The 279,306-nt window shown below is 41.1% G+C and overlaps 15 protein-coding genes and 1 non-coding gene across 18 annotated transcripts; 11 read left to right on the top strand and 5 right to left on the bottom strand.

Annotated features, from left to right (window-relative positions):
- Window positions 1–22,478: 22,478 nt before the first annotated feature.
- cog6 (component of oligomeric golgi complex 6) lies at window positions 22,479–42,843 on the bottom strand. Its single transcript, XM_070828990.1, has 19 exons — window positions 42,684–42,843; window positions 42,118–42,261; window positions 41,647–41,718; window positions 41,368–41,426; window positions 34,575–34,686; window positions 34,095–34,177; window positions 33,842–33,912; window positions 32,869–32,962; window positions 31,774–31,902; window positions 30,755–30,846; window positions 29,881–29,945; window positions 29,673–29,764; window positions 29,211–29,328; window positions 28,259–28,390; window positions 27,916–28,083; window positions 27,300–27,407; window positions 25,050–25,103; window positions 24,861–24,940; window positions 22,479–23,027 (listed from the first exon to the last, which is right to left on the bottom strand). Exons 1-19 carry the CDS (start codon window positions 42,816–42,818, stop codon window positions 22,880–22,882), a joined length of 1,956 nt encoding a protein of 651 aa, XP_070685091.1. The 5' UTR covers window positions 42,819–42,843; the 3' UTR covers window positions 22,479–22,879.
- A 1,803-nt stretch (window positions 42,844–44,646) lies between these two features.
- On the top strand, window positions 44,647–86,131 carry LOC139200265 (LHFPL tetraspan subfamily member 6 protein). Its single transcript, XM_070829522.1, has 4 exons — window positions 44,647–44,913; window positions 45,722–46,239; window positions 81,986–82,084; window positions 85,402–86,131. The coding sequence occupies exons 2-4, from the start codon at window positions 45,855–45,857 to the stop codon at window positions 85,518–85,520; spliced, it is 603 nt and encodes a 200-aa protein (XP_070685623.1). The 5' UTR covers window positions 44,647–44,913; window positions 45,722–45,854; the 3' UTR covers window positions 85,521–86,131.
- Window positions 86,132–97,713: 11,582 nt separating this feature from the next.
- Window positions 97,714–97,786, bottom strand: trnak-uuu (transfer RNA lysine (anticodon UUU)). The gene has a single exon. It is a non-coding gene; the product is annotated as a tRNA-Lys (tRNA).
- A 758-nt stretch (window positions 97,787–98,544) lies between these two features.
- nek3 (NIMA related kinase 3) lies at window positions 98,545–104,838 on the top strand. The gene is made up of 13 exons (XM_070829204.1): window positions 98,545–98,848; window positions 99,182–99,275; window positions 99,392–99,489; window positions 99,593–99,676; window positions 100,044–100,111; window positions 100,215–100,301; window positions 101,417–101,471; window positions 101,718–101,918; window positions 102,217–102,334; window positions 103,428–103,577; window positions 103,685–103,816; window positions 103,959–104,076; window positions 104,582–104,838. Exons 1-13 carry the CDS (start codon window positions 98,732–98,734, stop codon window positions 104,646–104,648), a joined length of 1,389 nt encoding a protein of 462 aa, XP_070685305.1. The 5' UTR covers window positions 98,545–98,731; the 3' UTR covers window positions 104,649–104,838.
- A 9,825-nt stretch (window positions 104,839–114,663) lies between these two features.
- lpar6a (lysophosphatidic acid receptor 6a) lies at window positions 114,664–117,707 on the bottom strand. The gene is made up of 2 exons (XM_070829654.1): window positions 117,239–117,707; window positions 114,664–116,822 (listed from the first exon to the last, which is right to left on the bottom strand). The coding sequence occupies exon 2, from the start codon at window positions 116,819–116,821 to the stop codon at window positions 115,721–115,723; it is 1,101 nt and encodes a 366-aa protein (XP_070685755.1). The 5' UTR covers window position 116,822; window positions 117,239–117,707; the 3' UTR covers window positions 114,664–115,720.
- Window positions 117,708–123,969: 6,262 nt separating this feature from the next.
- On the bottom strand, window positions 123,970–133,654 carry rcbtb2 (regulator of chromosome condensation (RCC1) and BTB (POZ) domain containing protein 2). The gene is made up of 12 exons (XM_070829446.1): window positions 133,446–133,654; window positions 132,100–132,234; window positions 130,917–131,067; window positions 130,005–130,171; window positions 129,765–129,923; window positions 129,160–129,267; window positions 128,920–129,062; window positions 128,395–128,585; window positions 127,609–127,735; window positions 125,863–126,002; window positions 125,619–125,749; window positions 123,970–125,518 (listed from the first exon to the last, which is right to left on the bottom strand). Exons 2-12 carry the CDS (start codon window positions 132,223–132,225, stop codon window positions 125,378–125,380), a joined length of 1,584 nt encoding a protein of 527 aa, XP_070685547.1. The 5' UTR covers window positions 132,226–132,234; window positions 133,446–133,654; the 3' UTR covers window positions 123,970–125,377.
- A 1,955-nt stretch (window positions 133,655–135,609) lies between these two features.
- On the top strand, window positions 135,610–177,202 carry fndc3a (fibronectin type III domain containing 3A). Of its 3 annotated transcripts, none has more exons than XM_070828848.1 (26): window positions 135,610–136,041; window positions 139,116–139,259; window positions 149,461–149,536; window positions 158,834–158,910; window positions 159,015–159,261; window positions 159,513–159,812; window positions 160,827–160,885; window positions 162,119–162,285; window positions 162,387–162,446; window positions 162,535–162,673; window positions 163,411–163,464; window positions 163,579–163,703; window positions 163,858–164,032; window positions 164,539–164,625; window positions 166,716–166,854; window positions 167,374–167,442; window positions 167,566–167,684; window positions 168,613–168,718; window positions 168,941–169,116; window positions 169,276–169,389; window positions 169,523–169,672; window positions 170,193–170,539; window positions 171,182–171,394; window positions 171,696–171,862; window positions 173,426–173,550; window positions 174,654–177,202. In XM_070828848.1, exons 2-26 carry the CDS (start codon window positions 139,149–139,151, stop codon window positions 174,975–174,977), a joined length of 3,726 nt encoding a protein of 1,241 aa, XP_070684949.1. In that variant the 5' UTR covers window positions 135,610–136,041; window positions 139,116–139,148; the 3' UTR covers window positions 174,978–177,202. The 3 variants fall into 3 exon arrangements, with proteins under 3 accessions (XP_070684949.1, XP_070684948.1, XP_070684950.1); XM_070828847.1 differs by having other exon boundaries at window positions 135,610–136,045; XM_070828849.1 differs by lacking the exons at window positions 135,610–136,041; window positions 139,116–139,259; window positions 149,461–149,536 and adding an exon at window positions 157,562–157,642.
- A 2,726-nt stretch (window positions 177,203–179,928) lies between these two features.
- On the top strand, window positions 179,929–183,240 carry mlnr (motilin receptor). Its single transcript, XM_070829545.1, has 2 exons — window positions 179,929–180,712; window positions 182,933–183,240. The coding sequence occupies exons 1-2, from the start codon at window positions 179,929–179,931 to the stop codon at window positions 183,238–183,240; spliced, it is 1,092 nt and encodes a 363-aa protein (XP_070685646.1).
- Window positions 183,241–189,071: 5,831 nt separating this feature from the next.
- On the top strand, window positions 189,072–209,538 carry LOC139200621 (capZ-interacting protein). The gene is made up of 6 exons (XM_070829961.1): window positions 189,072–189,172; window positions 205,501–205,587; window positions 205,735–205,806; window positions 206,228–206,296; window positions 207,175–207,378; window positions 208,016–209,538. Exons 1-6 carry the CDS (start codon window positions 189,167–189,169, stop codon window positions 208,451–208,453), a joined length of 876 nt encoding a protein of 291 aa, XP_070686062.1. The 5' UTR covers window positions 189,072–189,166; the 3' UTR covers window positions 208,454–209,538.
- Window positions 209,539–210,697: 1,159 nt separating this feature from the next.
- LOC139200300 (TPA-induced transmembrane protein homolog) lies at window positions 210,698–214,069 on the top strand. Its single transcript, XM_070829559.1, has 7 exons — window positions 210,698–210,870; window positions 211,266–211,343; window positions 211,603–211,683; window positions 212,025–212,157; window positions 212,320–212,480; window positions 213,011–213,081; window positions 213,167–214,069. Exons 1-7 carry the CDS (start codon window positions 210,826–210,828, stop codon window positions 213,363–213,365), a joined length of 768 nt encoding a protein of 255 aa, XP_070685660.1. The 5' UTR covers window positions 210,698–210,825; the 3' UTR covers window positions 213,366–214,069.
- A 3,466-nt stretch (window positions 214,070–217,535) lies between these two features.
- On the top strand, window positions 217,536–219,096 carry guca1c (guanylate cyclase activator 1C). The gene is made up of 4 exons (XM_070829615.1): window positions 217,536–217,730; window positions 217,936–218,085; window positions 218,594–218,681; window positions 218,937–219,096. Exons 1-4 carry the CDS (start codon window positions 217,536–217,538, stop codon window positions 219,071–219,073), a joined length of 570 nt encoding a protein of 189 aa, XP_070685716.1. The 3' UTR covers window positions 219,074–219,096.
- A 2,062-nt stretch (window positions 219,097–221,158) lies between these two features.
- thrsp (thyroid hormone responsive) lies at window positions 221,159–221,775 on the top strand. The gene has a single exon (XM_070829118.1). It carries the CDS (start codon window positions 221,245–221,247, stop codon window positions 221,662–221,664), a length of 420 nt encoding a protein of 139 aa, XP_070685219.1. The 5' UTR covers window positions 221,159–221,244; the 3' UTR covers window positions 221,665–221,775.
- A 25-nt stretch (window positions 221,776–221,800) lies between these two features.
- ndufc2 (NADH:ubiquinone oxidoreductase subunit C2) lies at window positions 221,801–223,297 on the bottom strand. The gene is made up of 3 exons (XM_070829117.1): window positions 223,064–223,297; window positions 222,463–222,606; window positions 221,801–221,984 (listed from the first exon to the last, which is right to left on the bottom strand). Exons 1-3 carry the CDS (start codon window positions 223,200–223,202, stop codon window positions 221,935–221,937), a joined length of 333 nt encoding a protein of 110 aa, XP_070685218.1. The 5' UTR covers window positions 223,203–223,297; the 3' UTR covers window positions 221,801–221,934.
- A 1,150-nt stretch (window positions 223,298–224,447) lies between these two features.
- On the top strand, window positions 224,448–227,472 carry rab30 (RAB30, member RAS oncogene family). The gene is made up of 5 exons (XM_070828719.1): window positions 224,448–224,577; window positions 225,693–225,791; window positions 225,874–225,957; window positions 226,056–226,239; window positions 226,642–227,472. The coding sequence occupies exons 2-5, from the start codon at window positions 225,699–225,701 to the stop codon at window positions 226,890–226,892; spliced, it is 612 nt and encodes a 203-aa protein (XP_070684820.1). The 5' UTR covers window positions 224,448–224,577; window positions 225,693–225,698; the 3' UTR covers window positions 226,893–227,472.
- A 2,096-nt stretch (window positions 227,473–229,568) lies between these two features.
- On the top strand, window positions 229,569–241,196 carry prcp (prolylcarboxypeptidase (angiotensinase C)). Its single transcript, XM_070829080.1, has 9 exons — window positions 229,569–230,000; window positions 233,745–233,885; window positions 233,969–234,070; window positions 234,282–234,463; window positions 234,687–234,844; window positions 237,061–237,233; window positions 239,098–239,265; window positions 239,384–239,571; window positions 240,111–241,196. Exons 1-9 carry the CDS (start codon window positions 229,836–229,838, stop codon window positions 240,331–240,333), a joined length of 1,500 nt encoding a protein of 499 aa, XP_070685181.1. The 5' UTR covers window positions 229,569–229,835; the 3' UTR covers window positions 240,334–241,196.
- Window positions 241,197–244,716: 3,520 nt separating this feature from the next.
- Window positions 244,717–245,769, top strand: LOC139200575 (protein FAM181B). Its single transcript, XM_070829901.1, has one exon. The coding sequence runs from the start codon at window positions 244,810–244,812 to the stop codon at window positions 245,767–245,769; it is 960 nt and encodes a 319-aa protein (XP_070686002.1). The 5' UTR covers window positions 244,717–244,809.
- Window positions 245,770–279,306: the final 33,537 nt, after the last annotated feature.

Genomic DNA, 279,306 nt, shown 5'->3' with positions numbered 1-279,306 from the left:
AACACGTGTGCGTAATCATGTCAATAAAGCAACTTTAGGGATAGCAGGCTACTATGGCTAATTTAAACTTAGAATCTGATATAAGTGCACACTTTCCACACCCAAAGATCCAATCCAGTATTATATTTTTCTCCTTCAGCACTGAGTATTGTATCCTAGCACCTAAACTGGTATTTGCAGGAGATGATTCTCTGAAGTTGTCTGGCCTGAGGTCACATTTCCGTGCCAACTAATAAGCCAACTGACATTTCCAGGTCAAAGTGACTCATGTAGTGTTACAAGACTTACAGTACTTAACAAGACATCTAGTAATGTTGCAGAGGGCTATTAACAAAGTGTAGTGGGATTTGACATTAATGAAGCATTGGCTATGTTTGGAACAGAGAAAATGGGCAAGACAAGAAATCAGCTATCAAGCCATAGTCTGAAAACAAAGACAGTATATGCAGAATGAAATAAGTATATTCCCCCACTTTTGTCTTCCACACTTAAAAACTGGGAGGTACACACTGCCACAGGAGGATAAAGGATCCCCGAAAAAGAGATTTAAGCCATGTGCAAAGGCTTGTTTTATAAAAGACTGAAAATTCTCTATCCATGTGCTGCAGTCCCAGTTCTGGCGTCTCATTTCTTCCCTATAATGATTCCTCCTGGCTTTTCCTTACAGCCACATTCCGCACCATGCACCCCCTACCACTGAACCCAGTCACCCCAGACAGCAAACTGCACAGCCTCCCCGGCCCCCGTGTCTTTGACTTTGAGTTTTAAGTAAAAGATAACCTTTAACTAGACACGCCACTGGGGACTAGTCTCATTAAAAGCCCTGGCAAAGAAGTATTCCTCAGAAGTTGCAGCCTACACTGCTGAAGTGCTCAACTGGTTTTCTTTACCATTTTTTCTCTTTCTGTTCATTCCCACAGAGCTGGATTTTCACACTGAAGAGCACAGAAATTTGATGAACCTATATGATCCACATGCATAACTAGTTTAGCTAAAAGCATGTTGAGGAGAGCTCGGGAGGCTCAACTTAGTTCAAGAAGTGGCACACTGTATTTCACCTCCCCCTGAGTCCAGGAAAAAACGTTAGTGTTTGCATTTCTTTAAAACGCACAGCAATGTGGGCCAAGGTTTTAGTGTCAGAGTGAGCTGGGAGGGAGCGGGAGAGGGGGGCAGAGAGGACGCTTGTGAGCACATAGCTGAGGAATGTGGGTGTGGACTTCTGCCAAAGGCATATGCGATCCTTATGTTCCCCTGAGTGCGAGAAGGCAAATGCGGTTAGACGGTCGGGGCCATGTCAGGACACAGATGGAGTGTGAGGATGTAGTAATATGTCATTGAGTTCACACTCTTGGTTCATTTGTGTTTTCACATTTTCCCCCCTTTACCAAGTATTTTCTTGTGTCCATATTTTGAATTGAAGACAATGAGTTAAAGTTAAAGTTTAGTTAAGACTAAAGTGCAGCATTTTGATTGGAGGGAGCTATTAAACCATTCATAAAAAGAACTCCTTAAATCTGAATTCTTGTCATTCACTTAGTGAGAGAGTTGAGTCAATATTTGCAGACACAATACTCTCAATACTAGAATGCTGTGGCCAATAGTCAAATCTGCCACTTCCTCATACTTGCCCAATAACAATGTGTTACTTTGAGCTTTCACACTATAATAACATTCCTGAAAATAAAAAAAATAAAAACATTTATGAAAGTCTTAAAGTGAGTCATATACAGTTTGAGTGTTTTGAGGGGAAATAACATTATTAATAAGAAGTGATTTATAATTCTGATGAAAAAAAAACTGAAGGAAAATGCATAAATGTCCTAGTGAGGAACGGCAGACATCAAGAAAATATAATAAGAATGATCACAAAAACAACAAGGGACATCTGTGAAGGGACAAATGTGTCATGCAGATCTCTGGTACTGTACTGTACACACTCAGTACAGTCTTGGGTTGTAAAAAAAGAGAAAATGAATAAATAGACTGGTTCAAAAAGCTCATCCAAACAGAATGAATCACATTCTGGAGAATCTGGACCAAATCCTATGATGTTCTAGTTCAATAACACTGCCAGATTAGTGTGAGTTTTAGATATAATACCTACAGAGCTTTATTGTACAAAATATCTGACTGTGCAACTGGGCTGGAAAATAACATTCTTAAGGATTTGATTATAAAACAAAACCTATTTCCAATTGACTTAACTGTACCAATTTAGAATATGAATAGGCAAATACAAAATAACAGTTTGAGATGTATTGTATCAACTGTTCTTATCTTTTCCAGCTATCATGCAAGCCTGAACACGCATGACTGTGTGTGTGTGTCTGTGGATGTTGGAAGTGTGTCTCCAGGGCTCTGTGGGTGACACAAATAAGTCTCAGAGAGACTTTGGACCCAAAAGACACCGAGCAGTAGGGCCTGTAACTAGTGAAGTGCCGAGGTAGATGAAGGGACCCAGGGGAGGTCACCGGGATCAGCTGAGCCTGCCTGCTGCATACTGGAAATTAACCCAGCAGAATTTAACATGTATTTATTTGCTAGTCAGTTCATCAGGCACATTTGTATTATTGTTATTTGTTTAAAGGTTGTTTAAAGTCAGAAATGCAACATAGCATTACAAATTTAAAAGATGAATGTTGCAAGAGCATAACATTTTTCATCATTCTTTTTTTTTTATTAAATAAGATGGAGTTTGTACATGTCTTTAAAATAACAGTCAGTCAACAGTCCCAGTAAGCCCAAGTGCCTGCCATTTTGGTTGCTCCAAGTGCTCGTAGACCAAGTGCTGCTTCAGTGACCCTCTGGTTGACACCTCTGTTAAACCAAAGTGTCCCTCTGGTTGGTCCCCTGTAGTAAGCCAGTGTGCTTTTAGATGTCCCAAGTGCCCACATGCCTGTCTGTTTGGTGGCCTAAAGTGCCCTCTGATCGCACCAGTTTCTCCTTTGGTAAGCCAAAGTGACCCCTTGGTTGGCATGAGAGGCCCTCTGGTAAGCTCTAGTGCTTCCACGGATGGACCAAGTCCCGATCTCATGCGACCTTATGGCTAAATAAGCCATAAACATAAATATAAGCCAAAGCAACTCCACTTCTCAGTCAGCAATGAAACAACACACTGCAGGAATGAGAGGAGAGACAGACCGAAAAAGACACAAAGAGACAGAGCGAGTAAAAGGGAAACAGATGTAGCTCGACTGTTGTGTAAGTTGAGAGGAGGCAGCCGAATCTGGGGGTGTGATTTTTGTCCTGACTTGACCTCTCCAGCAGCCCTGATAAGACACCCAAGAACCATGACACACACACACACACACACACACACTAATCTGATTCCCTCCCTCTCTCTTTTTATCTTTAGTGTTTCTGACCGTGCTGACCATCACTGTTCCTCTCTTTGTAATTTATGCATCGCTGGAACCGATTAGCCCCATATGACTTTGACTTCCAGGTTAGTTACATTCCACATCAGTCTTTGCTCCTTGGAGCCTTTGTACTGTCAGGCTGTCTTGCTCAAGGAGCCCTTGTTATCCTACCCTGAAATTATTTTAGTATCTATCATCGCAGCACTAGACATATGTCCCAGAGAGCTCCATTTATGTCATGTGCTGTAAGCAATCTTTGGAAATGGAGCTAGACAGAGCAGAGTATGCGAGTAAGTGTTTTGTTGAAGACCAAAGTGTGTCAGAGCCGCCGGTCTCTGACATCTCAAGTGGGGTTCATTAACCGAGGTTTTTGCCGTACTGCTAAGCCCTCTGATGCTGGGAGGACTTAAGTGAAAATTCAGGGTATTTCAAGCATTCAGAAGAGATTCAAAAGTTCACCTCTGATGCTTCATGGATTGAACTTGACAGCCGGTTCATACCTTATGAGTAACTTGGCAACGAACAGAAACAATAAGAGCCCCTTTTCCCGGCTATACCACAGGCAATGGTTACTACAGTCTGCCTTTGTTGCTCAAAGCTGTTACTACATGCAATGGGAGTCTATTTATGGCTGTTCACTCAGCCTGGCAATGGCTCGCTCACAGCCATATTCCATGATTTATATGAAAAATGCCCCTCTCCACCCAGCTTGGGTTTGTGGTTAGCTGCGACTGGCACGCGACTCATGGTATTTCCTCCAGAATGATAGTAAGAGAGTCACACACCAGCACTCTCAAGAATAAACAAGGTCTTCTTGAAAGGCACACAGGATGTAAACACTGTAGTTTCTATGGTAAAATTACAAGAGGACAAAGAAGGAAAGAAGGAGAGAAAAGAGGAAAAGAAGTAAAAAAAAAACGTGGGCTTAGTAAAACATCAACAGAAAGAAGAAAGAAAGAGTTAGGTGAGGCAGGATTGTTTGTGTTGCATGTTTCAAACACAGATTTAATGGTTGTGCATGAAGTATAAACTGTGTTAAAGGAGTGAAAAAGACAAAATAAAGAAAAAAGATAGAAAGAAAGGAAAGAAATAAACTACAGTAGGATAAGATGTTTTAAAGTGACAGTACACAGAAGAATCGAAAAACAGTAAAACTTAAGATAGAAAGACATTACCAAGCACCTTAGGGAAAAATAAAGGCATTCATTTGCACATTACAGTGTTTGTGAAGCTTAACTTACAGTAACAAAGTGCTGCAAATAACTGAATATTCCTTATCTATCTGTACATTATTCCACTGATTCATTGACGCAAACAGATAAAACCCCTGAGCCTTAACTTTCACCTTTCAAATATGCTTTGTTTTAAATTCAGCTTTTCTTCTCCCAAGAACTACAATATGCGGTCTGTCTGCAGGGAAACAAACGTTCTATTTCCTATATATCAATCTAGCAATGAATTCATATGTGGTCTGTCTTACAAGAGAAACGGAGGGGAAACAAATGTTCTATTTCCTATATATCAATCTAGCAATGAATTCATATTGTTTCTAAACAGGTCGCAGCTGTACATTTCCACAGGGACTGAAGTGTAAAGACAAAAGGATGGTCTGACTGTGCTTTGCTGGATTGTGGTTCATGGTACAGTACATTTTCTGGTTTTGGAACAATAATACTCATTTGCATGTTTAACTTCCAACTTAATACCAGTGAACCCACTAAGACTGTCTCCTCTCTCTTGTGGATAGAGCTGCCCCAGGATGTTTTCATGACTAGCAACTATGAGCTGTGGTTCTTTGAGTTTCCACTGAGAGAGCTCTTCATCCTAACAATTGCCGAATTGGCCTTCGTAGCCCCTGAGAATCAGGCTTTTTTGAGTTTGTTGTTATCAAAAGGACGTTTTTATTCAGTTAAAGGGCACACATGTTAGTATTCATTACTGGTTGGCTTTACCTTGCCACTAGTCATGAGCTTTAAAGTGTTACTCATCAATGGCAGGGAAAAGGGAAAAGGTACCCTGCTGCAGCAGTGGGTCATTCAACCTGTGATGAAATTATTCATAGGCGTATTAGATTCTGTGTCCCCTCTACTCATGCGTGTCATAAGGTGTTTTACGCTTGTTTACGTTTTATCCAGGAACATATCAGTTACCTGAGCCCCGGCCTAATAATCTGCATCTAGGGTACGTGTAGGCGAGAACCAAGTATCAGCAGGACATTTGAAAACAACACCATCAACAACAACACTCAGCGCGGCTGACAAACACTGATCGCTGATCCTAACAAAGCAGCATGTGTGTTTGGAAAAGTCTGGCACTGAGTTGCAGGTGGAGGCGGTGCGTCTCTGTGTTCCAACCACAGGATTCGTCCCATCTCTGTTGCAGTCAAAGATTTGTCTTCTGATAACAGAGTCAACAACACCATCATTGTCTGGTTTTTGTGTTTTAGGATGTCCCTCACTACAATACATTTGCTCTACGGCATCTTGTAGAAATTACATATCCGTTTCAGCATAGAGGGTCGCAGCTGGAGCATTCAGAGCGTCTGCTTTTTGGCTAATTTCTGTACAAAAAAAGAGAAGCGGACATAATAGAAGTAAAAAGAATCAACCAGTGATACACTCAGCAGAGAACAAAGCAAAGGAAGTGGCAACCCAAACCCTCTTTTTTCAAATTTATAGCATAGATTCTGTTTTCATCTTTTAAGCAACCAAAACTTTTGTGTTTTGTCTGAGCTTTGTTGTGGTAAGCACTCTCGCATTTTGTTTCAAGTTATCAATTATTTAAGCTTAAATGCTCAGCCCGTAACCTCCCCCTACTTCTTTCATCCTCAAATTTATTGCCTGAACTTTTATTTTTGAAAGTTTTATATGTATATAGAGACTATAAAATTTGTTTATGCGTTGTAACGGACATAAACACTGAAACAAAATGTCCTCAGTTCGGTCAAAAATGTTCAAAGACAAAATGTGCTGTTTACAACTTCAAAATATATGAATACATGCAGTTTAGAGTCATTGGTTGACATTTGACTTTGTCATATAACATGTCTGCCTATTTTCTGACTCTATTATTGCCCTCATCAGGATTTTGTTTAATGCTCTAATGACCTTTGTTAACGCTCATATTCTTTTGCTCTTATAATACAGGCATTACCACTGCACTGTTGCTATGGTTATACCACATCGCTCTGTGCTTTTAAAGTAAATCATTTCATGTGACCAAAAATAGGATCCACCTGTGACTTCATCAAAATGGCAAAATTGCATGTCTTGACTGATAAAGGTTCTTAAAAGAAATAATCTGAACCATCATAGTTTATTATGTATAAGCAAAGAATATCTCTTTGAGTAGATGAGGGATAATAATACTTAATAACAGAGATTATGCTAGTAAAAAACATCAAAATTCATCAAACAGGGTGACTCTTTGAAACCGTTAACTGCGAGCAAGACAATAAAACTAAGATAAAAAAAAAAAGCTGAAGAGCCTAATTGGAAATGGCCCAATATTTTTTTTTTTGTTTTCAGTCTAGACAAGTGAATGACCCCTGCCCAAGAATCAACAGAGCAGCTCATGGGGGATTAAACGATCCAGGATCAGGATCTTGATTCTTTCTCTGTATATACTGCATATGCTGTGGTATCAGGTGGAAGTCTCTTTTAGATAAGGGACAAAAAACTGGTGATAGTGTCAGAGTCCCTTTACTATTGTTCCTAATGATATTATGGAGTTAGCACTCTGTGGCTGGCCAAATGTGTGTGTACTGAGGTACTCAGTTATTGACTTAGAGAGTTCAGGGAGGAGCTCATGTCAATAAACTGGCCTGCCCCATGCTGACTGCACCATATGGAGAGGTCTGGTTGTAATTCCTGGGACAGGCCAGGGCATAGTGCCAGGGAATTAGAGAGGCGGGCGGCAGGAGACATTTTAATTTGTGCTGCCATGTGCAAAGGCATGCACCTCCAGCCTGGGTCGGTTCCTGTGATTAGGCCGGCCAGCGTATTCTTAGAAGAGGGGCGGAGCAGCAAAACATGGGGAAATAAAACAAGACCCACAAAATGCTATTGATTATCTAACATGAACTGTCTTAATATAATGATGTGATGCAACATCCTGACTTCATCAAAACAGAAGTATCATCAGAAATGCATCATCATCTCCACCATTATCGCATTCAGACAGCAGTTAAAGCCTGTTTCATTAATAACACTGTCATCCAACACAGCAGGCTGAGGTCAGTGATGGATCTGATGTAAAACTCCACTTATTTTGACATTAACAATGGATCAAATGACTGCGTTATGTTAAAAGGGACGCTCATAGTGTCAAACCCAAAGTGAATATCAGCCAGCTCTGCAGTCCCCCTCAGATCTACAGAGCTTTTTAGTATCTTTGAATTTGTTACTTTGGCTGCGCACCCTGCAAATTATGCTCTCATTAACCCTGTCACTTGCAGCAAGTGGCTGTTCTCAGCACAAAAATACTCCAATCATTCACAACTTGCCTTGTACCAAATGGCAGACAAACAAAGCTATACAGGGATCATTTCATTTTTATTCTGTTGTGAAGATGTGTTTTTTTTTTTTTTTCTTGAAATTGGTGTGTCACCAATCTTTTGTCTTTTTTAACAAGTGGTTATGACTTTGGGGTTTTGCACCTTTCCACCAAATATACTCTAGGCCCAGATCCAACAAGCCAGTCGACCACTTGTTGCTGCTGCTTCTTTCTGGAAACATAAAAAAACAACTCTGCATCCTGCAGGAAAACATTTATCACAGAACAAATAGAGCCCCTTAAATGTAATGTGTTTAGGATATTGTCATTCATTATCATTGTCATTGAATGTGAGGCTATTCATAGAGCGCATTTAAATACTTTATCCATTTACCTTTGAAAGCTTGATTTTGTGGTTTAATTGCAAAATGAGGTCAATTTTTACTCGTAACTCCTTCATCAGTGGTGAATTGAGCAAGATTTGTTAATTTCAATAAGTTATAGTGGGATATAATGTAAAGCACCCACAGGGTAATGTTGTGGACATGAGTCTGTTTCTATTTTTCTATGCCAGTATTTTTGTGATTTTTCTTTTAATTGAGAAGTGGGCACAGTACAACTGTCAGGAAACAGAGTCACATTACACTCTGTCTCTCTGATTATCTCATCATGAAGAGTCAACTGGTGTAATTCTGAGGATAAATTTGGTCCAGCGGGATGTGCTGCAGTCTCTGCTGACTCTGGCAGGGAGGGAGCACCTTCACATCTCCACGGTGACAGATTCCCATGAAAGGAGCAGAGCAGCACACTCAACAGCCATTGAAGCTGAAGAGCTTTGTTCTAAAATGAGACATTTGAGATTCTAAGGAGAAAAAAAACGACTTTCTTCCAAAATTGTAATTAAATTGTGAAATGGTTATATAAAATATTGTGCAATTTGCTTTCAGTTAAAAAAAGTTTCCCCCAAAATAGAGAAACTGTAACTTAAAAGTACCTGTTTTTATAAAAGATACATTGAACTGAGCTGCACAGTGATGTTTGAACCCCTTCACTTTGCTCTGAGTTGTGATTTATGTTCAGTAATCCTTGTGGCAAGCTAGAGCTGAATGAATTCACTGGAGGCTTGTCAGGTGTAAAGCTATAAGCATTCCTCTGTTTCCTGGACGATGGGATTATGGGATATAGACAGTGAGATATGTCCAAACCCCGGGACAGTCTGGGCATAGGGAATGACCTCGCTCTCATTAGTGAGCAGGGGAGAGGATGGCAATTACCTCTCCGGGTCCCACAGGAAGACAGAGGCAACTCTAAAGGGACTTGTTAGGTGTGTGATACACTGTGTGTAGAGGTGACACCTTTTCCTCATGTGAGAGACTGCTGTATTCAGTGTACCTCTATCCTGGTAAAGAGCACTTTACATCATATGAGAGTTTATTAATCCATCTTGTAGCAACAGTAGTATATAGGGATTAAGAAGGTCTAGTAAAATATGATAAATGAATAATCGTATTTATTTGTTTAAAACAACTGGTTCTTTACATTTAGTTTTAGTATTTCAGGATTTAAGACTGAGTTACAGCTGGAGTCTTGGACTAGAGGCTATGCTATGGATACCCATGTATTTGTTTCCTGTAAAGAAATAACCTGATTGGATTTGCAGACCGCTGATGCACAAGCCACTTCATCATAGCAAAAGAGTCAAATCCCTTCGATCTCCAACACAAGAATAGTAATGGTGATGTAATGAAGAAACTGGATTGAATCCACATCATAAAACTCCTAGTTTTATGGATGGCACTCACACACATGGTAATGACCTCATATTACCTAATGCATACATTTCAAGGGAACATTTCAAATAACATTATGGAGGGAGCACATTACACCATCATATGATGTGCTGTGATGATGTACATTTAGCATTTACTGCATGCCTGTGGCAGGCGATGCACAAACAGGATATTTGAAACCATTGCGGGGACTAAGTAAGGACACAACCACCCTGAGCACTGCTTTTCTCCTGCCATTTTCTAACCAAGCTTGTTGGATCCATTTATTCCTTCACAACCAGGGTTTTATTTTCACAGTCTTGACTGGCATTCCCATCAATTATGATATCATTATATTCGCTGGGTTAATTGCTGAGATACAGGGAAGTGGCTGAGTGCCTGAGGCAGGACACACAAGCAAGCAAACAGGTTTGAAACCAGTCCAGGATTCAGCCATATTAACCAAAAAAAACTTCCTGAAAGTATTGACATAAACTTTAAACTTGCTTAGATACCATGCAGATTGTCCACCCTTAAAGCCCATTAGAGTCTGCAACTATTCTATGATTTAATGTTGACCTACTGTACCTATCACAGTGGTGTGTGCATGATGTTTTACAATGCAATAGGTGAAGATAAAGTTTCACTTTCGGTTTCACTCCTTCAAATAAATGGCATAGATGTTGGTTTTAAAACCATGTGCGGTTGTCTGAACATTCCTGTTTCCCTGTTGAACTCTGCTGCTCTACAGCTGTGTCTGTGACGTCACCACATCCTCAGAGATGAGTGTGAAAAATTGTTATAAACTGTGTAACCCAGGTTGGTCAAAAGGGGATTTTCCATTTATGTTTTTCTCTGTCGCTGACATGTTAACTACACGTGGTAAGAAGGAACAACAGGCACAAGAAAGCTATTTCATTGTACATAATGTAGAGAGAAAAGCCTTTTAGTAGATTCAAATAAGCATTTTCTGTTCATTTAAAGCAACAAATGTACCATTTTTGACGATAATTTTAGATAATCTCTTAATGGCAGTTTAACAGATAATCTCAAAATATCAAATTACAGTATGGGTGCATTGGAAACATATTGCTGCAATATATTAACCGCACAAAACTGCCTCTTTGTGTACACTGTATTAGTCACTATGAGACCTACTCATACAGTCCTGATAGTGTTACTCAGGATGAACAATGTGTGCCTGCGTGCGTGTGTATGTATGTTCGTGAGATGTGTGTGTGTGTGAGAGAGTGTTGGGGGAGAGCCGATTCAGTGTTGCTAATGACTGCCTTCCCATGAGCTTAATCAAAGATTTGTACATTTAATTGCTGTCAAGTCAGCGCTCACCACCTGCCACGTCTTGCCACACATGTGCTCACCCCCTCTCTGGGAGCATTTCCAGCTCCATCTATCATCCCTGGCTGAAGGCTGAGACAACACAGCCTGCTGGGCAACCTGCACTCAGCCGTCCAGCCGGGCCCAGCCAGGCCTGCACAGCATGGGCCCACAGAGCCTGCTCAGTGTGTCGGGAGGTCTGTCAGCACCTGGGCCTTACAGTGCCAAACCATTCCTCACATTATTAAAAACAGACTAGTCTAAAACTGACACCGATTAAAACCAGCGAGATGTATGTTTTTGTTTTCTTCTCCCACAGACATTCACACGGCCGTGTGCAACCTGGCCATGACATGAGATACATATCAAAGCAGAGGAGTTCTGTGAAACGCCGCCAACCGTGCGCCTCTCTAGGCCTCACCCTTACTCTCACGCTAACCGCTATCACCATGTGTGAGAATTGGTGGTCTGCTTTGTCCCTCAGCACAGCCCAGGATGGAATGTGGGTCTGATCTGTTATCAGTCTCAGCTTGTTTTCCCAGCTGATGCCCACAGGCCTGGTGTAACACAGCCAGCCTCTTGCACGAGCAGTGTGAGGATCTGTCAGGACTGTGCGCTAATGCTTCTCACCTTTGGCTCCGTGGATTCCCCAAAGGCCTGAGCCTCCCGGTGAGCCGCAGTACAATGCAGTACTGCAGCATCAGGTTGATTTTTGAAATACTGGGAAGACTTACACTGCGCGCTCCACCAGACAGGATCCAGGGTGTGGAGCTGTTGGAGTTACAGGCGTAGAATAAAGGGAATGAAGTACGCAAGTGGAAGAATTCATTGAGTAATAAGGGATTAGTCACCTTTAAGTATGGTGTTCCACTTTACTTGGGGTTACACAAAGAGTAACTAATGCTTAGGTTATGAGTCATTAAGTCATTACTAGTATTCTGGGATGGTCAGTATGTCTATTCACAGATATTTATGAACTAATCATTACTTAATAATTCATCAACACAGTAGCTCCCGGTTTGCTCGCTAGTAATTCATCATTATCTACAATATAGTCCTTGATTCAGAGTCATGTGACAAAAATCAGTAGTAGAATTTGGCTCTGGAAAAAGATGTCAGACCAGTTTCACATAAGATCACACACAGTATCTCGGTGGCTCAGGTGTTACAGTTAATCGAGTGTTATAGCCTTAAAGTTTGCTAATTATCCCATACACAGCTCCAGGCTAGACAGAAGAAAACAAGCCTGACCTGTACAGGGGGAGCCAGTTCGAGGTGGCAAGTCTGGACAAGGCCTTCTGTCGTCTGGCATCTCCTGGGACCAGAGCACTGCAAAGCTAGGCGTGATCCGGACCTGCTCCCATGGGTGCCTGAGCCAGGGAGCAGGTGGAAGGCTGCAGCTGCCTCTTTGACTCCCCGAGCTCATCAGCGGCCCAGCCTTTTGACTGGCTAGAGGAAAGAGGAAAGTTGACTCGCCTCCATAGTGGGAATCCAACAGGTTCTTATCTACTTCTTCAGTCTTCCATCCAAGCGAGTGAAGGTTGTCTAATAATAATGACACCTTTAAAGCCACTTTGAAGACTTCACAAAAAACTGCTCTACTAACAGGAAGTAAAAATCAATCATCTCAGCTGTCAACATATTAATCAAATCATGTGTTGATTATACCTGAGCCCCTTGTTTCCCGTCTTAACGCTAAAATACGCTAACAGGCTCCTGGATTCAGCTTTTCTTCTCATCTAACCCCCGGCAAGAAAGCTAACAAGTGTATTTTCCAAAATGGTGAACTATTTACTTTAGTTTACATCATGTAATATCTACTTCTAATATCCTAAACAGAGAGTGAGCAACTCTCATTAGTTGAGTCTGTATAGAGGGCTGCGGAGAAGACTTATGTTTGTGGGCCAAACTGGAAGTAAGCATCGTCTGGACAAAAAGCCAATGAGATTTTTCCATTGGCTGTGGAATTATTGCTGGAAATAAATACTGTAGCAAACCAGCATTTATCAAGCTTTGAGTTTTGTTCAGCAAGATAATCTCATAATTATAATTGAACACAACAGCGTAGCTAAATTCAATTGCCAGAAGTAAAAAGCTAGCAAACTACACAAAGGTCACATGACTTCACCGTCACCACTGCTAAGTTACTCTACAATTTGAAAACTATGTTTGTAAAATACTACAAATACAAATTTAGATAGTTTGCAAGAGCGTGAGTAGAAACACAACTAGCGTCTGTGTTGGCTGGCAACCACCTTTTTTGTTTACTGACATATTTTATGTCATAGAATAAAACATGAATATCCCTTAAGCTTGTGACAACCACAGACCTTATTTCAGGCATCTAACCCATTCGAAAAACCCATTGATTTTGAGAGAAGACAACAGGAAGTGGAAAAGTGTTAACTCATTTCCAGGTTTTAGGACTCATTCCTGTAGGACTCTATAGCTGGTTTGGTTGTAAAATGAATGAATGAATTTCTCAATGAAATAAGACACTTTTACTGTTAAACAAAGTGTACCTGGTTGAATTATGTCAAACCTTTGATATCAAATGAAAAGATGAAAGATGAAGGACTGTACACAGCAGCGCAGATTTCTGTGCGGAAGACAACTTCATTGATACTGTAAGAAAAACACTTTGGGATTTATGGTGTGAAAGATACTTCCTGCTGCTGAATGGCGCCCTGCTGGGCTGGGTCTCATATTCAAGAGGAAAATCAGATTCAACTCTGTCTACTTGTCATGACTGAAGTGGTTTTCATTGCTTAAATCCTCAATTGAAGATTTTTATGGCTGCAATACGTAGCTATTGTTCATTCTTATTGCGTAACGCAGCATATTTCTGCTCCAGATGCATTTGACTCAGTTTTTCTTCAATGTTGAGTTGTAATCTGGAGAAAACCGAACCAGAAAACCCAGTTTAAGGCTTGCACCAGCAGAAAGGAGGCATGACCATATGGCTGCTCTTCAGGGAATAGAAAATAGATAGAGTTCACGATCTCTCTCATATCGTGACAGCAGATGCAATCTGAGTGGTCTGTTTCGCTGACTCACATGTTTGGGCCACCCACGTATGAGAGCGCCAAGCTAAAATCACACACTGTTTCCACGACAACCATAATTTATACCTTCAAAACAACTTTTTCTTTCATCTCACACAAAAAAAATGTAATTACAAACTAGCTTCCTGGACTCACAATGTCATAAATACTGCATTTTTGCAAAGTTTTAGCAAAATAAGTATAACAAAGAGATCATGTTTCTTTCTTGGGGAGGAATAGACTTTGCATAACCGAAAGCTTAACTCCAATCAAAATAAGGGTTGTGCCACAAAAACTTTAGAAAACAGATCTTTTTGATGATTTGGCTCGTTGCCTTTATGGATGTTGAAGCCGAGCAATGGCAAAAACAGCATTAATACACATAAATCACACTGCAAGACAAGGGGGAATGTGTTTTGTAAAAGCCTGATCTTCCATTCTTCAATTTTATCTAACTTCCTACTGTGATTTCCTATTTCAGGTCGAGCACAGCTTCCTACTTCTTGATCAATCTGGAGCATTTCAGTTGCCTGAGCCAAGATATCACTTAAGAGAAAGTCAAGACCTTTTCGGCGTATGAATGGGAGGAAATGGCCGGAGAGTTTACCCACCATGCCAGTCATTCGATAAAAACACCCTTTCTTCGCCTCTGTGTTGAATACCAAAGCTCGTTTTCTCTGCACGGATTACATTTGCCTCCATGATTTGAAACTGTTTAAAAAGCATTCTGTGGAAAGTTTTCAGATCTCTCTTTCTCTCTGCTCTCCCCCCTCCTCAGCGAAAACAGGGCCCGATCTGGCCTCAGCCCCGGCACCCGGCTTGTTGGGACAGCTGCTCAGATGATCTGGGCTCTCTGCAGGTTCCATGATTCATTTTCTGAGTCAACACCACGAACTTGAGCTTCAACCTCAATGCAGTCCTGATTCACAGGAAGATTTGTAAATTTGAATGATTCCTCAATTTGGTGCGTGTAGTAGAAATACTATTTCTGTTAATGTTTTTTTTCTATTCATTTTTCTGAATGAGGAATTCTGCACAACTTTGCAAAACAAAAAAAAAAAGAAGGAACACATGTTCTCTCATTTCTTCTCTTTTTCAGCTGGCCTAAGAGGCCATCTCTTTGCTTCTTGTTTGTTGTCATGAGATTTGAGTTTTACAAATTATTCTGAGATAATGAGGAATTTTCTGCAGTGTTTGTTGGGTGATTTTTACGGCTCCTTTCTTGTGACTAATGAAGAGGAGCTGAATCGGTTGTACAGCTGACAGACATGCATGTGAGTTCTATTACCTTGAAACAGGCCATTTGTGTTTTTTTGGTTTGTTTTTCACTGACATCTGTCTTTTTCCTTGGATTTATTTATTTTTGTTGATTTAGATCATGGATGGCACCATTCTTCATCTTATTTCTGTGTCTTGGTCAGCATGGATTTGGATGTTTCTCTAGCTCCTCTCTCTGTGGATTTGGACATGTTGTCTCTCCTCTTTGGCTCACTTGGGACTTTGTTACTGAAAAAATGTAAATTTAAGTAAAATGTAAATTAGGTAGATGTCTTTTTTCCCCAGTTGTATGTGCTGAGAAACCACACAGCTACTTTAACAGCTTGATAAACCACTAAAGGAATGGTGCAACACAAACGTAAAGATTTGAGAAGACTTTAAAGGTGTTCAGGTCGCTTCAGGTCGCTTTTGTGCTCAGTGCTATTTAAAGGGCTTCACAACTTTCATAATACTCAAGTGAACACAATGGAAACAGAAACGACAGAAATGTGGTCCTTTCACAAAGTGATTGTGCTCTACTCATGCTCCAGTTTTTTCTCTAAACTCCAGGGAGGCCACTGATGCAGGGATCATTGTTAAAATACAAATTACACATTTTAGAGCCTTCAGCAAAGTCACGTATATAGTTCCTCATCCTCATTCCAATCATACTGCTAAACAACATGGCAAGTTTAGGCAATCATCCATAAAAAACAAGTACAGGACTCATCTGATTCGTGATGAACTGTGATGGGCACTTCTGCAAAACCTGAAACACATAAAATATTCTTTAACTGGAGATACATTTTTACATATTTTTTACTGTAATTTTGACGTCATACATTTTTTAAAACTCATTACTCATTCACTAAGTACAAAGAATGTACGTAATGACTTAGGGGAATGCACTCTGTAGTGTGAGAAAGCACACTCCTTTTTTCCCATTGCCAGAAAAGCTCCCAGTCACACCCATGTGATGAGGGAACGGGCGAAGGTTTCACTGTGGCTGATCTGGATCACTCTGGTTCTGCTCCTCACCCTGAACTGAATTAGCAGCCCGTCTTTCAGCCAGTACCTCCCTTACCAGTCTGGCGTGGAGAGTGTGTGGGCTGGGATGGATTAATGATGTCAGGCCAGCAGTTTTGTCACAGCCACTCCCAGTCTGCGTATAAAGCCACTAATCACCAATCTACCTTCTGCAGACTGCTCCGAGTTCCCTACTCATGCTAAATATTATTGTTGTGAGTTGTAGGTCTAGTGACTCACACTTTCCATTGACATCTTACTCATTCAGCCGCTACAATGGGAGGGAGTGGCTTTCTGCTGCCACAGCAGTACACACATACCCACACACTTCTCCATACAGCCATATTCAACTGTAAAGTAGCACTTCAAAGCAGCATAAGCCTTTTAGAAAACTATGTGACTAATGAACTGTAACCACACCATTCTGTCTTTACGGCTAACAGTGGCTGCTCAGTGAAACAAATAATTGTGTGCTCAATATAAAAGTGAGCAAGCTTTTAAAATAAAGAGTGATGTAATGAAGAAGCACAGTACTTATGCACTCACTGGAGTGATCGTGTCAGGTGTGTTAACATTCATGGCTCTATTGGCTTGGTTTTTTTTTTAAAACGGAGAGATAGACAACCAGGAAGGACTAGTGCTGACAAAGAAGGATGCATCACCAAATGCCTTCAGTTAAAAGTTGCACTTGAACACACAGCAAACTGTACAGTGTGACCACACTTACACAGGGAATCTGCTTTGTCACGTGCTCAGAATACAACATAACGTTTTGCTTCGCTTTGCATCGTTAGCCTTAGCCTTAGTACTCCATCCGCTTATGGAAAAAGCGAAGTTGAACATGTAACATGGAGAAACTGAAGCTCGACCTGCCAAATGGCCGCTGATGAGGACCGACCGAAGCCAGTCTGATTTGATCGCACAGCAAACACTGCAGTCAGCCACATATGGCCACAACAGCGCCCAAAGGTGTGGTGTGTGCATCAGGTACCTGTGATGTGTGAAATTGAATTTTAAGTGTTGAGTCATTTGACCAGCAACCGAATCAAATGTTAACAGACACATTATATTCTGGTCATTTTGTGATACGGGACAGTGAAAATGACATGTTCAACCTTTAAGCTGCTGCTATTTTGCTTGCTGTGTTGTCAAAGAAAACTTCTACTTAATGCTCTTGTGTGTCTGTGTGTGTGTGTGTGTGTGTGTGTGTGTGTGTGTGTGTGTGTGCCGCTGTGATTCTCTGTCACTGGCTAAGCTGTCTTGGTGTGTGTGGGTGTGTGTTTGAGTGCACACTATGGGGAGTCAGCATACAGGCCCATTTCACGTGGTTCGGAAGGTGAAGGGCTATTAGGGGAAAGGTGAGTACGGGACTGCTGCTCTGGGTTACTCAGTAACTGGGGCTCTCTCCTTCCCCTCTCAGGCCTCTAGTGCTGTTCCTGAGCAACCAACCCCCTCACCTCCCACCTCCCACCTCCCACCACACACAAACACACATACGCACGCACACACACAAACACACTGTAGCTCTACCAGTGTGACCTCTCCGCTTTCTCTGAAAGAAGAAATAATAAGCAATACTCTAGTCCTCATGCTCATTTCCTCACTGGAAAACCTGAAAGTTTATGTGTAAAGATGCCCAAAACATTAACTTCTCTACAAGTGTCATTAAAGAAAAAAAAAAAAGTCTGTCTGCCTCTAAACTGACTTTTACATATTGTGTTAAAGGGTCAGATTGTGAATCTGGTAATTGTGGAATTAGTGAAAGACCAACACACACCGTGTCAACAAGGCAAAAAATAACTTTGACCTGAGGACTCATCAGATACAAGTCCAGGGCAAAGCAGCAACATCTACTCCATGACAGAAAACAAATAGATTAACAAAAATATGGTTTAGCCTGTTGAACTCGAAGCCACTCAGAAATGCCAGAATTTGGTGCGTTAATGCTTGCTAATTCTGAGAAACGCTTTAAACAAGAAATAACACAGATGCTGTGAGATAGAAACTGCATACAAATCATCGATCACATCTATTTCCCACAAATATCCCAAAGCAGCGTAACTGATCTGAGGACCAGATACGGATGCTCAACTTTAAACTAACACTACAGTGATGGAGTAGTGGACCAATGCGGATGTTGACACTTCTGACTGGATCACAGCCTCCTACCATTGCATCACCTTCCAGGCGTCCTCTGGCGTCAAAACACAGCCGTGTGTAATGCAGCTCTAGCTTGTGCTCACAGTGTTTGTTTACCGTCCCTGAGCAGGGACACATGAAAGTGGGGTGACCCGGCCTGTGGCCGTGACCCTGGTGACAAGAGCAACCCACGTCCATATAATCGCTGCCTTTCTTCCTCTCCTGCACACACACGCACGCACGCACAGCTCGGCCCTGTTCTTTTGCCTCAAGATGGGAGTCACGGGACTGTGCTTTGAAGAAGAGCACAGCATGGCTGCATTCGGACCTATGGGAGCGGAGACAGTGCTCTCTATGTGAGTAATGATTGACAGCATGTTGGATTACTCACAGAGGCATTAGTCATGGTGAATTTGTTGCATGTTCTTGTTCTCTTTTCTGTTGGTGTGAATAGGTCTATCTGTCTCTCACATTCATGGATTTGGTTGTGTGCTGGTAGCAAACCTGGTGATCTTTGAAAAATTTGGCAAAAATGTTTGGTGTTTATGTGCTGATAAATCGTAACATATCAAAAAAAATTCTCCCTTTAGTGATGCACATGACTTTGTAATAGATTCAATGAAGAAAAAACAATCAAAGATTTTTCACGGGTGACTAAAATCCAACAACAACACGGGTCAATTCTGGTCATTCGTGAAATAATTCGGAAATCACTGAACATGCTTGTGTTTGGCTCTGGGCTCTGTACAAAGTGTTCATAACAGCAAAAGCAAACATGTTTCTGCTGAGAGGAAAAGCTTACACAATGAAGTTTCACAGCCACACGCAATACTGTACAAGGATTCTGGGGCACCATTGGGGGGTCCAACCTTTTCCAACAGTGTGAGGGCAAAGCAGCTCCATCATTGGCTAATCTTTGGCCGGAGAGAGCCAGTCATCTCTGCGCTCTCCTCTCATCCCACAACTAACCAAACACTGTGCTGTTAGCGTCTCTGATATGCTTTGTTTATCGGGCCACCTGGACATGCATCTGGTCAGTCAGGGAGTATGCCTGTCAATAGCAGTGCCAGATGGACGTGCATTAATAACTACGTCTTATGTGTCAAAATCACGAGCTGCAAACGCTGACTTTAGAGGCAGTTTTGAAGTTTCTGAAGGGCCTGTGCTGTGCTGAGTGCACAGAATGAAATGCTGATTAGGGTGATGGGAACAGCAGAGAATCAGAAAAGAAAATTAATTACTGTGCACTTGTGTTTCAGGTCAGTACTTCACAGTGTCCCCCTTCCTGTGCTAATAGACTAATTACATAATGGCCTCCAAAGAGAGACAGAGAGAGAGAGAGAGAGAGAGAGAGAGAGAGAGAGAGAGAGAGAGAGAGAGAGAGAGAGAGAGAGAGAGAGAGGTTTGACATAAGGTAACCTCTTCAAATAATAAAAGCAATGGGGAGAAATAATTATGAGTAGTGTTGATATTAGGCAGGAGTTATTTGAGCATAATAATAAGATGGAGGACCATGATCTGTGCTTGAAGCAGCTAGTTAACAATGCATAGAGAGCACGTTGCATAACTAATGTCTTTATTCTAATGGGCTTAATAAGGTATGTAGGGGGTGAGGGGGACGAGTGGCTCAATTCAAACCAAGAATTTGGCTGAGGTGATGAAATCCAGAAACAAAGCGTTCTCCAAGTATTGACTAAGACCACGTTACACATAACGACTGATAAATTAGATTTCCAGGGATAAACACAGCTCCTCTTGCAGAAAGTTTGCGCTCAATGTTTAACAAGTGGGCAAGGCGTGATGTAACTGTCCATAATCTGAAAGTACAGCACAGTTTGTGAAATGATGAGCCTAATCAAAACAGATAACACATTAACATTGTACACCTTACTTTGTAGTTTAGTGGAACAAAGTCCATTATTTCATCATTTATTTCTTAACAACTTCCTATCGGACAGGATGTTATCTGTGTAGGAAGATTAGAGCTGGAAAGAAGAGGAGGGCTTTTTGCCTGACCCATGGTATCTCTGGAAGAAAAAATAAATAAAATACATACCATATGATAAAGCGTCTTTTTTTTTTTTTTTTTTTTTTAAAGCTCAGCCAGTTCAAATTCCATTCAGGCTGCTATTTATCATTTTAGTCTATCAGATATTTCAAATTTATGTACTTCAGATAGTGTAGACACATAATTAAATTTAGTCTTGTGAGAAGCGGTTAGCCAATTCACATTGTTAATAGTAACACGCAACTTCATGGACATTTCTACAATAAGAAGACCAGTAAGGTCTCACCATTTTGATAACTTCATGTTAATTACCATTATATACATGTCCAGGCTACTAAGATGCTCTGTGCTTACAGAAATGCCGACAATGATTGAGAGCTAAAATCAAAAATGCCTCTTCCCGCATTCATCGTGAATTTGTCTCGTACGCAAGACTCCACAGAATTGTGTCTTCGGGGCAATACATTCAAACAGCGTCACGTGTTGCGACACAGAACCTTCATTCCGCTTATTCTACCCAACTCTACTCCGAGAAGCTGATGATTCAATATTGTTGGTATTATCCTTTAACCCAGATTCCTGCTGCTGTCATGCTTCAGCTGGCAGAAGCTTGGTGACTGCTGTCATATGGAGCGGATGATGGGATGAATGTTTGCCACCTTGTTCGCCACTACCTGCCTCTAAGTGGTGACTCCATCAGCTCTCACATCTGCTAGCTCATTAATACAGACGCCGGCAGGAAAACGCTCTCACGTGCTGAACTGTGTTGGCCCACATGTACTCACACACAAGTGACGTGAAGCCGAGTGAGTGAGGGCGTGTGCTGCGTGTATTGTTTCACATGAACAATATGCCGTTATTTGATAATCCTGCTTCTCAAACATCATCCCGCTTTCTGCTGAGTAAAAGCACTCAAGAATCCAGCTTGTATCCAACCAGAGCCAAGCAGAACTGGAAGAGAGAGTTGGTCTATTTAAAGGACTTAAGAGCGCCATCCAGATGCTGAACTTTGTGGTATTCCATTTATTCCCAGTACTCAATGTCCTGGCCAATGATATCCGAGTAACATCCGGTGAGCTGGGGAAATCCTGGGACTCAGTGCTGGCAGCTGCCAAGATCAGGCCTGCTGCCATGAACCTTGATGTCAGATAGCAAATGAAATGAAATGCTGCCTCTCAGGCCAGAGACCATAACAACAGACCGAATCAATATTCACTTATCTTTACTGTTTCACTTGTGCTTTATTGGGGATTACGTGTGCTGGCTGGTGTCAGATTTTCACTGTTATGATATTATACACCATCACGTCACAGCTGTCCGATCCTGTGGGGTTTACTTTCAGGACAAATGAAAAATACCACACTACTGGGATCAACTGTGCTGTATGTGCATTTAGGGAGAAGTCAGACTGTTGCTACTTATATGATATGTAATGTACGATATGTAGAAAATCTATTCTTTTGGATCCGGATTAGGACCAGTTCTTTAGAGAAACCAGAGCTGTATTAAGTCTTTTATGCATATCTATAATTTAAAGGAGTGCTACATTACTTTATTCCAGTCACCACTGCATTATCTAAATACATGTTGTCATTACTATTTATTTATCAAATAATTTAAATATCAAAGAATAAAAGTTTAGACAATGTACTGAGTCTAAAAGACGCATGGTGAGAAAGTTAGCTCATGTCAATACATTCAAAAATTACTGTGGAGCATAATGTGCTAATAGCAAATACATTCTCCACCTGACACACCGTAATGTGTTTTAAATGGCCAAAGACTCATTTTAATGTAGAATTTATGGTAAATGACTTTATGCAATATCATTATAGTCTTGTTTTCACATCTTTGTCAGCCTGGAAGACATTTTTGAAGAGCCAAACGAGATGGGAAGACAGATTTTCCATTTTATCCCTACAACTCAAAACAGTTGAGATTAAAATAAACACGTTTGTGCTGAAGTTTCTGAGGCTCCTCTTGGCAGTGTGGCTGAATTTTTTCCTGACCAATTTTAAGAGTGGAAAAATAGGACAAGTCTCTTAAATTCAGTGTATCATTTTGTTTTATATAATGTTCAATATTTCCAGTAAAAATGTGTTTTTTGTACAATTATAGACCCCAAATGGAGGGATGAAAACAGACAAGAAAGAAGGTGCTTAACAGAGAGAGAAAAAAAACAAGCCGACTGCCTGCAGCAGTCATGAGTAAATGGATCACATACATTTAATGTTCTTTCCTCCTGGCACACAAGAGCTCTCTCTCTCTGAGGTAAGCCACCCACATCCCACATTTCCCACAAAGAACCCCACCTTAACAACTACTTCTATATACATTTATGTTATTATACTGTACAAATTAAACAGCTCTTTAAATAACCTGCAGGCTGTGCTTTGCTGGGGCTCACCCTGTGTTTTTCACATCAACCAGGTGGGACAAAAGTGTCTCTCAAGACAGCAAAGTCTGAACCTGCTTAGGTGATCTGGGCACCAGGTTCTCTGGGTCTTTGTAGCTGTTAGCTGGGCTGGTCAGCGCTGTGTAAACCTCCCCGTAGGCTCTGCACACCAGCTCTGTCGACTGACGGAAAATCTGCTCCCTGCACAAACAGATAAAACTCTTTAGATTTTTACACTCACAAAGCAAGTACCAGTAGTGAACGGGCCCTTTAAATTCCAACATCTCTAGTCTAAATCAGACAAGCAGAGCTATGCCGTAATTAGTCACTGATAAAGAGCTGAAATAAATCGGCCATGAGTAAGAATTTGTCCCAATTACTTTTTTGTTCAGTGACCATTGTGTGCCCCCGCTGTGTCAAAACAAAGAGGGGCAGTATGTGGTGCACACTGCCATCTATGGATACAAATTACAGCATTAATGCCCAAGCATCAGGTGGCAGAAACAGCGACAATACAGATTTAGTAAAGACTCTTCAAATGAGAGAATTTTATTTCCTCCAATCATATTTGCAACCATCTTTTTTCCCCCCTTTCTTTTTACTTTTCCATCTTTATTGGACAAAGACAGTGAAAGTAGGGGGGATATGGTGTATACATTTGCAACCATCTTTTAATCAAAATTTTAAAATTTTTCATTTTATGGTTTTGTGGATACATCTCTGCATATGTCTCAAATCAACTTCAGGTTTGTGTCATTTGATTGATAGAAAATTGATTTTGATAATCGTTGTAGTCATTTATCGAGAAAACATGCCAAACATTCGATGCTTCTGAGTTCTCAAATGTGACAATCTGATGCTTTGCTTGGTTTTACATTAAAGTAGATTTAATATGTTTGGATTTTGGACTGTTGGTCGGACAAATGAAGCATTTGAAGAAGTCACTTGGTGACATTTTATAAACCAAACTATCAATTGATTAAAGCAATAAGATAAAAATATCTTATTTCAGTTGCAGGGCAACTTAAGGTAAGACTGATTTATAGGTTTACTTGAAGCATTTAAAAATCAAATGAGAAACATCATCTATCGTTCTGTGTCTTCTTATATGGTTTATTGTTTTAGCTATTTAGTGTGATTTTTTAAAAACACTTTGCTATAAATACACTCTACATGAACAGAGATCACTTGACTATTCCTTGCAGTGGAACATTTGGAAGAGCCCAGTGGAGAGGACGCAAGGACACAGTGGGAGCACCTTGGTTGTATCCCACTTAGGCTCTTGAGATCCATATTTTTAATTGGCCCACATAGAACACGGAACCACAGTGCTGTATTACACTTTACTCCACACCGAGTGCGCTAACACGAAATGTGAAACGAGGGGAGTCTAAAAGGTACATTCCGATTATTTGTGCTCTCCAGGAGTGCTGGCGGGTGTTTCTGTGTATTTAGGTGAGCAGACAAGCAGACTTGAGAGATAGCAGGAGAGAGAGAAAAAGACAGAGAGGAGGAATTATTTCAGGGAACGAGTGAGAGTGAGAAATGGACCAGAAGCTAATTAATGGCGTCCTGCCCATCAGTCCTCCCATGTCCATTAATAGAGAACATTAACCTGAGGTACAGAGTGCTCCTCAAGCCTGCTGCACTTCCCAGTAAACGTGACTCATAGAAAGAGCCCTCCAATGTAGCAGCTGTACTGAGCTAAAAGCATGTGCATTTTCTGATCAGTAAGACAAATACAGGCAGTCCTGCAGACCGCACTCTCAATGTGTTGGTGGCTTTTGCAATTTAGCATCCAAACTCGCTGTGCATTTAGTCAAGTGTTTTGTTTGGAATGCAGTAATGATCAAATTACATCTGGGAAACTGATGAATGTTGAACATTATCGAGTCAACACTCCTATTCTATTTTTATCATTCAGGACATGCACCATGTAAATGTTGTAAACATTTAACTTGAGCCTGAATGTTGCATGTATGCTATTCTTTCCCTGAGCAATATGGACTATCAACAATACAGATGAGAACTCACTTGATGGCTGCACTGAGCAGGAAGTTGAGCTGTGGCATCACAAGAGTGTCAGGCGATGACAAGTACCGATCAAACTGGACCTGGGAGAGTTAACAGCAGGTGATGAGTCAAAGGATCATAATGATTAAGTGAGAACTTATTAATTCCGGCAGGAAAGTTTGGCATATTAATACAGACAGTGTAACTCACCATCGCTGCTTTCACAGAAGAGCAGTCCATGCTGGGGAGAAGGGACAGAGGACCCTGTGACAGAGAAGTGAACATCAGCTTAGAGTCCAACTCAAGGTCGCAGAGTTTTATTGTCAGATCCGACCACAGGTTTAGGTGGCTGAGGTCTGCGGGCAGCTTTCTTTCTTTATTTGTCTACACAGCCCTCAGCAGCCATTTAAAATGAATGGAGGCAGGGACTTCATGACGACTGAATGAATTCAGTTACTTTAGGCCACCTAAGCATATAATAAGGATAATTTCTTTCTCTTCAGTAGTCTGCATCTCCCGGACAAATGGGAAAAGTTGTTGTCTGTGGGCTTGACAATTGTCAAAAGGCAGGTTATATAAAGAAAAAGTAGATTTATAATATTTATTTATTGAAAAGTCGGCTACAAATAAAATACGTCCCCGTTGTGGAGCCGATGTGCCGCAGTGAACACACCAGCAGTGCAGGCGTGGGGTTGTGTGAGTCAAAAGCAAAACAAGATGTCATTTTGGGATTGTGTTTTTGGACCCAGCACAGCACTGTGAGTTTATGTAATATGGGTAATTTAACATCTAAAGACTGCAGTTTTCTGTGTAAGGGATTAAGGAACCTCCAGTTGTTGGTAGCAAAATACAAGCCGACATTTCCTGCCTATCGATTGTTTCATTTAAAATCAGAAAAACAGACACTTTGAGCAATTTCTGTGTAAAAAGGCTTACGTAAAAAAAAGAAATAAATAGAGGACTAGTCTGTTTTACTTGTAGAGCAGATCTCTACACAAGTATTGGAGAGTAACAGGTAGTTCATGAAAAGAGCCCACATCATCATTGTGCACAGCCGTCTCACTCCTTCCTACTTCTATTCTTATTTATTGTATTATCTGTACAATGAAATGATCCATTTATCTCAATAACTATAAACAGTGCATGTACATCAGGAAGTCCACACATCCTTCATTGTGCTGGCTTACATTTAAAATTGCTGATTGGTTGTCATGGGAGCTGGGTTGCTCCTCTCTGTTTAATCACATGGGATTCAGACCCATTAACATGAATACATTCATATATTGAAAACAGCATTGAAAATTAAAGTTGGTAAGCAATTCAAAATGTTGATAACTTATATCGTTGAATCCTAATTCATAGCACTTTGGAGACATTTTGAATACACTGGGCTTGGACAAGTGAATCATGGTTTGCAAACAAGAGAAATGTCCTCCCTAAATCTTGATGTAAGCAAAAGACAAAAACTGTGTAAAGTAAACACGGCAGATTTTGTGAAAACAACAGCAGGTACGTTTCAGGCAATTAGCTGACACTGATTATCCAGAATGGCAACATTAAGTCAAGCTTAAATGCCTAAATAGCCAACATTAAAAGAAGCAAATAGAAGCCAGTGCAAGGGTCAAAGCTACAGTGCAGTACCTAGAGTGATTTTATGGAGATATGGGCACATTAACATAGTGTGAGCCTACAAAGTGATCTGCTCGCTACTAGCCAGTCAACAGGATTGTTTTAATCACTGTTTTCATGTTTCTGACATGTTTCTGACTTGGTGTATCACAGAAAATAACAGGGATAAAATGCTGAATAGAGTGCAAGTCATCTTGAAAAGTGTCTAATAAACCCGGGGATTCTTGTCAGCCGTTAACATCTGGGATGCCGTCGAGTGTAGACAGCTAGACTTAATCTTTTCAAACAGAAGGCTATTTAAGGAAAAACCAAGATAGGCCACCCGTGGAGAGAAGTATTCTGCAGAAGGATGACAGTTCTTCATTGAGCTTTGCGTTGAGCTGCAGCAGCAGCAGCAGCAGCAGGGTGTGGTGTGTCCTGACATGACCCAGGGTTTCAAGACACGCATGCTAAACCGCAACTATGGGTCTCGGTTAGCCCGAGTGTGTTACAAAGGGGGAGGAAGGCTCAAGGGCATCGGCTGTCTCATCTGTACAGGACACTTCTGGAGGAGCTAATGTATTTTAATAGAACATAATATGATCTGCCTTCCTCTGTCCATTTCTCATCTGAAAATCTGATAGAAATGCTATTATGCCCTACTAAAATATCGGCTGCGTGGTAACCATGGCGATAACTATAGTAAAGCCTGAATAGGTATGTATTGTAAACAATACTGTTACGATCTTCATAATATAAAAGAGCACCACTAAGGAGTCCAGCAGGAGAGATGGGAGAAAAAAAATCCATCAAAACGACTTCATGACTGAAACATGTAGTTAAGTGCTCTACCTGTTCAGCACTGTGCTGCTGGACACAGCTGTAGATATAACTCAGTCCGGCTCTGGTCAGTACGTAGGACGCCTGCTCGTTGATCAGAGTGTCAAGGTGAGCCTCGATCTGGAAAATGTGGGAGAGAGTGGTTTAAAATCCAGTCCAAGCTCACATTGTGAACCAATGGTACTTGTGGTTAATGGAGAACCGCTGTGCTATTGATAATGAAACTTCCACAGGAGCCCTTGTGGTACTCAATTACAAAAGACTTGCTAAAAATAGAGGGATAGATGCCGCATTTGAGCATGAACAACAATGCATGACACACACCCTTCTATGACACAGTAAATTAAATCTTTTTAATAAAAGATTTGGGCTCTATGGGTTTTAATGAAAGGAACAGGAATAATTAGCCATTTGTACTGAACAATACCCCTACGCACGGACAATGTGAGGGGTGTAAGCTGAGCACTCATGTTGAATAACATTTGTGCTTCATGTTTCACTCTATCTTGTCCAACTAAGGAGTGGTTGTGTTATTATTAGATTCGTACTCTTGACTAATTGTAATTAAATGTAAATAGCTACCTAAAAACTGTAATTGTCTAATTCACAACTAATTTGTAAGGCAGACCTGGAACTCGAGCATCTCAAGCCTCTTGTCAGTGAACTCAAAGAGAGCCAGCGTGGTCTTCATGACGTACAGCGAGTTGACCATGTAGGTAGCCATGTCAGCAGTGCCGAGGTTACTGGCCGACACAGTACACAACTGTAGGAGGGGATCCAAGATGCAAGAGAGCACCTGGGAGAGAGAAAGTAAGACAGGGCCTCGACAGGTGAGTGAAATATCACTGCCTTTTATAAAAACAAATATAAAGACACTTCTGCCCGGTAAATTTAAGACATACGGCAACTGTTTAAAATATGACAATGAATGGAGTTGGACTTTTTGTCCATCTTGATCATCATGAGTTTACCTGAGCAAAGTCAGCCTGGCGAGCATCCAGAGGAACCACAGACGAGTCGTGGGAGGCCAGCACCTCCCTGAGTAGGGACAGGGTCTGAGTGAGGGAGGCTGTGGGCCCCAGGTCTGCAGGTGGCAGCTCCACCTGCCCAGGCAGACATGGCCAGAAAAAGTATTAGATGGAGTAAGAGAGCAAAGTTATTCTCGCAGAGGTTACTTGTGTGTGCTTTGGAGCCTTCATCGAGACAAACAGTCGACATAACATTATCAAAGCATTAAGCATCCCTAATGAGCAGCATGATAGACTCAGTATACAACTGCTTCCTGCTGCTACTCTGAGCCTCAGCTTGTTCAGAGTCAGAAGGGCTTTTTTTTTAATGAAGAGGGTTTTGATTTCATTGGCCCCGGGATACACAACACAGAACTGAGTCTGACCACCTTTGTCCACCTAATAGAGCAAATTATGAGAAGGCTGTGTTCCTGGCATTAGCTGGAATTGACACCAAAACCCTGAAGCCTCCAATTTGATTAACACCGAACTACAGGGATAATTCTTGTAACTGCTATTGATCAGGACACAGCCAGCATGTTATGTGGAAGAGCTCCTGCTCGTGCTGATGTATATTTGGATGCCAATTTAACTAAACGGTAAAAGGTTTGGTGTTTTTTTGGCAGCTAGCGCCTTTTCAATGCTGTGGCCAGCAGGCCGAAACTGTTTACAAGCAAAAGTGTTTCAGAAATAGCCTTGTTGTCTTTGAGGGTTTAGACACAGAGCTGAAATACACAATGTGTGTCCACAGGATGCAATACTGAACTTCTGCACTGTCATTTAAGTGATTTTATGAAAGGACATTGCGAACTGTCTCTATTTTAAAAACTCCTCTTCTTCCTCTTTATACTCGCTTTCTCACGACTGAACAATATTGTGAATTATTCAAGTAAAAATCATCCTTCTCAAACAGTACCTTGTCCATGAGTCTGCTTGCATGAAGGCTCAGACTGTTGAAGAACATCTTTTTGCTGAGGACGTGCATTTCTTCAATTGTGATGAGTAAGGACGCCACACTGGTCCCAATGATAGAGCTGAACGATGATCAGATTGGTGGACAAGTCAGCTCAGCATTTGGTGATTATTTGCATGATCAAATATCTTTTCTTCTATTCATATTTATAACAACTTCAAATTGTTTAACGAACAAAATGTCAAAACATACAGAAATACTGTATGTATGTAAAAACAAAAAAGAAAAGCAACAAATTCACACATTTGAAAAAAGAGCATGTTTTGCTCTACAAATTACCTCACTGTTTAATCAATTAGCAATATTCTTCTAATTTTGCTGGTGGATTCTAATAAACTAGTCATTTCAGCTCTTCAGGCAATGCTGAGTTATTATTACGCTGCAAATGTGAGTAAGTGAAAATACCTGATTGTGTGGTGGTAGAACTTGAGCAGGTTGGACAGCTTGTAGAGCAGGACAGCTCCTGGCTCAGCGACAATAACCTGTTCGATCCGAACCTGAGGGACAGATCCAAACACACAGAGTGAGTACAAGAGCAGAGCCCTGTATGCATTCAACAGACCTGGTCTGGAGTGTTTCCCTAATAGCTTCTTAAACTAATTTGGTTGCTCACTTTCAGCGGCCTGCAGACTCCCTCAGTGATGTGTCCAACCACCTCCTGCATGTTCTCCTCTATGCCTAATGTAAAAACACACACACAGGGCTATTTGGGATTAAATACATCAATCATTTTGAGGATATGATGAATATAAGCATGGTATTGATGAGTACAGCAAGTAACACATGGAGTACAACACAGGGTCACGGCATTCCCAATTTAGTCTTAAGATGCATTCACATTTTCGTGTTTACTCAAACTTTTACTTTATTCTTTGGGTTTAGTGTCAGATGACACCAGAAAACCACACTAACACCTCCCTGAAAATGTAGGGCTCAATCTTTTTCCACGTCAACTTACATCCCATGATTTGGTGGGGGTAACTGCAGAAACTGGCCCCATACGTGTGTAAAAAGACAGATGTTGACATTTGACGGGCTGGATGAAATAGCTTAGACACAAAATGGACAAACACTGGCCTCAACTGATCCCTCTATTGAGCTGTCTGAAGAAGTTAAATTAGGGAAACAAGCACAGGATTAGTTCATCAAGCTGAACTAAATGTACTGGAATTAGATTTGTTCACACTTTCTAACTGCTGCCAACATCTCTAACCTCAGTGAGTGACTGGTTACCCAAACTCCATCCAATAAACAAACTACATGTGCGTCCATGTGACCTTTGTTTGCAAGCTCCGTTTCACTTGTAAAAATACACAAATTAAAAGATGCAATAGAGCAAACATTTCCAATGAGGGTACGATTTCAAAACGAAGGAAAAAAGCTGCATTTGTGATCACACCGTTTTTAATTGTATATGTGGTATGAACCGCGAACCGGTGGAGAATTGCACACTGTATAATTTGTAGGATTTGTAGGAAACGTCATACCTAGCAGAGTGACTTGTTTCAGCAGAGCTTCTAGATGCTCTTTCTCTGAAGCGGTGGCTTGGTGCAGCCAGGCCAGCATGTCCCCAACATACCTGAAAGAGCAACAAAACAGTCTGTATTAAACAGTACGTCACTGAGGGGCCAACCCGAGGGCTAATCTTACCACGCCACGACCACAGCTACATCGAGGCATAGGTCATCGTGTTTCACTCTCCTCCTCACACAAAACACACACAGCTTTGGGTGTTACATAACGGTGGAAAACAGCAAGGTTAAACTTGAATTATTGTGTGTAAGGCTGTGTGTGTATGCGTGTGTGTTTTGTTTGTGAGTGTGTGAGTGAGTGTGAGGACGTAGGGAGGTGAGAAAGAACTTGATGTTCTCAGAACTGCTGATGCCTCTTATAAAGCGGAGGTGATTTCGTGTTCCACACATGGCTGGTGCTCTGAGAAAATCTCACATTTGGCTCCTGGGCACAGGAGGAAAAGGGAAGAGAATGTGGTACTACAGGAAACACAGACACACTCACACACTCCTTGACAAAACAGACATTTGCCATCCTCTGAACTGGGTTTTTAAAGTTGAACAAATCCATTGATTCCATTTGAATGTGTGTAGTTTGACATCCTGTTAAATAGTGAGTTTAGTTTGGGGAAATTATTTCACAAGTTCATGCAAAATCCTGATTATGGCAAAACAGTCTGGCATGATAGAACTATAAAATGATAGATGGAACAATGGATAGGAGTTACAACAACTCTGGTTACATTGAAAAATAGTTAAACATAATTTATTATTAATTTTTCTCGTCCTCCAGCGTCGCCAAGTGCTTGCCCCTGTGTGGATTCTCAGATTGTCTGATCTCTGTAAATTAAAGAGCAATGTCTTGACCGGCTCTATATGAAAACATTCTTGAGATAACTTATGTTATGAACAGGTGCTATATAAAGAAATTGAGTTTGCTTGTTTTAAATTAAGAAATTACCATGTTCTGCTCATAATTGGAATTGGCAGTGTACCTCATGGGGTCATGTGAATGCATCTCTATGGGGCGGGGAGTTCCTCCTGGCCCACCGCGGGTGAGGGCATCAATGAAGCCTCGTACCACCGCACACCTGCGCGCCGTCCCGAACTCGTCCAGAGTGTACCTGAACCAAACAGAGGGCAAAGAAAGCAACACCCAGATTTCATGAGAAAGGACGGCTGCCACAGTGTTTTCGTGCAGACTCTGTGTCGAGGTCATTCGCTCACATACAGTACATCAACAATGCAGGCAGCTTTTCCAAAAGGAAAGACTTTGGGGTTGTTTTGATTACTTGGCGGTGGCAGACTCTGTGACAGACTAAACAGAAGATAGTGCTGAATTAAGATTCCAGGAACACTGGTCTCAACTCTCTCAGCCTCAACATCCCCAGCCAGCACATAACCTTGGACACTTTGTGGGCACTGAGACAGGTGCTTTACGGAGAATGCAGACAGGGTTTGTCATGAAAACATCTGTGTGAAACTTTTGCTGTGGGACAATGTTAAACTCTCAGTACATTACTATCCAATTATATACATATCATATACAGATTGACTTAATATTTTGACAGTGAATTCTTTTTGGGAGAGGGGCGCTTTCTTTTTCTGCTGGCTGAATGTTGGCAACATTTTCAGTTGCTTCTGACTTTTTACTTGTTGTTTTCTGATCCAGATCCTCTTTGATACACTCACCAAGAACAAAGTGACAATTCCCCTACGATTGCCCAAAGAAGGCAGGAGCAGAGTGAAATACAGAGCTCTACTATCATTAGGGGAACAGCCACTTCATTTTGAATTCAACAAGCTTGCATTTCTGCTGCTATGATGAATGTCACATAGCTGTAGTGCCTGTAGCTATCTGGCAGAGATGTGGTTCAAAAACATTTTATGGCAAAATCTCTAAAGATACTACTTTGAATAAATGAATAAATTAATGATTACCTATTCGATTCCTCAACCTCTACACAGGTCAAATTCTACTTGCTATTAATGCTCTTAGAAGACACTTATTGGCATGGAGAGGAAGATAATAAAGGGACAGACCATACAGAACGTCACTTCGATAAAGAAAATGTGTGCTTGTATGTTACTTGTAAAGGACAGGTCGGTCCTGCAAGGCTTCCATGGCTTGAGTCAACACAGGACTGATGTCACAGGTCTCTTGGGTCAGTCCTCTGCATTCATCTTTGTAGGAAGAAGGAAAATGGGACAAGAAATGTATTTACAGGAGTAGGGCGCTGTCATCGAAACGACTAAATAGTCCAATCTTTCTAGCAGCTGTGCTTGTTTTATGCTCCATTTGTTGGTGTTTAATGTTTTGGACCATGACAACCCTTTTGGCACAAAGCAAATCAAAGCACCGAAACCATTTTCAATCAAATTTTGCCGTAAGCTTATACCAAGAAGTCAGTTTACTTGTGCTTCAGACAAACAATGAACAGGCAGTGGCTAATCTTCCAGGCTGTGGACAAAATGGGTCAACATACTGCACTCTTGTCAGACCTCAACTAATGCTGAAAGTAAAAGTAAATGATCTCTTCAAACAAGGCGCAGAAATATTTTTGAGAACATGTAGTTCTCCCACGTAAACAACGGACAAATGCATTTAAAAAAAAAAAAAAGAGACTTCTGCTGCACGCAGAGCGATTACAAGACAACATAAACTCTTACAGCTCTTTCATTTGACCATCATCACTTTTTCAGCAAAATAAGAATCTGTAGACCGACTCAGAATTTAGTAGATGATCTATACTTTGTAATTGTATAACTACACAAATGAGGTTTCTGTGATCTACATGGTTAATTTCCATTTTGATTTCAAATGACAAAACCAATGGCTAAGCTGAGGAAAATTTGAGGTCTTCTTGCATTCTTTTGGTAAAACTCAGTCCGATGTTATGAGTCACATGTGTCCTCAAATGTACCATTTACACGCTTCCATTCTTGAAAGACAACCATTTTGTATTTAGTTCTATCCAGCTCAGTATGGAAGCCTTGTACTATGAGGGTCAAAAGGAGTTTCATCCCTCTGTGTGCTTGTGGTCTCCTGTGTGTTGTACTCACTCTGAGCCCAGCGGTAGAGCTGCTCATATGATGTCTCCTGTAACACGGCCATCTGCTCCATGATCTCTAACCTGGAACAAGCATGCAAACCAAGACCACACGTTACATACCCATAACCTGCAGCATAGTGTCAGATGCCCTGACAGTGACATAAATACCAGGCCGGGATGCTTTTTTTTTTTTCCACTTGTCTGTTCCACCACTCAGGTTCAAAATAAATGCCATGGGTAGAATCACTGGAAGAAATACTCACCCTGCAGTTTGCTGGTTGGTTCGCAAGAGGATTTTCACATCCTCATGGATGTGCTTCACTCGGCTCAGAGCTTTGAAGAAATCCTGGGAAATTGAACGACACATAAATTAATATATTAGGAGCCGTATGGGTTGTAAAGTTGCAGAAGTCGATGAATTTTTTTTGGCAAAACACTAAAAAATGGATGTAACCTTCAGTTGAAGTGTGTGGTGCGTGGGTTCAGGTGCTAAATTATTTAGGTGCATATCATAATCACATAAAATGTTGTTTTTTACATAATTTAAATTTGTTTCAGCATGTTGTGTAGTTGATATACAGTATAAAGTGAGGAGAATGGTGGTAGGAAAAATGTAGAAAAAAGAAAAACACCAACTGAAGGGACAACGCAGATCTGTCATTGCATCTTTCCATCCTGTGAGAACAGGTAGAAGGACTCCTTACATGACTTAATTTGTTAGCATACATTGAACTGGATAATACCTCAGTAATAGGTGCATCCCGAACCCCTCGCAGTGTGGCCATCTCCTCATTAGACAGCTGGAACTTGGTGAGGAAAGCCTGAGCAACCTGAGCTCTCACCTCCAGTCGGTGGCTGAGCGGAAAAAAGAGAAATGTTTTGCTTTCCTTCACTATTGATATTACATTTGATATCATATATGATGTTTTGCAATTGTTGCAAATTGATGTCTTCATAAAGGAGGTTTCTCTCCTTCTGTTTTGTCATTTAGTTCCGTTGAGTTGGGCCTTTGCTTGTCATCATGATTTGTCATCAAGACCCTTGTGGATTTTTATCTCACAAAAGAATTCATATTTTTTTCTTCTTTCTTCCATCATTGAGTTTTATCACTGTATATTGTCACCTCTGTGTTTTCTTAGTGTGCAAATAAATAGCCCTGTCACTGTGGAAAAAAAAGTCGCATGCTTTTATTTAGCAGAAAAAAATGGTCATCGTCAACAAAGTGTAATGTTTGAACTCCTACAGCAGATGGCAGTCACACTCCTCACACACATGCATTGGCTCAAAGGGAAAGGAGTGAAACAGCAGGGTGGGATGCGGGGTAAAGATATCATGTGCAGCAGTGAAGGAATAAATAACAGAGGAAGACAAGAGAGACAAAAAGAATACAGAGCCGGATACAGGCCAGGTTAGGTCCCTATCAATAACAGCAGAGTGATCACTATCTAGTGTCACCGTAAGTGTCTCAACACAATAGTGACCATGGCAACAGCCCCAGTCGAACAGGGAACTCCGTCATGGGATAGCAAAACAAGAGCAAGTCGTCCCTCTGTCCCCGTCTTTCCATCCAACCCACCTCGCCTACATTCTCTCCCCCTGTCTGCGTCAGTAAATCATAGGGTTGTTTTGGTGGAGGAGAAGAACCCAACATTATCTGACCATTGTCTCACAGGCAGCTATTACCCGTGCTCAGCCAGCTGAGAGTAAAGGGTTGTAAATCTGTAACAGGATTCTATGATTTGGCATTTATCTGTACACCTCGCCGACCCTCACACAAAGGACCTTGGTGCGTCTTTGCCCTTTTCGTGTTTCATGTGACGAGATTTAGTCGTAACGGAATGAAATGCTGGACCACCACCTTTCGTACCGCGCACACATTCAAGTAACATACTTTGCAAATGTACTTCAATACAGCAACTCCATCATCAAAGTTGTAAGTAGTCACAACAAAGATACTAAATGTTTCATTCAGCAGCTCTGCCTCTACTTAAAAAGGCCTTTGGAGGTTTGTGCTTGCATTCTGAGATTACCACAAGCAATCTTTTAGTCTGTCACAAACATTTGTAATAACATTACATTATTTAGGTGATATAACAGAGGAATGTTACATTTTTTGTGTTAAAAGGTGGCTGTCATGGCCCAACCCGGCACACGTCTGCACAAAAACACACTGAACTTCAGAACAAAGCCGATAAAAAGTTTACTGCAGTAAGAAAAATCAAACCATGCTACTGAGAGATAACAAATTAGAACAAGATGCACTCGAGCTACCTGACATCCCACCACAATTACAGTGATATATAACAAACAACAAGCTATGCTAATGAGGTCATTAATTAAACTGGGCAATGTATAAATTAGAGAAACTATTTCCATGTGAACATGCTTGTCTGCACACAACACAGGAACAATATTAATGTGAAATCTGTGAACTCTTGTAGAGCGAGGAGCTGTAGTTGTCTCAAGAAGGCAGATTTTATCACTAATATGTAAATCTATGCAACAAGCTTTAACAAAAACTCTAATTGGATCATCCATTCTATAGTGAGAAACTATGGAGCAAACGTGGAGTTTCTATATTTGAAGGTTGTTGAGTTATTATCTTCACAAGAATAAAAGAAGAAATAGAGAGGCACACATGCACATCACAGAAGTTGGAACAAAGGCTCCCACATTCCATTTTTATGGGACATAAAATTGATTGGACACCTAATGGTCCTAATAGTCATAAAGACTTTATAAGCCTTATCTCATCTGTCACATTTAACATGTCACGGCCTGGAATTTGATTCATGAAGCATTTAAGCATTTCTACCAAGTGATGTTATGCTCACTGTGTTTATGAGAAACCTTGACTTGAAGGATCCACTGATGTCGTATTTGTGACTTTATAAGAGAGCCCCGGATTCCAAAAGTTACTATTTAATATTTTTTATCAATTACATCAGACTGAAATGCAGAAAACATAATATAATTAGTAATATGTGAGAAGGGAACAAGGAAACATCTTGCAACAGTTTTTTCAGGATTAAACCACCAAACCGCATTTACAGAATTAACTCAGCTTTTCATATTAAAAACGTGACTTCACAAGTTTCACTTGTAGGCCACAATCATGTTTGTCTATGGACACAAACTTCATACACATGTGAGGACCAGCAGAGGAAGCCGCGCCAACATGTCAAACTTTGCAACAGGTTCACCTCTGGAAGATAAAAAATGCCCCCAATTTCTCATGTCTAGGCCACGACTGACAGCCCTGCTCCTCCACCATGTAAATCACAACAAAGAGACAGGCTGCACACGCCTCTACAAGGTGAGCAAAGGGGGAGTGTGGGAGCAGCAGCAGCAGCAGCAGCAGCAGAGGGCAAAGGGAACACTGGAGCAACAGGACTGCTTTCTACAGCGCTGTCAGGACATGACACATTCTTCTCCTGACTGCAATTACTGAATACCAGAGAAAGGCAATGTCACTGTAAAGACAAGTATGGAGACACTCTGGGCTAATGGTTCAATGGAAAATTAACTAAATGATGTAAGCTTATCTTAAGGAACGCCAAACAAGTTTAATTCAATCCAGGATGCATAATGTTATGTGATGGGATGAAAACAAGTTACAGCGTGCACAACGTCTCTTTGTTTCTGTGCTCAGATTTTCCAACCAAGCTGATTGATTTTCTCTGTTTTTAAGCAATATCACACAGCATTATTTCATAAACAGAGAGCTTGATCAATGAATACCATTTAACAAGCTCACTAGTTATTATACAGAGTCTAAACATTGCAAACTTTTTTATTTTAAAAAACGACTGATCATCATGCAGGAGGAGTGACAAGGAGCTCGACTGTTCTCTGTAACAAGCGAATGTCCAAGTCTCTCAGAAGTTGTAACCATGTGGTCTGATTATCCATTAAAAACTGTTAGGGGCCATTTCAAAGGCTTCCGTGGAAATTTGGCATTCACAAACCTTTTAGTTAGGCATGCACCAATGATCACAGAGTGCAGTCGTAGCTAGTCACATCAGACAACACAAAGGCGTACTCACAGCATACCCTCATTAACAGCCAGCTGAGCCTTATTAAGTGTCCTTTTACACTGGTTGTCATTTACACTCCTTGATCACACTCTCGGTTGTTTGAGGGCTCTTGATTCCTTATTGACCTCCACAGAAGTCCCACTAAGAGCATTTGCTTTATTTTCAAGAAAAATAGTCTGGATGAAACACAGTGCTCCATGTCTGATAATTCATATGCTGTAGGAATCAAAGGTGGAAACGAATGGCTGACACAAGACAAATGCAGGTAAATCTTGGTTGTGGTTAAGTACATTTTAGTTGCAATTTATCTGTGGTTAAGCAAATTCATCTATATTATTCTTTGGCATGCAGCCAAGCAGGCCTACTGGAGCAGCCTGAGCAGAGAACCAAACCAACAGTCCAACCCCTTCAGCGCTGGCTGCTTGTGAGGTCGCACAGCCCATAAAAAAAAAAAACATCTGCTTGCGAGACGTCTGAACTTGTTCAGCAGATAATATGTCACGCTAATACAAAGATCACCCGGTGCAGGACAGGAGGGTAGCATAATGTTTCATTATGGAACAACACACAACACCTATTCAGTGCTCTTGCTGACAGCGTCTTTGAACAGGACGCGCCCTAAACAAAAGAGCAGCACGCCTGGAAGCCAGCTGACAAACGCTGGTTGTCTATGCGCATTGGCTCGCCTCTTCCACCTTTGCTTCTGCACACTGTAAGCAATCCGCTGTTCCCTTCCGTTACATTAGAGCTGACAAATGACACAGTGGGACTGGCAGATAAGATAGCAAACAGTTCAGGACAGGCCCGCTCTGCTGGGTAAATACACATCAGGAGCATCTGCAGAGCTTCGAAAACGACTATAGTCTCAGCACAGCTGCCCCATGAGCACAAAATGCGAAATTGTGGTACAAATGTAGCACTGCTATAATGCTATGAGTGTCAACTGGCGAAACATAGAAAAAATTGTGGCTTGGGACTGCAGGGGATTGTATGACCTAAAATAGATCTGACCGAGAAGACTGGAGTGGTGTGGTGCAATGGCCCGACTGGTGGGAGGCTGAAGGAGGACAGCTTGACTGCACACTTCCCCTGGCAGCTCTTCTGAGACAAAATTGCTAAAGACAAGGTCAAAGCCCCGTGTGCAGACACTACCCCATCTGGCTGTGGGGTCATTGTGGTTCTGTGAATGAAAATGTCATGCAGACGGACAGCCGGTCCCAATGGAACCACTATGCAAAGAAAGAGACAAGGCAGGAGGCCACTCAGAGGGGCATTCATGTAAAACCTTTGACCACTTACCTTCAACAAGACCCCCTGCACAAAGCGATATGACTTGTATTAATTCATTGTCTGCACGCATTCACTGGTGGCTTCATCCCCACTGATGTCTTTCACTGCTCTCAGATTCTGAGCTCAACTCCTCCCTTTTCAATCTCACTCGCTCCCTTCCTATGTCACCTTTTCGTCAAGGAGGACCGAATGCTGTGCCAGCAAAGTATGGAATTGCCGGGGAACATCACAGCTGTAAGCAGCGTCTTTTGCCAGAAATCAACATTATTTTTGCCCGTGCCCCCGCCTCCTTGTCAACTCACAAGGTCACTGAGCACTAAGGTCACAGCCACCACAAATGCTAATGAACCCCACCCCAGCCCCCGGCTATCAGCGAACAGGATTCGGGTATTTTATTTTCTCATCCCTGTCAACACTGCTGGCCAAATTCATAGATTAATGATACCTAAATTAATTTTATTGGCAGGATTTCAACTGGAGAATATAATCCATCAGTATTCCAAGCGTTGCATCTGGGAGAGTACCCAAGATACACTGTCTGACTAAACCCATGACTCTATGTCATGGTGAGCCCTATATATTGAATCTGCATATCTGATGGCTCTTAATATGTGTTGTCAGCAAATCTTAGCGCACACGCTCAAATACAAGAACATGCTGATGGGCTGCTCTCCAGTCGTAATGGTCTAGTTTCAATGGGATTAGGGAGTAATGCTGTGTAAACAGGGAGCTACTTTGATGTGTATCTCAAGGCCAAACATCACAGGACATAACGAATAAAACAAATCAAGCTCCATTAATGACGATTGCTGCCCCCCTTATGCAAATAGACAACTGCAGGAGAAATATTCATCAACCTCATGAATCATTCATCCCTCCTCATCAAAAATAAAGATGTGCTTGCCAGCTCCTCCAGCCCTGCACCAAAGCTCTCTGACTTCTGACACTAAAGAGAAGGTACATTTTGCAGACTAGAAATTAACTCTTATTATTAGTGTTGGAAGTTGGCAGGTCATCTTTATTTGTGCAAATATGCAAAATGATCGGTATGTAATTTTGAACTGTAATGGTTTGGTTTTAATTAATGGGGACACCCCATTAATTAACAACTGGCAGAGGCAACTCCTGGAAAACAAAGAAGTGCTAGGTCTAACTTTCCAAACAGCATGTGTGCAATAAAAGCTTATCACATGTGGAGCATGTTGTTCCTGCCACACACTTTAATTGAAGTGCTATTTGTCTGGGAGTCATTTCTCTGTGGAAATGAGGCAGCATAGAGAGTAAAATGATGGTGTCTAGCTTTGGACTGAACAAAACACTGTATCTGTGATATATTTCATAAGGTTCAAAAATGACTTGTAGCCTCAGAAAAGATATGGGGAGATATGGCAGCGTGAGACTTCTTTGAACACACTGAAGATAATTTGGAATAAAGTTGCCATCCTATCTCCATGATCTCCCTGACATTTTGAAATGCTAGTTTTACAGTTCATATTTTATATTTTGGTGACAGTTCAGTCACAATCAGATTGAGAGGAAACTTGTGCTTGCAGTGACAGAATGAGGTTGAGTCCCTCAATGAATTCCCGCATCAACACTTGCATGAGAGCCGATAATGCGGACTACAAAATTTGTTCAGTGTAATCCATTTTAACAGCCATACGATAAGCATTACCTTACATAAGAGGTTCACTTTTTCTTGAAACCACTACTGAACTGCTCACTAAACAGAAAAAAAATTGCGTCTGTACTTTAAAAAAAAAAGTCTTTGAAGTCAATTGCATAATGCTAAAAGAAATACCAAACACTTTGTCCACCAGATTTAGGGAGGAACTTTTTTTTTTTTTTTTTAAAGTAATGCAAGTTTCCAAAAGGTAGCAATAATTACTGCATATTGGAAGGCATTAGATTGTATATAAGTTTCTACTGGTGGTGACAGGTGAAGTCACAGGAGGCAAGATGCAAAAGTAAATATACAAACTACTGTAAGAAATATCTATGATTCTCAGTCAGCCAGTTAGCTGGATTTCTAAACAAAGTCTAAAAGCAACTGGATTTGCTGTTTTATTCGTAAGGACATTTTCTCCAAAGATACCTTATGTCTATCTTAGTTCATATACACGTATATGTCAAGTTACAAGGTTACCACCTACACATACACCCCCATACATCCAAACACAGAATTTTTACCCGGTTAGAAGCAACTCACTTTTCTCCCTGCAGCTTGTTGGTTTTCACTATGAGGTCTTGAGTTTGTTCCTTCGCAGCCTGTTGAAGAAATGTTAGTTTTTAAAAGATGGCTTGCACACATTTTATCTAAAGCACTTTAATAAACCACTTATGTCAAGTGATTGACTACACTAGTACACACTAATATCAAGCTTACACAAACATACTACCTTCTATTGTTGCTGAACAAATAGCTTAGCTTTGGTAAACCATCATATATCATTATATGTACAAGAATATCTTAAACAAAGTGTGATACCTTTAATCGATTGGTCATTTCTTCACAACATGTGCTCATGGCCTGGACATCCTCATGAACACTTTCAAGCTCCTGTGGAGAATATGAAGTCACATATTAGTAAAGAGGCAAATACACCCTGATTCACACAAACAAACATACATTCTAGAGGTTATCATTCAATGTTAATGGAACCTCAAAAGACTGCACCGACTAAACCAGATCTGCTGTTCTACCATCACAAATGTGTCCATGGGAACTAAAATTACTTCTGTTAATCTTGTAACGAAACACCGGGCCCAGTCTGGGTTGTTTTGGAGAATACAATTAAATGATTAGAGGTGAAGCTCCTTGTGAATATTTCCCATCCTGCCTCAGTTAAAAAACCAAATCACTGCAAAGGTGCTTTGGCTGGTTAAATCAAGCAACAGTGAGTGTTGTTGAAGTGCAATACACTGTATTTTTCTTATACCTTCTGTGACTATACCTCACCTCTTTTACTTCCTTAAATATCCGTGCAAATTCCTCGTTGATCGCCAGGCTTCTCCTCTCTATGTCACCACGAAGATTTCTCCTGGTGCGCAAACTGTTCTCGGTGAAGAACACAGAAAGCGCCTTCAGAGCCTCCAGCATCTCCTGAGAGCACAAACAGGACATTTTAATGTCAGTCAGTCGGGTTGTTGAGGCAAATACATCTGATCTTTTGTTCCTCTGGCATGCAAACGATCCTGCGTGGAAAGAAGCTTTGTTAACTTGGGCTACACATCTGGTATCTTGGCGGCGTGTGAAACTGTTTCTGATGGGGACCAACAACCAAGTTTGCACACCCCCACACTGCACGACTGGAGCAACATGCTAACTGCTAAATGAAAACATTTTTGGAGTTGTTACTGTACTCAAACACAACCAGTGGGAAGAAACGTCGCCTCCTCCTAACATTTACCCCTGGCAAGGTGACAACATCTTCTCCAGAGCAGAATTATATCTTGGTGTGGCGCTACTTGCTTGCAGGGTTAGCTCATAGCTCGCTAGCATGAAGCTAAACTCGCCCAGCTTACCTTGTCATTGTCAAGCCTCGTCTCCAGTATCTTGTTGAGCTTCCTTGACAGCGGGTTATTGGGCTGAGAAGACGCATGTGGGTTCTGTATTGCGATGGAGCTGTCAGTTGAAATTTCTACCTTAGTATCAGCCATTGTACTCAAACACCTCCACGTCAACTTTCGGGAAGATGTTTTGGTCCGTCTGGAATTAACGTCCGGTCGGGTGTGTGGATCCCCGGAGGAGAACGATACAAGGTTCCGCTACGCTGTTTTTCGTTTTTGTTTGAACACTTTGTTTGTTTAGCAAAGAAAAATATCTACCAAAGACTGGTGATGATAATAGTGATACTGATATCAAACAAATGTTATATTTCCTCATCTTTAGGCTCAAACTGTGTCATTGTGTTATTATATTATTCCAAATACTGAAAAACACACTGGTCTTCCTTGCAATCGATAACAGATAAGAGAAGTAAAAGATAATAGTTTCTAATAAGTCATATGCTTTCCTAGATAATGTAGGGTATCTGAGTCAGATCGATTTTTAAAGGATAAGAGAGATGATACCACAATTTAAAGAGCTCTCCAAGTCCAGCAAAAGTGTACTAACTCACTTTAATTAACCACTATGGACCAACACACACACACACACACACACACACAGAGGAAAGTATTGAACACTAACAGAGCAGAGAGTAGAGCTGTGTCCAGGTGCTGTTGGAAATATTCCACATAGAAATTGCTCAAGCAGTAAATTAGATTATTATCATTAAACACTTTCTCACTTAGTATTGCTCACCATTCATTCTTACATGTAACATTGCTGGATGCATTCCTTCTTTTAAATTTTGAATGGTTAAGTTAGCTGTTTCTGTACAGTAATGGGAATAACTTTTACCATTTTTTTTGTGTGGATCAGGATAACAGTTTTATGGATCATTTGGCTCTGTAGAAGTCAGATCGTGGGCATACGCAGAGCGATGAGGTGATTATGTGCTCAGTCGGGTTATTTTACAGCTGCACAGGCCTGGGCTCCATGCTGGTTAGTATGTCTAGAGTAGTCTGTCTTTCTATTATCTCTAATCAATAGAGTTTCTAAGTTAACAGGTAGTGAAATTAGCCTAAATATGTTGGCACAGGGCTTCACACAGGCAGGTCCAGGATAAATGTTAACAAATCAAGCTTTTTTAAACCGCTGAAATGTCTGATTGTGCTGCTTTATAATCAACAGATTTTTCCAAAAACTTTTCTTTGATTTTATTTATTGATCTAGGCAGACTCCAAAAGATGAAAAGCGAGAACACTTATTTAACAATAAATAAATAAAATTAAATCAAGCACAAAATAAATGTTTAAACCACGACTAAATTGGTACAAATGGATCCCAAATGAACATCCATATGAAGATGCTGAAACACAACAATTACAAATACCTTAACTTGATGTTAAGTCGATGACTCAGTAAACTCATCAATATTCTGTCAGTGGCACAACATCCATGCTTTGATCTGGTATCTAAAAGTCCCTGCTGTGTTTCAGTATTACATGAAATGAATTATAAAATACTAATGACATGTGAGTACAATAATATTCACCATATACTAAAAACCTACATTGCACGACAATAACAGGTCAACTTTCCCTCACTGCTACATCATTTATCATTTTCGAGTTTCAATTTTAGGCAGTTTACGAGGCGTCCCTGAATGCATCGGGAGCATGTAGGGAATGATAGTAGCGGTGAGTCCGGCCCCTGGGTGGGGAATAGCGTGATTGATGGTCACCTCCCGAGAGTGCTTCATGGACTCGCCCCCTCCCCGCCCCTCTCTCTCTCTCTCTCCTTCTCTCCCTCCTTCTCTCTCTCCGTCCCTCCCTCTCTCTCTCTCCCTCCCTGTACCTCTCTCTCTCCCTCCCTGTACCTCCCTCTCTCTCTCCCTCCCTCCCTCCACCTCTCTCTGAGCAGGAATGTGGAGAGGGGAGTCCAGTCAGTCAGCGCCGCCCGTTCTGCACCGCTCAGGAGTGAATAATTGATCTTTGCCTCGGTTAAATAAATTGATGAGGAGGAAGTGATTTGCGAACGGATTCTGCGGTCACTTTTTGGATTTACATTCTCAGCTCGAACGCATTTCTCGTCTCTTTTTTCCTCGTCTGGAGAAAAGTTTGCTTTGAGGAGCCGCACGCACAGCTGGAGTCAGCAGATGGAAATAGCCTCTCAGTGTACACCGAGCGCACCTTATTCTCCCAACATGTAAGCTTTCTCCTTCTTTTCCCTCCTCTGAGCCTTGTTTTCGTTATTCACATTCCGACAGTGTGAGCACTGCAATAATACAGCGTGTTCCGTGAGGTCACCCCTAACGAAAGATCCCTCAGTGTGTCTGTATTGGCTGCTCCTGCAGGGGACTTACTGTGTTTCCTGGACTGACTGTCCACTCCTCTTTGGTTCTGTGGTACTTCTTTCACATGGTGTTATTGTCCCAGCCTGTGCTGTTTATAGTGTGCATGATCGTTTAAAAGTTTATTGTAGCTATTTCTGTTTTGTAGAAGAGTTAACATTGTTTTCAAAATAAAACCAAATGCACAGAGGCTATGCACAATAATACTAGTTGCTCTAATAATTGGCTACCTGTAGCAATAAAGTAGTTATTGTAAACGTTACTTGTTATTTTGTTATTTCTTATCATTTCTGTGTGAGGATAAAAAAAGGAAAAACCTTTTTCCCTAAGTGGAGAATAATTGTTCCCCCGGTTTATCAAACTTAAGTATTGGATTGTGGTTGCTGTTAAATATGAATCAAAGTGCACTGAATCTATATCGAACAACTAAATGATGTCCAATTCTGTTTAGTCTATCATTAATCATTTAGGGAAAGTCTTAGAGAACTTAAAAAAGAAGAAGATCTAACTAGCTCATGGGTGATATTCTCTTCCTATCTGTGGTCACAGCTGCACATCTGACCAGGGAACAGTTTTCTGGTTGTGACTCAAAAGCATCAACTTGTCCCCGCAGATGATTTTTCTGTCAGTGCTCATTTTGGATGTTTCTCTTCCTTCTGACAGGGACCCGGAGTCACTGAGAAGGTGAAGACTGCTGGTGTTAAATGCTCACTGTGAGGCTTCCCACAGCACAGCGACTGCTCATAAACCTGCTGTTAGTTCAGTGACTGTGTGAACCATTCGCAGACTGTTTACCATGGCGTCTAGTCTGACATGCACAGGCGTTATCTGGGCCCTGTTGTCCCTGCTGTGTGCTGCTGCCTCCTGCGTTGGCTTCTTCATGCCCTACTGGCTGCTGGGGACACAGATGGACAAGCCTGTGTCCTTCGGCACCTTTCGGCGCTGCTCTTATCCAGTGAGGGACGAGGAGAGGCAGGCCACGGTGATGCTGGAGCAGTGCGGGCGCTACGCCTCCTTCCACGGCATCCCAAGTTTGCAGTGGAGGATCTGCACAGTGGTGACGGGCGTGGGATGCGGCCTCCTCTTGCTGGTGGCCCTCACGGCTCTCATGGGCTGCTGCATCTCTGACCTCATCTCACGTACAATTGGCCGTGTGGCCGGCGGGATCCAGTTTGTCGGAGGTGAGTTTACGTTTCTGTGATGCTTTTTTACGTTTGTACCTCCAACCTGGACCCCCACCTTCACAATGTGGTCAGCAAGTTGTTCAGTTCTGACTGAGGGTGTGAAGATCGAGTTTCAGATCACATACTTGTGAATGGTTTGCTTTGCAATGAAAATCCACAGATCCTCTAACTCCTAAGATACAGATATTTATAGAGGACTGGGAGGTAATTAACTTCTCATCAAATTTGGCTTGAACTCTTCGGCAGACGTGTTGTTCAGGAAATGAAATCACGTTGATGAGGAAACAAGGGGGCATAGAAATCTTGATAACCATGAAAAATTCACCTCTGGCCAACTTTTCTTGGCAAACAAACCCTCTGTCAGCCCAGAAAAGCTGTTGTTTCCTCAGATACTCAGCTCCACAAGAAATGAGGAGCCTGTCATTGAGATGGTGGTCATGTTACTCGGTTAATGACTTTGGGTCAGTTTACATTTCTTGTCTGCAGTTAAAAACAACACACAATTCTGCACGTTGCCGTATTGGATTGAATTAACGTTTTTGAAAGAACGCTTAAACGCTTTGTGTCACATTTTGAGAATGGCTTTTGGTTAATTGAAGGCTGAGGTTCCATTTAAGAAAGCTTGGATTGGGCTCATGTATTGTAAGTAAGGTGGAACTTATAATGTAATGGAGGAAAAAAAAAAAAACACAGCGCTGAGTTTCATAATACCCTCCTGAACTTTTTTTAAAATTTTTATTTTATGCACAGTAGACTTTTGGCATCAATTCATGTCTTTTGTTTCAAGTTTGACTGATGAAATGATGGAAAATTGAGCTTAATGTGGGCTACAAGCATGCCCAAAATATGTCAGTGGGATTTTGTGCTTTGACCCAGAATGTGCTCCTTAAAGTAGAAGAGAAACCCACACCCTTCCTCTTTTTTTTTTTTCTTTCTTTTTCATAAAAAGAGTCCTGTCCATGCTGCTACTCCTGGTCATAGAGATGTCTTTTTGTTTGTTTGTGTGATTACAGTAAGTGGACACGGCTCCGCACGGCACCAGCTTTGTTTGTGTGTAGTTTTGGTTTTGCACATGGGTTCTCCCGGGACGTGAGGTCTGAGGGAAGGCTTCCATTGAAGCTGCAAGTTTCGCTGTCCTAGTTTAAGAAGCTGCGGTGCTCCAGCCCTCTCATTAACTCAAAAACGTTTGCTCACATACTGTGGCTCACCACTGTGCTATTTACAATCCCCATCACTTCAGTTTGGCTTTAAAAAGTGATGTGACAGAAAAGCAGGTTGCAGGCACATTTGACAGAGCTGCCAGGTTTTTCAGAAGGATAAATCTACAGAAGACCACCACCATGCGCCAAGTCCTAGTTCTAAAAGGCTTAGCTACTTAGGAACATCAGTATTAATGATGTATAATATGGAGGATGATTAAGGTGAAGGCTGGCTGGTTTATTCAAAACTGTGCACTTTTATGTAAGGAGAGCTCCTTTTAAGCTCACAGCAACTTCATACATGCAGCATTACAGCAAGCTGCTATTTTGGGTTATAGGATTAAAAAATCGCTGTCCGTCTTTCTTGCGATTTCTCTCTTTCATAGACTCACAAATCCAGACACACATGAATTGAAATGGAGGGAGGGCAAAGGAAAGGTGGGGTGCAACAAAAGGGGCACCGCTCAGTTTTTTTTAGTTTTTTTTTTCTTTAACTTGAATTCTGGTGAGCCAAAGGGCAAAGATGTCTCAGAAGGGCTAATTGGAAGTGACACAATTGGGAAGCTCAGCAGGCTCCTCCACATCTTCTATCACTTACAAAGGGTGTAGAAATGTCGAGGCATGCAGGGTAAGTTGGGAGAGAGAAGGAAAAAAAATACCTGATGATCGAAACATTCAGCATTCACTCCTTATTAGCCAAGAATCCCGCTGAGAAATAAAGATCTGCAGGGGGAAAACCGAAATGTGGGCCGGGAGATGTGATCAAATCTCAGCGATTAGCAGGAAGTAAATGAGACAAACAGTCGGTGAGGCAGCACATGCCTGATGGTTCACTGTCTGATGCTGGTGTCTTCCTCCTTTTGTGTTTCCTCTGCAGCTATTGTAAGCCCCTAATGAAGAGTGTCTTACAGAGAGGCCAGGGCCTCTTGGCTGCCACAAGGAAAACATCCACTTTATATCTCCCTGTTATTTATCTCAATTCCACGAAACCGATCAGAGCTGAAAGGATTTATCAGTGCTTTATCTTGTTAGCTGTAGCCTTAACTGAAAGAATAACTTTTATCAATAACTATTACTGCTGCTAGTGTTGTTGTTTACCTCTTGTAAAGCTGGTTTCTCCCACTTCACTACAAGCGAGTTGTTCCAGAGCTTGTTAATTGCTAATGGCAAAGGCCCAGATTTCCTCTGAGTCCGAGTATGAGACTATGAGAATGTTCTGGCTCATAAATCAAAGGTCTGAGAACTCTGTGCTGCTTACATTAAACAAGTGCCTTCGCTTTAGTTTCTTCTTTTAGTTATGCAGTGGTGCAGACTCCATATGACTCTGGCACAGACGGGAGGTTCAGACTTTAAAAGATTCTTGACTTGGATTTGGTTGTTAGGGAATTTGATTCCCCCCCTGCAGAGCCTCCCCTTGTCTCGTGGGTGCCCCATGCAGAGCTGTGCATAGCAAGACGAAAGCTATTTAACGTTTGTATTCAACAGGCACGATTAAAGACCTTTATGTACATTTATACATACTTTTGTATTTCCCCATGGCACAATAACCTGCTTTTATGTCCTCTTTTATTTCATATTTTTCCCCTTTGCATCTGACAGGTAGTTACATTTTGACATTTTGCTATTTGATTGCCTCATGATGACTGACAGCTTGACAGGCCCCTGTGATTGGATGACTGGTTTGCTCCATCACCAATTAAATATGAGAATGCTCGGTGATGGGAGCCTGGGGACTCACCAAGTGACTTTCTAATTGGCTTTTTCCATACTGAGATACCACTTTCACTTTATAATATTTCTGACTGGTGCAGGCATATTAAAAGTGAGATGCCTGATCTCCTTGTGGGATGGTTCAGGAATGTTTCAATATCTTTGAGAAACAAACTTAAAATGTGACTTTTTTAAATGACTGTGGTGCAGCTGGAGAGTGCAGCAGAACAGAGCACTCCTGTGCTGAAAAAGAGACAATAAGGGCTAGATGCCAAATTTGGGAAAGAGAGAGGTTAGGAAAAGCAGGTTGAAACAGTTACCAGAATCTGTACCAGAGCCAGAGGTAAATTATAAAGGCCTCTGAAAACAGCTAGAACTACATTGTGCACTGTCTGATGTTATATGTGTATATGTATTTTTATAATTTTTTTTGCTTCTCTGCCTGATTTTCTTACCTGCTATTATCGGCATTGCTGCTCATTGTGTAACTGTGAAGTTTGGTGAGGGCCATTGAGTAACATGAATTAAAAATGTTAAGATAAGATAAGATAAGCCTTTATTTATCCCACAATGGGGAAATTCCCAGTCAGCAGCAGTTCACACATACAGAAGTATAAATATATGAAAAAATATGTAAAGAAGAAATAAGATATGGACCAGTTTATGTCGCCCTTTCAAGATAATCAATCTAATAAAACTGCATTGATACCACAACCAAAAGCCCCAAAGGTTGATTTGCAGCATTTGATGCTCAAATCACACCACTAGGCACATTAGGAGAGGCAGTGACAAAGCATTGGTCCAAAACATGCCTGAAATCTCTCAAAAATATTGCCTTGACTCTCTGGATTGAAATCATTTAAACTCTTGATAAAAATGTCAGGAGATATAACTTCTCAAGGCCAGAGGATATAGGCTATATTTTATTGAGCAGGCGTTGAACTGCTGCGTCCTTGAAACTGAAAGCAAAATAACAAGACAAACAATATGATGCATTAAACTCTGCACTTGGCCTTTTTCTGGGAGTTTGTTGGGACACTATATAAGGTACAAGCAGAGGACTCGTATGAGCTGCTCTTGTTTCGTAGGAGGTGCAGATCTATGAGTTGCAGTGTCCCTCAGGGACGTAAGTTCGAAACAGCTCAACGCAGCATATTTTACTGCCATAAGAGAAGGTTGTGGTCAGCAGGGAATCTATAGAGTCTAATTTTGTCTGTCATTGTTGGGAGAAGTACTGAGAACTCTTTACAATTTCGGGAGAAATATCAAATGCCATCACTGCAGGATGGGCTAAAAGCATTTATTATTGATAAGAGACATTTAATGTCTATTACATTAAACATTACCCTTGGGTTCTGACAGTGATGAAATGAGATCAGAAACTGTGGGTTTTCACATTCATCGCTGCTTTCTGATGCTGTTGTGTGAGGTCTTTCAGGATGAGGTGACAAACATGTCATTCATTTGACGTACAAGAGCCTTCTGACCAGTGGCAATGCCTTTGATTTAGATTTTTTTATATATCTTCAAAGCAGAATTGAAGAAATGATTAAAACTTCAAAGACAGTGAAAGTAGAGGCGGGATTTAATGAAAGTAGATGAAACTGTATTAGGCTGGTTAATCAGAACAGAAAGACATGTTTGTGAAAGAGACAATGCGACGCACAGGGTCTAGCCTCCGCATTGTGCGAGAGCTTGTTGGCCGTGCTGGTTGAATACTTCCCACACCAGCCTCTGCTGAAGCTGCAGTTGATCTGAACTATCAAATAATTGGCTGCGTTGCCTCCTGGGAAAGCTTCTCCATTTCGTTTTCTGGTTGATTGGCTCTGTTTACCCCTCTGTGCCAGCATCTCGTTTGCCCACACTGGTGTGGAATGTCAGTAAATGAACAATATGAATGTGCAGAGATGACACACACATGAAATACAGTTAACTCTGGGTCTATTCCAGTTAAGTTTGTGTCTGTTTCAAGTGTATCACTTTCTCGAGTGGCTCTGTTGTTACCCCAGAGGTGACCCCCAATACACAAGATGTAATACAGTACTTTGGTCATGTATTGTTAAATTGACCACATTTGTCTGCACTACTGTAGCTCAAAGTGTGCATCAAGGGCATGAGCACGAGTGATAAATTTAAAGACATGTAAATAAATTACAGATGGGCTGCCATTGTGGCTTCCATAATGTTGCCAAGGGCTATTTGGCACAGGAGTGTGTTGTCCTGTTTGAGAGCCATACCAGCACAGCCAGGAGCTTTGTCCTTGTGTCGGCTTTGTGAGTTCTTGCCAGCTGGATCCCGCCCAGTCCCAGAATGTGTGCTTCCACTCCCCTCTCACCACCAGCACTCATTTTCAAGAGGTACAACAAAATGAAATCGCATCCATACGAGGAAGGCTTTGGGATGAAGAGCTCATTTTTCCGGGGGTCTGTTCTCTCTGGAGCAGTGTCTCTTGACAGTCATTGTTTAACTGTGTCAGATCACGAGACATTTCCGAGGCGATGGGTAAATATTCCCTGACACGCTATGTTATCATTTTACTTCCAGAAACCTATCTGTATTCCTTCCTCCTTGTAGGCCTGCCAGTTAGATGTGATGATGATGGACTACACTGTCTCATTTCATATAACTAATGGGATAGCACCAGCCCATATGTTTGAGAGGAGAAAGTCAGGTCTTTTCACTATGGACAAGACTTTGTGTAATGGTGGAGCAATATCCTGCTCTTCATTGCTTATGTTTCTGGCCACTGATGGTTAGAAAATGGACGTCTCTTCCTCCGGGTTGATTGATCACCTAAAGTGCCGACTACTCCTGCAACACTGTAATGTGCTCATTCAGCCCGGCAGCTATTTTTGCTCAACATACAGTTCCTTCAAACCCCCACCAACATCGCCACGAGGGTGTTTGGAGTCAGAGAGCAGCGATACGCAGCCTGTGCACCAAAGGCTATAGTCTGTTTTCTTCATCACTCTGGTCTATCTTTGTCCTTCACCCATCACTCTTTCTAAGGATGAACTGCCACATCATTTTCTGCCCCCCTTCCTAACCTGTCAGGTTACTACAGTATAATTCCCAGTGCTCTCAGTCTTTAACTCTATTTCAGGCTTGTTTCACCTTTCCCCTAATTCTGCTTTCTGTCCACCCCTCTGTGTCCTTCCTCTCTCCTTCTCCAGCTCCTTCCCTCACTCTCCTCCTCCTCCTCCTCCTCCTCCTCCTCGCAGTGGCTGTGCACACTGCTGCCTGCAAGCAGAAAAAAAAATAGATTGGGCCAGTACCCAGTGACCCGAAGAGTGGACCTGGGCTCAGCTAGAAAGACAGAAAGAGAGAACGGATGAAAAAAAAGAGTGAGACAGAAACTGAGAGAAACAGGGCGGAAAGCCCAGCATCAACAGGGATTTAGTTTTGTCAAACAGGAAGTCTGGGGAACCAAAGGACAGACAGAAGGGTTATTTCAGTCTGTTCCTCTGTTAAGTCATTGTTTTCACTGCTATAGAAGCAAGCGTGCTGCATATTGGGTTGTTTTTGTCACTCGGAACAGAACTGTTCCATAAAACACGTCTGGTGTGTCTGTATTCGTGTCTGGCATTAATGCAGCCGTAAAAACAGAGAGCAAGGGAGCCCTACAGTTGTGGGGACTGAATGAATGTGGGATATAGATTTGGTAGTGTTAATCGTTAATTTGTTTGTCATTTACAAAACAGAAATGTCAAACATTTGCTGGTTCCAGCTACTCAAATGTGAGGATTCTCTCTCCTTGTCATTTTGGTTTTGGGGTATTGGCTGGACAAATCAAGCAATTTGACTGCGGCCTCTGGGAAATCAGGATGGGGTTTTCTCATACCATTTTCTGACATTTTATATACTGACTAATTGATTTATCTGCTACCGTCTCTGTGAGGCTGTACTGTGTAACTTTGGTGCCTTGAGCCAAATGCTGACGTCAGCATGCTAACATGATCGCAGTAACAATGCTAAGATGCTGATGTTTTGCAAATATGATGTTTTCCACCTTAGTTTTGTTTAGCGTGTCAGTATTGCTAATTAGCACCAAACACAAAGCACAGCTAAGGTTAATGAGAATGTCATTAGTTTTGCAGGTATATAGTCATAAGTTCAAGTATTGAACAAGTTAAAAACTTGAGCTAATGTTTTGCCTGGAAGTCAGGGGATCACCCAAGTTATTTATCCTGAGGGGGGGGGCATGAATATCTGAACCAGATTTCATGGCAGTCAGCCTAATACTAGTTGAGATGTTTCAGTCTGGACTGAAGTGGTGGAGTGACCGACATTGCCATCCCCAGAGCCACACTGCTAACGTGGATAAAAAGGGAACTGACATATTCATTGATGATGAAAATAATCACTAGTCGTAGCCCTAGAACTCAGAAACCTAATTAATTTCTTTGTGAAGGGTTTTGTGAGATGATTTGCCAGGATGGTCTCCTGTGCTTTATCAGTAAGGGCGGAGCAGACAGACAAGTAATTGTTAACACATATCACGTCTTTGCCGCTGACACCTGAAACAGTGAATATGTGTGAGCGGATGAATCACCGCTCAGACAGATGCTAAACAGATGGCGAAGACTCCACTTCTCTGTATCGCTGGTGACACACATTGTTGAGGGCATGTCTGATGTCACTGCCCTTAGCCTGTACTTACAGTGAGCAATACTTGAGTCACAGGTAGGGATGCATGAATAAAATCCTTTCATGCTGTTTGAGCCTCCTTAGTCCTTGTCTCTGTGGCAGATAAATCCTATTGTGTGAGCAGAAATACAAAGCGAGAACAAAGGAAAGAAAAAAAAAAAAAATCTGTTTTCCAGAACTTCACCACATGTTATGTCTAATTAGGGATGAAGAAGATGGAAATCCCACATTTGACCTGTTAGACATCTCCAAGGGAGTCAGAGGCCATGAGTCGGTTGAATAAATGAATAAGTATGGATTGGATGGATTGGGTCTGAGCCCTGTGGGATGAAATAGTTTGCTCAGTATTCACACCCTGTTTTACAGTCTCAGAGGCAGCGTGCTTTTAACACTACAGTTAATTATACCCTGTTCTCCCTCGTGAGTGGGAATGTTGGGTCAATACTCCTTTTGTGCTGCCTTCTTATAGGTCAAATAGCAGGCCAGCAAGGAAATAGAATAGACAGATCCGCAAATAAAATAACAGTGTAGAACAGCCGGGAGAGGAGTCTATTTTTGGTACAGGAATCCACAGTAATTGCCTGCCTTTAGTTTCTTTACCCTCAAACCACAGATACATTATATTGTAAACTTCCTTATCCCAAAGAGGCAAAGCGAACACCCACTTAAGAATCATTTTTCTCCTTTTCGCCACTTTGTCTCATGAATGTCTCATTTAATTTGACTCGATGCGTCCGAGTATCTCTTGCATCTTATCCCTGAGAGGCCAGGAATAGCTTCAAGAGTTGCATGAAGAGCCAGAGCTCTCATGTTAGTTAATGCGTGGAAAAGGGCAGCCTCCAAGAGAATTAAATCAGGGTCAGTGTGCAGCTCTGGGAGAGAAGCTCAGTCCCTCAGTAGGTCACTCACACACATGTGGCCAGGCTGCTAGACAGTGAGGACAGGTGATGGTGGAGTAAAAGGCAGCTGAAGATCAGATCAGAGGAGAAGGGGGGTGGGTCACCTGTGCACATGCGTCCGTCTATCACGAGTGGCCCACAGTCTGTTAATGGCGTGGTGACAGTAGTTCCACGTGTGAAAGGGACATGTGCTGCTGTAAGGTGTGAATTTGTTGCGTCTTGTATCTCTGTTTTATTGAGAGTGCCTGTAATTTAGCCTGCCTGTGGTTCAGTATGTTAACGTCCTGTGTGCTGAGGCCAGGGCCTGCCTTTGCTGTCTGCCTTAAGTAATGCTTGGAATTCAGGGTAAATATATTCTGTTGCCCCCTACCCCCACTAACTTCCCCATCCTTAGCATCACCACGAGGTTTAATTTGAAAGGCTTTTAATGAGTGCACTTGCATATGTTGAGCAAGAGAAAGTGTTTGAATTGAATACATTTCACAGCTTTTTTTTTTTATCATCTTTACAGCAGCGGGCTAAAATCTATATTTAGCTTGTGATTATGGCGGCGAACAGAGTCAAGGATTTTTCCGTAATGAATTCAGCCTATATAAATTACAGGCGGCAAGACCCTTGAGAAAATTAGTGTTTGTGCTTAGTGATCAATACAAATAAAACTCAGTTTGAAGGAGAAGAATGTGCATTGTGGACCTTTTTTTGAAACCTTGCAGAAACACACCATCAAAGGCACCTTCACATAGTAATAAGCAAAATGTCACTCCAGTCATTATCATAAAATGACAACCCTGTAATTGTGCTGCATGAAATTATGTCTCAGGAAAAAAAATGTGCATGCCTCAGTTTTTATAAGGCTGAGACAAGCTAAACAATAATCTCCGTTTTGAGGCCCATGGCTTTACTTGTGCAGACTCAGGAGGGTTTAGTGTTTGGGTGGAAGGCGACGCAGTGTGACTCCAGTTTTGCTTTGCTTCCCAGACTCTCATTCCAGCTGGTCAGCAGCAGTTGGGTGGGCTCTCCCATTATAGGATCTGGTTTCTGCAGCAGCAGGGGGTGCAGACCCAAAGGACAGAGAGATTGGGGGGGGGGGGGGCAGAGCCGAAGGAGGGTCAACATTTGGAGAAATCCCTGGAGTCTTGTAGCAGTCAGTGTTCTGTTGCTTAAGATAAACATGTTAAGCTACAAGTTGCATTTAGATTCAAGACAGAGAGAACACACCACTATTCTGCTGATAGCCAGTTCAGCCCCAGTCTATTTATACCTCCCATGAGCAGAATGTAGCCAATCCTCAACAGTTAAACAGCACCTTGTTGACTGGCCTTCCTGTGAACCGAAAATAGAAGAAAATTCTGCAGCAACAACAACAGCAAGACCTAAACAAAACTCGGCAAGAAAGAGCTTGAAGTCAGGCATTCACCCTATCTAGCCAGCAGACAAAGGTTGTGAAAGCTCTCTGGAATAAGAGGCCCCAAGATGAAACGCCCATTCAGTTCGCCATAAGACAGAGTGACTGGATGTATTTTGAGCCGCTCTTTCCAAAATGCAGCCCCGTGAAAGCATAACACAAGGTCTCAGGAATGCACAAAGTGAGCTTCATCTCAGAGAGAGTTAGAGGAGGCTTTAAACAGGACAGGAGACATAGTGTACCCATATATGTATGTGTTTATGAAGCTGATGGCCATATATAGGACTGTTGTGAAAAACAGCTTGGTGGAGGAGCTGCACAGGGCTGTCTGAGAGTTGGAAGGTATTATTAAATGCCATACAGAGACAACTGTTCTCATAAATATATTGGGAATAAGATAGTGTTGAAGTCCAGAGCAGAGCATCGTGCTTTGACAAGTTGTGTGAGATGCAGTTAACAAAAAGCTGTATGATAGGTGTTGATAATGATATCAGCAGTGATACCTTATCTCTTTCCTAACCAGTTAGAGCTGAGAACATTAGCCAGACAATCTGCCCACTCCTCCTCTTCGTCTGCCACTTTCGTGCACTTTATTACCATTACTCACATATTTTCTTTCCTGTTTTCACGCATTTCTTGCATGACTCATACGTATGTCCTTTTTGCTTGAACAGAAACAAAATGTTACAGAAATCTCAAATGAAAAGTGAAAGCCGAGCGCTCTGCTGAAAGGGAGCATGGGAACAAAGGTTCTCTTTGATCCAGCGGAGTGATTTTGCTCTCTGCACTAATTCTAGATCTGGACCAGTCTGAGCCCCCTGGTGTTGTTCTCCCAGGCCTGACAAGCCCACTACACCCAGTTCCCGGCCCATGGGCTCACTGGAGGGTCCCCATGGCAACAGCGACATAGCTTTAGTTACTGTTACACCAGAATATTACAGATAGCTTTCCTGGGAGTGATTTAGAGTCCTACTGTGACTGAACCCAGAGCTTTTTAATCACATATTCCAGCTATTGCCTGAGCTGGCTCACAAGTTGATGTCTCTAGCGGGAGCTGGTGTGGATGAATCGAAATGATTAAATATGAGTTATTCTCTGGCTTTATAGACTCACCAAGATAATGAAAACACCAATCTTTACTGTATTGCTCCAAGATAATGCAAACACTGACCATCATTCGTCTGCTTTGTTGTGGTTTTCATTTTAAATAAATCATTGCAGGACAAAGTGATGTAAATCCATTCAAAAGCAAAAATGGGACCAAATTTATTTTTTCCGGCAGTGTGAGCTGTTCTAGTATCCAACATCTGAAAAAAAGTATTGATTGTCTTACGAAATACACAAAGTCTCCATACCCTAGTGTTAGTCTGACTCTGTCTCTATGTAAGTGCCGTTACGTGGGCAAATTGGAAGGAAACCCGGCAGCTTTTACTAAAGACAAGGATGTCACCTGTTAAGGTGAAGCAGAATGGAGAATTTGTAATTACTGAGTGATTATGTGGAGCCAGGCCCTTGGGAAGTGAATTGTATTGCTCCTGTGCCAGTGATATCACTCACATCTACTTATCTCCTGCACCGCCAGCTAAGACTTGATCATTAGTGAATGTGTCACTATCATGACTGCCCTGATAGTGCTGCTTTAATGCTGGTCTTTTGTTGGCATTCCCCTCAGGACAACCGTCTTTCCTGCCTCCCGCTGCCTCCTGTCTTTCTGCTACAGCACGTAAATGCAGGAAAAGTGAAGATATGGTTTCATTAGAAAATTGTCACAAAGGCTTTTCAAATTGAATTTGGCTCTTTCAGAAGGCACGCACTCGATGTGATTATTTTAGTGCGAAATTACACAAACAGAAGAAGATTCAGTTGATTGCTTGGCATAAAAGCATAGTTTCAGTGGCTGGCTGAACTGTTCTGACAAAGTTATGGCAGGTTAGAAGTCGATGTTATTTTTCCTAACATTGCTGAATCTCTGTGAGAGCTGCTGGATCAGGCAGTCAGTCCTCCAAAGCTGTTCTGCTCAACATGTTTCAGCCTGACCGTGATGTGCCTCACCATCTGACATTTGAAGATAACCACAGAGTAAGTGGCTGGCCGGAGTGCGCTTTTTCCTTTTTTTTTTTTTTTCAAACAGAGAGCACTCAGCCTCACTCATGATGGATGCCGAACGACTCGTCATGTGCAAAGAGAGAGATAATAGAAGCCGAGAAGTCACGGGCACTCCAGCCTTCTGATAACATGGTGCAGCCTGTCAGTCACACAGCAGAGTGGACAAAGCATGGTCATACAGTTTTGATTGCAAGTTCGATATCTGATTTTTGATTTGATGTTACACTGACGTCTGTCAGTCACTGTCGGCTGGCCCAGAAATGAAATGTTAAGCCAGTATTGTTTTTTCCGCCTCTGTAACTACTTCAGCTCTCTGGTGTGAGGTGGCAAAGGTGGTTATTATAGAGGTAGGCGAGTTTGACATCTGTCATTCAGTAGTGACACCGTGCATCACCCATGAACAGAAATGACATCAAGGTTATTCTGTAAGCCATCCAGTAAACTGACCCAGGCCACATGCACAAAATGTCAATGAAAGCAGAGACGGCTGTGTGGTGTACAGAGACCCTGCAATACCCTGCTGGGTTTTGGCCACTAATGTCCATTATTATCTCAGCATCTTCCCCTTCAGCCTCCACTGTGTCTAGAGCTCAGAGATTATTTAGCTTCCACTTCCTCAGGCAATACAGTTGAAGATGAGTTATCCATTATTTTGCCTGTCAAAAAACCAGAGAAACAGCTGAAAAGCAAGTGGACTCACTGGCTGTTGATGTGTGCTGGGTATGTCCTCAAGGATATGAGCAGGATTTTATCACATATCTTGGCAGATGCATCCAGAATGATTAGACCAACTCTTATACACTGCAAAGCAAGAGATGTACCTCTTAAAAAACAAAATACAGCGGTTGCTCTGCAGTCTGCTTTGTTGGAGAAAGTGGTATATCTGTGTATTCCACAAAGGATTTCAGTCAGAATGATCGTTGAGCGTTGGTGCAAAACGTCCAAAATGGAGCTTTTAATCTTTGATTGTTTAGCCTAAACTAAAACCTGATGTTTGCTCGGGATGTTTACATTACTGAGGTTTTTTTCTCTGTAAGTGCATTGAATATACCTTGATATGTTGTTAGCTAGTAATCTGCTGGAATAAAAAATGACAGCACTTAAAACAAACTGAAGATAGTCTTTATTTCTTTTTGAAACAGCATACAGTGTTTTTGGGGGGTTTAGTTTCCCACTAAAGCTGCCAGCTTTACCAACTGTAAAGAATTAAGATAAATAAACTCGCAGCCTATTTCTGATTGAAAGTATGTGGTTTAACAAGACAAGAGAAGAGTAAAGACAAACAGTCTGAAATGAAATGTCCAAGGTTTTAAAAGAAATCTGACAGCTTATTATTTTAAAGGACTGCCTTCCCAAGGGTTTGGAGCTTTCATGGGCTGGTGTGAATCTCACACTCTCTGTCTCTTCTTCAAGCTCTCAATGCAAAGGAAAGCACATGCTGAAGAAAAGTGGCAAATATATGGTTCCTGGTCAATCTACGGATTTGTTCTCTATCCTCCAGAGATGCTTATAGGGAAAGACTTGAAAGGAGCTGAGCAGTTGTTGGCCAGCTGCTGGCAACTGGCGCGTGGAGATTTCCCCGGTGGCATGCATTCAGTTTGAAAACACGCCTTTACACTAAACATGCACCACTCTAAACTTCAAATGAAAAAAGGCACTTGTGTTTTACAGTTACTCTCAGCGTAGTCACTATGTAATAGTTTTCACAGTGTAAAAGTGTGATAGAAGGATAGCAGTTAGTCAATAAAGCACAAAGTAAAAACCTGTGCGGTTTGATAAGAAAACCGCACCATCAATGGGATGAAGTAACTGGGTTGTGGTTCTCATGGACTTGGGCAGAGTTTGTGATTTCCTTTGTAGAAAAAAGAGTTTCCTCTCTGAAATCTAGTGAGAAGCTCCCCTGGGTTTTCACAAACATCCTCTTTCTTGGAAGGCAACTGAGCAAAACAACAATTCAAAACACACTTGTACAGAAGTATCATAGGGATTTAAAGGTGTGTCGTCATTGAGCCAAAGTATTCAAGCAGTCGTCTTTCCCACTGCTTATTGATGGGCTCTCAGCAGGGTGTTGCTGAGTCTGGAAGACACCTGCCCTCAGCCACAGCAATCTGTAATCATGATCAAAGCTCAGATCCGTCATCTGGGAGCCCAGTGGTGTCCTTGCTCTAAGCTTTGTTGTTTTGAGCGTGCTCTTCTCCCCTTGGCAAGCCCTGCAGGCAGCAACACAGGAGGCGGGTGGGAGTTGTGGGGACGGGGCAGGGTGGAGACTGACATGAACAGGCACCAGGCCCAGGCTTGTGACAGGGGCGTCTGCAGGACTTATTGATCTCTAAAAAGAGATATACATCCTGTCCTGGCCTACCGACAGACCACTACTTGTCACTCGTAATGATGAGCGACTTTCTGCTGCTTGGCTGAGCACTCTGGATGTGTTTTATACCTTTTCTCCCAATGCTGTTTTAGAAATCTTGATCTATATTCCTCACATACAGCACTTTGTTGTTCTCTCTCTGACAGTTAACCAATGACCTTCTGCTTTTGTCTTGTCTTCCAAATCCACCAAATGAATGATCCTCCACTGGGCGTGTAGCAATTAAGGAAGCCCCCTCGCACCCCAGCTAAACAGATCATCCTCTTGCATACTCCACTATCTCGCCGCTTTGTGATAATTACCCCGTTGTTAGACCTTGAGCTTGAGAAGTAACACCCAACGAAGGGCAACGTGTCGCGTGCAGAGCAGGACTGTGATTCATTGGCATGTATATGGCTGGCTATATATCTTCAGGAAGCAGTAATAGGTGGGGGTGGTGAGGTGAACATGGGGGAAATGGGCTGCTGTCGCTTGAGTGGCTCCTAATGTGGTCTTTCCAGTGATGATATGAAACAACTGGAAAGACGATCTGTTAGTATTATGTTCTAATGGCCTAAACAATATTAATGAAAAGCCTTAAGCTGTACACAGGCTTTTCATGATCAATATTGATATGTATAGGGGTGTAAATCATTTCCTAGAGCCCAAGGTGACACCTTCAAATAGCTTGTTTTGCCTAACCAGCATTGGGTAGACCCCAAGGATATTCTATTTAGAATGATCTAAAATAGAGAGAGGTGGCAAATCCTCATTTAAAAAGCTGCAACCAGTGAATATTTGGCATTTTTGTTACAATAAATGGCTTAATTATATTTTCATTTTCTCTTGATTGAATAATTGATTATTTGACTAATTGTTTCAGCAACAGATCCGTATATCATTTATATTTCTTCACAAAAAGGCTATAACCATTTCAAACACTGGATAACATGTCGGCTGCTCCACTTTTGAAGGAGAGAAACACTTCACCCTCTCTCCCCACCATCCCATTGTTTTCTGCTGTGGCATGTCAACTGTGATCCAGACCTAATCTACCAGCCCAATAGTGAGGTCCCTGCAGGGAGCCCGGGGGCCCCAGGCCCAGCACCATTGCCTCGTCCGTCTTCAAGACAGGCTACAGGCAGGGGCCGGCCTCGCGCCTGTCCTGTCGTGCTTGCATATGCAGAGCTATGAGGGGACGCTGAACCCTGAAGCCTTCATCTGGTCACCAGGTGGGCACCGGAGCATTGGCCTGTCTCTTCCCCCACACTCTGTTGGTGAGCATGGAAATGAAAATCAGTGAAGATGGCCCTTCTTCCCCATGGGGAGCCTCCAGCCTCTTCAGAGGCAACAAACAGGCGTGACTGTGCTCGCACTCAGAGGTGCCAATGAGCAAATAGCACGGGAAGTTAGTTTTACTAGCTGTGCTGTTTTTGCAGTTTCCTGTTATCGCTTGGAGTTCCATTTTGTTGTGGAAGCTGCTTATACATCAGACATAAATGTTTGCTGAACCAACATTTAATATTATTCTTTTCATTCCTGTTATGAATTTCAGTCATAGTTTTGTCACTTCGTCAGGTCGCAGCAAACAATCAGTCTCGCAGTTATGCAAACACATGCACATGGTGCGGAGGCAGCCAAAGATGTTTCCCGTCAGTGTGTTTGTTCTCCATTACGCTGAGATTTTAGAAAGACAAAGTTTGCAATTCACTGGTGTGCCTTTTTGCCTGTGTTTGGTCACACAATGCATCCATCTGACTAGTTCAGAGGCTTTAGTCTGTTTTAGCAGCATTGTATGAATCAGTTTTGCATATAGTCCTCTTGCATTCAAATGAAACAATTAATTTTTAATTTGAAACTGCATTTTTGTTGTTTCGTTATCAATTAGAAACCTTACTCTAAGGATCAATCTGTGAGTAAAGCTTGATAAAAGGTTGCTGATGTTTTTGCACACACTGTTTATAGTCTACTGTTCAGCATTAAAAGCTCTGCCATACCGCAGTAGACAGACGGCCAGCCTTATGGTGACTTATTTATTCTAGCAAGTACACTCAAAGTCTTGCAATTGTGGCAAAGTGAATGACACGTTGCCCCTGACAAAGCGGCTGGAGGCCACACTCCCTGTTTGTTCCTTTTGAGAGGAAGTCAAATACAGCTTCAACAAACTTCAACTTAACACCACAGCGAAGGACAAAACCAGCCTTTTTCAGACAAAGCCAGATGCTGATTAATCATCGGAGTAGATATTTTTTTCCAGCAGAAAAATAACCCATGAAATGAGGCATTTTAGATAGCAGCTCATCTTTAACCGCCCCTTTCCTCATCTCTCCCCACTTCTCTCTGCACCGGCACTCTGAGTAAAGAATACATTAGGGGCTAATGAAATAAGGGCATTTAAAGAAAGATTTGAATTGAGTGTCAGTCATGGGTAGAGGATCACATTACCAGTTGTCCGTTGCAATGACTTTCCTTCCCATTAACAGGTATTATGATCTCCTCTAAAATGTAATTATGGTGGAAATGGGCTCATGTCTGTGCTGCTGAAATGTTCAGGAATATACAGAGAATTTTATTTTGCTACTCTTTTTTCGTTTTGTCTGTGCTAATGTGTCGATTGGAGGCTTCATTAGATCAGAAAATCATCTTTTGGCAGCTTGGCTATCCTGTCCCACATTCCTTGTCGAGTGCATTTACATGAAATGAAAGAAATCGCCACCCACACTGTCTCCATTTGTAGGTGCAAATCCTTGAAAGCCCAGCACATCTCTATATTGAGGTAAAAGGAGATTCAGACGTGAAAGTCAGAGGGTAAAGATGGTTTTTAATCAGCCTCTTCCTCCTCTGTGCCCCAAACCCCAGCTCTGTCACCTCTACTATTTTCCCCTCCCTTTCTGGGGCCGCTGAAGGTTGATGGGAGCTGAGGCTGGGGGAGGGTTGTGGAAGGAAAGTGGCTCTGGAGGCCGCCCGTGGAATCTTTGCATACCACCAGAAAAAGTGGGAGGGATTTTTACACCTCCACAGGCTCCAGACCACCCCTTCCTCTCAATGCCTCCCAGCCAGCATCATAAACTGTGCAGCAGCAGCTGGCGTCAGAGAGAAAGACGGAGAGAGAGGAGTGACACCCTGCTATCTCACTTACCATCTTTTTTAAATAAAGGCCAGTAAGCAGAAGGTGTGGGGGGGGTGCTTACACATAAGAGCGGAAGATGTGGCACCCATCCCTACAGCGAATCACCAGATGGAGCAGATCTAAATCAAGTTTCCCCTGCTATAAATACAATGGAAAACAGGCAGACACAGGGAATAATAAGCGGCAGCATATGCTGTGGTCAACCTCTGTGGGTAGAAAAGGAGTGCTATTCCTCCATGCTCGGCATTTCTCCTCTGAATTCATCCATGAAGGCGCTCAGTTTAGCACGCACCACAGCAGAGGAAGCCCTGGCAGGAGGGCATGCCAATCAGACCAGTGGTCCTATTTTGCTGTTTTCTGTGCTGATGAAAAGCAAGTTGTGTCCAATGAAAATTAAGTTATGTGATAAAACGCCACATTCACCTTTATGGTCCAGCAACTGCTCGATACTGCTCGACTCAGTGCCTTATAGCTCTGTAATTAAATGTTGAGCAAGGGGCTAGTTGGGATAAAAGCTGCTGTGGTATTTTTTTTCCTCCATCCTATCGGGTATCATAATCTCTGGATGGGTGGAGGAGGGTTTCCTTTGTTGGCCCACAAGGATCAATTAAGCCATCAGGATGGAGAGACAGTAATAAGACATGTAATGGAAGGTCCCTGTTCCTTGGGGAGCAGTGTTGAATTCATCACCGCCTCGTGTTCACACATTTATCACGGGCACATTACAACTTGTAATCACTCACAGATGTCAGGGGTGGTGCTGACTCTGTCACTCCTCATGTCTTGACAGTGGTATCAGTTACTGCATAATGCATTTAATGTATGTTCCTGCAGACTGTGGAGCCCTGTGTGACGATCTCAAGTGGACAGATTTAATTAATTAGATCAATTATAATATTGCAAATTGAAATTTGATACTATCTTTGATTCATAGATGGAAGACTGTCATCACAAAATGGGTCAAAACTCTGTTCACTTTCTTAACAGCAGGATGTCTGTGCAGAGGCAACACTTCCTCATTTAAAATGAGCTTCCAGTTGAGAGTAGCACACTCAACACATGAGGTGTGATCCTGGGGTATGTGAATGTTTCATCTTCACATAATAACACAGACTCCACATGCCTGTCTGTCACCAGAGTTGGGCAAATCTATTTGCAGCTTTCTCTCCAGATTTAGTTTCACACCTCTTTCCACAAGTTGCTTTCATTTTGACACTGCTGATGCCAAAATGGGGGGGGGAAGCTATTTGTCAGAATAAACAAAGGGCAAAAACATTAGCAGTGTTTGTATTCCTCCAGGCCAATCACAATACAGCCAAACTCCCGGCGCGAGGAGCTGATGGGCACATTTACATGTTTTGTTGCCAAGGTGAAGTGCAACAACAGTTTCAGTCCAGCAGTTCAATATTCACTGACCAAAATACTGCTGCAGTGCACCTTGTAATTTCTGGAATAAAATGGCTTGCTCAGACAGCCAACCCGCACATTTCACTCATTCTGGTCGGCCAAGAATTTTAACCACGCTGTACAACAGTTGACTGACAGTGCTCTCCTTCACTCGTGCATAATTATAAACACTTCCTGCTCCTGACTGGATGACTGCATACCACTCACTTGGCTGTTATTGGTTTTTCCATCTGATTTCCTATTTCACTTCCGGAAAATAATTAGACAGTTAATGGTCGGCATTGTCAGCTTCTCATAAATTATCCAGCTGCAGGCCAGAAGTGATTCGTGCAGCTACAGAATCATTCATTTTAAATGCACATCACCTAGGTAAAGTAGTTATTCACCAGGTTTTGGAGTGAGTTTTGACTCAGGTCATCATCTACAACTGCTCCCCATAGTTCAGTGATTGCTTTGCCAGCTGTCAGGCTCAGTCTAGCGGGGGCTATTAGACTTGCAGACAAATTTTACCCTCTGAAAAACTGATATCCTGTTGGTTTACAGTTCGGAATAACCACCCACTATGTGATGCTGATATGTTATGTCCCACTCCAATATCTTGTTTCAGAAGAAAATTGATATTAAAGAAGATAGGGCACATAAGTCCTACGCAAGACACTTATATGAGCTTACTTGTATCATTTTAAAAGCATGAGGAGTCCAAAAAGACTGACTTGTCTCAAATATGCTGCACTGATTTACCATCAAGTTATTTCCTGAAACCACTCTGAGGTTACAGGCTAAGGCCAGCAGCAGATGTATGTACCACCTGTTATCAAGTGAGTCTATGTACATCCTGGCCTGCTTAACTAATTGCTCCGCTGCCTTGCTGTGCTCAGATTTTATGTGAGTTGTATTTATCTGTATTTTCTATATACAGTAATAAGGCTCTCTGTAAATGGTTTAGCGGACCCATCAAAGAAAACACGGAGAACGAAGACGCTGTGAGAGTCTCGCGGAGCGCTGCCTGCCTAGTTGGCCTTGCCATATGGTGTTGGCGAAGGAGCCAGCGCCTGGGGAGGAAGCAGCCGTATGGTGGCAGGAAATACACAGACACAGCAGTATGGGAGAACAAGACAGGAGAGGAATGCAAGTCTCCTTGTCGCAATGCAAAAACAGCAGACCTAACATGAGTGCATGCAGTGAGACGGAGACAAATGAGTGAAAGCGTGAGGATGGAAAGGGTCAAAAGTGACCTTCAGACTAAATTACAAGATGCGCAGCGATTCATTTGGTCCCCGCACAGCCATAAAGACTAATGTCTTTTAATACATCACTCTGCGCCTGCATCTTTTCCCTCTTGCTTCCAGTCCCATTAAACATCAGAATAAAAGAGCTCTGATAAAATCTGTTTTCCTCTAAAGTGCCAAAAGCTTCTTATTGTATTCAGCCTTTGCCACCATCTCATCAATGACACTGCAAGTCAGGTCCACTGCTGTTTGACATTTAAAGGCATTTCTGTTCTGCTCTCCGTTACACGCTTGGGAAAAAAAAGATTGTGGAGCTTTCAGAGGATTGATGAGGGACTAAAAGCCTGAGCGGAAACGAGCCTGAGGAATCTGTTAGCAGCAATGAATGGGTGGGTGAGTAGGTGAGGGTGGCTCTCCTGTATTTTGTGTGACCTTTTCAGAACGACTCTGAGGATTTTGGTGCCATCTGTGCCCTCCGGGTACCACTAATCCCATTGCTGCTACACTCAGCAGTAATGGGTACCTTAAACCTTTGCAACATGCCCCTGATCTCTGTCACACACACACACACACTCACATGCTCAGGAACATCCTCCTTTCTTTGTAGCTGTTTCCACTGGAATACAGCTCATGTATCTCCCTTTGCATTTTTTTTTACTTCCACTTGCATTAGTGTCATTGTTTCCTCAGTGTGATTTATAGTTAATGCTTACGCTCTGTTTTTTCTGTGGATGTTTTGTCAAAACAAAGTGAAGGGGATTTGTTAGAAATAATATACTATATCACTTTGCCATTCTGTAATGCTTACTGCTCAAATACCTGAACTAACACACGCATGCACAAATTTAATGAACATAGATGCATGATTTAGACATTTCAAAAACACAAAATAGTTTTTTTTTTCTCATTTTCACCTGAACTTCATTGCACTACAGATCTATTTATTGTTGCTACTGTTGCTGCTGTATCAGTTTCTCTCCATCTCAATGCATTTTCAGCCAGCGCGGATTCTTCTTTATTCTTTTGTATTCTCTCTTAACCCGTTGGCTGAACTTTGAAGTACTACCTCCTTCCGAAATAAAAGTGCGCTGCCTGGGTGTGTTTATTGACTCACTTGTGCTGTCACGTTCATGCTTATGTGCCTGCCACGCTTGGGCTTCTGAAAGAAAGAAAAGCATCTTTTGAGACAGAATACTCTGGTCCCTGCTGAGAAGAAGCTTATTTTAGCTTTGGCTCTATGACAAAAACTAAACATGGAGCAAGAAAAGAAGGAATTCAAATCCTGTGTTGGATGAGAGAACCATACATAATTGCGGATTTATGAATTAATTCTTAGATGCGAACAGATTCTTCATAAGCACGCTCGTACAAATACCTCTCCACTACCTTAACAGTCAGAGTTACTCTTGATGGTTGGTGATCCATCCTTGGCATTCTCTGTCTCTGGCAACTTAATTTCCACTCTTGTTGTGACAATCCAGAGGGCGGATTATTTGTCAGAGAAGGTCTGACAATTTGGCTTGTTTGACACTTGCTTCAGTATCTTAGTTTCCTGTCAAGTGTGTTTCAACTGCTGGAGGTTTTCTGCTTTTCTTCTCATGACTGTTCACCTCATTTTCCTCTGCTCTGCATTCCCCTGTGTGGAAAAAACCAACTCTTATGCCCCGACTCTGTTTTCCTCTTCTCTTGGTTAGAGATAGTGGATGATCAAAGTCTTTCCTCCTCATTGTGGTGGAGGAAAACAGAAAGAAGCTTCAGGATATGGCACAGATTTCTCTGTGGGATATAAACTGTGGACTGCCAGAGCGGCTTGTCATATTATTCCCCTTTTATTTTGTTTTTTTAATGGTAATTAGTTTTACTGTGAACACCTCAAAATTGGTGTGTGCAAAAGATCTTTCCTCAGCCATCAAGAGACCACTTGAAGCAAAACGGAGATGCATAAAATGCGATATTAAACCCAGGGGAAGTGGGGAAGCTTTTGGCTGTGTTTGATGATTCTCTCATAATTTGAAATCATTTTCAGAGGTAGGAGTTGATGACGAACAGATTTGTATTAGGAGCTGTGAGTCAAAGAGATGACAATAGTATGGAAGAACCCTACAAGACTGACAGTCCAGCTGTGAGAGGAGAGTTAAGCCAAACTCTATTGGATTTGTGCACTGTGGCCATATGCAATATTTTCTCCTCGCCTGTGATTTATTATTGTGAGGCTTTCATGCAGGACAGGTTTTTGGTGTTTTTCATTAAACTGGCTGAAGTGTGTAAGTGCTTCCCTGAGGAATGATTCATCACTGGTTTGCCGGGACGCAACCAAAGCTCGTCGCCCTAACGTATGAACCACTGGAGCAGCCGGAAGAGTTTTCTACCTGGTGTCCCCCCTGGTTCCTGCTGTTCATTCATCTCAACATTGATTTTAATAGTCGTGGAGGTGGAGGTGGGGGGGGGGTGCAACTTTTGAGGGATGGATGGTCTGCGGGCTACAAAGTCTGATCTCATTTATATTTTTTATAGCTTACAAGGAGAAACACTATATTATAACGCAGCACAACAACACTCCCTGCTGGGTGATGAATTGTGGGTGATTGCCTTTGGGGACAATGAAGCCAAAAGTCAGACTCACATTTACCTTTTTTTTCTCAGGTACACTGCAGAGCTTAGCATGCTGGCAACAACACAGCATGTGTAAATAAAGATCTTAACACTGAACCCCCTCTAACCGCTGTTTCCCTGTGATCATCAGATCAGTAACAGAGTAAGGACACGGTGACCTTCAGGTTTGGGGGATGGGTTTTTTTCTGTAGGGACTTACTCAGTGGGCTGAACTCAACCTCTCCTCCATCAAGAGTTCCCATGTTCCCAGACACTCGCGATTGTGTCTTAATGAATTCACTGAATACTAATCAGGCAGCCTAAGACCAAGGGGTGGGGCAGGGCTTGACACAGACAAGGTCCTATATAAATATGCAGAGGATTTTTTTTTTTCCCGCCGTCATCACATTCCTTCTGAATAAGAAAACGGCAAAAATGAAATTGGGGTTGTTGCCTTTGAGATATCTCTTTTAGTCTAGTCTTTTTTGCCGCCCGTGTTGCTGTCCCGCTTCATCTGTCAGTTAATATGCTTGTTTGTCTCATTATTGAGTTGTGACAATTCTGTTTTGATTTAGTTTGTGCCCTGGGGACACACTGTGATTATTTTGTCCTCACTGACTTCAAATCGGTCCAATTCAGTGTGCGTATATTTTGCAGCCGAGACCCTGTTTATATAAATCTTTCAGCACCACTGGCCAGAGGTTATATCCTCTAACATTAATCAAGACTCAACAGACTCCTAATCTTTTATCCAAGTCCTGTTAGCCCCACAGACAAACTCTTTATGGCTCAATCAATCAGACTGACTAGCTCTGAAATGTCCAGTGGTACATTCTCAACAGCCCTTGGCAGGCTATTCTGTCACTGTGAGGCCACCATAACAGTGCTACAGTAATCAATGCTCGAGAAAAAACAAAGCTTCATGCCTGAAAAAGAAGTTTGCACATGCAATGGCCTATGATCCGGGACAATTCAGTCATAATTTGTGAGCAGGGACAATCCCCCCTTAGAGCCACAGGCACTCAAATTAATTCAATCAGGAGGCGCATTGCGGACAAGCTCCTTTGACAGTGAATGGGAGCCTTTATGGACACATGACATGACAGAGGCGAACTTTTCATCTCATCACCGAGACCACTATGACACCAAGTTAATTTTGCTGTGAAGTCTCAGTTTCATCCTACAAAGTTGATTTCTAATTCATCGTCAGCGCAGCAGACCCAAGTTTTATCTCTCATTTTAAGCTTCTGAAGAGAGACGTTCATGTTCATGAATACTGATGGAACTTTATAAAGCTCTATTTGCACTGAATTAATATAACCTGAGGTTGGGAAGTGATTTGTATAATTTAGGGAGATTGTAAAGGATTCTAATCCTGATACGATCCTGCCATGGTTATAATTTAAGTGAACATTCCAGTGCAAATTACATGCCACATCTGGGTGAAGTCAGAGTTCACCAAGACTTTGTAAGACTTACAAATCCCATGCAAATTGAAGTAGTTTTTTGGAACTAGTGTTGTCTTCTTCTTTAAGGTGCAAGGTGTTGCTCTTTCTTATAAAACTGAAGGTTGCAGAAGAAACTGGAGAGGAGATTTGTGAATGCTTTTGGGAGGCAATTTCAAGCGCAGCTTTGCTAAGTGACAAACTGTAACATTTTCAACATTACAGGCTTGTATGCAATGTACTGAATTTAATTTTCTGGTCTTAATAGAGGTAAGAAACTAATTGATAAATTACATGAGGCCTGAACAATCTGTGCTATTAGTCCAGTGTAAATTGAGCATGAGGCAATAAGGCTGGAAATTCATTCTAACTACACTGCCGGTTGGAGGAAACCACTGCTGCTTAAAGAGCATCGTCCCCACATCTTATTGCATCTCTTTCCTTTAGAGTTTTTTTCCTCTTTGAAACAACTCAGTGAAAGGCATTTTTGCAAGGACTCAGGGAACTATTGATTTTCATTCGTCCTTGCTCCCATACTATAATCTGTGGGTTCATGCCATCTACTGAGTCTTATGACATGAGAGCCTGCAGCTTGATTGAAGCCATATGTTTGTGGGAGGCCGAAGTATAATAGAGGTGTTAAATCTGTATTATCTGAAGTATAGTAACTAGAAACCTGGCCAGGGCACTTTTCTGTTTGAAAAGTTCTCAGTTTATTAGAAACACATTGTGCTGAATAACTGCTCCATTGTTCATTCTGCATTACATCATGGTTTTTCACATATTCCTAAATGGACACAGGAGTAAATAAAGGAAAGGCGTGGATTTATTGCAGATAATTATGGGTGTTTTCTCTATTCTCTACAAGTACCCATATTAACTATTCCACTCTCAGCCCACCTGCTAGTGCTAAATCCTTTAGGCTTTAATTTGCCTGTGTTTATACTCATTCAGCATGTTTTATTTCTTTGATTTAAATGTTTTTGATTGAGTTTTGCCTCAGGGTTTAACTTAGAAAATGCATCTGTTTATTAAGAGGAAGATTTAATGAATGTGCATGTCAAAACAAAAGCACAGTCATCACGTTTAGTTGTCTGACCAAGGAGCAAAAATAATCTTGGATTTGGGATGTGTTACGACAACATTTAACACCAAAGTGAAATAAACAAGTAGCAGTGTCATGTCTCTTTTTTCCCCACGCAATCAGCGTTAAGAAATTTGCAGTTTATTCTAGATCTTATTTTATTGCCTTACCTTTATTACCATGGGCTGGAAAGATTCCATTTCACCATCACCATCGTTAAGAAGACAAGGCTTCACCGGGAGGCTGCGGTTTCATCACTAACATCTCTACATAATAGCATCCGCTTCAATTTACCTCAGTACATTTTACTATCCTGTCAGAGACGACCTGGCAACATAAAGAAGCAAGATAATGGTAAATCTTCATATGAAATGAAATTGGTAGCTTTTTCTTGACATCTGTTTGGTTTCAATCTGTGGAATCATCGGGGCAGAAATAGCTTTTCATCCTTGAGCTGACAGGATAAACTAGATATTATATGATTATGTAGGATCACAATACCAGTTCAATATCATACAAAATGTCAAGAGCACAGTCCCACACAACCTGATCTCCGCCTCTCCTTTACGTTGCCCTATAGGATTGCACACAGATGACTTGGCATGTTATATAATGTGCTTTCTTATTTCAGCTACTCTCCTCTTCGTCAAGGGCTCTCAAATGTCACAATAACAGCATGAGGAGCCACTTGAGCGTCATTATATAACCCGTATACACAAGTAAGAGAAAAGTTTTAAAAAGATCCTTTCCACAAGACATTTCTGAAAACATCAGTATACAACAAAAGAGCAAGTGTCTGATGTGTCTGAGAAGACTGATGCTACTCTCATGTTTGTGATGAATATAGAGCTACCGCCAGTAGCCAGTTAGCTTAGCTTAACGTAAAGACACAGGTGGAAACAGCTAGCCTGACCATGTCCAAAGATAACAAAAGCCACCTGCTAAAATCCACAATGACTTGTTACGATTTTTTTTGTTTTGTTTTTGTACGGATAAATATAATATAATATGAATATTATAATATTCTGTGTTACTACACATTATACAACCCTTCAAGGGCTTTTGAATGAGCCTGTTGTTCTACTGAGATTTCCACTCTTACTGAATGCTTTTCACATCCACATCCACTCCCACACGATGAAATGCTGGGTGCAAAAGTGACCTGTTAGTTTAGGCACTGTTTGATTTTTGGGAGTTAGGTAAGGCTGCTTTAACTCAATACCCAAGGATAATAAGCTAGCCTGGTGTGTATCCCAGAAGACAGTGTGAATGCAGTGGGCCGGCACTTTAAACACATGCTATGGAGTACTTTGTACACTTGGCAGTGGGAGTCAGTTTTTCCTCGATCCCTGAAGCGTTGCATTTTCTTTTGAAAGGAGGCTCTTTGTGTTTGTGGTATGGAGCTGCTCACATGATGAGCCCCAGTACTGTCAGAGAGACATTTTGATGTCTGGCAGTGTCTGTGCGGAGGATACTAAAACATTCATTGCATATTTGGATGCTATTAACATGAATATTAAAGCTGAGATCGCGTTATCTTTGATTTCTTTCCCCCCAGAAGGCCTGCGTTAGCATGTTTACTGCTCATTGTAAAGGGTAATTAAGGCTGGAGCGCATCACAGTAGGTAAATGTGGACTTTTGGACACGTTGCCCACCGTCATGCCTTTCTGTCAGGCTCTGTCAGTGGGAGGAGGGTGCTGCAAAACACATCAGACATGACCCAGTTAGGGAGCTACACTTGTACTGTAGGACCCTATAAAGTGGATCCTATCCTGAGGAGGATTTCCATACCCTATGGCTTTGTTGTTCTCTCTCCTCACACATTCTCCACTCCACTCCACTCTCTGATGGATGGAACAGCCATCACTTTTGAAATTGAAATTCCAGACTAGCATACCGATATTTGAATAACAGTTTGTGGGAGATGCTCATGTTCCTTTTCTAGCATGTTTTTCCACTTTCTTTGATTTTTTTAAATTACTGAAATTTCAGTTAAACGTGTGGAAAACAGTTGCCCAGACTCCACTGTAAGTTGGCTTCGACTCTATCTGTGTCATGTGCAAGTAAAGTAGCTTATCGTCACCAGCCTGCCACCGAGCCTTACAATGATAATAAGTCATTAAAATATTGCAAGATATTGCAAAAGCTAATCTTCCCCTTGACTTCGGCGGAAAAAAACCAAGGCAGCAAATTAACACTAGTGCAGCATGGTAGCAGTCAGGTAATCTTGACATGGCATGTTTTCTCAGACACTAACATACCTGATACTCATGCTAAAGATTCCAACACTAGATCAGCACAGGGGTGACTACATTCACAGCAGAAAGGTTTGCAGCATTTAGGAAAAGCTAGAGAGGGAATTTCTTTCAAATGCTGCTGAATTGTTTCCCATTTGACTTCTCCTCTTTACTGAAAGGAAGCAAAAGAATGTCCAATTTGCAATATGAGATCAGAGGAGACATGGTTGAGGTCGCAGGCAGGCGTGGGTTCGTAGCTGGAAAGAGTGAGACATACAGAAAATATCTGCACCCTTGTGTGAAAAGCTTATGCTCCCCACACATCCAGAAGATGTTCTCTTTTGAAAGTGATTTGCTATGTGTTGAGCTCACCCCAGTTTCATGTTTCTGCACTGTTGTGCTCCAGATCTAATGCTGTTTTTGTTTTTGCTTAGTACTTACCCAGTGCTTAATGAACCAGAAGTTCATTTTGCTCTTGTAATTGGTGTGTTTATTAATTACCGGTTGTAGTCGGAAACTGTGTGACAAATGAATGGTGTGATTAGATAAGACCAGCTCTTGACAGAATGCCTGTAGCAAAAGCACTGAAACAGATCAATATAACACAAGCTGCTCTTTCCGCCCAAGGCCAATGATGGTGACTGATGGGTGAACGTTGAAAGAAATGAGACTGTGTTACAGGAAGGTGGTACAAACCAACAAATAAGCACACCTACTATACATTGCTTTGGGCATATTTTTGAACTGTTCCTTATAGGTAATCAAGACTGTAGTCTCACTTTGGATGAGTTTCCATAGCCACAAACATTACACAACCTAATCTTTTAAGTAATAAAGTACTTGTTAGCCTTTGATACTAACTTATTCTTTGCATTTCCATGGTGTTTCATAAACAAGGATAGTGGTCCACATCAGCTTCCAGTGCATTGCTGTTGTTTTCCATGTTTTACAGTTTGCTCTGCTGCACGCTTAAGCTTTTTGTACTGTTTTTCTGTGTCAAACCTTTCTCCTAGAGATTATGTTTGCATATTATTGAGTTGCTTTTCTTAAGAATATTTCCACACTTGTTAGCAATCTAATCTGTGGATAAGTTTAGGCAAAAGCACTTTGGTTAGGCTTAGGGAAAGAACATCATTTCGGTTAATTTTGGTGGAAAACAAATGAAAACAAATTAAATACATCCTGTCTTTGCTGACTTTTAAGCAACAAGAGCACTTAAATTAGGATTCGTTTATTTTGGCGGACAACAAATGAAATACTACGTTGGTGAACATTTTACTGATATGTTCAGTATCAAACATTTTTTGACTTGCCAGATATGTTAATCAACAATATTTCCTCATTATGTTAATGGGAATTTTTCTGGGAAACAATGCTGGCTGTGTGAAACACGCCAACCCTGTGGTACACCTTTTTGCATTGACATTTGCTTGACCAATAACAGTCAGCAGCGCTGCTTGAACTGCACGAAAGCACCTGGATTTATCATCACCTTCTCGGCTAGTTAGTTTTCCAAAGTATGCACAGAATAGTGATACACAGATAGACAGTGGATGGCAGTATTTTTACATTACTTTGAATTTTGTTAAGTTTCTGTAGTGGAAAAAGACAACTGTCAGATCTATAAGAGAAATGCTTTTCAAAGATAGGTAAAAGCTTTTCTTGGGTAGCGAGACAATGAAAGAAACAATACATGACAAAACACATGAAAACCTGTTTGCAGGCAGAAACAAAAATATGACCACGCAGTCCTCACATGAACATGACCTAACAATTAGGCTTGGTAAGTCATTTGATGGCTGAAGGGATAAAGGGGTGTTTGTAACAGGTTGACCTTTTCTTGGGCCGGCGATAGCAAATACCAGCAGAGGGAGAAATTCGTCATGGAGAGGATGATCACACTCCGAATGAATAGTCAGAGCCTGGACTCAACAAAAGACTGTAGACTGAAAGATCTTTGTAGTTGCCCTTCACACAATTGGATATGTGTCACATCCAACCCAACGGCTGGGAGGAGCCGTATCATTCAGCCAGAAAAAACACCTCCACCATGAACACACCTCTTGTCCAACTAGCTGATTGAGATATAATCTTTGGGAAATGTTGTGCTGGAAAACAGTTTAATTATGTACAATTGTTAAAGACAAGATAATTGAAGTATTCTACTTAAGCTTGACATAACTTTAGAAGCATGTAGAAAACCAATGACTGTTGGCTAAATAACGCTTGAATGCCAGCCACTGGGAGCAGCAAGTATTTATGAGCTTCACTTTGCACATCACACATCTCACGTACTTCACTTACTCTCTTTAAATCCCTCCTTTCTCTGCATCCCCCTCACCCTCCATCTCTCCCAGCACCAAAATCTAACGTTTCAACTGAATCTCTAGATCCTCGTCTCGCTTGCATGAAAACACCAGCTTTGCCTGCAAAAATGTTCACATAGGAGTAAGCCCTTCTGAAAATGACTGTGTTTGCCAAACTTAAATGACGGAGGGAATCAAAATATAAGTAAAGCAGGCATGCAAGCTGTACATGTGTGCCTTGTGTTTCAAGTCAAGGAATAAAGAACAGGCCTCAACATGCAGGGATAGGTCTGTTAACAGATTAGTCATATGGGCTGTTCGCTGTTCAGGCTGAAGTGACACTGTGGGACTGTGAACAGCACTGGGAAATAATTGGAATCAGAAATATAAGATTTTAAACAGGAAAAGACCAAAGGACATGTTAAAATTGCAGAATTGTTGGCACTGTACAGTTCCTGCTTTTCCAGGTGTGGTTGCTCATATATTTTTCTCCCCCTTTTGGATGATCCTCCAAGCCCAAAAGGGAATGTCTTACATTAAGCCGACCCATTCAGGCACATCTCCACTCCAATTCCCTGGCCACCAAAGTTCCCTCCAGCTTAGCGGCAGTCTTTTCTCCCTGTCCTCTTTGGCCTTTTGAATGATAACCTTGAATGGTATTGTCTCGGGGCATGAAGGAGGGTAAAGAAATTCTTTGGTTCTTGACAGAGAGCAGGAAGGCTTGACAAAAGGCATCAGCACTCCCTAAATCAGAGAATGTGGGGTATATGAAAAGGGGGCAGTTTTTCATTCAGGTAAAAAGCGTTGACAGAAAAAGGACGGGGAACAATAAAGCAGCTCTGATGGAATAAAGCACTTCTCTGTGCACTTTTTAAGGCACTGGAAATGCTATTTCAAAAGTGAGGTTAACTGTGATGATGAAATCTGAGGTAAGGATATGCAGGAGGAAGTTCATTATATTAGAGCAGATTTTATGGATTGAACACTGATATGGGGAACTGATTGTATTTGTCCATTTAACTGAACTCCCTCCCAGTTCATAGAATAGCCTTTCAGAGAAGCCATTAGGCCTGAGATAGTCATTCGGATAACGACTGCATGGAGATCAATTGAAACTCAATCTGTGAATAAGTTGTCTGGCCTCTTAGATTCTATGCTGTGAGCTCTCTCTGACCCTCTCCTCTTCATCTCCACCTCCTCCACCAGAGGAGACTATCAGGCATCAGCTGGCTGCCATAGCAACTGAAACAAGACTCCCCAAAATGGGTTAAGGTTTTACAAACAGCGGTCTCTGGCAAAAAGCAGGAAGGTAAACAAACAAGGCTCCCAGGCCTGTGTTGATAGAGCAGCACTTGAACCTCTCCTGATCTCCCAGAAACCTGAGGGCATCTTTAAGTTCGACCCGAGGGAACAGTTGATGCTGTTAAACTAGTTATCATGACTCTCAGATAACCTCTTTGGATTCTGGTAATGACAGATTTCTCACAGTGCTGGTCTATCTGTCCGTCTGCTCTACAGTGTCCTCAGCAGTTGATGTGTAGCTGCAGTCTTCCGGTGACTTTCACGAATGTCCTCACGGCAGCTTAGTTTTCTCATCACAAGATGGCCATCTGCTCACGGAGAACTGAGCTGCTTGTTGAAGTTGATCGTGTTTCCTAAAAAAGATGATAACCTCACTCTGTTTCGGGGATAGCAATGAAATTCGCAAAATACATTTTGTTGGAGCCAATATGGGTGAAGTAATGTCTTCATTTGCCAGCTGCAGACTAGTGACATGGGGCAAGAACATGGCTATGGGGGAAGATAATGCACCTTTCAGTTTGGTTAATGTGTGTGAATGGTGAGAGGACAATAGTAAAAGCAAGATGATCCATAGACAGAAACCCTTTTCTTCATGTCCAACTTCATTGCATCCTCATCACGTCAAGCCGACTGTAGGGGAGACTGGGGTTGGTTGGCACATTTTTCACTCTTATTCTTCTTCCTCTGGCATAATGTTAGTTTGTTTGTTAGAATATCATAACTAGCAGCAAGAAAACAGAAAATATTGACATTTAATAGAATATCTGCACATTTTTAATGCTAAACAATATTTTTTAGGCAATTCATTAGCAATAATGTCTAATTAGCCTACGTCTGCCGTTTACCATTTAAAATAACAATTAACAATATAAACATTGTTTTTAATCTTCCAAAATAGTTTTTAATCTCTCAAAACACCCAAACAAAAAAATCTCAACCTAGTTAAGCTTACTCACCACTTAGTAACTTTAGCTGTGTGTATGTTTGTGCTTCTGTAGTTATGTGAATATGAAAAAAAACACACCCACACTATTCACACTATTCACACATGCTATAAATGCCCGTCTTACCATATTTTTTACCGAATGCCTACACTTGGGTACATGTGCCAACCAACCACACTCACATTTGACCCAACTTTGTGTTGAAATTTTATCAGCCAGCTACCATCACTCATCACAGACTTTTAAATCTTACATCAAAATGTAGCTTCCTATGTCTATTAACTAGAAGTTAAGATTACATCATATCCATTTTATATGTTCAGTGCACAGACCGCTTTCTTACTTTTGATGCTATAAAATTGAAATGCTACCCTCATCAAAACAGTGATGGTCAGGTGTTTTAACATACTAGATGAGTGCAGGTCGTGAAAGCAAACATTTTGATGTTTGTGCGACTGTCAGAAGGTCCAGAAAATCGGTACGTCCTAACCAACCCCGCTCTCCCCTAACCTACCACCTTCAAATGCCATCTGCTTCAGGTTAATGTGTGTCCTCACAACCTTGGCAGTACAACTTTATCTGTGACTCTGATTTCACTGAGGCTGTCTTTATTTTGTGGCTTAGTGAAATGAAAAGGCTAAATGCATCACCTTGTTGGCATGCAGTGAAATACTGTTTATTTCTATCTCTATTTTCTGCTACAGCGAACTAAATTCTCCTGAGCTTGGGTCATTAAGTTTTATCGCATCTTATGAAGTCTAGCATGTGGTTTAGTGCCTGAGACTCTGGTGTGTCCACTAGCTCAGCGGTTCACAAGCCGAGGGCCAGGAGACCAGATTTAGGTCAAGAAATTTAGAGGAATTCTCAAAATTATTTATGGAAAAAAAAGCACATTACATAAAGCAAAGTGTTTTCATGTGTTTTCTGTGATGGGAGGTCACAAGAAGGCATTGCCGCAGTTCCAGAGGTGTCAGGCTAAATGGTTGAGAAGCACTGCTGTAGCTGATAACCACATGCTGAATGATACAAATCCCCGACTGTCTGTTTGTGCAGATTTGGGCGCATCGGTGTCAGTTTATGAGATAAAATGGGCAGAAAGCGTCAGTCCACAGCGGCACACATGGAGAATCTGAGCCTGAGGTAGTTGCCACAAGTCCACACTTCTTCTCAGCAGCTTGTCTCATAAACATGTGAAAGAACATTTTTCATTCTTGGTAATCTGTCTCCCACATCCCAGTCACCAGCCTTCCTACCTCTGCTTCTCAATAACCCACATAGTGAGTGTGGAGGATGGGATTTGATGGAATTAACCATAGTGGGAAAAAATAAATAAATCAAATAAATAAAAACCAAAAGAGAAGTGTAGGAGCACATATGGTGCAGAATTGAATTACATTTTGGCAATGTGTTTTTATTTTTGTTCTTCTGCTCCCACAGTGGTTTGTGTTGTGCAGTATCTGTCACAATAGTGTCATGGTAACATGTGAGTGCTCACACTGATTTCACCCACTGCAGTGTTGCATGCTCAGTGAGTTTATCCCTAAAAACAACAGAAAACACTGATGGTTCACCCAGAAACCTTTTGATTTTTTTTTTTTTTTTTTGGATTACACAATGAGCTTTTGTCTTTGTTGTGGCAATATTTTCCTTCCTGTCTGTAGTCTGTTTTTTTCAACATTCCATGTCATAATCACCGTCCTCTGACCTGATGTGGAAAGTATGCGCTGAGGTCTTTCTCTCCTCATTCTTCTGTTTGAGGTGCCTGCATGCTACAGAGCTGCAGCTCTTTATGGTTTTGATCGTTTTAATGAATGTGTTTATCAAAGAATGAATTAGAGTCCCCGTGAATCTTGGTTTTTCAAATGGAAGTATTACAGTTTACGATAGAATATCAATGTCTTTGGGAAACAAAACCACATTCTGCCATGCGTTATTTTTCCTCCCTTGTGCTGCAAGAAAATTTGATTACATGCGAGTGTATCTCTCTGCATTACACAACACTTGAAAGAGAATTCTTGATTTTGTTAAATATTAATCATGAATACATTATCACGCTTGCATGCTTTACAGTCTTTACTGTTACAAATTTGAATCAAAACACATTCGATAACATTATATAACCGAGCATATTTTAATGACTGTGTGTTGCTCACTTGCTGCTAAATTCGTTTTTTGTACCTTGTAGAGTAGTGGGGTTTTTTTTGTTCACCAGGGGTCCACAGTGGCTGCCTGTACAGGGATTTAAATAAAATGCTTCTGTTACTTTTGCTGTACTGCTCAGCTAAAGGTGGTAATTTCAGGTCTGAGGAAAATTCATCTGAAGTTTCTCAAGGGTCTGAAGAAGAAACGGATGAGTTGTTACGTATGACAATCCCTGGATCCCCTCTGATCCTGAGCTGTAATGACACCGACTTGGTTAGAGCCTTTTTATATCCCTTCATTCTCATCAACATGCCAGAGTTTCACTGAATTGATTTTCTACCACAGGTGCCATAATCAGCCAGTCTATTTTCTCCCAGAACGGAGCCGATGACATTCACCGTCCTTTTGGCTGCGACTGGCGAAAACGCAGATGTCTTTTTCACTTTGCCCACTCCACCTCTGATGTTACCAGTTTGTCTATCCCATCTGTATTAGCATGTGGATTAATTCCTGCTCGTTATCTGGCCTAGATGTAGTAAGGCAGTCCTGGATGGCAGGAGTAATCAGGTTGCGAGGCACAGCTTTCTTGCATTCCCTTCCTCTGCTGCCATCCTCACATCCCAAAACTGATAGCAGGGCAGACACATCGAAAGGGATTAAGCTAATGTGATGGCAGAGCCACCTACCAGGGGCCCCCACAGGGTAATTTCAAGAGACAGGCCTTGGCATCCAGGGAATAACTTGTCAAGACCTGGTTGCAGGCTAATATTGAGGATATTAATCCTTAATGTAATGGCCTTGACTAGATTTTACTCTTGTCTGTGTGTGCAGCTTTAAGCAGTCATAAGTCTCTTTAATCACTGACATAAAGCATTCCCTTAAGGATTTTCCAGAGTTTTACAGTAATTATTGCATACCCAAAAATGCTTGTTTTTTCACTGTTGCCTCTGTGAGAAATTGCCAAGCTATTTGCATAATGTTCGTTGTTTATTTGCTGCGGTTTTATGAGCTGCTGGCAGAGGAGCCCTTTGTTATGTTCTGGTAAAAACAAGATGAAGTGTTAAAATCACAATCCGTGTCATTTTTACAAAGGGGTGTGAGCCTTGTTGAGAGGTAAAACTGTTGGAACAGGTCAGAGCTGCCTCCCTGTCGGTGTCTGCTGGAAACAGATGATAAAACAATCACAGAAGTGAGGTCACACGCATTGTTATATTGGGGAGTAGCAGCTCATTGTCTTTTTGATCATTTTAACTAAAATGAGAAACCAAAAAAATGAGAGGGATTTCATTTCACCTTGCCAGATATCTGTATGCAACATTAAAAAAAAAATGCAACCGCTATGTGTTTTTTCTTCCTTGTTAATGAAAAGATGCTTAAATTATGAAAATCCACAGAGGCGAGGTCTCACAAAAACAATGCAGACCTTCCTCAAGGAGCTGAGCGAACACCTTGATGAAGAGAGTGTGTCCTTGTTGAAGCTTTGCCTTTTACAGCCAGTGTCTTGTCAGACATATCCAGCCATGTATTGTGATATTTTTTGAACCCCCAGTGATCAGTTTAAGTTACTGTGACTCCATCACTGACATACTCTCTTTCTTTTGTTCTCAGGTCTGCTCATAGGATCCGGCTGTGCACTCTATCCACTGGGATGGGACAGTGAGGAAGTAAAGCAGACCTGCAACAACAGCTCAGACCAGTTTAAGCTAGGTAAGGTGTCTACCAGGCAGATCCAATATGCACCTAGAGCCTGTGCACAGCCCCCAAATTACACACTGATGCTTCAACCGTGACTGTTTAAATTTGTCTAGTTTTTGCTCTTCTGGTCCCAAAACAGATAAGTAGGAAAAAAGTTGAAAACAGAAAGAACACACTTTTATATCTGCCCCTTTCGTTTCTGCATTTTTAAGAAACCAAACACACACAACTCTGTGGTGCTGTCATATACCGTAGAGGCATGATCCCTTGGTATTTAAGATGTATGATAAAAAGTCAACAGAAACTCCAGTTGCTGTCGATTTCTGAAGTGTTTTATAGCTATAAATATGTGCTGAGAATAAGCAGGAGACCGGTTTGTGCTCTGTATTCAGCTGGCATTCTCAGGCAGTGGTATGCTACTGTATCAGACACTAGGCAGGTAGAAGAGCTATACATACTGTAGCTGCTCTTCTGTTTGATGCTATTCAAGCAGCGTTTTTCACTTAATGTACACAGATAAATTCCTTTGCTGTGATTGTGGTACTTTAATTAAATGTCAATGGTAATTTTTAGGTAGAGCTGTTGAGCCCATAATTTATGTAATCAGGTGACACCCTTCTCTTAGTGCTGTCTCTTTCAATTTACATCAGTGCTGGCATTTCTGCCACTTCCTATGATATTAAGGTATGCAGGGCTTTTATGTCGTACTTGAACTGCATTGCCATAGTTTCTATTAACTGTTGAGAGAAAAGGTGTGGCTTGAAACAAAACCACTAGTTAAGTCCCACAAGTGTCCCCTATAGGAAGTGATTTTCATTACACCTCATGATACAAAAGTATTGGATGAAAAACATTGGATTTTGTAGACTATGAATATTCATGGTTAATTTAAGAGTATTTAAGATGTATTATAGGGGACAGATGGATGAATAAACCCACATAAAGGGAAACCAACATCATCATCCATCATCAACAAGGCAAAAACAACCATTATATTGCGATTTTTAATTTTTTTGATTTTTTAATTTTATTTTTAGTCAAGAAAAACAAGTTGATACATGTTAAACAGCCATATCTCTTAACAACTTTGTAAATCTATTGATATTAAAGAACATTATTATTATTATTAAAGATCTTTTCAACTGTGGCCAGCACTGTAATACTGTGTTGTGATATGTGCTGCGGCTATGTCACAGATGGATTTGACTGTATTCAAATCTAACCATGACCATATAATTCAGATATTAATGTGACTAATTTAAATTCCTAAGCAGATCATCTTAATTACCGAAATGTCAGATTAGGTTGTCAGAAGTAATTACATTGAATATAAAGTTTTCATTTTATGATTTCGTCTTTGAAAGAACAGGCACCCAGTATGTATAAATTATTGTTAACAAGTGTGTTGGCATCACTGTGTTGTTCAGTGCCTCTGGCATATTAAATTTGCGTGTTGAAGACGGCTGCGCCATAGTTATTTCCGTTTCACCTCGTTCTTGGCAACCTCCTCGACAAGACTATGCTGTTCTCCCAGGAGAACGCTGGATTTCAACACAAATGATGTGTTTGTCACGAGTACGTTGAATTTCTCCGCCATAGATTCGCTCATTAATCGTGAAGAGAGCAGTAAGGGTGGTAACTCAAAGATAACTTCAGATGTAGCTACGGAACATATTAATTGCATGTAAGTTCAATATGAAAAAGTCAGGAGAATTATCATACTTGAGACCCCAGAAACATGAAAAAGTAATCGCTTTGATCTGACTAGTTTTACAAATGGAATATTCTCTCATCATGTTAAAGTATGACTTCTGCGTTTTTAAGCCTGCACCTTATCTTTACATATTTCATTTCCGAAATGAGTGGTAGGTATAAAAGTTTTGGAAGTGGTCCAGTAGATCACCTCATTGGGCAGCCACAAGTGGACTACAATGGCTGTAATGTAATCCTGTGGGGCAACCTTGCTACTGTTTTGAGCTCTTGATCGTCTGAAGTGTCTGACAACATTACAGAAAGAGTCCATACAGAGGTAGATCTGTAAGATCCTCTTTATAGACATACTTTGACTGGTGATCTTGCCCCGAAAGGATTACATTACAGCCATTGTAGCCCGGTCACAATGAGCTACAATGCTCCTCCTCCTCCTCCTCCTCATCCCACCCAGCACCCAATTAGATAACTATTCAATCAGATAATCTCTCTAAAAGTGTTTTTTATAGTGAGATGTCTTGATGGTCATCAGAGAATTTTCCAAGTTTATAATCCAATGTAGGTCATATTGCTGTTAAGTAATGCATTTCCTCTGAGGATTATAGAAGGAGACACTTTGTGTTTTAAATTTGTGTTCGCCTTTGGCTCAGTTCCAGCATTTTTCGCCACTGGTGTGCTTTCCAAAAGTGTTTATTTTGAGTTGGCACATAGCAGACATAGTTTAGCAGCACAAGTTAAACTGTGTTTAGTTGTAACAATGCTAACTCTTTTTCACAAGAGGAAGGGAAATGCTGTGGCTCGAACAAAAAATGTTAAGCACTTCACAACATTTTCTGCTCTTAACACTAACACGTTAATGTTGGACCTAAGACAAGAACAGAGACAGTCGTGTATTCTTACAATACAGCCCACACAGAATAGATCCAGAAATAGATTGTATTTGAAATGAACCTTTTTAATTTGAATTAGCCACTATAGTTTCCAAACTAAAATGATTATTTAATTCTTTAAATGTTCAAATCAAGAAAGAACATTTTATCTTATGACTGGAAACGTGTATAATGGAGGCATCATCATTCATTCACATGCTTATGGCCCAGTGAGAGTTGTCAACCATTTGGATGGGCACTCAGGACAATAAGAGTATAAGTAGAAATATTACAGAAAAACACAGAGATTATATATAACATAAACATAAACTTATACCAACAGCAAAAACAGCAAAAAGAGGGTAAAAGCATTGTCGAAACTGAAATGTCTCTAATCCCTTTAACAGTGAAATTGCAGATAGACGATGTCTGCAGTTTATTTCATCTCAACATTAGTTTTAAGCTTGAGCTCTTGTAAAGATGATTTCTGTGCTTTGTTGCAGAAGTGATGTGAGATTTATGTGCAGTTTTCCTCACAAAGCTCTATAAAATTGGAGTAAACAGTTCAGGTCTCTTCTACCGCAGACATTCTGGTTAAACCAAAATCAAATTAGTTGTTCCCTTGCCAAAGGCTTATCTGTCCAAATTTCATTGAAGTCCATTCATGGGTGTTTGTAGATATGCTGCTGACAGACAGATAAAATAAAGCATGAAAAGACATAATCCTGAATCCTCTGCTTTCTTGTTTAGGTACCTGCCAGATCGGCTGGGCGTATTACTGCACAGGCGCAGGGGCGGCGGCTGCCATGCTGCTGTGCACCTGGCTCTCCTGTTTCGCGGGGAAGAAGCAGAAGCAGTACCCGTACTGAAGAGAGCATCAGAGAGACTGGGACAGGCAGAGACCTCAGGCGAAAGGGAGAGGACTCTGTGGACTCAACAGCAGTACAGCACATCAGGCACCAAAGACACCAAGTCATTATGGTGCTCTGCACATCATGGGACACTACTCATCTGACAACTGCAGGGACTGTTTCATTATGCAGCACACACACATGGCTTTGAAAACTGGTTCTTCTCTTAAAAGCTGTTCCTAAATGAAAAATGTATGGACCAATCCTATTTGTAAAATTGTTACATAACTATTTCTTTAACAAAAAAAGTATTCTCTTTTTTTGTCTTCCTCCTCTTCAGTCATTGATGTTTATGTGATAGTGTGCCCCGTGATGAAGAGAAAAGTAATATAGCTTCATTGTTATGTGAAGTGTTTCTGTCTCCTCTTCATGTCTCATCCTTGCCTTAAACACAAACTTAAAATGCAATAATCCCTATAAAGTAAAGCAATCCAACACTGGCTGCCTGCTTCCTCAACTCAGCCTTTTCAGATTCCCAAAAATCTAAGCATAGTTTATTTAACACATTCATATGATATATGTTGTGTATGATAATGTATTTTATCATATTAGCACATGTTTTGTATTCACTCTTCAAATTATTCTTTGTCATTTTCATTTTGTAAATAAATGTTTATTGAAACTCTGGATTTAAAGTGTTATTTCAGTCAAAGAATACGCCCTGAGGTAAACTGACAGGCCTCCTCTCACATTCCTAAAAAGCTTTTCCCATGACCTCTTGATCTTGGTAGTGTTCACTACATGTGGGAGTCCTTTTTCCCCAATCGATATAGGCGGATAAAGACGGGCAGTGCTGTGAATTCAACTTTTCCCTATTATTGATGGTGTAAATCCCGCGACCCCTAGTCAGATTATTTGCCTTTTGATCAGGTTACTCAACTTCAAAGCTTCTGAGTCTTCTAGACAAAGCCTGAGGTGCGATCATACCCTGGGATGTAGAGTAGCTGCGCACCCATCGGCTTAATGTCAAAGGGTATCCTCAGCCTGCCGCCATAGTGTGAATAATAATAATGGTAACCTTTTCATAGCAATTACCACAGCTGTATGTGTGTCATCAGAGGCACTGAATCAAGCTTCTCAGTTACTATTTTTAGTCATTTGGTCGTCTCCATTTTTCCTCCTCTGATTAACAAACAACCCTTCAGAGATTCATCCAAGCCCAAGTGTACGAAGTCAGCTCATTTACAATGCAGCTGTTCTCGATGTATTTGGCCCTCATTAGCATGCCCATTTTCTCACAATGCTCGGCATCCCCCAGATAATGGCAACCCCACCCCCCGTCCTCACTTGAGAAATCTCTCTTTCAGTCCTTGCTCTGTTTAATATGTTTGCGTGGCTCTTCTGCATTCTGCTCTGCCTCTGATCTGCTGCGCTGATTGATATCACCAGCGATTGTTACAGTGTCAACCAGATGCCTCATCAGCACTCACTGACACATTGGGGTTAAGTCGTAGCGTTCCCTCCTTTATATCAGTTCCCCTACCTCACACTGGCAGGGTGTAACATGCAATCTGCGATGCTGTTACTCGTGGGCAGTTGATTGTCTTAAAACGTGCAAAATATGTGGTAAGCGGGGAGTACAGCTGCTCTGTTCAGCTGCAGAGTAAAGGGGATATGACCAGAGCTATTGTGCGCTGAGAGCACTTCCGAGTATCTAAGCATATTTTTTTAGTACTGAAGGTACTAAAGGTCAAACATCTCTGACAGATATGTCAAAACCTTTAAAAATAAAACCAAAACTGTCTTTGTGGCTCCAAAAGAGATGATGATGATTTGGGTGAATTGGCTTTGTTAAAAGCGCCTTTCAAACCTATATGGTTTCAGCATTTCATGGCAAATGACTTCAGTGGATGGAGCCAAGAAACAAATGCAAATTAGCCCAAACTTGATGAAAACACAGAAGTCTTGGAGCATATGTTTTTTAATATTGTTGGAGCAGGTATTGTTAAAGAGAGGAAGCACTGAATCACCTTTAGAGAGTTTAGCCTTGGCAGCCAGATAGACACTTCCACATCAATTAATTCTTTCTAATTATTTTTTTCCCCCAACAGTACCCCAGCAAGATAATTACTGCCCTTAAGAGCACCACTGTTTAAAAAGGTTCTGTGATACCATAACACCAATCTCCATAAAGATATTGCATAATTGATTTTGCTGCCGGTTAGCAAGATACTGAGTCATAATTGCAATATTATAGAAGTTATATTGAAAAAAAGTGGTCTCAGCTGCAGTTATTTTGTTGTGGAATTAAATGAATGTACTGTCAGAGGAGCAAATATTAGCTACGTGGCAAAGAAGAACTAAAGACTAAACTAAAAACAGTCACACAGGTGTTTCGCATTAACTAGAATGCAAACAATGCAAAACTAGAGCGGTTTAGGCCAAAATCGTTGAAGTCACTCAATCTTATTGATTCAGAATAAAATTCCAGCAGCAGGTTCTCTGTTTCCTACCGTGCTTTACCAGCCCCCATGGCACTTAAAGGAACTTCCAATTAGCTGTTTATGTCTGCTTTTAGATTTACAATTATCATGTTTATAGGGACAAGGAGGTGAAGGGAAGTCATGATAAAATATGCCAGACAAAACTGCATCAACTAAGAGGATCAGAGGCTGTTACTCAAAGCTCACAGACAGGGATATAAGGATTACAACTCAAGGTTCACTGGTTCAGCTACAGGGATACAGAGAGGCTGCGGTTAGCAGGGCTTCTAAATTAGCAGTTTGTTTGAACTCAGAAAAGGTAATCCCCATACTGGGAGGGCATGTGTGAGTAAGGGAAAGAAAAGCCATTGTTTACCTTTTACAGGCCATGCACTTCCTATCAGGTGTTTCTAGTTCTGCCTGATTACACCTCTGCTCAGGTTCAAAAGGTGGAGATATGACAATTACATGAGCTCACTGGACCCCAGAATGGGCCTTTTTTCACAGGAGACATTTTGATGTGGCACACAGGGCAAAGCGCAGGTGATAGTAAAAACATTAACAATGGCTCAGGTCTATTCAAGGGTTGTGCAGCATGCACAAGACCCTGAAACCAAACTGACTGCAGCTAACATTCATTTTCTTTTTACACCTGTGCTTCTCCTACTTTGATATGTCAAATGTCTTCTGTGGAAAATGCCTACGATAAAGATTCAAAGATTCAAAGCGTTTATTATCATGTGTACAGTGCAGATCCACACTGAATGCCAAAGAGTTTAAAAGAGTAAAAAAAGGAGAGGATAAATATAAGATATAAACTACTATTGCTACGTAAATATATTTACAAAATGTGCAATTTTATTAACATATAAATGTTGCATTTGTCCCTCCCTAACGTGTGCAACAGAGATGCCAGTCAAAAATAGTCTGCTCAGATAGTCCTGAGAAGAGGTCCAATTAGCCAGAGTCATTAAAATCCTCTTTGCGGGTTCTTCAAACGTCAAATCTCTCTGTATTTTGTCTATCTTGTTATGATGAATCTGTCTATTTCAAATGGGCATAATCAGACAAGACAGTGGACTTCTTCTGTGTTGCCCTGTAGTTTTATAACATTTTAAGCATGTTGCACCTCGGTCCAAACCTAATTGGACGCCTCAGTAGCTCTCCGTTTTAGTGAACCAAAGAATCCAGCTAATTCACCACACCACAAACGCTGACCCCAAAAGACGATATATTATGTACAGCATCCATCTGTGACAAAACAAAAATTCACAATTGCCATCAGAAACAACGATGATCCATCTTTCTTTGATACATTTTTCTGTGCGTTACGAGAACCAACAAATATCATAATTGGCAGGGACTTTAATACAGCAATTAATCCCACAACTGAAGCACAGCTGGCAATTTATGAAACTGGCACTGAATTATTAAGATAATACATGAGGGACTTTGCAACAGTTGGAGAGCGAGTAACCTATATTCAAGAGACAATTCTTATTTCTCCCCTCTTCACCAATCATTATCATGAAAAGACTGAATCACATTGCTATCTGACACCATCATATATCCAGTTTTTACTAGTGACTACGCTCCAGTGTTCCTCACCTTAAACACTGAAGTCAATATAATTCAATAGTGTTCACCCCACTGGCGCTTCAATACTTCACTGCTTAAAGACTGGTTTTACTGCTTCAGAGATACAGTCCTTCCTGGACAACCTGGACATACCCACATTACCCAGGCAAGGGGCAGACACCCTGGACTCACCACTGACCCCAGCTAAATTTTACATAGTCCTATTAGATGGCAGATACTAGATACTAAATAATAAATCAGCCGGACCTGACAGCTTCCATACTGAGTTCTATAAACACTTCTGGCACATACAAATGACACATTTTTATAGACTTATACCAGAAATACAAAATAGATGAATACAGCCATTATATCAGTTCTAAACACTAAAGATCCAACTCAACCTCCTATCTACTGCCCTCTGTCACTAATAACCACTAACTCTAAGATCATTACAGAAGCCTTTGCCATCAGATTAGAAACAGCCATTTCTACCTTAACACAGCCTGATTGTATGGATTTTATCAAGAATGTGTTGTTTCAGATAATCAGACTATTTAATCACCCTAAACAAACTCAAACCAGAAAACACTTCTGTTAAACATACTACACAAACCTGGCTCTGGGCATTCACTCATCCATTGGACAAGGTCATTATATACTTCAGCCAAAGCTGCAGTCACCTCAAATGGAATCATGTCAAAGAGTTTTATGCGTCACTGGGCTCCAAGCAAGGATACCCATACTCTCCATTACTGTTTTCTGTCTTCATAGAACCACTCGCTGCAGTTAGACATCGTGTCAATGCAATTAAAGGAGTTTACACCATAAACCTCCAGCATAAAAGCCTCTATGCAGATGAACCGCTACATTTGTTGGAAGAAACCTTTAATCTCATTAGTACCTTCTCTAAAATCTCTAATTACACACTAAACTGGAACAAATCCACTATAATACCACTTTTTTTTTTAAAGATTCTTGGGATTTCTGCAGAACAGATCTCATGCTTTGTACTGGCAACATTAGATACTCGGGTGATGACATCTCTCCTGTCAAAAACTGTCAAAATGAAACTACTATTGATAGTAACTCCTTCTTTTCAATGCTGCCTGTCACACCAACAGATACAAATGTATTGACTCTCTCATTACATATTTTTACTGGAAAAATGATAAAGCAAAACTGTAACTATCAACTCAACTATACATCAACTATAAAAAAGCAAATCTCATGGCAGACCACACACTCCAACTTCCTCTACAAATCCAAATCCAAAACAACACCTTAGCGAGATGGATCCACCAAACGAACCACCTAATCCCACGGATAGACTTGGAACAACAACATCGATTGCAAAAACATCTCACTCTGAGAGTTACTTTTCCCCAATGTAACAATATTTCTGTTTTAAAATTACTGCAATCTCCATAACTCTGGCAGCCTGGTGGGAAGCCATTAAGATGTTTGATTCTACTCCAACACTGCGTAAATACACTCCTATCTGGGACAACCAAGTCTTCCAAATCCACAGCTGCCCACTCCATTGTTAAACACGGGCACAAAAAGGTATCGCACACGACTTCACCATCTTTTCCACAGCAATCACTTCATAGACTTTAAAGATCTTTTACAGGGGTATGGAGCTGGGATGGAGCCAGTTTTTAGGATACCTACAACTTCAATCCACGATCAGAACGAAAAAAATAACACTTGAACCTTTCAAATAGTTAATGATGTAACTCAATTTGAAAATGTAGATACACTAATCTAAAGACTCTACAGACTTTCAGTGGTCCGAGCAGCTGCGACGCTGACCTAACCATCTCTCCCCTCAACTGACATCTGGATAGAAATATATAAAAATATTTTTGCCATGATGTCCAATACAAACCTACAGTTAATCCAATACAGAATCATCCAGTGCACATCACTCAATATAAGATGAGGTAATAAAATAGGACTGGCAAACACAGACACTTGCTTGCAATGCACAATAGGCACAACAGATAATTATTTTCACGCACTCTGGGCCTGCTAACTAGTTCACTCTTTTCGGGACTCCGTAGCACAAAAACTCTGCACACTCTTTGACTGCAGAATCAATCCGTCCTCGCTGCTCTGACTGCTCGGAGACACTTCAGAAAACGGCATACCAAAATAATTTAAGATCAGCTCGCTCATTTATCTGTCACCAAGAAAAACTGGAAATAAAAAAATCAATAAATATTAACCACTTGGCCAACTTCCATTCAGAATACATATTTATGGAGAAAACAAACTTGTTTACAGTAACAACATCATCACAGCCTTTCAGCAAAGATGATCATCACTCTCTTTCTTGCCGGGGCTGTGCTAGTGCTGTGCACATTCCCACACTCACATCATGTTGCAACACACACATCAACTTGGATACATACTCTCACGGCACATTGTACTCTCACACACCTACACACACACACACACACACACGCACACACACCTACTTTTTAGTTTATGCTTTTGTTCTGTTGTCTTACTCATTGTTGGTATTAGAATAATGTTGTTGCCCTTCTTTTTCTTCTTTCGTCAGCAGAACTTCTTATTTGATTTATGAAATTGTTATTATCATTATTATTTTCACTTGCTGAAATTGTAATAATGGCGGTGTCTCCCCACCTGACCCCTTGGCGGTGCAGTGGGGGCTCAGTTGAGATATGCGAAGGCCTGGGTACGTGAACCCACCATTATCGGAATAACGCAGCCTTTAAATAGCTGCCCATTGACTTCAGACCAGTTTTTTCTCGGTCAATGGCACAATCACTGTCTGCTGCCTCAAGGCAGTTCACCTGACCACACCACATTTTAAGACCAACACCCCCATGGGCTCTCAGAGTGGGCACAGGGCAGACTTATTGTCTGAATGTCACACTATTGTCACGCTATTTCACATAATTAAAAAAAAAAAAGATATCTCAGTTTTCCATTTGCTCTCAAAACCAAATTCGGCCTACAGTCTCTAACATCAGTAATTAAGTAAACCTCTGGGCTTTATGTCTTGACTGCTTCATCAATAACAGCTGTCAATTCTGTCATGATAAACATCCCAAATGGCCTCCACATTCACTTGCTACATCTCTCTACCACCTAATTCCATCATCTCCTCCAAGTTATTTTCTTGTGAGAGAAGAGTGCCACCGAAGGATGAAAGACGCGGGAGTGAAAAAGCTTTGGTATCCTCCCACCGATGTTTTCCAGTTAACATGCAGTTAACATCAATGGAAAACTGTAGGATGCAGGCTCGCATCACCTTTCAAGCCACCTCGGTTCAAACTCTGGCAGTAGCACTACCTGGCGACAAAAAACTAAAAGTAACCTCACAAATTTCCAGAGAGCTGGAATCATATCTCTGGGAGCAAAACACTGTGAGCTTTTCAAAGCTTGCAGAGACGGCACAGTTTCTATTCAGTGCTGAATGGAGTCCCTGAATTGAGTTCTGTTGCTCTATTTAAAGTGCAAAAAAAAGAAAGAAAACTCTGGAAACATAAACCCCTATAGCGATCGAACATAACAGAGAACCAACAGAGTATGACCCTACGGAAGGCCGACTGTAATGTGAGAGATATGCAGAGAAGATGCAAAGGCAGCATTCTCTGAGCTCCTATCTAAAAATTGTCATAACACTGAGGTACTGTTCAGCGTAATCACCTCTGCTATCAACCATCTGCAGTGCAGAAGCCTCCCAGGAGAAACACGCTCGTTCTTTTATCCGTCACCAAAAGTTTGTGAGCAATGGATTCCAAATCTGCTGCCGTTTTACTTCTGTTTTAAATTCTTTAAAGCCTATTTTCCTATCACGTTTTTAAAGGGATGTTAGCCATATGAGGTGCATCACCTGACCCCAAACAGTGAACCCAGCTGAGGTAAATTTGATCCCAGCATCTTATCGGTCATAAACAGCTTTCTGGCCACCAGCATTTATCCAGTTTCGAGCAAACAGTAGTTCAGCTCCTATATAAGAGCCTTGATCCCTTAATCCTCAGTAACTACAGACCTAACAGTAAACTGCTGTTTAGAGCACCTAAACCAAGACAGAGCAACAAAAAGTAAGTCACAGTCTTTGTTTAACTGGAGGTGAAAATCACTCCACAACTGTGTTGTCAACAATATATGTGTAACTGAATGGTTCAAACCTGCAGTATATTTCATGAATATATTGAATCAAATATACAGTGCTCATGGCAACCTTTCAATATTCCCAGTGGTACATTATGATATGTTCTGTGGTGCGCTGAGTTTTTGATGTAATTTCCTCCGGTACTGTTCCTGTGCCATTTTCCTCTAGTATTTCTGTGGTACTCAGAGACTTGTTAGGAATTCTGGGGCATCTACTGTACCACAGGATTATACCACAGGTTCTGCAGTAATTCACCACATGTTCAGCATGTGGTACAGTCCCATGGTAAGTGTCCCAAAATACAGCACAAGTCACAGAGTACTGGAATAGTTTCCCTGGAAAATACCACGAAAACACAGAAAGAACTATAGGAATTGTAGCACAAGCGGTGCCAACGTAAGGTATCTCATCGCAGGGAGAGAAGAGCTAAAAGAATTGTGAACATTACATCATCATCATCATCATGTGGCCAGAAACATGACTACAATGGGATGATGCTCATTACATCTCAATAAGTGAGAGCTGTAAAGTTGTGTGCTTGTGTATGTATTCATCTGCCTCCTAGTGGACACATTTCATCAGTGCAGCTTTAAGGTACCTCTCGCTTTAGGAAGTAAAAATGGGAGAATGAAAAGAACTTTTAAAAAAAAAAAATCTTCAGTCAACCCAGAAAGTCATTCATGGTTTCATATTATCCTTCATTGTTGTAACTGTCTTTACACACTGTCAAAAAAAAAATGGATGTCTTGTCTTTATATTCCTCCCATAATGCCACACTTGAAGAGAAACAGTACATGTTACCTCATCATCCCTCATATAAACAGAGGCTTTCCTTCTTGACAAGCAGTCCAATATCCAGCCGCACACAGGTCCAGGCTTTGATGCATTCCGGGAAGGATTGAAGCGGTTTGAATGAGAAATCCTTAGGTAACTGATAATCACATTGTTTGTTGCTACTTCCTGTAAGTCTGATATATGCTTTCAAGCTCTGAGACTGTTGTAGAAGCTCTCAGGCACTAACATCCTGGATGGTGATATCATCCCATTTGTTAGTACATGATAACTCTGGCAGGTTTTCCTCTGTATTAGTGTTTTCCAACATTTGTCTCTAAAGAAAAAAAGAGGAGAAAAAGGCAGTGGGATCCATCTCCAAAGCCTGTGAAGGATAAACAGAAAAACTGAAGACAGTGAACTGAAAAAGAACAGACAAGGTGACAGTATCCAAGATTATTATCTGGGGATCGACATATGCTCTCAGGTACAGAGCGGTGATAAAACCTGTTATATGATGCTCAAATGGACTTTAAAGTTTAGATAAACTCTGGATCGACCCACAAAGTGACCTTCACCACCCACGAAGCAGCAGTACATTATAGTTTTGTTTCTTTGATGTCCGACTTTAATAGCCTGATAATCAGCCCGGATTGCCTTTTCGTTTCGGTTCATTTATTCATTCCATTTGAATCACCGAACAATTTGAAGATGCAGGCAGTGATCCATGGGTTTGGAATCACGCTGCATCTTTACCATTTCCTCTATGAGCTGGTTTATTAAATTAATGGCATAAATGAACCCAAATTCTGGCTCCACGTAATTTTCTGTTTTCATTACCTAATTTCTCACAGGGCATACATTTGAAGATTTAACACTGCTCTGTTAAATTGTCTTATGCAGTAAAATGTGTCACCAGGGCAACAAGATATTGAAGTGACAGTATATTGCCATAATATCTCATATACTTATGTACTATTTTTATATTTATTATAAGTATTAGAACTTTCTCTGGTTTTTAATGGGACTTGAGAGTTTACCTTCTCAGGCTGTGGATTTCTAACCGTTCCCATGAAGCACCATTTGATGGCTTTTAATATAATGTAAGAGGTGTTTCACTGTTAACATCAAACATAAAAATTTAAATGTAGCTTTAAAATGACTGATTTTACGACACAGCCATGGACTTTCTCTGACAACATTTCATTCGTGCCTTTTTTGGAACCTCGACTCATGGCCCCCGGGAGTCTGAGAGCTATCAAGCTGCCATGCGAATAATACTTTTGCATTCCCTTTCAGGAACATGAGTGAAGACCTGAATGTATTATATAGAAGTGATGGTATCTTTAAAACCAGTATCAATAAATAAACCTCTGAAATCTCCAATGACCCTGTCTGTACATAAAGCAGGCACACATCGGGGCCTGAGCGCAGGATTTAGAAACCTCTACAGTGGACGCTCTTAATGTCATTCAGTTTGATATTTTTTATTGCCCCACAGCTGCTGCATGGCCGTCATCTGTCACTGAAGCAGCACAAACTAGAGGAGAAGTGTCACAGCGTCTGACTGATACCATATGTCATGATTCTGCACGTAAATACTCTCCCAGCACCACGAACACCTACAACGACGCACGTTCGTGTAGAAAAATGAGCTTCATCACGTCACAAATTAAACATTTTGTGGTGGAAGCTCTCTCGCTCACACACTAATACACACAGCTTGTTACTTTGGTCTTTAATAACTGATAATTAATGATTACATCGTTGTTTGTGTGAAAGTCTCTCACTTATCAGCCGAGCAGGGCACACTCAAACTAACACTAACTATTTTATTTTAGCCAATTATACAAACACGTGCTTATTAAAGTTTTATCTGTATGAAGGTCTATTCAAAATGTGTATTTTTTAAATATGATTTTAGTTTAGAAGTTAATTTTGAAAATTAATTTCTCTCTTTTCCTTTTAAAAAGTTGGAGAGGAAATCAGGGATTTGTGGTTGGCCCACTTTCTGATTTACCTACATGCCTATACATTGGTATTAAATTCTGTAGTGTGAAGGGAGGAGCTCATTGCCTTCTTATCTTGAGGAATAATTCACCCAGACTATGAAAATACAGTCATCATTCATCCGTCAGCAGGAACTGAGGTTCGTACCGGCCAGGGCTTCATCCCAAACTAAATGAAGTGAGACATCTTTTTACAGCTCCAAGAAAAGCAAAACAAGACGTCCATCACATTTCCCAAAAACAGGTTGTGAAGCATGAGCCAGGAGCTGTAGACAACCTGTTGCACTGTGCCCAATATTTACCTCATTATTGCCTTTATCTTCCTCCAGTGGAAAACTATTAGCTGATGCAACCAGCGCACTGCTAGGGAGCAAAAAACAGGAGGTAATGAGGCAAATAGTGGACATTTGGACCTGCAATATCGTTTGCCTGTGAAGCACTCGGTTTGTGCTGCACAAGATGTTATGGGGACTCTGCTTAACTTTATAGGACCATTCCAGTGTGTTTCTGACTTTTGGGTAGATAACACGTAGACTTTACATTTTGTGCTGACCATTTACATATGCATGCTATACATTTTTTGGCTGGGATTTTCCCTGCTGTGAGCCAGTGGCCTCCAGTCATTGCTGCGTGATATGAAAATACATTTACAGACTTTTGAAAGTGACTTAAATTGTGTAATCCATCACAGCCAAAGTCAAGCCTGCATTATATTCTGTCAGTATGACATTATTATTGCACTATGATGCAGTTTGCATGTAAATTGGTTTTACAAGTCTGCACAGCGTTAGGCTAACTCATAATGTTATTTTCATATCTCATAGATATGAATGGAAACCAATGGATGCACGGAACATATCACATTCAAACCACAGTTTGCAGTAAATGTGGGAATATTTCTGGGAATGTTTTAAACATCTAAGGGGTTCTCCTCTGGAGGCTGATTTTAATGCCTTTTACACTCAACTTTGAGTATTTTAAAGCATGAGCAATCAAATGGAAAATCAAATGGACTAACATTTTCTCCACCAGAATTATATTATGAGTGACTTAAATGGTTTAGAAAAAATAAAACTTCACAGATTGCTTTCTCTGGGTAGTTGTTAGGGCTTCGACCAAGCTCTTAATTATTCCTGTTACAAAATCTCGTCCAAGACTACATCTGCAGCAGAGACCATGATTAATTATCTCCAGTCTGAAATGTTTAAAAGATACACCGCCCGAACAGGGACTTGAACCCTGGACCCTCAGATTAAAAGTCTGATGCTCTACCGACTGAGCTATCCGGGCTCTGGTCAAGGGCCACGTGCGGTTTCTAAATGAGTCACGTGTCATGTAGAACTACTTTATTATAGGTCTGTAGATCTGTGCCATGCTGCTTTATTACTTTTCCAGCAAGACCAAAACTACTTTAACTTTGACGTTATAGTTTTGCTAAATTGCTAAAACGAGTGACAGACATTATTTGTTAACACTGACACGCCTTACACATGAGATAATTAGATAATTAAAGCATCACTTAGCTCATGTACATGGATTTACCCCAGCAGATCAACTACCAGCACCACATGAGGTAAATTCTTACATTTCTCTGACAGTGGATCTTTGGCAGGCAGGAAACCCGCACCAATCTGCCTAAACCATGCAGTCTATGGCCTAAACTCTTACTTACTTAGTTAAAATGTAATCTTTGAAAGAGGTTAGGACAACAAGAAGAGCAAGCATGGCTCAAAAAACCAGCAACATAATGAGTTCAGAGCGTAGACACAATAACATCACATAATGGATTGAAATAAAAATGCACATAGTAAATTAGAGCAAACGTGTATTATATGAACCCTTGAAAAACAGAGTACTCTAGAACAAAAGCATTAGACTACTGGAGCAAATTACTATACTAATGTAAATTACTATTTACATTATTATGGTCATAATGGTTATATATATAATTTGGAGATGATGATCTACCGCCATCTAGCGGCCACGCAGCGCAGCACAGGTGCGCCTTACGCTACGTCACACAATAATACGGAAGTAGCGGCCAAACAAACTGTAAGAGTCCAGGTAAAAAAATAAATCTGGAGCATCAGTCTTCAGTTAGACGTTTTAAATGGCTCAATGTGAGCACAGACGACTGAAATAAGTTAATTTTTAGTCACAGTCTCCATCGGCTCAGTCCGTCTTTGCAGCTAGATTCGTTTTGTAAATCCTTTGTGGTTTCTCTTTGTGGTTTTTATGGAGAGATACTCAGTGCAGAAGGTCGTCGGTGAAGGATCTTTCGGTCGTGCTCTTTTAGTCCAGTGTAAAAGCAGTCAGGACAAGTATGTGGTCAAGGAAATCCAGCTGCCAAAGGTATGTACAAACCAAGACAGTGATGTACTGGACACACCGCAGCTCTGCCCTCACCTGAGTGGTGTCCTGCAAAAGTAACAATAATAAGTAATAGTAATAATAAAGTCGTGAATTAAACATAAATGTTCCAGATGTTGGATTTGCACCACACTGTACACAACACTGCTGCACATTACATTTGATATTCCAGGCTGTGATAGCCTGGGGTTGGATATGGAAATGTTATTTGCACTGTGCTGATAACCTGCCATATTGTTGCTCACACAGAGACGCAGAGGCTGTTTGTTTTGGGTAATAGAGAATGCCTTCATGCCTGCATTTGCATTTTTATAGAATCAGTCCAAATTGGAGAGATCGAGGAGAGAAGCCGTCCTGCTGTCCAGAATGAAACATCCTAATATTGTGGCCTTCAGGGAGGCTTTCGAAGGTTTTCACGCATTGCAACACTCCCATCAAAGCCTTTAACAACACATTTGGACTCTTGTGACGTACAGTTATTATTGCTTGGACTCCACAATAGGCAATGTGATTGTGTTTGTTCAGCTGCTGACCTGCTGTGTATTGTCATGGAGTACTGCCGTGGAGGAGACCTGCTCCAGAGGATCCAGCAACAGAAAACGACACAGTTCTGCGTTGATGAAGTAGGCCTCAACTGCCTGCAAACTATTCTCACACTTTCATCTTACCATTTTGTTCCCCCCCTCTTTTGACATTTAGTTTCACCCAATCTCTCTCTTTCTCCAGATTTTGAGGTGGTTCGCTCAAATGTGTGCTGGCGCACAACATATCCATAAGAAACGGGTTTTGCACAGAGATCTGAAGTCCAAGGTACAGTAGTGTCTTGATGTCATTGTTTATAATTACTATATATGTTTAATACATTTTCCTTTTTTTTTACTTTTGTCGCCATACGTAGAGCAGACGTGAATTCAAGAGGAAGACCAGATTTTCTTTGTGTTTGTTCACTGAATTAGAACAAGACGTCGATAGTTTAGTTTATTGGTTGAATGTGTGTTGATAAAATCTCATCAGTGTGAGCGCTGCGGAGTGAAACGAACAATGATGAAGTTGCCGATCGAGATAATATCCTGACATTATCGCCCACTAATGCATAATGCCATCATTCTGCCGTGCTTTGCTGCTCTTATTTTTGCTTCATGTGAAGTCATCACTTCTCTTTCATTTCCTTTACCAGAACATTTTCCTGACAGATAATGGGACAATCAAGCTCGGGGACTTCGGCTCAGCGTGTGTTCTGAACAGGTACAGGAAGAGACAGACAACAATTCATAATTTGCTATTTTTAAAGTTCATGCTCAGTGCAGTTACATTCTAACTTTGACTAATGTTTGGAATTGGGTTGCAGCTCAAAGGCGTATGCTCACACTTATGTTGGGACTCCATATTATGTGGCTCCAGAAATCTGGGACAACAAGCCGTACAACAATAAGAGGTATGTTACCACGTTTGTTCGGCTGGTTCCTCCATTTTATATGGCAGAAAATCAAATGACAATAAAATGAAACCATAATTTTGGATCAGTATTGTAAGGAGGGGAAATTGGGTCATTGCAACAGGAACTATTAACCGAGTAAAGCAAAGAATGTACAACCCAAATATAGACGACCAAATAATCAGAAAAAATTCATACAAATAACACATGAATCAAAGTTAGACATCTGTATTTATTACACAGCTCTGTATAGGAGGCCGTTGCTATGGACACAAATCTGATTGTAGAAGCGATGAAATTATTTTTAAATCAGTCAAATTGTATTTAAGTGAGTGTTTTGTGTGATAGTGTGATAAGTGCATCATCCTGTCGGCGTTCATTTTACTATGAGCGGCTTGTTGTAAATTATCCCGTACAAATCAGACACTTAAGATAATACAAAGTAAAAGAGTAAGACACTTGATAATAAAGATAAGAACAAAATCAGTCTTAAAAACGATAAGACGGAGTGGTAGCAGCACTAATAAATAAATAAATAAATAAATAAAATGATGTAAAACATGATTAAAAGATCCCAGAAATGACATAGTGAAAACAATATGCTTTGTATCTATATTTTGAATAATACTTTTGAGGTTGAGCACCCATGCATGGAACATACAGAAGTGTATGCTCTGTGTTCACATTACTGATGCACAGTTAAGAGCACAAACAGTCTTCAAAACTCCCCTCATAAGTACTTTAAAGTGAAGCTCTAATATCTGAGACTTGACTGTCATTGGCCAAACAGACGACAGGCAGACAGACAGACGGACAAAAAAAGAATTCCGTGGTCCTTCCTAAATGTCATGTTTGCTTACAGTCTCCCTTCCAGGCTTGATTTTCCGTCAACACAACATTTGAACACAGTGCTTCTCATTAGACAGTCTGGGATGTTGGAGTTTCAATAAATGCACCAACAATGACAAGTTTTCAAAACAGTCTGTGTCCTTGACTCAGCTGTGATTATGTAACTTACGCGTGGGTTTCGAGGTTTGTATCTTCTTGACTGTGCCAGTGCATGACGAACGTCTGGAGCGTATGAATAACCATCTCTCTGTTTATGTGCTCTGCAGTGATGTGTGGTCTCTGGGCTGCGTTCTCTACGAGCTCTGCACCCTGCGACACCCGGTATTTCCCCTCCCTTGTCTCTCCGTGTACCACTGGTCTGTTTGTGGGCCTCTCTCCAAACATTGTCAATGAATCATTGTATGAAATGAAACTGCTGTCATCTTATTGCGCAGTGAGACACCGCAAAGCATTGTTGTGAAATGATGGAGGCCCAGTGTCTTCAGCTGAGTTGGATCATCTGCTGTGTATTTTTTGTGGCTCAGATTTGTTGACCCGGCGCTCCTCACACCTCATTCTTACATCCAGTTCCAGGCGTCCAGCTGGAAGAGCCTGATTTTTAAGGTGTGTCGGGGTGCATACCCTCCCCTCCCCAATCACCTGCCCTACGAGCTGCAGTATCTGATCAAGCAGATGTTTAAGACAAACCCAAAAGACAGGCCGTCCCTGCACACCGTCCTGACCTCTCACCGGATCTCCAAACTCCTGCGCACACATCTGCCCACCCAGGTAAGAACACGGACTCAGCCCATGTGCTTAAAGGTGCAGTCCACTGCGGCTGACCCTCCTGCATGGTGACTGTCATTCAAGCAGTTGGACCTGAAGAGAGATTTTATGGCTTTCCATCCGACATAACGACATACTGTCAGGACAAGGTGTCAAAGTGAGAATTTAAACTCTTGCACAACTTCCCCAGCTGTGGTGACCCTATGAGGAATCTGACCTTTGACAAGCTGCTGTTAGTTCAGATGGCTGCGGAGCTTGTGCTATGTGTTTGATTTACTGCACTGCTTTGAATCTTTTACAGGCGATAGAGGCGGAGGAGGAGGAGGGGAGGAGGGCGGGTCGATGGAACAGAGAGGAGGGAAAGAAGGTGGCCAATCATCTGGGAGAGAAGAGTTTAATAAAAACATCAACATTTGAAGGTAGAGTCCGAGTCAAAGTTGACAGTGCATGAAAAAGAAGGATTTACTGCTGTAAATCTCCACTTAACGTTTTATGAAGGCTGGTTGGGACGTACAAGTAGCTGTCAGTGAAAAAACTACATATACACTACTCACAAAAAGTTAGGGATATTCAGCTTTCAGGTGAAATTTCAGGATGAACCTAAAATACATTCTAACCTTTCCAGGTGAACTTAATGTGACCTTCTCTAAACCTTTGAATGCACATGTCCAACTGTTCAGTGTTTCAGTACTTTCTGCACAAGTTGCTTTTCTCTAACAAGAAGCTTAACAGCAACATTCACAACAGGTTTGATCCATGAATCCACCAATATATTTCCTGCTTCAGTTAGAATTGGTATTTAAACAGTCCTCCTCATCGTGCTGTTCACATTCTGACATCATGAGACCAAGACGACACCTAACAGTTGATCAGCAGCACCTCAACACTGGAGGCTTCAAACAGGAAGTCCTCAGACGGAGGTGTTCACTGAGCTTAGAGGGTCACAGAGTGTCATCAGGAGGTTGTAACAGTGATACAGAGACTGGAAGAGTCACAGAAAGGAGAGGAGTGGACGTCCTTTGGCCACATCCCAATTTATTGAGGCACCGAAAATTTTTTGTTGTGGTATACCTACCACTGTTGTTAGCTTTTCTTTCAATAAATTGTTTAAGATGAAGAAACTACCATTGCATGCTTCTACTTAAATGCCCTACTTTCATGATATAATATCACTGTAGCATTAACTTTTTACATTTCCCATAAATTTCACCTGAAAGTCGAATATCCCTAACTTTTTGTGAGTAGTGTATATGTTATGTGATTTTAACCCATTCCTTCAGACTGTATAAAACACAATGAAAGTTTTAATAACCAACTTAACAAACTAAAGTAAAAATGAATAATCCATTTATGTTCAAACTGAAAGTAATATTTATGATTATGAGCAAGAGAAGCACAGTGTTTTTTCTTCTCCCCTTCCTCTCTGGGTTTTTGTGCATGTGCTGTGCACACCTTTTGAAAAGAAAGAAATATAACAAAAAAAAAAGAATCCTAAGTAACCCTTTACCTCAGGTGTGGAGTTACCTGAAGCCCCTGGTGAAAATGGAGAGCCGGCTCCTCGAAAGCTGTGGGCCGCTGAGCCATCAGACTCTGTGATGCGGATGTTGGCCAACGCAAGCCTCGTCTCATCTGACAGCACGGCATCGACCAGCTGGACCGGAAGTATGATAACAGTGGAGGCATTTTCGCCTCCTCAGTTTGTTCAACATTCAAGTTTGGATGATGAAATACATTTGCAGAATGTATGAGTTGCATCCGTGTTTTTCCAGGTGTGTCAGAGGAGCCAGAGCCCTGCAGGCAGAGGAGACGATGGGAGAAGGATCCTCCTGAAAGGCTTCTGAGTCTGCTGGAGAAGGCCCAGCTGAACACAGCCTTCAGCACCTTTTTGATAAGCCGAGGAGGTCTGTTCTCATCTGAATATCTATCTACCTTTACTCTAACACGCAGCGAACCTTGTGTAAGTTTTTCAGTTTCAGAGTCTTGCCACTCTGTGTGCTGGGTGACATAAATGGTCCTCTGTAGTGATGCACTTTCCATTTTCAGGGGACGATCCTCTGGTGGGACCCCTCTCCCAGCCGCAGGGTGACAGTACAGACGGACCTGAGCCAGAGGTGGCTGTAAATGAGGACCGGCTGCAGCCTCGCTCTGATGACGAGGACACGTAAGTAACCCTGACTTAGTGCTGTGTTTTACATTATGATGGATGTCCAATTAGAATACATTTTTTTTTAAAGGGCGTTAGCACTGGTTTTGCATGGTGGAGCCCTTTATGTACACATTTTTTAAGACACTGAGAGCTAATGTGTATGGGTTCGGATTGATATGATACTCATGGGTCAGTTTTCCTTTTCTTGAATTATTTCTTTAATGAAAATATTTAGCAAAAGAAAAATTACGACTTAAAATTGCTCTGTAGTTCACTTTTTTTTGTGCTTCCAAAGCAGCACATGGGCTGTAAAGCACATTGTGGAAAACCAAAAATCATCTGCATCTGGCAAACTAAACATTGTTCACATTAAAGGTCACATTAATCGTTAATGTTCAAAGTGTTTTATGAATCTCAGTTGGACGTATGGAATGTGCTGTTTTCCTATCATTTTTATATGTGGCCTCTGGTGTGAAAACAAAGCAGGAAATGCACTGCACCATTTTCCCTCTCTTCACAGAGACTTTGAGGAAGAATCTCCATGTGACTGGATAGATGAAGTTGAGAAGATGTTTTCGGAACACTAACGCCTCATCCCCTCTGAGCCTCTGAGGCTGTCATTGTTAATGTTGTAAACTTGATCACACTGGTGCAACAAAACACAAAAGTTTGAGTAGAATTTTGTTGAATTTGTGACATAAACCTTTTTTACACAGAGATGTCTGAGATGTGTGCTCTGTCTCTCAAGTGAATTGAACATCTGCTGTGTTTGGTTCAGGTTACCAATGATAACATTCCCAGTAGATTGAAGCCGTCTGGGAGCTCCTGTTTGGCTTGTCGGGGAAGCAGGAAATATTAGACTCGGAGCAGCTGGGTCTCCGTGGGGTCACACCATTTTGAGCCCGCCTCCACCTTTTGATGTCTATTTCCTCTGCGGTATCAAAAGTAGACTAAACATCTTCAGTCTGGTATTATTTGTCTTTTATTCTCTTGGCGAGACACTACCAATCACACATCTTGACCCTTTAGCTGTGTTGTTTTTTAATTTGCTGTGACCACAACGGTGCAGACGTAGAGATGGCAGTGCTGCTTGTTCCTGCAGGAAATGTTGATTATGTACCACTAGGTGGAGTTGAATTCACTGATGTGAACCTATTGGAGAGGTTATGGGTGAGAAAAGCTACATTCTGGTTAAGATATAGCTCAACATAAAAAAATGACACAAAATCCTTTTGATATTAAGACTCAGTCCTAGATAATTCCTTATTGGCACCAGGAGGAGCATAAACACATTTAATACAGAGGAACCAGAGACTGTTACTCTTACTTTGTTTTGCCAAATTAAAAACTCGACAGTATGGAATAAAAGCAGACAATGGCTTAACCACATGTTTGGCAACTGTAAACAAAAGCCAAGCCTCGCCCATGACAGTTTGGGCTCGGCAGGATACAGATACTACAGACCCTTGAATCAACAAAACCATGATGATGCTGATTCACCAACAGTCACACCACGGATGGATTATCCTGCTGCCAAAGTTCCTCCAGCGACTGAAGCCACCCATAGGCTGACAGGAGGACTCCGCTATATGAGAGGCTCTAGCTAGATATCTGCCCATCATGCGCTTTATTGAGGAAGCCTGGGGCTGCAGCTTGCCCCTTATCTCGAAGCCACACTGAATCCCCCTCCAGGGCGCACACTCCAGCCCCCTGCTTTTTTTTTTATTCGTACAATGTTTCCCCTCGTACCTCCAAAGATGTCCATGTCTAGCGAAGATACAGACAGAGTGGTGGAGCATGTCTGAGCTACTGCACCACCATGCTGTGTGTCCTGCAGATAGGAGGGTCTCCCATCAGCGTCCATGACGAACTAGACAGCATCTTTAGAGCTCAGCCATCTAATGGGAACTGAGGAGTCTGGTGTGCTTGAATGGTACAATGAGGATTGTGCTGTTAAGGGCTGTAATAGTTTTTTAGAGGGATTCATTTAGTGAACCTCAGTACTTTTTGAGTATCAACTGAGATCTGGACATTAAGTATCAAAAAGTGTCAACTATCGTAATTTGGCATCAAATGCTTGGTCAGACTCTTAATTATCGAAATCAGGAACATTTTCTAACTTTAGACAGTATTTTATGTGGGTATTTGATATTGATGTTTGAGTAATTTGAAATTTTTGTTTAGTTTTTAAAAAAGATTTACGGTATCAGAAAACTTGTACTATTTGGCTGTTCCGGTATCACATTGGAACCATTAAAGCCAGAAATAATTACAGGTGTGAATGAGACAAAGAGTCTGGTCTGAATGTGACACTGACATGAAAAACTATATTTTTTGTGCTGTGACTAAACTTAGGCCAGGAGGCAACAGCAGATGTGCACTGGGTAGTAGAAACAGAACATTATAATACATACAATAGCTATACATTTTGTCCCCCGGCCCACATTTTTCTTATTAATTCCATAATGCTCAGGTGCACAAATATAACCAGCCAAGAGATTCTTGGTGAACTATTGCATTTTAATAGACCATACCATACAATCTCCCTCCCTAACAAGGATATGATTTATGATATATTGCAAGACTATTGGTTTGTTTTTCGTTCACACCTTCAATTATTGGGTCAAGAGTGCAAGACCTGACTTGAGAATAAATCCTGACAGAACAATTTTATGAAGTTGTAGTTCAGAAATACAGAGCCAAACAGGCCGATGAACTGGGGCTTCCTCTTGCAGGAAGGATGTGAAGTCGTGCCTGTTATATCTCAATGGCTATAAACGGGTCAGAAAAGAACTTTCTCTTTGAATGAATTGTTCATCTGTGCAGCACTCCTACACTGACGGATGGGTTCTGAGGTCAAACTCGAAACGCAACTTTTTATTTTGGATCAGTTTGAGGATATAACTCATTGCACATGACGGCACACACCGATACTGAGAAGTGACATGTGCCACAAAAACATTCTGTGACATTGCTGTGTTTTTTTTTGGGTGGATAAGTTCAAGAAAAACCGCAATGCCCTTTAATTGGGCAGAAGGTGTGATCTGAGTAGCGTGCAGTGGCTTGCAGGAGAAAAGTCATGCATTTCCCCTCTCACTTGCTGTATTCATCTTAACCCCATCTTACCTCAAAGTCTCATTTTAAAACACGCTACATCCTGTATTTCGTTTTTTGCTTACTTTGTCACACTGAAGTTGCATCTTGAGCCACTGCTGGGACATCTAATCTGAAGTGCTTCATTGATTTTTTTTTTTTTTTTCCTGCTCATCCTTGTGACCCGATAGCAAACAATCAAGTTACTTCCCCTCTTATCAAATGATGCATGAAAGACCTTTCATTTTGTCTTGTTGGAAGATTGTCTGGATCCCTCGACCCCCAGCCTCTGTCATCACCCTTGATGAAATATTGGCACTTGTTATCTGCTATAATCTCTGTTCCCCTTTTGTTTGCCTGTCACGGTGCCTGTTTTTGTGGCCTGCTTTCTGAGCGCCCACAACTTCACTCAGGAAGCGCTCTGCAGATGCAAGATGACCCAGTGATCTCTTGTCTGGCTGCTCATGCTGCTCATGCTTATTTCTATTTTTCTTATTTAGACTGAGGGACCTTTAGTATTCACATTTCTACTCTGTGTGTGTGTGTGTTTTTTTTTTTTTTAGACATTCAACTCCATTAGCATCTGGACGGTATTTGAGTTTTTAGTGGACATTTATAGCCTCAGTGGTATCAACCACACAGTGAAGGAAACAATGAAACCTGCTACCATGACTCACTCGGTAAAGAGAAGTGCTGTTTATTCTTCACGGGGTGCAGCTCTTCCTGTTAATAACAAAGCACTTAGGCGCTGCAGTTGGGAGTCTCTTTGCAGCTATAAATATGGGAGCTGTCATTGTTATGATTACTTCAAGCCCTCTGCACTGACCCTCCATTGTCTCCTCCCAGTGTTTTGTTGCTCTGTATCAGACAATAGAGCCTGGCGTGGCCAAGCAGGCTTTGCTGTGGAGCTCCACAATTCATCAGCCACTCAAAGTAAAAAGGTCATGAACAGTTAAATTTGGATCCCGGGTTATGCGAAGTAAGACAGCGCCTGCTCTGTGCAGGTTGTCGGGACATTTGCACTTTTAAATGTTGCTATTGTTTGCGGCTCATAAGCTTGTTGACTCCTGATGGGCCAGTCCACCTTTAGGCAGGGTCACAGGCTCCAATGGCCATTTTTTTTGTCAGTCTTTCAAAGCTTCAGTCTTGTAGCCTAAATGCAGTGTTCTGAAATCAGCTGCTCTACTACATTTTGAAATAGAGTAAGAGGTACTTTAAGTAAGTATTTTAAAACGCTTACTTAAATTTGTAAGTGTTTTTAAATGCGGTTTTATCTTTTTGTTCTCAAAACTATTTACGAAGCAGGTTCAGCTCTTCCTTCCTTGTAGGTGTACTAATCTCAGAATGACTGTAAAAACTCTCTCTTTTGTTGCTCACACAGACTACAATTGCGTGACATCGGCAGCAGGAAAATTTCTGATATCTCTCAGCAAACTGAATATCTCGCTGTGAAAAATACCAGCCTACTCCTGGTGTGTATCTTTTTATGACTATGACTGGTTCATTATAGTCGTGTAATGGATGGGTGTTTGTGGGATGCATTGTTTTTGTCAAGTTCTTTGCTTAACTATGTCTCCTTTTTTACTGACAGAAATTGTTTATAGATACATTCAGACTGTGTATTCTACAATGCTGCACTTATTTTATGTAATATGCTTCCTGGAAAATGCCACTTTTCAAGCCCCTGAAGGGTTTTTAGCCAATTCTCCTTCACAATTACTTGCAAATGATGCATTGTATCTTTTAAAAATATTTCTATATGTACTGTATAAATAAAGAAACGTAGGAAAGTGAAAGTGAATTTGAGCTTGCTTGCTCATCATTTCCCTGATCTTCACACTGCTCAAAATGCAAATCTCATGTCACAGTCACACAGCTTCAGCCGCTCACTCTACTTATTTTTCTGCCATGTTCTGTTTATGTCTCGCAAAAAGCAACAGCTCTCATTGTGGTTTGTGAGCCTGACTTGCGCTAATGTGCACAAAGTTGAAGCAGAGAAACCCCAGCAATGAACGCAGCCACAGTGAAGAGGGCTGCAAGCCTTCAGTACAGCTTTGCTCTTTAGTTAATAACAGGTTTTTTAATATATCCCAGTATATCAAGCTTGAAATCTCTGGCTATGCAACACGTGAAAAATGACAGTACAGTGGTTCAGCATGAATCAGTTCTTTCAGTCCCATGATTCTGAATATTTCCACACTCAGTATTTATATCTCATTGATCTAAAACAGTGTGTTCACACTGCACAGGTTCAAACAAGACAGAATGGTCAACAGCAAGTTAATGGTTGATGTGTTTATCAGTCTTGCCACTTGAACTTCCCCAGCACGCATAATGCTGTTTGGAAATGTTTCACATAGTGGAGACCAGAAAATATACGGTTGTGTGTTAATGTGTCCTGGAATTATGGGTGTTGTATGTATTGTTTCATGTTTTGTCCCATTCAATAAATCACGTATACTTTATTTGAATCATTGTTGCCAACAATTATGCAAACAATGTTCCAGCGCTTCAAAATGTTCTAGTCTGCCTTGTGGAGCCATCAGCTTCCATTCATTTCCATGTGGCACGGAAATCATTTTGGAGACCCTTAAAGCATGAAAAATTGACTTTAAAGTTGATAATCACAGTGGAAGTCAAGCCTGCAATGATTGTAATATCATATCATCAAGCTAAGAAAATAGTTTGTATGTTCATTATAATGAATTATTCAACGCAAGCTTGTAAAAAGAGTTACCTGATTTTTTTGCAAGTTTTCCTGAGTTTATGCAGGTAAGAGGGCAGCGTGCGGGAGCTTTTTCTTCCTTTAATGTGGCATAATGAAAAACAATTAAATGTCAGATTTCAGGTATGGATCACCATACCTCTCTTGCTCAATGGTACCTCTGTGTCCAAGGAGAATTATCTTGCTCTTATCTGTCTGTTACTTGGGACTAATTATGTGTTTTCTTGTTTTTTTTTGGAGCAACGCAGATAACCTTGGGGGTATCAATGAGCCGTGTCCTTCCCACCCTGAGGCCAGAGTGTCAGTGAATTAGGTGTCTCTCCGGGAGCCTGGTTCAAAAGGAGTGGGGATGTTATATTTTAAGCATACAAACTTTAAGTTTGGCTGGGAAGTTGCAGTGTTCTTTTGGGGAAGAGAAAGGCCTGTTTAAAAATAGGAATGTAAACAGTAATCAATAAGCATGATGAAAGGATATCACCTCACTGGGACATCTAAGAGTGATTTTCTGTGTGGTTGAGGGAGACAGAAATCTGCTGAAGAAGATAGGAAAGTATTGTGTGGTCTGAGAGGCTCCATGGAAATTCCTCATGGGGAACACGCTGACCTCAAGGCTGACCTGTAAGCGTCAGCTTTTATGTGTGGTTGTGCTGTGGAGTGTGCTATGGGCATTTGTTTATGAGCCTGTGCTGTAGTATTAGCGGGGACCTGATATCACTAATCCTGCCATGTGCATAGAGGAGCCACTGTGTAAAACTTCACAGGCGGATTTCAGCCTTCAGTGCAACTTTTGTCTTTCTGTACAGTTTAATTTAAATTTGAGGTATTTCTTTTACATTACCTTTTACGACCGCAGCTAAGTACAGTGAACATGCAGATAAGGATTCAGCGTTGCTCGAGTGCTGCAGTAACAGTCAGGTAGTAATATTTTAAAATGTGGCAACGTGCCCCTCTAAATTGGTCCAAAATTAAATAATGCAAGTTAATGTGGTACACTAATCCATATCATTACACTAGTTGGTTATTCTCTTCAAGAGGTTTATAATTAATTTGTCTTTACAAAATACCGAATAATTATGAACAGCGCAACTTATTAGAGTCTTGCTGCTGTAAGTTTTCACATTGTTAGACACTATATGTATTCATAGTGAAACCGCAAACACTTCTGAATCTAATAATGTAAATGTGCATTTTACAACATTTTTGTACATTTTTATATATCCTATGCTGTGAGGGCGCTTTTACAGGACATGTGAGATATGTGGCCCTTGTGGGGTTTGACCCTGTGACCTTTCCTTTCTCTTATGAGAATGTTAGTCACACCAGTTGTCCTGTCTGGTTAGACGCTGTTGCTACAGTTGAGGATTAATGTGTTCACATTGGCTGGTCAGACATTGTTTAAATCCCCAGGAGTTTCCAGAGGAAGGACTCCCAGCTAAAGGAACGCCCAACCTGTCCCATCAAGCAGAACACACCTAATCATAACGTTTTTTTGTCTCCTATAGACTGTAATACCATGTTCAGTCAGGCTGAAACACTCAGACTGAATCTAAAGCAGATGATTGGATGTACTGTTGTATTTCACGTGTATGTACACTGTATGTATTGGGGGGTAGAAACAACAAGTGGTGTACAGCACTTAAATAGGGGTGTTTCCAAGAAATAAATTTGTCAACTGCAAAACATCAATGATACAGTGTGTGTCAATGTGTAAGCATGTGACAGTGTATGGGAATTCCCAGCACAAACTATTAACCTCTTCCTATAAGTCCCATTTCATTCGGACACTCCAGAGACTGGCTGAGACTTGCTACTCTACATACACGCAACTGCTGATGCACTTCTGAGGTATTTCAGCATTAAAAACAAAAAGCCACACACACTACCACAACCATCCACACACACAGTGAAGGAAGATGGTAACTGCCCCTTTATTTGCTACTGATTAAAATCGAAACACTGACTTATCTCAGTTCGAGCTTCAGGATCTTTTTCTTTTTCTGTGAATCATCTGATGTTGGATTCGTGCAATTTCACAGGAAGTTATCGCCTCATGTGCTAATGTCTTTCACGCTACACCCACCGTTGTTAGGAGGAAACACAACAACAATGATGTCCACTGTGCATGTACTCTTTTTGTTAGGTATAGCTGAAATGTCTGTCTGTGTTGCTGAACTGAGACCAGCATGAGCTTTCCCTTTCGTACCCTGCATACATGGTTTTATAAACATCGCCGTGTCCTGACGAAGGGAGTGTTTAACAGAGATTCTGCTAATGCTTTCTGTTTCATTCCTAAGATTTTATGTAACCAAAAGCTGATCTGGTCAAATAACTCCTCCAGGGATTGATAAGACCTGTTTATGGTCCAAGGCGACAGGGAGTTAAGGAGGATTACATGTGACTGGTGAATGCAGTTATTTAGCTTACCTCCCTGCTTGCAGACACTGAGCTCATTCCACTGCTGGTTATTAGTTCAGTGCTGCTACTGATTTTACAATGAGTGAGGCTGTTGTGCTGGCACAGGCAAGATCATTCTTTTTTTCTTAAACCACATCCTGGCAAATGATTACTTAACGCAATGTTCTCCTGCATTGTGTATTTTTATTGCCTTCTCCTTCCCAGTCAAGAAAGTTGTCTTGCAAGCAAGTAATCTGCTTCCCCAGAGGGTGACAAACTTTTTATAGAGCGATAATAATACCTGTTTACTCCAAAACCAAGGAGGGACTGTAAATGCCAGTGATGTGGAATGTGATTCTGGTGTAACTGTGGGAAAGAATGCATATATCTAAATGGGTATTGGCCATATCAGGATAATAACGGCCATTTCCTCTTAAACTTATCCTGTGAGGCATGAGGCAAAATGGTTGATTATCCTCATCAGAGACCCCTTCCCCCCCAGATCCTTTTAGCAGGACAGGCACTTCCCTTGTCATGTGATCTGGAGCTGTGGAGTGAATCTGAAGACAAGGGCCTCACCCCAATCTAACCCCTTTCCCAGCCAATCCTCCTCTTCCCCTGAAATGGCCCATACACTGAGGTCCTCCTTAATGCCCCAGCAGAAATTACTTCTGACACGAGTTCTCAACACACCAGAGGATCTCCAGTCAGTTGGGACTGACAGAACTTCAAAGCAGCCATTAAGAGGTTCATTGGACAGCACATGCTAGAAGTACCACTGGGGAATAGGAACCTTAAAGCTATAAGTTCAAGACTAGATCCAGACTTGTCTCAAGTAAGGATGGCACTGACTGTGACAACTGTGATGTAAACAGTCACTCAGCTGTTTTTGTTTTGTGTGACCTTTTCCCAGCAGTCACTTAAAAGTTAATTGTTGTGTCCCTAAAAGTTGATTTATGCAAAAATTTAAATTTGTAGATAAAACATTGGATGTCAAATCTTCTTTGAATGTCATAATTTAAGAAGTGCAAATGTCCACTAGTGTGATTTATATTTTCTTCGCATTACTTGCGTAATAAAATTTCACAGATCCTCAATCTATCTTATACTGTGCAAGAACAGCACGGTGCACGTTCCCATCTGAAATTACCAGAGCAATGCAAAACAGAATGTATGCGATGACAAGCAGTGAGACGTCTGTGTTTTCTCACCCTGCAGCCTGCTGTGAAGGAGAGCTCAGGCTGATTAGATAACTGTTGTGTATGCAGAGGAACCTGCTGGGCTCACATGAGGGGTCCGATTCCAGTGATACAGAGAGATTAAACAACCATAAGACTTAAGCATGTACACATCTTCGTGTTCTTGACGTTAAGCAAGATGTTCAACGTTTATGGGAACAATTAAGAAACTCCTCAAAGTTACATCACTTAATGAGGAAGGTGATGGCTCATTTTGTGAAAATGTGTTGAAATATTGAGTCAGGACTGCGTTTACGTACATTCACGTATCCTAACTGCATTTCAATTGTGACTTCCTTTCACAGTGTGTCCCTCTCTGTCTCAGTCTCTGCCCTGACTTTTGGCCCAGATGACAACAGCCACAAACACCTGGTGATCAGATAACAGTTGTATGTGCTGAATACACACTGGCTGGGTTTAGCGTAATCATTAATCAGCTATGTCATCTTGAAATGAGTGCCTGAGCAGTCCTGAACAAGATCAAGTTCATGATGCCCAGTAAGCATGCGGACAAGTCGTGGCTGCTCAGATAAAGATGCCAGTGGCGTCCTGTGCAGATGACATGCAGTGCCTTAGTGTCAAATTGTACTTGTTTGTTTTCATAACAGCACGGGTCTTTAACTCTGTCCTTGTGCTCACTCACATGGCCTCAGAACTAAAGTTATAGGTAGGGAACGAATAAAGCGCAGCTGACTGACCTTCAGGCTATGTCAATAAAGTTAGAGCACCATGTGCTTTCTGTTATTCACTCTCACGCTGTGGTGGCTCCTCACTGATGGCATATCACTTGTAAATTTGTCCACAGCAGGACAAATATTTCACACATCTGTTTTTCTAGTAAACTCCAAACAGGACTTAACTTATTAACAGTTATTTTTTCTATTTCAATTTGATTTTGATATTTTTTATTGTTTCATTTATGCTGTGAGCAACTATTTTTGTGGATTATACTGCGTGACTGTTAGAATTGTGATGCTTTGGTGAGCAGGGAGAACCTGATTTACTGTGTAGCTGCACTGACTGTACTGTTGTGGTGCAGAGAACCAACCTTGACAGTGACGCTAGTAAAAATGGCATGTCCTTGTGGAGGAGGAAAACAAAATGTTACAGAAAATGGAATTGCTATCAAGGTTTTTAAACATAAAAGACACTCCACTGCTTTATTTCCTCTCTGGTACCAGCTGATCCACTTTATGTTATGCATCGTAACGGCATACAATAGAATTGTACTGGTGTTGACCTGGTGGTTCAAATTTACATACAAGTTTATTTAATATGTGTCTGAAAATATAAATAGTCTGTCTCCTGTCTCTCCTCCACCACTGGTTGCCACACAGGAAGCTGGCACTCCCCAGTGGGTGTCAGACCGACTCCATCAGACTTTTACTTCCACTTCTTAACCTCCTCATTTGCTTGCCAGACAAAAATTAGAGAAGAGGTTTAACAATTAAATGGTGTGGGGAAATATCTATATAATAGAGGTTTAATGTTGTACAATAAACAAGAATGAACCAATTTTCTTGATTTCTTGATTCAACTGACAAAAGGTTCCAAATGCAATCATTTGTTTTAGACAGTTCATGACTTTTATTCATTACTGTGGCATGAGTGCAGTATGTGGAAATCTGTGTCAGTGCATTTAATGGTCCAAAAGACATGGTCTACAATGAAATGCTGCCAGAACAAAAAAGGCACCTCTGTGTCCTACTTGTAATGCACAATTTAAAAAACACAAGCCTGTAGAATCTGTAGCTTGATATAACTTTATGTTAACTTAATAGAGACTATTCTAAAGTTAGCACCACGTCTTACCATGGAAATGTACACATATATATACACATGTAGCATTCAATATCATAACTGTCCTGCTGTTCAGTGATCACATTCCCTTCCAGGTCACTGGCAGAGTAATTGTGCTTAACACAATTACAGTATATTCCACAGGAAAAGGAAATTAGTAAGTAGTAATAACAAATCCACAGATGTGTACAAAGGGCCATGTGGCAGTAGGCTTGATGCTGCCGAGCAGAAACTGCCAATGACAGGTCCAAACATTTGCCCTGAGATACGGACTGAGATCAGATAATACTTTTTTGACAGGTGCCTCAAAAAGCACTCCAAAAATCCATCCCTATGTCTCAAGGAGTTTTGTTGTCCTCTGGGAGGATGGATTATAATACCGTTCGTGATGAATGTAGCAACCCAACAATCACACTGAAGACTCACTGTGAAAGACTTTAGCTTTGAGATTCCTCAGGCTACACTGCAGGTTGGAGCTGGTCTCTGACTGCAGGGCCTCGGAGAACTTGACGTCATACAAACGGCTGACCTGAGACTTCCTCTTGATGGAGTTCTGGATGGTCTCCGAGGTGAAGTAGTAAACAATCGGATCAAAGCAGCAGTTGGACACCGCAATGCAGAGGGCTATTGGGTAGATGGTCCGGACCACCGACTCCACAAAGCAGCCTTTTAAAGTTTTAGTGCGGACCAGAGCATAGAAAACCAAGTTCACATTATAGGGGATGAAGCAAAAACAAAAAATAAAGAGGTGCACAATTATCATGCGCAGGATCTTTGTTTTGTTCAGTTTCCCCCCACGGCTGATGGTTTGTGGGCGACGCAGGGTGTGCAACACCATAATGGAACAACATACGTTGAGTAGAAGAGGGATGATGAAGCCCACTGTCTCTATGAAGATCACCACCTTAGACAGGTGAGATTTCCACTGTTTGGAGGAGAAGTTCTCGAAGCAGAAAGTGGCGTTGGTCTTGTTTTTCTCACGTGAGGTGGTCTCCAACAAGAACCCTGTGGGGAGACTCCCTGACAGCACCAGCACCCACACAGCAATACACACTATCTTGGCATTGCGCTTGGTCCTAAGCATCCTTGACCGGAAAGGGTGCACAATGGCTAAAAAGCGATCCACGCTAATGCAGGTGAGGAAGAGAATGCTGCCATACATGTTGGTGTAGAACAGCGAGACGGAGACCTTGCAGAGCATGCTCCCAAAGGGCCAGTTCTGGTTGATGAAGTAGAAGACTCTCAGTGGCAGCGTGAAGACAAACAGCAAGTCAGACACCACCAAGTTCATCATGTAGGTTGTGGTCTCGTTCCTCAGCTTCAGGGAGCAGGTGAATATGTAAATGGCCACAACATTGGTGATCAGTCCCACCACAAACACAATGCTGAAGATTGTGCTGTACAACGGGTATTTGAACCCATCGTTCTTCGTGCAGGTAGAGCTGTTTGCTGAGTTATTTTCAATCCATCGCAGGGTGAAATTATCTGTCGGGGTGGTACTGTTGTACATTCTGAGAGACAAAGAGTGGAGGGATGAGGGGTGTCTGTTATGTAATAGCTATACAATGAAAGGGTTGCCTTGAACAATGAATTCACCATGAATGGAGAGTAAAGCGCAGGACAGTCTTATGGCACATTGGGTACATTGAAAAACACTCTGTCATCTGCTAAATCAGGCCATTGGAACAAAGGATTTTTTTCCCCAACACAACTGTCCATGTTAGAGAGGGCTGTTGCACATGGTCAACATGGTTCCCTCCCTTGTCTTGATGCAGTTATTTTGAGGGTTACCTCATGTTGAAAAGACCCCTTACAGAGGACAGAGATCCAGGCTTGAGTGTCCTCCCCTCCCCCTGCCCTGTCTCTTGACCAGGCTGTACCCCACAAGTTGCAGGCTGAGCTTTACTCACTCAGATAAATCACTCACACAAATGCGTCCCCTGTTCTCTCAAGAGGTCCTCAGTGATCAAGTGCTGCTGAGTCCACAAAAGGAACGAAGGTATATCCACATCCAGGTCCGTTTAGAGAGGTGCACTCATGGCAAAATCACTTCTCTTTGTCCAAACTCAGTCCTGTGTTTGTGTCCTTCTTGGCTCCAAAACAGCAGAGTTGTCATTAGCTTTCCACATCTCTCAAGGTCCAGACCACAAACGACCAGGTTTCTTCTGAGACGCAGCACTAAAGCATGAGTTGAACTCCTGCTCTCTGTCTGTGTCACAATGTGAGTGTGTTGCACTGTTTATCCTCAGGGTCTGTTTCCGCCCCCCCCCCTCTTTCTCTCTCTCTGTCTTACTAACTGATTGAGTCAGTATCTACTTCTCTCTCTCGTTTCTCACTTTGTCTCTCCCTCTGACAGCCTCACAAGTTTTTGCTCAACACGCACCACGCTCAGACAGATCCACTTCTCCTTTGTGCCGGTGTCACAGACAGTTTTTGTACTTTGAGTGGAGGGGAGAGCAGCTGTAGTAACTCCTCCCACCGCCTCCCCTCTATCTCCTCCTACTCCTTTGTCTGCTCCTACAGTTAAAGGAGAAATCAACCCAAACAACCCTGCATTGTGAGGGAATTCAGTGCTCAGAATTAGCTGGAATACTGTAAGTACTGTATAAACAATGCATGGACACTATTTAAAATAGATGTTTTCAGCTCTTCTCACTTGAGCAAAAGTTAAAAATGGAATTGTAAGTGTTAATATTAATCAAATATAAATATATAAATATAATACAAATCAAAATATAACATTTTATAAATTGTGACCGCCTCACCGCCTCAACCAGCTGCATCATAAAATGCTGCTTGAAAATGTATGCATGATTAGTGATAGTTCAATAATATGGTATTACTTAACTAACAATATAAAACTGACCAGGAGTCATTCTTCAGCATTAAGTAGTACTTTGATACTTTAAGTACATTTGTCTTGTGCACTTTCACTTAAATACCATTTTTAATGCAGGACCTGTTATTTTTTACATGTAAAGACTCTTCCACCACTGTGCAGTATGACACAGATGAGCACAATCTAGGTAATATTGTTTTTTTAGAATGAACTGCAGTTTGACTTGTTTTTTCCTCATCAGTTCAGCTGTTGAGGTCAAAAGGGCCTGAGAGGATCCAAGAAGTGCCTGAGGTGACTGCCTCTACGGGTCTGATGGGAGGTACAAGAGAGTTTAACTGTATCCTTGTTGCTTTTGACAGCTTGTGTGGGCAGCAGCTCTGCTAAGGAGGAACAGAGTTTTATTCTGTCAAGAACATTGGAAATGAGACAGGACAGAAAGCTTTCTCTGTTCAGCCCTGCTCAGTCCATGCCCACAGCGTTCTCTTATCAGGGCTTTGTGAAACAGAATTCAAGTTCTCCTATAGTAGAAACTCCCCACTTGGCAGTCAGTAAAAACATTGGGGCCTTTGTTGTGAGTGAAGTAGCTTAGCAAGGAGGAATGTGAAGTTTATAAATAATTAGTCTCAGACAACTTGACAGTACTCCCCGGCTTCATGATGGGCAGCGGTGAGTGAAAACTGTAAATTGTTTGAGTGTATTTACGCTGGGTGGCTGTTAATGTGTCAAGCAGGAAGTATACTACCTGGTTGGGTTTCCTGTCAGTAGGCAAATGCTTGTTTCGGGAGATAAGACAAGTGTAGTTCTCCCAAACATTTTGTAGTTCATATCTATATAAACCTACACAAAGATAAGAAAATACATACTATTTCCCCATTGGGGATTGTCTTCAGTAATACATACGTATGTGTTCTCACTAAGGAATGTGACACTAATCCAAATATGGTTCATTTTGACTTCACAGAGTTACCAACAATAGCCAAACAAATGAAGGAAAATCTTGCAGAGAATCAAAGAGACAGTGGGTGTTTTACGGCCAGTGTGCCTCTCTTTGTCAGTCCACCGCAAAATAAACATCATCAAGGCTAGAGTAAAATGTTCAAGAAAATAGAAAAACCTGAACTATTGTCTCTCACTCGCAAAATACTTCCATCCAGCACATAAAAACAAGCTCTTCTCATGCAAGTATGTGGTCGCTAAACAAAGACATGTGCCTGAAATCCCTGGACTGTTAGATTTCTCACAATGCCAGGAAACTGTCTGGCACCCCCAAGGCCAAAACCGAAGGCTTTCAAATGTGAGAGGAGAATGCATGAGAAAGACAGTAGGTGACATAATATTGTTGTGTAATGATCATCAGTTGCAGTCGGGAGTGTGCACTGGCCCGGGTTACAAATCTGATCGTGACTTCAACCTTGGCAAAATCTACCACGCAATAAAGGTTTGTGACTCAGACTCAGACTTGCTTAATGTCACGTATGAATCGATAAACAGTTGAAATCCAAAGTAGAAAGTTTTTTTTTCCTGATGTAAGAGACATAGTGAACATATCTAGTGATGCATCCAATCAGCCTGGAGCACATTTTAGTCATGAGACCAACACAGCTGGACCAACGTAATGACCAGCATAATGTGCTGTAAACACTTTATCTCTGGGTAACCCCTTTGATATTACTCAGCCATTCAGTAGTAGTTTAAAAATGTTCTATGCAGCTTGTGTTGATTAGCAAACTTCAGATGTGAATGGTTGACTAACTGTGTCCCCCCTGTTCCCCTGTTCTGCCGGTGTTTGTGCTAAGCTAAGCTAAATGTGTACTTCATATCTAAGGTGCAAACATGTGAATTTGTCAGTGCCAGCAAGGAAGCAGCAAATATTGACCTTTTAATTTAAATACAAAGCAAGTAATTACTTCACTTCACTTTGCTTTAGCGGTTGGTGGAATTTGTCACAGCATGGAAAACACCTCAGTACCCAGAGTCAGCAGCACAACACGTAGGTAGACATCAACACATCACATAATAAAATAATAATCACAATATTGTCGTTGGCTAAGTAATGTAAGGTTGGTGTGTCACTTTTTATGATGGCATCAAATCTGATGAAGCATAATGACTTGTTTTGGACTCCATTCCCATAAAAGCTCAGACTCTGGACTTGAGTGTCAAGACTCCCATGTGACTTTCGAAACAGTGACTTAATCGCACTGCTTGAAGAAGTATCTAAAATAACACATCCCTCAGCACCAAAGCTCATTGTGTTTGGTCATTGCGACATGAAAAATGAGCAGCCTGAATGAAAACTGCTGAACAAATGTCTGACTTGGCTAAAGGACATTCTGGACCACAGACAACTTCACTGCGACTCAAAGGGCTTTTCGGCTCATTCTCCCACATTCACCTTGGAAACAGAGGCTGCACAAATGCTACGCTGGCATCCACAAACAAACAACATCAAGTGAAAGCGGCGCAGGCCAACATAACTGCAGCCCATACACGAACCTCTGAGGATGAGGACGTGTTCCAGGATTGCCACAACAACAAATGAATGTAGACCGCGGCCTTGATACAAATCTCACACATCTTTCTGTGGGGATAAAAAAATAAGAAGAAAATGTTTTATCAAAGGGACTAAAAACTTTACGGCAAATGACAGATCAGGTTGAGTTTCTGTATAGTTGAAACACACCTGATTGAAGCTATTAGAAGTAATCAAAAAAAAAGAGAAGGCACAAAAGAGAAGAGACAGTTCCATCAAGGTGCGAATGTGTGATCCTTGAAAACACTGAAGAAAACTTCTCATATCTACATGAGCTATGAACAATGCAAAGATGGTGACAATCCTATCTTTATTATCTCATCTTTATCTTCTCTTGGAAAAAGTGTGTAGGTGCACCAACGGTGAAATTTATAACAAAATGGAAACTAAACCAGAGTCCTGACATTTTAAAAACACAAGAAAAGTCTGCTGCAGCTCTCTGAAGGGTGGTGCGCTCCCCCACACTGCCTTATCAACCTAAAGCTTTTGACTGCTTTGTAAAAGAAATACTCCCCACCCACTTCACCATCCCCCACTACAACCACTGACTGCATGTACAGTATTATAAAAAGCTCTTTTACTGCACGTCTTAACAACTTAGTATCGACTTGTCTTTACAATTTTCTTTTTTTTTTTTTGCCACACTTTATAAGGAGACTTTTATATGAGCCACGCTATTCTAAGAGAAGTGTTGTCAAGTCAGGAAATTGTCAATGTTTGTGTCTGTGTATGCAATGCTGCACCAGAAAGGCTGAGTGAAACCCTTGGTGGTAATACATACAGCGTTGCATGTAAGTAAATGGGTGCTGCACCTCAAACCAGAAGTCTAAATTAAGCTGTGCTTCATTGAAAACCAACACGAACAGGGTCGTCCAGTTTCCCAGCACCCCCGATTCAAAGACCGTGTTTGGAATTTAAAAAACTTGGCTGTTGTTCCCTTTTTTTCTGGATAAAGCTTGCTTTATATGAATTGAGCAATTCTTTGCTGACCAGAAATAGCCATGCAAATGGTTTCCTGCTTCACCATTCCTTTCTATATCTCACAGCAGACTGTCATCCAGCGTGAGTCACTGTTAGAACACTGATTTTAATTTTGTCTCAAGGGTAAAACAAGCTGCACTGCTTGCATGAAAACAATGCTGAGTGGTATTTAAGTTATTTGTGAGGGAAAGATGGGCCAGCTGTTGAGAGGTTTCACAGATACTGAAGCATGAAACTGAAAAAAGTGAACCAACATTTTATTGCAGACAGACGTTGGTGTGCTATCATTGATCTATAAGCAGCCAACCACACTGGAGCCACATGTCGGTATTGAGAAAAGCCAAAGTAACCAAATTGTAACAGCAGACTATAAACCAGAAGAAGTGCAGCTTTTTTTTTTTTTTTATTGAAACATCAACTTCCCGCATCAACACAGAGGCTGATGCTTTTTTTTTTGCCCAGATTAAACAACCCTTCCAAGCAGAAATACTGTGGTCGATTCTCTACCTTGAATTACAGAAAATGAATTTGGTAGAAAATATGGAAAGCACATTCACTCTCGGCGGCACATAAAAAACTTATAAAAGACCATGTACTTTGCATTTTCATTTTATGCTTTATAGTTCTACTAATCCACCACATTTCAAATGGAAATACTGGACTTTGTTTCTCCACTACATTTGTCTGATGGCTTTAGGGTCTTTGTTCAATAAGATGTTACTTACACAATGTATGATCAGCTTATAAAATATAATAAACTACCCCAAATCATGTTAAGTAGTTAAAATGAACTCCAAGCTGAGCATGTACAACATAAAAAGTACTTCCTTCACATGAATGCATGTTACTGGGAACACTTGAATTTGAATACAGAACATCTACGTGTAATTAAGTATTTTTACATTGCCGAACTGCTGCTCTTAATTAAAGGATCAAAATGCTTCCCATACCGCATCTTTTTTTGGAATATCGAAGGGCTTTATTGTGACCAAATGAATCCACAATTTAGATCATATTTTTGTCACAGTGTAAGGGGAATATCTGTTTGTGGCAGAGTGCCAGTTACCGTTGGCAGCTGTGAGCACTTCCTCCTATTCCATGTAAAACCGTTGCACTTGTGTAACAGTGTACATATGTTTAGTCTTTGGCTTTATCTACAGTTAACTTGACTGGCAGCCCAGTACTGCATACTGCATGACTAAAATGTCCCTTAACCCAATTTAGAGAAACACACAACTGGTGTGTGTGATTTCTTGCAACTGTAACTCAAAATTAAAGGAAATTAAAAGCCAAAAAGCACAAAATTTGCAATTAATTTCATGTTTTGACTCTTCCTTGCATATAGCAAAGTGTTGTGAATATGGCCAATAAGTGTAACTATTTGACAGTCCAGTCACTAAAGAGCAATACACCAGAAAGCCTTTTATAATGTTCATCACACTGGGTGCAATTCTGACAGCCATACCCACATAGATTTTACATCATTTGTTTTGGGAGTTGCCATCAGCTAGAACTAAGTAAGTGAATTATCATCTGTGAGCTGCTGATCCGGCCTTCATCACAAAGTGCCCAAACATACCGTCTCTTGGGACATGCTATGAAGCTTGTCAGCTGAAACTGTATGAGGTGAAATCAACACTTCTCAAGCAAATGTAATATTTTAAACTTTACAAATATGTAATTTTACTGCACGCTAATTATATTGGCTTATCTTGTGAAGTGACCTTGTTACTCTGACTGGTCTTGTACTTCAGTGTATAAGCAAGAAAACGGGTAGAAGGACAGGAGCTTCCGCTTGCAGGAAGACTTAAATGGTGTGTTATGTCTGAATGTGCAAACATGAGTCATATTGTGTAACATCTTTGCTTGACACTTGACACAACACTAGCAATATTTCACTAGTGGTGCATTAAATACGGGCCCCTGCAAGCGTAGCTGTTGCATTGGTAAAAGTGGATTTTTTTTGGAGGGCATTTTCAAGTGATTGTAATGTGTTAACCTTTTTGTAAAAATACTTGATGTCAGAGTGAGGGAGGTGTGGAAACCTTAACATGCACAGTTCTCAGCAGGCTTTCGGCACACAAATACAGAAGTGTGAAAATACTGAGGTGCACCACACTGCCCCCTGATAGCTGAGAGCTGCTGCTGGTGTAACCGTTGATGTGTGTTTGTAGCTCAGAGCTGTACATTTAACCAAACATAGTGTTGAATGGGATGAAGATTTTTTTCTTCCATATCAAGACTATGAATTTATTCATTACTCCACAGCAGGCTAACCGTTACAGTAATAAACACATACATTCAATTATGTACTTATTATTTTAATACATTTTAGGATATCAAATGTTACCATTAGTGCTACTGTCAGCAGCTTACATCATTTTCCATACAAAATGAGAATACAGGCATTTTCAGTAATTATCAAAATGGTCCAAAAAATACAATTGGCTTGTTAAAGTAAAAGCATTTTGTTCTATTTAAATAGATTTAGGAATTTAATGTGGAATTATCTGGTAACTACATTTTAAGACCTTGTGGTCCTACATGAGACTTGGGCTCTAGTCAACACAGTCACTTGGCAATTACATTATGCCAGCGCTATTTCATTATGACAAGGTGCTATCAGGGGAGAGGTATAAAGAAACATGTGTAAAAAGAACAAGAACGTTGCTGCCAACATTTTAACAAGTTAAAAAAAAAACAATAAACAACCAAACTTTTGTAAACATACCAAAAAAAACACAACTGTAAAATCAGCTGCACTTACAGTTAACGTCGCTGACGGCTACACAGGAATCAATATGCTTGTGTAAGTCAGACACCAGCTGCTCAGACAGGCTTAATCTGAGCACAAGTAAACATGCAGTAGGATGTCCTTATCTCTCATTAAGTGTAACTGACTGCACCTTTTCCTATCGATCTGTCTGTGTGTGGTGGCCAAAGTAACTGTCCACAGCACAACAGTGCAAATATTGGTCAAAACAAACATCAAGCAGTAACGGTAAGTCTGGATGGCAAAGGTGAATAACTACCATATAAAACATAGTGGCAAAAAATTTGACTTACGCTAGAGAACAGATATTCTCACTGATAGAATACAAATTATAATTGTTCAGAAAAAAAAAAGGTGTCAAAAATAAGTTGCAGTTTTCTAAAACACAAGAACAGCTTGCATGTTTTTCCTCACTAAATACTACCTCTCATTCAAGAAAGTTTGAGAATCAAGGCTTCAAAGAAAAGCAGCACAATATGAAGGGTCCATTTATGGCTTCCTGTCACTACTGACCACACATAATCAACAGAACGATACACGCTCTGATCATTCCGGTTTTTAACTGATAAAGGGCAGTGTGATAAAAAAAAAAAAAAAAATTACCTCAGCATCAAACCCTTATTTTACCGAGCATTTCCAGGCATCCTGTCTGAGCTGATTGTTACAGCGAGGCGAGCCCCGGCACCCCATTGTCTGTTGACTAGCTTGAACAAACAAATCAGTCACCAGATTTGCAAAGCATATTATCAGTGACACAAAGACGACAGTAAGATGACCACTGCGGCACATCTTTCTATTTAGCCTCTGCCCCTCCGGTGTTAACATCCCCAGCGACAAGGCTTTGAAGTGCTGGCGTTTACTTTGGTCTAGGGTCGACTCTCAGGCCCTCGGCCAGCTTAAACCTCGCTGCGTTGGATCCATCACTACAGGGGCGCTCTAGTCAGTTTTTGAAGGCCCCGTAACGGCTGGCTTTACTAATGAAGTTCTTGAGCAGGTCGTGGTCCATGTCTGCAAAGGCCTGGGTCTGCGTGACAGCTGTTAGGTGGTTGACGCAAAACTTGAAGCAGAACTCCTCCAGGTCCTAAAAATGAAGAGGGCTGTCTGGTCAGTTGCTGAGGAGTACAACTAGCTACTGAGAAGGCCCCCGCTGCTGGACTGTGTGTCAGGGGCTATAAGCTTACCCGCGCCTCATACTTGACAGCAGCAGAGAGCAGAGTGATGGCGTTCTCCTCAGAGATGCCTCTCTTGATTGTTTCCTGGCACAACCTCTTCAGCCTCGTCTCTCGGTAGAACGTAGCCAAGTCTAGCAACCCTGCACGCACAAGAACGCACAGGTGAATGTGTTCACGGCTTCTGCATTGACTTGTTTCAAAGCTTTCTACTGCTCTCAGTGTTTTAAGGACTCTGGTCCATGTCTGAGCTTACCAATAGCGTCCTCTGGTGGCAGATTAATAGTGTCTGTGTAGAGGTACTCCAGAAAGGCTCGGTACACCAGGTACGAGAACTGGTGTATTTCTATGGCGTCCTCATCCGTTTCATTCAGCAGTGCACGAAAATGTTCACACCTGGGGAGGAAAGAAAGGAAGCCGACTTGTGTGACATGGTAGATACCACAATAGTGATTTTGCAAATTATGTGTACCTAACACTGCTGCTATTTTGCAAATCATGCTGTTGTGATTCAAAAACAAGATTCCACTTTACAAGAACTTATACCAAGGTTTGCAATCATTTGTTGTCAAAGTTATTTTAGCATTTTGTTGTAATGGAGCGCAGAACTGTGATACCGCCCAAAACTCAAGCAAGTTTTAAGAAGCTGCTGATTCATTTTTGTACTGCATGGAAAATCAACGCTAACAGCCTATGAAGACGGAGCAATATCTGCAAAAATCATCACTTTATAAACATTCAGCAACATGAGGTATATGTGGTTAGTAGCCAAACAGTGTTTTAACATGCAAACAGGCATGCTGCGAAATATTATGTCATTTCTAATCATTCATCCTATTTGTTCTTCACATCCTGCTGCATTATAAATACGGATTACTTCTTCATTACATTTCTTCAAAATGTCTTACTCCTAATCTCTACTGGTTCCAAACACCGCCTCTCTATCATTTCTCCTCAGGACACAGTGAACAAACATCAAGTCTTCATTCTTTCAGTGCATCCCAAACGTATCATTTGTATGTGACCTTGCCAAACCAGGCCTTTTGCACTGTCGCATGTTTGTGTGAGCGTCTGCACTAAGGTTGGCGTCGCAGACACTCTGGCTCCTTCCTACTGACAGTGCAGAAGAGCAAAGGACTGGAATGCAGATACTCTGTGTCCAAGTGTGGTTATAAAAAGAAATACGGGAAACAATAGGTCTGTCTTTGCTTCCCCGTGACATTAACAGGAAAGACGAGGAAACGCTGTCTAACAGACAGAGTTTAAATATAGGCGACGCAGCATTCAGTAGGTGTATGTTAAATTTATTAGTACAGGAAGACGGCTCGCGGCTGATTTTATGTTTCACAATTAACAATCACACAATTCTGCAACATCAAAGTGTGTTTCTGCTGCCCTGTACATCCCAGCGCGGGATACTAAGCGCCTTCATTACTCATGACCCAGCACAACCTCTGAATGTGAAAAATACACTCATGTGACCATATTGAAAGTCAGGATGGAGAAGCAGGCTGCTCTGGGGAGGAAGAAAGGACAATAATGTCCTAAAAACAGAGTCAAGCTAAGACGAAAAACAAGGAGGAAAACTTGGAGACATTGTTTCAGTTCCTGTATAAGTATCATCACCCATCACCATCATCATGCACCCAAGACTAATTCTTAATTTGGTGTGTGTAAAAAGGAACCTCAGTAAGCAATGAAGTATATTCTGAACAAATTTAAATTGTGTGCATGAGCAGACAGAGTTCAAATTTTCATACAACCTCACCAGACACACACCAGCTACTCAAAACGCCTTTTCTAGAATTACTTTTATTTTGTATAAAAGGCTATTTAAAATATGATTTGCAAAAACTGGATTTTAAGTTGCAAAAAATAAAGATGAGAAAATAATCATCACATTATAACAGAAAATAGTGCCAAATTGCGAAATAGTCCCAATAACCAAGTAGCACTAGTTTGCATTTTCAATTTGGACTTTCAGTGTCCTTGTTTTCTGTACCTGATTTTCAGCAGGGCTTTGTGAACATGGATACACTTCCCATCAACCAAGAACTTCAGGTCTGAAATCTCCGGGCTGTCAAACTCCTTCTTTAAAGACTGGGCAACAGTCAGGTAGTCATCGCCATCTAGCCAAAATAAAGAAAAGTACGTTTTTAAAGAAGGAATGAATAACATTTTTTTTCTGGATAAGTGCTTAATAAAAGGCACTATTTCTATTTTACAGTCCTGTAACAACTGACATATTTCACTATAAATATATAGCAAACATAACTACAGGGTATGCACATACATTTTACTACAATCCCATAAATTACAATTTAAAAATGAGGCAGTTAGAGATATGATTCTCTCAAGCAACTGGAGTCACTATTTGTTGCTCTAGCATGACAGTTGCACAGACTGAAACAGATCGCACTTGATGACTTCAGTGGCTTGCTAAACAGATTTTTCAGAGGGATGTCATTAACTTTAAAAAACTGAGAGTAAACAGAAAGTTAGGATGTCAAGGTAACATGTTTATGCTCCTTAGTTTGAGTTGAGTTCAAATGAGATGAATCGGTACATGTGATTGTTTGACATGAACAGGAAACAGAGTTTCCTGTTTACTTGTCAGACCTCTTCCAGGAATCTGTACTTATGACACACATGTGCCCACTGTACAGATCACCTCCGACCACTGCACAGGTGGTCAATGTGAAATGAATGGCAAAAAAAATCCATAACTATGGAGTTTTAGTTTTTTTATGGAGATTTAGAAATCTTTATATTCCTATAAGACTCTTACCTACTGAGAGAAGATGCCACGTGACTGCTGGTGTGGCGAAGCAGGCGAACACGTCGTCTGTGCTGCTGAAATGGGTGAGGTAGGGGCTGGCCACCGCCTGACCTCGACACTGACCCCACATCAGAACCTGCCCGCTCTGGGTCTTGGCAGCTGACGTGTGGCTGGTGTGACAGGCGGCCACCTCCACCATCCTAGTAACAAAAAACAGTATTCATACCTTAGTATTACTCATGTATAGCTTTCATATGCAAACTATTTGTTGAAATATGTCCAATATTGCTTTAAGAGGCAAAGTAGGAACTCTATCATAGGCAAATAGAGGCAGATTCCCACAGTGAGCACTACTTTACTATTAATTGTTCTTTAGTGTCAGTAATAAATCTCTTATTACTATATGATGTTAAACCACATATGCCTTTGAGGCATTCAGTAAAAAATGTATCTCTCAGGATCTTTTAATATGGCCCTCGGTGATCTCTCAGTGTCTATGCTAATCGAAGTCAGGATTAAAAACGAAGTACTAACCTCTCTTTGTCTGTATTTATTAGAGTGGGGAGAGCTTGGTTACTCTTATTGCCTGTTCCCAACTGCCCATACGAGTTGGCTCCCCAGGCGTAAACTAAGCCCTCATCGGTAAGTGCCAACGTGTGTGCATATCCACAGGCAACCTGTACATGGAAGGAAAAGTGTCATTTAGCTGAGTGTTGACTGGAATAGATGATAAAAAAACAGCTCTATGAGATTTCTCTCTCTCCAGGCTCTTACCTGAACGATGTTGACACCTTGGAGAGCAGCGATCCTGCATGGGGTCTGCTGATTTCCATTGTTGCCCAAACCCAACTGTCCATTGCAATTGTAGCCCCAACCATAGATCTAAAAATGGGACAAATTCATGCACACATTATATCAGGGCATTGGTTGGTATGAAAAAAAAATCTGTTTCAATTAGCTTTTATCTGAATATATTTTAATTACTGTAAAAACTTCTTTTTCTTAAAGCGGTCATGTATTTGTCCTTGCAAGGAATTACTTAACTATAAACTGCGATGGACATTGTCATCTCGATGGAGAAAAAAAACAGCCGCTTTTGGATGCATGACGGGTCATTAAATCAGGGTAATACATTTGTTTCAAATGATCTGGTCAGGAAGACTCTGTATGTTTAAAAAAGTAGGCAAAAACATAAATTATTATCCATGCCTCTAATGTACAAACTGCTTAATTAATGGACATGTTCTGTTCAGGTGTGTTACACAGTTGTATTAGCCAGTACCCTTAAAAAAAAAAGAAGTATGAGCTCCTGCCAAGAAGTTGACCAACTGAGAGCACCGATTCACAGTAAACATCTGCTGATTCATGTGACCCATTACCTCTCCATTGTCCAGTACAGCCATAGAGCAGAGCTGACCACAGGCTATGTTAACCACCACTTTGTTCTGCAGGCAGCTGCTGACACGGCGTGGTGTCGGCTGGTTGGCAGTAGACCCCGAGCCTACTTGGCCAGAGTTGTTGTAACCCCATGCGTACACCTGAACACAGAGATGAATATCGGAATGTCCAAACAGATACACAGATTAAGCCGAAAGAAAGTGATAATGATAATAAGTTACCTCTCCATCAGTTGTAAGGGCAATGGTGTGGTGGGAGCCGCAGGCCACCTCTGTCACTCTCTTGCTGAGGAGGTTGGTGGACACGAGGGCAGGGGTCAGCCCGTGGTTGGTGGTCCCATTGCCCAGCTGGCTGTAGCCATTGTGGCCCCAAGCAAACACCTCTCCATCTACAGAGCAGCCAACAAACTTTCATTCATGTTGTCTCAGTGGTTAATATTTCATGTACAGATAAGAGACAGTGGACGTCACGCATGTAAGTAAAGACATCTGGATAAAGGGCACATTAGCCGTTCCAAATGTGAACAACCTCGTAACCAGAAATCTGAACCTGAGATTAAAACCTGCAATCACTCTTAAATGAATTGACAGCTCTTGTAATAGAAGACCTGACACCAATGTTTGTTATGCTTCCCCACTGCTGTTAAAGATTTATTTACACCACTAACTGGAGTTAAGTAAACTATATTTTGAAATCTGATTGGTTGGGAAAGAAAATACGTCTTTTTCATCTGAGTTAAAATTACATTATGTATGTGAATGCAAGTCTAATGTCTATGGTCATGTAGTGATTTACAATAATTGTCTACTATTTGATGCAACATTTTGTGACTCCTTTACCCACAAATTACAAGAGGGTCACCGCTGTACCAAAACACACTGAACTGCTAAATGTCTGCATACAAACCTGTCATTGTAATATAAGTTATTAGCATCTGTTAACTATTTTCGCACTATTTTGTTTTTTTAAATCGGGTGATTTTTGATAATTTACGGGCAGCAACACCACAGCATCATCATAAACCCAAATTCTAGACATTTGCATGCATCAGCTTGTTGTTAGTGATGCCATTCCTGTGCCTCCTGAGGATATTCCCCCTCTGGGACAAATAGAAGTTTTCTAAACTGGATTACCTGCAGTAGCGATAACCACATGCGGTCCTGTTCCATAGCTTAGGGACACAATCTTCTTTCCACACAAGACATCAATCCTGCGCGGCTCAATAGTGCTTTGAAGGTCTCCGAGCCCTAAACAGCCGCTGCAGTTGGTGCCCAGAGCAAAGACCTGCAAAGACCAAACACCACAGGATGGAGTACTGATTAAAAGTTTAAAAAAAGACTTAAATACTACACTCTGATGTTTACTCATAAGTATAGACACCCCAGTAAACAAAATATTTGTCGAGAGGACATACTGGGAGGAGACTACATAATAAACACTTTGTTAGTATGATTTTAATTATTATTTGAAATGATGGAAAAGTCAGAAGTGTGAAAAGTAATTTCACAGTGTAAATAAAATGTTATATATATATTTATATATGATAATCATTTTGCATTCCACTATGCAACTTGGCCTGCAACCAACTATATTTTCATTATCATTTAACTGCATATTTTGTTTAGTTGGTTAATTGTCTATTAAGTCTCTGCATTTTTAGAAAATAAGGACAAATGTCCCTCACAATTTCCACCAATTTTCTGTCAGTTGACTAAATGATTAACGAACTAATCATTTCAGTGCTATTTACACCCAAATGAATCAACACCTGCGACCAAAATGTAATCATTCCCGAGATTAAATTTCAGAAATACATGAGCATCTGATTTCCCTGAATGTTTGCGTGCTGTGTGAAATAATATCAACGGCAGTGAAAACTGCACAAGCAGACAAGGTGGAATTGAATGCACCCAACCATTTCAAGTTAGAAATCCACCCAAATATATATGTATTTTCGTGTCACAACTGATTGCTCCAAAACACAAACTGTTTGGGCCACAGGGACAAACACATGAGCCAGGGTGGCAAGATGAGCCACACTCTACACCTTTCCACAGGATAAAAATGGAGCTTGCTCAGGTATTAGGCCTGTATGGCTAAAGATAGCCTCATTCTATCTGCTTATCCCCGTGCCTGGAACTGCACTCTGTATCAACCCAAGACTGTGAGAGGGCTGTGGCATTTTTCTATCCACTTCTTTGTATAAAAAAAAAAAAAAATCAAAAATCAAACCAATATTAAGAAAGGAGAGTCTATCAAGTCTTGCAGCCCATCTCAATGTAAACAAGAGGATTAAAGCTGTGCTTAAAGTGTTACCTCATCATTGACTGTGACATAGAGAGCTTCATTTGCAGCACTGCCAAAGACACAAGCCTGCCGGATAAGCCGTAGTTCCTCAGGAGGAAGGAGCGCAAACACTGGCCACTTCCCCACGTCCAGCATACTACTCAGCTGTAAAATGAGGAGAAAACACAGTTAAATAGATGTTAATAAGAGTCATCCAGAGAAAATATATATATATATATATAGATACTGCACGTGTTGAACACAAGCTGGAAATGTGGGGAAAGGCCTTCATGAAAAGATGAGATAAAGACTTTGTTTAACATGTGCACATCGCCTTAACTAAACATTGTACTTTGGGATTCTTTAAAAGAAAGAATATTCATAAGGAAAAGTAAAATGCTGAGTCACAGTCAAGTAGGAATATGCTTAACATGTAATGTTGCAGCTATTCCCTCTTTGGTTAATAAATTCTTGATGGCATACAAAGTACAACTATTGTTTTTACAGTACAGTTAAAACCAACCTGATAGATGGCTGACTATTTAATGAATAAGCCATAACACGCTGTCAACTGGAAATTAAGTAGTTGTATAATCTGTAGCACAGACAGCAAATGGGCACAGAGCCTAGTTTTGTAGACAGATTAATGCACGTGTGCCTGTTGACTGAGGTAAACCCATTACCGTGTGTCAGGTTATGTTTTGCTCTACCATATCTAAGGCCTAGCACAATATTTCCTCTACAGTGGCCTAACCATATGTCACGGATACACTCTTCTTTTGCATTTAAATCATGATGCTCTCATACATCTCTTATACATTAGCCTGAATAAACTGATTTGATATGGGACTCTTGGGCTTCTGTGTGTGTGTGTACATATATATATATATATATATATTTTTTTTTTTTTTGTCAATAAATCTACCTGTCTGTCTGTGTAATACTGGCTGATATTCAGCTCTGTATCATTACTAACAAACTTCAGACGCTCTTAAAATTAACTTGCATATCTGGCAACACTATGTGATTGTCTGTCAGCCAACAACAACAACATGAAGTCGCACTAAGTCTGGACCCAGACCTTCTGGACTGGACGCAACCCCACCCAGCTACACCCAGCTACACCCAGCTGTTTCTAGATACACAACACTTCAAATCAACGAAGGCTGCAAATACACAACGCGAAGGAAACCGAGCACGTCGCGTTGTAACACACGCAGCCTGAGTTTAGCTAGCAGCATAAAAGTTGCTAATGTAGCATCTAGCATCGGCTGTAGCCTAGCTACTAAACTACCAGACAATAACTAAGAGGCTAATTAGCCAAAGGGGAGTTGTTGCTGCAGGCTGACGCTGATGGATCAAACTGTTGGCGTTACCTTGCTGTTGTTCTAGCTAGTGCTTCGTCCGCGGTGTCCTTTTCTAATAAGTGAGCAATGAAGCACCGACAAACTGTCAGCCGACATATTTGGCGAATCAAGCCGCTGGTGGAGTCATCTCGGCAGTCTGGTATGACTGTAACTTCACCTCAGCTGCTGTGGTAGCACTTAGTTGTGGTTAGCTTTGGTCGCTACCGCTGCCCCATCGACTGAAAAGCACTCTCACACACACAAACCTCCGTACTTCCTGTAGTTAGGTGGTGCGTTCATGACGGTCGGAGCTTGGAACTTCTGGTGCTATTGACAAAAATATCAAAAGCTTTCTCAGCAAGAATCATTAACATTAGCTGACTATTAGTAATAAACTTTGCAACACTCAAACCGTGTTTTGTGGCAAACAAATAAAGTAAAAAAAAGATTTCGTTTTATCCAATTAAAATCAATCAAATAATGCATTCTTGTTCATTTTGACTATTAAAAATGGGAGAAGATAAGCTGAATGATCCTTAAAACAGAAATGTATAATTATAAATACAGTAATTGTAATTAGAATTTCCATTTTTAAAGTCCTACCCCGCTTAAAGCAAAATTTGAAACCACTGAGTGATGAGTACACTGGAGAAATACTGTGCAGCTTATCTAATTTGTATAGTCATATTGATTTTAGTTTCATAATACCTAAAACCTGTTATGCTAAACTGTATTTACTTTGGACAATTAACACCATGCATTTAACATCAAATAAAAAATATAAAAAGTATGCATCTGATGCAGGTGGCTACTTTCAGCGTAGTTTCTCTTGCACAATTATTTCTCTATTTAAATGTCACTGTATATCTTCACCCATCCACCCTCTGTCTGCTTTTGAGTTTTGTTTTATACTGCTAAATACTGTATAACAATTCTGTAAAATGATCATCAAGTATATGTCAGACACTTGAGGCTGAATTCTCTTGACATGTCCTTTCTATTCCTCCACGGAGCTTTTCACTTCAAATGTCATTGCCTTCTTTAACAGAAACGTGTATGCTGTATCTGTGTGCTCTTATAAAGTCCAGCAGGTGGAGCCATGGATAATCTTGTCATAGTGTATGTGGATGCATGACACATTGCACCTGTTTGTGCCAAAGCTTTACAGACCGTCATTAAACACAATTGGGTTTCATTTGAAGATAAAATCTAATGTTTGGATCCAGTCCAGTTTGTGCCTGTGACAGTAAACTGTGCAGCAACATTTCAAGTACACACATTTCCATTTTCATGTGCACCTTTGATGGATAAATAGTAGCTCAATACATCAGAGAGTGCAAACAAATGTGAGTGCACACATTTGTTTCATTGATAAAATAAATGCATGTAATTGAAACATATAATTTTAATGCTGTCAGAACCTCACTATCCTAAATTTCACATTTTCATATTAGATAGATTGATAGATAGATACTTCACAGGTGTATCTATACTCAAGGGTAGCACTAGTAATGTAGAATACAGTTCTAATATCTGTCAAATAATTTTGACAATGAAAGACATATCAATCAATGCAAAAAAAATAAAATAAAAACAAAAATATTCTTGAGACTTTGAGGATTTAGCGGGAGGGCTATGGGAATATTTTATTTAATCAAAAAATACACCATTAAATTAAATTTCTATGTACCAATTTCCAGTTGACTTGTTTGAACTTACTATTCCTACACAGTAATTGTGTTTTCCACACAGGAAAATACAAATGAATGAACAAAACCAAAAGCAGCCTTTGAAGGCGATTTGATGCCGTTAAAGTAGGCAGGATATTTCAAATTAGAAGCAGGATATGGTTTAGCATCGTCTCTGCACGTCGGTGTCTCTGCAGGACAAAGCTGAGCCTTACAAAGGGTGATACAAACAAATGAGGTGTACCTGCTTTGCCACATAAACACGTACAAGTTCCTCTTCGGCTGAAACGTTGCACAAACCAATCACAGACACGTCAACCTTAAGGTCTTCCTTATAAAAATAATAAAAAATATAGGTAGACAGATCAGATTTATAATTACCGTGCTTGACCCTCACCACGTCCACTAACAAAATCCAAACAATGTGACAACATTATAAATGTTTCTCTTCCCTATCTTGGAATTTGGGATTCGTCATGATGTGCTGTAATACGCATGCGCACAGAGCCCTGTAAGCGATGGCGAAATTCCTGACTTTTATGCGAGGAGCAGGGTTGGATGGAAAGTTATCTCGATAAAACTGGCAATTAGGCTAACGCTATCGATACTTGGCACCGTCACTGTCGCTCGCTAGTTACTTCGATCTGTTTTAGGTGTAGTCAACGCGAGCGATCGTCGTGCATATTACGAGCAAAGCACATCTTCATCTTGCTAACTATTAGCTAGGTAGCATTAGGGAAGCTAACGCTAGCATGTCACATTTAGCCTTGTCTTGTGTTTATCTAGGTAGCTAGCAAGTTATCCGTCTAAGGTGTTGCAGAGAGTAGCTGGTCATTGGACTTCGCTGACGTTGAACATTTCGGGAAGAGCTGCAGGAAAAAAAAAACATCACTGTTCATCGGCGTGTCAGTCAAGACTGCTGCTGCTGTGCCGACTGAGTGAGTGAGTAACGTAAGCCGCGCTGTTGATAATAACTCATTTGTGTTGCAGACGTGTTCATGCTGTCTTCTCGTAGGGAAAACTCTAAATTAAAATCTACGGTTAGCGTTAGCTCGCTGCTATGCTGTGCTATAGTTAGATAACGAAAAGCTATGACATAACACTAAGCACACACACCTGTAGCTAGAGTAAACAATTGTCTTGGCTGCAAAGTAGCTAACCCAGTTAGCTGTGGTCAATAAGGAACATTACCTCTGAACATTTCCTTTAATAGTAACAGTGGGACGTGTTTGATATAACCGAGTTCATGTATGTAGTTGACAGACCTGCTAACGATAGTGTTGAGAGAGGCAGAGCTATGGTTAGCTTAGTGGGTAACTGGAAGGCTAAGTCAAACACATGCACTAAATGGATAACCAGCTGTTACACTGACATAGGACAACATTTAGTCAGGTATTCCAACCAAACCCCCAAATTAGCTTAAAACCTGGGTACTTTTTAGCCGTTGTTAAAGGTGACCAAGGTACCAATTCCCAAAGCATTGTACATTTGAAGCATGCTTTTCTTCTGCATCTTTGCCCATGCTTTTGTCTAATATCTAACAATGAGGTATAGACTGAAGTATTGGCCAGACAGAATATCTTATTACCCATTGTACTCATTCGGGGTGTTTTCTCCATCTCACAAAACTGTAACTGAGAAACAGCTGTTGTGATCTTATCCAGCCAGTCAAATATGATGTGCAGTCAGGGCAACAACAGATGTTACCACAATTTCGTTATGGAAGTAATGTTTGTCGTGCTGCAACAGGAAAGGCTTTGCACGGGCTTTAGTGCAATTCAGCCACAACAGGAGTTTACTACCTAAAGTCAGCTGGTGTGTCTCACTGTTTTTTTTTTTATTGGAGGTTGTGGTAATTCTGATTATGTATCAGCAGCTGTTTTTAAAAAAAAACATTTTTAGCACAGGTTACATGGCACTCGTGCAGCCTCTATAAAGATATCTCAAAGTATTGGAGCATAAAAAACACCTGACAATCACCCATTCGTCCTAATTAAATGACCACGATCATATTTGTAAAATGAACTATGAAATGAACTTCCTGTGTGAGAATAGAAAGCCACTTGAGGTTTCACCTACTGTGTGAAACGTGGTTGGTTAGGGGAAAATGGAAATAAGAGTGCTGTGATCCGTGATCCCTTTTTTGTTACTTCTTTCACTGAACTCTAGATAACAGTTTTGAGTATGTTCAGGGCAAATAATTGTAATTGACTTACTTGTAATTGTCTTGTGTTATAGAGTAATGTGCTAAGTGATTGCAGTGACTGACTGGGGGTCCTAATGACCAGAAGCAGCCTGCCATCATCTAAAGCCTACTGGTGATACTAGGCTAATCTCATGTCGGCCCTCTACTGTAGAAATGGTTCCCTCAAACCCAGTTCATTGACCATCACACTGTAAACTGTCTTTGCTGTTTAAGCTTAAGGAGGGGAGGGGCTAAAGCTAACAGATAAGCCAGATCACTGTGAGGTTTAGGGGCGCATGCGCTAGATTGTAATTAGGTTCAAGGACACATGTTACATTTCTCTCATGGTGTTCTGTTGTGTTTTGGCAGGATTTTTGCGAGCCATGTCATCTTTTTATAAGTTCTTCACAAGTGCTCAGTCCTCAGTGTGACTCTTTGTGACCCTTTAGTCTTATTTCACTGCACCGTCTTTAAAATGAAACTGCATCTTCCCTGGATACTCTCATAGCTTTGACTCAGTTTATGTATAATCCCTCTTGATTGATTTGCATTGGTTACTTGCTTGAATTTAGCAGACACTTGAATATCTCATGGTCAGCTTTTCGATGTTAGTGTTGAAGAGTGAAGGATTCCTTAGGAGTTGAGCAAAAGTCAACTGGACTTGTTGAAGGTACTTGAAGACGTTTCGCCTCCCATCCAAGAGGCTTCTTCAGTTCTGAATTCAGTTCAGCCTCTTGGATGGGAGACGTCTTCAAGTCCCTTCAACAAGTCCAGTTGACTTTTGCTCAACTCCTAAGGAACAACTATGACCCGGATGTCTGAGAATCTTCACAGACAAGTGTGAAGATGGACAGCAGGGGCTGGGTACTTGTACTTGCTATGCAAAGTATAGAGAAACTTCTTTTTTCAGTTGAATGGGTTTTTACATATCAACCAGTTTCTAATTACCTTCTCCTTCTTATGAGCCACCCCCCCTGAAATCATTGTACAAACAATATTCAGATCTTATGCTTAGTAAGTTGCTGATACCAGTCACCTGACAGACATCATGCCTAGAATGTCTAGAATCCATTGAGAGGGTAATCGGGTGCAGTGGAGGTTTTCCTTTGGCTTTTATCTACAAGGTATGTTTCTATCCTTTAAAAGAAAATTAATCTGATCAGCCCTCTCTTTGGCCTGTGGGCAGGCCTGTTTAGGTTTTGATAGAATAGCTGGCCTAACCTGGCCGCTCATTGATGCCATCAGAAAATATCTGTCCAAGTCAGCAACCGGGCTGTGTGCCAGAAAATACTGCCGGTGCATGACTGGCAGTGGAAAACAATGAATGTGTTTGGAAATTAATTATGGTGTATGTCAAATTTCCCCTCATTGCAATTCAGGTTTGTCACCATGTCTTCTGTGGAAACAGTTGCATTTAAAGGTTATTTGCCTCATGCCTTAGGCTATGTCTTCTACACTAAAGAAGCAGACGTGTGTGTCTTATTTCCCTACAATCTTATCTAAATAATATTTCCAATATTTGTTTGAATTGAGAATTTGTTATTCTCCCATATTGTTTGTAATCTCTCTGAAACTCTGCTTCATCAACACTGAAAACTCGACTATTCTATTAGCCTTTCTTTGTGCTTTGTAATATATTATAATTGTATTCTACTATCTGTATATCCCGTATATGTCATTGCTATTTAATTATTATTATTATAATTATTATTAGTTTCGAGGGTAAATGTTGTTCTGGCTTTAAGACTCAGGATGATGATGATGATACCATAAATCCTGGTGGTCCACTTTTGTACATTTCTGCTGACCGTCTTGGCTTTGTTGCAGGAGTACCTCTTCAGTGGTGTGAATGAGGGAGACATGGCAGACCACACCCCACCTCTGGAGTCCGGCCAGCTTCTCAGCCCTGAACTCCCAATCCTGGCCTCACCACCACCCCCATCCATGGTCAACGGAGAGGGCCCCCAGCAGGTACACTCACCTTTTGCCCTCATGACTCTCTGCTGTTAGTCACACTTGCTGCATCAAAGCTATTATGCCAAAATTGATTTTTAGCATTCTGCCTTGTAATTGCAATTGAAGGGATTTGTTAGAAGTGGTGCCACCAGCTGGTTTTGTCTGTTGTTGGCCTTAAGTCTTCAGTTGTTGAACTGTTGTACCTCTATGTCGCTGAGCCAACTGTGGGAAAATTAAAGGTGCAGCGTGTGGGAGATCTATTAGCAGAAATTGAATATACATTCATAACAACTTCATTAGTGTATAATCACCTGAAACTAAGAATTGCAGTGTTTTTGGTAGCTTAGAATGAGCCTTCAGTATCTGCTGACAGAACAGGGCCTCTTCCACGTCCACCATGTTGCACCAGCATATTTTTACAGTAGCCCAGAACGGACAAACAGGGACAAGCAAACAAATCTTTTGTGTGATTTACGTTCAAGTAGCAGCTTGAATTTGGTGACACGAATGCATTGGCTGGAAAAAAAACGAAGAGGAAGACGAAAAGACAAATACCATTTTGTGTCGTGACAAATAGTGGCTTATTCCTATTTGCTTATGTGGTATTCATACCAGCACACAGTATCTAGCTGTTGTGTGAAACCTGGTGTGTTTGGTGGTTTCGGATGCTAAACAAAATATGCAGATATAGTTCTCACTCAGATGAATATTGAAACCATGCTAACGGCTTTGTCTGCACTTCAGCTGCTCATGGAGCATATTTCATAGGCAACAGGTGCATGTTAGTTAGCCTCTCGGTTTTGAAAGCAGCCCCTGCTGCATGGGTACAGGATATGGAATGATATCCCCCACCATGTCCTGTCAGTGTCAGAGTGAGACTGAGTGGCCCTGACAAGCCTGGGTGGTTTCCCTGTCATTTTGATGGTCATCAGTTTGATTTTCTTAAGTTTCCGTGACTTCCTGGGGATAGCATGGAAGCCACAGTGATATCTTTCCTGTCATTTCCTCCGTCTTATGCAGTTCGTCTAGATAAGACCTGCTAATATTAGCACTGCCCTATAAACATGCCTTTCCAGCCGTCAATTTCCACAGTGGAAAAACCCTCACCTGAATCAGGCTTTGTTCACGTGGAGATCAAATTTAGCTGGTTGTGAGGGTGTTGTTCTCATGGAATTCAGTTACCTTACCACCTCCCACAAAGGTTACCTGATTACCTGTGCTTGTCCCCTGTCAGAGTTTACAGTATTTTATGAGAGCCTGATGAATAAAATAACGCTGTTTGAGCCTGGCTTACATCATTACCACCCTGCTGCTAAGACCAATTGGAGACACTGCATGTTCATGATCGCTGAAATGCGTTGTAATGTGTTTTATGAGGAGGAATAACATGTATCGGATAACAGAGAGCAGTTAGTATGTTTTTCAAACCACAGCGTGATGACTTTGTTTTTCCACCGGAGGTGTTTGTGTATCCCTCTCAGACATATCGATACCCAGATAGGTTGTCTACAAATGGATGCAGAAACAATTCATTACTATTGAGCTAAGATTTGATATGATTATATTTCATGTTAAACAAATTATATGAGGTTTGAATGGCAGTAGCTAAAAACCATTATCACCAATGGCTAAATAGCAAATATTAGCAGCAGAGAATCTTTTCTTTTGAGTACCCATTACCCAAATAAATGCAAGAGCGAACAATGGGCAGTGATAAACAAGGCAACTCTATGGGTAGTGCTCATTATTTATGTATTTTTCACGGAAATGCAGCCAGAACTGAATATTGTGCACTGTGGTTTCAGGGTCAGTATCATCCATCTGTAGCCATCATATTAACAATGCTTTATGGGTGCATGTCCTTGCAAATCAAATGGCTTATTACTTCAGTTATTACCTTTGACCATGAGGAGCTGGGTTTGAGTGTGCAGCTGCTCATGCTAGCATGTTTGGCTCGCCTCAGATCGGCCTCTCTTGCAGGTAACAGTAAAACCGATGCTGAAAGCACATGGCTGTCTCCCATTACGGGGGTTTTTAGTACCTATTTGTTTGGTTCTTTAGTATGGCGAAAGAGATTTAGCGTGAATTAATTTACTAGTTAACTAATTTCATAGTGTCTTGACTCGGAGCCTTGATCCCAGATCCTGATGCAAAAAAAAGACATCCATTTTGCATTGTTTCGACACAGGGCTCTTCAGGGATTGTTGCTTGAGCTTTGCTGCGAGTAAGATGTAGCTTATGTGTGTAGTGTGTCTGAGGAGGTGTGTAAATAACATGACAGCTGCAGAGTGAGGAGCAGGAACCACTGGAGGGGTCTGGGCCCTGACAGAGCGAGGCAAGACTGCGGTGACAGTGAAGAGGATTCACAGCGATGGCTGACCCCTCCATTTCTGACCTTTAGTTGGAGAAGCTGCAAGGACACCTCATTCTCTGTTCTTGGTTTCTTTATCCCAGTTTTGACTTGGTATTAACGCTCTGTTGGAGCAATTATTCTGAGTCAGAGAGGAAGCTGTTGTCTTTGGGTCATTACCTGAGATGATTCTTTTTTAGAGACGACTTTGGCTAGTATGATTCACTGCCTCCATCCATTTAAACCTCCCAGCCCCCCCTACAAGTTTTCCTGCTCTTACTGTTGGAGCTAAATTGGTAACAGATGAATCAGTCTGTTTTTGTCAATGTTTAAGCCCAGCTAATGGCTTATGTACTTAGCTGCTGTCTGTGCTGACGGGTATGTATGTTTTCCTCCATTTTGTTCATTACTCTTTTTAATCAGATTTGCTATTGAATGTTGTCATGTTCTTTGTGCTTGTGTTTTTATGTTCTTCTGTTTTGATGGCTTCTAGGTCTGTGTTTCTAACCTGACAGACTGTAAGTGATAAAAACACCTTTGAGAAAAATTTGATGAGCTGTTATTAGAAATGGTTCATTGGCAGTTATTTTCACTCTGGTCTAACTTCTTGCTGTGCAGTTACCGTCAGTTTTCCTACGAATCATCCAACCTTTCTGGAAATATATATAATTACAAGATCTTTCAAAGCAGCATAGCAGCACCTCTGAGGAGTAGCTCAGAAAGAACAGTCAATGACGGAGTACTTATGATGTTTTTCAGCTGCTTTGAATTTCCTTTCTATTTCAATATGTTATACAAACATAAGCATGTCATTTTTAAAACTTCTCCGACATGAGCTGAGATTTGTTCTGTATTTGTTCGAATACTCAGCATTAAATAGTAACTGCAAAAATTGAACAGGGAGCCACAGCCATGAGTTTGCGGTCTGCTTGTGGCTAGGTGCCATGCGTGGGCTAATGTTACTGTGGGATAGTGAGACCTCACTCAGCCGTCTTTGGTGCTGGCCTTGTATGCTATAGCGAGACACAGGAGACAGAGCCTTGGACATGTGCCCTTCACGAGTTGCCAGAGGGCTCGAGATGTTGTGACAAAAATGCAACCCACTCTGCTTGTCTCCCGGTCAGCCCCTGAATCATCCGTGAAGATGGGGGTGAGCCCACTATTTGTCAACTGTTGCGAGGAGGTGGACAGCATGTGACTCAGCAGTATTTAGGACACGTTATTCTAAGCCAGTGAGACAAACCATGCCATTATCACTGCACCAATATTCAGAACAGACACAAGCACTGAATATTTCACCAAGTGAATCAATCATAGCTAATACTGAACTGAACTCCACTTAATAACCATTCAAGTACAAGTGCTGCGGTTGATGATCTCATGTTGGAAATTCAGGAAGAGCACATAAGCCAAAATAGCCAAAATGTGAAACAACCATGGCTTTTTCTAGAGCAGGTTAAGTGACCAAACACAGTGACCATCCTAGGAAGTGCCAGGATGCTGACCTGGAGCCGAAGGACAACTCTGACAGAAGTACAAAGTGCCATAGCCACGATGAAAGATCCCTCTGGAAGGAGTACACGCAGTACAGCACTTCACAAGTCTGGGCTATGCGGTAGAGGAGCCAGATGGAAGGTACTCCTGAGCAGAAAAAGCACATGACAGCATGCCTGGTGTTTGCAGAAATTCATGTGAAATTTTCAGAGGGCATGAGCCAAAAGATAATGCCGTTTGATTTAACAAGAAATGAACAGTTCAGCTGCAGAGGAGATCTCTGTATCAGGAGGACTACCACAGCCTCATCACCTATCTAATACCAGCTCCATAATGGTGGCACCATCAGACTGTGGCATGTTTTTTTGTTAGACATTAAAAGCAGCATAGACCAGAGTTGTGTACAGGCAAAGTCATGAGTAAAGTCCTCTTTGTAGGAGCATCCTTTTTTATCTGGTGGCTGATTTGACAGTGACCCTAACCATACACCCAGATCAATACTGGAATGGCTTCAGTCCTTGGTTGACTATAATTTAAAAAAATGTAGAAAGAAGTCCAGGTGGTTGAATCATTATAAGGATAAATATGGCAGATGTCATTGTGTTTTTCTTTTTTGTACTTAGTATCATTAGATTAGGTATAGGGTTGAGTATAGCACACATTCAAACCAAAACCAGTACTGGTACCTGGAAGTCAGTACCTGTAGCCAATGGTACCTACTTTACTCTCTCTATAACATAAAAAAAAATCACCTGTAAAAATTAAGTCCTTTCCAACAACAACAACTTGTATTGTGTGCATCAAGTTTTGAAAAGTGTAACCACACTTGCGACCACTTTGAGCTCACCACAGCCCTGACTGTGTTGGGTATGAACAAACTGCAGGGGTGACGTAGTCTTCCTCTCTCTCTCTTTCCCGCAAACATATGGGCCAGATGGGCTCTCAGGTACATAAATTTGGCACCAATTGATTAAATATGAGTCAGTTCTTGGTAGTACCGACATAATTTGATTGCTACCCATTCCTATTTATGTATATGAAATGAATATCACCATATAACATCAACATGATATTGCCCTTTTAAAACATAATGCAGAAATATTCACTTAATGCAAAGCTTTAGTCAATAGTGGTTCTAGAGTCCATATATATATTTAGATAGTGTGTGGAAACATTAAAGCCAATTAACATAGTTAACAGAAAGCTGGTGCTCAGACTTCAGATCATACATGGATAAATGAATATGTGCTGTGATAACATTTTGTGGTTCTACCTATAAATACATGAAACAGATGTACAAGGACTTTATACAAGCATTTTTTTTCCGACGTCTGTTTCTATCCAACTATCCTGCCGTGCAACGTTTCAGGGGATCCTGGAGGGTGGAGGATCATCAAATTGCCTTGAATTATCATTGCACACGTAAGCGTATGCCATCAGCAGCAGGGAGACTGTGTTAGTTCCTGGCTAGTTCCGACGCTGGCAGGATTTTCCTTGTGTCATTTGGCTCCTGTTTCCTGTCCACCCAGCTGCTATGTCACATCAGCGCACAGTAAACAATTAAGAGGAACAAATAGTGAGAAACCTGAACTCTGAGTCACCAACGGCTGAGAAACGTCAAAGCTAACAGCCATGAACGCACAAAGCAGGCCAATTCTCTTGGGTAATAAAACACAGCAGTGGCCACCTGTGTGACACTGTGTGCTAATTGATCCACACTCTCTTTGCACAGGGTTAGATGCATGGACACAAATCTTTACAACGGTGGGAACAAGATTTATTGTTCAACTTTCGGACATTCTGTTCCATGAATTTGTTGCAGTGTATCTGAGTTTCATTATTCCTGTTCTCTTAATGGTTTCTTCGTGATTTCTGCCATTCAGAGCTCTGTTAAAATGATCACCCCTGTTGAGAATGTGACCAGAAAACCATTGCACATTACAGTGCTTAGTCATCTGTGTGAAACGTAACCTTTGCAGTATCCTAGCACTGTTTCAGAGTCTTTCCACTTTCAAATGAAGTCACTGTACAGTTCACACACATTCAGTAATACACTCATTCTATAGCAGGGTCTCGGGCAGAGCTTGAATGTATTTTACATTAGCATTATAAATATATTTATTAGAGCTTGGCCTCAAAGGGACACAAGAGCTTGGTTTGTGTATGGGTAAGGGTAATTATGAGGTAATGGGTGGATTTATCAGAAGAGGAACGTCACTAAATTAAAAATGTATTTATCTTTTATTGTGACCCTTTTTTCCCAGCAATTATGCATATGAGCCTGTGCTATTTTGTAAAACAATTACCCTTTGTGCTAAATGTGTAGTAGACAATACTGCTCAAAGCCTGGGAAAACTAGAAGTTTTGCTTCTGTTGAATGTCTAACTTTGCTGTAACACTATGAGGCAATTCTCTGAAATCCAAAGCTAAATAATGAAGAGAATATCACCTGTCCAAACATAAATGAAAGAAAATGCCTGAAAAAAATCATAGTAACCTGTCCACAGTCTAAACCTCAAAACACTAATCACATCACACAATACAGCACAATATTGCAGTTGTAACTTAGAAAGGGAGAAAAAGAACATTTTGGCCAAGATCTGATTCCAACCTAAGGCTGGTTATACATTTTTTTTTCTGCAACACCAGCCAGCATTTTTGCAGAAATGTCAGCAAGCAGCAAAAAATGTGCTTGCTACATCAGGGTGCTTGTTTTGGTAGTTTTATTTCATGTTATTCAGCTGCTGTGGCTGGTGAAAGCTGTGCTGTCAACAGTTGAATAAATGTAATCTCAGAAGTTGACTTACCAAGGAGCTGCTGTGGAGCATACTAGTCTAGCCCTGCCAAAAAGACAGGAAAAGCAGCACAAAGAAAAAAACCCTTAAATCGGCCTAAAGGGGGCGCTATCCTGATTTCAGATTTGATCCATAACTCCATGATTGTAGTTGTTTAAAAAAATCCTTATTTCAACAGATTCTCAGCATAATGATCACAACACGGCATCGTTTTGATCAATGCAAAAATGTAATCCCTTTTTCTACTGGTTCTTTTTCCCATTCTTCTTCCTCCAAAATAGATTTTTAAGTCATATTTCCCTAAACTGACCTTACTTCATAAGCCCATTATACTTGGACCTTTACTATTGCTGTTAGATGCTATTTTTTTAAATCAAATTCCTTAAATCTATCATTTATTTTCATTTGACAGAGTAAAACAAACTGTAGGGTTTCATTTTGCAGAGGATGTGCCATAGGTGCGCCGTTTGTGCAGCAGTATCAGTGACGCAGAGTCTCTGTGAACTTGGCACATGCTGATCAAGTGATCAGCGCTGTCGCTTTAAGGAATGATCCATTTAGAATGAATGAGGACAGATGTTACAGAAGCAGTGAATACTTGCAAGCTCTGTTTATTGTGTCGCTGTACAAATGGTGTCTCTGTTTTGACTGTCAGTGGGCTGCTTTGTGATCTTTGAAGACGGTAGAGAGATCGAGGGTGCAATTGTCGCCAGCGCAGGAGCTCTGCAATTGAACTCCCACCACCTCATCTCCTCTCACATCGATCGGAGTATTAAAAGAGGGTGTATGGCATGTCACTCTGTGAATGGGAGAGCGAGCCATAGAGAATATGAGGGGGAGAGAGAGAAGGGAGGGAGGGAGAGGGACTGTAGCGTAGTCGTATATGTCAGCCTCAGAAGCTGCGTGGGTCGCTCAGCTCCCTCACGCCATTGTTGTTGTTGTGAAAAAAGGCAGAACAAAGGACTCCCCACGCTATGGAACCCTTATACCTTTGCCGGCTCAGCTGTGCTATGATCACACCCTGATGGAATGCTATTGAAATTAACCATATTAAGGAGCACAGCAGGCGTTAACTGAGCTGGCACACAGTCAGTGACAGAGGCAAGAGGGAAACTGAATAGCAAAAAAGGCATCATCCAGTCCTTCTCATATTTGGTCCTGTTTTCTTTGGATCATCCACCTCCTTTTCCGGAGAGTGGCCACTGCTGATAAGGTTTCAATCCCTTCTCTGAAGGTTTGGCGCGGACATCGCTGTGGCTTATTTGTTGAAGGGGTTGCTGTGGATACTGACGGTAGGGAGGCTGCACTGGAGCCAGAGGCAAGAGTGAACAAGCCGCCTGCTGCAGAGAGTGCCGCTATGGAGCAGATGAGGCTGAACCAGGCTAAGCAAACATGAGATTCATGCCACACTTGGTGTGAAGGCTACATCCAGCGCAAGAGACTAAGCCTCATCCGCCTGCATAGCTCCCGCTGCGCTTCCTGGATTTTGTGCAGGAGTTGATGGAAGTGGAGGGTGTAAAGGATCAGCCCAGCCAGATGTGTTAGCATCGCAGGTCATGTGATTTCTCATGAGGGTTGGGTGAAGTGGTGGAGGGTCTATAGACCCTGGAGCATCTGTGACTGCGTGAATAGCGACGCCTGAATGAGAAAAAGCTATGCGGGCAACAGTAAGTAGCAGTCAGATCTTTTGCAAGCAGAATTTCCTTCCTGCTGGTTTTTATGTACATGCAATGAAGGTCTCAGTATTGATTTCAAATGTAACTTCCAATGTGAAGATTAAATTAAAAAAGAGGGATATGGTCTTAGGGGGGGGTGTTTGCTTTGCACAGAAGAGGGTGGACAACAAATATACACATGCACCCGACTGAAGTGCCTAGACTTTGATTCAATTAGACCTCCCTTGCCCCTGCACCTCCCCCCCCCCAGCTTCCCTCCCTCCACCCGCCACCACCACCATCTACACTTGCTGCTGACGCTGCCTGTGTGGGTGTGTATGAACATACGAGCTTGTGTGTGTGTGTGGCAGTCAAAGGGCTCTTTCCTCTCCCTGCTGAGCACATGAATGGGAGCAGTGTCAGAGATGGAGGTGCTGATGATTTCTGTGCTTGAAGAAAGCCATAGCCAAAGCCCTTTGCCAGGGGAGTGTAGATTCTATGACAGCGACTTCCACAAGAGTGAGGTAACTAGCGCCCACACACATTGCCGGGCAACAAAAACCTAGTTATATGTGTTCTTTTGGAGTTTAAGAATGAGTTAATAGAGTAAGGGTATCTTGATTGTATTAACATAATCAGACCTGTTGATTGGGGGGGGGGGTCACATTGTCTTCAGTTAATGATTGAAGTGTTATTCAACCTCTGTCAAAATAAGGTGAGATTGTCAGAAACATAGAAATGCTGGGCAAAGTTTATTCCTTGGACAAAATTCACATTTTCATGAGGCCTTTTCTTGTTCAGTTCTGATGCTCAAGCCTTTTGTAATGACACAATCAGGATGACTCAGTGTTGGGTATCAGCGTGTACCTGATATTTCCAACCGTCATGATGGTTCTCCATGAATGGACTGAGATAGTAACAGCTGAGAATTGTTAGATTCATGGTTAAAGCTTAACAATGTATTTGAAGCCTGATTACTCAAGAAGACGAAAAGTTTTTTTGTTTTTTTTCTCTGCATATTAAAACTAGACACAGGAGAAACACTGTAGTTACAAGTCATGATTGCTTTGACATTTTGACATTTGCCACAGTCAATATGTTGAAGTAAGGTGGGTTGAAATAATTCTTTTACTTCCTGTATTTTTCATCTTTCATCTGCAGGCAATATGTTGAATGTTCCTGAAGTGTACAAGTTGTTCTTGTTATGTTTTTATATATATATATATATATATATATATATATAGTAGAGACTATTTATCTTGTATCAACACCTACTTTTAAGGTTATCAAGTTAAAAATTCAACTGTCATTGATTAAAAATGAACATCTGTTTGAAATTAGATGGATGTAGAACACGAGCTTGTGTGTGTTACTATTGATGGATTTAACTGTCCAGTATGGAGGTGGTTATAGGTTTCACACTTGGGTCTCCCATTTAAAAAATTCTGTTAAATGCTTTTTTTGCAGTTTAACGATTCTTTAATGGCTAATGCCTGTTTTGATGGACTTTTGTACTGGTTATATTTGGTGTGATTGGAAGGTGACCTGTCCACAGATTTTTGTCTACTGCACATATTTTAAGTTGGCTAAAGCACTAGTTGACAGCTTTGTGTGTTTCAGTCCTTTTGATGATGTGTTATTTCACTCTACCTGTCTTTGCCAGTGTCACATACATATCACTAGTCTCAAATATGCTCTAAATGGGGGGATAGATATTATTTTTTCCCACTACAATTATCACTCGATCGTATTGTCAGTGTAACACCAAACCACTGAGGCTGTTGGGTTCTTTTCAGGGGAAACATAGCGACATGTAAAATTGCACGGGCACAAAAAGAGCGTCAGTTGTAATTAATGACTCACTTTAGAGCATGTGTGAAAGTGAACTCAGTCAAATGAAATGTTGCTTTGTTTCTCCACAGGTAATCCTGGTGCAGGTAAACCCAGGTGAGGCCTTCACTATTCGACGAGAGGATGGTCAGTTTCAGTGTATCACAGGTAAGGCCACTGGTCTCTTCCTACATGTATGTCTTTTCAGTGTGATTCTTAATGAGAGCGTGTGTTGTCTAATAATCCATTTTTAAAATACTGTAAAATATATAATTTCTAATACATATGGACAAATATGTGGACCCACATTCATTCTTTAAGTCCTTCACACTGCCACTGCTACAGTATATTAGGTAGGAAAAGTGCCGCTGCTCCAGCAGATGGTGGTCCAGTGAGAGCAGACAACATATTGTCACTCTGAGTTTCAGGGCGTTGTGACCGCAACACAAATATCCTCTGACTGCACTCTTCACAAAGCTGTAGATCTCCAGGAAATGTGTGGCTCATTTAAAAAGCTTACTGCTCTGCTTACATCATCGCATCTATGGAAATCTAAGTGACTCGTCTAAATTAATTAATGTAGCAAATACTCAATATAGTGAATGTCTCAAAATTAATTGCAGGGTTTTCCTAATATTGATGTGTTCCATGTGAAGTCACATGGAAAGAAAATGAAAGTAATGTTCAGTGTAATAAAAAGCTCCTCTGTTATGCATGCATAACCTCAGACAGCTCTTCAGATGTGCAAACCAAAAACCTAAATAAATGATTTTGTTATTTTCTTAAAAACAAAGCAACATGGAATCTTTAATTTGGTCATCTCTAAAAATACATACCCCTACAAAGAGAACGATTATGTAGCTGACAAAATATTTGACTAATTTGCATTTTTTTTCAAGAGCAAATGCTATTTAAAACTAGAAAAGAGGTTTTCTCTGTACATTTGTGTTCTAATGAATAACATTTTCATCCTCTGAAATGTACTCGGCTGTAATTATGACAAATCAAGAGGCTTCTTTTAAATCCCAAAAATTGTCGTCTAATCATGAGATTGCTAAAGGTTCTTGCGGGTAACAGCAAATGTGATGTAGGTGCTTAAATCTGATCATATTAACAAGTGTAAGATTGAAATAGGTGTAGGCATAATCTGATTAGCAGAGCCATAATTTTGCTTAACCCTCTTATTTCCAGCTATCACCTTCAGCATGGATTCATTCAGTGTTTTTCAGTGTGTGCGGTAAGAAAGTGAGGGGGTAGGCCAGGATGCATTGACGTATTTTTACGGATGACAGTCATGTTTCACAGCTCCTAGACGGCTCAATGACATAATTGCATTTAATGGTTCCAGACAATATATTGAAATGTACAGCTCGAAAGAATGTATCGCAGAAATGCATCAATGTGTTGAAATTGGATGTTTTTTTTTTCAAGCAACACTGAGCCGATCAAGCTTGATCGCATTGATTCACATTACACGCGCTTCATATGTAAAGTAACTCAACAAAAAGGAGTTAATTAGATCTGGATACTGACATCATCAATAATAGGCAAAGCATGTAGAAGATAATAGATTAAAAACACAGTCAAAATGCTGGCTGACCCGTACCATCACCTTTAATTCAGTTGTTCAGTTCAGATGTGTGCACATCACCGCATCCACTGATTTTCATTGATGTTTTTATTACAGCACTTCCCATACTACAGATTGCGTCACCCCTGCATTTTCTTTTCCAAACTGTTGGCATGCTGCTCTTCTTTTTTTAATTTGACAGATGATGGAATGAACTGTACACTGATAGACCATCTTAATGTAAAACAACCATATGGTAATTACAGTGTATTGGTAGAGGACTTAGGGCAGAAAGGCGGTGTTCGAATAAGATGCGTTACACATTCTTATTTGTCCTGATGGCAGTCATTTCCTTTTTCTCAATTGTTGATGATTGCGCTGGCTTTGTGACAGCAACAATGAAGTCTGGCTCCAACACATCGCTGACATTGTCACGGAAGACAGCTGGAAGAGTTGTAGGAGGTAGAGCTCTGGGGCCATAATTGTAAGCAATTATGATAAAATGTAGTTGCCCAAGAAAACATAGATCTGAAAATGATTTGCTTTGTTTATGGCGAGCTCGACAGACACCCCTCTGTGTATTGACATTTCTGTGAGCTAACTGGCCACTCTTTTTGTCTCCGAAATCTTCACTTGGATTTGAAAATGGAAAAAATAAATATAGGATAACATGATAAAGGTTTGTGATTGAATAATGTTAACTCACCCTTGTGACTACAGCAAGCAGGTGCTCAACATTTTAGCATAAATGTAATGACCAATATGTAGACCACTGCTTACTATCTCACTGTTGAAAGACAGTTTCTTGTCTATAGCCTTTGAATATGCCTTGTGACGTCTGTGAATGGTACAATAGGCCTGTTCAATAGGCCTCCGGCATCCAGGTTTAAATGACAAAGGAGCAAAAGTATTAATACAAAGTGATGCTGCCAAGACAGGGAGCCATCATACAGTTTGCTCACGCAGGGGCTCTTCTCCCTACTCCTGTCTGACAGAGCTCTCACACCGGCCCCCCATTACGAGCTGAGTAAACCTTCCTAATAGGGAGCGAGCATACATAGTCTCTCCATCAGAAGAGAAACAAAGAGCTGAGAGGTGCCACATAGATCAGTGTGACTGCTACTAACTGGCCTGTCACAGGGTGCACTCATCTCTCTGTGACGTGAATAGAGGGATGACTCACCGCTCGCGGTGCAACAAGGAAAGAAGAGTGTGTGCGTGCAGGCACGCATGCATGCATGCATGTATGTATGCGCATGTGGTTGGTTCGGTTTGTTTTGTGTTCACAACAACAGACTTTCCCTGTTTGCTTAAGTGTCTGCTGTGCATATGCATGCTTTCACCTTTAACCCTGGTTTACACTGACGGGGACATCGTGACACAGTAACAAAGTCAGAATGGTCTGATTTACACACACTTTTCAATATTTGCTCTATCCCACACCAATTCGTGTATTCAATCATGTATTTTTAGCAGCTGGATGTGCGTAATTGCCATGTTAGCGCATGACAGACTGCTTAATGTGAACAGACAATCTTGTAAAATGCAGTTTATAGAAGGCATTTGCCTTTTTTGATATCTGCCTTGGAGGAGGGGCTTCAAGAGCAGGAGGCTAATTAGAGTGGCCATTTAGCATCTTTGTGCTCGCCATCCTCCTTGCAATAAGGGGATTTCTGTATGCTAGAGGACATGCCCTCATAGCTTCCATCAGACCCCTAGCGCTCCCCGTGTTGGTCTTTCTTAGTGTCTGCCACTGCTGATCTGAAGGCTTACTGGCACCAAGTGATAGACCACCTGATAAGTTAGGTGACTGATGAGGCAAGTCAGCATCAGGACCATTGGGTTGATTAGATCCACTTCTTTATCTGACTTAGCCTGCCGCTGATTCACTTTGGATGATTCAGTCTCTGGTTGATGGCTAAAAGCACCGTCTAGTCCATTGGGCCTATTGAGCCTGAAAGAGATGTGCCTCCTCTCACAAAAGCCGAGACAGCCATTCTGGTATCTCGACAGGGAGTTAAAGAGTGTGTGTGTGTGTGTGTGTCTGCACATTTGTATGTGCGTGCATACACCTGGCTCAGTTTGTAGCCATGTTGGCAGTGTCTGACTTTTCTCTCTATTAGATACTGGTTGGTCAGTCTGCCCATCTGTCTACTTGTCCCTTATCTCTGTGCCATAGCTGTGCAACACCTCATCTCATTCCTGATGGTGCTGCAGATGTGCTTCGTCTATCTTCTATCAGAGGGACTTGAACCTGTCATGTCCCATGTTCCTGAAACTGTGCAGCCAGTGCACTGTTGAACATCTGACACAGTGTTGAGGGTGTATCCATGCTGTCTGTACACTAGTATAGTCTGTGTTGAGAGAAATTTCACTGCAATTTACTTTTCGGAAGCTCCACTGCTACAACAGACATCGTCCATTATTTGTCTGTTGTAGACAAGTTTGAGATTTCAGGATTGAGTGTAAACAGTCCGAGTGGTATCATCAAACTTAGCTTCTTGAGACAGTTAGAGTCTGGTTATGCTTGGAAAGAAGTGGGTTGTACAACATGTTGCCCAACATAAGGAAGCTATTCGACCGCCTGACAAGCGTTTTAAAGGACCAAACTAGTGCCTTTACAAGCAAAGTAAGTGGACAGTGGTGTATGGCTATTGGGAAGATTTATCGCAATTCTCAGCTGGAAGTAATGCTTGGAAAAATCAAGATGATAGTGAGTGGACATAAAAATCTTAATTCTAACTGGACATAATGATTCAAAGGTAATTTAAGAGGCAAAATAATCCCTACGTAACGGATGATACACTGTGCAAAAAATCCAGGCAGGAATTTACTTTCAAGTAAATGATCAGTCTTAAAGTTAGTACATGTCTGCAAAAACTATCAGCAGTTTCACTAGAAAGAATATTCGTATCAGCTTCCAAAAACCATATCCTTCCTTTATTCATCCGACCTCTCATTATGGCTTTTGACGCTCTGTCTCTCCTCATCCCTCTCCTCATTTCCCATCCAGCTATTTATTTGAAGAGTTTACATTGCGGCTGCGGAGTGGGCAGCAAAGATACCAAAACCATCATGTAAGAGTGGGCCTGCACTCGGGGGGCAGGTGATGCTGTATTGTGCTTCCAGTGGTCAGCCAATCATTTTAACTGGGCACATGCAGCATGTGAAAGTGATTGGGCTTGCATGGTCGTATCCATTAAGGTTACAACCCATGCGCAGGATTGTGGGGTGATTTTGTGCTTCCTAACTCCCTGCAGCCTCTCCCATACAAACCTCATCCCATATGGTTCACATAATTGGACAGCAAACATCAGACACACTGGCCACATTAGCACATTATTTTTATACTCACCACCTCCCCCACCTAAGTGCAAGTACACAAACGTGCGTGCGGATGCATACACAGGCGCGGTTCATTCACAGCTTCTGCAGTGAGTAGCTCTAAGAATGACTGAGCTTGTGACTCATTCTCCCATTGCTGCGTTGATACCAAGGGGGAGGGAGAAAGGGTAAAGAGGATGATAGAAGATGATGAGGGGGAGGGGTGTTCAAAAAAAACCTTTTGTTTTTCTTCTAAGTTTAGTCAGGGGTGGGATGTCCGGAGCAGGGCGATTTCACATCCACTCAGCTGTTTTTGTACTTGTTAAATTGTCAACATCACTGGGTTTGTGAGGTTAGCTTCTCATCACTGGAAGAGACTGTGGTTTTAGAGTGGAATTTTCACATCCTGAGCAGACCCAAATAATTCATTATTTAAAAAAAAAGAACATCTTTTTTTCTGTCTTTCTGTCTCCCTTCCTCCATTTGTCTGGCTGAGAGCAGCAGTAGTGTGATGTTCTGTAATAAGCACAAGCATGAAGGTTACTTATTCCCTCCCCTCCTGTAAACGTCATTCATGCCTGTGGGGTTGCAAGAACCATGCGGATGCCTTAAAATATCAGGAATTCAGACAAAGTTTACCAACACCTAAAAAAAAAGTGGCTATTCTTAATAAATTATTTCCTTGTTTACTGTAAAACTTCCTCCCTCAGGCTCTGGTTCCGCTCACCTCCCTCCTATGTGCCTGGATTGCCATTGGTTGGATGCTAACTAGCACGAGAAGTAGCCAGGCCAAGGACGAGCACACACGTGCATGGCTTCATAATCTGCTAATAGATTTTTACGCTTATTGCAAATTACAAATCAGTGATGGGAGACCTCTCCTGCCTGCAAAGAAAATGTGCCATGCCATGCAAATACAGAACCATGTGCGCAAGTGCTATAAGTCACATTTAAGGTTAAGCTTTTAAGTTGCAATTAAGACTTTTAGGTTTTCTTGACAGTTCGGTACTTAGCCTCTTTTCCTCAGCTGGCTGTAATTATTAACCTCTGTCAGTTGGTCTCATTGCCCATCCTCTCTCTCCTCTTTATTAGCTGATGGAGACAATTTATTAGCTCTAATTAATAATCAGGCTCGCTCCAACTTTATAGGCTCACACTTCATCATGTTGCCATTGAGAGTGCATCGAGAGCTGCCATATGAAACCTCTGGCTTTCCACCTGTCTCACTCTCGTCCTCAACATCTGTGTGGCGCTCTTGATTTTTACACCCTTCCCTGAACCCAGTCTTAACCCAACCCGGCTTGTCTTCTCTGCTTCTTTTTATGCTCTGTATCTAGAGTTTATTTGTACATCGGATTAAACCTGACAGTTTGCTTGAATTGTTGCCGTTTTTTCAGAGCCGCGTCTGCCGAGTTTCCTCTGTTTGCAGAATGCCTTAGGGAAACTGTGTGAAGTCCCACTTGAGTTTGTTTGTTGTGATCTCTCTCCCTCCTTATTTTTAGAGAGGAGGAAACAGGTGGGTGGTCAAAGTGGCCTTACCACCCTTGCACATCTGTGTATTTGTATGTGTGTGGACATGTGTCTGTCCTTTGATAAATCTGTCCCTCGGCTTTCTCACCCAAACTGAACAGTTATCCCCATCTCCCCACGGCCCCCTCCTGACTCAAACCAGTTGATCCTGTCGACCTGGTCCAGGAGGCGGCAGGTGAAGACGGGTTATGTGATGTTGACAGGATATGATGGCGTTCCCAAAGTGTTGCCTAGCCTCTGTTTACACTGCCAGAACGGGCAGCTTGTTTGTGGCTATTCTTGGCTCAGTGGCAGCCTGCCGTTTTGTGGTGGACGACTGATGTTTTTCCCGTGGCTGCTTCCTCTGGAAGGCTGGCACTCCACGGCCACGTCAGCACAACCAATGCTTCAGTTGACTCAGGCGGAGGGAAGGGGAGGGGGGAGGGGGGAGGGGATGTGGCCTTTTCTATCTGATCTCTGTCAGCACTCGTGCGTCAGTCTGATGTAAAAGAGTGGGTGTCTCCCCCCCCATTCTCCATCCTGCCTCTCTTTCTCTCTCCCTCTCCCTCATAGATATGTTTGCCTCCCTCATCCTATGCTTTCCTCTCCAAGTCGGTACACACAAAGCCTTCCCCAATGGACAAACAGTGACATATTGAATGCTAATGTGATCTGGCACCTGGCATAAACACAACATCATTTATTAGTCTTAAAAGTGAGTGGAATTAACAATACACACTTTGAACTCCCACTCCAATGATATTGTAATTTGAAATCAATGAGGGCAGAGGCAGGGTGGCTGCTTTCAGTCATGCTCTCCCATGCTCCCTGAATTGTGATTTTTTTTTTTTTTTTTTGTCCTTGCACACCCTCAGTCTTAGGTAGGGAAATGACTCACTGTCTATCAGTCTGCTGGCTCGGTGTGCCGAGAGGGGCTTCAAAGCTCTTTGCCCTTTTGATTTCAGTATAAGAGGCCTGCTTGCTGTCTGTCTTGTCCAATGAAGTTTATTAGCAGGCAGACTTATACAGTATATTCCCAAATGATTTTTCTACAAACAGTAATAAATTGTGAGACTGTCTGGCATTAGATGGTAACAGTTTAAAGAGTTTCAAGCAGAGGTCATCTTCCAGCCCGCAGTATGCAGTGACTACAGCACTCTGATGACGGTGTGTCCAATACGTTACATTATTAAGACAGACCCTCGCTTCGACTGCTTTTTATCCATTTCTCCCATTTAAAACTCTTCCTCTTATAAAGAAGGGCAGAGAAATGTTCAAATCTTATTGTATAGATTAAGTTTTATTGAAAAATAGCATTTTGTACCAACCTTGGACACTAACTTAACACAGATAATACAGCTTCAATAGGAAAACAGTGTGGCTATTGAAAGTAAGTGCAAGACTGGAGGAGTAGAGGAAATCTGCAAAGATAGATACTCTGAACTAAACTAAACTGAGAGGTGTTTTTAATGTTCAGTCTACCCCCGGTATAAATGGGGTGGACAAAATATTATAGACACCTGTCATTATTGAAGTATATTGACGTTGAATCAGTACTCCTTTAAAACAGTTTCAACACTTACTGAAGTTTCAACCCTTCTGTAGCATTCTGTTGCATTAGACTTTATTCATTTGAACTGCATTTACCTAAAACGACTGTCCATACTCTCCACTGAGAGGTGGAGCCTGGGCCTCAGCACCTGAGGGGTGGTGCTAGAGGTTACAAGTGGGAGGTTTCGATATGTCATTAAACAGGCCAGCCTCTGTAGTCGTGGGTCCAGTATGGCTGCTCACTCAGAAGTGTCTTCTCCCTGCTTACGACAGCTTTGACAAAATGAAGGAAAATGCTTCCTCAAGCAGGGTGCCAGGAGGTCAGTGTGTGTTGTGGATCTTTTTGCTCTCCTGCATGACATCTGACGTTGGGGGCCCAAGTGTTTATGTCTTAGGTTTGTAAGAAGAGAAATGTGCGAATGTGCAAACTTGGCACAGAGGTCCCTCTCTCTTTCTCTCTCCCAGGCTTTCTGCTGAGCTGTCACTTCTCTGAGCTGAGCTAAGCCGCTACACTGGCCCCAACAACAGAGCCACGCAGGAAACTTTGTTGTTTCTCAGCACTTTTGTAAAGTGGTCTTCTTGCATTTGCCAGTATTTTGAAAAAGCCCTTTTCTGACTTTTCTTACTCATAGGTATTTAAAAGATGAAATAGTCATTGAAAATGCAGCCGGTTTAGAGGAGTGAATCGGATGTGTGGGGATTTTCCTCCCAGCGGAGGTAATGTTGAAGGCCGGCTCTGGTGAATACCTGCAAACTGTCATATGAGATGGGTGGCAAAATGGGAGGCGTTGTTATGATTGTCCAGGAAGTAAAAGTCCATGTTTTATCTATGTAGAAGGCTGAAGGTAACTGGCAGTCAAAGCATTACATAAGATCAGTAACTGTACTGAAATACATCTTTTTGATTCAAATGTAAAAGCACTGTCAGGCTGCCACGAAAACATTAAGAAGAAAGGTGTCAAGAAAGTCTCATCTGATCGCTAAGTTTCTAAGTTGGGGATCTGGATCAATTCATCAGCTGCTGCGTGGTGTTTTGATGTATTATTAATTTGCTAAAGGTCTGGTTTGTATTTCTCTCTGACATCTTTGTAATAGCAACAGCCACTGATATCCCAAGGTACTGTAGTATTTTGCTACAGCACCTTGTCAGTTGCTTTACTAAACTGATGGAAAAACCTTATTTTTCCCTGAAATATTTGTAACTGATGGCTTTAACATAAACCAATAGTAACAGCTGTTACTATGCTGACCCACGATGAGTTTATCGTGTAAACAAAGCTTTCAGATTTTGGTTGGAGCTCTGTTTGTTTTTTTCACGCATGTGTGTGGTTTTGGTATGAAAGCATTTCTTGGTTGTTAAGTCCATGCTAGGGCTTGAATGAATCTGGTCAGGCTGGTGCTGAAAGTTCGGCCCTGTGCACTACTCTGATAATCTCAACACATTTACCACAGATGAAACCGCTGTTTGCCCTAAGAGAAAATGTTTGATCTCGCTCCGTGTTTCCTCACAGGTCCTGCTCAGGTTCCCATGATGTCTCCAAATGGTTCAGTGCCTCCAATCTATGTGCCTCCTGGATATGTTTCACAGGTATTAAACACACTATTTCCAGTGTAGTGTCCCTGATTGGCATCTCATTGAACTCTGAGCAGCTTTGATATCTGCTCTCCTTGCTCTTGTGTGTTTCCTCATAGATCATAGAAGAAAACGGAGTGCGGCGGGTTCTGGTTTTACCTCAGCAACCAGAGTTCCACCCAGGTGGCCACTCCCCTCTCCACCACCCTCCACCTCCACCCCATGCCCACCTGCCTGCCTTCATCCCACACCCTGCCATGATGCCCCCGCCACCCCACCTGTACACGGGCATCGCGGGGGGTGTGGGCGACATGAGCTCTCAGTACATCTCCCAGTACCATCCAGCTCATATCTACTCAGAGCAGGGTGAGTTGGAGTCAGCAGTGTCTGGGCTGCATTGTTAGATTAAGATGTTACTCATGAGTCCTCAACTCTAAATTCGCACAAGATATACAACCAAGGCATGAGTTAAACTGTTAAGTCTCACTACTGCCCTGTCTGTTTATTTGTTGTTTCATAGGAACATGTAATTTTGCCTCTGGCTGCCAGACGGGCCTTTTTTGCTCTCCTCTCCGTGTCTGTACGAGCTCACATATGTTGCCTTCTTGTTCCCTCAGTCTCTACAGATTCTCACTCCCAACATGGACGCCCCCCGTTTGTCCACAGAGATGACAGAACCAGCAAAACATATGAGCGTCTGCAGAAGAAACTGAAGGAGCGTCAGGGAGGCGGAGGAGGAGGGCAGGTGAAGGACAGCCCTCCTCCTTCGCCGCAGAAGACTTGCAGTAGCCCCCCGACAGTGGACATTCACAATGGCGTCGGAGGGAAAGGCCTCGAGGCGGAGCAGGGGCAGCTCAGTCATGCAGTGGCCGGCCCCGACAAGCAGACAGGCAGGGGGAAAAATGGAGAGTCAGGAGGTAAGGATGTTAAAGGGTAGAGATTTGTCGAGGTCTGCCATTGGGCTGACACACAGAATTTTCCGGATCTTAGGAATGTGCTGTGTTTAGGCATAGTGCCTCATTAGCTGCAGCAGCTGGTGGCATTGAGGGATCAGCAACATGGCCAACATTATTCTTGATTACATGAACTCTGACTGCTCATTAATCATGGAGTTTAACACTGCTACTTGGCGACACCAGTGCATAATTAAGGAATTACTGTACTGTCAATTTTGAAAGTGGAGTGAAAAATAATTTCACCTCATGAACTCCTGAAGATTGCTGAAATCTAGGAATACTGCAATATGAGCAATCTACCACTAATGGGGTGTTTGAAGAGAACCATGCAGTTATGGACCACTGTTGTTGTTTTTTTTACCTTTTACAATACCTGGAAAAGAGTTATGAAGTTGTTGCATTCTTTCAGAGGTGGCGACACAAGCATACAAATGTGCTAAATTAGCCAACGAGTTTGTGAACTTGTGAAATGTCTGTGACTGGCAGGAACACTCTCATGATTGCATCATTTCTTTTCACTGCAATGCATCGCATTCAGGTCTATTGAGACTGCTGTCAGTAGCAAAATGCACTGTCACAGCTGTCACTAAAACCTCACATTTCCTTAAGATACAGCATGTGTTCTTTATCTTTTCGACCATCCATGTTATTTTATTTAGTCAGCGTTAGTTCACCATGCAAAAGGTATTTATGATACCCGATAACATATAGCATAGATGGTGCAAAGTTGCACCTTTTGCTACACTGTCCACGAAGCACACGGACAAGGTGTTAGGAAATGTCGCAATAACAAAATGAATATTACAGTGTGCCCAAAAAACAGCTAAAACAATTACAGACAGAGAATCAGTCAGCATTAAATACAAACTGCCAGGTTATTAGTCACATGCTTTAATTATTTCCTCTCAGTTTTGTTTTCATTTTACAAAGCTGGTGGTGATTTCTGTCCATGATAACCTGTATTTCTCTCCTCAGAGCTGGACGAGGAAGCTCAGGCGCTGCAAGCACTATTGAGTACCATCAGTAAACCAGTGGTTAGTATTCACTTCTGCTACATTTCATTGTCTAATTGATACAATTTGCATGATTTTATGTGACTATTAGCGCTGTGTTTATGAAAACCTCTAATGATGCAAATGTGTTGCGTCATTAAACATTATATTAACATCCATGATGAATTCTTGCTGTCATCTTGCTAATGGAGTCAGACTGCTGACTAGCATCCATGTGGGGATTATTATTCCCAAATGTGCCACCAAACAACTATGCTAGCAGTTATTAAAAGGGTTGGGCTTTGCTTTAAAAGAAGTACTAATTTTTAACCAAGTGATTAGCAAGCTTATGGTTTTATACAGCTGTTTATTTCGTCCTGAAAGATTAAAGAACTTGTAAGACAAAATAAAACATTCAGGTAGAAATATACATATATGCAAAAGTCACATCTTTTTAATTCTTTGAAATAAGCCTTGAATGCACCTGGTTTAATGGTGCTGGGCTCACAGCAACACTGTGGGTAAATAAAGAGGAGAATGGCTGTTTTAACAGCAGCTGGATGGGAATCAGTTGAACTAGAAATAGAATTTGCTTGACCTCATATAACTTGGGTTTGTCATACACAGTCTCTAAAGTCTGTACTCCTCGTGAAAGTAGCAGAACAAGTCTATTAGAAAGATGATGGATAAAGTTAAGGGGGGTTGTCAAACACCGGCAGGGTTCAGCTTCAATGGAAAGTGTGTTTTTTCCATCTTTGCTGCCACACTGGTTTGTTAAAGGACTGAGAAGCTAACTGTGGGAAGTAAAGGAGTAAGGTGGGCCCCTTAGGGCAGAGGGGAGGAGGTACAGACTTGACCTGATTGAGTTCTTGCACATATGAATCCCCCCTGCAGTGCAGCTCAGGCTATTTTTAAATCTCCTCAAAACAGAATGAAAAATCTTAGGGTTGCACAGCACATCCCTGCCACGTACTGAAAACCTTTTCCCAAAACGGCGTCAGCTTGAATATTTTCATCCCTGTCTTTTTTTCCTATAGAAAGCATTTGTGATAGGTTTGTGTTGAATTTGGAAATGTAAGAAATTGAAATTTTCTTTATTATAAATGTCTATAAGACTTGAAAACATGTTACAAGGCTAATTACCAGATATGACCCTCTTTGGACTTTTGATATGGACTTGTGCTGTTGTTAAAGGAATAAAAGCTTTTGTTCAATATCCATGTTTGATGGTGAGGAGTAAACTTAATAATGACCCATGAAACTTTCACATCGTAGGTTTCAGACACCCAGGCAAGAGGAGCAGTAGTGAGCTGGAGCGCGCCCACCAGACCAGAGAATGAGAATGGCAACGTGGAGGACGACTCCAGCCCCCTGGAGCCTCTCAGCTATGAGGTCTCCATCTCATTTTGCGGCAAAGATGGGAAGTACAAGAGCATATACTGGTGAGCACTAGCAGCAAGATACTACAAGGCCGAACACCAACGGTTAGTGATTTTACACAGACAGTTTCGAAACAACACTAAACAGTTTTCCTTTGATGCAGTGGGGAAGAACTAAGTGCTACTTTAGAAGACCTTCGACCAGCAACGGACTATCATGTCAGGTTAGTATAATCCTTCGCCTGCTTTTGTTTTAACTACAGTGTTCATGCTAAGAGGAACAGTTTGTAAACACTGCTCTTCCTTCCTCAGGGTCCAGGCCATGTGTAACTGTTTACAGGGAAGCCCGTCGGAGGCTGTGAGCTTCACTACTTTAAGCTGTGAGCCGGATCCTCCCAACCCTCCCAGGAAGGCCAGTGGGACCAAGAACACACTCGTCCTCCAGTGGAAGGTAAAAACAGTAGGATGATTGATGGACCTCAGATTTAAAACCACAGTTTTAAGGGTGGAGAAATGGTAGCAGCAGCATATAAGTGACAGAAAGTAAGGATTTATTAAGAACATGGACCTCAGATTAACCAAGCATTTAGTCCATGGAATAATTTGTGTACAGTAATGATATCTAGGTGTCGCAATTAATTTTGTTACAGTGGTAGCCATGGCTCATTTAATGCTGGTTTTTGTAGCTTTACAAAAAAACCAAAAGAAATGGGTTAATAACTAAAAGGATCACCTGGTTAAGATCCCCAAACTGGGAGGGGAAAAAGAGCTAAAGTGATTCTGAAACCACCGTTCCTCAACAACTGCCTGAGATCCTCTTCAGTGTGGTTCCACAGATCACCTCCCAGGTGCGAGTGTAAATGTGTGAGAGTTTAATGCTGTGCACGCTCAGCAAACTTCACTAAATTAATTAAACCATAGAAGAGTGCGCACACCTGGATGGACCTTATTTGTTATTAGTAGTGCTGAACATTGCTTCTTTGTAATTGGTGGCAGTTATGGGAAATGTTCAGCACTAGATTTTGAATGAAGGATGTTGGCACTAAAGCAATTTTAAAATGTTGTCTATGAAATGTCAGAGTTTTCAGTCTGTATGTACTAAAAGTCAATCAAATAACTGGACATTGGTGTTTTAAATATTTATCTGATTGACCTATTATAATCAATGAGTGTATGGCTAATTTACAGACTCCATGTGACAACGGTTCCAAAATCCAAAACTACATTCTTCAGTGGGATGAGGTAATGTTTTATTCTATTTATCATGAGAGAAATGTCGAGCACTGTACTCTTTAGTTTTATGTGGAACTGAGATTTGAAGCGACTTCCTAGAGCTAAAAACCTTTTTCTCTGTAGGGGAAGGGCACTGGGATTTATGAACAGTGCTACTATGGGCCTCAGAAGCAGTACAGAGTGACCAAGCTTTCTCCAGCTTCAAGATACTCCTTCCGCCTTGCAGCCAAAAATGACATGGGCGCAAGGTAGGCGTCTTAGTATGTTAGATTATTTCCTGGATGGCCTGTTGTCCCTTTTTATGTTATGTTATGTTATGTTTCCCTCTATTCACGGTCTCTGACTCTCTCTCTGTCTCTCTCCTGTCCTCTCTCATCCTCTGTTTTTCTCTGCCCTCCCCAGCGAGTTCAGTGAAGTGGTGGACCTGTTCACCTCATGCAGTGTGCCATTGCCACCCTTCCCTCCAGAGCTGGAGATGACGGGGGTAACCTGGCTTTGTCTGAAGTGGCAGAGGCCCACTAGCTCTCCAAAGGAGGATGACATCTACTACATTTTGGAGATGGAGGAGGAAGGCTCGGTACGTCTGTCACAGTCTCTTTTTAAATAGAAAATAGCACTGGTCATTTGAGATGGAACGCTTACAGCAGTTGCAGAGCTTTTATCTCTAAGAGAGTAGTATTGCAGAGTGTGTCTATGTCTTTAGTTGATCTTCAGGCTGCATAAAATATGTATACAATTAACGAAGAACAGCTACAGATTCATAATCAACTAATAATACAATAAACAGACATTTTCTTGTTGATGTGCATACATCAACATCAACATACATTAACATCTGTTATTCATTTTCTGCGCAGCCAAAAAGAAAATTAAATTCAATTTTTTTGCAACAATTTGCTGTATGTCAAGCTGCCACCTGCAGACATAGTGCCTGCCAGGGAAAACACAGAAAAGTTATCCCGTCCCCTGTAGCTGTTTGTCTCCTGGAGACCACTTTGTTTTCTGTGCTATAGTAGCTGTCTTGTAAGTCGTTGCTCACCTGGTTGTTTTCTTTCTCCCTTTTGTCATTTGTCTTTGTCTCAGGGATATGGCTTCCAGCCAAGCTACGACGGCGATGAGCTCTCCTGCACTGTCAGGAATCTCCACAGAAGTACCAAGTATAAGTTTAGGGTAAGGCAGCCCTGTGATGTTTGCATTCAGAGATGGTGATCCACAATTTTAATTTAGGCTGCAGTGAGGTGTGTATGTATGTGTGGAGGGGACAGGCTTCAGGCAGGGAGGGAGCTGAGGCCCACAGTGGCCCTATGACTCATCCGTTTGCAGGATTCTGCCAGCAGGGCGGTGGGCTACTGACAGCATAAACAGGAGGACTCCATCACGTGCAAGGCCCTAGCGAGTAGCTAGTCAAGCAAAGCATTTGAGCCGCAGTCACTTTTTAGCAGGCAGTGATGTGACCAAGTTTAGGGACAGACAAGTCTCTCTCTCTCTCTCTGTAACTGCATGGCTCTCTTTGTGTCTCACCCTCTCACTCAGCCCCCCCAGAGTACTCTTCTAGATTGTTGCTCTCTTGACTGTTTTCCCATTGACTATTTACTAAAAGGCACTGATGAATCACAGGTGACCCTTCAACTGTAACAGATGGGGGGGCCATGTGATGCTCCTGGAGTTAAGCTGAGCAGTGCATCTCAGTGAGAAATATTGGCATAGAATAATAGATAAATTCAAGGCATGCATTGAATCTGAATGTGAATTTGTATAGGTGGGGTCAGCATGTAAATATCTCACCTTTCCTTAAACATTTCTTTCATTTTTGTGTCAGTTCATTTTTGTTTGAACATAGCTTATCAAAACTCTGTTTCACAGCTTGCTTTGTTTTTTTTAAATCAGTCATGGGATCTTTTCCAGGTTGATTTATAAACTGTTGAATCTTCAATTTGGCTTTGTGAAAGCTGCTGTGTGAGGTGTCTGCAATCAGAGTTTGACTCCGTGAGAACGAAGGGGGAAGAAGCAGAAAACCTCTTATAATGGATCAGTTGATGATTTTAGAGACTTTAGGCCAGAAGACCAAACCTACTCTTTGGAATGTGATTCCAACACTGCCAGGGGTTTGCAGTTCAATTCCCACCACGACCATTCATGCTAAATATATATGCAGTCATAATACTCTTAAGGCACTCAGGATGAAAGCTTCAAAATTTGCAATTCAGCCTGCGACTGGCAGCCCTGGAGGGCTCTGACATATTCAGACTGAGTTTGAGCCAATTTGTTCATAGCAGGGCTTGGACCTGTAATATAATTACTATGTATTACAACTGGGAAAATGGAAAAATATTAAACATAAAGATTGAGTGCCAATGTAATGCATTTTTGTTATATGTTGACAAAAAAAAATATATATAGAATAACACCAGGCTCACAGCAGTTTAATTTGATTGCACAAATTTATGCGTAACTATTTTGTTTCACAGCTTGGTCATAGTCAGTTTGGCTAAATTGCTGTGTTCATACTCGAATGAAACAGTTATCAGTTTATGCAGGAAGCTGCACCCAGTTGGCCCCCCTCAGCACGTTATTTTCCTGCAACATGTGACAATACCAACTGCTCTTTCTATCAGTTAAGCACTTAAGAACATGAAATCATAGTAATGCAGACTGATGAGAGATTTAGGAAGCTCACGTAGCCAGAAAAATCCTCACCTCAGCGTTATGAAACATGATACTTACATAAACAAGCAAACTGCTGGATGCCAAAATGCTTGCAATGTTTGCTCTCTAGACTCCCTCCCTTACTTCGATCTTGTCATCCAGCTGTGCAGTGTGACAGGCGGCTGGGCGCTGTGCACGTTTGTCTTGGTGCAGTGTGTGGATGAGCTGCACCCAGCCAGCTCAGAGATTTCCATATTATCGCAAATGTGCCACACTGAGATGCAAATACCACTAAAGCCTAATGCCTCGTTTTTTTGATTGCAATGCTTGTGGCGTCTAAACAGTTGTGCTGAAACGTATCTGCAGATGTGAGGAGCTGAATCTTTTTGATAATGTGGTATTTGTCTGTAGCCATTTTAGTTTCAGGCAGAGAGTGTTAACACCCACTCTCTTAGATCCCTTCATTACCCTTCTCAGAGCCTAGTCAGTGCTTGTTATCAGGAAACATAATGACCTTTATACACTTGCTCTTATTGACTGTCTATGCAAACAGTGGCTAATGTTTTAACAGGAATATTGTGACTCCTCACTGCCTGTTCATGCACTTCCTCCAGGTGGCAGCATACAACTCAGAGGGGAAGAGTAACCCTAGCCAGGTGATCGAGTTCATCACAAGCCCAGACAGACCCGGCAGTCCCTGCAGGCCCACCATCAGAGGAAGAGTCCTGCCCAACAGCTTCAAGATGGCCTGGGGTTAGCATTTCCCACCAATTGCCCTTTTCCTTATAAAAACCCCTGTAGTTGACAGCCTACAAAGGCCAGCTTACATTTTCACTTTTCTCACTGGGCTCTGTCCGACCATAGATGAATTTGATGGAGACAGATGACATTCCAAGTAGTCTGTACAGTAGATGACTGACACTTCCTTCCCTCATACAGACATCAGCATGAATGCTTCCTAAATCTCAGTGGACAAACACATCACTCACTGCTGTTCTGGGCCTCTTGGTCCAGTATTCAGCAGCTTGAGGGGTGAAAAAGGCCCCGTCACTGACACATCATGGTCCAGCTACATTTACATTTCTTACTTATGCCTATTAATGAGTTCTTTAAATTTTGAGAGGCAGCAAGATCCTCTATTGTCAAGATTAGTAGTAGATGGAGATGATATATCAAGATTGAGCTTGCTGTCATTGCGAGGAGACCTAGTTGAAGAACTTCATTAGTGGACTTCGATAATGATTTTATTGTTTGTTTTTTTTTGCAATATAGAGCCCCCAAAAGATAATGGCGGAGCAGAAGTCACAAAGTATGTCGTGGAGCTGTCTGAGGGTTTAAGCGGTAAGTCTTAAGAGGTGATAACAAAGATATTTAATTATTGATGTAAGTGAAATTGATTTTTTTAGACATGTTTGGAGTTTATATTAAATAATTAAAATTGATTTGCAATGTGTTTGTACTTAGGTTTGTCATGGGAGCTGGTTTACTCTGGGCCGGCTTTGGAGCATGTGTGTGAAGGCTTGAAGCCCGGCTGCTCCTACCAGACGCGAGTTTACTGCATGAGCGAAGGGGGGCAGAGCCTGGTGAGTCATTCAGCATCAAGACAAGTGCACACCTTGTGGCCGTGTGTTTCACCTCAGGAATTCTAAGAGTTTGCTGATCAGCTCGGATTTTATTAGATCGCAGGAGAAATGGACTTAAAATTACAAAGCAGGTCCACTCCAGACACTCAATGTATTGACTACCACAGTTTACACAACAATGTAGGTGTACAATATAAAACCTCATTATTGCATGCTGTTTGTCTATTGGCTCTCTTATTATTGATACATTTCTTGGCAGCAGTGAGTCTCAACCACATCCAATGGTTGATCTGATAAATTTTACATGAATAATTCTAGATATGCACTCTATTTATGGTGAGTTTTAATAGGAAATTATCATTCAGCCAGTGTCCTATGTTGGGAGATTAGACTATGCTTCCTGTGTGTAAGTACAAGACAAAGCCCGCTAATCGATTAACCCTCCCTGCATGTGTCAGAGGATGTTTTTCTTAATTAGTTTAGTTCACAGACGCTCTTCATTAATTTCTTCATCAGCTGTTAGTGCATGCATTTATTCATGATGGGACTTGTAAAGAAACATGACTCATGGTGGCGCGATCCTGCCTTTTTGTGCAGCACAATGTGACATAACACTCACATGTTTGCCTTTTGTCACAGAAGTTGCGAGACGGAAAAAAAACACCTATTTTTTTGCTCGCCAGACAATCTGTCTCAATTAACCTACAGCTTTGTAAGGAATACAGCATATTCCTGCGTATGCTGATGCACATTCGACTGATGCATTCACATTTGTCTCCTTTCTGGTCTGTTGTAGCCTGAGTCAGTTTGATAAGCTGGTGAAAATGACAATCTGTGTCCAGTGGGTTTGTGTTGTGTGGGAAAGAAAGAGAGGAGTGAGATTGTCAATTTGTCTTTTCTTAATTGGTGTGTTGTCTTTCCTTGCAAGCTGTCGGAGACCCTGCAGGTCCAGACTCCCGCAGTGCCCCCAGGGCCCTGCCAGCCCCCTCGCCTGGTGGGCAAGCCCAAAGCCAGGGAGGTGCAACTGCGCTGGGGTGAGTCATTCCTCTCTAAGTCAGATCTGTGTGGGATGTATTCTAGCTTCTGTTGATACATTTATTTGTCTAGCGAACTATCTCAAAGCAGTGAGCTTTGATTTTCAGTTTGTACTGTTTTTCTGTTTGTACATGTGTATGTTTGCGTATATACCGTATTATTTTTTCTCGGAAATTCCTTTTAAAGTATATTGATTAACACTGGTTGCACAAATTCCCTAGGTCCCCCTCAGGTAGACGGAGGCAGCCCAGTGTCCTGCTACAGTGTAGAAGTGAGTGGGCCGCAGTCTGAGGAGATCAGGGAGGTTTACCAGGGTCCAGAGCTGGACTGCTCTGTGGGAGGCTTAATGCCTGGCAAAACCTACAGCTTCCGACTCAAGGCAGCAAACAAGGCTGGGGTGAGAAAGACTGTCAAAGCTGATCTATCAGTAACAGTGGAAGGCATTGTTCTCTTGTGCTACATTCTTTCAACCCTCTGACTAAATGTGACTTTAAAAGTCTAATTTGAAATTCTTACAGTGGTATTGTAAAATGTTTTTGTTCTTTTGTGCGGTTAGTTTGGAGCTCTTTCTGATCGCTTTGAGGTTACAACTGGCCCCGGAGCCCCTGAGCAGTGCAAGACTCCCTCCACCACATGCAAATCCCCCAGCTGTGTTGTTGTCAGCTGGGAGGTAAGACCAGAGAAATAATAACACATGCATTAGAGAGAATATATTAGCAAACATACATTCAGCTGCATGATTATTCAAGTGTGTCATCAGTTTAAGTGCTGATGGGCATTCTCAATGGGTGTGTGTCTTCTAGACCCCTCCTTGCAATGGAGCTGCGGTGACAGAGTTTCGTCTGGAATGGGGAGCTGCTGAGGGCAGCATGCAGATGTGTTACAGTGGACCAGGGACCAGCCATGAAATGAAGGGGCTACTGCCTGCAACCAACTACTTCTGCCGGGTACAGGTGAGCCCCAATAAACGCTTATTTACTCAATTTTTTACTCATTTTCATCTGTTCCCACACTAAACTTAGAAACAGAATTCACCTTACAATGAGCGAATCACTTATTGGTTATCACACATGACTTTGTTTGTTTACTGCCACAGTATAAAGTCCAAAGTACAAGCACTACTTGTCTCAGCCCATCTCTAAATATTACACTCTGGTCAGGCTATAAAACCAGTCTTTCATTATCATTATAAAAAAAAATCAATAAAAACCTAACCCATGTGGTCCTAGATTTTGATTAATAGATTTTTTCTTTAACAATTTATTTATTTATTTATTCATTCATTCACTTCATGGCTTGGATAGAAAATACAATCCACATACTTGTTAGGGCTGGTTGAAACCTTTACCAGTCATGTTTACATTGGAACTCCACCTTGTGGGCAAACATGGACGTTACACATGTGACCTGTCACGTCACAAGCAGGAGTATATTTACTTGGTTAGCTGACACCCGTCTCTTGTGGTCGTGCAGGCTGTGAATGTGGCTGGCGTGGGGCCCTTCAGCGAGGCAGTGTTGTGCCAGACGCCGTGCTCCGTGCCCGCGGCTGTCAGCAACATCTACACGCTGAAGGAGTCCGAGCTGCAAAGATACGAGACTCCGGTGGACGCAGATGAAGACGAGGAAGATGAAGAAAGCGGTCCCCGGCCGCCACCGTTTTACTCTCCGTCCACCTGCCTGGGTATTTGCTGGGACCCCCCATGTGACCACGGCTCTGAGATCACTTCCTACCTGATCGACCTTGGGGAGCGCCAGCCCATCGTTGTTGGTCCCGTCAGCAAACACATCATCCAGCATCTGCAGCCTGACACCAGCTACAGGTTGGTGCTTCCTCATCGCAACCTCTAACGGTTACGAAATGTCACATTACACCTGCACTGCGCAACGTTGCACCCTACAAATGTCAACAACAGCTAACAGTTTTGATACTGTTACATCTGAACACTCGCAAGTCACAGAATGTGATACTAATCAACTACACACACGGCGCTCTCCAAAGTAACTCAGCCTGTGATTCTTGTTGTTTATTGTATTTCTTTGTGAGTCAGATTATAAAACAGGTGTATTTCTTACTGATAATTCAAGTTATACAGAGTTAAATAGAATTTCATTGGATTTATATTTTAAAGTCTTGTAATTTATCTGAAATGTCACAGATGTATTTTATATTTGTTTAATTATATGTTGTTTATGTTAACTGCACACAAAACTTTAGTGATTATCAATGAAGTCTGGAAGGTGTTCTATTGATTTGGCTCTACACATTGGACAAATGAAACAAAGACTGAGGTTAAATTATCTGACTTTCAGTTTTTGGCCACAGTGGATGTGTTCAGAACCAGATGTAGAACCAAAGCAACATAAACTGTGTCAATACCGTTAACTCTCTGTCACTTGAGTGTTTCTGCTCAGGTCAGCTCTCTGATGTCGACGTCTCTCTTTTCCATCTACTTCTTCCTCAGGATCCGAATCCAAGCCCTGAACAGCCTGGGAGCAGGCCCCTTTAGTCACACCTTTAAGCTGAAGACAAAGCCCCTGCCCCCGCAGCCACCCCGCCTGGAGTGCACCGCCTTCAGCCATCAGACCCTCAGGCTCAAGTGGGGAGACGGCCCAGCCAAAGCCGCCACCTCTGACGCCCTCCAATATCAGCTGCAGATGGGAGACAAGAGCGGCAGGTCAGTGGGCCATTAGTCAGCCGAGGGGAAGTGGCCTGACAAGGGATAAACTGATAAGAGAGGAGACTAGTGTTTGAGAAAAAGCTTCGGCGAACTGTATCGAGGAGGGCAGAGTACATTGACAGTAATGCACCAGACAGAGTGCCTTTATAAGGAGACAGGAACTGATGATCTGCCTTAAGCCATTGTATATTTCCTGACAGCGGAGTCACTCGTCTCGTTTATTTTTTGTCATCTTTACCCTTTTACTCATTAAATCCTTTCTCTCTCTCCCTCTGTTTTCATGTTCCTGTCATTGCAGATTTATATCCTTGTATAAAGGACCATGCCACACACACAAAGTCCAGAGGCTTAATGAGTCTACCTCTTATACGTTCCGCATCCAGGCCTTTAATGAGGCGGGCGAAGGGCCCTTCTCCAATGTTTACACATTCACCACCCCACGCTCTCCTCCAGCTCCTGTGAAAGGTACAGTGGCAGCCCTTTCTTTCTTTCTTTCTTTCTTTCTCCCACCCTCCTTTTTTCTTTTTCCTTCTCTCCCTCTCTTTCTCTCTCTCTCTCTATGTATCTATCTATCTCTCGGCCCAATGTGGATCGGGTCTTATTATTTTTACAAACACTCACTGACAAACAGACAGCAAGTGCGTTCAGCTTTTAACCTCCGTCGACTCAAGTTCGACTCGCATTTGATTAAGACCCAGCAGCCCGAGATTCACCTGTCGGCTGTCATCATGAGTCGGGTTGTTCAGCACTGTGGTCTGTTCTCAACCAGCCTCTGCAAAGCCTCTTTTGATCCTACGTGTTGAAGTCAGTAATGAGGACGTGGGTTTTATTCTCAGTGCGGCACCTCTTTTGAATCAGGCAGTCATGTGCCAGTTTTAGGTTGGTTTTTTTTCCAAATATTACTCAACACTGTTTATCTCCCCACACAGTGAAGTAGGCTCTCAACCATTAACCGGATGAATTCAGACTAACCATTTCAACATTAAGTTTAAACCCTTAATATTATAACACCACAAAGGATTAAAATCCTCCCAGCCGTAATATTTTTTATTTTATTTTTTTTTTTCATGATTACCAAAGCACTTAACCAGTTCAAAACAGCCATTTTTGATTGTTTTTGCTGAAAATGCCAGCGACCGTGCGTTTTTATTATTTTTGTGAACAAGGTAAACGGCTACACGCAAACCAAACACACGATGCCGTTAGTTGTGTTGTGTTTGTGTCGCATACAAATGACGCCACTGGAGTTTCGGGCCGCCTTGCTGTGACGACCCCACCCACGTTGAGGTGGTAATCAGTTGTAATGGAAAACGCCTGAAACCGAGTCAAGTAGAGGCGAGCAGTGCTAAAACTGTGCAATGGAAAAGCACCAATAGTTATAGCTCTCCTCTAATGTGGAGAAGTGTCATGTCTAGAATTCTCTCTTAATTCATCAGCTGAGTCATTACAAAGCTTGTAATGAAGCAAATAGTTTCTGTAGAAGCTCTGATTAAAACAGAAAGTTCACATATATAAATTAGGTTGGACGTTTGATGTCTTTTTTTGTCTTTTTTTAATATTCAAGAACACAAAGCCACAGCCAGCTTCAGCTAATGTGTTTTTTTTTCTAAATTCAAACCCTGAGGTTTTGTAGATTACACTGCAAACCGAAAAATGTCGTGAGTATTTTTTTCCAAAAGTCTTTCACACATCTGAATGGTGTTGTGGTGCTGGCCTTCACAGAGGAGCCCAAATAAAGCTCAGTTTGCTCGTGTTAAAGGCTTAAAGGTCATTCTATCTAATGGATCAGTCAACCACTGCATCATGTAGTTACCACCGATGTGTCAAACTCTTCCAGTGGCGTCAGCAATGCTTCACAATAGCCATACGTGTTATTTGCATATCCACTTGTTAATATTGTCGTACATGAAGTAGATCTGCAGTAGCTAGAAATCATTGCTGATGAATTTGATGACCAGTGGCAGAAGTTCAGCTATTGAAGATTTGACCTTGTGGACTTTTCATTAAACCTGCACTTTCTTCCTCCAGCCCCTAAAGTGGAGCGTCTGGACGACAACTCCTGCGAAGTCACATGGGAGGCCCTGCCACCCATGAAGGGGGACCCAATCATCTACACCTTGCAGTGCATGATGGGAAACTCCGAGTTTAAACAGGTACTGATGCTGTTGTGTGATGGTGTGTGGTGCTCCCTCTTCATATTTAGTGTCCTTACCTGCAGCTGACCTGCCATTCATCACAGTGGCCTTTTTATGCAGATCAGGATGCAGACGGATCCAGGCCCTTAATGTTTGCACCGTGGCTTTGCAGCATTCAGTATTAGTCACCGCTCGCTTTAAATTGCCCATTATGCAAAGGTCATTGATCCATGAGGTATCCTGGGTGTCAAGCTCCTGCCAGCACATTCATCCCTCTCAGTGGCCTCCAGCCATGTTAGCGTGGAGTAATGGCCACTGCAGGCTTATGCTAATCTCCCCGCATCATATGTGGCAATTGCATCTGGGAGTTGAAATATGTGACCGCCATGGAATATGAGTTTGTTTCCATCCTTATTATCAATCTCAGTGGCCTGGCACCAAAACCCCATTTTTATGAAGGGGAAAGTCCTGAGAACAGGAATGTGAGACTTCAGTCTTTGCACCAACCAGGTTAGTGTAGTTTGGCTGCTGTAAAATGGACAATTTAGTATTTTTCATACTTTTTCTAGTTTGAAAGCCATTACAACACCTGCTTGGTGTTATCTAACCATTACTTTACCAGTCTATAAATAAGCAAAACTGTGTTGAATTCAATTTGAAGGCCTACATCCACAGTTAAAAACTCAGTTATCAAAAAACGTATTCATAAGCTTCACTTAAAAACTTGTGATTGTCTCAGTTGGACAAAAGGATAAGGTAGCCAAGGTGACAGAAAATAATAGGAAAACTGAAAAATAGTCAGAGCTGAAGAGGGATACATAACGTTTTTTCTATAATGAGGTGAAAAGCAGCTTCATCCAGCTGGTTAAAAGAGCGTTTTCACCAACATTAGTCACCAGGTGGAGGCTTATTTGAAAATAATTCCTTAAACCTGTTGAATTACAGTCTTTCACCAGTGATGCATCATCATAAACATGGTGATGAAATGCAAGGATAGATGGAAAAAAACACAAGTCATTTATGTGTGCAGTAAACCCACAATAGCTCACAAAGATGATTGTTCACTCTTTTCTTGTCTTGTTTTTAATCACACCTCTATTCCTCTTCCCTTCCGTTCGCAGGCCTACAAAGGCTCTGCCACATCCTTCCACGTCCAGAACCTGCAGCCCAACAGCGACTACCGTTTCCGGGTTTGTGCTATCAGGCAGTGCCAGGACGCCCCCGAGCTGAGCGGCCCCTACAGCCCCACAGTGACCCTCTCCCCCCAGCGGAACGAGGTAGCGGTGGGCGGCGGTGCGGCCGGCTCGGGCTCCAGGGCCGGCGCCGAGTCGAACCGAGCCAGACGAAGCCTGACGGATGAGCAGTGCGCTTTCCTCCTCCTCATGGTTTTCGCCGTCATCGCCATTCTCATCGCTTTTGTCATCCAGTACTTTGTCATCAAGTGAGCAGTCTGCGCCTGCCCAGCTGCAGGGTTATAGCTTTATTCTTTCCCCCCTCTCTCTGTTGTTTTGTACTCCTCGTTTTGTACTTACTGTTTTCCATTGTCAACTAAAGTAATCACGTTAAGCCGCATTGGGTTGCAGCGGGAGCGAGGACTGGCGATTGAAAGCTGAATAGATTTAGGATGTGACACCTTATTTGGCACCTGTGATATCTTCCTCACTCTCCTGCCTTTGTCATCCTGCCCCAACTTTGTGGTATCTGTTGTTCAGTTCATATTTCTGTTTCATCATGATCAGCTTCCTGCGCAAAAAGGATCTCCAAAAGAGCAGGGGTGTGGTTTATTTTGGGTAGAGAGTCGGGGGGGGGAAGGGGCGCTTTGACTCATGTACTTGTTGATTACAGTATATATATAAATATATATATATGTGTATAGAAATAGTCATTATTTATATTTCCATTTATGTGTCCAGTATGAAGCTGTTTTTTTTTGATAGATGTGTTCCAAAAATAGTATGTAGGTGTGTCTTTAGCCTATGTGCTATTTGATCCTGGGACCTGGTGGGCCAGTGTTTGCACAGTGGGGTGTGTGTGTCCAGATGTGTATACTGTATGTAGTTAGTGCCACAGAGGTACACGGCTGGGAGGGCTTCAGGGCCAGATGAAGGGACTTAACCCCCTGCTGGAGTCTAAGGGGTCTAGTGAGAGAAGAAGACGAGAAACAGAAATTAAAATCTTGTTCACATTATAGAACGTTCATTTAGCACTTTCCAACCTTTTTGATGTTCAGAATGTTTAAGGATGCAAAAATGACTGGAGAAATGTTAGTATATTTTTGTACAGTGAAGACACAAGGACCTGTAAGTTTGACAAAAAAATGCTCAGTATACAGATAGAAAACAAACAAAAACCAAACTAACAGTGAATTCTAATTATTTTTACTATCATATAGTTATACTGCTGCTTTACTCCGAAATATTGTTGTTCAGCACAAAAAATGTATGCTTACCTGTATGTTTTTGTTTCTTTTGTTTTTGGTTTTTTTCCCCAGTAATTGATTTTGCACCTTAGTGGAAGAAAACCTTGACTGACTGCGTCTTGGTCTTGTGATGCATTTTATAGAACACACTTTGAGATTGTGCAAGCCCTACTTGTGTTTTGGGTGTTTTAAAAGTTGTAGTACCACATAATGTGTCACTGAAACAGCTGACCTATCTCAGCAAAAAAAAGGAAAAAAAAAAAAAAAACAACCAAAAAAAAAAACAGAAAAAATAAGTATGTACCAGTTGTTTCAGAGGCCTTAATTGGAGAGGAAAAAATCTCGGGAGAATTTTCTTAATTTCTCTTAAATTTTGATGTTTTTCTGTTAGTGTTAGAAAACACTAAAACGTGTTTTATTTAGTTTTATTTTTTGCAACATTTATTTGATGATAGTAAACATACGTAATCAGGAGAGAAATGGAAAGTAGTTCTATGTATTACTTATGATTTCTTTTGATTTCTTTTGTCAGGTCATACATGTGTGAAGTATATTTTTTTATAATATTGAAGTAATATAAGTTAATACTCTCCAGAGAAAATAATAAATCCTGAGTACTCATGAATCATGGAACGCAAATGGCAGATACAAAATGTGTTATATCATGTACTTCCTGTGAATCTAAATTTGCCTTTTCTCTGTGTGTTAAGTATTCGTAACAGATTGCTAATGCTGACTTTTCAGTGGTGATCTGGCTGTAGGGTCTAGTGTTGTTTGGTTTTGGGCAGAAAACTGCTGTTGCAACCGTAAAAATGAAATACAGGTACCTTGCAAAACATCTTGGAGAATTACATGATTTGGTCTTTCAGACATTCTGCAAATGTCCTCTCTTTGTCATTTAAAGAATTCAAATTCCTATTTTTGATAGCGATTGCAACGTGTGCCATTTTAACACCTCTTCACCCTGGGCTTACTACCTTTGGTTGGGGAGATTAACAAAATGCTACAAAAATGAGTAAAATATGCACAAAAATAGAGACCATTTTTATGTAATTTTAATGTTTGCAGTTACCTCATACACCGTACATTCCAAAATGAAAATTTGTTATACTATACATACTACCAGACATATCACTTTAAAATGTTCGTTATGGGAAAAATGTATAATCATAGATATGTATCTAAAGTGTATCTGTATAGCCATGATATCTACAAAGGATCCATGCACAATAAAAGATTTATAATTCTTAATCATGTCTGAACTTTGGCAATATGTTTGTTACTCAATGACTGTGACATAGCAATGAAAATACTTTTGATTTGCTGTCAGGTGTCTGTTGGAAGTATACAACAGGAAACTTCAAACATGGTGCCGATAGACTTTTTAACTACCTTTCTATCAACCTTTCTACCATCAGCGGTAAAAGACATGAATCAATAATGCATTATTAGTCATTTATAAAGCAGAAACACCATAGATTCTCAAAGATAAGTTAGAGAAGAAATATCGGTTTTGTACTGTTGGTCATTTCAAGATGCCTCAGGCTCTGGGGAACTGCAGCTTTTACAATTTTTCTCTATCGCAATCATTTAATCAAATAAAAAAATAGAAAAAAGCCGATAAGTTGCAGCACTGATTGATGGCACCAGCACTCGCCTCAGCTGCCACTTGCTAACCTTCTCTGGTGAATTGGATAAACTGAGCAGGAAACTAAAAAAGGGTTTCCAGCATTGCAGAGGCTGAAATGGTCCAATTTTGAAAAGCTAAAGGACCTTAGAGCTAAATCTGTGATGGTGAATCACTCCCGAAAGCTTTTGTCCGTGAGTAAGATATACGTCTGTCGGCTAATTTTTTCAACCACCAGAAGGCTGCCATCCTTTTCTCCTCCTTTATTCTGTCCCTTAAGATAACAAAGCGTCTGTCCAAAGCATCTAGAAGAACACGATCGACTATTTGTTCTATCTTCATCCTCATTTGGCTGTGAAGAGTTCGCCACACCTCACAGTGTTGTGTGTGTTTGGGAGAGACGCTGGTGAATGAAAGCCTCTGGAGCGTCTGGAGAAGACCTCCTGTTGACTGCACAAGCACACCTCAGTGGTGTAAGCAAGAGAGACATGATTGATGAGGGTGAAAGCGGGCGAGGTCGTCGCTCTGTGTACGGCATTAGCTCTTGTTGAGAGACGGGCTGGATTAAAAAAGGCAAAGTCACGTTGCTTTGACAGGAGTAAACAGTGACGGAGGAGGGGCGTCCCTGCTGCACCTCTGAGGTCCGAGCGGCGCATCCGTCTGCGGGTCAGCTCAGTGTAAACACACAAATACACCCTGATGTCAGAGTGACTCCTCTTACAAAGGTTTATTTAGATCTAATGGATGTGGTGGCTCTGAACCAACAGAGAGCTCTCTAGTTTGGGAATGTGGCTCAGTTCACACACATATGGGTAACAAGTTTCACATTGGTCTGCAGAGTTTGCAACACTCAGAAACTATGAATCCGACTTAAAAAAATCAGAATTTGTGGATGTGAAGTCAAGAACACCGTGCACTGACTTGTGGGAGGTCACACTAAATTAAAGCTTGTCATCTGTTATTGAAACTCACTCAAAAATCAAACAAATCAACATCCATTTATTCATTCATTCAATGTCCATGGAGCTCAACCAGACGTTCCACTTAAGTGACAGTGAGATTTTTTAGGCCCAGGTTGTACCTTTAAGCGCTGACCAAAGTTTATGTCAGTTCTTAAAATGGCATTCCTCTATAACCAGCTCTGTTGAAGTACGGTTTATTGTAACAAGCCTGATAGGTAACATGAGGGTGAAGAGCTGGTGGATGTGTGGAGTGATGAAGCCAAGTGGAGAGACAGATGGGGCTTGTGGACAATTAAGCAAACACAGATCTCGTTTTTCAGTGACTACTTCCAGACGGTTCGGCAGACACGCTGAGGTTTTATTGATTGGTGCATTAATTGAATTAGAGCTCTCTTTCTATGGATGTGTTTCATACGTATTTATGCTCAACTGGTGTGATCCTCAATCTGCATTTATCCTCTCAGAGGAGCAGAAGAGGAGGGGGTGGGGGGGTTCCCCTCAGATCTTATTCCCTCTGTCTTGTGCCTTTTACCGTCATCCGTCCTGTCCTCATTTGATTATGAAGACACACACACACACACACACAGCAGACAACCTCCCTGTTGCTCCCTGACTCCTCAGGGTGCTGTGGAGGAGGTGCTCCTTTCTTCGTCTCTCACCAGAGCTCGACTGGTTATTGAGCATCGGGGACCGGCTCTGCCACTTCATGAGATTCTCCTGCTGCTGCTGCTGCTTCCCATCGACACACAACAGAGACCAAGAAAAAGTTTAAAGCTCCAGAGATCCAGCTCAGTTTTAAAGGTAATGTCACCAGCAGAGATTTTATTTAACGCCAGGATGTTATTTCTGCTTTTAGTGTTGACATTTTTGGACCTTTTACTAAAATCTGCTTTATATGGAAGCTGTTTTTCACAAATCATGTTGTTGTGTTTTTACACTTTTTGTTTCCTATTAATTTCTGCATGGTGTGAAAATGAATTAGCAGAAGTTATCTTATTATAAAGGAGTTATCTTATTATAAAGCGTGCATCTATCTGTGCCAGAGTTTACATTATTGCTACAAGGAGATTACTGAAAATCACTTTCCTTGCAACAATAATGAAACTAAAAAAATAATGCAGACTTTATGTGCACTATTATTAACACGTAGCTGTAACAAGTGTCAAGATCGTACTAACAGACATTCATAATGTACATAAATGAAAACAGCTGTCTGGAATTGAAACAAATATCCATGTAATGAAACTGATTCATAGCTGAAATGTAATGTCTAGTTAAGAGAGATGCATTTGAAAAAATACAGGTTTTGCCCCATAATGGTCTCTTTTCTCTCCTCAGCTGCTTGTTGAGTCTTAACTTTACCGTGCAAGCACTGGGTGAAGGTTGGCATGCCCTGGACCAGACCCCAGGTGGACCCTCATGCTGGTGGAGCAGAGGCCATGGACCAGTACACCATAGACGACCACCACTACGAGGGCTCCCTGTTCCCCACCTCCACCCTCATCCCTGTCACCGTCATCTGCATCCTCATCTTCATCATCGGAGTGACGGGCAACACCATGACCATCCTCATCATCCAGCACTTCAAGGACATGAAGACCACCACCAATCTCTACCTGTCAAGCATGGCGGTGTCTGACCTCATCATCTTCCTCTGCCTGCCCTTTGACCTCTACCGCCTGTGGAAGTATGTGCCCTGGCTGTTTGGGGAGGCGGTGTGTCGCTTCTATCACTACATCTTTGAGGGCTGCACTTCGGCCACCATCCTTCACATCACGGCCCTCAGCATTGAGCGCTACCTGGCCATCAGCTTCCCCCTCAGGAGCAAGGTGGTGGTGACCAGACGCAGGGTCCAGTACATCATCCTCGCCTTGTGGGGTTTCGCCCTGATAACTGCGGCGCCCACGCTCTTCCTGGTCGGGGTGGAGTATGACAATGACACGCACCCAGACTATAATACAGGGCAGTGCAAGCACACCAGCTACGCCATCAGCTCCGGGCAGCTGCACATCATGCTCTGGGTGTCCACCACCTACTTTTTCTGCCCGATGCTCTGCCTCATCTTCCTCTACGGCTCCATTGGTTGCAAGTTATGGAAAAGCAAAAATGACCTCCAAGGCCACTGTGCTTTGGCTCGTGAAAGGTCACACAGGCAAACAGTCAAGATCCTGGGTGAGTGTGTTACCTATTTATACATTTTCATCTCTGCAGACAGATGCAGGGTCTCTTTTGTGCTGATATCAGGCAGCAATCACGGTCAAAACTGGAAAGAACACACCTTCAACCACTACCATTGTGTGAGCGTTTGTGTGGGTCAGCCTTCACACAGTATTTTGCCCTTTTTAGTTCAGTGTAAAACTGTTGCATTCTGTACAAAGACATGCAGTGTATCAGATACAGTGGCTTTTCTAGTTAAACATGCAGCCTGTGCAGCACTCAAAGTTTCACATGTGCAGTTCACAAACAAACCTGTATAATATAGTGATCATCAGTGATAATGCACGAGAGTGCGGAGACATTTCACATGATCCAGAATTACACCCTCTGAGTCTGCTTCCTGAAACCTTTCTCTGCTTTTCATAGCCAGAGACTAAAAAGGTAATTCAGATTCAGGAGTGACGGCATATAAAGCTCTCTTTGTAGGTAAAAAGCTTAAACCATAAATCCATCTGTTTACACAGTCACTCCACTTTTGTTGATGCTATAGCAAAAAAAAAAAAAAAGGCTGGCATATATGTAGGATTTCAGGTTTTCTGCATTGGCTCTGTTGTATGTGTTTGCTGCGGCACATTCAACTCCTGTTGTCACACATATTTAAAGAACTGATTGGTACTCCACATAAAACCTTAAGTAGTTCCACCTTTCCTGTTATATCTGGCTGCCTGTGAGTGCTTCCAGAGGGCATTGTGTTGTTTTTACCCAGCAAGTCTGAGGCAGAGAAAGCTGGTAACATGTGTGTTGTTGTCGATATCAGCTGGTTAATTATTCTGTTTTTTCTGAGGCTAATCATGCCCTGCTACTGCACATGCTGATTGGCTTAATTTCCAGCTCTGGCATATTGTGAGGGAACCCGTCTTTTACAGTAAAGGACCGTGGCCTGGCCAATCTGCGTTAGCCAAATATTTAATCATGATGCACCCATTAGGATATTAATTCAGTTCGTTAGCTGAACACGCACTGCACAGAGCTCGTGATGTCCGACTTGCTGCCATTTGTATCCACGTTTGTTGAATCCCAAATTGGATTGTCATCAGAGGGCCCCATAAATCAATCCTAATTGAAATTTACATGCTCCCACAGCCCCGGACTCCTTTTTAATCAGCCTGTGTCACACATCTCAGGAGTCCCTCAATGATCACTGCTCCCGTACTGCAAGACCTGATCAATTCGTGTATCCATCAGCGTATGGATAACTGTTATTGTTAAATTCATAAATAATTAATCTTATGTGGGGCAGATATAGCTCTCTTTTTAATTATTGAACTGGCATTTATTATCCTTACAGGAATTACTACCCCCATCAGACAAACTGATGGTAATTTCATCTGTAAGCACTTCATGATCAATATTAGTGACTCAGTGATTACCTCATCCATGACTGAAATTTCTGGTCTCAAGAGATCAATAAAATATATATATTTTTTTATTTTGGTTTTGTGACGTTTTCTCTTTAGTTGCAGTTCTGCAGCACATTTACTGTAATTAGCTCGTTTACTTCCCTGTATTGTGAAAATGTGACTTTATTATGGGAGCCAATTACAGGCCGACGTCACTTAAGGGACCACGAGAGGTTACATGAGAGTGTGTGTGTGTGTGTGTGTGTGTGTGTGTGTTAGTGCATGAGAGGTTCTTGGGATGTTAATTGCCGCTGGTGATTAATAAATGTCAAGGGTGACTGCAGACCACAGGTCATATGGTATTTAAAGATCCTGAAAACCTCCTTTCTTAATCAGCTTCTTATTATAAACAAGCCCCCAACATGACAACACTATTACCTGTCAAAGTTCGAACAGTTCTGGTTATTTCATGTTACATTTTTATATCTGCGTGTATTGATCTTCTCAGGGCTCAGTTGAAAGATGAAACATTTTTTAGCACCTACTTATTGGTGATATTTAGTGATGCTGTTCCCCTCTGGTGTACTGTGGTGGAGACAGAAAATAAATCTAAATCTTTTGGTAAGTAGCACTAAACTGGAAACAACTGCAAGTCAAATTTTTGTTTTTTATCTTGGAAACATTTAGGACTGTACATTTGTTTGATTTCTCGTCAAGAATGAGATGAGAAGATGCCCGTGCAATAAGTGTACCATTTTCCAAACTGCCAAGCTATTCTTTAAATCTGCTTTTAAATGAATTTCACCTCTCCCTCCTGATTCTATTTCGCCCTCAGTGGTGGTGGTGCTGGCCTTCATCATCTGCTGGCTGCCCTACCACATCGGCAGGAACCTGTTTGCCCAGGTGGACGACTACGAGACGGCCATGCTGAGCCAGAACTTCAACATGGCCTCCATGGTGCTCTGCTACCTCAGCGCCTCCATCAACCCCGTCGTCTACAACCTCATGTCTCGGAAGTACAGGGCTGCGGCCAAACGCCTCTTCCTGCTGCACCAGAGGCCCAGACAGGCCCACCGTGGCCAGAGACAGCTCTGCGTGATCGACCACATCTCCACCCTGAATGAGAGTCTGACTGGGGTGTGAGGGGCCTCAGCACACCGGTGTGAGCAGTGGCTTTACAGGCTTGTTTGCCTTCATTGTCAAGGGAGAGCCTGCAGGCTTCTTAAATTTCAGGGGGCGCAGCCAAAATAGGAAACTTGTTAAAGATGCGTATAAGAGGAATGTTTTTTCCATTTTATCTTTGAGAGGGAAAACAGGGCTGAGAGCGCCACTGCACTTAAATGCAAAATCAGATCCATTACTTCTCAGCGGCATTCTGTTCACAAACACTGGAAAACACCCATGTCAAATTAAAATTTTTATGTGAGGAAAATAGGATTTCAGTGGACGCCAAGAGAAAAAAGATTTATACTTTCCTGTTGCCACTATTGTGTGCTGCTACATGCTTCTCTTACTTGGTGTCAGTGCTTATTAAACACATGCACCATTTCCACAATTACCTTCAGTACGCAGCTCTAATTAATAAATGATCCCTGTTTGTTAATGACGGATAACGTTTGCCACATTTGAGATGACCGCTCATTCGTAATGTTTAATTGTAGTCTCGGCTACATTCTGTCGTAAGATTGAGTTTGTTTAATGTATGGTGAGCCATTGTTATCATACTGTTTGTTCTCATAAATCAAGAGAAACAAAACAAGTAAACCTATTAGCTGTGGGCCATTAGTTGTTCAGATCTCAAAATGTGTTTGTGTGTGTGTGTGTGTGTGTGTGTGTGTGCGGATGTGTGCAGGGCTGTGTACCATCTCTCCAGTGAATAGATGGAACATAAACTTGATAAAAGCAAATTACTATGAAAATGGGCCAGTTGTTGGGTGTAGGATACAGAGGCCACCTGAGCCTTGAGGTTTTGAGGCTGCGTACGTGCCGGCCATCGCATGTAATCTGACACAGCTATTATATTACCGGGGCTCTGAGTTAGATTTACGCCGGCAGCCAACGTCCCTGCATCACCATATTCAAAGTAATGGCTGCTCTAAGTGCATTTCAAGAGGGAGAAAAGATATTGGGTTGTCAGCGGTGGCAGAGCTTATTGCTTTTATTGCTTCCACTTGCATAATCTCGACACCACTGTTCAGTTCTTCTTTGATGTTTTGATGTGTTTCAGATTACAAAAATGTACACTTTTGTATACCTCATGCACTGTGGCAAGAACCGTAATGTCAAAGTAATGTATTTTTAATCTCACCAATGTCTAATCCCAAAATAAACCCAGAGTTTTTCAGGTTCTGTCTGCCATACATCTTGTTCTTTAAAAGGAACTGTCGTGATTTTGCCCATGAATCATCGGGCTTTGGTTTGCACAGACACAAAGAGACAAAGTCGCTGTGGGCTGACTCATCCTCATGACACTTTTTTTTCACAGAGCCATTCATCTCTGTCAGAGGAGCTGAAGCAGCGGGTAAAAGCTTATATCACACTGACCGTCCTGCCATCACCTGGGGAAAGATCAGCAAGCAGCACGACTCCTCTGTTGGTTATTTTCTTTACTGATAATGAAGAGAGTGTCTGCGAAGGGCTCGTCCAGAGCTGTCAACACCTCCCTCAGGCCTTCTTCACACCTCCTCAAATCATTCAGCTTTAGAAATATACAGTTTGTTTGTTTTGACTCTACTCTTCAGGCCGTGACTTCCCTTCCATCAGCAAACCTCTCACAGACTGCACACGTCTCTTTTGAAAATGTGTAATATGTAGGGATTCATTTATATATCAATTATGAAAAGATGCAAATATAAATCTAATGTGGTGACATGTTTCCTAAGAGATTTATTAAGTTCACAGTGACTCAGGTCGCTGCGTAAAAATACTGTTATATATATTGAAGAGGAATCAAACTATTACTGCAGTAATATCATAGTACTGCTGCTGCTGTTTACCATAGAATCAGTGTTCCCCTCATCTCGAGGCTCTTTCAAAAAATTTACAAGTTCTCAGGCTGTTATTACGCAATTGAAATGAAAATATATACGTATTAACACGTATTTAAATAATTTGCAAGAGTTTGGATGTGTCTGCCTCATTTTAACACTTAGACAGCGGTCTGTGATTGTTTTAGTTTTAACAAAGAAATGTGCCAACGTTCAGAGAGGAAGGAACTTCATTTAATACTAAACCAGTAAACAAGACACTTTCATTTGGATTCGTCTCCCAATGAAACTTGATGCATTTAAAGTGTATCTCCTCTGGGAAATTAATGTTTTCTGACACAGCTGCACAGGCCAATATCATTACAGTGTAATGGTGTTTTCTACCAGAGGGGGGGGCCAAAGAATACGGCTGTCAGGAGAGACATACTGAGCACAGCATGCCTGCATTTGAAAAGACAAATTACAGCAATGTCAATGATTTTCTGAGAGTTAGATAAACTACATAAACACTGCTCTTTTAGTCAAAAGTTTCTTGTTTTCACTTCCTCTTGTAAAAACTCTTTATCAGCTCCCCCTTTTCAGCTAATTTCCACAAATTATTAGCACTACACGTTCACTTCCTGTTTGGATCCCTGTGGCTGCTGGTCCAAGTATGTGACCACAGGAAGCTGTGCTAAAAAGGAGGGTATTTTGGAGACGGGTCTGCAGAATAACTTTTTCTAAAAAGCCTGCAGGAGTTCATTATATTTCCTGCTGGTTTCTGTTATGGCCAGGCCTGTGTTGCCAAAATCTCTTTCTCTCTCATCCTCTCATCAAACCCAAAGCTTTTCCCACCAGAAGCTGACTGTGAGGTCAATCTGTGACACGGCAAGACTTGGTTAATCGAGTTCACCCGTTGGCAACAGCCGGGCGTGTGCCAGGGCCACCTCACTTTCACCCTGCACTCTTGTTGTCACAGCTGGGTGACAGCAAAACAACAGATACAAATGTGCCTTTGCCTTTAACAAAAACCACCACTGCTTTTAAACGCCTTTAAAGGCAGCCATAAAGTTAATGAGCCTAATTTATCAAGTACTAATCACCTCGTCTTCCAAAGCTTTTAGTAAACAGTTTCCATTGTTTAATGAGCCATGTTACACACAGAAGAGTCAATGCCCTCTTTCTTTCTCCCAATTAGTAGAGTTGTTAGCAATTTGGTGGGTAGTTTGTATGTGTGTTTGTTTGTTCGTCAATTCCAGAAACCAGATCTCAGCTTGTTTTTGGCTATTTGACAAGTAAACAAAGTGATGTAAAATATGACGTTTTAGGTTTTTGGTGATGATCACAATACAGTTTTCACGCGAGCAGATTCTAATATTCATTTACCAGACTGAATGTTATTTCTCTCCATCAGGACTGTGACGTGCGATAATGTGAAGAATACTGTGTGGTCTAAAACCAGCAGGAGAAACAGCCTCCCCTGCAGCTGTGTGGTGTGTTGCTGGTGAGGTACAAACCAAGCCATTAGATGACTTCTCTCCAATCCCACACCACAAACCACTCGAGTGGCTGATTCACTTTCCTCCCGACCCCAAGCAGGACGGTGCAGTGACCCTCGGATCTTTCATACTCGGATGTAAACTCAAAATAAGAATAATTAAGAAACGCTAGTACAATATTAATAATAATAATTATTATAATATTTACATGCTGGCCAGCTGTGAGTATCCTGGACTTGCATCATAGGAAAACACATTCGGAGGAGAACAGGGAGCATTAGAAATGTACAACAGTGAAAGCAAACTCTTCCATTATAAAGTAGCTGCAGGAGGAGGTGATGTGCACATTTTGGTCTGGACTAATGAGAAAACTGCAGCCTGTTGTCCTTGCATTAAGTACATTCATTATCCAGCCTATACATATCTATCTATTGTCTTTACACTTAGCTGTTTTTCATTTTTGCTTTTGCATTTTTCTGTTACATTAAATTCTGATTGCTATTTTATTACATTTTTAAAAGAGTATAAAAGTAGTTAAAAGTATAAAAAGTGTCTGAATAGGCGTCAAATATTTATTCACACTGCAACTAATTAAAAGGTAACAAATGACACTGTGGGTATAATGGTGCATAAAGGGAAAAAAACATAGTTAACCACATTATATATGACTATATTATAGTATTCCACAAAGTCAGTTCCTTTAAGTTTCTAACTCTGTCTAATTTATCTAATCAAGTCAAATTACCTTTTAGAGACCCTGCAGGAATTGTAGCATGGTTATAATAATACCACAGAACATGAAACAAACCAACCTTTAGGTACCACAGGCACACATGTGCCTGTAGCGGTATTAAAGGATTTTTTTTTATCAGGGTGTAGCCACCATATTGTGGGTGGAGGACCAGCTGAATAGCTTAAGTCAACTCCAATAGGTCTCTGATGCACAGCAGAACTATACAGGACACATTGTTGTAGTTGGTGATGGCCCACCTCACACAGCCAGATGTTCGAAAATACTGCCTTCAAAATAAAAGAATACATATTTCTATGCATGAAGGGAAATTCTGTCAACAAAAAATTATCATAGACATGTACGCTCTGGATCAAAGTACATTTAAAGTTTAAAAGGTTCACCAGAGAACTTGTGTTTTAACCACAAGTTACATTAAGCACCTAAACAAGCTTAAACAGTTTGGCTGAGAGAAAACAGGCCTACAGCACCGACTGATTTTTATTCAACTTTGAAAATGATTTAAATTAGGTGACGACATGCACCATTTCCGACCAAGTTTTGCATATCTGCCTCACCATTAATACGAATATGAGAATAACAAAACTGTCTGTTCTGTTTTTGTGGTGTGCAATAAGCATTAAATCTCCATATGGCTCCATAAGGACATGTGCTCCCCACACATGGAAATAATTCACGTTTGCACCTGTACCAAACACTCAGAGGCTGAAGTCCCACATGACTGCGGGCCAGGAGCACTAACATCTGTGCTGTGTAAATGTGTGGAGCATGTGGCCTCTGACCAGCTGTCCATCTCAGCTGGAGACGAGCTAGACCCGCCCCAGTTTACCTATAAATTAAAACAAGGTGGGAAGGACTTCTCTATACTGTGAACAAAAGTTTGGACTCCTCTCATTCCTATACCAGGGTTTTATTTGTGGACTTTGCTTACCTGCCTCTCTTGACTGAAGGTCAAACCAATACTGGTGCTAATGAATGGACGGACGGACAAACAGCCACTTTCTAAGTATGATGTCAAGACCTTGGTGGCTCACCTGACTGAAGCACATCACCAGTGTGTGGATTCCCCAAACAGACCTGTGCTGTTGCAGGAGACAAACATCTGGCAGTGCCGTCCAGACACTATTCAAACCTCTGGAGTTAAAAGGGCAGGTGGTGGCCCTCAGATACCCGGACCGCTGAAACAGACAGAACAACGATTCATGTTTTTTAATGTCAGGAAAGATATTTTAACAGTCTATGAGTCACTCATGGAGACAGGCCTCACTTTTAATATCACATCTGGGTAGGACTTTCTGTCTGCTACAAACAAATCAAAACTCATGTACGTTTTTTTTTTTTTCATGTGTGAGCAAATCCTATAAAGTATGTAGACTTTTTAAATGTATGTGACGTCTCTGTATCCATCTGAGGGTAAACACTAACAACTGATACCTTATGTTAGTTGGGGAGGTGCACTCTACACCCACAGTTTGTGTTTTAAAAAGCCATTTAATTTCTAATTCCAGTTTGCATCTGGAGCAGCTGGAGAGGTTTAATAATTCAGTGCACCCTTTCCATTTTTTCCTGTTCTGCCTCCAGCAAAACAACCCCCAAAACGTGGGTTTTATTTTGAAAATCTCTGGCAGAAGCATCATCTTTACCTTGGCTGACTTGACGGCGCCGTGGGAGCCAAATGCGCGTAAAAGTTGTCCACTCCTTCTTCTCGCCCATGAGGCTGATTTGGCTCCAGATATAAACACAGAGCCCGCTGCGCTCCTCAGTCTCCTCACGACTAGCAGGCAGTTTTGCTCCAAGGGGCCGAAAAAACGGAAGAAAAGCGGGAGGATCCGATCCCTGGCTCACTCCCCAGGATGGAGGTAACAACTATATGACTGTGAGCGCAGTTTGCTGCTCCAGCCTGCACTTTAAGGCCACTTGAGCAGATGTTTTTAACATTTAATGCGGTTTTGTGCAGCCATGTGTGGTTGGAATTAAAACCGTAGATCACAGGAGCTCAGTGAGTGACTTTATAGTATTTTAATGCTCTGTGATATTTCTGGGGGGACCAGAGCCTGTCTGTGCAGCCAGTTACCGAATAATCATATTGCTTTTGTATCAGAACACCTTGGAAGTACTTTGTGCATGTTTGGTTGCCTAAAGCAGATTTTGACGGTACTTATGTAACTTTGATGTTACATATGACATAATTTTTTTTTAAATTATGACAAACAGTATATTATTTATCGTGTGTGCAGAATAATCACCTGATATTTGCCCTTTTAATTTGAAATTCTTGGAAAGGATGACTGTATTTCTCTGTCCTGGGGGTGTAGTTGTTCTGTTAACAACACACATTTTTACTCTGAACCAAAAAGGGCAAAATACTATGTGAAGACACCCCCCCACCCCCCTACACACACACACACACACACACACACACACACACACACACACACACACACACACACACACACACACACACACTTCAACTTGTAGACTCACCAAAAGCAACAGGTTTTTACCCCAGGTGTACTTTTGATCTCTGAGCTTCAGGCTGATCTGGTTTAAAAAAGTAGATTTGTGGTAAAAGCTTCACAACAAGTAACCACAGTGTGAGAGGAAGGAAATGGATCTGACAGAACATCTGTCATGAGCCAGTGGTTGAGCACTATGATAAATGTGTGCAGTAAATGCTGTTAGTCAATTTTCTCTTCACCGTAAATTGTGCTCTTAAGTCTGAATTTTCTGATAATCTGCAATTTCCCACCCATCATGCCCTCAGCTGACAAGCCATGCTTACTCCTCTCACTGGCCAAACTGTCCTTTACCCTTAAAAAGTTTTTCAAAAAGAAAGAAAAAGTCTGCTTCTCGGTCCCTCCTAGTCCCTCCACACATGTTTTTCCTGAAGGGTTTGCCCGCAGGTTTGTGGCCTCCTCCCTGCAAAACAAGCTGGTCCCTCAGACTTTTGACATCATTCTCAACTATTTAATGTCATGTGGCAAATGGGAAGAGAAACACCCATATTCCCCCCGCCACACGTGAGGGAGCACATTACTAATCTACCACAGAAGTACTCTCACATACTTAGAACCTCGCAGTCTTACATATGCTTTAGGCCACTTCAGCTTGGATTTAAGACCTTATTCTTCTTTCCCTGTTGCCAAAATTTAGAGAAAAGTATTTGGACCGCCCCCCAGATCTGGAAAAGAAGAAATAATGGTTAAAAGATCGGAGGGGGGGGGTGGACTTTCTTAGGTAAACACATTTCTGATACAGAACAGTTACAGTTTCTGTGAGATAAAGCTGTTTTGAGATAAAACAAAAAAAACCAGTCCATCTTTTTTTTTGGACGAAGTCTCATAAACTCAGTCCAAATTTCACAAGCTGTGTTTTCACTAAAAGCTATTAGTCTAGCAAGTGATTTAGAGGTTGATGACAATAAGCAGCACGGCTGTTTAATTTTTAACTGGATGCTAACGTGCTACTTCTTAACTATCTGATCTTCAGTGAGCAGCCGTCGTAGCCAAGGCGCTGCCAAACATACGAAGGATAGCTCAGGTATTTTGAAACATGGGCCCTGTTTGTTTACATATTTTGGGTTCAAAATGGCTGGTAGGTACAAAAAGTTTAGGAATTGGTCCAGTTGAAACGTAATCCTATTGCACCCAATCAAAGTACATCTACTAAAAGTGCTTAGTTTTGCCACTGACAGGCTCTTATTATTCAAAATCATGACATCATGACAGAAAGGATCCCTACAGAGACAGACCTATACAAAGATGACCCTTTTAATTTATAGGACAAGGGTTTGTTGCTGCTGTTTCATTCAATTTCAATTTTGCTCTCAGTTTTTGATGTCTGACGTTCTGTTTGCTGAGGATTCCCACCAGAAAACAAGATGACACCTGAAATGATTTGGGTCGGGAATGGGACGCTTTCGTCAGCCTCAGTTTGAGCCACAAACTAGCCCGTAAAGTCCATCTCACACTCACACTCGCCTCAAGCTGCTTCAGCTTTGCACTTTGGTGATGCCACATATTAGTTTAAGTTCTGCTGTGTGTTTGTAGCTTTAGGAAAGATCTGTTCGTGTTCACAAACATTGATTTATACCAACTGCTTCGGGCAAGCCTCGAGAGGACATTAACGCATGGAAATTCTTAAGTTTTGTGTTTCCCATATTGGAGCCACAAGCTAATAAGTAGACAAACTGGAAATTCTGTGTACTCGTGTGTGTGTGTGTGTGTGTGTGTGTGTGTGTGTGCTAGCACCTGAGGACTTACACTGTCTGTGTGTGTTGGGATGTAGGGTGGGGGCAATGGTTTTCCTTTGATGGAAAAACAACACCACAGCTAGAGGAGTGAGTATTTGGGATTGCCTTGCCAACCATATGGCGTGCACATTTATTATGTAATCCATAGTAAAGAGACCAATAACACAGGAACTCAGTCTGAAGCAGCCAGACGTCTGCTAATGACTTAGTTAGTTTCCCTGTTTGCTTTACAACACCGTATCCTTTAATGGTGTCACACTATTATTCTTTTCATTATTATTGTTATGAACCAATACTTCTATTCCTACTGCATATGTTACAAGTACTACTGGCATTACAGTCACTACTACTACAGCCAGTATACAGTCCAGGGTATTATGACGAGTGTGTAGTGCAGCATCGTTTGAAGCTTTGGGTGATTATGACACAGAGTAAAAGCATCCACTGGTATTATGTTCGGAGCTTGTCAGAACTGGACGTTATCAGTGACAGATGCAGTCTGAGGTGTTTGATGAGGCTGTATATTAAGCTGTGTGTGCTCCAGTACAGGATGAATGCCTCAGTCTGTCCTCAACATAAAACAGACACCTAACTGACCGTGAAGCTCGCTGGAATGTAAAGCATCAGTATCAAGGAAAGCCTACGAAACCTTAGCCCGTTCTCTAAGTCACGGTGTTGTTATGGTTGGATCCCTGTCCAGATAAGCGTGCACGCTTGGAGTGTGTATGAAGTGTATAAATGTCTCCTGATTTTACAGCATATACAGTCTCGTTATTCAAGGGCTGTGATAAGATGAGCTGCAAGAAGAGCACATGGTAATGAAAGGACAGACCTGCAGCGACTCATGTGACTGTAAAACATCAGACTTCACTGATTCTTCCTCTGCAAACCACATCAGCTCTCTCTGACACTGTCTCTTAAGCATGTTTTTGACCTTCTGTCCATAAATTTTGACCCTGTTGTCTTTTGAAATCAGCACTTTACAATGCCAAAAAAAAATGAAAACGGAAAACAAACAAAAGGAAGTGTACGTTTCTGCAGGATCTTCCTATTTTTACTGTAGTTTCTGCATTTATTTTCACAGTTTCGCAACTTATTTAGTTTCCCAGGATATGACAATAACAGTGTGAAAACTGCAACTAGGTTCGGAGAAAATTAACTTCTGTTGCCTGGTGAGTTAGGGTATAAAAGTAAATTATACTCCTAGCCATTAATGAGACTAGCTGCCCTGACACAGTTTGTGCCACATGTTCTCTCAGCACCCACATGAGGATGACGCAGATGCAAAGTAAGATTAAATGAAGTGCTATTCATTCCCGTTGACTGGAGTATTAGATTTTTAGTATATATAACATATAGCGGTTGCAAATGTTTTATAATGTAGAAAAATGCATTTGACATGCTTATCAGGCCTGAAGGAAACGTACCATGTGTTGGGTTGACAAAGGTGTCTCACAATGACAACTCCAACTTCAGTCTGGTTCTGCAGCGCAGCACACCCTGAGGGCAATGACATACCAGCTGGAACATTTTAAACAGGCGCTTACAAACAGAAGATCATTTGCTTAGAAAAACAATAAGCAGCTCTCTGTCTTTGCAGTGTGAAAGGAGTTGACTCGAGGATTTAAAATGTTTGCAGCACATGTGTGATTGCCTCAAATCAATCTAAAATATAGTGTGTTGGAAAGGTTTACTCTATGATTTACTGCATTTATTTACATCTCCGCGCTCACTTCTCCTCTAAAGTAGCTGTGTCGGAGCTTGGCTTGTTGGAGACCACCTTTACGACCATGTGGCACGATGGTTCATGAAGCCTCACAGTCCCTTAACTGCTTTAGCTGCTTTTTATTGTATCTGACATGACGTGTGTTTTTCTCAGAGTCCTGCTATCGGTGATGAGGTTGCGTCAGGCCTCTGAGGTTCAGTCTGAGGCAGTGCGTGTGGCGGAGAGATAGCCGGGATGGGAACAAGTGAGAAGATAGTGAGGGGGGACGCTGTAATCTTAAAACGCTGAAAAACACACACGCTGTTGTCTAGTAAGGACGTTATGTCATGAACAGATGCATGTAGACCGAGTGGAAGCTTTCTGAAATATAGAAGGTGACTTCAGCTATCCACACTGCACAACCTCTGTCCCAGTTTAGTTGTTCCAGACAGGTTTTTTTTTTCAAATATGAGAGAAAATCATCGCATCAGAACTGACTTGAGGCAGAGAGGCAGCTTGAGTCAGGCTTTAAGTTGTCTGAGACATCTGCAGATTGTCAAAACATGTTGAATTTAATCAGCATAACGTCTGCAAACATGAGATACGTGCAGACAGGCAGAGGAAGTGGAAACTCCAAAAAACAGTATCTTCATGACTTTATAACTTACTTCCAAATCTCCATGCAGAACAGTTAACCCATACTGCCTGCACCACCCTCTTCTAAATTTGGCATCTAGCCACACTCTTTATTTCCTTTTTTGGCAGAAAGGAGTGCAAACACAATAAGTGCTGCAAGCTGCATGTACTCTGCAAGTAGCATTTTTTCAAAGTCAAGTCTTGCATTTTTACTTGAGACAGCTGTTGTCCAAAATTGTAACAACCTAATCTAGATCCATTTCGGATTTCCTCATCTGTGCTTCATCATTTAATGCGTGTACTAATACATTGGCATTGTTGGGAGAAACTGACTGAGATATTTAGGTTTTTGTTGCTTAGAAGGCAGGTGCATGCCGCAAGTTTGAGCATGTTATAAACCCATTAATCCCGTGGAAGAACCAGGTATGCAAGTGATAGGTGAGAAAAGATGTAATTAACATTAACTGCTGACTGAAGCTGAGGTGGCTCAGTATCAGAACAGAGACAACAGAGACAAGTCCACAGTGTCAGTAAAGTGGCTCTGAAACTGACCTGTGACCTTTGCATTACAGGACGTCCTTCCTGATCAGATCCTTTACTTAAAGTTTCTATACGTGAGATTTTGAGCATAAATATAGAAACAATTTGCAGTATAAAGTGAGCAGAGAATGAAGTCACACTGGATAGCAGTGCCAACAGGATAGCTCGCAAACATAATGATGATACTACTTTACATGGATTTAGGTCACTCAGCAGGTCGAAGAAAAAGCTCCTTACTAAGACGAATGCATTACTAATACTAATAATTAATAAAGTAACTCTATGCTGTAACAATCAATATTCCAACCAGTGAAATAAAAACCAAGATGTACATCCTCTTGCTTGCCTGATGTACTTATGTTGTCACTTGACACTGTTCACAAAAGGGTCTTTCTAGTGGTTCTGAGTGTTGTACGTAGCACCTTTAACTAAGAGCAGCAACATTACAATGTCAAACATTCAAAAATGACTGACAGATGTTTGTGTTTACGACTTCAAAAGCAAAATGATTCATTATGGAGAATGATGGAGCACATTACTGATGCAGTAATACAGTGTTTTTATGTTGATGTGGGTTTACTTTTCATACTGATGTGGGCTAGCTTATTGTTGATCAGATGTATAAAAGCATCATATCAATTGCAAATAGACTGCAAAATACCCAGGAACTTACTTTTCCTTATTCCCCAGTGAATCGATTTAAAATGGCACACTGTCACAACCCCTGTGTGAAGACAATGGCTTCTCCCCATTCCCATAATGCAGCAGAATATTGACTCCTAAAGTATTGCAGTGTCGCAACCTTGTCATGGATGACTGGATGTCAAACCCTGGGGTGCTGTGTCTCTGCAGGACCTAAAAACTTTGTAGTGGGGAAGGTGCAAGGCTTCACTGAATGAAGTCATCCCATGTCTGTGCTGCTTCCACGTCAACTATCTGATCCACCGTCCAGATGGTTTCTCTTGTTGTAATTGCTGGATCAGAGTGGATGAGAATACCAGAACACCATGTAGAATCCCCACCAGATGCTTGCATCAAAGTTTTCTTGCTTGAGCTCAAACATTTGGAGGAGGTGCTGTCTGCTGTGAGCTGTTTACTTTTTTTTCAAATATTTTCTTACTCATCATTCACTCTCCATTACCCTCCCTCTCCTTGCTCAACAGTTCACATTATCTAAAACAGGCCTCTGTGGTTATCATATTGAAATATCACTGTGCATTCCTGCTCTCATATCTCCAAAATTTGCCAGTCAAATTACAGTTAAATAGCATATCTCTCAAAGCTTCTTGGAGTCTTGACTCATTTGCTGTTACGTCGCATTTAAGAAAAAGACATATTTCGGTCTTGCGGTCTTTCTCGGAAAGTGAGCAGCTTTGTGTTCTCGGGTCATGTGAATTTATTTTCCTTCTCTCTGGATGCTTATTGTTTTATTTCATATTTGTTTCTCCACCCTACAGAACTAGTCTGCGTCCCCAGCACCTCCCATTTCCCTTGAGGCCGAGGCAGCAATGCCTCCTAGATGAGTGCTTCCATTTTCCTCATGCCTCCGATTGAGGGCCTTTTCTGCGTACTTTTACACACACTCACGGGGAAAACACAGAAGCACAGCGCCAGTGAGGGCAGTGGAAAAGTGAGATATTCGGATGCTGTCCGGTCCAAAAACACATCATGTTTTCCTGGAAAGGCAGCGAGCAAGAAGGTGCCTGTCTGCTGCCTCACTACTTAACAAGTGTAGGCAGAAGGGAGCCGCTCACTGAGGTGGTTTTCCCCGTGGCAGAACATGCTGACTTGTAAAAACAAAGTCTGCAGACTCAAACTGCGGCCATTACACTTGGTGAGTTTATTGAACAAGATCTTGCTGAACAGCTGTGCTTTGGTCTGCTTTATTCATCTTCACATTCACAGATTTCCACAGTGTGGGGCTCACCAGCGAGAGATTATAGGGATTGAGACTTAAAGCACAGTCATTCCTAGAGAAGGGTTAAAGATCTTGAGCCAGACATCATCTTTATCAGCTCCATGGTAGATTACATGGCCCGTTGCTCTCTCATCACCGCTGTTATACCAAGCAGATATGTTGGGATTTACTTAGACTAATATCATGTGCTTCTTCTCCCCTGCCTTTGGAAATAGGAATTACAGGAGCTGACAATAGCAGGCTTTGTGCGATCTGTTTGTCTCTGTGTTCTCTTTCCACATCTGCGGGTCATACAGTAAACCTCGTGTCTCCATCCATAGTGTGGATTAACCTTTACTTGTCCGAGCACTGCATACTGAGGACGAATGCATTTTTTCTGCACCACTCCACTCCACATTCACACTGAAAACCACAGTCTTCTATGGGGGGGTTTTCAGGTGTGGTCGTGTACACTGTGTCGCCCATATTGGAGGTCATTGGTTTTTTAGCACCAATGGCTCAAAGCAGGTGATTATATCTTTAAACAGCACCACAGAGGAGGTCGTGTGTGTTGATAATTAATGAGCAGCACTGCTTGGCTTGATGGTAGACGGTGGGTTGGGTGGTTTACCAAATTGCTGCATCAGTGTGATAAAGTACCTTGATTTGTCCGGTATTTAGAGACACTACTAATGATGTTATAGCAGCATTGATATAGTGGCATTTTTTAAACAACCACTACAGTATTGTAAGGTCAAAAGTTGAAAGAGAGCGATTATTTTACCGCCCACGTGTCTATGTGTACCTGAGCATGTGGCCAGCTGTCATTTCTTTTTGAGACACCCGGATTGCCTACTAGCTGCAGTCATGTTGCGAGTGGCAAAAACCTTCACAGTACATTACACAGTACTGCAATATGGTGAAGTCAGTAAAAAAAACAAAAGAAAAGATTTGTTTGCATTGCATTATAATTTTTTTTTTTAATCAAACTATTAAATAATAGAATTCCTCATTGGTTTTGATAACAGTGCATTAACTCTGTACTGTCTGTGTAACTAAAAGGGCTGTTTCCAGGGAAGTCACAGGTCAGAAATAGTGTGCTTGTTTTTAGGGTAGACTCTGGTCCGTTTTTGGAAAAAATGTAATCACATGAGTAAGGCACTGCTTTAAGAAGCTTTTTTTTCATAGTTTCCTTGTTTAGACATGCTCAATTGCTCTGTATGCTAGATTACAGTATGTTTCAGATGTGGTCTGGCATATCCAGGGACACTCTCTCAGAGGAGCTGAGGGGTTACAGAGCAGAACTGTGATCCAGGCTGCTTACACAGCTCTGGGGCTTTTTCCCAGGCCTAGAGCCCCAGAAATAGTTTGCCCTGCTCTCTCCTGCAGTGAACTAAAGTTTCCCACTCTTCCACAGAGCTTGGGGTCCCAGCTGAGTTAACCATGTGCAATACTGATAACCGACTGAAGGCCTTGTATAGCTCAATGAAATCATGCTTCTTTTCTGTCATCTCAAAGAAACACGCAAATTGTTGAATAAAGAGGTAGTTTAAGATTAGTATACTTTGTATATTTTGCATGAGGTGTGTGCAGCTATCACCTTCAATACTGTATACATAGCAAGTGTATTTTTAGTCAGTGTGGTATCTGCATTGAGTCCGACATTATTTTCATTCCACATTACAGAATGAGAGCTCATTAAAGATAAGGGCTTGTTGTGAAGACGCATGCAAGGATACGACTTCTTGTAAAACTAGAAAGTTGTTGAATAATTGATGGTGCTGAAGCTTTTAAAATCATCATACAGCCCTCACATTTAATCGAAGTCATTATTGCAAGTAAGAGATAATTTCTAAAATAATGAAAATATGGAAAATGTGATCTTTGTCGCACAAATTCTATTCTGAATATTAACAGTAAAGGTGCAGAGGTCACCCACAGCATACAGTATATATAGGAATGAGAAACTACTAACTAACTACTAAATCATTTTTCAGGAGTAGAAATAACTCACTGGAAGGAGCAAAGAAATTATTGATTGTATGTTTTTGGGGGCTGGTGGACAGTTCTTCTGTGTTTCATTTCAATAAACATTAGAAATAGAACAATAGAAAAACTGAAACCTTGATTTTCCTCACCCAAAACATCTTAGCAGCAATTTCAACAAAGTCACACAACCTCCCACTTCCTGTGCCTGCACTGTTGTGGCTAGAGTGTGTGCTCTGAGGGAGGGATTTGTTTTTGAAGGACAGGAAAGAGTTAAACAATTAGAGGTTCCAAAATAATGGTGTGGAAGGTGGGTGGTCCCTGATGATTACTATTTATCACGGACGAGAAAAGAGAACTCAGGAAAAGGGTTGGGATGTGGATTAGGACACCGAGGCGGCGCAGAGAAGCATTAACAGAGGCACTGTGGGGCCAGCTGATGCTGTAATACATTTGGGTGGAGGGGGAAAGGTGGTGAGGTCATGTTGAGAACAAGGGGAAGAAGGAAAATAAAGCACGTGATTAAAATGTGGAATGTGAGTATCTGTGAAGCTTTGGAGATCCATGTTTCCATGGGCTACAACTCAAACAGTGCAGAGAGGGAGGGAACTGAGAGGGCACACCCAGGAAATGTGACAGAATCGGCAGCTGTGGGGAGAGGCATGAGCTTTTTAAGAGTCAATAAAAGTAAGTTGGAAATGAGACGTAGTACGAAAGCCAGAGCGAAAAGGAGGAGCGCCACAAACAGTGACTGTATAATGCAGATCATTAAATGGCGACATGATGCTTGAGAATCGGCACAGTCCTGGCACGGCACAGGCTGCCGTCATGTTGTAAACGCCTCGACCCGTTCGCCGTCCAAACACTTGCCACAAAAATGACTAGAACCTGGAAAACAGATGAATTCAGGAGCATTGTTTTCAAGGCTTATGTTTGTGCGCATTCCAGCCTGCAGCCAACTTATCACTGAGGCCGCAGATATGTGGAGTTAGCTAATGGTCATCAAAGGGCAGCGCAGAGGAGGGAAGTTTAGCAATCAGCCTGGGAATAGTGGGAGACTGAAAGTAAGGGGGCCAAGAAGTGATAACAGTGTGAGGCTGCGAGGACAGGTCCCTCCTGTCACAGGCTGCAGCGTGATGCTGAACAGCTGTGGAGAGAGGGGCTCACTTCCTGTGTCCAAACCCACAACCTACACTCCTTAGCAGGAGAGGAGCTCCACTGAGGACGGCAATGAACTCAACACACTGGTGGAGTCGTGTTTTTTTAGTTTGCATAGTCACCCTCCCTGCTGTGTTTTTCAACCCGTCTGCATTTTCCTGTTGGGAAGAAGGAAGTGAAACATGTTCTTTAGCTTAGAACCTCTCCCTGGCTCGCATGGTTGTCTGCAGACTCTTAATGAGAATGCATTGTTTTTTGAGCTGTCTTTGTTCAGCAAGTCACCTCCCTAAATAATATCATTCAGTTTTTGTGAGCCCCATCTAACAGGCCAAAGATGTACCATGTGTATATCTTAATATTCATTAAAACTGTCATCCTGTCAATATAAAAGTCCAGATTTGCTAAGGGGATCGAATGTTCGTAACAAAACTTGCTCCAAAATCATCCGGGCCACTGTGTACTCTTATGTTTCTCCGTTTGATATCTCATCTCTCGCCATCTAATCTAAGAAGTGATGACACAGTGCGCATTCAGCATGCTAAGACAAAAGCAAGGAAGATGTGAGTTCTTAAGATACATGTGCACAGTACACTTCATATTTTGTTTTGTGTGATAACTATGGAATGATCACCAATACTGCCTATTTTAATTACATGTGATTTAAACACTTCACATAAAACCATTGGCCTCATTCAGTAAACTAAAGTTTTCTTTTTTTTTTTTTAACTTTTTTTTTATTCAATTATTTGAAATATAAAAACAAAGAACACGAGGTCATCATGGGTGTTACATTTAAAATCTCAACACATTTTTCTCCATACATCATGTCATACTATTCTGAACAGAGTGCATACATAATCCATTTTTCCCATTGTTCAGTACATTTCTCTAACTCAAGTCTTAAAACAAAAGTAAGTCTCTCCATACAGTAGATTTCTTTCACTATCCCACGCCACTGGGCCAATGTTGGAGAATCAACCTGCAACCATTTTCGGGTTATAGCTTTCCTGCTACTTGCCAAAAGTATCTTCAATAAATATTTATCTTTGTGTAGGAGTGTTTCAGGTATTTTACCAAGATAAAAAATTACAAAAGAATAAACTAACTCCACTCCCATTACTTTGTTTATCTCATTAGCCACCTCCCCCCAGTATGACTGGATCTTTGGGCAGGCCCAAAACACATGGAAATGATTCGCCATTGAGGTTCCACATTTTCTCCAACAGAAGCCCCGGTCGCGCGAGCCTGTTTGCAGTGCAGTTATTTTGGGAGTGATAAAGAATCTCACTACATTCTTCCAGCCAAACTCTCTCAACGATCTTGAGTTTGCAGTGGTTGTTTGAGTCTCACATATTTCCATCCAGGTCTCCTCTGAAATTTGTGTTTCTGACTCCCTCTCCCATTTTTGTTTGATATATATCGTAGAGTGATTTCTGGAGGCTTGTATACTTCCATATATTCTTGAGACCAACTTTTTATTGTCTTTTTCTTGGTATGCATCATGAAATATAGAAATCAAACTGTATTTGTTTTCCTCTTTGATTTGTAGTTTCTTAATATAATAATCTCTGACTTGCAGATATCTATAGAAGTCCTGCTTTTCCAATCCAAATGTATCTGAAATTGTCTTATAACTCTGAAATTCACCGTTTGAGGTGAGTGAACAGAAGGAAGTGATACCTCTCCCAGTCCACCGTCTGAAGGCCCCATCCAACCTAGCAGGTTCAAATTCTGGATCATATGCTATCCAATTCAAGACCCTTGCATGTTTCTCTATTTGTAACTTCCTCAATACCTTGAACCACAGCTTAAGAGTGAACTGAGTCCATTGATTCAAGCTCTTATAATTTCTTTCAGCTTGTCTTTTATTTCCTATTATTGATTGTATTGGAGTATCTATCTGTGTAATTTCCAAGGATTTCCATTTAGATTCATAGTTTGGGGCACACCAGCATACCAAAGGTTTCAGCTGCGCAGCATAATAGTAATCCTGTAAGCATGGTAAGGCTCTCCCTCCCTTCTCTTTTTTCAGCTGCAATGTCTTGAACTGTATCCTGGGTCTTCTACTGTTCCAAATGAACCTTGAAATCCATCCATTCCATTCATCAAACTGTTTTTGGGGTACCTCCAGAGGCAATGACTGGAAGAGATAAAGAAACCGCGGCAACACGTTCATTTTGATTATTTCTATTCTATTACTCATATCTAATGGGAGGAGAGTCCATCGAGAGATGTCAGACTTTATCTCTTTATTAATGAGCCCGTAATTGTTTTCATAGAGTTTTGACATGTCTTTTGTTAGGTTTATTCCTAAGTATTTTATCGTGGGGGAGTCCCATTTAAAGTTATATTTCCTCTTTGTATCTGGATGGGGGATATAATTAAATGTGAGGGCTTGAGTTTTTTGGATATTTAGCTTATATCCAGAATATGCGTTATAAACCTTCAATAGGGACATTAATTTAGGAATACTTGAGTCAGGGCTTGTAATAAAAAGCAGAACATCATCTGCGAACATACAAGTCTTATGTTCTTCTCCTCTGATCGAAATCCCCTTTATCTCAGAGTCCTCTCTAATTGCTTGAGCCAGGGGTTCAATAAATAAGGCGAACAAGGTCGGACTCAGGGGACAGCCCTGGCGTGTCCCTCTTTTCAGACAGATAGTTTGCGACAGGTGTCCATTAACCCTGATCCTGGCTGTTGGAGAAAGGTATAACGCTTTAATGCACTTAATGAAGCTGTCTTTAAAGCCGAACCTTGCAAGTACCCTATATAGATATTCCCAACCCACCGAATCAAATGCCTTTTCGGCATCTAGGCTGATCAATATTGCACTAATATTTTCTGATGTAACATGGCTCATCACTTGTAGTGTTCTCCTTAAATTATCCTGAGACTGTCTATTTAATACAAAACCTGTTTGATCTAAATCTACCAGCTCCTGGACAATGGACTCCAGTCTCTTAGATAGGATTGAAGCAAATAACTTATAATCTACATTCAGGACCGATATTGGTCTATATGAGCTGCATTCCTTTTTATCTTTGCCTTCTTTTGGGATGATAGTGATAACTGCCTCCTTCCATGATAGTGGGGCTTCCCCTGTTCTCAATGTATGATTAAAACAGTTAAGCAGTACAGGTATTATTTGTAGTCTAAATGTTTTATACCATTCCGACGGATAACCGTCTGAGCCCGGAGCCTTATTGGCTTTCAGTCTTGAAATGGCTTTATTCAGTTCTTCTGCCGTTATCTCAGCCATAACTTCTTTATTCTGTTGTTCTCCTATGGATGGTAAGTCCAGTGAACTCAGAAAAGTCTCTATTATTGTAATATCTGCCATGGCAGGTTGGGTATATAGGTCTTTATAATATAGTTCAAATGCCTGTTGAATATCCTCTGGTTCACTGCAAATATTTTGTGACTCAGGGTTCCTAATTTTATAGATTGTATTCTTTCCCTGTTGTTTTCGCATCCTCCAGGATAGGAGTTTCATTGCCCTAGGCCCTGTCTCATAATACTTTTGTTTGGTAAATTTAAGTTGTTTTTCAATTTCCTCATCATATATACCATTTATGTCTTGTTTAATTTTGTTCATTCTAGTTAATATCTGGGGATCTTTTTGTTCCATGTGTTTAATCTCTAGTGACTTCAATTCTCCTTGTAATTCAATAAGTCTTTTCTGTTTTTCCCTTTTCCGGGATGCAGCAAGGGCAATAATCTTACCTCGAATGACTGCCTTCGCTGCATCCCACAAAGTATTTGGAGACACTTCTCCATTATCATTATTATGTAGATATGTTTCAAATTCCTGGTGGATCTGTTTCTGTACTGTTTTGTCATTTAAAATGCTTGTATTAAGTCTCCAGAGCGTATTTTTCCGTTGATTAGTTAGGTGCAGGGTCAGGTACACACCTGCGTGGTCAGATACGTCTCTAATCCCTATTTTACAATCCCTGACTCTATGCCAGTCTGATTTATACATAAATAAATAATCAATTCGTGTATATACAGAGTGGCATGAGGAATAGTAGGTAAATTGCTTCTCTCCTGGATGAGACTCCCTCCACACGTCAATCAGACCCAGTTCTGTAAGCATCCGCTGGATTATGATGGCATTTGGACCTTTCTTTTGGCGCTGGTTGGATGTATCTAATTTAGGTTGTAGTTGCACATTAAGATCGCCACCATAAATTAGAACTCCCTGCGTTTCTGTGACTATCAATTCAAATAGTTTCTTAAAAAACGATTTGTTGCTCCCCGGGGGGGCATATACATTGAATAATGTTACTTCTTCATTTTCTATTTTGCCCTTTACTAGAACAAATCTCCCTTCCTTATCCTTCACTTCTGAGAGAAATTCAAAATTTACTGTGTTAGAGATCAGTATGGCCACTCCTCTCCTGCGGCCTGATTTATGGGATGAGTAGAACGTATTTTTAAATCCAAATTTTTTAAACTTTTCATGTTCCAAAGAGGAAAGGTGCGTCTCCTGCCAAAAGATTACCTGCAGCTTTTCTCGTTTCATTTCAGCCATGATTTTGCTCCTTTTGATTGGATTATGCAGCCCATTGACGTTTAGTGTGACTATCTTATATTCCTGATGATGCATATATCCTTTTCAACTTGTGTACACTTGTGTAACTTTACCCATGATGTCCAGAACAAGAACAATGAACAACAAAACAGGAAAACAAAGAACAAAGACTTCCAAGTCCGAAGTTCAAATAAAACCTCAGGTTGAGAGGAAATCCTCGCGTCAATCGAGGGCCTCTCATCAGTGTCAGAGAAGATACTCTGCACCGGTAACATTACTTTCAAGACAAACCCCCCCCATACCCGGTATAATGTTCCATCTTTAACCAGCTCGAAAAAAATAGAAATATTAAGTCTCTTCATAAAAAAAAGATAAGGCAGATCTGAGGAATGGTAACATTCTCATAGTAGTAAGTAGTCAAAATCAAAAACTCAAAGGCCAGGGCATTATCATCTTGGGTATAAAAGTTCAACCTAGGCAGATTTATACGGTTAAATCTCTTAGTATACTGGTAGGGATAGAGAGACCAAAGTACTCAGCTCTGAAGTATAAAGTTCAACTTAAACAGACCTGAGCAATCAAAGTGCCAGATCTCTTGGTAGACTAACTAGAATGCAATAACAAGTCTTTCTCTTTACTTGAGGCAAGGACGCTTTACTTTAGAGGTCCAGTGTTAAGAAGTGGTGTCCCTGTGGATCCGGGCTGGGTTAGCCCCGGGACCCACGATGATATTTTAGTTATCAGTCACTGGATTTACCCTTTGAGGGGATACATGGCTACAGCCATTCACCCCGTGATCACATGGCGATGTTTACCGTCAGGTGTTTCGCTCATCAGCGTCGGATATTCCCGGCGGGGCACACTGAAAGCTCCGTAGTCTCTCTCTTATCCGACCCTGGTCCACTATCTGTCTGCGGCGATCTGCGCCTGCCCTCTCCCACGTCGCTAATCTCCGCTGTTTCGACACTGTGGAGTCTGGCTCCCTGACGTCTTCCAAGGAGAGTCCTCTCTTCTTCAGGTCTTTAGCAGCCTCTGCCGCGCTCACGTAGACTTGGGTGCCGCTGTCAAAAAACACCTTCAACTTAGCTGGATGTGGCGTTTGGAAGCGGATTCCTTTGGCCTTGAGCGCTCTCAGTATCCCCACATATGCCTTTCTTTTCTTTAGTATCTCGGGGGGATAATCCTGGTCAAAATAAATCCTTTTCCCATCGTAGCGAACATCTTTCTTTCTCCACGCTGTATGCAGCACCTGCTCTTTCACTCTGTGTAAACTAAAGTTTTCTAATCTATGTGGACAGAGATTCTGGTGCCACTATAAATGCTCTTTGGCAGTGTGTATCAAGGAAGTGAAAGGGAATCCTTCAAATGAAGTGTTTATACCAGGTGCACTGTAATATTTCACTTTTACTTTCTGTAAAATGTGACAAACAGCATATCAAGACTAAAGTTGTTTGACTGAATCTGTTCCTTTTCCAGAAGGATTCTCCATCCAAGCCATCTGTGGCTGAGCTGGCTGGAAGGTTCAAAGGTCATATTCTACCAATGCCCACCTCAAATGATGAGGTACTTTTCTTGTATCTTATGTGTTAAAGCACCCATTCAAAGTTCAAATTCAGTGTTTAGCTGCCTTGAAGAACAATACTCCATCATCTGTACATCGTTTATTTTGAATACATATGAACTGCTTGTGATGTTCCTTTTTGTGTGTAGCTGCCCTTCCGAAGAAGACCTCCTTGTTCCCTAAAGTTGCAAAATCAAAAAGATGACAATGAAGAATCAGATGTAAGTAGCTTTGTTCTGTTATTAACCCTTGTACTATTAATGTCTTCTTGATATACAAAGATCTGCAGAAAACAGACTTGGATTTCATCACTGTGCATTTTCACTGCAGCCTCACAGTTACAACACAGCAGCCAGTGTGCTGCTGTCAAATGGACAATTTATCTATTGTGTCTTTTGCAAAAAAGCATTTTTTGCAAGTTATTTTATTTATTTGATACTATTTGATATATATTAGGTAGTCATAATACTTATATGTGCTTGTATGTCTCAGTATACTGTATAATGACAGTATGCATCAAAAACAAAACAGGAGTGGCACTAAACATGTCACTGTTTTGCTTTCCATATTTTAGATTAGGGCTGTGATGATCTTTTGAATTTGTCTTTTCATTAATGCTGATCTGACTGTGCTCTCTTGCAGAAAACTACTGTCCCATCAAAGCCTTTTAAAATGAAGATGAGGAACTCCCCCATCATTGAGAAACTTCAGGTGAATGCACGTTGCAACATTTGAATATTTTGTGAGTGAAATAGGTCACAAAACAAATGCGAGCCTGGCCAATGAAGTGTTATTGTAGGATGTAGCATTCAGGCAGTTGTCAGGAGTTAGTAGTCAGGAGGTTGAGATATTTAAAGCATTACTGCCACCCACTGCTCGGTGGACACTGGTGCGTGCGCTTCTTGCATGCTGAGAAAAAGGGGAAGGGCTTGTCCTGGATGACACAATCGGCTCAGATTAATGAGCTAATGGGATCTTAGGCCACCCAGCCTCTGGTGAGGCTCTAACTCACCGCCATCGTTCCTTTAGTTAGCAGTTTCACACGGTGTGCAGCCATGGGACAAAAGGGCTGCCGCTTCTCCCTCTTCCTCTTCTCCCCAGTGCAGGTAGGATGCTCTCCTCTACACCTGAACAGTGGCTGTGGGACTAACTCGACACTTTATGTGATTTAGATCTCAGACTGACTATGACAGCTGTTGTTTTTGAAACTTGAATGGGAATGACAGGATGTACTTCCAGCAGGTGAGCTTGCAAAGTAAGAAGGTGACAGATGCAAGCACAGCAATGTCCTATGTGTAATACTTATATTAGTCTCCTTTGTGTGGCATTTTTCAAACAAAGTTACACATTGTGAGGAATAATCCCTGTTTTGTGCCTGGATATACTATCAGTTCTTAGATTTGAATTTTTACATACCATTTTTTTTTATAATATCCCCATGTCTAAAGTGATTATTATAAATTCAACCTGGCTCCCTTCCTGAGACAATCTCAGGTCCAGAACGTTGTTTTACAATAAGGTTTTATGAGAACACAATGTACTAAAGAGATTATAGTGCCCAGGCTTCAGGATCTTCCTTCCCCCTCCAGGCCAATCTTGCTCTGTCACCCACTGCTCTGCTGCCTTCACCCAAGAGCCCTGAGGTGAAGCTCCAGCCAGCACCGTTGTCCCCCACCACACCCTGCAGCCCGCTGAGCCCCACGCAGCAGTGCTCACATCTGTCCAGTGAAGAGGAGGACCCTGTCAGCTTCAATAACCCTCCTGAAGGCACCCCGCTGCCAAGCATCAACAAGGTAAGCATAGGGACTCCTGCAAAAGTGCACATTAGCTTTAGAATCTCAAGGACAAATAGATATGAGCTGTGTGTTACAAGTGAACACGCGTTTCAGCGTGATAAAATACACCTGAGATCATGTTATTCCAGTCAGATTTTTTTTCTGATGACAGATTATTTGGAGGGCGGGGGAGGGGTTTGCACACAAAGTCTGAGTCACTTAATGACAAGCATGAGCTGCTGTCACAGTGAGTCCCCTGAAGTGCTTCTCACACCATTCACCGAGTGAGCCGTGACGTCACAGCCGCACACATGGTCCGTCCACGTTGACGCGATTTCACAGTGGGCGTTCTGCATCTTTTCTTTAAGCAGGCGTCGGATAAGCTGGAGCAAGATGCCCCTGTAGTGCACGAGTGCTCTTGCAAGGGGGATTGAAGATGTAATCCCCTTAGCCTAGTTAAAGTCCCTAGGTACCATTTCGGCCAATGTTCTCACGCATATGCTAATTAGACTTGGACAGTTACCAGAAATCATTCAGTCATACAAATTAACTGATTCTGAATAGAGATTTTTAGTTCATACATTGAGATTTTAAAACTGTGCTTAAAAACATGATCTTAAATTTCCTGCCGGCTCTTACTCATCTTTCAACACAGACTCGTGCACGACTATCATTCAAGAGGCGCCCGCCCACGAGACAGCACAGGAGGTCAGCTGGAGAGGAGGCGGGAGCCTTCGGGAGTGCTCTGTCCCCATGTGAACTGTACAACCCGAAGGAAAATGGGGACAAGGACGACCAGGTTTTCATGAGCCCAGAGGAGGAAGCCGAATACAGACAGCCGGCCAGTCTGAAAGAAGCTGAGGAGGAGGTCAGGGACTGTGAAAAAACAGAGGATGAGGTAGCAAAGAGTGACAAAGATGACAGGGGAGATCCGGAGGAGGAGCAGGAAGCAGAACAAGCCCAGAGCCTGGAGGAGGAACAGCAGCCTTCAGAGCCTTGCCCTGTCATGGAGATGGAGGGCAGTGTTGACACAGAGGGGGGGCAGCAGGAGGTGCCTCAGGAGAACCAAAAAGGTGGAAACGATGGGGTGTGAGCTGTGAATGTTTATGTAAGAAAAAATATATATGGATAAGTTATTCAGTGCTTTGATTAAGCGAACTCTTTGAACAATACTCCTCAGAAAAAAAGTTAATCTGTTTTAATGTCTTAGCACCTGCTCTGTTTTAAGTCCCTCTTCTGCCCTCTGCTGGCCGCCTACAGAACAGGTCTATAAACACTGGAGGGTCACGAGAAGCAGCTGTTCTCCACTCGAGGAAACTAGCATCACAGTTGATGCTCTGTCCATTATCAGGCAGAGGAAATTTGTGTCATGTTACACTGTCTCTGCAAGACCAGACTCCTGGTTTTTTTTTCCTCGCTGAGATTTGACACAAGTCAAAGACGATGTTAAGAGTGCACTTCCATGTCAGACGTCTCTGTCATGGGCTGTTACACAAGACTTTGGATATAATGAATGCTGGGTTTACATAAGGCAAACATATTGTTAGACTCCACATATGTTAAGAGATGCATAAAATGTTCTGACATCCTACCAAATCAGTTTAGGCTGAAACAATGTAATGTGCTAGTTTTCTATAGATGTATGTTGGTTTACTTCTCTGCTTTATCTATATATTTTGTATACTACAAAATATCTAAATCACAGAGCTACTGTTGAGTGGCTCCGGTCCTCAGCAATTATGCACAGAAATGTTAAGAAAATAAACAGCCTCCTTCTTATGTAAGAAAAAAAAAGCTGATGTTACTTGTGTTTGGTCAAATTTTTGATTTAAAAGAAATTATATGAGAGTCAGTATTGAGGAATATCTTAAATTCTGGTATTGTCAAGGGAAGTGTTTAATGTGCAGGAGTTTAGTCAGATGAGGTCGGAAAGTTTGATTTCATTGTTAGAGGTTGTCAGAATCACACAGGTGATTGTGTCTGTATATAAACTGAAACTGCACTTGATTACCACCTTTTTGTGTTAATCAAGAGCTTCTCATTAGTGCATGGAGCCACATTATTTTTCACCGTGGCTGCTGTTTGTTTTAAACCTGAGCAGAGGTCTGTTCACCTTTGTGCACGCAGAGCCTTCAAAATCAAAAGCCAGACGACATTTCATTAAACATTAATCAGTGTTTATATCTCTACATATGATCTGATCTTTCCGTCCCTGTTCCTGGGACATTATTAACATGGTATGAAAATCTTTTTTAAAAAAAAAGAGAGAGAGAAATGTACAAAAATTGACATCCAGATTTTGAATTGCAGGAATTGTAATAATGATAAAATGTATGTCTGACCCCTGTGATTGGCACTTATTACTGAAACTTGTGTAAAATAACTTTATTCACAATTCCCATGTTTTATTCTTACTTTATTATTTTATTCTTACTCTAAGCTGTTAAGTGCTCAATAAAGTAAAAAAGCAGGTGCAGCAGCAGGTGAAGCTGTAGGAGTTGTGCTATAAATTCCTGTTTAAAAACAGTGACAACTACGGCTGCTTTCAGATACCAGATAAATTACTTTCTTTACTTTCGGTCACTTTCTAGTGTAATCGATCAGTCGTTCGGTCTAGAAAATGTCAATCAAAACAGCCCGAGATGAAAATCAGTCATGAAGGAGAAAAGAAACCAGAAAATATTCACATATTAGTGGCTGGCATCATTTTTTTTTTTTTTACTTTTATATCTTACAAAATGACAGAAACTGATTTATTGATCGTCAAGACAGTTGACAATTAATTTAAAATCGAATCAGGTCTAACCTAATGTAAACTAAATAATCTGAAAGGCGGTAAATTCACATTTTCAGCGGCATCCTGAAACACACAGTCCCCTAGAAGCCATCACGCTCATCTTTTGCTTAAGTAAATATTGAATCACGATAACATCCTGGAGGCGCTCTACCTGGGTCACGTGGTGCACATACCTGCACACCTTTAGCCGCCTGCAAGTGTCCACAGCAGCTTCTGTTCTGTCTGACTTCATAAAGGCAGCATGTCGGCAGTCAGTGTGCTTGTGAGTCGCAGTGCGGTGGATCATGTCCCGTCCGCAGAGAGGAGGAGGAGGAGGAGGAGGAAGGACGAATAATTGCTATTGGTTCACGTTTCCTCCCACGGTTTTACTCGACGACGCCTTCTGACGTCAGCTGCACCGAAACTCGAAGGAAACTCACCTGTGCGTCTGAAGGACGAGCTGCGGAGGTAGGAGCTCATGACCTCGGCTGTCCGGCGGGCTGTCGCCTCTGACGGTGTGAACCTGCTGCTCCTCTTCACCAACTCTTCGTCTTGAGTGAAGCGCAGCTGGGACGTTTGAGGCTCCGCGGACGAAGCGGTTTCATTCTTAAAAGTTTTATGTAATAGGCTAAGCACTTCCGGGTTTGGACTTAAACCTGGGATCGCCTCCATCTACCAGACAGAGCAGCATGGACATCGAGCTGCAGCCCATCAGGACGAATGGGAACGATGGGGTGAGTTCATGAGTTTGTTTGTTTTTATGTGTTAGTGGCCTGACAGATCCCAACAGCCTGTAGGTAAATAAACGACTGTAGTGATTATTTTAAGTAGCCTATACTATATCTAGATCTATATACTTTATACTTTACCTAATCAATTAGCCCATCGACAGGAATCAGCAGCTGATTGAGTGCTTGAATATTTTCTCAATCTCTCAACAAGATTTCAAATGTGAGCATTTGTCCTCTATGAAAAACTTTACATCTTTAGGTTTGGACTCTTTGTAAAGTGAAACAAGCAACTTGAAGACAGTGTGTTACTGTTAACTGTGGATGAGTCAATAATGAATGCAGCTCGATGTAACGTATAACACCCATAGTGATGTTCCCCAGTATCTGCCTCGTCCTAGGTGGCACCAGGTAACGGAGATGGTGTGACCTACAGTATCCCCGAAGCATCGGAAAGAGAGGTGTTTCTTTCTGTGCAGGTGAGTGTTCATCAAGGCTGTGCCGTGGTGCCTCTTGTATTTGGTTTTGTTGAGATTTGCGGTCTGGCCAAGAGATAAGAATAACGCATACAGTCTGTTTTTCCTTGTACTTTTCCATTTTCCGCTTGTCTCTGTGGCAACAACTTGTGTCACTTTCAGAAGTGACGGGTGTGTACGAATTACCACACTGATCCTAGTTGACTTGATGGTTACGGTTAAGGGAGACAAGTCACATATGCCTACTGTGTCTTTTCATCAGAGCAACAATGGGGAGACGATGTCCTCCGGAAATGGAGCAGAACCTCTAAGGAATCTGGGAAATGCATACAGTACTCGAGAGGTATGAAAACAAATGATAAAAATGGCAGCAATGTGTTTTTTTCTTGGGTATTTCCTGCCATGCTTGGAATAAAGGAAGTGTAACTCTTGTGTTTCTCACTGATCATTTTCCCATCCATCCTCTGGACACTAAAGAGGACGGTGTAGCTTTAAATACCCTCAACAGATACCTCAGTAATCAAAAATGTTCTTATTTCTAAATGCTTGTCAGTAATTAAAAGAATCCTCTTCTTGCAAGTCTGGATGGTGTTTTTATGCACTATTTTATGTCTCATCAAGTCAAACTTGAACCCCCACAGACTGTAGCCATTTCTCGACAAAGCAATTTCATTATGCTTTCAGAATAGCTCCGTGTGCAGGATAAAGGGAGAGCTGAATGAGGTCATCTTCTGGAAAGTTAGAGTATGGATGGCCATCATCTTCATCTTTTTCCTCATCTTCATTGTGATCATAATTTCAGTGTCCGTGTGCTCAGGTAAGGTTTCACGATGAGTGTGTTGTATACTGACAGGTGTTAGATTATGAGCAGCGAGCCAGTCGACTCTTTCAGAAGTATAAAACAACACAAAGCTGACGATAACATAATGCTATGATTTCATTACAGCAGTTACCTTTGACCCATTCTCTCTTTGAGCAGCGAACTATGTGGACTCGGATGAGAAGTTTGACCCTTCGTCGTTTAAAGATCCTCTGTACTTCAACGGGAGCTTCCAAGTGTCCAATCTGGTCTTCACACAGGAACTTTTCAACCTTTCGTCCAATGAAAGTCAAACACTCGCTGCTGACCTTCAAGACAAGGTTTGGCTAATTTTGACCTGTATTTCACATTAATTGGTTGTATTTATAACACTATATATAGGAACAAATCTACAAACTGTGTGATATACAGCCAAACATATATGAATGGCTTTTGTATACTGCGTCAGTAGTAGCCACACCCATATTAACATCCTGAACAGAGACCTGATTTGATGCCTACTACGTAATGGCTAAATATATAGCAACTGTGGGGAAATGCAAGAGCATTATGTACAGTAAGTCAGTCACTTAATGGTGATAGTAGCGTGAATAGTTAATAAGTTAATGTGCTCTACATTAACATCATGTATATGGGAAATCTATCACTTTAATGTGAAAAAAAACAAAAAGCTGTTCATAGCTGTTGAGCTGAAAGCCCTCTTGGCTGGTTTTATCACTTACAGAGAATTGAGATTAAAACCACTCAGCAGCTGAATCGGGTTCATGGTGAAGTGAAAGTAGATTGGGTTCAACTAAAAACATTTCTCTCTCATTGTTTGCCTCTGCCCGTTTCAACCTGCCCCACCCAGCTGACGGGCCTCTACAGATCCTCCCCCGCTCTAGGACGATACTTCTCCAAAGCTGAGATATATGCTTTCAGGTAAACATACATCACACTCAGTGGTCACTTACTATATATTTTTTTTAACCTCTGCTACATGAAACCACTGGATTTCTCCTCACAGGAACGGCTCAGTCATTGCTGACTACCAGCTGACATTTGTCATGCCTGAGGAAGAGCAGGATCAGCTGAGAAACTTTACTCTAAGCAGGGAGATGGTGTACAACGTGTTCAGGCAGTTCTTATATGACCAGGAGCCACATGAGTCAGGTTCCATGTACATTGATCCACTCTCCCTCAGCATGTTTTTAAGATACCAGTGACAAATGCGTCTGTAGCAGATGATTATTCAGACTTCTGTGTTATTCCGCCACAAGTCTCTAGAAATGTTGCATATGATGCAGCTTTACCACAGGAAGCTACAAGTCTGCAGCCACACACAGCTGTTATGACTAAGTCATATGGGTGATCTCACCACAGGGTTTTTAAGAGTCTTAATTAAAATCAGTCAACAGTGTTGATGAACTGGACATCTACCTGCTTTCAAAGTGAGTGGTTTAACTCACGAGAGACTTCCAACAAAAATCAGGGCATTTACTGATTATATGAGCATTTTTCATATTGTATTTGAGATTTTATTTTGTATTACTGTGCCTTGTTTGACTGTAAGTTTATCAAGTGTTAAGTATTGGTGTAAATGTCAGTGATTAAGTGAGTCATTATTTATATTAATTCCCTGACAATCAATGTGATTTAAGTATGACCATTTGTACAAAACCCATGGCTGTTTAAGTGCTTTTAATACATCTTTGCCATTACATTCTGTCACCAGATATGATTTGCAAACCAAAACTGTAGAACACTCATAAAAAATATTTTCCTGGAGAGCGACAAACATTGTAGAGCTTTACAGAACTGAAGAGAAAAATTTGCCTGCAGGAGCTTTTTTTTTTTTTTTTTTTTAAAGTGGAGGCTATGCAAGCCCATATAAAACTGTATAATCCACATTTTGCACAGTATATCATTAAATGCATCGCATTTGTTTTGCATTTTTAAATTTTTTTTGTCTTCAGTCTTTGACCCCATTAACCTGCTGTTCATCTTGTGTTCTTTGGGAGTTGTGGGTGAACAGCAGAGGGCGTGCATGTCCCACATGCAAGTGAACTGTTACTGTTGTGTTGGCAGCAGGTTGTTGCATTTAGTATCGCCGGTGGTACATCTCATGCTTATGTGTCAGCGTGCCAGATTGCTGTCTGTTTCCACGACGGTGATCATGTCAGCATGTCTGTGCTCTAATTGCATTACACCTGGGATCGATGTTCATGCCAAATTATCCGGTCATTCTTCCACCAGATGGTTATTAATTAGTCCTCACTTGAGCTGGTTGCGCTTGGTACAGAAAGAGTTGACACTTGAGTGAAAGTAAGACACTAATTGCTATGTAGTATTTTTTTTGTCAGTTCATTTCTGTGGAAAGAACTGATTAAAGTTCATGGTAAAATATAAGATAAAATGTGTAGAGCCTGTATGAATATTTTTACAGATACAGTATTTGTCACTGTCTTTTTTTATTTGTCAAACTGTGTTAATGTGGAAATCTAGTGCGAGTTATTACAGTAGAACTTCAGAGTCACTTCAATCTCCCTCTTATAATGGACTGAATTAAAATACCAAGGTTTCATGCAGCAGTAAATTATCTCTGGGAGACAAAACTAAGACAGATTTAACCCCACAACCAGAGTGTTATTTAGGACCTTGAGCTGCTTGAAAAGGAAATGTTACTGTGTTACGATATATATGGAAGGAAATACTGAGCTTTTTTTCTCCTGGGCCACGCAGCCTATTCCTTTTTTTTCCTGAGGGGGAAATATACTTACACGTGCAGTTCTGAAACAACCTTGCCACATGATAGTCACACGATGGTCAAAAGGTCAATGTCAGTCCGTCAATTGGATCCAAGAGATTTCAACAGCGTATTACTGTATATAAAAGGAAAAAAAAAATCACTCCACCTGCTCTTTGAAACCCTCAAATATTGCGAATGTTTGGATGAACACGAATAAACCTGCACATTTGTGTTTAGACTGGATTTATTGATTCAGACTGGACAGCTGTACTGTATTTTGGGTTAGGGAGGATTTTTATTCTGTTGACTTTCTTAATCTGTTGGGAGCAGTGAGAGATCATGCACCGTGGCATGATAGTTGTGTTTACATTGTGGGTTAATAGATACTAGCTGTCTGGGGTCACCGGTGGTCCATGTTCTCAATCCTATTTTGAGAATTGTTAATCGTCTAAAGCCAGATTTAGTATAATAAGCTCTGATTGCTTGGTTGGTTTAAACGGCGCTTCACTACTCTCAAGCCTTCATAGTATCCATAATCCTCTGAGGGTAGTCGTGGGTCATAGGTGCTGGTTAAACATGCATTTATCTCGTCTGGTGTGTGTGTGTGTGCTTTTGTACATTTTTATTGACTCTAATACGTTCACTATAAAATGATGAAGGGCTATCATCATCGTAAGGCTTGGGCCGCTGTTATTAGATTGATGATTATGTACTGTATCTTAAAAATCCTCTAATGTTAATGTCATTGGAAGTCAACATGATCAGTTTCAGTTTCTCAGCATCAATAGAAAATAGACAAAGACGGGTTTGTGCCTTATTCACTAACAAAACCCTGAAACCCTGCATGTCCCTGCATGTTGATATCACACAGAAGATTGATTTTTTTTTTACCTGGTTATGGAAACTAAGGCTGTGAAAATGGTTTACGGCAAGGCAATTTTATTTATATTGGACATTAGATTACAGCTAAGGCATTTTTCACATAGCAAAATTCATTGACATCGACAGACAAAAGAGCATTACAAATAAGCGGATGAAAGACCACAGAAAAGAAAAACACTGGTAAAATATAGATTTAGACAGTTAAAGGAAAACACAAAAATAAAAGTTTAAACAGTAGTATGTTAGATCAGCTATGCTTACGGCAACACAATATGATAAATAAGATGCAAGAACAACTACACTGAAAACCATCCACCCTGCAAATAACATGGACAAATCACACAACCATCCTGCATATACAAACCACACACACACACACACCAGTTCACCCTGTGACATGAGGTCTGACTGGAGCGTCGTCAGTGTGCAGGTAAGAAAAGTACTGTAAGGGGAAAACAACGATTTTCACTCCATGTATGTATATATTTATATATTTCTATGTCTTACTGTAGATGGTAAAATATATCCAGGGTTCAGTACATCTGTCCTGACTATGACTGTCAGTTGTAAAACTTGTAAAACACTTGTAAAAGTGTTAGCCCTTTTACAAATGTGTTAACATACCAAGAAAACAAAAGAGCAGCATTCTTAGAGAATACTTTTCTCAGATGATCTTCACTTTTTTTGTATTTAGCTTTGATTTGATGTCTTGTGTCCCAAATTCATTGTTAAATGGTTCCAGAAACCAGCACAAAATCCCATTATGTGCAGTGTCATGGCCTCTCCTGCAGCATCCCCCAATGAAGCTCCTTAAGTCTGAAAGGAACACCAGCAGCCTCTTCACTGCCGGCCTGTTATCATTATTAGAAATGAAATACTGTATCAGCCATCAAACATTTTTGCTCTTTACATTTTGCTGTAACTTTTCATCTCATCTCATCTGATGACTGAGTCATTCTTTACAACCAAGACACTAGAAATGATGATGTTGAATGTACTCATACTATGTATGATTATATTCATCGTGGATAATAATAACTTTCATGTAACGTGTCATCAGGGGCTTACTGTGTGTTTTGTAGATCAGAAATATCCTCTAGTCTGTACATGTTTGTAAAGAGGATAAGTCATTTCCAAGAGGAATTCCCTCGGCTAATTCCCAGAGGAATCCCAGAGGTGTGTGATAACGTTTGTGAGTGGGCGGCGCACAGCAATGTGGGCAAATGTATTATTTTTCTATTTGCATATATTATTTATTTGCAGACATTAAGACGTGTCACTATGCAGATGAGAAAACAAAGTAATGTTAAAACATGCAAAACTATTTAAATGTGAAAAAAAACTGAAAAGAAATTAAAACAAAAAACTAAATATAGAATTGAAATATAGGAGGAAAAAAAAAAGAAATACAAAATTCAACTTTGTTTCCTCAGCTCTGGATTTCCTCAATGAAAGCCTGTATTTCTCTAAAAGTGAAGAGTTCAAACCTGAGGTAGCTCCCCTTCCCTGGATATTGCCACCTGACACCACTTCAGTCATAGAGCATGCAATGCCCTGAAGTTCTAGGAATACTTCTGCAGTTATCCCATTAAGGGGTTATCTCTCCTTTTGGCTGTCCCAAGACTTAAAGATTAAGGTGGTCGTTGGCTGAGGTCTCAGTTAGACCTCAGTGCTGCCTGAAGTACCGACACGGTCTTATCTTGCCTCATCCTCACCACCGGCTCTCTGCAGGACTTCTGCACAAAATCATACCTCCGGAGGAGTAATGGGTGCCCACGGCTCCACCCTGGATGATATCCTGGAGGAGGACATGCACCACTGGTACACCAAATTCATGAAGGAGTCTCCTTCGGGGCTCATTACACTCTTTGAGCTCAAGACTATGCTTGAAATGAACGGTATGACGGAGGAGGCCAGCAGCTATGTGGACCAGGTCTTCTTCACCTTTGATATGGATGGGGTAAGAAAACACCTGCAGCAGAAGCTTGCTGCATTATTTTCAGAGTGGAGAGAATTCTTATTTAAGATTCTAAAAATATTAAAAAAGATAAGGTTTTGGTGTTGCAGATTTTTTTTTATTTTACTAATTGTATCATATATTTTTTATTTTTTCTATTGGATTTATTGTCCTTACCCTAACTGTATGCTTCATGTGTTCTTTGCAGGATGGCTATATAGACTTTGTGGAATACATCGCGGCAATAAGTTTATTACTGAAAGGAGAAATTAACCAAAAGCTAAAGTGGTACTTCAAACTCTTTGATCAAGATGGAAATGGGAAAATTGACAAGGATGAAATGGAGACTATATTCAAGGTACGGTATGTTTTATTTGAGTGTTTCACAGATCTCAGGTACTGAGCAGCTCACCGTTTCCTGAATCATAAAGCTTAGCGGCCCTTCTCTGAGAGAGTAGAAATGGGTTTATCTGGCCATGAACTAGTCGTGACACCTAATCCAGGGGGCTTCTTATGCAACTCCAAGTCTAAATCGTGGTAACCTAAATCACTCAGGAAAGAAGTCATACAGTAATCACCCTACAGATTTCATGACAACTCTTCACCTTGTCACCAGTCAAATCATGGCACTTGTAAAATACATTATGTTATGGTTGTAGCAGTATCATTTGTTTTAAATTCAGTAGAAGGTGTCGTAGAACCAGTCTAAAGATTATCAGTTTACTTATTACTCGCTTATTAAGTCTCCTTGTTTGTTCATTTTTGCATTCAGCAGCTGAATGAGGAAAAACACTGTGTTTTATCAAAACGATAGGACTTTGCAAGTTTCTGTTTAACTAACATTTAAGTGTAAACTCTCCCATCAGGCTATTCAAGATATCACCAGAAGTTACGACATCCCTCCAGAGGATATTGTGACTCTTATATACGAGAGGATAGATGTCAATGGAGAAGGTAAGGAATATCTCATCTCATTGTCAATCCAAGACTAATGTAATGATATCATTTTTTATCAGCCAAGCATGAAAACAGTGTTCTTGGTTAAACAATAACGTCTCAATGGCCAGTTTGGACCACAATATTGAAATACTGCAAGAATATGAAATATCAATAAAAACTCTGGGCACATTTCCCAATATATGATCATGACAAGTTCTAATACTTAAAATATGTAGATACTATTTTCATATTTGCTGCTTGTGTCCTCAGGTGAGCTAACGTTGGAGGAGTTCATCAGTGGAGCCAAGGATCATCCTGACATCATGGAAATGCTCACCAAGATGATGGATCTTACCAACGTCCTTGAAATCATTATCAGGGGTCAACAGAAGAATTCTGCGGGCTGAACTGGTAATCAATAAGCTTGACTGTGTGGACAGCGTTTTTGGTGGATTTTCAGAGTGCAGCAAAGTCCCATCTCAAACTGCACAGACAGAAGTGAATGGACTGGCTGAGCAGGCCCTCGTAGATAGGATGTCTCTGTATGGTGCCCAAGGGAAGTTCCCTTCCTTCTGCTTGTGCTCTCACGTTCCTTTGATGGTGGCCTGTGGTTCTACTCGAAGCATGATGGATAAATCCCTTTGATTTGGACGTATTGTACGGGGCTCTTGGCTTGCAGAACTGTCAGGCACAACGCAAAAAGCAGAGTGGGTTCTTCAGCCCAAACCAATTTGGGCATCATTCAAGATTCATCGATTTGCAATCAAACAGATTGAAGTCACATTTGAATTCTAATAAGTGCTGTTGGGAACAACTGCAAAGAAATATGTGAGTTTCTTATGAAACTTGAATACAAAAAGCACTTTGGTGGTTACTTCTTATGCCATCTATTGCATCATCACACTATTTGGGTGTTACATGTTAACACTGTATAGTTCTGAGATCGTTTGTTCACTGTTTTGTGTTGTTGCTCATGTAAGATCTGCATGAAATGTACATTGTCGCTTGTGTAAAAACAAACTGCATGGTAACTGAATATCTATGCAGTGACTGAATGTAAAAATATTTGACATCAAATGTTAATGTTTTACTACATGTTAGAATAATTAAGGTTGCAATGTTGCCTTAAAAATCAATACAATGTTTTTTGTTTAAAACAATTTCTTTCTTTCTTTCTTAGTTTATTTTATAATTCTTTTTTTTTTTTTTTTTTTGCCAGTTTAAGACAACAGGTTCTTGTAACACAGTAACATTTTCTGTTACTGTGTTCATGGCATAATTATGATTAGTACAGCAGCAAATAGTGGGAGCTATGTTAAATAATCACGAACGACAAGAGTTATACAAAGTGATATGGTGTAGTACATAAAGCCATAATATTACATATAGAATTATTTGATTATTATCTGTGGGTCAGTCAATATATAAGTGAATGAACAGATCAAACATTGCTCATTGAGGCATCTGAGTTGATACATTTCATTACTTTATCAACATATGGTCCAAAGGGAGGAACAGCATGTTTAAACATACACTGTTCTGTATAACAGACCATCACCAAAAGGATGCAGGGTTTGTATTTACTGGAGTCACTAAAATGTCAACTTCATCGCTCTCTTATTCACTTTAGCAGCTGAATTCTGTTCTAATGTAAAAACTGAGAACTGTGAATATTATCCGAAACTAACCCACTATTTCAAACTGAAACATACTGTATGTTACTGCATGAAAATATATTTCAAATCCTCCCTGATCTCAAGAGCAGCTATAACATTCTACAGTGAGACAAACTGGTATTTCATGTTCAGGATGGTGCTTGGCTCCTCTTCTGGGCAAGTCTGCCAAGGGACAGACTGTCTGCAGGGCTTTCATTTCCATTTGTGCAAAAAACACCAGAGCTTGTCACACACACACACACACACACACATAAAATAATCTTATGATCAGCCATCGTTTAGTTTCAAGGGGAGCCAGACCTGGAACCAAATGAGTGCACCCAGGCCCATCTGGACCCCGTCAATTCCTGAATTTTTATGATTATATCAAAACCACGATAAAGCTTAATTTTCCTCACTCAAGTTTTCTTTGCCTTTGCAATGTTATTTGCAGACGGACAGCAGAAGAGCCGGGAGTTCAACTCTCTGAGATGACCTGCAAATCCAAACACAGCTGACCTTGACTTAACAGCAAGGGGCAAAATTTGACATCCCTCAGCTCATTTTTCTTCCCCCCCAACAACAAACCATGGTATCCCTTTATACTCAGGCCATTCAAACATAATGGTAATGGTATGGTTAATGATTTACAGTGGTTTACTTTAGTACACACTGTTCAGTCTTTATGAGGACTTTGGAGAAAATGCAGGTTGTGTAAATCACACAAGAGATAAGGGTTTGACTCCAAATAGCACTCAAAGTGTTCCTAAATGTATCAGATGATACAATTATGTAACTGATCAACCCACTTGTGCTCACCCTATAAATTCACCAGTACCTCCTCTCGTGGCTTTGCACTGCACACTGCTTCCTACTGTCAGCCACCACAGCACAGGAACAGTCGACCACATCCAACTGGAACCATGCAGTCTGCCGAGGCCAAATTCACCAGAAACAGCCTGCTGTTGGCTCTGAGGCGATACAGCTCAGCTGTCAGTGACATGGAGCAGACGATTCTCCTGCCAAGCCTGCTGCGAGATGTGCCCTCCGACGAAGTGTGGGACTCTAATGCAGCGGAAGAGTCCTGCAGAGACTTGTATAGCAACTACCTGGTGTTCAAGACCATAAGAAACACAGTGGAGAACAGCCTGGTTTACCTGGATGACCACAAGGCCAAAAACAACACGGCGCTCAACAAGACCTTGGAGCCTCTCTTGGACACAGATCCTGAAGCTCTCTTCCACTTCCACCTGAGAGGACTGTTTTCTGTGATGAGCGACCTCACCAAGAAGACTCAGAGCCTCACTGACAAATATATGGACATCATTGGAGTGGCAAATTAGAGAACATATAAGCAAAACGTCTGCTGTTTGTACAAATATGTAACAAAGTCACCTCTCATATGTCTGAACTGTTTACACTGTGATCCATCTAACTTAATGAATGTGAAATAAACGTGCAAATTTCACTCAGAAAATCTTGAATTTAGGTATTTTTTTTATTTACATAGCGATATTTCACACAACAAATGACAGAAAGACTTCACAAAAAGACCACTCCAGACAAATGGTCGTCTTCTCTCTCTCCCTCTCTCCTCACTTTCTTTGGAGCACTTAGCGCACAGGATTGAAAGGCTCGACAATCTCTGCAAAGGTCTTTTTTTCTGATGACATGAAGGAAACAGAGAAAAATGCTTTGATTACACACATGCATACGCCACTGTGTTTAAACTTCCTATATGAAGACTTAACAAAAAAGTACTTTAATACCATACCGTCATATTAACCATAGTTTAAGATTCTGGTATGTTATCAGCATATGCAATAGAATAACAGAGCATACAGAGACAAAGTAATAAAAAATATGCTTTTAGTAAAAAAAAAAACATGTCCACACAGGGCACATCATGCTTCTATTGAATAAACAGATAATACCAGCACTTTGCAGGTTCCTCATTGACCAATAATATCCCTGTGTTTAAGGAAAATCCACCAGGCATATATCTAAATAACTCATTTTCATCCAAAAACAACTAATGATGTCCAAAAAGAAACAAGCATCAAACATTATACATGAAGATAACTGAATTGGTAGGTTTTTATGTCTTCTGTTAAAGCAAATACACTTAAAAACTCCCTTACCCTTTGCTGCAAAATCCTCTGGGTTGAGTCTGATGTACTCTCTCATATCTCGATCGAGTCTGGCGTAAGTGTAATTTTCATATTTTGAGATGTGGTAGCCGATGAACCAACCAATCGTTGCCAGCAGGACTTGTCGATGAACACCTAAAAAGTAGGAGAATGGGACAAATTGTATGATTGTGTTTTAACCATGCAACGTGACAATACTGTAATATGAACTTTTCAAAATAAAGAGGAAGAGGTTTCAGAAAGTCTTTTTCCTAATGCTACCTGGCACTCAAATGCAATCAACTTCCTATAGAACAAAGACATAAACAAAATATATAAACTGAGCACCAAAAGACAAACCCTAGTTTACCCTGTCCAGTTTGTACTGAAGTTAGTGAAGCTCATACAATGCATAATAACATTAGCTTGTCATTCGTCTCTCTAAGAGTATTGATAACTCAATGGTTTGATTATTATTAGGGTAACCTTGCACTTAGCTACCGTATCTAATGTGAGATGCACGGATGCAAGATTCATCGATTTGCTTGAGAGGAAACTGCATGTCTGCACAAGAGCTACAGCAGTGTGACAGAAAGCTAACAAACATGCTAACCTGATTTTAGCGGCGGCCTGTGGTTCAAGCCGTTTTGGAGCATCGCGGAGATCCAGCCCATCCCGCTCAGCCACACCGAGTTCCTGTTGATGATCCCCGGAGGAGGGAGAACCTTCCCCTCTTCTGGTATCAACCCCATGGCGAGAAATCTCCCCCTTTTAATACACAAACTTCCAGTGACCTCCTAGCTGTCTGCGCTTGCCTATACACTATCACCTCTCGGAGGAAGTCAAGGGCATGGTGTGCAACCGAATGAAGCGTCCGGGCAAAACGAATGATAATCAGTTCCGCCTATTCTGTTTCCTAGCAACCAACGCTATAAGACCTCAACTTTACATTTAGGTTCTCAAAGGTACTTTTTCATTACATTATATTGATTTGATATTGTTTTAAAGTAACGTAATAACTTAGCGCTATTATCAACACACTTGAAACGCTAATATTTACATTAAATGAGGCTCGCTGCTGCAACTAGACCACTTCTAAGGTTACTAGCTAGCGTTGATTTTGGTAATTAGCTAGCTCAATGGTTCACATTAGCTAGCTAAGCTAGATAGCTGGACTTCTTAGGATGTCGCAGTGGCTGTTTTAGGCTAGTATTGTTGCTGTACAAGTATTAATCTCAGTAGCAGTAAAGCTAGTAGTGGTATTAATAATAGGAGTAGTATCTGTCTCATGGAATAGTAGTATTAGTCTTTACAAAAGCTGAAAAACACCGGTATGGTGCTTTGGTAAAAAGTTGTTGCCTCATGTCTGTTTCAATTTTAGTTTTTGTTCTGCACTGAGAGTGGTCCAGCTAACACAAACGTATTTGTCATGCACCCTGCAAAGTTGCACCTAGCTGCAGGTGCAAAAAGTTGTGGAATAAAAAGTGGATTCTCTATGAAATACTTTTGAGATAGGAGGACTTTTCAAGACATCGCAGTGGCTATTTCAGGCTGCTATAATGGCCGTACAAGTATTATTATAATTGGTGACATAAATAAAGCTAGTAGTGGTAATAATACTAGTAGGAGTGGTAGTCTTGTGGAATAGTGTTACTTAGTCTTTACAGAGGCTGCAAAACACCGGCATGCTCCTTTAGTAAAGAGTCATTTCCTCGTGTCTATAACAAAATTAATTTTGATTCTGCACTGTAGGTGGTCCAGCTAACAGATTTATTTATCATGCACCCTGCAAAGTTACACCTGGCTACACATAAAGTTGTAGAGTAAAAGTGTGTTCTCTTTAAAATAGTAACGCTGCAGCTCTTCAGGATAAGCGGTGAAGTGAAGTACTTGAGTAAATGTACTGAGTTACTTTGCATGTGAGCTGATGACATCATTGAGTGCAGTCTTCCTCCTCCTCCTCCTCCTCCTCCTCCTGCTCCTCTATTATCAGACAGGCTGCTGCTGAGCTGCTGAGGATACGCAGCCAGAGGAATTATGCCCTGCCCGGCGGTGGCTTTGCCTATTTGATGAGGTGACCTATGCATACCGAGGGGTTTTAAGTCCGGGGATATCCCCGTGTTTTTGGTAAGTGCAAACCATTTCCAGGGTCGATGCGCAGAGCTGTCTTTTGATTCCTTCCCTCCTGCATCTGCAGATAGTGCCAAAATGGCTAGAGTCACACGGTAGCTGCTAGTTGCTACTGTTGCTAGCTTCGCCCTAATGGCTGTAAACTCAGACTGAGAATGAAACATTATTAGGAAGAAGCGTACCGTTATGTCAGATTCAATCTGTGCAGAATGCTTCCATAATACTTTGCGCTGCAAAACAAGGTAAAAAGGGGGAAGAGGGAAATGCGACACAGGGAAATTCTCATTTATATGCAAGCAATTCCAGTTGAATTAAACCCTTAAAATGTGGTTCATTGTATCAGGGTTGATTCAGAGGTTCCCGTCGTCTTGCAAGCAACAGTTTGATTTCTTAAAATGTTATTTTCCCACAGTGAGATGTTTAGTTTTCTCGCACGTAGAGGCCCGATTCACAATGCTGGTGTCGGAGCAGATGTAACGGTGCTGCACTAAAATGACATGTTACCGTCCCTGTTTGCATGCACTTCACATGTGTTGTGTGAGGACACCGGCAAAAAAAGGAGTCTGATTAGCAACACCTCTGTGCACAACTTTGCAGATTATTCACTTCAACAGTGTTTCAAGCCCCCCCCCCACCCCCCATGGCTCCATATATTCCCCTAAAGTGATGCACGGCCCCCTAAAACTGCGCTAAACTAACACACACACACACACACACACACACGCACACGCACACATATATTATATTAGTACCAGAGATAGAGACATTAATAACAGTATTATTAAACTAAGACTGGAGGAGCACAGATTTTTGATCTCAGTGTGCACTTAGTAAAATGTACATTGCAGTGAGTTAATTGTGCAGACTGAGGATCTGAACCAGTTCATATTTAGCTTACAACTGCACTGATTTGTGTTGGTGAGGCTTATTTAGGTCAAATGTCAGCAGTGATGGCCCCTGAGGACGCTGGCCTCTACGCTTCCTCAGCAACTTCACTGTCTGTCTTCAGGACTTTTCACAATTGCGCTAATAGCATCAGCATGTACTGGCAGGGATTTAATGTTAATGCACGGACTTATCACCCATTGCTGTCGTTTCTTTTTGTTTCACAGTTTAGCATGAGCATGGAAGATTATGACTACCTGTTCAAAATAGTTCTGATAGGAAATGCTGGAGTTGGGAAGACATGTCTCGTCCGGCGCTTTACTCAGGTTTGTATAAATCTGAGCTAATTCATTTGGAGTTATTGAATCACAAAGTATCAGACTTAGTATTTCTGTTTTTATTCCATAGGGCCTTTTCCCACCTGGACAAGGGGCTACTATTGGAGTAGATTTCATGATTAAAACAGTGGAAATCAAAGGGGAGAAGGTCAAGGTACAAAAAAGAAAAATAATTATTCTTCACATGAAATGTATTTGATGATTTGACGTTTTTTTGGATGGACAGTTGCTCATTTCAGATGTGTTTTCCAGCTGCAGATATGGGACACGGCTGGACAGGAGAGATTTCGCTCCATTACTCAGAGTTATTACCGTAGTGCCAACGCCCTCATTCTTACATATGACATTACCTGTGAGGACTCCTTCAGGTGCCTTCCAGAGTGGCTGAGGGAGATTGAGCAGTATGCCAACAACCAAGTGGTGACTATATTAGTCGGTAAGAAGCTTTATTTTGCACTAATTGATGAAACTCTCTTAGCGTTGTTCATTGTGAACAAACTGTGAATAGTGTGCACTATGTTATGGTGGAACTGGCCTGGTTTTCTGAGCCCATTTGAGTTACAGAGCTGGTATCACAGGCAAAGACAGTTTTGTCTTTGTTAACGTACATTTTACTGTGAAATTTCTGTCACTTCTCAGAAAATAAATCATTTTTGCCAGGAATAAAATAAAGCTCTTACACTGTCTTTGCCTACATCCATCCCACACATGCATGCACACAGGAACACCTCCGCTTCCATCTGTATCATCTACACCCACCCACTGTTCAGAAAGACAGGCTGTGTTGTGATGAAGGAGGCCACCATCTTACTTGTTATGTATGTTATATGTCTTACAGGTAATAAAATAGATCTGGCAGAGAAGAGAGAGGTTCTCAGACAGAGGGCTGAAGACTTTGCTGAGTCTCAGAGCATGCTGTATCTGGAGACGTCAGCCAAAGAGTCCGACAATGTTGAGAAACTTTTCCTCGACCTGGCCTGCGAACTCATTCGGGAGGCCAAGCAGAACAAGCTGGATAACAATGACACTGCCCCAATGCCCGGCGAGGGTAAAACCATCAGTTACTTGAGCTGCTGCAGCCTCAATTAGGGAGAGCTCAGCCCTCTGGCCGTGGTAACTCAGTAGCCAATTGACTGGAGAGGGCAGATGGCTGAGCTCCAAATGCCTCCGTCCCTCTAAGATGGCAGAAAGCCACTTCTTAGTCCCGTCATTTCTAGTCCCATGCCTTTTTAAGCTGTACAAGGGAGTTAAGTCAACTTTAGTTTGGCCTTCCAGGAACAAGCATTTTAAGATGCTGCCATTATTGAGAATTTTGTCCTCAATGCAACAGTATGTCCACCTGATGCATCTAGGAATCTAAGTAGGGCTCCATTTTGTCCTCTTCATGGAGAAATGTTAGCATTTTCCTCTTTGGGTTTTAGGGTCCATTTTCATTAAACATCAATATTCACCAGCAGTATTATGTGAGTTAAGAGGTTCTACCAGGTATTTTTTTACAGACCCCACATAGCTGACAAGTGTCATGATCATTGGATGTTATCAGGAAACGGTAACACTATGTTTACATACAGTACGTTTTTTGAGATTACCAAGTCTGATCAAAAAAAAAAGTTTTGCAAACTTACTCTAAAATCTGTTGCACAATCATTTATTCCCCACTCGTTTCTCCGGCTCTGAGAATTGCATACAACTTTATTAACTTTCATAATCTCATGTCTGGGTCATTATTTGCACCTGTCATTACAAACTGTGAAATATTTGTTCCCAGTAGAAGATTTTTACTTGCTGCTAAAATATGTTTTTATGTCAGATAACATAAACTGAAACACAAGTATAAATGCTACATTGAAACAGTCTTTTGTGATGCCATTGTTTTTTTTTTTTTAGCGTTCTTGCACTGCTTGCGATTAGTCGGTTGATGTAGTATGAAGCAGTTGGAAAGGCCTCAGATATCGTCAGTCATCAGTAGAAATTATGAACAGTTTAATCACTTGAGTTTTTTTTTCCGACTGTCAGCTGTTTCTTTATTCATAGACGTGAATATTTCTGCCTTTGTTGTCGCTGCCTAGCCATGAAATTGTATCACTTTTTATTTGTTTGAAGGGGGTATGTTCATGTAGTTTCGTATATGACTTGTTGTACTTCATATGCTTTTATTGTGAATGTTCTTGACTGTCCAGCATGTTTTGCCATAATTTGTAGTGTCTAACTTTATCTTTCATATATTTGCCATAACTGTAACGTACTGTATTGCACAATGCCATATACTGCACACTTATTTTTATTGTAACATTTTGTCCTTTGTTGTACAGACATCTAGTACATTTTGGCACTTTGCTTTTATATTTTTTATTTTCAGTAATCCCTTTGTACAACTGGCGAGCATTTTGTTTTGCCGTTTACCTTAGATTTAACCGCAGTTACTTATTGTTAATCCTTTGCATCTTCTTCTTAAAACAATATGGGAAATACAAAGGAAAACACTATTGGGATGTTGTGCTTCTTTTCCTTTATGTGTGCAAAATAATCCCCAAGGAATTACTCTGTATAACATTAAATAATTACACTAAATGTCTTGTATTTGTCACATTATTATTGCTTATGGATGATCAGTGCACTGTAAATTCTTATGTGACTTCAAAAATCAAATTACTACATCGGACGCGATATTCCCATCAAGCCTCGCGAGCATTTTGTCTCTACCAGACGTTTTAAAGCATGTGTGTGTCATCGGTTGGCAGACCTCAGAGCCGCTGATCAATAAAACTAAAACTTCAGGTTAAACAATTGATATTTTGCAAACTTAACCTGCAAAATTAAAGTCACAAGTTTTCTGCCTTCTAGTGGCAATGGGTGGGAACTGTATCAGATTTGCAGACTTTAGTTGGACTGATAGTTATTGACACTGATTATTAATATTGTATATTGTATTATATATTGTTATTGTATATATATATATTGTATATTAATATATGTAGAGGCATCAATAGGACATTTATATGTTAATAATAGTATAGCAATTTATCGAACAATATATAGCCTTACAGCATTTAATGCAGCTACTAAGAAAGCGTACATAATTATTATTGCAGACATTAACATTAGTACTGACATGACTATTAATCTTTATATATTATATATATATATATATATGATATTGATATTTATTGATAATAATAATATTTCTATTGCAGATTGTGGCGTTGTGGCCTCTTAGTGGCCACAGTGTGTAACTACACCTTTGTTTAGTTTGAAAAAGAGAACGAGAGATAAAAAATATATTAATGGAAAATATCTAAATATTCTTAAACCAGTTTTTAATCCTGCGAACTTGGAAATAAACTAATGTCGAGTGTTTAAAACGAGTGTTTTCTATCATTTAGTGGTAACAGGGAGGAACTGCTTCATTGGCGTCACACGGAAGTGACATATAAATACTTCCGGTACAAACAAAATAAAACTTCCACTATAAACAGAAGAGTATTTGAATCAACTATCTCCAGGATAAAACAACAGTTGGAGGACAACAACTTATAAACACAGTCTTTAAGAACACTTCCGGTAAACACTTTTATTATAAAATCCTCACATTAAGAAGAAGAGAACACATACACCGTGGCAACACTATGAGGATTTAAATGTTTGCAAATTAACGCGAGGCATTCAAAACATGTTTCCGGTCTGTGAGATAACAACACACATCTCCGACTCCCATCAACCTTTGCGAGCGTGATTGCAGTAGGAACCATCTGCTCTGTGCTGACTGCCAGTCCGGCTGCAGTGACATTAAAGTTGTCAGAAAATGTTGCGGACACGCTGAGCCTGAAGCAGAGCGCCTCTCTGTCCTGCCTGGAGGCCACACGCTGTCTGCGACTCTCAGGCGAGTCTCACTTCCTCTCTAATACGGGACAGGTTTCCCTTCTTCTCCCCTCCCAGAGACACAGACAGTCCGTGCGATCCCCTGTGTCATGTGCTGAGGATCGGGCTGTAGTGAGCTGGGTTTTGCAGCAGTGAAGAGGAGCTGGTGTCAGGATGGAGGCTTTGGACAGAGCTGCAGCTACCTGCATCCTAACGCTGTGTCTCTGTGGCTGTTTCCACGTGATCGCCTTAAAATCCCAACTTTTCACCAGGCAGGGCGGGTTGTCCCACTCCACCGACACCCCCATCAGCTATCAGACATTTTATTTTGACCAGAAGGTGAGTTTCAACTTTCCCTTTATTCATGTATTTTTTTTTACATGCCATTTGTCTATAAAGGTTGTATTTCACAAGTTTTACTCTGGTTTCTTCTTCTGCTGCTTCTTTCTCTTTCACTTCACTTTTTTATTGTTTCATTTGCACCCTGTAGGCCTGAATTAGGGCTGAATTTAGTGGTGCAGAAAAACATTAACAAACATTAATAAAAGGGATGTGAAACACAGGTCCTGTGATGTAAGATAACACAGTAAGTACGATCAGACTGGTGTTATAATGACAACAGTGCTTTAAGAAAAAAAAAAAAAAAAGCAACGTCTGAAAATATAATTGACTGTGTTATGTGGTGGCTTGTGATAGTTGACATGACCTGGCTTCATTGTTTACTGTTTACTAATATCTGCACCACTTTCTAAAATGTCCAGTGCACTAAATAGTATAGGCAGCGTTCATGTGTTGTGTCAGCAGACAATAGGTGCTTTCCTCCAGCTTCCTGTAGTGAAGAGAAAACCACACAGTTGGCTGCGTTCCTGCCAGCGGAGCTATAACCACCCCTCCTGGCTCTCTGCCTGAAAAGGTCTCCAGGGCCCAGTGAACACGAAACACTTTACCTCAGGGGGGGGATTGAGAGATCTTCATTCAGCCTTTGCATTTTCCTATTACTGTTACTTTATAGAGAATCAGATTGCATGTTGGGTACATGCGGCGGTACGAAGCACAGCATCACGTAAAGTGCCTTGAGAACCTGACTCATACAGTCACAAGACTGTTACTAAGGGATGTTGTGAAAGGTAATGTTAGCTGAGTTACTCACATTTAAAGGGTGGCGTTTGCCATTTTGGTGTAAATCAGAATACTCACAGATGATTTAGTGCTTTATTAACCATAATCATAACCATAAAGTGGATCACTTTCATAATTTCCTAATTTAATAAGAAGTTTCCCCTCAGTTATAGTACTAAACACACACATCTTACCATGATAGTAAGCAGTTCTTAGTAGGATGGTGCATTCAGGTGCTCCATAAGCTATGTTTTCACAAGTCGATGCAGGAGTCTAAAATGTCAGGATCAAAGAGAACTAAGATTTATTTACCCTTTAACTTTTAACTCAGACATTGGACACTTTTTTTTGCAATGTTTGCAGATAATCCAGCTCATGAGAAAGTGAACAGAAACTGCTGTTTCATCCAGCGTTTCATTTAACGTAATGATTTGTCGACTGCAGCTATTTTGGAAATCGTTTTAATAATTGAGTTCACTTTTCAAGCAGAAAAGCCAAATGTCTGATGGTTCCAGATTCTGAAATGTGAGGGTTTGCTGCATTTCTTCGTCTTACATCATAGTAAAGTAAATATCTTTGTGTTTTTGACTGTTGGTCACATCTGATTACGTCACATGTGCATTTTTATAGACCAAACATTAAATTGATGAGTTGCAGTCTCGAGTATGATATTTACTTACTGTTGATGGTGTTTATGCCATGAGCAGTATTTGGATTAGGGGACAATGCTCCACACCTGGTCCCGCCCACGACATCCTGCCTAATCAGCCTCGCTGACAAGAAGATAAAGACCATTTCCTCCCTTCTGACGCTCATTGTCTTGACTGGTATGGTAGTGTCTTTTTTTTTTTTTTGACCAATCAACAAGAAATTGCACACTTCTTCTCGACAAGTACAACAAATAAATTCCCTGTTATTCACTTCTCAGCAACAGTAGCAAGTCTGCTGGGGTTTTTTTTTTCTACAAAAGACTCATCAATCATGCAGCCTTTTTCTCCGCTCTCTGTGGGACAGGCTGCTGTGGGGAGGGCAGAGTGATCTAGCAGTTGCCAGAGGAAATCCTCTCGACTGCATTTTGCCTCCAGACAATGAATGGAAGTGTCTTCTAGCATCCTCCAAATTAACTGCTGCAGTTTGCTGGAGCTTTTGCTTTGGTTGTTTCCTTCATGTCTCCATTTGCTGGACTGTAACAAACAGATTCAGTCTCTCGTAAAATAGTGAAACTGCTGGTCCAGTAGATGCACAGTCTGTGAAGTGAATTTTAATTGAAACAGAGTGCTTCCTGCAGTGACCACATGGTGGCACTACTTATCAGGAGGTGGATTTGTTACGAAACCAGTCTGAAACCAGGTTTTGTGATGTGCATACTGAGTGGGTGCGAGTGGTACCGTCCTCGCCAGGGGTCCTTTTGGTGAAACACTTTATACATTCACCCGCTTTAGTTTTGCCGTGCAGATAGTAGTTTATGGGCATATTTTTGTTTGCACTGCAACAGCTTTCAATAATTGAAGAGTTTCACTCCCAAAATCAGACATCAACGCTTTGAACATCCCAGTATAAATAAAGAATAACTAACAACATGAAATCTAACCAAGCTATTTGACTTTTTAAAGTTGTTCACAAAATTGCAACTCTACCCTTCGCATGGCCAATACCACTGCAACTTACTTTGCTGCCAAACTGCCGAACTTTTCCTTTAAACTGTCACATGGTCCCCTCACACTTAAAAGCACTGCCAAGCGCTAAGGAGTCGCGGCTTGAATGAACACATTGAGGCCCCAGAATCTTTTTGCTGTCATTGGCTCATAAAATTGCTGCCTCCTTTGTATCCACCGAGGAGGGAAGTGAGCGAGGAGTGGGGGGGGGGAACAAAACAAAAACATTTTGTGTTAAGTGCTGGGACTGTTTCAAGGGCTGGACGACTCAGGAGCCTCATGTGGTCGTCTTCCCTGTGAAGTTGTCGGTTTCTTTCTGCTTTTGTTTTATACAGAATGCAGGAAATATAGTTGAAAGGGGAAGATACCCCAGAATCCCTGAGGTCTGATGAAAGGATCAGAGCTCATCTAAAGTGGAACTAATGTGGCATCCCTTAAAGTGGCTCCAGCATTTTTTTTAAATACAAATTGGGGCTAATTAGCCTATAATCCAACATCGGGACTGTCATTTCACAACACTATAGTTGGCACAGGTCCAGGTATCCAGTGGTCACGTTCAGCTCAGAGCAGTTTATGTGAACATCAGTAACTTATCACCACATTAGGTTTTCTGCCCGCTGATGCACAAGAGACTGTTCTGTAAAGGATATTTCACATTTTGTCCCTCTGGCTTTGGATTAGTTGAACATTTGCTAAACTGCTTTTTGTCGGGATGGGAGATGTTGGTAAGAAGCTTTGTGGCTCAAATCAAGGCGAGTCTAAGTTGCACTTTCAATGCTAATCATAACATTGACTTGCATTAGCAGATATTCTTGTTCTGTGTCAAATGTGCACAATGCAGCCTTCAGATTCGTTAAATTAACACTTAACACACATTAACACTTCTTAGTCACAGTGTCAATAAAAACTGAGTCATAAAAGGGGGGGGGGGAGTTCAGGTTACAATAATAGTTTATTAATGACCACGAGAGCTGCTAACAGTTACAATCATAGTGAATTAAAGCTTCTTATGTTGGAATTATTCTTTTGTGTTCAATAGAAACCTTCTCTATAGCACCAGCATAGGATGGAGGCTGCCATTAATGTGGTCTCATGGTCTCATTTGTTTAACGGTTATAAGATTTTATACTTAAGTTCAATTTCTTGATGTTTAGGAATCCTACATGTTGCACCTTTAAGTACGTTTGTGGCACAGTTGCATAGTTCAGCTACACTGAGAGCGATTACGATGCCTGTGATGACTTTCCCTGTCTGAACACGTGTAAGATTACACCTTCATTGCTTTTTGTTTTGTGTGTATTTGTTGCAGATTGATCATTTTGGCTTCCTAGAGGATGGCACCTTCAAACAGAGATACCTCGTGGCTGATAAACACTGGCAGCAGCCTGGAGGACCCATTTTGTTCTACACTGGCAATGAAGGCGACATCACCTGGTTCTGCAACAATACTGTAAATATCCCATCTGTTACTGTGTGTCTACATGGCACAAAATCCTCAGTCTAATTCAACAGCTGTCATTGTTTTCTCTGTAGGGCTTCATGTGGGAAATTGCGCAGGAGTTGGGCGCCATGCTGGTTTTTGCAGAGCATCGTTACTATGGAGAGTCCCTGCCATTTGGACAAGACTCTTACAGTGTGAGTGAAAATAGATGGAGTACATCTAAGTCTCAGTTCAAATCTGATTGATGTGTTTGTTGTCCCTTTTTGCATCCCCATCCTGTAATATCTTAACAGTACTAATAAAACCATGCCTTGTAGACGTGAAGGTGCCAGTAAATAATTTTACATATTTATATCATTTCTTAGACAGTTGACAGTTACCACAATACTTGTCATTTGCTTGCAGGACAGCAAACACCTGAACTACCTGACCTCAGAGCAGGCCCTGGCAGATTTTGCAGTGCTGATTCAGAACTTGAAGAGCACTTTACCTGGAGCTCAGCACAGCCCTGTCATCGCTGTTGGAGGTTCCTACGGAGGGATGCTCTCTGCCTGGTTCAGGATGAAATACCCCAATATAGTTGTTGGGTAAGATATTAGTGCAGTTGTGGGAACCTTTTCCCCAAATACGCACCAGGCAACCTTTAATGTTTGCAGCTTCAAACAGTAGCAAAATCAGGAATTCGTCGCCATGCTGCTCCTACAAACATGCTGCACATTTGTATTAATAATACCCAGGATAATGGATGTGCAGCTTGTTAAATTTTGAGGAAAAAACGTGTAAATGGTTTTGCTTCTCTTTGTGTTTTAGAGCTCTGGCATCCTCCGCACCAATATGGCAGTTCCCTGGTATGGTGCCATGTGGAGACTTCTACAAAATGGTAACACAGGACTTTGCCAGAAGTGGGTATAACTGTGATTCAAACATCAGAAAGTCCTGGAAGGCGATTAATAATGTCTCTTCCACTGGTAAGTCATACAGTCATTATGGGATGATTTATTTAATCTGTCATATTGCAGGAAGTGTGTCTTATTTGACTTCTTCAGAATAATAAATTAACTATGTCCAATCTTATGTATGAAGGCGTCTGGATTTTAAGAATTTCTGTGTGTTTGTCCATATGGTGCAAATTTGTTGATTTGATTAAATGTCTACTAAAGCATCAAATCGGGCAGCTGTTTCTAAAACTTGTAGTGGTATTGGGTTTAGAGCCTGGAGCATCTCCACAAGTGACAGACTGTAAGACTGAATATGTGGTTCCATAAAACGAACAACCCGCATAACTCCGACTATCTTAGTTCTTTAGTATTCTGCTCAGCTCTGAATAAGAAAGTGTTCCCTCACAGCATCCCCTGGCACCTTTTCCATTATCACAACCCTAAACTGTAGGAATAAGCTTTATTGAACTGAGTGAGACTTTTTATTCCTATCACACCATCAGTGGTAGTAGTACAACAATAAAAAAGTCGATACCACTTTCCAACAAGCCACCACTTAGAAAAGCAACCCAAAAGTACTTCTTATTAATGGCTTACACTTGACCTATAAAGCATTAGGGAATGGTTGAGAACGATTAATAGAGCCTTTCGAAAGGGAACCTTAATTAGAAAGTGTAGTATATTGTACGGTTTTGACTATTACTATAGAGAAAGTGTTGCTCCACACACAGGCCCAGCATCATTTATTAGAACCAAGGCAAATAGAAGCTACACTAAGATTTTACAACAATCTCAATGAATATGTCACATTTTAACACACGTAAACAAGTACTGATCTAACCTGGCATTTTGTCATTATCAGTCAAAATACAATTAAACACAGAAAACATAATGAATTATATATTTTTTTTTAGCCCATCACAGTGACTGTTATTGTGTGTTGGCTGTTTTTTGGTTGAAATCTGCCCCAAACAAAGACTCAGAGAAAAAGATCTGACAAAGAATGTTAACCACTCAGAGACTTGGAATGAAAGCATACATTTTCTATTCGATTTAACTTTAACGGCTGAAGTGTGAAATATTTTCACTGGAATTCATTTTGGTGGCAGAGCCATAAAGAGCAGATAATTTGCTCCACTTAAAGTTATCTTCCGTAGCTTTGGGTTCTGTTTTTTTCATGAGAGTTTCTGTCATCGCGCTTTTCTAAAGAGATGAAACATTATTCTGAGGTTATCTGTGCATATTTCAACTAAATGAGTATTTGCTCCTGTAATGGACAATTAAAGCTGGGGGAGGCTGTTCTCTGGAAAAGACCGGGCCGAGCACGGGCCAGCGGCACAGACATTCACGTGCACTTGATACATGCAGGAAAATGACGGCATGAAGAACTACCTGCTCTGCAAAGCCCTTTGATATGACTTACTGTGATTCTAGACTCTAATGTTAACTAGCATTAGCTACATAACCATGAACTGGAATTAGCCGCAGGCTAAATTATTAGCAACATTCAACACAGCCGCTCATCACCTGCTTTCATGGTAAACCTGTACACAACTTATGGATGTATTTTAAGTCCTATAATAAAATTACATTCATCATACAACCAAACCACTGCAACACTTCAGATACTACAGAAAATTGAAGTTAGCAGCTTCATCAAGAAGTTCTCTCCATCTCTGAAACACTGACTCATGTTTTATTTGGTTTATTGTCACCTTCTCTTTTAAACTCTCTTTTTTGACAAGTCCGTTCTCCTTTTTTGGGTTGCTTTTCAGTGTAGACATTTGTCAGGCCAGATTTTCTGAGGACTGAAAATAGAGCTAAGAGGAGGTGCACAAGTCTAGTTTTCTCTCAGAGCACTTGGCTTACAATATAATGATGGGTTATTATGGAAATTTTGCTGAATGACACCAAAAATAAACTGCCTACCCCGGCTTTAAGTTTGAGCACCGTATCACTTTAGCCACAGTAATGTTATTTATTATGTCGTGTTATTTTATTGGCATTCAGCAGCCAAGCTATCACAAGCTTTTACACCTGTGAAGACCCATGGGAGCTGTAGTCGTTAAATGCAAACAAACTTTTTTTTTTATCTTGGTTAAAGACAATGTCAGAGTCAAATTTTAATGCCCAGTGGTGCAGTACATACAGTGGTAGACATGCATGGTGATACGGACAGTGCAGTTCACATTGAAAAGGAATCACTAATGTAACATTTAATCATATTTTTGCTCCCTTTTGACAAGCGTCTGGGCTTCAGTGGCTGTCAGAGGAATTCAGTCTATGTGCCCCTCTGAAAAACAAGAATGACGCAATCGGCTTCAAGAGCTGGCTTCAAGAGACTTGGGTGAACCTGGCTATGGTGGATTACCCCTACGAGGCAAATTTTCTCCAGCCACTTCCCCGCTGGCCGATCCAGGTACATACAACCACTGGTAAAAATACTGCATCCAAGATTCGAAACAGTATTTCAAAAAATTTGTTGCAGATCAAGCAAATAATCCACAAAGTTCTATTTAAGCTTCACATTGATTTACTGTCAAATGTTTTTACTTAAATGCAACTTTAAATTCTGTTTGTTTGGTTAAGCGCCTGACAATCTGTCCTTAGTTGAAATGAATGTGTGATTTAGCCGATTGTGTTACAAGTGTTTGTTGTGGTCTTCCAAGCTTTTGTTTACAACAGCTGTCAATTAACTTCATTAATATTCATAAGGATCTAGTTTCTTTTAGATTTTAAGTATTCTTTAGATGAGCAGCTACAAGTAAGCCACCATTCTTTTCTTCTCTCGTACCAATGGTCCTTTCATTCGCACACTCCGCCAGATCTCTGAGGTGTTCTTCTTAGGACGCTCACATGGCACCGCAGAAAGAGGACATTTGCCCAGAGCAGCTCATGAGGCCACTAAAACAAAGGTTCACCACTCTCATTTGAATGAGACTGTAACAAATACTTCACAAGACACTTGATGTGGAAAAGTAATTGCATAGCTTGCCAAAAGTGACTGCAATTCTGTAATTTGGCTAATGCAAAAAAATGATTTAAACTCCCTTACCTGTAGGCAAAGTTACAAAATGTCCTTTGTTTACATGTAAAAGCGCTTGTGACAGTAGAGCGGCTGTTTTGCAGAGGCTGATTGACTTGGGCGCAGTGTATTCTACCAGTCCCACTGGCATGTCACGTGCATAAACCAAGCTCCGCTATTGACCCCCGACTCTCTGTTTAGTGCTCCAACAGCCCTCCGAATGCATTCTCACTAAAACTTTTACTAGTGTGATACATTTTTTGTTTTCTCACCCGTTGTTGTCTTTATCCTTCAGCCACTGAATAAATCCAGGAGCAGCATGTAAGGTGAAATAAACACTAAATGGTCATTTTGAGTTTTTTGGCTCCTTGCCTTTAATGTATGCGACCCCTATGGGTGGTTTAAGCGGTTTAGGCAGTGGGTGCAAAGAGGAGCTTTTTTAATGACAAAGCTAATGTGATTATCTGAGTGAGTGTGAGAACGGAGTATTGAGGGCTTAGAGGAGGGAAATCTGTTGGCAGAGATGAATGTATAAGCCTAATCCTATCTGAAAAGTAAGGAGAAGATGCTTTGGAGCAATTGCAGTGTTTTTTTTCACGGTATAAATCTTTAGTTGGACATGTCTGTGGCCCTCCTCATCCATCGACCACCAACTCCTCCCCAGCCCGCAGACAAAAGCCTTAGTAACAGACTCCACACTAGCGCAGCTCCCCTCCAACCTCTAAACAAAAAAGCCCAGTTTCTCTGCCTCACAAAGAGTGCAGAACAACAGCCACGGCCAACTCTGCTGCTGCAACCATAACAACACACAGCAAAATTAAACAAAAGCTGAAACTCAAATATTTATCATCCACACTATTAATTCTAAGAAATCAACCGTGGTCAAACAAAACAGTAGTAAGGAGAGCAAAACCTCTAAATTTAAATAATGTGGATCATTGGCTGTAAGCAAATGGACATTTTTTTCCTCTCGTGCCAAGATTAGAGCAATAAATTCAAGTTCATTCCAGGGAATTTCATATGCAAATCAGGCGCCACCGCTTTTTATGTGGAAAAACACTTTATGGGCCCTGAGAAAGCAATCTTCACTCTTGTAAACAACATGGGTATAAGGGAATTAGGTGTTTAAAAATTTCTCTCTGATTTTATTTAAATAGAATAGCTGCTAATAGCTTTAACGGCTCACCTAAACTGTAATGTATTCAGAAACTTGTGGTTAATTCTTTTGTTTTGCCTGCTGATGTGTTATATTTTCAAGGTGGTGTGCAAATATCTTGCACTGGATTCCACCGTGTCCGACTACCAGCTGCTGCACGGCGTCTCCCAAGCAGCGAAGGTTTACTACAACTACACCGGTAGCTCCTCCTGTCTCAACACATCTCAGACAGCGACAAGCAGCCTCGGTTTCCTCGGCTGGTTTTACCAGGTGCAGTAACACAGAGCACAGGGGTCAGTCTTGTCGTGCTGAATAAATCGCAGCGCAGATGTGTCAGCGGGCAGCTTTACCTGTCACAGTGAATACGTGTTCAATCCCTCATCCCCAGGCTTGCACGGAGATGGTGATGCCCATGTGCAGAGATGGCGTCCAGGACATGTTTGAACCAGAGGAGTGGAACTTCCAGGCCTACTCTGACGAGTGCAACGCCATGTTTGGTGTCAGGCCACGAGCTGACTGGGCAGGCACAGTGTACGGGGGGAAGGACATCGCCTCTCACAGCAACATCATCTTCAGGTAAACATATGCCAGACTTGGGTAGAAGGTTCCCTGCGTTCTGTCTGATGCTGTGAGAGCAATTAAAGTGAGGACTGAAATTTATTGCAAACAAATCAAGGGCAACCACCTGGGTCGCTTCAGGAGGTAGACAGGAGGGCGTAAAACTTAAATGAAAAAGCAGTGATTCTGTTGTATGTCTCAAATCAAATCAAATCAAAGCCAATTATTAAAAAACAGCACAGTCAAAACTAACAGCTCATGTGACTGACACACAGCTGAGCTAACGCTGTAGCAGTGTTTTCACTGGTGGTTTAGTCATGTACAAGTGTTAATTCGTTTTCACAGCTTTTACAGGGAAATATTAAAATATTAGGCATTAAAGAACAATGACATGCACACTGTGAATTCTGACTTGAATGTATAAACAACAATACCAAAAGTCACCACTGGCGTTGCTTTGCTGACACACTGTGCCCTAAATGAACACCTTAATACGTTGCATACAAATGTCTGATCACATTTGTTCAGCGCACACTGATTCTGCTGTTGCATTGCAGTAACGGAGGACTCGACCCATGGTCGGCTGGTGGAGTGACCTACAACATAACAGATTCTCTGGTTTCCATTATGATTCCCGACGGAGCCCATCACTTGGACCTCCGTTACAGCAATGACCATGACCCACCTTCAGTCCGTGCCGCTCGAGCGTTAGAGGTGAAGTATTTTCGAGAGTGGATCAGGCGGGCTAAAAAGACACCACAAACTGCACCAACCCCCTAATCCCCAAAGCACCTTACACCTATGATATCCAGGGTTGCCTAGCTTTAATTTGTGTGACAAAGTATTTCACAGGGTGCTCTCTGCGACATTATGCCAAAGTTGGTCCCTTTTTTTTAAATCAGCGTTGGGGATTACAATAAATTACGAACTTTTTATGAAAGAAATCTCCACACCGCTCTTGATTTTGATAATAATGTCATCAATCTCTTGAGATGTTTCTAAACCTCATCATCTTTCTTTGACCAAAGTAGACACACTCCATTTTATTATGCCAAACGACAGCCTACATTTCCAAGGGCTTTGAGACAGAAAGGTACTTTATTATGAGCAATAATGACAATCTGTCACGTAAAAGCTACTGATAAGAGCGTTGTAGAGTAAATATCTTGTTTATTCATATAATCACATTATCATCATCATCAAAACTGGATCATCCTCATTTTGTCTTGTTTTTTTTCCACGTTAAATTTTGGTAAAACCTGTAAAGGCCTCTCTGCCTCCAAGCTTGTGTTTGTTTTCTGTCAGTCTTACAGTCAGACAAACAGTTATTCACATCTTTAAATTAGATTTTTGTCATTCAGTTTCATATTTACAAATTGACACTCCTTGTTGGTTAGCAGGTGTTCAGGTGTATTTGCTCTTTCAAAATAAGTGTACGGTGTACTGTAATATAATTCTTAACACTGAAATAAGTCTCAGGAGAAGAGTTTGGTATTGCATATGAAGAAAAATCCATTTTTTTTGACACAGAAAAACAATGCCGTCCTTGCTTTTTAAGATTTCTATTTCCCTTTTAATACCGCCTTTTTTAGAAAAAAAAATTCTGTCATTGCCAAGAAATGCATCTTTTAGTGAAACCGATTAAAAAATAAACAAATGAAAATCAGAATCATGGTCATATAATCTTTCTAAATGTCTTTTAATCTCACATGGATGTACTGTTGTTATGTCGAGCAGAGTCTTTGTCATGTTTCAGAGAGACGGAGGCTTTTAAGTGACTTCCACCTAGCAGGAACAATTGCATGTGCTTGAGATTTAATAAAAACCCAATCGGAGGAGGCCAATAAAGTGAGTGGTGGGAGGTTATTACAGCTACGCCTGCTGACCTCACCCCTGTGGACCAACCTGTGGGATTCCCCCTGGCACGCATTCATTCACTGATCGCCATTAAGGCTCTAAATTGCGGCACCAAGGCAGCCCATAGACCCTGGTTTGTTCCCCCCTGCCAGTAATGTTATTAATACAACTCCTGGGGTGCCAAAGAGGTTGAGAAGGGTTGATGGAAGGTTAAGAGTGAGGCAATGAGTCATTGCAGGAATTGGGAGGGAAGAAGCCTTTTATAGTTTGCCATGAAGTCACTTTTTTTTTTTTTTTCATGCCACGCTAAAAGACTCAAATGTCATGAAAATTCAGATACTAAAACACTTTGACTGGCAATGAAAACATGTCTTCTTGCTTTGTAATTTTCTTTGAACTATTTGGCCAATTCTTTTTTCTCCCCCTCCTCTTTTAAAGCAAAAGTTCCTGACATGACATGACCCCGTGAAACAGATGGGGAACATGTCCTGCACTGGTATGTGGGTTGATTTTCTACCAGGAGACACAAAGCCTGACTTCTGAACATTTTGTCACAGGCTTGACTGGATTTGAGACACCCCAGCAGAAAGAAACATGGCTAAACATGGGGGAGGACGGGTTCTCTGCGACTAAATGCCGTCCTTAAACTTTTCTCAGGACTTTGAGAGGTCATTAATTTTGCCAGCCTTTTCTAAGTCTCTGACACTGGCCATCAATCAAAGGTGTTATTAGTATTCGCTCGACCCCAAACTCTGAGCATGTCCCTGCCCAGACAGAGACCACACACTAGTAGGAAGAGATTAAGCCTGTGTGTGTCACATCACGTTGCACTGAGCACCCCTCTCCCTTGGGGTTGGGTGCTGCTGAATAAGTAAATTCTCTGGGACAGAGGGTGTGGTGGTAATGTTTAACAATGTCTCAACGACATGGATTCAAACAACTTGCTGGTTGTCTGAAAAGGCAGAGCAGATTTCTAATGATTTTCTCCAGCTTAAAATTATAATGGGTTTTTGAAAATTCACTCGATAGTTTGACCTCTGCGATTAACGCTTAAACAAACACTGGTCCATTAGGGGAATATTGAAAAAATAACTTATATAACAATTAGCCTCACACTGAAAGTGGAAATAAGTCAAAAGCTCCTCTGTTGGGCTCTCGGTTCATATACTTTTTCCGAGCTGGTCTGCCACAGCCCATCCCCTCTCGCCCTCGCTGCCTTTATGCAACAATAGAAACTTGTTTCCGGGATCTGTGCGTCAGGCTCTGTGATGTGAATGACCCACCAGCACAAAAGCCAAAGCTCCTTGACTGGGGAAAAAAGGGGGGATATGGCTGCCATGACTGTGATGATGTCACTTTGCCAAAATTGTGCCATTAGCAAAGAGAAGGAGTCAAAATCACTTTGGGCAGGCGTTAACAGCTCAGTACTCTGCCACTGAATTCATGAGATGTCGTGATGCGGCTGCGGCTCACCTCCATTTTCCTCCTACACTTATCACTGTAATGAGCATAAAAAAAAGTTTTGCATTATTTATGATTAAATGCCTGGCAGTAATGTCAGGTGAAACGAGGAGAACTTAGCAGCTCTTCATCACGAGTTCTTGTTTTTTTCTTTCGTTCTAGGTGATAGCAGGAAGTATTTCATGGCCAGCTGTATAAACAGAAAGAGCTTCTTTGTTTTGTAACCATTTGTTGCTCATAGATTTGAGTTTTTCTGCATTTCTTTTCAGTAACGGACTTGTGTAGGGCTGTGATAATTAGATCAGTGCTATCAGTTTCACTGTTCTTTTTTTTTCTCTGTAAGAATTAACATAAGAAAGAATTTTTGAACGGCTTCACTCCCTCGCTGCTTTTTTTTTTTTCATCCCCCCCAACTCTTAAATGAGTCACTAGCACACCTCAGCACGCACTTTTGTAAGAGGAGGGATCTTCTTTCAATTATTCAGCTGCAGAATCTCTTAGCTTGAAATAAGAATAACAAATGATCAGAGATGTGTGTGATCAGAGAGAGGCTTCTGCATTCTCTGGTCAACAAATAGAGAATATGTGCAGAATAACGGTAAGTTACATATTTGTATTGTATAGTATTGTATAGTATAGTATGTCTAACAGTCCATATGTGCAATATTCACTTGAAATTCCACTTAAATTGGGATAAGTGCTGGCAACATAACAATCCGGCTCTCGGACACATCCTCCATTGTATTCACTGCTGGCCAAGAAACTTCCTGTAAATGCGTTATTGTTTACAACAGAAGTTTCATACCCAGGATTTCTTAAGGTCAACATTTCTTCTGGCACACTGAGCCTGAACTGCACTTTATTCCCCTTTAATTTAACAGCTCCGGCAGCTTTTCTAGTTAAATCGACTGTTCATTATTGAGACCCATTTTACGAAGGGGCTGTGAGGTGCAATTTAATGAATCTCTGGCACAAAGCTCCCTTTCACTGCCGGGCGAAGAATAGAGGCTATTTAGACCCTGTAGGGCTTTATGTCAAAGACAGCCCATAATAGTTGTCAGGCCAGGGCAGAAATTCCCACTGGCCTGGGAATGCACTAGAAATCAACTTTTGCCATGAGCAGATTAAGACACAAGCAAGCAGTTGGGAAGATTCTCCCAAATAGTGGCATCTGTTGGGGCACAAAGATTTTCCCACAGAAAAGAAGCCCTTTCTTTCTACTGTATAGCTTCTTTTTGATAGTTACAAGTTAACTTCTGTTTGGTAATCCAGACCAGGAAACACACAAGTGGGCATGATGATTGAAAAGTGGTGAAATGTTCAGAAAAAGTAAGTTAACTTCAATACTGATTAGTTGAGGAGAAATATTTAAAGTAAACTTTTTTTTTTGGTTTAAATATTGTTTCTTAAATAAACATGTATAAGAAAACTTGATATTTTGGTAGAACTTCAATAGAGAGACTTGCATAATAATTCTGCCCAGCAAAAATACTCTATCTGTCAGGATTTTAAAGGCTTTTCAGCTCACTGTTACAGTAATAACCTCCAGTTTCATGAAAGGGTTTTTGGTTCAGAGCACACACAAACAGTTAAACTGGAGGGGGAGAGTTCTGACAGAAGTTATTGTCTTCAACTCAGCAGGGAATTTGAGACAAATCCCTCTTAGATGCAGGTGGTCAGGCACAAGCAAAGAGTTAAGTCCTGCGGTCTCTTTGCCCCTCCTCTTTGATGTTCTGACATCATTAGTCCAGCCCCCTGAAAGATCTCCTCGCTTTCCTCTGAGCCCGTCACTTCTTCTCTGGAATGTTTACAGGAACTTCATGAGCAGCATCAGGACCAAGCGTTTGTCAGAGAAAAAAAAAGACATGCTCTGAAGAAACTTTTGGTTGAGGGAACACTGCGGATGCCACAGGTGTAGCCGCTGGGCTCAACAGAGTAATGGCTGTTCAGACTGCAATCATGAACCCTCAGTTCATGAATTTCTGCTTCCCTGGTTCTGTGATGGAATACGACCTGGAGAAAAGTCTGGATGGCAGTCTCCTGGGTGAGGCAGAAAACGACGAGGACTACAAAGAGACCACTCGGGACTTGCTGAGCTTCATAGACTCGGCCTCTAGCAATATCAAGCTGGCTCTGGACAAGCCAGTGAAATCCAAGAGGAAAGTCAACCACCGGAAGTATCTACAGAAGCAGATCAAAAGGTGCACTGGCATTATAACGCCAGGAAACCCAGCAGAGGCCCCAGTTAAAAGACAGGGCTCCCCCCTGGCTCAGCCCAGTCCTTTGCAGAGCAAAACTCTACCTAAACGCGATGGGGTCCAAGCCAATTTACAAAGCAAGAGCTTGGCAGCCCTCTTCAGTCCAGTGAAGGATGTAAGGGGGGAAAGAGCCAAGAAACCACCCTTGAGGCATCGCAATCTGCCCCCATCTTTCTTCACTGAGCCTGCCAACTGCTCCAAAGTCAGCTCCACATCTGGGATGACGCTGAAGGACTTGGAAAGAGGCAATCCTGAGGCGGCAGACTTCTTCGAACTCTTGGGGCCTGATTACAGCAACATGGTCAGTGACCAGGACCTTTATCAAAGTACGCCTCTCCGGGGGCAGCCAGAGATGGGGGGCCCGGATCCTGCTTCCTACGATGCTCACCATGTAGTCGGTGGTCTCCTCTACTCTGAGCCCTGGACTAGCTGCTCAGGACCCTCTAAGAAATTAGGAGGGAGCCTGCGTACAGGCCCGGCCCAGCCTCCTGTCTACTGTCCCTCTGAGGCTGCTGGGCCCATAGAGGACAATGCACTGTGCACTTTGGCCTTCCCGAACTTCTTTACAGACTGCTCCATACCTCAGGTCACCTATGATTTAAGTAGTGGTTATAACAGAACTAATTATTCATCTCTATGAGAGACTGACAATTCTGTTGTTAGAAGTGCCGGCAGATAAAATTGCTGTGACAAATTTAACACTAGTGTTCCATATTACTGTATCATACTTGTTTACCTGTTGTGCAAGTAATATTGCAACTGGATTTAAGCATTTTGTATCAACTACGATGTGTGTCACTTTCCCCCGAGACAAACCAGGAACCTGAAATGTTTTCATTCATAAAAAAATGTCCAAAGCCTTTCAAGTACCTGGATATCATCTACTTTTCCACACCCCACTTTCATTTGCTACACTGCTCTGTTTAATTTGAAATTGTTTCACAGGTGGATGTGACTTTCTTCATCTCAGGCAATTTTTAATGACATTCTGAATGAGAATACATCAGATTTTCGTCCCCAGGGTATGCAAGTCATGTTTGTATGTATCTTATTAATTTGGCAATTTGTTACTGAAGATATTTAATTCTTTCATGTTCACGTTTTACAGAAAGAAAACACATAAGCTGCAGAAATGGTCCATTAAACATCACTTATTGCTTGAAATATTATAGAACTGTTTGTCACTTCTGACAAAACATGCTGCAACAATCTCTCAGTGAGGCACTTTTTCGTTCCTGTTAGTAACAGCTCTGAGCAGACATTGAGGGGAAAACGCATTTCACTGAAATGATGATTACAACGGTGTGTGATGCCATGTTTGTTTTAAAGCATTTTACAGCTCAGCAAATGGTTTTCAGCTGCCTGTTTTACCACTTGTATCCATTTTGTTGGGAAAGCCTTTAATGTATCTAGCTATTGTAAGACGACAAAATAAAGCTGGTCTTTATTACTGTGACAACAGTGTCTGTTTTGTGTTCATTGCTAATCAGGGATGTTAAGTGATTATTAGAATACAAAAGGGTACAAAGCATAGACTGCATAGAACAAGTTGTATGTCTCTAAAATACATCATACCACTTTGTACAGAGTTGAGCTGTGTTAAGAGATTTGCATATAATCAAAAATGTAAAAAAGAAAAACATGGCGGTATGCCAATAAATAAAGAAACTCCTGCCCCACCCCTGGGCTCAGATCAGCAAATACTGTTGAGTGTTTTAATTATCATCTCAAAACCTATTTAGAGTAGATTAGAATGTCTTCATTATGTCATTGTGCAAGTACAACAAGATTAAGATTAGATATATTTATTTAACCTTTATTTGTGCATCCTTGCCCTTATTTATTTCGTACTTAGTAAACAATTGTTGCATGAGTTTGTTGTTGCTTTTATCATCTTCTGGTGCTATATATAGATAAAGTTTTACTCACTTAGGTATTATCAGGATGCAATCCGATGCAAGTGTCCTGTAATAAACTATGACACAGTTGAGTCCTCTCACAGACAATAACAACAAAGTAGTGTTTTCCACAAAAACACACCAGTTTAAGTAGTTTTTACTGCAGGGCTGATGTATTCCATTGTAGTACATACAGGTGTTTCTAAAAATAAAGCAACAGTATGTGCATATACCTATCTACTCATTTAAGTTGGTTGAAAAGTCCATACGTTGTAAATACAATGCTGATTGCTATAGTATGAAAACATTTTCAGTTTCTCTTCCAATGAAGTGTCATTTTTCTAGGTGTTAGTAAAAGGACAATTATAAAATAATCTTATAGCAAAAACACATGTGCAAAGCTAATGAGGAAAACATTTTTGATGAAGCTAAGGAGTAAAAAAAAACATTTTATCAGTTAAGCACATTAAAGAAAGACCAGTGCTGCGTGATTCAGTTCACATGTCTTCTGGGACAGAGAGCCTGCTGGTAAACACCCTGTGCTGCATAAACATTGCAAAGTGTTAAGAGAATCAAAACAAAAACACTCTGTCAGTCTCTTAGCCAACTCCTCAAGTTTTCAACAAACATGTTCATATTTCCAATAATGAGCTAAGATGGAAGAAGTGTGACATTGATTTCAATGAAATCCACCCTTTAGGCTACATCACCACTGCACAAGTCTATCTGGCAGCTGAATGTGTAAAAAGGGGCACTGACCTGATAAATGTTGAGGATTCATTCATTTCATTTTGTTTTTTAAGTTGAAGTTGGCCAGGATTAAAGCTTGAAGCCTCCTATTGTGAAACCTTCTCCCTGGAGATCTCTCCCTGGAGATTTACCATCACCCTACTAACAGTATGCATTATTAACTCCCCCTGCTGGCTGTAGGAGGTTCACTCATTTGTCCTCTAACATGAAGGTAAACCTCATCATGGTGCATAAATTGAAGCATTAATCTAAAGGCTGAATGGTGAACTCTTGAAAATACAAAAGAAATGATGGTCATATTGTACGAGACTATGGCCATAACTATGGTTGATGATGTTGAGGGCCAGTCAAACAAAGTCTGCACGTTAGAGCACATATGAGAGCGTCTTAGCAAATACTGGAGACATTCAGACAAGAATGTCAATGAAGACTTTCCCTGTAAAACACAGCATTGGTTGGAAACTCAAATCGAATTTCAAATCAAAGAAATAAAAATCCTTAAAGTCACTCTTTGCTAATTTCACATCTGACTAATTTAGCTTCTCAGTTGACTGGCCATGCCTGATCTGTGTCAGCATCTTACTCCTTCACCTCACAGTAACACATGTACACACATTCATACTGAGATCTGAGCAGCCGCCTTCAGTTGTTCACCATTTTGCAGCTCAGTTGGGTATTACTGGAGGTTAAGCGCTTCAGCTTGTTGTAGAGGAAAGCAAGAGCAATATTTCAGTCTCTTGCCACGATTTATTGACCCGTAGCTTAATCCCCTCAATTTTCAATTAAGAAACAATACAAACTGGCAGAGAACCACGAATATGTCCGTGAGCTCTGTATCCTCAGGCCTGCAAGCAGTTGGTCAGCAGATACACCAGATGGCAGTAATGTTCCATTGAAAACCTAATGTCCACCACTCCCATTCAGACAGGAAGACACTGGGATCTGTTGGATGAGATAATGTATGAAATCGAAGCCTTGTGGGGTAACATCTGAGTGGATCTTCAGATGTCTTTTCCATGAAATTAATCTGTCCAGAATTCAGTAAGTTGCAGGGGAATGAACGCTTGAAAACTCTGATTTTCAATCTCTCTTTTTTTCCATAGTAGGTTTAAATGGATTTCCTCACCAGTGCTAAGACGCTTACTCCTGTAAGCATATTAATGATGGTGTACATGTTCATTGTAATATATGCTCTCCTTTGAAGTTAGTATTGTCTGCTGGGCTTTTCTTTGTACACTTCCTACCAGCTGGCTTTCTGAAGAGTGGTCAACAGTGCCCTTTGCCATACGCAGGACAAAACAATATCTGGCTATTTGCAATACGGCAAACTGTACACACAGAAGGCATATGGATTTTCTGTCCCTGGGTTGACACCAGCTGATACATTTAGATTAGGCCCTACTGATGGAGCCACAACTGTATCCTGCTTTGATTTATGGCACACTGGAGATGCAATGTTTGTCAAAGCGATTAACAAGATCTGTGTTGGCCCAGACCTGAATAACGAAAGCCAGATATCTAGGTAAACTAGATAATGTAGAGCAGTTTTTTTTCTTTCTGAGATGGTATGTGATGTCCTATAATGCAAAAAAAAAAAAGTGTACACACAGATGATGTAATGCGTTATATATGTGCACACATATACTGAATGCAAACACAGGTGTGCGGTAAAAATACAACCAATTCTAAAATGAACCTCACAGCAGAAAAGTCATATATATATATATATATATATATATATATATATATATATATATATAGGTGTTTGCTTCATGGTGCTACACTGGAAATTGAGTATCCATCCACACTTGCCCTCTCACTGACCTTTCACAGCTAGTCCTCATGTCTTGTTAACACCACCAGGGTGGAAGCCTGATGATATTCAGGAGCCTCTGTAGCCTCAGTGATCCGCAACTTTTGTCTCGCGTCAAACAATTTTTACATGTTTGTTTTAACGAAGGCAAGTAAATAGTATGATGATGAAAAAATGATGGTTTACGGTGTTGAAGCATCATCTTTAATTAACTGTTTGCAGCAGAAATAACACCATACATGCTTGGCTCAATACGATAATCTGTGAATTGCTCATGGTATCTGCTGATTATAGTTTATTTGCTTTTAAAGATTACATTAATCCTCAAAATTTGGCATTTGTTTTGGCATATTTATACAATATATCTGTTATAACCCAGCATTGGATGAGGATTTTACCTGTGTTTTCAATATCCAAATAGTGCCTTTCTAGTGTCAGCCCACACAGCAATTGATTGTGGTATTCCTTTGGTTCTTCCCACGCCGTTCCACAGATTTCCTATTGCGGTCTTCAGAAAGGTCTTTTGTCAACACCAAACAACACTTCAAATCCTTAAAATGTTATTTCATCATAAAGGGTCTTGTAGGCTGCTTTCCACCTCTCAGAGACCTCCTACTGCAAGCTTTTTAAGGACTGTAAACAAAGTCAGTGTAGAGAGACAGATATGACACGATGGATGTGACCTTATAGTACACCCTGCATTTCTCACATCTTGCATTGCAAGACTGCAGCCAGAGATTGCAGTTAGTACCAGTGAACATTAATTCTAAATTAATAACATATCCCCGTCCAATCCTTTTCTTGTATATGGCAGTTAGATTACCCAAAAAGACAATTTGCTTACTGCACAATATACATCTTTCCGTATGCATTTCATGTCTCACCGCTTTCCATTTAAGTCTGCCTTCATTTTCAGCAGCTATGATGCACTGTTTTCTTCCTCAGGGTGCTTGCTTACATCTGTGTGTTTTTGTCAGTGTGATAACAATTGCAAGCTGTGCAGCTGACAAAAGTCTTGGCTGGGATTAACGATAATACTACTAGAGATTTTTCATCTCCAGCAAATGGTAACCATATTGACAGACACAACTCTCTCATGCAAATCACATTAATAAATATCCGTCAAAAAGCTATTCCCTTCTTAGATGACAGGCTTTAATAGGTGTAGTCACTGTTGTTATGACTTAAAGAAAGACAGCTCCTTTTACTTGAGCATGGTTGAATGGACAAACCTGGACTATTTAAAGAGTCTAGGAAAGCCAAATGAAAATGTCAGTGTTATATATTTAATTTGATGTTTTAAACATGCAGGATGATAGACTTCAGTGCTGTTAATGCTGAAGCAATGTTTTCCTTATTTTAGCACATGAATTTATACTAAACACAGAATACTGAAACGCTGAGTTGTAAGTGATCTAATGCTGAAAGTCAAAACTTTATCTGTTGAGCTTCTTTCACTATGAAAAACCCAACCATCCATCCATCTTTATGTGACTTATCTAAGTCAGGGTCATGCTCGGGTATGCTGAGTATCCAAGGCACGCTTTACCCAGGGTGCCTTCCTCAGGTTCCTCTCCTCATAGTTGGTCAAGCTCCATCAGTGCCACAGCTAGAGAGTTTGGGCCACCTGACAGCAGCTAAACAGGTTTAACACACTGAATATCTAATATCCTTGAAATCACTCAGGGCCCCTGATCAGCTCTGGGCCCGCTGAATTATTCAAGGTTCCCCCCACCAAATGCGTCTCTGTACACCTCCAGAGAGAGGTGACTCTAGCTTCGAGGTCAACTCTTATTGATGACCCCCTCATCCTGTCAATTTCCGTCATTTGTCACTGCCACTCGGTCACTATTGAAAGCATTTGGCCACAGGTGAAGGTCAGACAGAAGATCAGCAAGTAAATCAAGAACCTTGCATTGTGCTTCTGCATTATTTGTCCAACACCATGCTCATATTACTGTAGCTAATGTTCCTAACTGGCTGTCAAACTCCCAAACCTTCTTAGCCTTTTCATTGCTACACAGTCTCTCACATAGAAGGGGAAGGTGACCTTTATCCGTGAGAGAGCCACTGCCTAAGATTTGGATTAATGATCATCGTTTTGCCTACTTTGTGCTGCAAAACTTTTGAGTTTCACGCTAATTATGAACTCTTATTATTGCTTTTATGGTTGACAAGAGAAGGGTGACATCAGCTGCAAAATAGCGGCACAACACTGTTTTATCACAAAACTGAGCACATGCTGCTGCTGTGCGCTGATTTCCCAAACTTTCTTGATCCCCTGTCTTTGATTATTACAAACAGGAGAGGAGAGAGGGAACAGCTGTTGGTGGTTGATGAGCTTTTCCTAAATCCTCCAAAGACATACAGGAAGGATCTGGATATTCCCATAAATCCCTGATTGTCTTCAATCTGAAACCTGCGTCCATGTTCCATAAAACCGTCAGAAATGCATAAATTAGTATTTTCCCCACCACAGTGTCCTTCTGTGGGTATCCCAACAGTGCAGGATTCTTAGCAGTGTTATTAGTGTGTAATGCATTGGAAATGTTCCTTTGTTTCTATCTTTGCAATTGCCTTTAATATCATGACATTCAGAAAGCAGCTGTGAGCAGCTAGCACAAAGATAGTATCAAACACATTAACAATTAGCACTGTCTCTTTTCACACGATGCAGTCAAAGCAACTGTGCAGTGCCTGATGTCTCACCCGGGTGCTCACAGATAAAACAAATCACGACTGGTTGTTTATTTACTTGCCTGTTGGTTTTGTTTCTCTGCCGTAGTCCAGCATTGTGTGACAGTGGTTGGTGTTAACTGCATGAAAATGAATTTGGGTGGCAGCTGATGTTCAGTGGCTCAGTGAGCTAAATTCCATCCAGATATCTCCAACAACAACATGACTTGTTGAACAGACTAAACTGACACTGTTTACATTACATACTCAGCACGTCCTCTGTACTGCCCTGCTCTGCTGCCCAAAAATGCCGGATAATGTAAAACAAACATTTCCTTGGTTAATTACCATATTGTGATGAACATGGCATGACATGACATGAGTTGTTTTACAAATTGACAAAACAATACTTACATAGCAAGCAGGATGATGAACATCTGATGATCAAATTATGATTAGAATCACAAAGTTCTTTAATGATAGCAGGTAGTTCACGTGGGACTCTTACTCAGCTCCCTTGTTATAAATCCTGAATGAGAGAGACCTCATTAAAATTGGCAAAGGCAAACAAAATTAGCACTGACACTTACTCAGCAAGCTCTGACACTTACCCTGCAGCCATTTTCAGCTTTTAGTCTGAAATGCAGTCCATTTACGGTTGTGTCCAATACCTTAGAGCAAACAACAAAACAAAAAAACTGCATTTCATTTCCATTATTATCTCCTACTGGCTTCAGGTAACGACAGACTAGAGAAACACATCTGGTGAGGGCTGGATATGTATAGCCTGTCTGTGGTAATTTAATGCAGCCAAGTCTGCCACTGCACACGGCATGATAACACTTTTTGTGAATTCTGCTTGTCTTCATGCAAAGTGGGAAACGTGAGTAACATTCTCACCTCAAAATAGATGTTACTTTGTGAAATTCATCAAAATTGGCTGCTGACAAGGTCCACGGAGCTGTTCAGTTATGGAGTTTTTTGCTGCAATTATTTCTCTATTGAATGTCTTGGCTTATGACTCATAAAAAAGACATTTCCTCCCTGGCTACTGTCAGGTGCAAATGTTCAAGGATGTTAGGACAGGAGTGCGTTGCGAAGCCTCTCTGTCTTTGTATCATATCGAGGGCAGGGTCTGATCTAAAGATATAAACGATGATGCCTATCATTTGAAGGAGAGGAAGTTGTATCATACCACCTGCACATCCCTTGAGAAGCATAATAATCTTTAAAAGCAGAGAAAATCCCATTACCTGTCACAGATTTCGTCCCTCATAATTGCCGGAGCCTCCCCTTTGGGAGGGATGGGGGGTGAAGGACGCCAGACACACTGATATCAGACTATCTTCAGGAAAAATCTAGGGGACATCTATTTTCATCTTGTCATTCCCATGGCAAGGTTTGGCCTCTCTCAACCCTTGAAAAAGACTTTTGATATAAAACATTACTGCAATGACACCTCTGCACACCATCATTTGATGCTAAAGACCTACAAAACCCAGAGGCTGTGTACCAACAATTTCCGCAGTTGTTTGGATGTGTATAATATTGGATTGCTTATGTCTGCCTTTGATTTAGAATTTAGCGGTGGCCAATTGCCATATATCACTAATGTGTAAAAAAAAAAATGGTTTATGGTCTTGTTTGTCATTTGGTGGGACATCTTCACAGCTAGTTGAAAGATGTCAGTGAAATTTGGTAGAAAGTTAGGCAATAAGTGAAAAAGGGGCATTTTTGGTACAAATCAATCATCACATGGCATTTTGACCTGTTTGATTTCACATAATGTTGATTTAGTATCTAAAAGTGAAGGATTTCAATTATATACTTATGACTATTTCTGCAAATTGTATGCTCATTGATAAAGGCTCTTGAGTATGGGATTTGTTTAATACGATTAATCGAGATTGTCACACCTACAGTAAGTGTGAAATTATTTGGCTGAGAGCTCCATTACAGAAAGATACATATAAAGAAAAAAGGTGATAAAACATGCTTATGTAGTCAGTGCATGCAAACATTGGGCTATTATGGGATATTGGCATTTCCCATTTTCTTACCTGGGTCCAAGTCAATACCTTGGTATTCCAAGTATTTCCCAAGATATTTGAGGTACCTCCACAGGGAGTCCCAAGTAAGCATCCTGATCCACCTCAGCTGGCTCAATGTAAAGGGGTGGTGGTTCATATATAAGCTCCTTCTGGGTGCCTGAGCTACAAACAGCATCTAAAACTGAGCACAGACATCCTGCAAAGCACTCTGGTTACGTGTATCTACGAACTCATTCTATAGTAGAATCTATAGAGATGGTCTTTCAGTGAGGGATAGTGGTTGTATCACCTCCTTCTTTCTAATTGGACCACAAAGCAGGACGCAGAAGAGAAGCAGCCATAAGCCTACTTAAGTCCACAAAATACATGTGGACTGGATGGTCTAACTCCAAGTGCTGTATGGAGTTACAAGCCAAACTACATCTACTGTATTTGGCACTGAGCCGAAAGTCACAGCCCCAGAACACACAAAAAACTTCTAAAGGAGCAAACTGCTCACATCACAGAGTATACAGTTAACCACATCCAGCCAAAAAAGGTGAAGTTAATCACCTTGGTTCACAAACAGTTTCCCCTGGGGCGCAGCACAAACCTCTGTCAGCTGACCGACATTAGAGACTTAATGTTGTACTCTTTGCCACCAAAGATTACACAGTCCAGACAGACTGTTTGTTCCCCCCCAACACCGTTTGTTCAGCTTTACATCTAAGTCAAACCAATTACAGAATACTAAAATACCTGGAGTCTTGTCCACGAAATGGATTTTCTTTCTTCCCCTCACAAGACAATAAACAAGGAATTAAAAGAAAAAAATAATGATAGTAAACCTGTAATAAACTGAACGTTATCATCTGTAAGTTATGTTAAAATCACAAGCAGCAAATGCTCGCAGACATTATATAAACCTCAGTCTCATCACAAGAATACACAAGTTTTAAACGTACAGTACATCAAGCTGCTAGAAATCGTGGTCAAATTTGAGCATCTTCTGCTTTCATGCAACAACGCTTCTCTTTTTTAGATTTTTATTTCTGTGTCTGGATTTCATCACCTAATCCCCTCGTGTGTTCAGATGGTTTGACTAATGTCCAAGAAATTCTCCTGTCCAGGTGCAGCATCCTTGGATGAGGCTGCTTTGTTTGTTTGCCGTGTTATTTCTCCTGCATCATGGTGCACTTTGAGCTGTGCGATTCTGTGAATGATGGCATGCCCCCCATTTTTAATGAACTGTTTATCTTGTGTCTGGTGGCTGGCAACGTTTGATGTTTGCTCATGAAAAGACAGAGAGAAAGAGAGAGAGAGAGAGACACAGAACCCCTACTTGTGACATTTTGTTTTGTCTCATTTGAAATGTTCTGTACACTTTAAAAGAGCAATAAAAGATAAAAGGAGGAATGCTCTCAGATAATTTATGGGATTCTGACTAATGCAGACATTGACTCGGAGGGTGTAAAGTTGTTTTACTTTCTCTTCTGAACTCCCCTCTAAGTTACGCTATCTCTCAATTATCGTATTATCGTATCCTGTACAGTTCCTTCAGGGTAAGATAATGCGATAAAAGAAAGTTCACTCATCGTTGAGAAGAAATATGGTCGTTGCAGCACCAGAAAATGTTGCAGCAACTGCACACTGACAAACCAGTGATCAATCTGATACGTTTAAACCAAACAGGCCATCTTTGACCAAATCAACACTAATGGTACTGGAAATTGGTTTTTATGTGATATTCAGGTTAACGAATTATGCAAAAGCCCTGGCTACGTCTTCATTACCAATTAAGTCGACAGAATAATTTCCTCTGAGCCAAATTTCCATCGCAGCTTCCTTAGACACCTAAGATGTCGCACAGCTGGCACCATTTAAGTTTTTTAAGTGTCTTGTGCACTGATTTAGTAGAAGTCAATAAAGTGCAGGGACACAATGACCATAATAATAGGCATTTGCCACACACTGAATGAATATTAGGCAATACAATGTTGTATTTGTTAAAATACTTTTCTACTCTAAGTGCCATTTAAAAGGAAACGACGTGTCTTCCATAAATGTTCTGTCACATTTACTCGATCACTGTTTCCATCGAGAGTTAAACAATGAAGTTATGAAGACACGGTGCCTCTATGTCCTTGTTCGTTTTTGTGATATGCTAATGTATGCAGATTAAGGGGCCATTAGCATCTTCGTCCCAGGAGATGTCTGCATGTACTGATTGTATTTCTGGGGCCAAAAAACTCATATAGACCAGCCAAGTTTTTTTTTTTTTTTCTCGTCTGGTAAATTGTTCCATTAGCCTTCCTCCGAAAAATAATTCTAGGCTTTCCAAATAACCAGACAGCCTATTCTCCAGCGATATCAATAATTATTACTAGTTTCCGACAACACAATTACATGTTGGAAAGATATGATTCGTAAGTGCGCAGTGCTGTGAATGCAGTTCAGAAGAGAAAACTATTTTCTCTATGAGGTGCGTGTTAAAACAGGGAATCAACTTCATTTTATTTCTCCTTCCAACCTCCATTTTACAAGTACATGCTTCCTCAAGTAGAACTCTCTGTGCATGATGGCATTCTCTCAGAAGTTTGCAAATGTCCACAGAAACTATGCCGGCTCACAAAGTGAAAGACAAACTCCAAAGCAGATGTATGTGATAGGTGAAATCGTTTCGAGCAGCTGCATTCAATGCTGCTTCATTGACCATACAAAGACAAATGGCTTACAGCTGTGTTACTAGCTGCAGTCACATCCCCAGAAGGTGCATTTCATCCTTTTGCTGTATCTATACTCTATCTTCTATAGTATGCATTCTGCAGTCTCACACAAGAAAACTTCCAAACTGCTCTTTACATCGTGACAGAGTTTCGACCATACTGAAAATGATCTGATTATCATAATTGACTTTAAATTGTTTGATTGCTGATATTAAGTGGAACAAGCTCAAGAAAATGGCGCAAATATATAAATACTTGAGCAAAAGATCCCAACATTTTTGCAGTTTTCAATGGCCTGGAGTAGTGACAAGGCACATAAAAATGGTGTTTATGTGTCAGGGCGGTTCCCTGATATAGGGTGGCACCTCAAACAATTTTATATTTCCCTCTGTCTCTGTTATCGATTGGGCTGTTTTGCGCTGACTCATCATAGCTATAGATTTCCAGTCAGAAGAAGTGCTGGAAATCAACATTTGAAAAGACGAGTAGGCAAGCTTGTTTTATAAAAAGACACAGAAAGCATTTTTAAAAAACAAAAGAAAAACTTTTTTTCTACTACTTGTATTTACATTTACAGTTATTCCTAGAGTACCACAGCAAGTACAGAAAATGTGTGAATATTTCCCTGTAACTGTTTACGGTGGCTTTCCAATAATAGAGCTTATCTCTTTGCATGAAACTTAATGTCTCTGTGTCTTGTTATTATTGTGTTTCATGTCCCTGTAAAGAACTTTGAATTGCCTTGTGTCGTAATAGTGCTATATGAATACATTTGCCTTGCCTTGTAACAACATACGTATGTGCATGTTAATGTAGAAAACAATATATACTAAGAGCAAATATGAAACTCATTGTCACCTGTATGCAAAGTCATGCTGGGTTTGAAAATGTGTCTTCATAGTTACATTTCCTACTTTCCAGAAAACTGTTACGGGGGAGGAAGGAACCATAATAAGATAAATAAGTCAGATTTGATCCCAGCTTGTTTTTGTAAAACTACTATCAGTTGTGACATATTTTGGGTCTCATATTCCAGCTCTATTTAATATAGCAAATCTAACAGATGTTGCAGTGGATGAAGTGAAAATGAAAAACTAGCGCCTCATCTCATTTCCCACAGTTTTACCTATTTCTGTAATTCTCTCACTGTTATGGTACAAGCACATCCAACAAAACTGTGTGGATGCAGGGTGCAGGCGCATAAAATGATGTGGAGCTGTGCAGCCAAAGACCTCATGCATGCCTGTGCGCCGGGTTCAAGGTGTGATGGAAAAACTTGCCACGAGGAGTGAGACAAAGCGTTTATTTACATGCACAGCAACAAGCGCTTAATCAAATGGCATCTCAAAGCAACAGCATCTGATCCTCAGCACGAGGGCGCATTCATGTATTCTATTGACATTAATGCAGACATGCAAATCTGCATACAAATGATGGCACATTAATGCCGGTTCAATCGAAGCCTACCTGCAGCAGTCACATGAAATATTCACATGCAAAGCACTGCATTTCAAAAACAATTACAAAAAATGATTACAGCCATAAAAGCTGACCTCTGCTATGAATAGCTGAATCGACAACCTATCTAAGATTCCTATGTACATAATAATAGCACTATTTAGGGAAAAGATAATCTTTTCTCATTAAATATTAACTGGATAGCATTTTGGCTTCATGTGTAACTACAGCTCCGGTCCTATCAATCAGGACAAATATCATTAGTATGAGTGTAGTCCTCTGTGACCTTTTCAGATCGCATTATGATAGTGAACACAGTGAGAAGGTCAGCGAGTGTCCTCTCTGTACAAAGGAGGAGACAGGGCACAATGTGAGCTGCACTGATTTAGATATTACAGCAAGTACCGAGGAACATGCTGAGGATGAAAGGCTGATTAAGAAAGAACAAACAGCTGACACTTTACAGAGGCATAAGTTGAGAATCCCAGACTGCACTTTTGACCCACTACATGCCAATTAAAGTCACATATGTCAAGGCAGACTTTACCTCGTACCTCGTTTTCTCAACACAATCATCTTAATAAGTCATTAGGAGTATGTTCATGGCATAAAAACTAAGTTAGAAAATAGAAGGAATGTTTTATTTCTGTTAAAAAAAAAAAAGACTTCAATACCCACCAGAGTGAAACAATCTCACTGACAGGTTGTTTTCCAGCTTGTTTTGAAAACATTTTACATCTCATTAATGGGCTGAAAAACCCATCAAGATGGGTTTCTTTTTTGTTGTTGTTGCTGTGACTCATCATATAAGCTCATATCGCCAGTCTGTCAGCTTCTTCAGCCCCGCAAATACCTTTTATGTTTGCCTGCAGCACCTCTGTCTGTGAAACAAACTGAGTGCTCTGACTCACCTTAGCCACTTAATTCTAGTCAGGTATGGCTGAACTCGAAACAACCCCAGTTATGACCTTATTAATTAATTTCTCTGGGACTTTCTATTGATTGCAAAGCAGTAGCTGAATAGGCTGCTGGTGTATGTTTGGGCAAATATAATACAAATATGGAAAGAACAGCCTTAGGCAGGTGAATTGAGTTTTTCAATTTGTCTGTTTATCAGTGTTATATACAGAGAAATAAATATTGTCTCACTGCTGGTATATATGAGTGTGACCTTAAAACGATACAGAGAGGTAAAAGGAGACTATGGGATGAGGCTTAGTGTGTAACCGTCCATCCATTCGCTATACATGCTTATGCTCTTTCCTCTATGTTATGGTCCTGGGGGGTCTGAGTCTGTCCCAACACATTTACACTCATCACATATAAACTACAGAGGTTCTAATTCAATAACAGTGACCAGTCTTAGTGGAAGAGACCCATCCAGATATGTGGGGAACATACAAAACTGACAGAAAACCAATTGGATCAGACTTAGACCCAAGATCTTCTTGTCACGTAACCTTCACACGACAGTTTTATCCAAACTGTCTCTGTACTGAAACTGTATTGTGTGATAACTAATGGCAAGGACAGCTTTATTTCATTTGAGCTATATGTTAAAAAAGGACCTCCACGATTGGAAAGCTGTCCGCCGTGATGTTTCTGTTGATGAAATCATTTACTGTTTCTGTTATTAAATTGCCGTAAAGTTTCCCATAAAGAAATAACTCAGAAGCACTAACAATATTGTTCCTAAACTACTGCTGAGAGTTTTGGTTTCTGACATTTTGCAGTATGTGGTAAAGACCATGCACAAACATATGAAGTATTTCTTGACTATGACCACGCTGTAATTATTACAACGGCTATATAAATCTATGAAGATAATATGTGCCGTATAATTGGAGCTAAAAATGAAATTTAGACCCAGTTATGATGTGACTTTATACCTACTCTATGGCCATTCTTACTCAGCCATGAAAAGCAATTACAGAGCAACTATAAAATGCAGCCATACATCACCACCATTAATATACCATCTGCAGTGGCACGCCATCTGTTGGCCAGTAGTAAGTTAACAGTGCTTGTGCCACTTTTTTTACAACCTCAGCGCTGTGTCACGTTTGCGCCTGCCTTTACAGCATGACTCACTTTTTATGAGTCATGACTCACCATTGAGTGGGTGTTCATATAAAGCTCACGTCGCTTGGGAATATTCACCCACAACGCAGGAATGCGAAATGTTACATTTATATAGACGTCGATTAAAGAACAAGCACAGGAAGTAGCTGACCTTCATGAAAAAAGGACTAAACGCACTGTGATGGCTGCATCCAGGCAGACACAGTCAAAGATGTTATTGCAACATATTCCACTGTTGTTAATTTTATTTTGAGCAGTTTGCCTGAGCCTGTGATTGCTTTTTAAACTAAACTAAGCGTTGTAATTCCACTAGTGTACTGAATGATTTGAGATGAACTGTAATTACATTGGGAAAATGTCAACCTCATAAAAAGAATATTTTCCTAATGATAACACTGGGGAGTGCTTTGTTGTGGCTTCTCCTGTGCCTGAAAATTTGATAATGTGATATTTGCACATTGACTATTCTCGCATTGTGTAGGCGTTATCATGGTATTTAATGTCTTCAGTAACAATCAAAGTACAGGCAGTGATAAAAGAATAACACTTGAGGCTTCTCTTTCTGTATTGTGACACACAGTGCTTACCTACTGTTTAATTTCATAATTAACATACATGAATCTTAAGCTCATCTTAATTGAAATGCGTTGATTTTAATTAAGGGCTATTTTAAAACTGTAATGGGACATGCTGCCATCACTCTCTGTCTGATAAATGCAGGGGGCAGGGCAAATGAACATGCCTCTCCTTTAATGAAAATCAAGAGATTGTGCATTAATAACGTGTAAAGCAGAAATCCTTAAAAACTATTTCACTCAACATACGTGCTGTATTTCTGTAATGCATTTCACTGCATGTAATGAGTTAAATAGATTAGATAAAAACCAATAAACATGGCTGGGTCCTCTCAGGATTTTGCCTGATCCCTTTCTCTAATATCTTTTTGCCTCTCACTTGGCGTTCCCTCTATCGTGATTGATAGAAATTATACACTTGTAGTCGACAGAGGACAATTCCACTGCATATTTCTAGAAAAGGTAATAACAGGAAAGGTGCTTTTGTCACACAGATATAAATCAAAGAAACGGACCATTAGTGCTCTCGCACAAACCTCAGCTCTAGGAGGTGAAGACAACATCAAAGGTGGGCAGTTTCACTTCAAAGAATTGTCCAAATACATATGACATTACAATTTAATGAACCACATGTCCCTGAATGTAATCTCTCTGTGATACCCATGCTGTGCAGCCTATATTAGACACACTGTAATGCATTGGTGGTGTACTGCTTCGCAGTAGAGGCTTTGGCAACGTGCAAGCGTGGAGCACACTGTGTAATATCATCTCAATGTCATCCTAGAGATTATCGTGAAATAGCTTTGGAGTTACTGATGAAACTGAAAGCGTGAACTAATAATAGCATGAAAAAATAATGCTTCATCAACTCAGCGGATGAAAATGAATGATCAAGGGACCGGGCTCTGTATGCTGGTTTAAATGGGAGGGAAACAAATCCACCCTCAGATACTCTTATATTGTTACAAATCACCAGTTTGTGGGCATAAGTGTATTATTTTGTGATAGACTGTTGATAAAGTGTTGGAAATATTTCTTTGAGTGAACCCACAACCCTCCCTCAATGTGTCCTCAACCACTACTTTAGTGCGTAATTTCGTTTGATTCTTGCAGAACTTCAGACAACCTCTGGAGTAAACTTGTTATATTCAATCAAAGGTGTTTGCATGGGCTTAGACTATAAATGCAGCTAGCTAGTCAGTGTGTGATTGCAGCCACACCCCTACTTGAAACACAGGATGTTGCTGCTGCATCGCATTTTGGCCTGCTGATGATAGTGTCAGTGGAGAAATTGCTATCTCTGCCTCATCTAGGATGAATTTCTGCCTGTGTGACTGTTGAAAATTGGTGCACAATGGTTATACTAGAGTTTCTCCTTGATTCTGAGTCAATAGCATCAAAACCTGATGTTTCCTTTATGTTGTAGGAAATTCAACACTGCTTCATTTTTAAGTAAATCATAGGCAAACTATAGGTATCTCAATGTAACATCACATTCAGCGCCATCAAAAAGCAGCATGAATGTATACTTTTCACAGGTTGGCCGTCCTCTGGTCAGAGGTGCCCTTGTATTCTGAGCAGCAGAGAGACAGTGGGAGGACTCTTGGTCTGCTGGTCTTCTCATGCCCTGCTGCTTCCTGCTGCAGGGAATGAGAGATGCTTTGGCATGATGATGATGTCTTTGCCATGGTTACTGACTGTGTAGAAAACAAATCTGTTTATTCCCACAAGACCAACACTAAGCCATCCTTTCTTGCTATGGAAAAAGGTTTGTTTCTATAGCCATCAGGGAATTAACCCAACAAAAATTAGGCAGTTATGCATTTTAAAAGGTTGCCTATCCTTTTATCTATTTTATCTAATTGCTTTTATTCATGTGGATTAATTCAGTGGCATTGTCTATCAAATATAATTCAATGTGTTCTCAAAGGCTGTTGAGTATTGTGCAGAAAATGCTAGAATGTACTGGCTTTGACCTGAACAGCTTACAGTATGAGTGACAGTGGGCTGGTCTAGCACAAGTAAGTTTGCTTAGCTTTGTTATGAGCTGTGAGTAAAACAGTGTTCTTATGTTATGAAATGCATAATGTTTTCCAACTTCTGTCTCAGTTAGATCAACGATGTCTGTAATATTGTGTTGACAGAATGCACAGAGGAGCAAAAAAGCAAACAGTAACATCATCATCATATCATGTGCATTTGTCCTGGATGTAAATATATTCAACAGTTCACTTCAGCTGTAAATTATTTTGTGTTTTGTTCTAATCCCACGCAAATCCTGTTCATGCTGAGTGTCTCACTTGGAAGAATTGCAGTGAGCAGTCTGGTGCGATGTAACATCAACAAGCGTTATTGCATAAAAATCATGAATTTCTCCCTCCTTAGAATTCTAAAAACAAGACGTGTATGTGATGCAGCATATTGTACTCATATGGTTGTGATCTCCAAAAGGATAACAGCAAACAAAACTTGGCTCAGCGACACAACAGTCAGAATGATGTTTGCACAGTCTGGGTGAGAGAGTGTGCATGTGTGTGTCCATCTGTCATAACTTGTTCATAGCAGTTCTTTTGCTTATTGATTTCCTCAATAAATCTCTTCAGTTTCATGTTCTGTCTCCTCTCTACTCCCTTGCCTCTGATCGAACTGATGTCCCCTCTGACTTCCCCTCGGCTGTTCTTTTGACCCCCTCCCAAGCAGCCGATCCGCTGTTTGTTTTGTGTCTGTAGTGTCATCTCAGATCTCCAACATTAGAAAATAGCACTTGTCCAGATGCCTGTGTTTACTGTAAATTTAGCTTTGTTTTACTCTGAAGCATATTTAATCCTAAAATTTAACAACCTGTGTTGTGACCGATTAAACAAGAAAATTACAAACAATTAAATTCTCAGATATATCTGCTTCAGGTCTACTAGTTCAGGAAAATTAGTTTGTGTTTGTTTATCGGTACCTTGGGGGGGCTGATGTTATACAAAGACTCAACTTGCTGTTTAGAACAAAGATACACCTGGAGCAGACACCTGCTTGCATAACAGGTTGAGAGTCTTGCTCTTCCTGCTCTCAGTAAATGATTCACTTGCATGTTGTCTTGAAATTCCCCAAACAATGTGATGTGTCTAATTACTACTCAATTATCTGAACTATCAATGTAGAAAATGTGACAATCTTATGTAAGTTTTAAACACCCCTTTTGGAGCTTGGCATTTCTGTCACGATCACAGGCTTTGTAATTAAATGGGTTTTGTCTGCCCATGGATCATTGCTTTCAGCTGATTAAGGAGAGATAGGAAAGACTATATAAATCAAAGACAACCAACCCAACTAATTAGCTATCCTTACCATTACATCCACTAACAACCGCTGGAGATAGTTTTTCTTACATAATCAACTTCATTTTAAAATTGTGTCACTGCAGCTTGTAATGGATCACATCTGATAGTAAACCAGCAAAATATAGTGGAAGAAAAAACATATGTCATTTAATTCTCTGTAATGTCGTATATGAATAAGATACGGATGCAGTAAGCTTATCAACGCTGCCATAGATGAAAACAAACTTCTTTTCGGCACCCGCTCCCAAGGGCAAGCAGGGGTCTGGTTCATTTCAATTACTGTGTTCGGTGAAACACTTGGCTGGCTCAATTCTAATTTGTCTGTATATCAATTAATAAACCTTGACAGCAAAATTGCATCAAGGTACAAACTGTACGTATGAAGGACGTGCTGTTACCTAATGGTTAAATTACAGAGTTCTCCATTGTCATCACTGACAATACAAAACAACTCCATCTCCTGTGTGTGAGCAACACTCAGGACACAAAGCCGGAGAGATAATCCACTAACAGCAAAAGAATCTGTGGCAATTGTCTGCTTTGGGTAAAGACTGTGCCCTCAAAAGGTTCACCTTCAGAGTGGGGCAATTATGTTGCTCCTGATATGGGGCTGATGCTAATCAGTGTGGATTGTATTTTACGCCTTAAGGCAGGAAAATGTGCTGATGAGAGCCCCACAATAAATGAACCTTATCACCTAATGGCATCTCGGTCCACCCTGTGATTTACTGAAAAAGCCCTTGCTAAATGTCACGGGCAGGCAGAATGCATGGGTGAGATAATTAGAGAAAAATGAATGATCCACAGATGGATTGGTCAGTCATCACTATTGCTGATCGCAAAACTCAGGGGTGTCTTAGAAACACCATCAAAGATTTCAAATACCATCCTCACTTTAGTCGATTCTCAAATGTAATAATTAGAAATGTAAAACTGCTGGCACTCACCTGCAGTCCCACTTTGTTAACATTATCCTGAATAATGTTTTATACTCTAAAACCACAACTTATATCTCACAACAGAGCTGTGAAACAAGTCAGCAAACATTTCACTGCTGCACACTACATTGCAGTAAAACTACTGTTTCTGTATCTTTTGATCTCAGTCTCAGCTTAAGCGATAAAATGTTGCTGCAATGATTTTTTTTTTTTTTTAAATCAAAATGCTGAGCAGGCAAAAATATTCACTAATTGAACACACACTTAAGAGCTGCTAGGTGACTTTAATGAAGAACACACAATTACTGTCAGTGTTTAATTCCATAGTTTGCATGTTATCATCCTCGTTAATAGTTATGAGGCAAGCAGAGTAGAGGGAAGGAGACATTAAAAGCTTCAAGAGTTGAGGTTGGACTTGAAATGTTGGAAGATGACCGTGAATGCCGTTGACAGTGAGAATGAGGACACCAGACCTTTAATTTAATTATGTCCGATTAAGTATAATTATCTTGGTGTGTGTGAGGAGGACTTGTAAATACGTGTCATTAAAATTAAACAACAGTAAGCAAGTTATGAATAACAGAGTCCTACCTTTCCCATCCATCCAGAAAAAAACAAGAAGGACATCAAAGTGCTGTGGCCTTGTCCTGCAGTGCTACGCAATGGGAAGCACTAGTGTTGATTTGCAAAAGCAAAGCATCAGCCACTCTAACTTCAATATACTCTAACTTCTGATTCTGATTCTGATTCTGATTCTGATTCTCATATGTCGAAACTTTCTGTTCACAGATTATGAAGGTGATAAGTGGGTAATTGTATGTATACTGCAAAGAGGTTTTAACAGTAATTGCCCACTAATTAACTCTCCAGGGGGAACACAAATGAAAATACATGAAATTAATGCAACTTTTGGCGCTATGTGTGATTGTAAGAGATGTAATCTCTATCTTGTGATATAGAGATTAGAACTCCAACCAAATACTTGAGCGCGTGTACGTTTTTGGGATGGAAACGCCCCGTAGAGCAGGGCTAAGTAGGCAATCACTCATTCTGAGTAACGGCAGAGGTGAAATGTAAGTAAACTCTGTAAATGTGCATGGCCACCCAAGTGCCAGATGCTGGGAGCTGGTGCCAACGTGGCATGTGAGTGACTCATTAAATCAGAAGAGTGGAATCCATTGGCCTTTCTCTGATGGCTCTGTCGCTCATTCAAACCAGCAGCACTTCTGCCGGAGACTTTCTTCGATCAGGGAAAGCAGCCAGCTGGGACAGTTCCCGATTCATTATTGGCATGAAAAATAAAAAAATAAAAAAAATAGAAAATAGCATTGAGAATAGGACCACGGGGGGCAGCTATGGTATTAGAGAAAGGAAAACAGTTTCCTGTAAGCAGCAGATTATGAAAACATTAAGCAACAATTACCGTAATGAGAGTTATTGAAGCGGCAAGGTAGCAGACAAGCTGTGTGCATCTGGTTGCTGCATCTGGCTGCAGTGGCAGAGCATCCAGAGGGGCAGGCGGGAAGGCGTTCATTTGTTATAGCCATTCCTTCCCTGTGGATGGAGAAATGGCATGTCAGTAATTGTCATGTACTGAAAATGATCTCAAAGGCTGCATGTTGATGCATGCACTGCCATGGATACTAAGTGATCTGTCAGAAATTTTGAAGATGTCATTTAGGGTGAATTGAAGGAATGGCTTTCAGTGAGCAATTTGCATCCCTCCCTCTGTGCGAAGAGATGAGCACATGATAGATATTATCAATTGCTGATAAGACTAAAATCTTCATCATTTATTTTGGCAAAAACAGCCATGGAGAGCAGCCAAACTGCACTCTGCATTGTAGCAATGCAGGAATGTCATAATCTCAGCTAATGCAGTCTAACTTTATTTGGACGATAATGCCTGCTGCTTTAAAGTCATGTTGATTGGGATTATGTTATCTAATACGCAACAAATGTGGATTTTGTACAGCTCATGCTTAATGTCATAACCCTTGATTAACTTATCATGGTCATTGTCAGTAGTATTTCAGTGTCTGCATACATTCAAGCACGGATGTAATGCTACTTGCTTTATAGTTCCAAGCCAGTCACTTCACCTCAACATCTGCAGTAGACAATTCAAATGACCTTTTCACCTAATTAAGATAATGCCATGCCATTCTATACTGTGGATATAATTAAAGAGACTAAAATGTTTTTTGTGCTTAGCAGCCATTCCCTCCTCTACACCTCCCATTGAAACCGTCTCTCCCCAGAGACAAGGCATTCCCATCTGTTGATACCATCAGGCTCCTCTGAATGGTTCTTATTATGCCCCTATCTTCAATACCGATTTTTAAGTCTGCAAATCATTGATTTAGTTATTTGAGAGGATCTCTACAATTCTCACCAAACACATAGACACCACCCTCTCTTATACAATGAATTGCACAGTGCATGTGATGATCACAATAAACTGACATTTTGCGTTTTATTCATTTTGTATTGCATTCATTCCCACTTCCAGGTTTGTCGCTGGCAATTTAGCGTACAATATTGAATTCTGCCCTCTCTGCACCCAGCGGCCCATTTAATCAGGGAGTGGGATTAAGGTGGAGCAGCCCAGCCCCAGACGAGACATACAGTAACGTGACTCTCTACTAGGGACTCAAGATGGATGGGCTGGGCTATAGTCTGGATGGAACGCCTCCATTGGGCCGTTTGGCCTGGTGGAGCCCATCAATCAGGGCGGCACCAGAGGTCTAGGCTGAGGCTGTGTAATGATGCGAGCAGCATGTGGCCAAGCCATCCCTGGCTGCTCAGGTGTAAGGGTCTGCCCTGTCCAACGGTCCTCTCAGCTCCTTCACCAATATCATCCATCATATGCCGCCCGGATTCACGGCATGCAACAGATTTCAGAGGGTTTGATTTGATAAGATAACTTCAGACTGAACTCAAGACAAAATGGAGCTCAAAATTGAACGCGTGATTGCCAATCCTCTTCATCATCTCAGAATCATTAAGTATTTTATTATCTCACTTTTTTAAAGCCCTGAGGTTTGACCTATGGTAGAAGTAAAACACCAAACAAACAATTAGCACCTGGCACCCTTTACAGTAGCCTGTTCTGGAAAAATAATTCATAGGTTGACTGATCCCTGACAAGCATCGTATTTAGATTTCTAAACTTTGAAATTTAAAGTAGTGCAGAGGTGAAGACCAGAGCGATCACGTTCTCTAATAGCAGTTATACAGGAAGTTACCATTAGCCACTTTTTATGTGCCCCATACTTACAGCAGTGTGGATGCTTCAATCTTTCTATAAAGTTCATTAAAGGACATATTTTATTGCACATTATGTGCTTTATACCCCGCACACAAACATATTATGCTCCTGGATGAAGGTGGTCTTATGAGTCCCATAAACCAGGCCTCATGAATATGATTGTAAAAGCTGCTGCTCGGTATGGACTCGCTGTGAGGAGAAGGTCATTTTGTGGGGAGCATACATGGCAAAAATGTATGCTTACAAAGATGTCTCTGGTTGAGTTTCCAGACTGCCGAAATACATCTGCTGCAGCCTAATAGACTTCTTTCCCCCACTGGAAACGATATCTGAGTTGGGTTTCAGTATGTTATGTGACTGAATTAAAGCAAACCCATTCTTTGGTCAAGGATTTGTTTGGTGCTGTCGTGAGGTGGGCAGCACTCTGCCCCCAGCGGCCCTGAAATTCCATTATAAGCTCAATAGTGCAATTATAATTCTTTGGTTTCATTGCCATTATAAATTGAGTGTACATGTGGCCCTACATGTAAAGGTAAATGAGCAGACAAGCAGCATATGTATCCTATTCTTGTCTCCTGCTTGTTCATTTAAATGCATGCAAACCCTTTTCTATTTGTATTTCTTTGGATGTGATAATGAAGCATGTTGAATCAACTAAGGATTTTCCATTTTTCTTATATAATCAATGCTCAATGATTTTTTTTTTTTTTGAAATGGCAGAATGAATGGCTGATAATTGCTTTTTGTTCTTTGCTGACTGTTACTAGGTTATGGAGGCATAGCAGCTCCTGATTAAACCTCAAATTGGATTTGAAAACTGGAATTTAAGATGTGAGGAGGGGCTTTATACAATGCATTTTATATGGATTTTAAATTCTGTTCTTTCTCCTGAATATCAGACAATCATTAAGAAGTATCCTTTATTTTATTAATTTGATATTGATTGTTTCATTTACACGAAGAGGGATTTCACACTCTTTTAAAACTGAATGAGTAATATCCCCTCAAATCCTTGTAAGCCTATAAACCCCACAGAAAGAATATTTCCTGATAGAGTTGCAGCACCTCCAGTGCCTATTTTTTCTATGTCACATCTTGTTAATCTCATCCATATTTGGGCATCTAATCAGTGAGACCTTACTGAGTGAACTTCATAATTAAAGAATGTATTATTATTCTGACTTTAATTACATAACTGCGTAACTTTGTTTTAATTAAAAAATACCCGTCCCCCAGTGGGAGCATAGTTTGACTGGCTTTTGTGTGCAAGGGTGTAAAAGCAATTTCTTACCCTGCACAAGCCTGATTGTTCTAAAGTTCACCAACCTAGATTTCAGGAAGTACTCCATGACCTTGAAAATAAGTGAATGACAATGATGGCCTTGTCTCTCTACCTATCACAGCATGCAAATTGGTAAAATGTATGCTCCATTACTGCTTGTAGTTGCTTCCAATCTCCTCACAGCGCTCCACATTTCCTATACTATGTCAAGGTATAAAAAGAGCTAATGCCCACTGTAATCTGGGGGTTAATGGGAGCCTTTTATAAGGGGTGGTGAGGGTGAACGTCCTTTTTGCAAAGAGAGGGTCAATGTCCAGAAATTATTAAGATGTGTTGCCAAGACATAATGGGGTTCCAGCACATTACATACACCTCTCTATGTCATTAGGTTTTGTCAGGCATAAAAACACTCATTTTACTAATATGGACAAACCATTTTTCATTGGCATGGTAATGATTGGGGAAAGGAGTGCAGTCCAATCAAGCCATCACTGTGTCATGAATGACCAGTCTCATTTACTGCACCACCATAGATGGCACTGTTGCACTACTGACAAGCTGACTGACAGCACGCTGATGTGCCAGTCATGGAGCACAGATTGTGGTGTCACTCTCGATCTGTGCATTTGCTGAAAAGCTGTGGTGCCAGATTAGCAGTTAAGCAATCAATATTGAAAAGCTATCAAACAAATAAAAGTCTCTGCTCATTTATGTGTTCACTTAGTTTTCCTGTAACAGACCAAATTCATCTAAATTTGTTGCAAGATCGTGCAGGGAATGGATATGTGAAGTTTTAATATAATGTAATTATAAGAATGTGAAACTTGAAAGTCTTTGTGATGTATTTTGCCTATGTAGGAGAAAAATGTTCAAATGAGTGGGAGTGACTGAGGCACTTTGTCTTCATTTCCAGTCGAGCGTCAGGTGCTTGTTTGCAGTGAATTATACATGGAAATATAAGGTGTCATTCACCTTGACAATCCTATTTTCTGCCCTGTCATTCCATCTGGGCGAGTTAAACATAGTTATATGCATGCCTGTATTATAGTATGCAGATTGTCATTTCAATCCCTGTTCCTGAGATATCAGCTGAATATACCAATTATTGGGAGGTTTTGAAAAAAAAGGGAGCCAAATCGAGAAATGTAATTAAAAACATTAGCCTGTTCTCCCATTGGAGTTGATATTATTTCTAGATAAAGCATGTCAATAATATCTTACTGAGGGAGCCTCATTTTTCCATGGTGTTTTATAAAACCTAATAAGATTAAGCATGTTGGTACTTATTGTAAAATGTATTAACACAGTAATTTCCATTAAATGAACACCATCGGTTTTGACTCTGATTTATACAATAACAGATTCATTCGAAATGGCTTTTGAGCCTTCATGGGTAAATACTAAGTGTCCATCTGTGGGCGTTAGGCTGCATCACTATGCTGTGGACATGAGAATTAGAGCTCAGTTTCAAAAGGATATAAGGCACCTCAACAAGCTTTCTATTGAGGCGAACAGCCTACATATGGCAGGGCACATAGGCCTTCACCGGGGCCGTGGGCCTGTCTGGTGGCTCTCCAATTTAACAAAGTGATGTTTTAATGAGCCTGGCAGAAATGCTATTCTCATTTGAGTTCCTCACCGAGAAAAAAAAAAAAAAGATCCAGAACACCTGGTACTGAATAAACGCAAGTTAATGGCATAACAACATACTAAAGCCTGCTGACAGAAAAAATGATCTCATTTTCCCATCACTTTGTTACAACCAATTCAAGCAGTAATTGTAACATTGAACCAAACCATTACATGCAATAATTGGCATTTCATTTTGGAAACAAAATAAGAGCATTAAACTGAATATTGATGTAATGGCATTCTGAATTATGCAATAAAAACATTGAGCAACCATCCCTTGCAGTCTGGGTGATAAGGATTACCTCTTTACCCTTGCTATAACAAGCATATCAAGCAGGCGACTTGGCTCCAGTGCTTTGACTCCTTTTAGAGTATCTCACCACTCTGATGTGCGCGATCACACAGAAGTGTGATGTGCAGATCAAGGATGCTCATACTCATATGCTGTGAGACTGGCCTCATTAAGGCCAGAAAGTTCTAGTTTGGAGACTTTATCCATGCCACAAACTGTCTATGGATCCTTCACTGAATCACATTTGCCGGAGCAAAGCATCACACTGTAAACATCAAAGCTACTTTAGAAGGAAGTTCCCTGCTATGATTAAGACACAGGCTCAAAGTGAATAAGATTAAATCATTTACTGTGAAGAGAAAAAAAGGGTTAATTTTCAATTTATGGTTTATTCTTGATATCTTTCGGTTTACTGAAGGTGTGTTTATCACTTGTTTAAAATGTAAAATAATTTGCTATGCAAAGAAACAAGTAATATAGGGCTCCTTTATTTTTTACCGGTCAAAAGCCTACTGTCTGGTCAATAAAATAGAAATTTATCAGCACACTATTCTGCACTGTCACTAGAAAAAGCCATAATGTGCATGGCAATGAGAGTGGAGATTGTAACCTTAATGGCTGATTCCTGAAATACATTTAAAAACACAACACTGCCTTCAAGAGCCAGAGAGCTGAACCCTTTCAGCCAGATGCCACTCTGTTTCTATTGTGTCTAAATGCTTTCACCGTAGAATAATATGTACATTTGTGGCTGTGGCTGTATTTCTTATTGATGTAAGAGTATGTGAAGCAACAGAAAATCTGAAACATGAAAAGGCTGCTCACAGCTAAAAATCAGTTAAAGCTAAAGGTAAACTACTTTTTATATTTTTATGTAAAAATGACTCATGTCAACATAGATGGGGTTTTGTACAATTGTTGGTTCTTTCACAAGTAAAAAAGATTTTTTTTTTTCAAAAAGAAAATGGCTGACCATATCTCCTCTTCAGTTTGAAGACACACGTGAAATAAAAAAAAAAGCCATTATGATGTCTTTTTTTTAAATATAATTTATTTTAGTGGGAGGTCACGCTCACAGGAAGCTTTGTCACTTCCGGCTACCGTCTCTGTCTGGATTAATTACACAGCGCGCAATTTGGGAAAGGTGTTAAAAATATATAGTTTTTTTCTGGCTCAACGGACGGAATGTTTTTTTTTTAATCCAGATGGTTGGAGGAGTCTTTGGAAAAACTCTGTGAGCAGCGGAAAGTGTTAGGTGATGCGGTTATCTGTGAGGAGAAAACACCCAACAGGTGCGCACAACACAACAAGCTGCGGGATGGTGACGTTACAAGTGAGAACAGTGGCTGCTTAATTATAACGCTAATTCTAAGTATTGTGTGCTCGTTTAACGGGATGGCAGATTGATTTATTTCTCTGCGTCCAGTTTTAAGATTAAAGGTCATCATGCAGCAAGCTGTGCAACTTTCAGCTGTTTGTGTTAAAGTTAGCTCGCTTCTGTGTTTACCTGATGCACCCAGTTATTGGCCTTCATCCTAAAGCGTGTGTTTAATGTTGCCCCCCTGTGTAGCTGAGGCCTGATTGGGGTCAGGATCTTGGAGACCAGGTATCAAGCTCTCATGGGTGAGTTTCTCTCAAATTCACATTCAGTGCCCTTTTAACATCAGATTCCTCTTCTAAACATTTTGTGCTCATCTCACACATGCTGCTTGCATGATGGTGTTATTTAACAATGGGAACAGGTTACAGCTGAGTGCAGTAGAATAATCGACGTCTGGTTTCTTGTTAAATTGAATTATTTTTGTTTATCGGTCTATAATTGTTGTAGGTGGAATTTAACTGACACATCTCAAGTGCAATGTCAGTTTAAGAATAGATGTTGTTCAGCTGTGTTCTTCCTCTTAATCACGTTGCATAATCTTTTTTATTGGAGCCAGTTCACCACTGTCAATCGTCTCTCTCCCAAAAATAACTCACTTCCATTATAAACCACACCAGCCTATATATCAGGTGCCAGTAAGAGATCCGATCCAGATACTGATTCAAAGAGTGTCTTGGGATTTCACTGATGACTTAAAATTATGGCAAAAATTCATTTGAGAGAGGATGAGTGAGCGCTGGTAATCTTGGTGTAGTAGAGAGCCAATTCCTTTATGTTTGTCACATGAACGGCTCACTACTTCCTGCACTAGAACAAAATGGTGCCAGTGATGGTGCCAGGTTCCTAAACTCCCACTCACAAATCACATTTTCTTTGTGTCAAAGTCTGCAGAATGTGGAGGGTGGGAGTACGGTATGAATAATATGACTTTGTCTGTTGTTACCCCTTGTTGAGATTAAAAGTTTTAACAAAGGGTGCGAGTAGTGGAAGATAATTTGTTATCATAGAGCCACTGTATGATTTAGTAATGTAAAACATAAAAGAATCAACTTAACCACGGATTTGGATTAGGTCTTTATCAGGCATTTTCAATGAGAAAAGGTGGCCAGGACATGATAATGCGATTTTTAAAGCACAGCCATTTTAATGAAATTCTAATTCCCTTATTGTACTGTAGATCTACATAATTGAAAACTCTGAAATAAAGAAACTCTTATTTCAAAATGCAAACATAAGTTTGACAGGCTGACGAAATAGAGAAATCTTGACTTCTTAGTCTGCTACTTAAATGTGGGTGCTCTGGAAAGGTCTTACCTATCACGTTAATGTCAAACAATGGATTATACAACATTACGGGGTGTCGGCGGTCATTTCAATACATCACAGAATTAATCAAATGTTTTCCTTTTGTAAGTCTGGGGAGATCTTGAATGTCTCTCCCTCAACTCGGAACAGAAGTTAATCAAATAAAGTGGGATTGTGCATATCAATCATCTTGTCTCTTTGAGAGTCCATGTTGACTGCCAGACCACATGTCATCATTCATTTTCAGCCAATTTACTTGATGAATAAACAGCCCGGCAGAGTGTTTGGCAACCATTTTACATTTACATAAATCTAATTTCAGGTGAAATATTCAAACGCTCACCTTTTACCCAAAGACAGCCTTCAGTCTGTATGTTGTGACTGGAACAACCGTCTCCAGCGAGTGCTCAGCAGAGGGGACTAAAGGGAGTTGGCAGGCTTTATTTAACTGCTCATATGCACAGGGGAACTTTAATTGCTCACTACCAAAGAAAGTTTAAAAACTCTACTGACGAGATCTGAGACACATTTCTGATTTTGTTCACTGTGATAAGTGGATAGCAGAAGGATGAGCATTAATTTAACTCGTAACCATAACGCTGTCATGCTTGTGATGGTGCTATGACTGTGTGCATATGTCAAATGGCTACAAAATTGCTGTGATACAGGGTTTGAAATTAGCACCCACCACGCAGTAAATTATTGCCTGTGTCAGGTAAAACCACCACTTTGGTGGACAGGGAAAATGTGCGACACATTTAGTCAGGTTAGTGTGTGATTGGTTATAGCTGCATATCTGAATGTCCCTCGCAACCGCTATATAAACTCAGTGCTGTTGGTCATGGAATAGTTTTTTATTTTGATTGATAAAGTTAACGGAATTTTAACCCCCACACACACTCTTAATACATCTTATCCATTACTGTATCAACACTGTCAGTGATCAATTTTGTCTGACAGTTGATTGATTTGTTAGCTACAACAGGTGGGTTTTCCAAAACAACCACTCTGCGTAGGATGTTGACGATACTGGAACCTGCCTTTGTCACGTTTCTACATTGTTTTCTGCATTGATGCCACCTACTGCTTTATCTTGGCGTAAGACGCTGAATAGTCACAACTATGCAGAGGACAGAACCAAAGCATTAATTTGCATTTTCTTTTGCTGATTTTTCTCGAGGCTTGGACTGCTACAGCCAGGTGATTCTGGTCCTGATGACTGTCAGAGGAGCACATTTAATTTGTAGTCACATTAGGCACTCTAAATTTTTATCTTCTGCGATTAATTTAAATGTTTTTGTGTAATATATCGAACACTGAATGACAACACTCTTTACATTAAATGATGTCTAGATGATCAAACTGTTCTTTCCTTTTTAGAGCACAGATTTCAAATATGGAAGATAACATTTCTCAGGAAATACAAAAATGGGTATGGATCACTTGGGGGGGGAAAAAGGCTGCCATTAATCGAAACATAAAATGAAAATAGAACCTTTTGTGTCCTTGAATTACTTCACATTTTCAGTAACTACATGTTTGATTGGCACCTAATATAGCCGACTTTATGCATAATGATATTCTGAGAGCTAAATCACCATAGTATATGAGCCTGTGAGTTTTAGCAATGAGTTGTATGATTAGAGCTGCGAGTAACATATTTCTAACTTTCAGTCAAGAGGAGAAAATGTAAAACAATAAAAAGCGGTCAAGAGAGAGTCGGACCAGTTGTGGAGTGAGAGCTAAAGTGTGTTCTGTTAACAAAAATGAGACCACTCATGAAAGCAAGCGCAGGGTTGTAGTGGGTGGTTAAAAATGACTCCCACTGAATTTTCACTGCATCACTGTGTGCAATACAAACACCAGCTGCTTCAGAAATATTACAGAGTACATGTAGGTGTGGGTAAAGCTATAGTTAAAGATATAGATCTGAATTTCAGACTGAGGCGATCAAAGGAAGACTAAGGAAAAGCCTGCAATCATATCATTTTTTTTTTAAGCACTAGTGACGAAAATACAAGTGAACATAGCAATTTGATTTCAAATGGCTGCACAGGATTGTAGCTATTGTTGCAACAGCAGCTCATCAACACCTATTTGATCCAAAGGACGGCTGAAATGCTTCTTTGCATCATGCGATGCATCCGGAAGCGTGGTTTTTAGTTAACTGTCAGATGATCTATAACTGTGCCATGCAACTGAACATTTGCTGTTTTGAAGATAACAGACATTAACAGCTATGTTTGAATCTCTCCACTGTGCAACTGTCTATTAATTGTGATTCAGCTGAATGTGCTTACATCAGTGCGTGGAATATTTACAAGTAATGATAACAGTCGCAGGGCAGGGAAAGCTAAAAGTGACAAAATGACTTTCAGAGATGACTGATATGGTAATCATAGGATGGCTTCAACGTTAATTGCCACAATGAGATCTGCTTTGTGACCGGGTTTGCTTCGTGTAAAATAGTGTCTTCAGTCTTCAATTTGTGCATTACCACTACTGGGGCTCCATATTCATCTTAGATTGCTTATATTACATGGCTGATTGACCATGACAGATCCTCTAGCTTTTAGATTATTTTGCTATGAGATGAAGCTGACATTTTGTCATGCCGTCCAATAAGCTTCTGCAGAGGTTTTGGTCTTCTGATTCAACTTTGCATTACTGCTTCTGATAAATGAAAAGAAATGTCCTCAATCTTAAAGTCACCTCCGAGCTCTAATATGGTCAGTTTTGTAGATTGCATGCAAGCCTGCGCTTTCAGATTGGCTGGCTTTTTATTTTTAGTACTTGTTTTGAGGTAGTGAGTGGCTGTAAGGCACAAACCGGTTGTAGACTTGACTGAGACTCAAATTGTCATTTCGAAAGTGACAAGGTGCTGATTTGCCCGCCTGGCACTGAGCGATTGGACATCACTGTTGACAAATGGGCAGTGGAACAAAACTGGCAGGATGCTAGGGAAGACAAAATGCCTTCAGCCAGAGGCTTTTTTCTATCTATTATCACAGCTGGACAACAGCTAGTTAAAATTCCTGAATTTACTGATAGTGTTATCATTTTGCTGGAAAGCACACCTTTTAGCAAATATGTATCTACTCTCCTAGCGTTGTATTTTCATTTGTCGTATGGCAAAGGCAAGTATGTGTCATGGTAAATATCTTTAAGTTTTGTAAATATAGAAATTGAAATTTCTGTTGTCTGAGGAAAGCAGTGCACATGTGAGGGGGGGGTCACTGGATCTCATTACAAAACAACAGTTGTAAGGGGATGAGAGGCAGATTACTGTCTTGCTGCAATGTTTCTCTAAAGCAAACTGGGGAGTGCATTGCATTCAGTCACTGCATGTACTGATGGCCACTACATACCTCTTTTCATTTTATCTTCCAGTGTTAAATTCATTCACAAACAAAAAAATTCAATTAAGGTTAAAATTGAGCATTAAAAATGTTGTCATCTGAAACAAAGATAAAAGTTAATTTATGTATTTGGGAATTTAAGTTCTAATGAATAAACTGTTTGTCTACATTCATGTTAGTTTTCTGTGTCCTCTATGTTGGGGCTAAGTGCTGCATTTCTGGCTATTTTTAGCATTGCTATTAATTGAAAAAAAAAAAAGTGCTTATCCGCTTATCCTTAAGAGTTGCAGGGGTGCTGGAGCCAATCCCTGCAGACGCTGGACTAGTGGCGGGGTACACCCTGTACAGGACTGACACATAGAAACAGACAACCATTCACACTCCTATTCACACTATGGGCAATTAACCTAACCTGCATGTCTTTGGACTGTGGGACGAGGCAGGTGTGCACGCAGAAAACCCATACAAGCATGGGAGAACGTGCACACTCCACACAACACCCAGTGTTAATGCATCCATCCATCCATCCATTGTCTATACCGCTTATCCTTAAGGGTCGCAGGGTGGCTGGAGCCAATCCCAGCTGACAACTAGGTGAGAGGTGGGGTACATCTTGGACTGGTCGCCAGTCAATCACAGGGCTGACACAGAGACAGACAACCATTCATGCTTACATTCACAGTACGGACAATTTAGAGCTACCTGCATGTCTTTAGACTGTAGGAGGAAGCTGCAGTAGAGGAACCCACACTAGCACATGAAGAACACGCACACTCCAGACCACAGCCTGCGTCAATACATGAAAAGTCTAAAACAAAAGTTAGTGAGTGATAGTATCTGTTCCAAATATTTGCAAAATACCATTAATATTACTTTTACTAACTATACTAAAATGGAAACTACAATGGTAAAACTCAAAATCTTAAGGAAAATGTATCTCAAACGATGCTACAATACAACTACAATAATCCTAATGTGCACCTCCCTGTGTGTAACAGAGGATGCATTAAAAATGCAGGTATCTCTCCAGTAAGTGTGCTGGCGACCAGCGACATTCACCTTGGCTGAGTCAGGCTCGTAGCCCACCAGACATAACTTTGGCAGACTGTGGTTTCTATCACATCATCCTGTTGAGAGCTAATGCATTATTCAATCCCTGCATTGCTTGAGAGTCAGAATAAGAGTATAACACCCATTCATACCCATTCGCCAAAGGTCTGATCAGATCCAGCTGCCTACCGTGAATTTTCAGAACTAATTCTGCAGACAGAACGTGACTAGGTATCCCTCCCAGGAAACTCTCACTGGATGTATTTTCAAGACTCATCTTGCAGTGGTAATGCAAAGTACCCCTGGCCCACTGCCTGTCTCTGCTTT

The sequence above is a fragment of the Pempheris klunzingeri genome, chromosome 4, assembly GCF_042242105.1.
Source record: "Pempheris klunzingeri isolate RE-2024b chromosome 4, fPemKlu1.hap1, whole genome shotgun sequence".
NCBI lineage: Eukaryota > Metazoa > Chordata > Actinopteri > Acropomatiformes > Pempheridae > Pempheris > Pempheris klunzingeri.
Note: the sequence above shows the minus strand (reverse complement) of the source record. Positions and strands in the feature narration are given on the sequence as shown.

Coding starts and splice junctions, on each gene's coding strand:
- cog6 (XM_070828990.1), bottom strand. CDS start 42,818: ATGGCTGATACTAAGGTAGAAATTTCAACTGACAGCTCCATCGCAATA. Junction 34,687..41,367: donor AACAAGCTGCAGGGAGAAAA/GTGAGTTGCTTC, acceptor TTTTCCGCTCAG/CCACCGACTGGAGGTGAGAG. Junction 24,941..25,049: donor CTTCTGTGAAAGCAGCGATG/GTGAGTTACACT, acceptor TAACTCTCCCAG/GTCCAGTTTGATCGGTACTT.
- LOC139200265 (XM_070829522.1), top strand. CDS start 45,855: ATGGCGTCTAGTCTGACATGCACAGGCGTTATCTGGGCCCTGTTGTCC. Junction 46,240..81,985: donor CGGGATCCAGTTTGTCGGAG/GTGAGTTTACGT, acceptor TTTTGTTCTCAG/GTCTGCTCATAGGATCCGGC. Junction 82,085..85,401: donor CTCAGACCAGTTTAAGCTAG/GTAAGGTGTCTA, acceptor TTTCTTGTTTAG/GTACCTGCCAGATCGGCTGG.
- nek3 (XM_070829204.1), top strand. CDS start 98,732: ATGGAGAGATACTCAGTGCAGAAGGTCGTCGGTGAAGGATCTTTCGGT. Junction 99,677..100,043: donor ACAGAGATCTGAAGTCCAAG/GTACAGTAGTGT, acceptor TTCCTTTACCAG/AACATTTTCCTGACAGATAA. Junction 103,817..103,958: donor CTTTTTGATAAGCCGAGGAG/GTCTGTTCTCAT, acceptor TTCCATTTTCAG/GGGACGATCCTCTGGTGGGA.
- lpar6a (XM_070829654.1), bottom strand. CDS start 116,821: ATGTACAACAGTACCACCCCGACAGATAATTTCACCCTGCGATGGATT.
- rcbtb2 (XM_070829446.1), bottom strand. CDS start 132,225: ATGCTGGACGTGGGGAAGTGGCCAGTGTTTGCGCTCCTTCCTCCTGAG. Junction 128,586..128,919: donor ATAAATACAGACAAAGAGAG/GTTAGTACTTCG, acceptor TTTTGTTACTAG/GATGGTGGAGGTGGCCGCCT. Junction 127,736..128,394: donor GTGGCATCTTCTCTCAGTAG/GTAAGAGTCTTA, acceptor TATTTTGGCTAG/ATGGCGATGACTACCTGACT.
- fndc3a (XM_070828848.1), top strand. CDS start 139,149: ATGGCAGACCACACCCCACCTCTGGAGTCCGGCCAGCTTCTCAGCCCT. Junction 163,465..163,578: donor ACATTCTTCAGTGGGATGAG/GTAATGTTTTAT, acceptor TTTTCTCTGTAG/GGGAAGGGCACTGGGATTTA. Junction 167,685..168,612: donor GCGAAGGGGGGCAGAGCCTG/GTGAGTCATTCA, acceptor TTTCCTTGCAAG/CTGTCGGAGACCCTGCAGGT.
- mlnr (XM_070829545.1), top strand. CDS start 179,929: ATGCCCTGGACCAGACCCCAGGTGGACCCTCATGCTGGTGGAGCAGAG. Junction 180,713..182,932: donor GCAAACAGTCAAGATCCTGG/GTGAGTGTGTTA, acceptor TTTCGCCCTCAG/TGGTGGTGGTGCTGGCCTTC.
- LOC139200621 (XM_070829961.1), top strand. Junction 205,588..205,734: donor TGCCCACCTCAAATGATGAG/GTACTTTTCTTG, acceptor TTTTGTGTGTAG/CTGCCCTTCCGAAGAAGACC. Junction 207,379..208,015: donor CGCTGCCAAGCATCAACAAG/GTAAGCATAGGG, acceptor CTTTCAACACAG/ACTCGTGCACGACTATCATT.
- LOC139200300 (XM_070829559.1), top strand. CDS start 210,826: ATGGACATCGAGCTGCAGCCCATCAGGACGAATGGGAACGATGGG. Junction 211,684..212,024: donor ATGCATACAGTACTCGAGAG/GTATGAAAACAA, acceptor TTATGCTTTCAG/AATAGCTCCGTGTGCAGGAT. Junction 213,082..213,166: donor GCTGAGATATATGCTTTCAG/GTAAACATACAT, acceptor TTCTCCTCACAG/GAACGGCTCAGTCATTGCTG.
- guca1c (XM_070829615.1), top strand. CDS start 217,536: ATGGGTGCCCACGGCTCCACCCTGGATGATATCCTGGAGGAGGACATG. Junction 218,086..218,593: donor AAATGGAGACTATATTCAAG/GTACGGTATGTT, acceptor CTCTCCCATCAG/GCTATTCAAGATATCACCAG. Junction 218,682..218,936: donor GATAGATGTCAATGGAGAAG/GTAAGGAATATC, acceptor TTGTGTCCTCAG/GTGAGCTAACGTTGGAGGAG.
- thrsp (XM_070829118.1), top strand. CDS start 221,245: ATGCAGTCTGCCGAGGCCAAATTCACCAGAAACAGCCTGCTGTTGGCT.
- ndufc2 (XM_070829117.1), bottom strand. CDS start 223,202: ATGGGGTTGATACCAGAAGAGGGGAAGGTTCTCCCTCCTCCGGGGATC. Junction 222,607..223,063: donor CAGGCCGCCGCTAAAATCAG/GTTAGCATGTTT, acceptor CCTACTTTTTAG/GTGTTCATCGACAAGTCCTG. Junction 221,985..222,462: donor AGAGGATTTTGCAGCAAAGG/GTAAGGGAGTTT, acceptor TCATGTCATCAG/AAAAAAAGACCTTTGCAGAG.
- rab30 (XM_070828719.1), top strand. CDS start 225,699: ATGAGCATGGAAGATTATGACTACCTGTTCAAAATAGTTCTGATAGGA. Junction 225,792..225,873: donor TCGTCCGGCGCTTTACTCAG/GTTTGTATAAAT, acceptor TTTATTCCATAG/GGCCTTTTCCCACCTGGACA. Junction 226,240..226,641: donor AGTGGTGACTATATTAGTCG/GTAAGAAGCTTT, acceptor TATGTCTTACAG/GTAATAAAATAGATCTGGCA.
- prcp (XM_070829080.1), top strand. CDS start 229,836: ATGGAGGCTTTGGACAGAGCTGCAGCTACCTGCATCCTAACGCTGTGT. Junction 230,001..233,744: donor CATTTTATTTTGACCAGAAG/GTGAGTTTCAAC, acceptor TATTTGTTGCAG/ATTGATCATTTTGGCTTCCT. Junction 234,845..237,060: donor TAATAATGTCTCTTCCACTG/GTAAGTCATACA, acceptor CCTTTTGACAAG/CGTCTGGGCTTCAGTGGCTG.
- LOC139200575 (XM_070829901.1), top strand. CDS start 244,810: ATGGCTGTTCAGACTGCAATCATGAACCCTCAGTTCATGAATTTCTGC.